This window comes from Balaenoptera borealis (assembly GCF_965194805.1).
Source record: "Balaenoptera borealis genome assembly, chromosome: 2".
NCBI classification, from domain to species: Eukaryota; Metazoa; Chordata; class Mammalia; order Artiodactyla; family Balaenopteridae; genus Balaenoptera; species Balaenoptera borealis.
Genome location: NC_138867.1, coordinates 40247057 through 40490849, shown reverse-complemented (window position 1 = coordinate 40490849; position 243793 = coordinate 40247057). Strand labels below are relative to the sequence as shown.

Sequence of the window (243793 nt, the reverse complement as noted above, 5' to 3'; positions counted from 1 at the left end):
TATGCCAGAGACCTCCTTGCCTTCCCACTTTCCCTGTCGTTTTTCACCTGGGCTCATTTCCTTTGTTGGCTGCATAAGGAATGAAAGGCCTCATGCCCACCTCCTCACCCCACATTAATTAACAAAACAAAACAAAACAAAACACATGGCTAATCTTTCCAGGTTTTCTGAGGGCTTTCCCAGTTGTGTAAAAGGACTTTAGCTTATTAAAACCCCCCTTTTCAACACTCTTTTTTGTTTGTTTGTTTGGCCTACAGAAAAAAAAAGCAGTCCCCTAAATACTCAAAGGAATGAAGCAACCTCATCTAATATGTCAAAGGAGATTTTTTTGTGTCCTGTGAGTTTCCTGGGAATTTGATACCGAGGGCGAAACAGGAGGTTTATGGCTAAGGAGGAGGGGAGGCACCAGTGGAAACTGGAGGCTACACAGCTCTAAGGGAGAGACTCTTCAGGGTTTACTCCGCTTCTCGTTTCCTTCCTGTAGCCAACAACTACACTCATCCTGACCAGGCCTGGCCAGGCTTTGACATGAGCCCAGGAAATGCCTTTGGTGCGCTTAGGACCTGCCCTGCTGGCGCCTTCCCCCCACCTCCCGCCCCTCCTCTTTCCCCAGCCACCCCACTGCCTGCTGGTCCTCCGCACTCTGTGGCCCCTCATCAGCCCCCTCCTGTCACCCGGACGGTGCTGCTGGAATCCTCACTCTACCATCTGATGTGAGAAACAGGTTGTGAGAAAAACGTATCAAGGTAGGTATATTTTCAAGGCAAATTAGGAAATATAGAGAACAACCGGATCCCAAGTTGAGGTTCAACTATTTTCTCTTTTCCCAGAGGGGTTTTCTAATTGCTATTTTCGAACAGTCACCATTTTGTTATAGTGAATTTGCAAAACAAGATTTAGATATATGATTTTCCCTCAGTTTATAATTTGGTACCATTGGGGTAGAAGGGCAGAAATCACTGAAGGGAGTGTCTATAGCATACAGTAACACTGCTTTGCCTGCAGTATTCTCACATTATAGTTCTTAATTTATTCATCCAAAAATATTTGCTGCTCACTTACTCAGGGTGGTGGAGGATACCAAAAAACAAATATAAACAGGTTTTTATTTGGAGGCGGTTCCGTTCTAGTGGAAGAAAGGAGGCAAGCCTGGTGCTGTTACCTACAGCAGAATGTGATGGAAGCCACGAGAAATGTTCAAGTTAATGGCTATGAAATTGTACGGAAGAAAGAGATTGTATCTGGTGATGGACTTCGGGGAGGAGATAGGATTTCTTCTGAGATTTTTAAGAAAAGAGGATTAAGGCCAGCTGATCTGACAGTGGGAATGGGTAGAATGATTTGGATCAAAGAGAAACAGTGTGAGGAAGAACATAGAATTAACAATGTCCAAGGTTTAGTGGATTCAGGGATTAGTGGGGAAACTGGTTTGACAGAAAATAAGTCATGTGTAGTGATTTTATGATAAATAAAGACGGAAACTCTTTGGTTTCTTCATAGAGGGCTTGAATGCTGTGCTAGGATGTGTGGTTTATACAGTAATGAGAAACCACAGGATCGTTGAGCAGGATAGTACCCTGACAAAGAGGTCTTCAAGGCTCAGTGAGAGGTTTCCTTCCATGTACCCACCTATCACATCATGCAGCATCCTGGATTGTAACTACCTCTGTATGTACTCTCTTAAAGACTGTAGACACTTTTAAGGCAGGAACTACTTCTTGAAAGTGAAAGATGGGCATCTGGAGAACACCTGTCACAGAGTCTGGTACATACCATGGGTTAAAAAAAAAAAAAAAAAGTGTTTTGAAGAGATAAATGAAAATATTAGTGCTGACAAATACTGTAGTAGTCCAGGGAAAGCAGAGATTTTTTGGATGGAGACTTGACCGTTCTTGGAGACTGAGTGGATGCAGTGGGGAAGAGAGATGGTTTTCAACCTGGTGAGTTTGAGAATGAAGGTTGTCTTGAACAGAAATAAGGCTGTCAGTGAGCCCTCAGCACTGCTATTTCAATGGGAAATGTGCTGGTGCACACTTCCAAACCCTCATCCTTAGAATTATGCAAGCTGAAATAGCATTCCCAATCCCTGAAAACAGATGTCAGTCAGACATTACAAAAGAAAATCAGTATGTTTATGAAAGTTCTTGTTTGCTTACACATATTTTTTAGAACTTTTGTATACTAAAAAAATGAATCATGTATTTGTTGATGCTTTTTGAATGTCTATATGCAGCTTAATATTTTGCCTTAGGTCCAATGTATGAACAGTCTCTTTCACTCTGAACAAATTAAGGAAACTTAAAGAGGATGGAAAGTGGTGGATCTCTTATTCATTGAATTGTTATATTACATATGGCAATAATTGTTATACTATTTATGGTAATAAATGATGACTCTGCCCTGTTACTTCCTCCAAATCATCCTGGTTGGGTAGCAGAAGTGGAGAAGGTATGAAAGAGGTGGAGAGAGACTGTGGTCACCTTCAGTCCAAAGTGGTTGTACTTACTCTTCATCACTTTTTTCAGTAATACTAATAAAAATTTAAATATTATTTAATTTCATGGTTTTAAAAAATTAAACACTTAAATGTTTAACAGGTTAAATTTATGAAATTAAGCACATTAGCAAAGAAAGATTATTGGTGGTGGTAGGTAGAGTGTAATTTTGAGGAATGCAATTTTTTTATACAAAAAAACCCAGAAGTAGTGGTAACTATAAGTCAGTTCCCCAAAACCACAAAGTATTGCAGGAATTTGGAGCAGGGAGACATCATTTATGGCTGAGTGATCCAGAAAGTATTCAGGTACTTGAGGGTATGAGAATTATGGCCTTGAGTTATAGATAGATTTACAATAGGCAGGAATGCAAGGAAAAAGATTCCAAATAATAAATTGCAGAAAGCTATGCTGTTCCACGGCTGCTGCAGATTAGAACTAGAAAACTGGTTATGCTCTAAGCCTATAACTATTAAGAAATATGTATCCCTCATGTATATGTACGGCCGAGTCGCTTTGCTGTGCACCTGAAACTATCACAACATTATTAATCAGCTATACTCCAATATAAAATAAAAAGTAAAAAAAAAAAAAAGAAGAAATATGTATCCCAGAAGTTAACCAGGAAACACATAAAGATCATAATGTTCCCAATTACACAGCTGCAAAAATTAAGTTAGATGTCACAGAGTAGTAAGTATATATAATAAAATTCAGGTTCCTTGCAATTTATACCAAGTTAGAAGAATGTAGTTGCTTTGGAAAGAACCTTATTTCCTCACTGACATAATTATAGATGTACTTAATTCCATCACTGATTTATTTTTATTGGTAATGAATATTAGTACTTTAGCCTAAAATATCTTTCTTCCTTGTATGTCAAGTAGTTAACGACCTGTAAATTAACTCTTAAATATGCTAAGGAAGCTCATTATTTAAAGTAATTATTTAGCAAAGCAATGATACTTTGGTTTTGCAAATTACTGACATTAAATTATAAATTTGTAGGTATCCAGTTTTATGGTTCATTCTGGGCTCTCAAAATGACCTAACAATCCAGGTATTGCTTGCTCCAAAGTTAAGATAAATAATGGGAAGATGAAAATACATAATTCAAGGGTGACAGAGAAAATGTTACCCACATCTAGGGATTCCTCCATTTTCTGCAGGTGATAGAGCTGGAGCCCAGGGTGATGATGATGACGTTAGCTTTGGCTTGTTATATTCCCCCTGCTGGGTAGTTGTTTAGATTTATGAATACATTATGTGCCAATTATAAGACATATTTTTGGCTTTAATGTCACTTTATTTGAAGACCATTTTCATCAGATGGACATCTAAAATTTACTTTTTTTGTGTGCCTACTTAGTGTCAAACACTTACTAAGTACTGGAAACAATCTGTGCCTGGTGGCATGGAGGAGGGTGACCAGGAGAAAGAAGCAGGCAAATCAACACACCTTTTCACCGTGTGCTGAGACAGATGAGTGATGGTCAGATGCTCTGAGACTTAGAAGAAACATCTGGTCCAGACTGAGAGTACAAGAGGAGGTTTTGAAAGAAGTGAAAACAGGTTGAGGGCCAAGAGGAGTAAAAATTGGAGACTGGGAGTGGGGCTGTCTTAGGCAGAGAGAAAAAGCCTGTGAGAGGAGATGAGTAGCAACCGGCTGTCCTCTGGACTGCAAATCATTCAGGGTGGTTCCAAAGCTAAGTGTGAGGATCATTGTGGTGGTGGTGAACAACGGGGCTGGAGACGGAAGAGGGAAACAGGGGCCTGAAGTTTTTATTTTATTGAGTAATAAATTGGAAGACATTGAAGGATTTTAAGTAAGGGGTTTATAAAATGAGATTTGCATTTTAGGAAGATCACATTAGCTTCAGTATTATGTAAGGGGGTCAAGACAGTTGTGATATTAATGGATAAACAACAAGGTCCTACTGTATAGCACAGGGAACTATATTCAATATCCTGTAATAAACCATAATGGAAAAGATTATGAAAAAGAATATATATTATTAACTGAATCACTTGATGTACAGCAGAAATTAACACATTGTAAATCAACTATACTTCAATAAAATTAAAAAAAAAAAATCTAGTAGCTTATTTAGTGGGGACCAAAATGTAGGAGGGTCTGCTGTGTGCTGAGTTAACCCTTTAGTTGCTGCATCTGGGCATGTGGGACTGAGGCAGTGTCTCTTCACTAACATACAGAACTAACATTCAGAATCTTAACAGTCATAAGGCTGTACTCATATGTTCTAGCTGAATGTCTGTTTTGGGGAGAGGATCTCGGATTCAGTTAAGGAGAATCACGGGAAGATATTGATATAACCCACATAAAAGTTAACAAAAGAAGTCACAGGAGACATCAAGAAAATTGAACGCACTCAAGACACTCACACAGAGGAATTAAAATGACCTGGCTATTGATTGGTGGGGATTGAATGACAAGGAGGCACTAGGGGATGACTTGCCTCCTGGCTTGAGTAAACAGGTGGATGGTGTTCATTGGTTTTTTGAGAGGAGTGCAAGAGGAGAGTCAAATGGTGGGGGGTTGGGGGCACTGGTTAGAGTTGATTTGAGGTATCCTAGGAGCACCGAGGAAGAGATGCTTGTGTGGCAGTATTTGATCATACGAATTTGAAGCTCAGGGGAGAGATAGGAATAACAGCTGCAGGTTTAGGAGTCATCAAACTACAGGTGGGATCTGGAGCCATGGTGGACAGTGTCTTCCAAGCAGAAGAGCAAGATGCCACCATCCTGGGTGATGAGTCTTCAGTGTCACCCAGGCTACAGCACATCTCACACACACACACACACACACACACACACACACACACACACACACACACAAGTTGACAATATGATGGATCTGGGAAATGATAAGTCACATCACAACAGACATGAAACTTACTAAACTACTACAACCATTCTCTTGCAGATCTCAGTACTGAGCAAGCCTGCTTTACAGGAGGAGGGTGAAGTGTGTTCACAAATGTCCCCTTAGGGTCCAGAACATCCCTCCTCTACCTTTCCCCTTCACTTGGCTAAATGTGTGCTTTTAGGCTTCTTGGTGTAGAGACAGCATTGTCAGGCCATCGTCTTCAGGTCGTCCTCTCTTTCCTGAATACTAAAAGGAATAGGAGAATTTTAATTGATCTCCAATACAAAGTCCAGGGGGAAATTCTCGATTTATATCAAGTTATCTCTAACACACAAATTGGGTCTCTTGTTTCCTAATTTACTGCTTTTTCCGAAATCCGCTCCATCTCTTCTATCCACTCTTTCTCAGTTCCTCCTCTCCAGGCCTTTGTACCCGTCAGAATTACTAAAACCAATTTCTAACGTCTCTTGCTTTCTGCCTCCTCTGAAATCCTTCTGAATACAGCTGTCAGCATGCTTCCAAAACTCCACTTTCATGATGTCACTCACCCAAGGGCTGACAACGATTTTTCCACTGCAGTCAAGTGCAGACTTCTTTCCTTCCAGATTCTCCAGAATAAAACCACACCCAGCGTGTGCAATGGTATTTAATGACTCCTTGATAGAACTCTTCAAGGCAACCAGACTAACTCTTCCCTGACTCTTCCCATCAGTCTGCTGTAATTCTTACACTCGTTACCCATTTTGCCAAGCTAGGATCTCAACAGTGATAAATACGGTTTATTAGAAAGAGCACAAAGATGAGATTCAGAAACACTGACCCTAGGTTTGGAGCCTAGAGATCCCTTTGGCAAGGTGTTTAACTTCTCCTCTGCAAGAGATAAAGATATCTGCTAACACATTCCACAGTTATGTGGATGGGAGAATGAGACAATCTGTGTGAAAGTGCTGTCTAAATTATCAAGAGCTCATAAAGCAAATCCTATCTAATTAAAAATTTCTCTTATCTGAAACTCAAGAATACCCGGTTTTTAAACTATTGATATGTATATATATTTGGTATCTTTGAAAATTTCAGTCTTCTTAGATACAAGTTACAAATCACTATTATTTGAAATAATTTTAAAAAGGGACCCGGAAGTTAGGAGCAGAAATAGAGGCCAAATACTCAGCAAATTCTCAACATTGGCTTTGCAAAAAAGCAGCCTGTGTAACTTTTAAGTTAACCTGGAATGTAGAACTATACTCTTGCCAGTTATATTCCTATGAGGAGAACTATCATTCCCCATGAGAGGGAATGACAGCTCCACAAGTCTGTAAGATTGAGCCATGAAGTCAAAAAGATAATTATCAAAAATTTGGTTGAGGAATCAAAAACTAAAAACTCAAAAAAAGTGCTTTCTAATATATGTGTTATCTACAACAAAGCAAAAGCAGATATACAAGCAAATAAAGCAAATCATTGTAACTTTGTTGCAAAAAGATTACGAAAAGTGCTAAATAAGTAAATGGAAATACTAGTAAGACACTACTCATTAACACTAATTTAAGGCTTAAATGCCTTTTTAATAAAGGATTAAAGGATCAAAATGTCATTTGGATTGCAGCTTTTGTTTCAACAAATATAAAAGTATGAGTTTTTGTAGGTTCACTCAAGATTCTTTCATCTGTAAGCCTACTTTCCATCCTATCTTTGTTTTAAAGACCTTGTCCTCAGACTGGGGACAGTCTATTAAGTGTTCTGCTAATGCCCAAGGATCTCACATGGTATTTCCCCCATTGCTATGATGTAGATGATCTGTTCCTTCCCTAAGAAGTGTTGTTGGTCTTTCCCATTCAGCATCACTGGCCTTGTGCTATTCATGAATTATTTATTTCCAAACGTGTGTGTTTTCCTTTCCCAAATAGATTGAAGGCTCCTTAAGGTCAACACAAAATCTAATACTCTCTATTCCTTATACTGAATGTCAAGATGCATATTAGACTCTAACAAGTATTTCTAGAGTAACTGAAATCAAGTCTAAAAACCAGAAGTTTGTTATCGATGGTTTTGCAGCTATAAATGTAACATGGGTAAAATATTTTATTTATTACAAGAATATAAATTTAGCTCCTCATAAATATTTACTATTAAAGTGTTTAGAGAACCATATTTATTTATGGACTAATATCTTATTCAGTTAATGAAATGTATTTTATAAAGTGGTGCTTTAACAATTATTTTCCAATTACTAACCAAGTCAGAAATGCTTAGAAAATTCAAGACAGTTCATTTGAAATGCTCCAGTTGATATTATGCCAAAGTGTTTATAAATAGAGCATATATATAAAATGTACAAAAATCTTTTGTTTCAATCCTGTATTTCTTGACAGAACTTGAAACTAAAATGGTACTCACATTACCAATTAAATCTACTGCAACTACTTGGGGAATACTGGCAAGAAGAGTTTTTTCTTTTATTCCCTCTTATTTTAAAAGTATTTTTCAGTGAAAAGGGCAGCATCATTTTTAGAGTTTATTGAGAACTTCAAATATCTAGTCCCCAGAAGCAAGATTCATCATGAGGAGTATCTAAGGCCTAACCGAGTTTTCAAAATAGTGCCCACATATACCGTACTTGTTGAACAAATTCAGATTTATTGAAAGTAAACATTTACATCGGCTACAATGTTAGAACTATTACAAAGCTGGATAAAAGAGGCTTAAGTAGCAATAGAAAGCAAGTGCAGTAAAAAGTGAATAGAGAAAATATTTGGCCTTAGTGATCTTTTGGCAGTATTTACATTATGTACATATTGTTAAATATTTATAATAACTCTAAGGCACCAAAGGCTAAAGAGCAGGTTGCAATACTATTTTGTGCACAAAAGTCAAGAAATTTATTGTCAAGAAGGCTGTAGAATTAAAGAAACATAGGCATATCTTAATGTTTACATAAAGGAGTGGCTGCGTTTTTTAAAATCTCAAATGACATAAATATCGGGCAGATTGAAGAAATTATTTTTAGAACATTAAATTATGTTGACTATGTAAATAAGCACTATTTTTTACTGACTTGCTGGTAAATGTGTAATGTAATCTATTCTTCAACACAGCTTCTTCACACTCATGGATATGATATGTTTTGTCTAAAAACTACTTGAAATTCCTTTGAACTACAAAAACTTATCCTAATATATCAGAGTGTATACAAAATTCCCAAGAAAAATTTACTGGGTAATAATATACATCAAATTTATATATAATCTGACAAAAATTTAGCAGGCATTCAAGAATATTTGAATATTCAGTCTGCCATTCTGGCACAGCAGTTGGGTATTTTAATCCTTTAACTGTTTAGGGTGGGCAATTCTTTGTGGCTTCAGGTGAAAGGACATAAAATTGGCCCACGTAGAAAACCAATCCTAAAGGGAACTAATTATTTTCAAATTTTGCAACTTGAAACCCCTTCACTTAACTCATTGGGTGAGAACTATGTTATCATCACTGGTGACTGAAATATCCATATCACTGTATTGTCAAGAGGTAATTGACAACATAGATGTAGCATGGTCTTGACTGTCATATTATTTGATGACTTCTATTTGTAAAATTTTATTTGATCCTTATACTGGAAACCCAAACTTATCTTGACAAACAGTCTATCATTTGTCTTGAGGTAGTGTAATAATGAAGAATTCAGCAGGACAATAGAATAACATCATAATATTTTAAAAATGTGCTTCAAGTGCCACCATGAAATCCATATATTTAGATGGTAGACAGTCCAAGGTTGAATGGCCCTTCATGACGTATTAAATCACTATCTGATGAAGTCATCCAGACTTTAACAAGGATGATGAGGTCTTCCTTAGAACTTTCTGAAACCCCATGCCCTAAGGCAAGTTATGGTATTATGGTACAAAGTACTGATAAAATTCTTTCAGTGATAATAAAGATTCATAGACTTACATATTAAAAGTTTCCTTTCTTTTAGCTAAGGGGAGAATAATTGAGGGATTTCTTCTCTAAACTCTTAAATTTTTCAATGAGAAATATTCATAGCATTAACAATAGCTTGAGTAGGTTTCTTATATCACACAGTATTTGAGAGTGAATTTAAGGATGTGGCACTCTTATATTTAAATTTTAAATTTAGAAACCACCTTCAAATCCAACATTTGACTGAGATTTGCTGAGCAACAAAATAAAAATCATTTTAACATAATGCAATCTAAGGCACCAAAGTACCTTACCATAATGTATTCTACAGCGCTAGGTTATATGTATATTATTACTTTTTCTCTTCTCGAATGTTCAATCATTTTCTTCTCTTTTTAAATACAGTGGACAATGAAAGAGGACAAATTATTCATAGTGAAATGTTTACAAAATCAGTAATGCAGGAAAAAAAGTAGAACTAATAAATTAAGGCTCTTCTTCTCCCACTTGAAGAATGAAAATAAATGATTGCCTTTGCTCAGTGGGTTAATATTAAGTAGTAATGACTACATAATTAGTATAACTATTACAAAGAATCAGTGAACAGACTTCGAATGATTATAGAAGTACAATACAATATCACATGTTTGGAATTATCAAATAAGTCAAACGATAATATCTTAACGAGGTAACTGAATCAAGGCATGATGATAATGTTTAAACTTCTAAATTTTAATGACCTGCTTGGATTCTGAAAGCATGATATTCATCTACTAATGGGTACTGAAATTAGATTCTTTAGAAATAAACATCAGTTTACTATAGTATTCCCAATATCAAAAGTCCAATGAGAAGACTGGCTTTATTTTTAGAATACAGGCTTAAAAAGTTTTGACAATTTTTCAAAACAAACTAAAATCTGTCATTCTGCATTGCAAAAGCATTCAATTATCATGAGAAGACATCTTACTATCATAAAAGATGTCTATTATCTGTAATATTTAGTGGACATTAAAACTATCAATTACTTTCCTTGCTCTGATAAATGAATCTACTTTTATTCTTGAGTTGACAGTAGAAGTTTGTATTATAATGTTTTGTCTCCCCTAAATAGTCTCCCTTGAGTCCTCCAAGCTACCCTTCCAGTTCAGATTCTAATACTATACTCCTTACAGGTCACTCAACTGTTGAGTAAATCCTTAGTGGATTAGTGGTTTTTAAATTATGCTTGGAGGCACTTTAAAGAGTTTTTGGAGGTGCCTCCGTGGTCCTAGGGGCCAAACACATGGGGTTTCAAGATTTCAATTTCCAAATCCTACTATTACATCCTCATATTTATGTCATATATACATGAATGCCCCACAAAATTAATTTGAAAATGTAATTTTGTTGCTTTAAAATATTTTTAAAACACAGTAAAGGGATTTGGGAGACTTGGGAGTCTTGGCAGAAAGAAGCAAGGAGTCCTCTTGTCCCATGTAAAGTCTTCAAATATTTGGTCACAGAACTGAATAAGATACTGTATCTTGGCCCTACCACACCAATATTATCCCTCAGTCTGGCCTTGAGTTCAGAGGCACAAGTCAAAACAGATCAATGTTTTAGGTGGATCCTATCACAATGATTAATATCCCTTTAAGTCTATTTTTGCAGAAATAAGTGGCATATCAATTATTTACAATATAAGAAAACAAACAATTAGTAAATGCTTCCTAGATAGCAATCCTTAACAATGTGTATGACCTTTGTTCTCACCTTTTATACCAAAGGGAACAAGCACAGAATTTATATTACACTTGCAAATGAGTACACATTTTTATTTTTTCTTTCTAAATAAATTAGAGTCAGATATGAGCCTTGATTCAGGGTTTGAATAGAGTGGCAGACTTGCTAATTAAACTGCTCTCATGAATGGCCTTATTCCAAAAACATCATGTAGGAAAAGAAACACTGTCAATTAAAACTTGTAATGAATAAGAACTTAGGTCCCAAAGAAATAATAATGATTTTGATGCGCACATGACTCTTGAAAAGAGAATGCTGAGAGCTGGTGTTATTGTTCTCTATATAAACTTATTCATGTTCTTTTAATATAAAAGAAACTTCAAAGTTTGTCTTCTTTCTCAATATGAAAAAAAAATAAGCAGAGGTATTAGATGAAAAATATAAAAATGCTGGTGTGGTACAAATAAATGTAAAAAACGTTCCACAGTAGGAAATAAAAATATATATACTGTTGTTTTAAATTCTGAGGCCTTTCTTTTAAACATATTGTCATTTGAATAAAGATGTTCCCCAAATTATAATATTATAAAGAGTTAAATTTTAACTGAAGGGAAAATTCTTTAAACAAATAGAAAACTTGTTTGCAAATATTTTCAGTGAATGAGCAGTGGTGAATTTGGCTCATATCTTGGTCTATGTCCAGAGAGAATATTATTTTCTTACTGAACATTATTTTCTTTCCATTGAATGAGAACAGAATTGTGGAGCTGTGCCATCTCTGTTGTTAAAATACATGTATGTGTACATACACACATATATGCACGATCATACATTTTGATGCATGAATCTATAAATATGTATATTACATACTTTTGGGCAACGCACTGTATCTAAGACCTAATTGTTTTTGTATATGGAAAAGTAACAGATTAGGAAACATCCCTCCCCAAAACATTCGAATGTTCATACCACTAATTATATAGCACATCAGAATGTGCAAACATTACACTTATTGCAAAGTATCTTATAGATTTAGATGCCATTATAAAATGCTTTCAGTTCTATTTTTGTACCCTAAGATGTCGGTATATAATACCAAATTTCCAATTAAAGAGTTTAATATAAAAATATCAGCACGAAACTGTTTTTTCAATCTGTTTATTGTGTGAGGAACCCAAACTTCAGTTTAAGTGCTGTTGTAATTTTATTACTAGATTCCATAACCCTACAATTGATAAATTTTATACCATTTTAGGTATTTAATGAGAAACTTAGAAATACTAAGAAAAAAATCAGTATTCAAAGGGTTAATTTTGTTTATAATAACAATAAATTATTTTATCATCTTCTTCAGTTCAAAATCCAGCTTTGAACCCGAGGAAGGCTTTCAAATCATGTTAATTAAATGGTGGTCCTTTAACCAGTAGCAGTTTGATTACCAATTACTCGAAGGATCTCTTTGTGAATGCCTCCTTCTTGTGTGTTAATATTTGTGTCTCCCACTTGGCCATCTTCGTAGCTAAAACACAAGACACAGAAACATAAAACATTCGAAAAGAAGAAACATTCAAAAACATCCCCAAAGCATTTAAGACAGCTTAGAAATGCTGTCTGGTACCTAAAGTACAGCCCAAGGGAATCAAGAGCAAGAGACAGTTGCTTCTCAGTTGTGTTTAATAATGTGCTCACATTACTGAACACATGATTATTCTACGTCATGCCCTGATTTGACCCTTCCTTTTTAATTTTAACTTTTTAACCCCACATAAAGCATTGCCTGAGATGCGGGAAGCACCCCAGTGTCTTTGGCTCTGCAAACATTTTTCACAGCAGTTGTTACAAGAAGCCTGCTGAGAAAGAACATACTGACTTCAGTTTTATGTTCCTTGGGTTCTGGACTTCTTAACTCCACTCCTACTTCAATCATTTCTTTATTTTCGGATCAGTGACACTCTCAGAAAAATCACTTCACTTTCCACCATTGCTCCTTTGCCATTCCTGCCTTCTAATTATTATTCTGTTGTAATCAGTGCTGCATGTTTTTTTATCACTGGTTGCTCTATTTAGTCCGACTACAACAATATTCTTATTTATTCTGGTACTACACACAAGAATGCCAGTCTGCTAAGTTTAGCTAAGCAACAGAAGTGAAAATATAACATTAAAGGACAGCAATTACTAAGTCCTTTAGAAAGAAGTAATTACATTTTAGATGATAATTCATTTCCTCAAATAAACTTACTTGGGCAATAAGAATTTCCCAAGAATGAATTTTTAAACTGCCATGATAATATTCAGAGTAGAATAGGTGATGAATTAATTTTACTTCATAAAAATGACTTCAAGACAGAAGCTTTAGAGAAGTGGTAATTACTTCAAAATAGATAACCAGGGGTGTAAGCATAGTGTCTCAAAGATTAATGTGTGCCACTGTCTTTTCCTCACCATGCTTAAATTCTCCTGAAATAGCACAATACAGAAAAATGAAATAGATGACATATAACAATGAGAACATAGGTCCTTACATAATCAACTGCTTAAAAATCTAGTGACAGTTGCATCTATATCGAGTTTAAACTCCTAAGAAATGGCCCAAGGTTGCCTACTTGGTTAATTTTTACCGTGAGAATACACACACACATACGTATATATAAGGCACCCAATGGTGAGACATTATTGTAAAAAAAAGAATGGGATATGTGGTACAAAGCCCAGTTGTAATTATTTTCTCAGGAGTTCAAACAGTAAGTGCTCTGTTACAAACTAGAGAATGTGTAAAGTGAAATGCCTTAGACCTAGATCTAATCGGGTGTTTTGTAGCAAACTGTGTAAAGATATATTTTATTGGGCAAGTAAAATATGTTAGCCTGGTTTTTGTATAAATCCAGGCTACTCACTGGACCAAGGGTAAGCTAAGCCATCCATAATTCTGAGCCAAGGCTGGGGAGGCAACCTGGCTTGCAGGCTTGGCCCAAATGAGATAACGGTGTTTTATCAAACCAACTGGCCTAGCTCCTCTAGGATACAGATTATGGAAAACAAAAGAGACTGACATAAAGAGAATGAACCAGACACAAAGGAAACCATAGTGCTTTGAGAGAAGTGGGAAGAGTGGCAGGTCTTAGAACTGCTTTGGTTCTTGATGGCTTCCCAATTTCTGATAGCAGCCCACCATGTATCTCCATCCTAAGTTTCCTAATAGGTGTTTATATAAGATATTTTCAGCTTAATACCAGCCTACATATTACCATCTCTATTCTTTTCAATTTAAAGTTGACCTTGATTAAGGTTTGCCTGTAATACATTAAAACTTCTCATTTTTTCCTCAACCCACTGCAATCATTCTTCAGATCCTACTACTCTACTGAAAAGTACTGACAATGGTTGCCCATGGCCTCCTAGCTGATAAATTCAGGAGATTGTATCTACTATGTCTGCAGCATGTGATACAGCTGACTGCTCTTTTTCTTAAAGCTGTATCATCTCTTCCCTCCCTAGTTGGCCCTTTGATTATTAATTCTCAGTCTCTTTCATTGCATTCTCTTCCCTGGCCTCCCATTTCAATGCTGGTTTTATCCACAATTCCCTCCTCAGTGTTCCCTCTTTTTATGATATGCAAACTCACTTTACTTTAGTCTGTCCCATTGCTGTAACTATCACCTACATGCTGATTCCTAAAACTGTATCTCCATTCCTTACATCTTTCCCTAACTATAAATTTCCTACAGAAATCACAGAGGTGGTATATTCAAAGCTGAACTTAACTTCTTAATTCAAAACTGACTGCTCTTTTCTACTCTGTCAGGATCTCAATTTGAAGTACCATCATCTACCCACCCTACCAACAAGAAAACTTCAGTCATTCTTGGTTATTCCACGTGCCCAAATCCAATACATCATCAAGTTACGTTGCTTCCATTTCCCTAGTTATTCCCACTTGCATCTCCTCTCCATCTAATACCATCACCTTCGTTTAGGCATTCGTTATCATTCATCTAAACGGGTGATTTTCAAGTGGCAGGTTGTGTACAGTTAGCAGGCTTTGAAATTAGGTGGTCCAGGCTAGCATTTTCCAATGAAATTAGAATAAAGTAGGACATAGAGTATTGACTGCACCACACAGAGTAAGATTGTTCTTTCCCAAGTCACAATGTCAAATTCATTTCTTTCTGTAGTGAGAAACGCTGACCTAGACTATTGTAATAACATTACAACTGATCTTTCTATCTCTACACTTATCCCCCCATCCCTCCTACAAGACTATTCTCTGCCCTGCTAGAGTGATGCAAATGGCCTTCGCTTCACTTGCAGAACAAGATCCATCGTCACTGGCATGGCACACCTGGGTCCTTCATAATCCAAACCTAAACTTCTTCTCTAGTCATGACCCATCACTCCTCCCTCACTCTATTTCCCAAACGGAAGGGTTTGCTATATCCAAGTAGTACACATTCATTGACACTTAAAAAGCATTTGAAGTTAATGGAGAGGAAATGAGACTCACATTCTTAAAATAAACTATAATAATTTATAGAAAGAACATAGGAGGAGGAGAGAATACAGAGCAAGAGTGAGAGATTGAGATTGAAAGTATTAAGAAAAATGCTTATTTTTCCATTGTCTATGAAGCCCGCAAGGAAACACAACAGCTGCGGGCTGAAGGATAAAAACAGTCAAAGGCATTCAGGTGTCTTAAATTATGAAGCATCTATAATAATAAAGGTAAAACCAACTACCATCTGAATTGGTCAACCAGCAGGGCTTAGATAAATGAATTACTAGTGGCATTAAGACATTTATTACAATATAGCATACAGACTATTTTGCAGCTATTTATTAGTATTGCAGACAAACACTAAGTTGTTAATATAACACTGAAGTTCACTTACGTCCAGACAGCAACAAAATTTAAAAAAAGAAATACAGCAAGAATGATATCAATAGGGAAATGATACACTTGACTGGGGTTTTCTACAGAAGGAAAAATGAAACCATCTAAAAGAAGACAAAAATTACTTATGTTCCTAGGAGTATAAAAAGATTACTAAAATTTTAATAAATAATAAACCAATTTGCTTTAAAAGCTATGAGAGGAAATAAGACAATAGATGGATATTGGCTATCTGGAACTCTCTTGGGTATGTTAGGAAATTTCATGGACAAAAACTTAAATGTATTGACAACCTTTATTTTCAAACTGATTATAGCAGCTCTGTGACAGTTTTAAGATTGGTTCACATACATTTGTTTTCTGACTCCCTAAATCTGGAAGCCAGAAATGATAGCACTGTTTTTCATTAGTCACAGAGAAGAGAAATTCACTGTGAACTGAATGATATCCAGAACTTCTCCAAAGTTCTTGTAAGAAATCTGATACTGTAGTGTACTGTCTGCTTCATAGCCCATGTATAAATCTCTCTATTAAGTTAGAACATTCAGTCTTTTGTCATTGCTTTCATTCAATATGTATTAAGGGTTTCTGCACAAGATGTAAGATTCCCAAACACGGACAGAATTTGCATTTTACTAGGGGAGATAATAGAGTTATGCAAATAACTGGAGGACAAGGCAGCCTGGGTGATACAAAGAAAGGGCAAGCAGAACTGAGAGTAGACAGATATCCTGTCTGAGTGGGACGCCGGGAGAGGCCCCACGGAAAAGACCATACAGTTAAGCCTGGAAAGATTGGCTAAAGGCTGAGCTGGTGAGAAAGCCGACCATTCCTACTGACTGAGCAAAGGCACATTCGTGGGGAAAAGAATTCCAAGTTTTTTTCAAGAAACAGCTTGGATAATAATTTTATTCAATCAGTGGTTTGTATGGGTAACTGAAGTCAAGTCAGATGGGCACTATATTGCAGAATGCCATGTTTTTATTTGTTAATAACTATCAGCCTGTATGAGCAAGGAATAATCAAACTCTCCTTTTGGAAAAACAATGTGGTATAAATTGTATGATCTTATTAACCATAGTTAACTCTAAGTGGGAATATGATGGGTGATTGTCTCTCTTTTTGCTTACCTTTGATTTCAGTTTCTGTACATTGAACAGGTATCACTGGCGTAATGATGGTAATGTTTAAAAAATCTGGCATTTTAAAAAACAGATTAGGAGCAATGAAGAAATTAGAAGCACGGAAAATAACTAGTAACCTTTTGGTGTACTCTAGGGGAGAGAACGATACACACAGAAACAAAGGTGTTTATAGAAGAAAACTGTGAAAAGATGTAATTGGGAACTGATGACTAGTGAGCAAGGAAAAAGAAATCGAAAACTACAGCAATAATGGGTTCCACCTTGTACATATGATTTTAAGGTATTAGTGGACTTTGGGGGACAAAATATCCAGCAAGCAGTTATAAAATGGGCATTTCATTCATTCTTACGTATCTGCCAAGCACTATGCTAGGTAGGCAAACACAAATAAGCTGTATAGTCCCTGACCTCAAGAGGTATACAGAGTAATGAAGAAGACAATACATAAAGAAGAACAAGCCGGTAATAAACACATGCCCAGGGTATTACATAGTAACAAAAGGGAGCAGCACAAAGGCATCAAGGGAAGTTTCTGGGAGGAGGGAAGACATACATTAAGATTTAAAAGAGGAGTGGGAGTTAGATAAACAATACGAGGGAAGAAAATGGAAGAGAGAATCCAAGATTAATGGACAAAGGCAAGAGCAAGAGCATGGAGTGTAGGAATCCCAGCACACAGCTCAGGTTGTGCACCATAACATCCTGGGGTGAGAAACAGCGGGCAATGAAAAATGGCGGGCCATGCAGCTGGAGATTGGATCTCCTCCACCTTCAACGCAGTGGTATTGAAGGAAGAACAAAGCACCAAGGAAATCAGTTGGTTCCCTTTGTAAAGGAGACTGGACTTCATCTTATAAGTAGTAAGCAGCTATCAAAGACTTTTAAGCAGGGGAGTGATGTGGCAGTTTCAATCTTGGAAAGAGATCTGGGTTAGAGACAGAGAAATTGGATTCATTATAGACTTGGGATAAAGCAAAGCTCCCAGATCCTATCAGCTTGATGTCACACAGTTTATGTCACTGAGCCATGACTGAATGTCCTGTCTTTTAACTTCATAAATAAGCTGTCTCCTTGCTATGTTCCCATTCAAACCCTGTGTATCTTTTGCAAAATCATGATGCAAAGTATCTCTTATTTCATGTAACAGCCATGATACAATTATTTTATAAATTTTTCTTGTAGCTACCTTTTTAGATATATTTCAAACTTTGACCTAAAAGTAAAACAATACATATTCCAAAATATTTTCCTTTTTGCCTTCTTCTGTTCATTCATTAACAATTTGCTGACAAGCAGCTGTACATCAGGTACCGTGCAAGGTGATGCAGGGCACGCAGGACAGTAAAAAAACAAGAGTAGGGGCTTCCCTGGTGGCGCAGCGGTTGAGAGTCTGCCTGCTAATGCAGGGGACACGGGTTCGAGCCCTGGTCTGGGAAGATCCCACGTGCCGCGGAGCGACTAGGCCCGTGAGCCACAACTACTGAGCCTGCACGTCTGGAGCCTGTGCTCCACAACAAGAGAGGCCGCGACAGTGAGAGGCCCGCGCACCGCGATGAAGAGTGGCCCCCGCTTGCCGCAACTGGAGAAAGCCCTCGCACAGAAACGAAGACCCAACAAAGCCAAAAAATAAAACAAATAAAAAAAAACAAACAAAAAACAAGAGTAGGAGTCTGCCTTTTAGGAGTTCACAGTCTTGTGGAAGAGTCAGATACAATGAATAAACTGAATTTTAAATTGAAGTTCTGCACTGAGTTGTAGGAATACCAGGAAGAGAGATTAATTTTGATTAGGAGCTTCATAGAAGAGGTGGTATTTGAGCTAGACCTTAAAAGATAGAATAGACTTTAGATAGGAATTCCTGAAATTTATTTAGCACCGACATCTGCTTGACTCAAGAACCTGAAAATACCCCACATCACTTTTCTGCAGATAGTCTTGTTTTATTTGGTCCTTCCTGCTCCTAAATTTCTGAACTTCTTGAGATATTTTGAGAAATATATACCTTAAATCGACGTAATAGAGAAAATATGGAAACGGTTCATTTGCAGATCTGCCTGCTCTAAATCGAAGAACCACTAAAGCATTAAACATGTAGGTTGTAACACCAGATAAGCAAGATACAAAAACCTGGCAGTTCTTAACCTTTCCTTGGTCCCAAACAGTTGAGGGAGAAGACACACTCCTATCTCTCTGAGTTTTCACTATGGCAGTGGTGGGGGCAGTGTAGCATGGGGTGCCCATGGCACTAGATACACCTAATCTGTTAACCTGCCAAATCATCAATTACCTTCTCTTGGATTTTATTATTTATTCCTATTTATGGAAAATACCAATAGTAAGTTTTCCTCTCTAGCTTTAAAATCCCCATTTCATAACATTTTTGTTGTATATGACTAGAGCACCATATGTCTATGTGGTTTTCACATCCCCTGTGAAACTTCTGGCCCTTTTTAAAATAGCTGCCTTATTTCTACATATTGACCTTAATGTCTTTGTACACATGTGTCTCAAGGTCAGCAACGAAATCAAGCTCTAGCAACAATTCCTAGACCCTCAGAACCGTCTGGAATCTGTGCTTAACATCTGAATTATTACCTTTTGCCTGAAGCACTTATATTTGATTAAGTTGATTCATATTTGGAGTTTTCCACCAAATTTTTTTCAAACTTCTTATTCTCTTATTTTTTCCTAACAGATATCTTCCCTTAAGTTTTACTTTTAATTTTTTCTGATACCCTGTTCTAAAGTTTCCCCCATTTTTCTCTCATTCTCTGTTATTGTTTCCTTATTGGGAAGAATGTGATTAGGATATTATATGACTGTTTAATTTATTTATTTAATTTTATACATTTTATTATCTCTACTCTGGAAATCAGATTAGCATAGAATTTATATAATTTTTAATATTTTCAGTTAGTAACATAAAAAGGAGGCCTCACCAATTTATATCCTAGTCATCAGGCAAAGCATCTAACTTTAGAGATCACATAATGTGTTAAAAAAAAGAAAGGATGAAATAAGAATAGAAATTGAGTTTCTGTCTGATTATGGTATATTTGTGATAACTCACTTCTTTCTCCTCAATTTATTCTTTTCCTAGATGGTGCCATTCACCAGGGAGGCACATCACTAGCAGAACTCTGTGATTACATCTTTTATAAAGAAGGAAAACTGATGGTTGTAATTAGAATGTACATTAGTGAATGGATTCTCCTTTTCATGTGTTTTGAATCTTATCAATTTTCCTTAATTAGTTCCTTCTCTCCTGAGGGAGCAGGAAAAAAATGATGAAGTCTCATTTGTGTTTATGAAGGAATGAAAATCATTACCTTAATAGAATTTTTTCCTTTGCATTATTTGGAAAGTGTCTGAGTGTACTGAAGGCTTTTTCTTCTCTTTTCTTCAGATGGTCTTTCCTCACTTTTTTCTTATGAAATATAGAAATCCTTCTCTCCAGTCAACACACACATACCCAGACATATACCTCCACTGATTTAGTTTACATATAATTTATGTAAAACTGCAAAGAAATAATACTAGAAATGTTTACTGCCTACTTCCGTATCTAATGTTATTTAGCTCAACAACTATGAATTTTAGCAAAACGCTAAAAGGAGCAGATTAACTGATTAACGACAAGCTAAGGAAAGGCCTCTGGAGTTACTTTTCCATGAAAATCTCCAGCTCACGCAATGAAATAACTTTGTGATTGGAGGTGTTTTTTGGAAGGCTGACCTTCTAACAATGGATAAGAGTCAAGATGAGCAAGAAAGAAGAGGGGAAATGATATTCAATGAGTGCCTTTCAGTGGAGACCTGCACTGTGCTATACCTTAATCTGAATCATAACCTTAAAAAGCAGACAGCTATCCTGGGAGCCTCCAGAGCTATGGTTGTACGCTTCTCTACCTTGCCTTCTGCCCCAGGAGGGCGACTTCTATGGACTTGGTAAATATGCTCCCTTGCCCTCTAGTTTCTGGTAGAGTTTGGCCAATGGGGAGGGCGAGGTCAAGGTTTTGCTTGGTTCCAGCCCCACAAGGTCACCTTGGGCTGCCTGCGTCCCTGAACTGAAGGCCATGACTCCTGTCAAAGCTGATGAACTAGAAATGGCTCTCCTACCAGGTTCTGATAACTGCTTCTTATTCTTATCATTTTGGACCTGAGGATGTATAATAGCTCTGGTGCTACTAGATCCAGGTTACTGTACTAGACCTATGATTCCCCTATAATCACACTTTTGTAAGTGATCTAACTGTGAATGATAGAAATTATCACGTTTCTTAAGGGCCAGTGGTTTCCTGTTGGGATTCTCACTGATACCGGTATATTGTTCTACTGTATCTATTGATGATGTTATATTGCATCTACTGAGGAAGCTTAGAGAGGTTATGCAGCTTGGCTAATGTCACCTCACTAATAACTGGTGAGCCTAGACACAAACTGTCTGATCAAAAGCAGCAGGGTTCTTTTTACTATACTCATTGCTGTCTTGCCACTAAGAATGAAATCTATAGGTATGTATATGTCTCATACTATGTAATCTATATATTAATATGTATCATAAACACAAAAGATAGATAAATACATAATATATAAATCTGGATCATAAGAAAGTCACACTTTTCAGACCAACCAAAAGAAAACCAGGCAGTTCATAAAATTTTCATTGTGAACCGTCAGTCAATAAGCTCATAGACCAAATGCTGCAGATGTAGCATGCTCCAGCTATGCTATATATTGAATTAATCATGATACAGTCATTTTGACATGGCTTATAAAACAAGTCAGTGCATTTTTCCAGCTTCCTTTTAGAAAGCTACATAAACGTACAAAACAGATATACTCAACTCTTCCTTGAGGTCCTTTCTGTGACAGGACCGTGGATGAGGAAGGCTCAGGCATGGGAAAAAGTTGAGAGTTAAGCAAGGTGGGTAAAAATCAGACAGATCTACTGCACTCATTTACTTAGGGAAGAAAAATACCACTCTTGTATTTTAATGCAGCTCTTATGCTGTAGCTGTGTCAAAAAATCCACATTAACATGCCCTGCATTGCCAGCCTATATCATATGGAATGCAGATCAACTTTTTATAGGAAGAAGACTTTCTCATTATTGTTTTCCTCATTCCCAGTTCTAATATTTTTTTAAATCTATAAATAATATATGTGTATATTTATGTGTGTGTAGATATCTATCTAGATACATATAAGATCTGTATGTATGTATATATACACTTATATACACATGTATACATACATACACACAGATAGTGGTTAAAGAGACCATGTTTTTCTTCAATTCTTCTAAGTTAATAGCATTTAAACACCCCCATTTTTCACAGCTTCTTAAAATAAAACAAAAACATTGAGTTGATGAGAAAATACCTGTCTGCTATATTTTGGCAGCTAAAGTGACCAGACAATAATGTAGTCACTACTACCTCATTTATGGAGAAGACAGTAACATAGGATTTTAAGTTTTTACACTTACACAAAAAAGAATCGTGTGCAGACATGATCAGTATTTGGGACGACCCATATCTCTCCATGTTTGTGCAGGTCAGGTGAGGTGATCACTGTGAATGGAAGAGAAAATTAAAGAACTATTTATTCTAAGTTACTATATCTCTTCTCTTAGAAATCTAAAAGCAAAAATGCATGCACAAATTAACATATGAAAAATGTTTCTTTCACCTTATTAAGCTATCCAGAAATGTAAATAAAAACAGTGAAATGCCAAGTAACAATTTTATGTCTGGAACATGATTAGCATAACAATAGGAAGGAAATCACTTTTGTGTCACAGTGGCAAATAGGTCCTGACTTGGGAACTATGTAGAAAGCAACTTAGCGTCCTCTATAACCATCAAACGTTGAAAACTTGAAAGACAGTAAACAGTGGCTACTGAAACTCCCAACACAAGAAGAAAAAAATGAACTTTTAGCCAAAGTCAGATTTTAAAGCAAGAACAAAGGTAAGTATATGATCTTGCAAATCGCCTATCAATTTTCTGTCCTAAGTTCAGAATCGAAGAATAATTTCAGTGTAGGAACGAGAAAGACCTACTGGGTTATCTACTCAGCACTTGGTTCATCTTTCAGATTTTTTACGGTATTATACATTCAGAAACCAACATAAAGAGGAAGGGGTATATTAACAAAAGAGATAAGCAATACTTGATCAGAAAGAGATAATTACCATTCTGAAATATCTGCCAAGAATAAAATATAGCACTATTTAAATTCTTGCCAATTCTGCTTTTTTGGTTTTAACCTTTATGGTCTCTGTTGTAAGTATTTTCCATTTGTGCCCTTAGAGATGGTCATAAGGAATAAAGCTTTCACTAGTCCATTGTGAGCATTTTGTAAACATACTTAAATTCTTAAATACAGATAAGAGAGAGAATTAACGCTATGAGAATTGTAAAACTTTCAACTTACCTTCACATAAGGCTATGCATTTTAAGTTACGGCTTTGCAGGAACTGGGATTGCTGTCCTTTTTTCTGTGACTAAAGTCCAAAAGAATTTAAAAATTAGAGTGAAAATGGGGCAGTCACTCAAGTGAAAAAAAAGAATCATCATTAAAAAGTAATAGTCACTAAGATAGCTCCAGAGGTTTAAAAAAAAGGCCTATCTCGACCAGCAGCAATATCCTTGAATTCTCTCTTAATGTCAATCTATATTTGTTATATCACTTAATTTCTGTACATAATCATAATTAAATCACTCTCAAAAATAAGCAAATTAAAAAATACTAAATTAAAGTTCAATAGCCTCACAACATAGAATTAGAACTCAAATTTATTTTTACCAGAAGTCTAGCATCTCTATTTAGAGGGAAACAAAATTAAAGTTGCATAATCATTTCAAACATTAAAATCAATTATTCTAGATCATCTAACTACCCAAAACCAACCCATTTTCATAGCATCATTAAGCCACAGAGGTTTCAGAAACATTTCATGTAGAAAATCTGGGGTTTTGTTTTTGTTTTCAGACACTAGACTAGCTATACTCTTTTTTTAAAAATATAAAGTCACATTATTCATCAGATGGATTTTAATTTGTCCAGAATGCTTGTTTTCTCTGAAACAACAAGGGATTTGTGCTTGCCCTTCTCTATGCCTGGAATGTTCTTTCTCCCAGAGAGCCATATGGCTCGTGCACCCACCACCTATAGGTCTTTATTCAAATAGAACCCTCTCAGAGCATCCTTTCCTGATCACCCCATTTAAAATTCATTCGAGTTCCATCTGGCATCTCATAGCATTCAACATCCCTTTCCCCTGATTTTTCTCTGTAAGATTTACCGCCATCTAGCATTCTTTCTATCTAAATATATATTTAATTTATTTATATCCACTCAGTAGAATGCAGGCACCAAGAGGATTTGTCTATCGCTGATGATCACTGTAGCCCAATATCTAGGAGATGTCCAGCACTCTCGTAGAAGAAGCGCAATACATACTTATTGAATATTTATTGAATAAAGGCATTTTAGGGTGAGTTTCATTCCTGTAGGAGTAATGGCCACTTAAAAAGCCTGAGTATTTATCGAAGTCCTGCCAGCTAAGGGAGCTAGAGTTCACTCATCAGAGGCAGTCACCCGATTCGCTACAACACCTGTGATGCGTTGCTGTTTTTACTGCTTGAAGCTGCCTCATCCTTGGCTGACACCTTCTGCTTCTTGTTCATCCCTAAAAACATCAGCAAAATAATAATTTAGGGACAAAGCTGTATGATGCAGCTCAAAATACAATCCATCTACACTGCAAAGTTCCACTCTAGGCAAAGGTTTGACAGCATCAGGACACAGACCATCACAAAGGGCTCCTGAAGGAGCAGCGGCTGTGCCCTGAGCAAGCAGGGTGGAAAGCTGGCGGCTTCTGGAAGTCCTGGTCAGGATACAAAGTAGAAAATACAGTTTGTTTTTCTTTGCATTGAAAAGAAGGCTAGAGGGGCTTCCTGGTGGCGCAGTGGTTGAGAATCTGCCTGCCAATGCAGGGGACACGGGTTCGGGCCCTGGTCTGGGAAGATCCCACACGCCGCGGAGCGACTAGGTCCGTGAGCCACAACTACTGAGCCTGCGCGTCTGGAGCCTGTGCTCCGCAACAAGAGAGGCCGCAACAGTGAGAGGCCCGCGCACCGCGATGAAGAGTGGCCCCCGCTCGCCGCAACTAGAGAAAGCCCTCGCACAGAAACGAAGACCCAACACAGCCAAAAATAAAAAATTAATTAATTAATTAATTAAAAAAAAAAAGAGGTATCTCTAAAAAAAAAAAAAAGAAAAGAAGGCCAGGACCTTCCCTTGCATAAAATTGATATCATCAGAAAATTCTTAAAACTTGATTTTAAAAGGCGTTTAGGACCTAAATTTCATTCTTACCATCTGGTGACTAGAAGAAGATAAGGGGTGTAAAATATGAACAATTTCAGAAAAATATATTTATACTGCAACTTAACTTCATGCTCAATTCCTGTAGAATTTACTATTCCTCCTAATAAAGGAAAACTATTTAAGTCCTTTTGTCTATGATACTCACAAGTCTTACCTTACCCTGTTAATGCCATGGCTTTTTACTGTGAAATATTTCAGACAAAACATAACTAAAATTCCTGTCTGTTTTAGAATAGGTAGATTTGTAGCTATAGTGTGTTTAAAAATGCTCATCTACTATCCTAAAGTTGAGAAGCCTGTTTTTTTGTTGCTGTTTCAATAAAAGGCTTAATGAAAACGGGCAAAGCCTATGGACCAAACTGCAAATGGTGCAGATGCAGGCATTTTCCAAGGCAGACATTCCCGCAAAGGGGCAGAAGTGGGTGCATTCAAGCTGAGGAACAGGCGAAGGCTATTACGTGCAGAAAGACTGTTCTGCTCTCTAACTCCTAGACCTGAAGCCCTCCAAACCAAGTATGAAGCTACTTCAACGTACTGTAGAGGTTCTTACACTTTTTCTTTCAGATCAAGGACACTGAAAGAATTGGATGAAAGCTGTCGACCCTCTTTCCAGACAAACATTCACACAGACAAATTTTACATTCATCTGAATCCCTCACAAACCTTTCCACGAACCCATCTAAGGAGTCAGTACACCCGTATAAGAAGCAGAAAATCACAGGACTTGATGTGTTGTGTTGTCCTTATCTATGCTGAGATTGTATTTATTTATTAAAACTGGTTTGATATTACTTTTTTACTGTGTTCTGTTTTAATAAGATTTAGAGTCTGATTTAAGCTGATTCTGATCATCTTTCCCATTGAACTACATTATTTTATTTCCTATACTACTTATTCTTCTGATATTTATTTTCCTAGCTTTATTTTGGCATATTGTATTTTAAAAGATCACTGCAACAATATTTCTCAACAGTATGTTTTTCTACAATGCGACTGTACCACTCTTTCATCAGGAGATGGAGTCTAATTCCCCAGCCCCTGGATATGGAGGGGTTTGTGACTGCTTTGACCAATACTGTACATGGGAAGTGGCGCCACGTGAGTTTTGAGGCTGGGTCAGAAGAGGCGTACAGAGCCCACCTGGTCCTCTTAGGACATGTGCTCTGGAAAAGGTCAGGGTGGAACACTGAGAAACCACTTGCTGTGGCTGAAAGAGCGTGAACTTGGGCAAAAGAATCAGACAGGTAAGCCTGCTCAATGTTCTCCTAGTTATTAGATCTCTCTAAGTCTCCTTTTCTATAATATATGGATCTTAAGACTTACCATCCAGGCACCATGTGAGCAACATCTCCTAAAGTTGTTTAATGGAATCATGTAACCCCACACAACACAAGCACATAAGCAAAACCAACTATATATGCAGGTATACGAATATAAAAGCCTTTAAGTCTAAAGGGGAACTCACCAAACCCTGAGGTTGTTAGGAAAGGAGGAAAATTTTTCATTTGTTATTTTATACAATTCTGTGTAGTTTCAATTTCTTTACAATGGGCATAATTATTTTATATTTAAACAGAATAAGTTTCTGTTCTAAGAAAAAAATCACACGGATCATTGTGAAATATTCCAAAAAGTTTTTAAAGTGCAAAGAAAAAAATCACCCTGAATTTTACTACCTCAGGATTACAAATGCTAACAATTTGGTAATCGTTCTTTCCATATTTTGAATTTATGAGGCTCCTCCTCGGCACATGGTTTCAGTTTATTCCAATATATTTTTCTCAAATAACCTCACCAAAATATTAACAAGAAGTTGTCAATAAGTAGGATGGTTCTGAGGGTGTTTTTCTAATCCTAAATTTTCCATACTGCTTAAAACTTCTTTAATATAATATGTACATAAACTTTTTTCAGTGCTCTACATAATATTTTGTACATGCTATATTTTCAATGTTTACTGTAGACGGAATAAATGTAGAAACTATTGAAACAAAATTAAAATTAATTTTGAAACTGACAAAACATATGCTCCATCTTATATGCTAGGGGAAGTATTATAAATTCATCTTGACACGTGAGCTTTGTTTTTACTTCTGACATTTATCAAATGAATTTAATACAAATACATCAAATAAGCTTCATTTACTCAATAAAAAATTGTGCCTAGAATATACAACAACAAAAACCTAATATATTTGAGGTTGAAATGAAATACAAGCTTACCTGAGTAACCAAATGATATGCTTGACATTGGACTAAGATAGATTCCACTTCCATACATTGCACCGTGGAGCTAGAATGAGAGGAGGTGGGAAAGGAAACGGTCAGTTTATGGTTTCAAATGTTAATATTTCACAAAAGAAGACCATTGGTCTTATGCTGGAACATTAGCTCTTAATAAAATGATAAAGCTCTGATTTCAAGGTCTAATTTGAAAAGAGTACTAATATCCTTGTTCTTAAAATTCAGAGTGCATTGATATATGGAAAATGACAGCCAGAAAAAATCCTTAGTAAAGATTTTCCACCCTGCTGATGACAAAGAGTCACTTAGTATCAAGTACTGGAGTAGGCTTTTTTTTTTTTAATAAATTTATTTATTTTTGGCTGCACTGGGTCTTCGTTGCTGTGCGCGGCTTTCTCTAGTTGTGGCGAGCAGGGGCTACTCCTCGTTGCGGTGCGTGGGCTTCTCATTGCGGTGGCTTCTCTTGTTGTGGAGCACGGGCTCTAGGCGCGTGGGCTCAGTAGTTGTGGCTCACGGGCTCTAGAGCACAGGCTCAGTAGTTATGGCACACAGGCTTGGTTGCTCTGCAGCATGTGGGATCTTTCCTGGACCAGTGATGGAACCTGTCTCCTGCATTGGCAGGCGGATTCTTAACCACTGTGCCACCAGGGAAGCCCTGGAGTAGGCTTTTATGTTAATGACTCTAAAATACTGAAAACAAACGTGGTTGAAACACATGTGACAGAAGGTTGATCAGGACTCATCTGCTAGTATATCAACAAAATATCTTATTCAGATTTTCATTATACGGCACTGTCATCCCATTCCTTACTTCCTCTAAATTTTTCAAGATACGGAGAGTTTCATTAACTGAAACTCTTCAACTAGTCTACTACTCAGAACAACTAAAATTCTCTCTTATTATCTCCGTGTTCTAGGGCCCTCATACCGTATTTAGTATGCACCAAATATTAATTCAATAAATGTGTATTTATGGACATTTATATTTATGGACATTTTATATTTATGGCCATTTATATTTATATTAAATGTGTATTTATGAACATTTATATTTAGTTGTGTCATCCCAATTGTCATCAGAATATGAGATCTAGCACAGGTGACTGGGTTGAGGATTTCATCTCCCGACCTCCTTACATCATCAGATGAAAATCAGCTGAATGAGAGTGAGGTGGGATGCTGGAGATGAAGGGCATAAACAAAGATGAGGACCACACCCACAATATCCTGCCCGTGTGCTGCCCTGCGGGCTGAAAAGCAGGAAGCCGATGGCTCTTGGGTGTCCAATCTCCATTTTGCTTATTCTTAGCCCTATCTTTTCTTCTGTTAAAGTATTCACACTGAGGTAGTGCTCAAAAAACTTGAGTTGGAGTAGCAGAGAGAATTTGTGTAAGGTTTTACCTCTTTTGTGATCATTTTTTTCTAATAAGTTTAAAGTGGTTTCACTATTTTCTCATAGGGGAACTCAGTTTTCTTTTTCTTTTCATCCCTATGTTGTGTATAGATCAATTCTGCTTGACTTATTTTGTGAAAATTACGTATGCCTATTAGAAAAGTCCACGTAATTTTTTAAAGCACACATGCATCCCCTTTTGCAAGTGAAAACAACACCAGGACTGCTTACTGAACTCCAATACTGAAGAATAACGAGTCTCGTAAAAGCATGCAGAAAATTTACCTGCAGTCGTGTATTAGAAGCAACAACCAGACCATTTCTCAGGATGGAGTGCCAGTTTTCAATGTGCGAGCCACTAAAACACAGGGGAGGGGAAGGAAAAAGCAAAATCAAAAATCAATGACCTTTTTACGGGGTCTCAATATAACAAGTCATGGTGCCTTCTCAGAGTTCTGGGTTTCCTAGTCAAGTATCGTGTAGTGAACTGTCCAGTGCTAACAGCCAACTACTAAAAGAGGATGCCTTCCTCCCCACACATTTCTGGAAGACTAAGTGGGGGACACAGCCCCCTAAACACTAAGCCATACTCACTGAAATGCAAAGGTGCTTCCGAAGAGTTTTTTAGCAGCTCTAAAATTGGATTCTTTGGCTGGTGGACTGCTGAGAAGAAGGAATTGATGGGGAGTGTGCATGAACTTCAGTTGCTGCCATTTAAAATAAGGATGCAGGAAAACATGTCAAATTTAACATACAATCAGGCTGATGACAATTTCAAACTTTACTGGTTTAAGAATTATCTAGTTTCAAACCATAATAATTTATATTAACAGGGTCATTCATTTAACAAAAACCCTGAATAAATGATAAATCACGTGGAATTGCTGATATGAAGGATAATTCTTTAGGCTAATGGAAAAGGAATAGGAGACAGACAATCCAAAGTCGTTTATATTTAGCTTTGGAATATGCTATGTAATCACATTCAAGCAGATCTGCCTTCCTAATTACATTTCTTTTTGAGACTTTTATTATTGAATTCCCTAAGTATCCACCAGCTATTCAACTGGGGAAATATCTGAATTTGCTAAGCAGAAAAGTTAGTTCAAGATTTTAAAATTGCAAAAATTATCATCATCATGCTTTATTTACATATATTTGTAAAATTAGAAATTGCCTACATTCAAATTACAGTTTCCCACTTTGCTCATGGAAAAAATTGAAACAAAATCTTTTGAATCAGTCGCTTAACAAAATTTTCTAATTGCTGCCCTTTCACCTAAGAATATATGTACTTATACAGGAATCCAATATATAGGAATCTCATAGTTTAGAGATTCATAGATGGGAGAGCTGAGATTTTAGATACTGCTCCCAGGTGACGATCAGAACTGAAATCAGAGTCCATTAGCTTTTTCTTTATTTTGTAAGCATATTAGGCCGATAAGTAAGATATCTGGAGGCAATATCTTCTCCAATATAGAAAAGTAAAGCTGTGCCAATATTAAACTGACAATGATAAAAAAGCACACTACCTTTTCCTGGTCAATCTCTAGATAATGTTCTCTCTATCACATGTGGAATAACTAAATGATTTCACATTGACTCGTTTACTTAAAAGTTCAGGGCAGCAGCCTGAAATTGAATTTGATATCTTGGAGAAACTTAGAGCTGGGGCACATATGGTCATTTCTAACTGAAGAATTAGGCTTGGCCTGAGTTAACTTCAATTTCCTGGAGAGGCTGCCTAAAAATCACAGGGGTCAGTTCTCCCAACTAGTAAGTATTCCTCACATTTCTGTATGTATATGTGAAAAAACAACTTACCCTGTTAACTGGCAGTTTCACAATATGTGACCTATTACTTGAAATAACCCTGAAATTAATTAAAATAAGCCATCAGTCACAAATATATGCCACATATATTTAAAGTCTTTTTCCCCTCAGTTGGCAAGTGATTAAAACTTATTTTTGCTGTGACATAAACTAAATTGAGTAATAATTTTATTTAATTACATCATTTTGCTTTGCTTTGCTTCCTGAAACAACTTAAAGAGCTATATAATAAAAAAGATACTTTAATCTGAGAAAACACAGAAGTAGCTCTTGAAAACTTAAGAGATATAATTTTTAATAACCACAACCTCAGATATCAGCAAAGTGAACATTTATGAATATGCTTTCAAATAATGGTAATCTAAACACAAAATTTAGAAGGTGATTTATACATCTGCTTCCTCTGCTTCTCCCTACACTGTTTAACTAAGAATGAGTTTTTATGAAGATATTTTTCCTTTCTTTAAATATTTGAGGATCTTTGTGCTGATACATACAATGGTTTATATACGAACTGTTGTTCACCATATGTAGACAATGAAGTTGAAAAAAAATCAAAACCTCAGGTATCTGAAAGGACTAAGTGTTTTATGCTTTTCAGTATAGAAAATAATAACTAAAAAAATTGTAAAACATGTTGGTAAATTTTCTTCTCCTTGAAGAAAGAGTGACTAACAAGCTGAAGGAAATGATCACAAATAATTAAAAGTGAACAATCAGGCTAACTTCAGGGAAAAAAAGAAAGAGATTAGATATTTGAAATTTTTACCTTCATTTTGAATACAACTTAATATGAGAATTTTAAAAGTTAAAATAAAAACTATGTGTTATTTTACTCAATTCGTCAGAATTTTAAAAATAGATTATAAAAGATACAAAGAAGAAAGACTTCTAAAACCTAACTTTTGTCATGGTTTTACTAGACTAAATTAAATGTGTTTTGTAAGGTTCTACCTAAGTGAAAGTTAAGTAATTAGAGTCATGAGGTGGCCAGATTCTTCCTCCTTTGCCCATCTTTACATATTTTTTTAAAAACTTCCTGGTTGTAGCATGGAATAAGTACTCATTCAGACCAATCTCTTATAATCTTTACATTTGTATTACTGCCTGATAATCGTGGTAAGTTCCAGTCTTTGAGTTGTCAGTGATTTCAAAGAGACGCACCTAAAACCCCCATAGGTACGGTGAGTAGGTGAGTAGATACTACTGTTTTCTTTTTGCAGATGAGAAACCAGAGGGCAAATTATTTGAAGTAAGTGTTGTAGAGCAAGGGGAGCTCTCCATCCACCCCTCAACTATAGCCTAACCCTTCTTTTCTAGGGTTAGGCTGGACTAACGTTGTGTCCCTTACCAGACTTTCTCGGAAACAGTGCCTCATCTGCAGTCATCAAACACAGAGTTTATCAAATTTACACTATCTTTGTTAAGGGAGTAAATTATACAAAACACACATTATAGAGAGGTTTTCAGTAAGCGTTTGAAACAGTTTTATCACACAGTTAACTAGAAAATTAAATGAGCCAAAATGGCTTCACCATGTAATCTAACCAATTAAATTTTTAAAAATGATAGATAACAAACTGCTGTCGACTGCACTGTATATCCCTGTAGTGCATATGACAGCACTTTCTTCCCCTTGTGATGTCCAAATTTTAATTAAAGTGAGAGTCATTAAGGACTCTTGGACTGTAAAATCACCAGGCCTCATAGGCTTGTAGAACTGTAGCATTGCAGGTCTTGCAAAATAGGGTTTTGTTTTTTTTTTTTCCTTAAAGCAGGCAGTAGGAAATGATGCTGTTTTCATTAAGAGGAAAACTAAATTTTATACCATTGCAGTAAGGGATGAGCAAGGGGGTCTTGTTTATCCATCTGCTTCTTGATTTCCAGATACGGTGCCTGAAAAAAAAGTCATTATACGTTTTGATTTTTCTTAAAAATTCCTTTTTTTCTTTTTTTGCAAAAGGAAAATCAGATTGAACAGGTATGCCTAATCCAGTTAAACGTGAAGACCTGTGGTTGTGACATGATAATGGCAGCCATTACCCTAGTTGCTTCTCCCCAAGATGATATGAACTCTGACCTTCCATGCAGGACAAAGGACTTGCCGGAACATTCTGATAAGAGGCTCAATCAAATTTTAGCCTGGCTTCCATGCACTAGGCTAAGTCCCTGGACCACTGCTGAGTCTTTGCTCAAGAAAACCCAATGTTGCTAAAACACAAAAGGTACCAACCCATACAGTTAACCTTTCAGTAATTCTCTTATCCCCACTGGAATTTCCATTTCCCCAGAGCCCCCCTATTTTCACTTCTCTGTAGCCCCTTTTTGTTCCCTCTCTGTTTTCACTTTAAAAACCTCAGTCACCTTGCCTTACTCGGAGGTGATCTCAGCTCACACTGCAAGTTTCCCTCCCCTACTGCAGTACTTGAATAAATCTGTCTTGTCACCTTTATCAAGTATCTGGTTTCTCTTTGACATTTTTAACATTTAACTAACATTAAAGCGAAACTTGTAATAGCTACTACTCATGCTCATATCTGAGGGTACTGGCTTCGGCTAGATCTTTACATGAGAAAATTGGACAAAATTTACATAAGATGACGACCCCTTCTTTTAAAAGTATTGATGGAATTCACCCAGACAATTAACCTTTTCCTAGAATGAAAGGCAATCTGTCTGTGACAATTTAGGCCAGTATAATGTTATATTTATTTGGAGAGGTTTAAAGAATTTGACAGGATAAAACCTGACAGCATCCCTATGAAGTGTACGCTGAGGGAGAAGGCGGCATTACTATTTACCATCTTGGCAATGAAGAAACTGAGGCATCAAGCAATTAAGCAACTTGCCCAAGGTTGCAGGCTACGTCACTGATGAGCAAGTTATAACACATGGGCCTCCAACTTCCCAAGCTGACAATCATTTCCATTGCCTCCTATTAACATAGCTTACACATGACCCAGAATAAAGGAAGCAATTCTTGGCACAGAGCTGATCCCAGAGTCAGAGTTTGTAGCTATTTTTAGATGCAAGAATGGTCTGGATCTACAGTACAGTATAAATATCCTATACCAAAATCTTCGGTGACCAAAAATGTTTAATTGTATGTAAGGTACTGCAATAGGTTCTTTTTTCCCCCTAAGTGGAAATGCATTTATTGTTTTCTTTTCCTTATACAAATAATAAATGTTTGCTTGAAAAGGAATTCTGATAATGTAGAAAGGGCATAGAAAAACAGGTGGAAAGAATGACGGCTGTTAAGCAAATAATATAACTTGTGAATTAAAGGATCTCTTGTTTACCACTGTCTGACACATACCATTTGTTGAATGGATGAATGAGTATTTGACCTCATAAATAAATAACTATCAAAAGAACCAAGAATCAAATTTGGGAATGTAAAAATGTACTTTGCGCTTCCCTGGTGGTGCAGTGGTTAAGAATCTGCCTGCCAATGCAGGAAACATGGGTTCGAGCCCTGGTCTGGGAAGATCCCACATGCTGCGGAGCAACTAAGCCCGTGCGCCACAACTACTGAGCCTGCACACTAGAGCCCACGAGCCACAACTACTGAGCCCGTGTGATGCAACTACTGAAGCCTGCGTGCCTAGAGCCCGTGCTCTGCAACAAGAGAAGCCACCATGATGAGAAGCCCACGCACCGCAACGAAGAGTAGCCCCCGCTCGCGACAACTAGAGAAAAGCCCACGCACAGCGATGAAGACCCAATGCAGCCAAAAAATAAATAAATAAAATAAACAAATTTTAAAAAAGAATAAATCTTTAAAAAAACATGTACTTTGGATGCACATCTGCAAATGGAGTAGATGGGGTAGTGGGGGAGGGGGAGTGGCACAGAAGCTTTGTGGGCCCCGAGACTGGAGAAATCACTATTCCCTTCCTCCCCAGAGAAAGGCAATGACTCAGAGTAATACCATAAACTTGCAAGGGCCTCTAGGGGCAGTGCAAGCCTTGAAACCACCATATGCAAACTCAACCCATAATGTGTGGTATTGTCAATTAGATTATTAATTTCTACTTATAATGATGAGCTTTAAACCTTTCTCCAAGTGTTTGGCAGTGGAAAGGCCTCAATAATTCAATAAGATGTGCTTTTCCAAGTGCTGGATTCCAGCCCAGGGATATATTGGACTTTCATAATAAACCCTGATCCTTGCTCATCAAACTCTTCCACCAAAACCTCCCTAATGGCCAAAAATATAAACTCATGCTCTCAAGGAGTCTGGTGTCTTCCAAGGTTCTTTTGAGATTCTGTGTTACATCTGAACTATTTAGGTGTAATTTACATTTGAAAGAATATTAGTTTTGATTTTAACATTAAAATGTTTTGAAATTACTACCATTAATTAAAATTGGCAGTCGAGGAAGATGGTACCAGATTTAACTTTTGCCTTAAGATATTCCAACAAATTCTTAGTCTGAGTTTGAGAGCCGAGCATTCGGATTATGATTATGCAATTACCCTCCAAAGTCACAGTGGTAGCATGCCAAAACACTGATGTAATTTAATTAAAACATCCTAGTACAAAACAATTTTCATTTTTTTATGATTTTAATTATACTCTCATATAATAGAAAAGTCTACACTTCACCACATGGCCAGTACTCTCAGATATTTTAAAAATATCATTTCACTCAAGCAAAACTGAACTGTACAAGACCACAAGATGATATACTTACTTGTGTCATTTCTCTAATAGAAGTTATGCTGTCCAATGCTTTCATTACTCGATCATAGTTCTTCTTCTGTTTGAATGGGGGAAAAAATAGTATTCACCATAAGCCTTTGCAAGTCTGCACATTACTGGAGAGACGTATTATTTCTGTACCTGAGTTTTCCGTCAGGGTCAATTTGAAAGCAATGACTGTGTTGTGTACACAAAAGGGAAGACTTTAATAAGATGGCTCAAGGACATAGGATTTATAACTGAGCCAGAGGGAAGAAAAAAGAAAATAATGCCAGTTTTAGTGTAAATACATAAAATGATGTTCAGCTTACAGGGGAAAAGCTATAAATACAAAAAAGATATTAGGCTCCTGATTCTTGTTGTCACCACTAAAAAATTAAGCCATGATGAATAAAGCAAGCACAGAATCCTTCTAAAACACAAAAATCCACTTTAAATCTTACAGTTTCATTTTGCTTTTAGTTTCTTTTGATTGGAAGATTGTTACCAAACAAGTATGATTAATAAGTGTGTAAATGACAGCATACACTCAACTGATAACTCATTTTTAAGCACACTGAAAATATGTGCACTGTTGCCACTTATGAAGGAGGGAAAGTTTTTCCAAGAGAATTTTATATAGTCATTGTTTCCATAAAATGATTTCAAGATGAATAGTAATAGAAACTAAGGCAATTTTGGCTCTCATGTAATTTGAAAATCATGTTATTTCAGAAGAATTCTGCCAAACTTCCCTGAATATTTATAAAATTGTTTTCTCAAGAAATGTCAGTTGATCAACAATATGTAATAAACTTTCACTAACCTTCAGATAACTGGGGAGGGAGAGAGGGGAGGGCAAGAGAGGATGAAATAAAAATACAAAAGAAAAGGGAAAATTTGTCCCTTTACCCATGATCCTTAAAATTAAAATGAGATTACATAAGTTAGAATCTCAAAAAATATATGATGAAATTAAAATAATCATATTGACCATTATAAACCAATTTATTACAGTTATTTACCTACCTTCCATGCAGATGGGATGTGTAAAGATCAGAATTTGAGGGGATTAAATGGGTCTAGTTTCATGAAGGCAAAGTTAGGAAAATGATTTTAAAGGAGAAAAGGAGAGGAGAAGTAACAGGATACATGAAAGACAAGGTGGAAGTAAATCAAATTGGTGGAAAAAGAATCATATTTGCTAAATGGATACAGAGTTCGTGACAGGTCATCGATATGATGAGACAGTAATTTAGCTAACACAGAAGAAAGCTAATGAGACTAAAATCTCAATTATTGTTAAAGGAAACTTGTGATTGATGTGCCAGGATAACTACTTACCCTTGGGTTGAAGGCCAGCATCTGAGGATCGTTAGGATCTACCACAGAAGGATATGGCTCGAAAATGACAACTTTTCTAGGAGATTCCAATGCAGACCTACACATGGATACTAGTAGATCTACCACCTTGAAATACATACATAAGATAGTTACTATCCTTCAGGTTTTATCAAATGCTTTGCCATTGTCTCTCCCTCTCATGGTAGTTAATTAGGAAAGATTCAGGATGGCTAGCAATCTCTGAAATCTGTCATTTGTGGCTTTAGATCAAATTTGACCAAACCTGACTATTAATGTAAAGTAACTAATATTTAAAGTTACTTTAATATGTGTTATTTAAAGTAACACATATTAAAGTAACTAATATGTGTTGCTTCCAACTACTCACGTCTTCATATCTGTCTTTAACATGTCTTTGTCATTAACACATACTACGTGCTAACATTGTTGTAGGTTCTGTGGAAAGACAATGAACAAGACAGGTCCTTGAAAAGGTCTCGTGAAATTTTCCTTTCAATGGAGAAGATGTGCTGAAAAATCAGTTAAATATATGTTTAAAGACATATAGTGTCTGGTACTGTTAAATGCTATAAAAATAATGCTGGCATTAGAGACTTAGGCAGTAGGGGGGACTATTTTAGCGTGGCCAGGAAACGTGGTGACGTTTCAACAGAGAGCTGAACGAAGTGGGAGATGGAGACGTGACTATCTGGGGAGAAACCATTCTGGGTGAAGGAAACTGCAGAAAGTGAATCTGACATGCCCCAAGGACAGTAAATCTCCTGACACCATCTTACTTCTTCCTACTCTCCTCTGACAAAGGCTATTAATGTCCTCTGATTTGTTAAATAAGATGGCTTTATTCCTACGTGCGTCTATGACTCCTTCGCACAATTCACTAAGAGGCAAGGCGACATAGCAGTTAAGAGTGTGGCTCCCCTCCCTAGTTCCCAAAAACAACACGCTCTAGCAACTGAATCAAGAAAGCCGATACCGTTTAAACGGAGAGAGCTCATCAGAACGGACCTACCTATAGCGTAAAGACAAGATACTTCATAAGGAAGCAGCTGACTTAATCTTTATAGGGGAAGATATTTCCAGAAAGTTTTGAAACAGGCATTTAAAAAATGCACAGTAAGAGTAGGACAATTTTTGATTCTTATGGTTAACGAGGGGGTATTGTGACCTAATGACTGTAGGGCTCACTATGTTGTGTGTATACTCACAAAACACATCCACCCAATCACAGCATCCAGAATTTCCAGTGACCTAAAATAATTAGCAACACTCAAGCCATCGGGTATAGGATCTATAAATAACACATTCCAAAGTACACAGACATAGATACCCACAGGACTTACTCAGAAAACAGCAGAACTGAAACAGCTAATATGATTCTACCACACTATTCCATTTATGTGTGTGTGTGTGTGTGTGTGTGTTTGCAATAAATTGGATTCAAAGCAACAGATAATAATAATAAAGACAAATTAAAACCCTCCTTTTTGTTTTCCTCTCCCATACTCATACTCCTTCTACCCCAGAAAGATGCACCATAACCCAGATACAAATTGTTTTCAGCATTATCTGGTCTCCTAATATAGTAAAACCCAAGCAAGAATTTCTGAGAAAGAATCATCAGTAACATAAAAGAGCCTTTTTTGAAACTTTTGGGGCCATGAATTGGTACAATCTTATAAATACCTTAAAAAATTATATGTCATAGTATGCACTTGAAGCTTTGTAAAAATACATACCCTTCATGTATGTATGATCAAATGATCTTTGACAAGGGTGCCAAGACCACTCAGTGGGGAAAAGACAGTCTTTTCTACAAATGAGGGTGGGAAAACTGGATATACGCATGCAGAAGAATGAAGCTGGACCCTTATCTTATACCACACACAAAAATTAAATCAAAATAGAATAAAAATCTAAACATAAAACCTTAAACTGTAAAATTCCTACAAGAAAACAGGGGGAAGCTTTATGACATTGGATCTGGCAGTGATTTTTTAGATATAGCACCAAAGCCATGGGCAAACAAAAACAAAAATTGGCAATAGGACTATATCAAACTTTTACGCATCAAAGGACAAAAATCAAGAGAGTGAAAAAACAACATGGAATGGGAGAAAATATTTGCAAATAATTTATCTGATAAGAGGTTAATAACCAGAATACATAAAGAACTCCTATAACTCAACAATAAAAAATCATATAACTTAATTTTAAAATGGGCAAAAGAACTGAATAGACATTTCTTTTAAGAAGCCATACATACAAATGGCCAAAAAGCATATGAAAAGATACTCAACATCACTAGTCATCAGAGAAATGCAAATAAAAACCACAATGAGATATCACCTCACAACCATTAGGATGGCTACTATCAAAAAAACAGAAAATAAAAAGTGTTGGTGAGCACATGGAGAAATTTGTACCCTTGTGCATTGTTGATGGGATTGTAAATTGGTGTAACCACTATGGAAAACAGTATGGAGGTTCCTCTAAAAACCTAAAAATAGAAATTCCATATGATCCTGCTGTAAGTGACAATCCCACTTCCGGGTATATATCCAAAAGAATTGAAAGAAGGATCTTGAAGAGATGTTTGCACACCCATGTTCACAACAGCATTATCCACAACAGCCAAGAGGTGAAAACAACCAAAATATCCATAGATGGGTGAATGGATAAACAAAATGTGGTACACACATATAATGAAATACTATTCACCCTAAAGAAGGAAAAGTCTGTCACCTGTTACAAAATGGACATTGAGGACATTATGCTAAGTGAAATAAGCCAGTCACAAAAAGTCAAATACTATATGCCTACACTTGTGAAGAATCTAAAGTAATCAAATTCACAGAAACAGAAAGTAGAATGGTGGGTAGGGAGAAAATGGGAGTTTTTCAACAGGTATAGAGTTTCAGTTCTGCAAATGGAAAAGTTATGGAAATCTGTTTCACAACAATGTGAATATACTCAACACTACTGAACTGTGCACTTAAAAATGATTAATATAGTAAATTTTACGTTATGTGTTTTTTACCACAACAAGAAAGGCACAAATGGATACAAAATAACCTGAACAATGTTCCCCTTTCAATCAAATACTTTAATTAAAAATCTTGTGCCCAAAGCTTCAAAGCAATCAAAACTACCCAAAAAAGCAAATGCATTGTTTTGCCAATAATTTCACTAGTGGACTTAAGTAAATTATAATGAAAATAATGGATGGAGGGGTAAAGAAGTTAATTAACAGAATATTTTTGTTAATGTATGTCTTAACCTAACTGAAAAGAAATAGTGTAACCATGCTGGCAAAATTCCTTGCTGTCCTCCGAAGTTTCATACTCCTTGCTTTCAAGGTATAGGGCTACTACTGCCTGGAAGTAACGGCACTGCAGGGGACATTTCTACCCCTTTTGTTTAAGTCAGGCCGTAAGACTAGTTTTAACCAATGGACAGAAAGTGGAAAGAGGCTGAGCTGATGAAAAAACAGGCGCTGCTCCTCGCTTTTTCTCCCTTCCCCTCTACTATATGCCAGTATTGAAGACAGCGGACTCACGTGATGGACGGAATCCGGTTCCCTCAGTGATCACACAGTTGCCCAACAAACATTCTAACCGAACAGTTGTGTGAGTTAGAAATAAAAGCCTACCATCTTAAGTCACTTTAATTTTATGGTTTATCTGTTATAGGAGTTAGCATTCAGAATCTTTGAACAAAGAAAGGTTTATGTTACACTGTTTGGATTTGTACTCTATTTACATATGCTAATTTTTCCACAGAGTAAAATGATGTACAATGTATTCTGGAAAAGAAGCGAATTTAAAATTGTAGACTAATGGCCTTCAAACATTTCAAGAGTAATTCCTTTTATCTTTTCTTTTTTTAAATGAAAATTGTATATGAGAGCCCCAAAACATAAAAGAATAAAATGGAGCTGCTGTTCTGGTTACAGCAGTACTCGGAGGCCCAGAATCCCGGCTGCTGAGACACTCTGATCGCAGCCCAGCCTCCTGCAGATCCCTCTAAAGAATGTTCTTGCAACCTCCAGAGCTCCACAGAGCACCACTAAAAATGCAGGAGTCAACTGATGCAACAAGGCTACAGAGATACAGTTCTTATTTAGAAAAGGAATCCATTTCCATGTAATCTCTAGGATTATAACCAGAATATTGGGGTATCTCCTCTAAAGTGGTGAAAAGAATATTCTGCATTGACTTTGGAGTAGAATCACTAAACTCTCTGAGTTTTTTGGATACTGATCTTTAGAGCTGAATCACTGAATTGATCTGATCGAGTATTTGTGCTTTGTTACTATCATTATATAATCCAAAAGTAATTTCACTTTAAGAACCATTATTTTTAGAGATGTATCTATAATAAGAGGGAAAAAAGCACCTATTATTCTTTCAACCTAGCCTACTGTTAATATGTTAGTTTTCCTTCTAATCAATTATTCCTTATTTCTAGGCTTTACTTCCTTCCCTTTTCAAATTGTATGAGGGATACTTTACTTCCAGTAAAATGCATAAATATTAACTATACTACTTGAAAAATTATACATATATATACACACATACATATCCATGTAAATATACACGTATGTGCGTATGTACACACACCTGTGTAAAGTTTATTTTTACATAGCTATAAATAGCATATATTAAAGTACCTTTCTTTGAGCAATATTAGTTTCAAGGGATGAGAAAAACGTTACCATTTTTAAAAAGAGATAAAGACTCACCATGGATAGATACATTTGAGAAACCCTCTAAGTATAGGCTAGTCATTTTCTTCAGTTTTAGGCATTCTCAGAGCTTTTAGTATGCAAATTTGTACACATTGGGTATGGGGCAATATGAAGCTGCATTTTTGGAATTTATTTTAATCATGGAATCATTTTTCACATCGCATATGATCAATGTTCTGTTTGTGTTATTTTCATTTATAACTAATTACATCACAAATATGGTCCTTAAAATTTCATCAAGTGGATGCATCTCAGTTTAGTTAATCAGTGAAATAACGACGTTAAGGGAGTCTAAATCCATGAGGCATGGGTCGTCTGTGTTAACTGTTGTACCTTAGTCTAGTGTACGGCCTGTTACATAACAGGCATTTGATACTTACTGTAAGAATGACCAGATGTCTGTTGCATGATCATTCTTCCCACCCATCTTTGTGAATTTTATACAATTCTTTTACATTTAGCTTCCTTTGATTTTTAGTGAGGCTAAGTATTTTCTCATGTTTCTTTACTAACTATAGGTCCATATTTGTGAATTGTGCATTCATTTCCTCTATTAATTTGTGATGATCTTCATGTTTTTTGTCTCAATTTTCATGCGTTTCTATGTAATTAAGTTTGTAGCAAAACATACTTTTTCGTAAGTGTGTTAGCTCTTATTTTTTCAAGTAAAAAATGTGAAGTATGTATGGACTCAGATCTGTTGATATTTTTCTTTATGATTTTTTGTATCTGCATAAATGCATGAATCTGAGGCCCTACCTAGGCTGTGCATGCTCTAGTGTGGGTATAATACTTTTAAACAAGACTATTCTTTAAGCCATTTGGAATTTGTTTTTGCACACAGCATAAAGAGCTAACCTGTTTTCCCCCCCCATGTTGCAGGTCATTTGTTCCCACCTTCACTAAACCATTTTTATTTTACAACATGATGTGATACCTCCTTTAATATGTATTAAATGTATTTATAACTTGACCTATTTTGGGGATAATCTGACTCTACTCTTTGCCAGTACTATATTTTTTCAAAATATCATAGGATTACATAATATGGTTTTGTATTTGGTTGGTCTAGCCTCACTTAATTAACACTCATTATTTTTTGTTTTCTGTAATTTTTTTCTCATCTATTTATTAGTATTTCAGTCAGGTTCCATAAATGAACAAAAACTAGTTGAAATTTTAATGACATTGCATGAAGTAATAAATTTTGGCATCTTTACAACTGATTTTTTTCCTTTCCAGAAACATGGGATTCTTCTCTACTTTCAAGTTGTTTCTTTGTTTTTATATTTTTCTTCCTATGTCATAAACATTGCTATTGTAAAATTGAATGCTCTCTTTTTATTACATGTTCTGTCCATTATCTTTTCACCTAAGTTTTAAAAGTAAATTGGCTTCCATTTTATGGCACTATAACTTTACAAATAAACATTACGTAATGCAAGTGCAAGGGTTTCAGTATCTCAATTTCACCATATAAGAAAGGAACGTATTACTTTTCAAACAATTAAAGTCGGTTTAACTTCTCCTCTTGGCAATTGCAAAAGGACAAAAAACACACATTAGATAAAGCTGGCAAAATTTAGTTTCTATCTAGAAATATCAAATGCTGGTTTGCTTTCTTAATCTATCAAGAAACTATCAAAAATTCATCCCAAAGAAGGGTAAAGTTAGCTAGTGGATCAGAATAAACTTTTCAAATCAAAATATAGAATAGTTAGTATCACGTGTTACTACCTGAGCTCCAGTTGCTATTTCATCAGCAGCTTCATTCATTACTCCCAGGGTTTGAAAAGCAAATACACACAGCTCTCGTTCACACACAGTAGGCTACAAAAGAAAGGGGAATCAATTCAACATTTTTTCCCCATCCTCCAATTCCTAAATTAAATGTATGACATTCTTTATAATAAATAGAAAATGCAAAGTTTTAGAATATTAAAAAGAAAGAAATATTATTTACAATAGCCTAGATGTGGAAGCTACCTAAGTGCCCATTGACAGATGAATGGATAACGATGTGGTATATGTATAAATACAATGGAATATTACTCAGCCATAAAAAAGAACAAAATATTGCCATTTGCAAGAACATGGATGGACCTCGAGGGCATTATGCTAACTGAAATAAATCAAACAGAGAAAGACAAATGCTGTATGATTTCACTTACATGCACCTAAAAAAAGAAACAAATGAACAAACATAACAAAATATAAACAGAGTCATAGATACAGAGAACAAACAGGTGGTTGCCAGAAGGGAGGTAGGTGGTAGGATGAGAGAAATAGGTGAGAGAGATTAGGAGGTACAAACTTCCAGTTACCAAATAAATGAGTCACAGGGATGAAATGTAGAGTGTGGGGAAGGTAGTCAATAATAATGCAGTATCTTTGTGTGGTGACAGATGGTAACTAGACTTACCATGGTGATCATTTTGTAATGTATAGAAATTTCAAATCACTATGTTGTGCACAAGGAACTAACGAAGTGTTGTATGTAGGTCAATTATACTTCAAAAACAAACAAATTCATAGTAAAAGAAATCAGATTTGCCGTTACCAGAGGTGGAGGGGTGGGGGGAAGGGGAATTGGAGGAAGATGGTCAAAAGGTACAAACTTCCAATTATAAGATAAATAACTACTAGGAATATAATGTACAACATAATTAATACAATTAACACTAGTGTACGTGAAAGTTAAGAGAGTAAATCGTAAGAGTTCTCATCACAAGGAAAAATATTTTTCTCTTGTTATTTTATTTTCCATTAATATGAGATGATGCATATTCACTAACTTATTGTAGTAATCATTTCATGATGCATGTAAGACAAATCATTGTGCTGTACACCTTAAACTTATACAGTGCTGTATGTCACTTATATCTCAATAAAACTGGACGGGGGAAAAGGGAAGAAATATCACTTTAAAGAATTAAATTTCTAAATTTAGGTACAATTAGTAAATAATCATTTACTGATACAGAGTCACAAATATGATTTAAAAATTCATTTTAGTTAGTTTTAGGCACTTGGAATGATTTAGCAACAGATGAAAATATCCTTTAATTGGAAAATCCATCTCGCCTGCTTAATACACATTTACACATGAGGTGCACTAAAAAAAAAACAGATACCTAAGCTGGTGATATACTAATTAAACCACAAAGCTGTGTAAAACAGATATAAAAAGGAGAATTCCATTTCTTCCTAGGTAATTTTCTCTGGAAGAAATAGCATGACTCTGCTTACTTGCTACCCAGCTCTTGAAAGATTGGTTTTGTTGCAAAGACTTTTGACTTCAATAACCTCCTAGAGTCAACAGCACTGAAATATACACTCTGCAATTGCTTTGGAAGAGCTCTCATCTTTCAAATCTGATACAGTGTCATCTGTCTGATTTATCTTATCTCCCAAGTTACATTGCATTAGGTAGCTGATGAGGCCTAACACGATGCAGCCTGTGGTGCCCGGCACAGCAGACAGACGCATTTGTTAGTGCCAGTGCTCCTATGTTCACGCATTTCAGAGGACAGTTTCATCTACTGCTTAACTAGTGGGGAAGGATGGCCCCATCCTGAGCATCCTTTATGATCAGAATAGGCCCACATGGTAGCTTTGCAGACGAAAAGCATAACCAATCACACAAAGATTTCTGATTGACATTCCCCAAAGAGAATTTTCGAAACAAATAAATTGATATATTTCCTTTGTCAGCCTTAAAAGGACAGTTTGATTCTATTTCAGAAACATCAGGAAAAACTACCTATGGTAGGAAACTCATTGGAAAAAGTTCTTCATCCAGCCTCAAGCGATATATACTGCTGCATATATTTGGATATACTTAGAGCAGACTGTTCAATTTCTACCACTTTTTCTTCTACTTTAGCATTTAACCTATTCTTAATCTATTTTTTCATGTGTATGTGCATGTATGTTTCTTCCTCAACTTCCCCCGCTGACATTGGGTTGTTTCTTTTGTTTACTTTAGGGGAGCATGGTATGGTCTGAAATAATAACATGAACCGTTTTATTGCATATTTACTATAGTGTCAAACACTGTATTGGTGTCTGAGGATAGTGAAACTATACACAAACAAGAACCTGGGGAACATAAACCTTGGAAATCATAAAGGGCCATAGGAATTAATACGTGTACTCTACCAGACACCCAAAGTTCACTGAGGAAGTAAACAGAGACACAGAAGGTACTTTGTTTTTGAGAATACTACTGCCAAATAACCATACACTTTTTTCTGACTAAAATCCATCAATCCCAAAGCTGAATATCAGGATAAGGCTCATTTAGTATATACGAGTAATGATTGGTTTTTATTTTTTTATTTGAACACTGGATAATTAATTATACTTACTTTGTGATCATCCTAAAATATATGTATGTATGTGTGTTCACACACATATTCAGGGAATATAAGTAGAAACCACCATTTTGGTACCAAATTGTTGCCTTAAGCAATATAAATGAAAATGAAATAAAATACTCTGCTAAACTAGATTGGAAGATAATTTTTTTGGAAGATAATTTTTTGAAATTTGAATATTCTATCACCACACTTTGTAGCCAATCCTAGGTATTCATGTGCCACCCTGACTTTGTCTCAAATGATTTTTTACCAATTTCACCCAGACCTCGTGGTCTTTATCTTGGGTAACAAATGCGCAACAACAGTTCAATGTTTTCTCCTGAATTACTATTTCATGCCCCTCCCACATCTGTTTATACTCAAACCTCTAAATCTCCAAATTACATGGACTTACCAGCTGACCCATTATTTTAAATAATAAACCTACGTTCCTAATGTAAAGCTATGGATTAATTACTTTATAGACACTCCTTTTCTTTTCCGCATTTTTTTTTTCACTGAAAAGTGGCCTTTCTTCCCATACTCAAATTTGTAAGGCTGATTTCTAGGAATATCCTGTTACTGCAACTGTTTGAAGAAGGAAATTAGGTATGATAGAAAACTTGCTTTTGGGGGGGAGAAAAGAAAGTTTGCTATCATACTGAAAAATTTGAAGTAGAACTACGCATTACATTCTTATAAAAATAATTTTATCTTCCCTTTTTTTTTTTGGTAAGGAAAGTGCTTTATTATGAATTTCTTTGATTATTCATGGAATAACCTCTTTAGACATGTTCATTAGCATTTGGAATTTCCTCTTATAATGGTTCTTTTTTTTAAAATATATTTATTGGAGTATAACTGCTTTACAATGGTGTGTTAGTTTCTGCCTTATAACAAAGTGAATCAGCTATACATATACATATATCCCCATATCTCCTCCCTCTTGCATCTCCCTCCCACCCTCCCTATCCCACCCCTCTAGGTGGTCACAAAGCACAGAGCTGATCTCCCTGTGATATGCGGTTGCTTCCCACTAGCTATCTATTTTACATTTGGTAGTGTATATATGTCCATGCCACTCTCTCACTTCATCCCAGCTTACTCTTCCCCCTCCCCGTGTCCTCAGGTCCATTCTCTACGACTGCGTCTTTATTCCTGTCCTGCCCCTAGGTTCTTTAGAACCATTTTTTTTTTTTTTTTAGATTCCATATATATGTGTTAGCATACTGTATTTGTTTTTCTCTTTCTGATTTACTTCACTCTGTATGACAGACTCTAGGTCCATCCACCTCACTGCCAATAACTCAATTTCGTTTCTTTTAATGGCCGAGTAATATTCCATTGTATATATGTGCCACATCTTCTTTATCCATTTGTCTGTCGATGGACACTTAGGTTGCTTCCATGTCCTGGCTATTGTAAATAGAGCTGCAGTGAACATTGTGGTACATGACTCTTTTGGAATTATGGTCTTCTCAGGGTATATGCCCAGTAGTGGGATTGCTGGGTCGTATGGTAGTTCTATTTTTAGTTTTTTAAGGAACCTCCATACTGTTCTCCATAGTGGCTGTATCAATTTACATTCCCACCAACAGTGCAAGAGGGTTCCCTTTTCTCCACACCCTCTCCAGCATTTCTTGTTTGTAGATTTTTTGATGATGGCCATTCTGACTGGTATGAGGTGATACCTCACTGTAGTTTTGATTTGCATTTCTCTAATGATTAGTGATGTTGAGCATCCTTTCATGTGTTTGTTGGCAATCTGTATACCTTCTTTGGAGAAATGTCTATTTAGGTCTTCTGCCCATTTCTGGATTGGGTTGTTTGTTTTTTTGATATTGAGCTGCATGAGCTGCTTGTAAATTTTGGAAATTAATCCTTTGTCAGTTGCTTCATTTGCAAATATTTTCTCCCATTCTGAGGGTTGTCTTTTCATCTTGTTTATGTTTTCCTTTTCATTAGGTCCCATTTGTTTACTTTCGTTTTTATTTCCATTTCTCTAGGAGGTGCGTCAAAAAGGATCTTGCTGTGATTCATGTCATAGAGTGTTCTGCCTATGTTTCTTCCTTTCTTTTTAAAATAGCAACTATGGAGGTAGTAATATTGTGAATAATTTATGTACTATACTAACACCATACTAAGTAAATGCCAGTGAATTTTTAAAGTAACAATGTTATATCAATCATTTTTTATTAGAACATTTTATAGAGTATTCAAGATATAAATGAGTTTAATTTTGAGATAACAATTTGTCAACTAGTTTTTGTAGAGCACTGATCCTCTCCCAGATCCTCTCCCATGTTTATCCACATTTTATTTGAAAGGAGTTCAAAACGTCAACACAAGATGGCGTACTAAAAGAAAGTTCTCAAATTGTAAGTAATCAACATTAGATGTCTCACAGAAAGGACATCCTATTCAAGGAAAGAAACTGATTCATTTTTCCTTAATAAAATATGCAGTTATACTGTAATTAGCATTCTCCCGCCTTGAGCCGACTGCCAGCCAATACCGTGCTCCCAACAAATTCTGCTATAACTATATCATTTGCACAGAAAACTCCAGCATCAATTCAAAATGAAATGTAGTCATTGAATAGCTATCGCTGGATAAGTGAAATTGTGTGTTTTATTAAACATACTTTAATACAAAGTATGTATGCCTAAATATCACCCAAAATGTACATTATTTACTAATTCGAGTTTACAATAAATCTATTAGTTTCAATTTATAAAATATTATCTATTCTTAATGTTATACTATTATATTGCCTTCAAACAATTAGTCCCTATAACGTAAACTGCAAAACCATGGCAAGTCCCTCCTGCCATTACACGTAACATACATAATATATCTGCAATATAATATTCATTATGCACCATTTAAAAACATGGGGAACTTTATATGTCCCTAAGTTAAGATTCATTTTAGAAATTTTTAAGCTAAGATGAATACATTTTTAATTTTATTTGAATCAAAGCAATTTAAATGTGAGCAGTAAAAACATGTTTCCAAAAAATGGCTTTAAGCCCTAAAGAATATTTTAGAACCTAACTGCACTTTAGAAACTTTGTGTTTTCAATGAATTTAAATTACTTCCTACTGAAAATAGAAATGACATAACTCAAGAGAATCTAGCTATGTATTTATATATAGCACAGTGTAGGTGAGTGGTTTTCAAACCTTTTTTTGCCATGGTCTTTTTTTTCAAACAAAATATTTCATGTAAGCCCAATATATAAAACAGATAAAAGTGGATACTGTTCCAGTTGGAGCATATGTGCACAGTTCAGTTCTCCTAGCTATAAAACAGGGATAAAATCAGATCTAGTTCACCAGGTTGATAAAAGGACTAAGTGAGAAAGAGAACCAAGTGAGATATGTTTTATAAAATCTCCTTGAGGTATAGAGAGCTGTTTAAATATTAACAGTATTAGGTAACCTGGATAAGCTGTCTCTTCTACTTGTTTCAACCCAATGTATATACAAAAATTAGTGTTTAATAAGAATTTTCATTGAGGCATATCATGAAGTGGTATTTTTTTTCATACCCGTGGTTTATCAAAACTCTTAATTTGTTGCTACACTATTTCTTGCTAAAAAAGAAATGAACAATGTAAATACAACTTCATAATTTAAAAACAAGTGTTGAAAACATATGAGAATAATTAAGAGTATCTAGTGGAAACACAAAACCTACATGACTTTAATTCTCTGTGTTTCCAGTTTTATAGTCAGTACTTTGGGTGCTTTTCATGGTTTGGAAGAGAGACACATTTGGGGTAGGGAAAGATTTACTGTCCATTAAGAAAGACAGGAATCCCACAGAGGTCAAGACAGATCCACAATAAGATAGGATCAGGCCTGGTTAGGCCCCAATATACATGGTGATCCCTATTGTCCTATAAAACTAAAGTTGTTTGAACATTAAAACCAATTTCTGCTCAATTTGGATGTAAAAATAATTATATTTTTGAACTGAAAGTTTTTTGGCATAATTAGTTTAGCCTGTATTTCAGAACTTGAAATGTTAACTTCTATGAAATGCATTGAGGGGGAGCAGGGAGAAAATAGGCTATGCTTTTTCATCCATTTTTTAACATCAGACCTAAATACAAGAAGACCTACCTGTTTTCCTCAAGGTAAAATGGGACATATCCAGGTTGACCCACACACTCAGTTTCCCAAAAAATGGTCATGGGAGTGCCTTATACTATGACCAAATTATAGCTGGGTATTGTTAATTTTCACTCTGAAAATAAGAACCTTAGTTACAAACATTTGTCTATGGTCCACAGCAAGGTTTCTCTGACCTTGCTTTAGTAGGAAAGAGCATTATTCTCAAGAGGTGACAGTAGAATCTCAGGCCTGATAATCCAGAGCAAGTAATGTGGGACATTTTCACACAGCAGGAGAAGAAAATGAAATCATAATTCCCACATCACATATTGATGCGAGAAACAGGAAAGTCTGTTAACCAGGGACACAGAGAATGAGCCTCCAGTATCACTGACAAAGTTCCAACTTTGTAGGGATACTAAGCCACACAACCACATGAGTGGTTTTATCCAACAGGATTCAGCAGCTCATGTACAGGGTTCAAAGAAGAAGACAAACACCTGCATTGATCCAAGAATTGGGTGTTTAAGGTGACTCTAACAAAAAGACAAGGGCACTAGGAATTTATAGGCTGATGAAAGCAGTGGTGATTTTGGCAGTAAATCCTTGTTTTCTTGTTTTGCGAACACACTTGAAGACCAAAATCAACATTTTAAAGCATCTCCAAAACAGTCTAGTGCATTAACATTCTAGCTGATTCCAAAACAGAGAACCAGTGGTTTGGTTTTCTTATCACAATGCAGACTGTACTGCCGAACTGAAATTCTGGGACTCTGAACAACCCTCCTGATAATGTGAGTTTTATGCAGATCCACAGTATTACATGTCAGGACTCACACCTGAGAGTGATATTTATAACCTTTATAAACAAAAGACAAAATCAGAGCATTGTGGTATTTCTAAATAAGTAGTTTAGTTCTTCATGTTGCGAAAGTGTGACATGCTTACCTAGACCTCTGAGTAAAGTGGCAGAACAGGAAAGCAGTGAGTAAAATTTTAGGACTTTTGGGAAATAGGGGTAAAAGGGGACTTATGTCATTTAAAAAACAATCAGGCTTGAAGAAAAGAGACAAAACATAAGAAACAATTTGAATTTTGACAGAGAAAGATCTAACAAATGTAATAAACATTAGGCAGAGAAATCTATAGAAATAGAGTTTTATCTAACCTATTTAATCATCCTATGGGGCTATGACTTATCCTCTTTATAGCTCGAGAATTTATTGCAGTTTTTAATGTGTTATATGGACTGAATATTATATTTGTAATAATTGTTATACCTTATTGAAATTATATACTATGTACATTATTGAAATTATAGTAAAACATATTGTGATGTAAATATAAGAGAGAGAGAGAAAAAATGAATATATACCTGATTTAGGTGAAATATCTGTTTAACAGAACCAGGAGGTAGTTTTGTTTACTTTTCTTCCTTTGAATATGAGATGATTCTCTATTTTCATTTCCTGATCTGATTTCATAGGTCACTTATCTTACTATTTAAGAAACCAAAGTAAGTTTTCTGATTTCCTTAGATATCAGTCTGAACTGAAGCAACATAAAACCACCTGATAACTAGATATATTTATTTAGAAAACATTTTCTCTCTTGTTTACAAAAGCATTTCCATTTCTAGAAAGAGACAGCAAACTTCACAGGTGCAGAAAGATAAAGTAAAACAGAACTTGAAGCAAGGTAAAGAGAATACTAACATCAACTATGATATTTCTATCACCTATTATAGGAATGAACTGCCAGTAATTAAACCGTAAAGAGCAAACTCCCAACAACATGTGTGGTAAATTTCCAGGACATAAAAGTAGTCAATTCAAGCACATGAGTCAAGAGTAACATCATGATTAAGAACCGTGGCCTTGGTGCCATTCTGCCAGGGTTTGAATCCTGTCCCTATTACCTACTAGCGGTGTGACATAAAAAAAATTACTGTTTTCCTCATCTATAGAGCAGGGACAGTATTAATACCTGTCTAATAGGGTTATTATGAGGATTAAATAAGATAATCCATATAAGGCACTTCAAAAACATGATTACATAAAAAGCACTCAAAAAGCTTATGCCATTAATAACATTACTATTATCTATGGCAAGGAAAATGTCATTGCCATGGATCAAGAAATAAATCAAGATCCACAGATGCACAATGACAAAGTAACAATAGGCCTCCTTAATGGGATAAATTGACATGGTTAAAGGATCCTCTCTCCTCTCATCATAACTATACCTTTCCCTGTATTGACTAAAAAATAACAATCTTGCACAAATATTTAGTAAATTCTGATTTAGTTAAGTTGGGTTTCAGAATAATAATATATCTCTTTGAGAGGAATAACTGACTGTCAAAAAACAGCATATGTGTGGCAAGAAAAATCTCTTTTATATGTTTCCCATAAACAAATAAAATGAAACAAATATATCATAAAGCCTGACAGTGGTTATGGCCATAAATGGATATTACATATGTTTTTTAAAGTATAAGTCTTGAAATACAAAAAAGTTCTAATAAAATTACCTGTTTCTAGGCTTTGCAATTCATCTTTTCAAACATATATTTCTAAGGACAGGACAAATCTCTCTTAAAAAGTGCAACAGATTCTAGTATGGTGCGTTATACTCATAAAGCCTTCAATAAATGTTTATGATGCAGTTTTGAAGTCAGACAAAATCAGGTTCAAAGTTCAGCTTCCACTCATACAGCTGGGTGATGCTAAATAAATTACCTAACTTCTTTGAATCTTAACCCCCTTATTTGCACCATGGGCACAAAAATACCTAAACCACAGAGTTTTGTGAAAATCAAACAAGGAAGCAGTATGCAAAATGTCTACACAGGGTGCCTGGCACACAGTGCTCAAGTCATCTGCAAACAGATTGCTTCAGTTTTTCCTGTCCAATACGGATACATTCTATTATTCTTCTCTTCTTAATTGCCTGGCTAGAACCTCCAGTACAATGTTGATTAGAAGTGGCAACAGCATCAAAAAGAATAAACTACATAAAGATAAATTTATCCAAGGATGTGCAAGACTTGAACACTGAAACTAAAAAACAGTGTAAAAAGAAATTTTAAAAGATCTAGATAAATGGAAGGATACTCTGCATTCGTGGATTGGAAGGATTAATATTAAGATGGCAATACCTCCCAAACTGACCTACAGACCCAAAGCAAACCCTATCAAAATTCCACCTGCCTTTTTGGCAGATAAGCTGACCCTAGAATTCATATGGAAATGCAAGGGATCCAAACAGTGAAAGCAATATTATAAAAAAAAAGTTGGAGGACTCACACTTCTTGATTTCAAACTCACTACAAAGCTACAGTTAATCAAGACAGTATAGTACAGGTATAAGGACTGACATACGAATCAGTGGAGTCAAATCAAGAGTTGACCAGTGAATCAAAACATCTATGGTCAAATCATTTTCAACAAGAGAGAGACAAGATTATTTAATTGGGGAAGAAGAGTCTTTTCAACAAATGGTGCTTAGACAACTAGATATCTACATGCAAGAGAATGAATTTGGACAACAACCTCACACCATAAGCAAAAATTAACTCAAAAAGGATCAATGTCTTAAATGTAAGATATAAACTATAAACTCTTAGAAGGAAACATAGGTGCAAATCTTTGTGACCTTGGATTAGGCAATGGTTCAACTGAAATTTGAATTCCATTAGAATTAAAAACTTGTGTGTCACAGGACACTATCAAGAAAAAGAAAATAGGAGAAAATATTTGCAAATCATATCTCTAACAATGATCTAGTATTCAGAATATATAAAGAACTCTTACAACTCACTAAAGACAAATAACCCAAATAAAAAATGGGCAAAGGATTTAAACAGACATTTCTCCAAAGAAGATATACAAATAGCCAATAAGCACATGAAGAGATGCTCAAATCATTAGTCATTAGGGAAGGGCAAATCAAAATCACAATGAGATACCACTTCATGAATGCTAGGATGGCTATAACTGGGGAAAAAAAGAGGCAAATAACAAGCGCTGGTGAAGATGTGGACAAACTGGAACCATCATACACTGCTGGTAGGAATATACAGTGGTACAGCCACTGTCAAAAATAGTTCGGTAGTTCCTGAAACAGTTAAGTAGCGTTAACATATGTCCCAGCAATTCCATTAACTGAAGAATGGATGAACAAAAGCCACATATCCATATAATGTAGTCTTATTCCACCATAAAAAGGAATAAAGTTCTGAGACATGCTACACAGATGAACCTCGAAAACATTTTACTAAGTGAAAGAAGCCAAAAACAAATGGCCACATAATGTATAACTTATATGTAATGTCCCTTTATATGAAATGTCTAAAACAGGCAAATTCATAGAGACAGAAAATATATTAGTGGTTGCCAGGAGATGAGGTGAGGGGAAAATTGGGAGTGATTACTAACATGCATAGGGTTTCCTTTTTGGGGTAATAGAAATGTTCTGGAATTAGTAGTAACAGTTGCACAACATTGTGAATGTAATAAAAACCACTGAATTATACACATTCAAATAGTGAATTGTATATTTATACAAATTTTATCTCAATTAAAAAATTGCAAAAAAAACTTTTGAATTGGATAATTCTCCCCAAAAATACCACTTACACTTTGATTCTTATTTCCGTACTCCCTTAATAATGTCACAAATGTGTCAGTAAGCTGGCATTTTTTTGAAATCTTTACTCTAATTCTCCAGATTCTACTATATACCTCTTCCAACTGGAACAAGGACTACCCTCTACTCTCTGTATTAACTATCTTTAAATTGTGCTGTTTTGAAAAAACAGTGTTTACAAGTTTACATATATATATATATACACATATCGATATGGATGGATATAGAGATAGATAGATGAATAGACACTGAAGTGATAAATAAGCACAGGTGAGAAATAAGAAACATTTTGCTAATATGAAACAGCTTGATTTTTCACAGACTCCTTCAGAAATAGTGACTCATTTGTCAAAATTATATGACTTTGTGTATTTCGTAATTGGCTCAATAGAGAGTATTTACTGTAAATGCAGTTATTTACTTATTTATTTTTATATCTTAACCCTCTTCATTTATATTCTAAACTGACATTCCACCAATGAGAACTTACCCTAAGCATGGGGCCATTTTGAAACACATGTGGCTCGTCACAAACCACACAGTATTCATTCAACACAGGGATCCGCTGTTCAGCAAACTCAATTGTCTGAATAAGACAATAAAGAGAAAGAATTAAGTCAAGTTCATGCAGGATTTGAAAACCCACTAAAGGCTAAACTATTTCTACAACGGATGGAGGCTTGGCTCATACCTGCACTAGGAAGCCACGGTCTCGTATTGGAATACATTTGGCACCATTTGGCTATAAAAAGCAAAGTAGAAGAAAATAATTTTTTCATTAGGAAAATATGTAAATTATAGCCTTTTACTTTTGCAACAGTGAATACAGATGTGATCTAAGATCACCTGTAATGTGAATTAAATCACTGATTATGACATCGAGATTTTAGAATTTCTTATAATGCCCTTTCCTCCATTACTACTGCAATCTTTGTTTAAACTAAATGAGCAGCATTCTTAATTTCTGATCTTCTAATAAAAATGAGTGGCATCTTTAAACGATCACAAAAACTCATTGCCTCTATTACTCATCACTGATTGCTCCCACTTCCTCATTTAGATGATTTCAATCTCATTTTACAATCAGATAGAATTATTTCTCCAAGGACGTACTAGACAGCTGCTTGCTGTAAGGGGTACAATACTAAACTACTGTATTAGGCTTAACCATACAGGAGGACATTAAGACATTTTCTTTTACAGAATATCCGAAACTTTCTTAGGTGAAACTAACCATGGGAAACTTTCTACTATGTAACTCTGACATAATTACTTTTCTATATGTCTTTAATACTTAGTTTTGAGAAGAAATGGGCTTTGGGGATATCCACCTAAAATTACCAACATACTCATATACATTTTCTTTTTTTTTTTTTTTTTTCATTTTCTTAACACAAATACAATTTCATGGTATAATTTACAATGTAATTTTAGAAATAAATCTATATAAGAACACCACAACTTTCTGAAAATGTATCCTCTTATTTTTTTTCAGTTTCATCTATTGCTTGGTATATCTGTATTAATAGTTAAAGAGTTAAATATGTTCCTCCCTAACACACACACACACAAATTTACTAAAAGCAAACAAAACTTTTGGTCAATTATTTTATGTAATTAATATACATAAGATAGGTCTGTTTCTTTATCTGAAACTGGCTATAATGTTGATTACTCTAGAGGTAAACTTTGTGCAAGACTGACTCCCAATAAATACCACCCAAAGTACTTAAGCTTTAATACAGTCACCTCCCAGGCCCATCTCCCCACGCAAAACAGCTTCAGGATAAAGTGACTTCAGTTTCATAAAGTAGACACTGAGAGCAGCTTTAAGTGAGGCTCTGGGATACAGCTGTAACTGTCACTTCTCTCCACAAGTTCACGGGTAAAGTTGTCCTCTTATATACAACAGGAAGGACACCACTCTTAATTATTAGAAATAAATAAATAAATAAAATAAAACATCAACAATTTTTATTCTAAAAAAAAATTATTAGACAAACTCTGAGCTCCACTACTCTTGTGAGAAAACTAGAGATTAGATAAACCTACTTAATAAAACATTAAAAATGCTATGCTTGCTTAAAAGGACAGGCTTTGTGAATCCAATGGACTTCCTTCCACTTTTAGTAGCATTCATTCCCGTGACAGGACTCTGGACTAGACCTCAAATTGACGGCCACATTTATTTCTTCAGAATCAAAACGAACATTCCAGTACCAGTTGCAAACGTCTGGTATGCAAAATAACATCCAAAAGAAGAAAATTGTAAATTTTAAAAAACAAAAACAAAATTGTGCTTCTTTCCTTTACCAGATCTTACAAAACAAACAAACTAATGAAACCCTCTACTGCCCCTTAGCTGACATTTAAGAACTCAAGATGAAAATATGTACGCACAGCAGGCTGGGAAGATGAAGATGATGATGGTGTTAAGATACCAATGAGCCCTGAGGTAAGAGAGAGCCTCCGGCCCTCTGCGTTGGGTTCCTTGAAAAGCTCCGTTTTGGATGACTTGGGGGCGCTGGAGTAAGACTTGCTGAGCAACTTGTGATTCTTGAGTCCATATAATTCTTCCATTCTGAGGTTACTGGAATAAGACCTGCTTAACAGTTTGTGAGGCTTCAGGCTGGCGTTGTGCTCACAGCGCGGGTCTCCAGAACAAGAGCGAGTCAAGAGTTTGTGCGACTTGAGAGCGAGGCAGTCCTCCTGCTTGACGGCTGCAGGGCAGGGACGGTTCAAGAGTTTGTGCGACTTAATGCTCGTCACCGCCTGCTCAGCCCGGGGGTCGCTGGACAGCGAGCGACCGAAGGTCCTGTGTGGTTTCGGGGCGCACACGTCCTCCGTCTTGACTGTGCTGGAGCAAGTCCTCCGCAGCAGCTTATGCGTCTTGGAGATCCCGTCTTGCTCCGATTTCAGTTTGGATTTGCTTTTTCCACAACCAGGGGGGGGATAACTTGGCGACCTTCAAAATGCAACAATGAACAGGGCAAATCGTGAGCGCAACAGACCATGCAGAAACACTTGTCGGGCTCAATCAACTCAACTCTGCTGCAAATACCATGTCTTTTTAATTCAGCTTATCCAGCCAAAATTGAAACCAAATATGTATGGAAAGATCACAGGGACTGAATGCTATGTTTCCTGGAAAGCAAAGAAGGTTTGTCCAGTTTGTTTGTGTTTTTTTTCCCCCTCCTACCTATCCCAGAGCCCTATAAACGACTAATTTTGGTAGGGAAAACTCTATGTGATTAGAAACCAAAAAATGTAATTTTAGTAAATTTATCCCATGTAAAGGAAACACAAACTCAAAACACAGAAATGAGTATCTGTGTTTTTTGATGGAATGGATGTAACTTGGTCTGTTCTTTAAAGTCATAAAGAAAATAAACAGATGCCAACACTGTAGCAGGAATGCTTTGAATTAAATAACCATGGAATATCACAGGTGCAGCGTTTAGTAAGATGATGGAAAGACGTCTGGTTACCCACCTGCGCAAGGTAGAAAATAGATGCAGGGGAGACTTCACTTTCTTCTCTGACAGCTTCTTATTGTGCAGGCAACTGGATTTTTCTTTGCTCTGTTTCCACTGCTGTGTAACAAATGTCTGCATGATTCTGTCAAACCAGAGGTAAGTTTGTTATCACAGTTCCAAGGTAATTTAATATCAGATTTCTGTATGGATTATGTAGAGAATGCATTTATCAAAGGAAAATAAATGCATGGTAATTAGGCGGAGTTTAATTTTGAACCATACAAGATGTCTTCTTGTGTAGGAAAGCATCCTATAGAAAATTTCTATGATTTTACTGTTACAATTAATAATTAATTAATTACTGTGACATAATTAAAAATACAAACGATTAAGAAGTTGATAAAAGAATAAGGATATAAAGAGATTTATAAGGACGGCCTTTAGGATCAATACCTTTAGCTGAGGTGGCAAAAGAAAAGTCTGAATTATTTTGTTGGTGCCAGCAACACAGGTTTTAAAAAATGTTTTGTTAGTAATTATGATTTATTAAGATACAAGTAAAGTTCTTTTCCTTCTCCTTAATTTGCTTAGTATTTTTCTTCATGAAAAAGAAAACAAAATGAAACTACAAAATCGTAAACAAAAATAAGCCATGCAAAATTGACTCTATGGAGAATTAGGAGGTCAGCAAGTTTTACATTCAGCACAGCCGCCATTCACTTTAAAATGTGCTGGTTTTTTAAAAGATGGTGAGCCTCTAAGAAGTTTTAGTTCCTTTCCTAAGGCAGGAATTTGGTAACTTCTGATCTCAATATTTTCTAAGTCAAGACCATGGCATCACTGTTTTGTGATAAAGAATTCTAGAACGTCAACTGTGGATTTAAGACACAGCCTTGTTTTCTGAGAAGGGTCTCAGGCTGTGACAGCTTCTCTGAATCCCATCCCTCCAGTGACAATGGAGGAGAGTCCCCTAAGGCTGATATTTAAGCAGAGGCAAAATTTTACAATTAAACATTGTACGCAATAAATTAAACATTTTGATTTTCTTTCCCATGTCAATTCAGCAGGTCCTGCTTTCCTGCTCTTCTCAGTTGTTTCTAACATAGACTGCTTTTGGACCGGGAAGATGGTACCAATATCTACTATTTACAATACAGCAGGGTGTGAAAGAGGAACTTTATATACAGATTTTTTTCTCCTTCCACACATTTCACAAATAAGGTAAGGAAATGAAATCTCTCCAAGTTAGCCTGGATAGTAAGCAGCAGAGCTGTAACACCTATGTTATGAAAAAAATCATAGGGGGAAAAAAAAAAAGATGTGCTAAGATGAGGTGGTGGCCAACTTGAATGGCTTAACATAGAAGGCAGGCTCCATGCTTAGTTCCAAGACCTGTAAGATACTGGCTTGAAAAACAAAATCCAATTGAAAAAACAAAGCCAATTGCACTGGAAAAGGATACCTAATCCAGTACAGGAAACTGAGAAAATTTCCCGTGATTTTTTTCCCTCACCCAATTTTCTCCCTCATTTAAAAAATTATTTTTAATGTAATGACTTTATTTTTTTAGAGCATTTTTAGGTGCACAGCAAAATTGAGAGGAAGGTACTGAGATTTCGCATATGCCCCCTGCCCATAGCTTCCCTATTACCAACATCTCCTGACAGAGCCGTGCATTTGCTACAACTGATGAATCTATATTGAGCCCTTAAAAAGAAAACACTGCATAATATCATGTGCTAAATATATGTTGCAAATTGAATTTAGTTTCAAAGATGTGGAATTCTAAACATTAAGGGTTTATTTTCTAATTTTTATATGCCCACCTCCTCAGGTGGAAGGCAGGATGTTAGAGGGAGGAGAGTGAATCCAGGGGGGCAGATGGAAGGAATCTGGCTCAGTTCTAAAGTGAGCTCTGCCAACTAAATTATTGATGCAGCTCTTAGCATCAGGATGACTTCCGCTCCTGAGGCATTTACTTCAAAAAGCTTTGTTGAATAAAAATGGGGCGGGGAGTGGTGAGCAAAATGAGAACTCAGTTCTCTTCAATAGAAATTTGTTTTTTATTCATTGGAAAACTTACTTTTTCAGCTGATGTCCCAGTCCAAATCTCTCTTTTGTGGAAATCTGAAAGACATCAACAGTGGGCACTGCAAAGGAAAAAGAATCAGCCTAAATGTTGAGTTGAAACTCAACCATCAGCCAGGAAAAAGTCTGAAAAGTAATATATATATTACTATGTATATGTAATATATATGTATATACATACATACACGTTTTAAAATAGTCTACACACAAACCTACACATGGCTATTTATGCTTTATAGAGAGATTTTGGAGATCATTCTAGGTTAGTATATATTATATATACTAATGTATAATATATGCATATGTAAATGCACAATATATATGATAATGAAGAATGATCTCCAAAAATATATGTTAAGTGTAAATAGCAATGTGTAGGATAGTTTACACACTATTCCTTAGGTGGAAGAGAGACACGTTTGTATACACATAGACCTTTTTTTAAGAATAAAACAATGGAGGATGACAGTAGGCATCGGATACTCACTTTGCACTGCACACCCTCTTGTGGGCTTCATATTTGTATCAGATACATATATTTCTTTTTTTTTTTTTTTTTTTTTAAATGCCCTAATAATTTATTTGATTCAAAAGAAAAATCATTTAAACACCAAATAACTTCAACAGCAGCAAAAGCAATATCTTTTACAACAGAAGTGTTGTTCAGGACTAGACCATTTGACTTGGGAGAAACAACTTGGGTAATGTGACAGAGAATCTTGACAGAATTTGTCCCAGTCAGAGTTTCATTTTAATAACTGTTTTAAGTTAAATATCTACCAAATCAAGTGTAGTTGATTCCAGTAGTGCTCCTTTACTGTGTATATATATAGTATAAATAAAGGTATTTAAATATATACATATATATTTAATTTAGCTGTGTTAAATGGCAGTATATGTATCTATCAAGCTTTTCTTAGAGTTTCGCTTGGTATTTTCACTTCTCCAGTGTTGTGCACTTTGGAAATCGAGAGCAAAGAAGTAAAAAATGAGGAAGTAGGAACTAATTGGGCACCTTCTTTGAAAGGATGAATGAAGTCTTTGAATAGAGGCTAAACCCCAGTGAAATAAATGAAAATAAGCAAAAAGTACAAAACTCTATATGAACACATTATTTTTAAATTCCTTTGTTTTGGTGATTATGAGGAAAAGATACGAGTTTAATACATATTCCAGTCCTTCAGATTGTATCATCCCAGTGCAACCACTTCCGTCTTCCTCCTCTGTCTCTTTAAATATCTGTCCATTAGAAAAAGTAAGCACCTCCCTGTAAAAACTGTGACTCATTAGGTAAATGAAATAAAGAGAAGCAGAAGTGTAAGTTGGATGCAGAATGAGCAAAGCAGTGAATTGCTAAACAAAGAAAAACAGAAATGTTCTCTAGTGCTGAATATCAGATCAACTCAGCCTCCAGGAATACTGACCCTTAAGCAACTCTTAGTAGAAACTCAGAAAGACAGTGTGGTCATCCAGAACACTCAGATGACTTCTAGAGTTGTTGGCCTGTTAGGTGGCCTAATACCAGTCTTGGTTATATTCTAGGAGGTCTGATCTTGTAGATGAAACAAAGGACCAGGAATCTCTGGGCAGTGACAACCCTTACCAAAGATTGTATCGGATTGACCAAGAAGTTCATTAGGGTTTTTCCGTTAACGTCTTACGGAAAATCCGGAGCGAACTTACTGGCCAGCCCACTAACAATTGTCATTTGCTTCAGAACAGAACCCACCTACAGCCTGGTAATACAAAGGGAATATTAAAAAAGAATATCAGAGAATCAGCTAAATTATCTACAGCTGCACTGTCCAGTACAGTAGCCACTAGCTACTGGTGAATTTGAATGTATCAGATACATATATTTCTATAAGTTAATAACTATGCTGCTTATGAAATTGATAACCTCCAAAAGAGTCACTCACCATTCATTATTCACTGGTTTAAAGGGTATTTATTGTTTTCTCACTGTGCCAGCCACTATAGACAGAGTAGCAAAAAACACGCACAAATATCCCTGCCCTCATGAGCCTTAGGAAAGAGAAGGAGACAGACAGAAAATAGATAAAATGTCACGTGGTGATAAAGGCTCTGGATAAAAATAAAGACGGAAAAGGGTGGGGGTGGGTGCTGAAGGTTATGTGGGCATAAACAGACTTCAACGTTAGATAATATGGCAGGAAGAAAAGGGTCCCAGCCAGAGGAAACACAGGGCAGTGCCCCTGAGGTAGAAATGTGCTTCAATATTCTAGGACCAGCAGGGAGAGCTGGAGAGAAGTGAACAAGGTATCCCGTTAGGAGATGAGATGAGAGAAGGACCACAAACAGTGTAGGTTCCATGTAAAGAGCAAGGATAGAAATAGGAAAATCAGTCTGGAACTCATTACAGTAATTAAGGGAAGAGTATAGTGGCTTGGATGAGCAGAGGTGGTGAACATTTTGGATTCACACTCTCTGGGAGAGCTGACAGATTTTGCTGATGGACTGAATTTAAAGTGTCAGAAAAAGAAAGGAGTCAGGGATGAATCAAAGGATTTTTGGCCTGAGCAACCAGAAGGATGAAACTTACCAATTCCTGGTACGTGAAAGACTGCAAGAGAATCAGGTTTGGAGCAGTGGGGAAGACTGGCAACTTGACTCTGGCTATTGTAAATTTGAGATGCTTATTTGTCACTCAAGTGGAAAAGTTAAGTAGGCAACTGGATAAAGAAATCTGGTGTTTATGCATTCGGATGAGAGGAATGTGCTAAAGACATAAATGTGGGGGGAATTCCCTGGCGGTCCAGTGGTTAGGACTCCGAGCTCTCACTGCCGAGGGTCTGGGTTCAACCCCAGGTCGGGAAACTAAGATCCCACCAGTCCCACGGCACAGCCAAAAAAAAAAAAAAAAAGACTTCTATGTGGAAGAGCAAAAATACATATGTACTTAAAGGTACGAGGCTGGATGAGAAACTATGAGTGAGTGTAGATGGCGGAGAGAAGTCTAAGGATTCAGCCTGAGCCATTCAGTATCTAGAGGCTCAGCAAACAAGGCTGAAGAGGAATGGCTGGGAGGACGGAAAATTCCAGAATGCTGTTAATCTGGACAAATATTCAAAAAAAGTTTCCAAGGAGGGGGTAAACAACTGTTATCAAATGCTGCTAAGTTAATTAAGATGAGGATTCAAAATTGGTCATGGGGTCATTAAGCAATATTCTAGTCACTGCTGACATTGACAAGAGCAGCGTTTGTGAAATGATGCATCCAAAACACATCTACAGCGTATTCAAGGAGAAAAAAAGAGGAAAGAAAATGAAGGAAGCTAGAGGGCAGACAGCAGAAGCAAGAACTACAATCCTGCAGCCTGTGGAATGAAAACGACATTCACAGAAAGATAGACCAAATGAAAAGGCAGAGGACTCGGTACCAGAAGAAGGAACAAGATAAAACCCCAGAAAAACAACTAAATATATATGCTGTCTACAAGAGACCCATTTCAGACCTAGGGACACATACAGACTGAAAGTGAGGGGATGGAAAAAGTTATTCCATGCAAATGGAAATCAAAAGAAAGCTGGAGTAGCAATACTCATAACAGATAAAATAGACTTCAAAATAAAGAATGTTACAGGAGACAAGGAAGGACACTACATAATAATCAAGGGATCAATCCAAGAAGAAGATACAACAATTATAAATATATCTGCACCCAACATAGGAGCACCTCAATGCATAAGGCAAATGCAAAAAGCTATAAAAGAGGAAATCGACAGTAACACAATAATAGTGGGGGACTTTAACACCTCACTTACACCAATGGACAGATCATCCAGAAAGAAAATTAAGAAGGAAACACAAGCTTTAAATGACACAATAGACCAGACAGATTTAATTGATATTTATAGGACATTCCATCCAAAACCAGCAGATTACACTTTCTTCTCAAGGGCACATGGAACATTCTCCAGGAGAGATCACATCTTGGGTCACAAATCAAGCCTTGGTAAACTTAAGAAAACTGAAATCATATCAAGCATCTTTTCCGACCACAACGCTATGAGATTAGAAATAAATTACAGGGAAAAAACCGCAAAAAACACAAACACATGAAGGCTAAACAATACGTTACTAACCAAAAGATCACTGAAGAAATCAAAGAGGAAATCAAAAAACCTAGAGAAAAATGACAACAAAACACGATGATCCAAAATCTATGGGATGCAGAAAAGCAGTTCTAAGAGGGAAGTTTATAGCAATACAAGCCTACCTCAAGACTCAAACAAACAATCTAACCTTGCCCCTAAAGGAACTAGAGAAAGAAGAACAAACAAAACCCAAAGTTAGTAGAAGGAAAGAAATCATAAAGATCAGAGCAGAAATAAATGAAATAGAAACAAAGAAAATAATAGCAAAGATCAATAAAACTAAAAGCTGGTTCTTTGAGAAGATGAACAAAACTGATAACCCATTAGCCAGACTCATCAAGAAAAAGAGGGAGAGGACTCAAATCAATAAAATTTGAAATGAAAAAGGAGAAGTTACAACAGACACCACAGAAATACAAAGCTCATAAAAGGCTATTACAAGCAACTCTATTCCAATAAAATGGACAACCTGCAAGAAACAGACAAATTCTTAGAAAGGTATAACCTTCCAAGACTGAACCAGGAAGAAATAGATAATATGAACAGACCAATCACAAGTAATGAAATTGAAACTGTGATTAAAAATCTTCCAACAAACAAAAGTCCAGGACCAGATGGCTTCACAGGTGAATTCTATAAACATTTAGAGAAGAGCTAACACCCATCCTTCTCTAACTCTTCCAAAAAATTGCAGAGGAAGGAACACTCCCAAACTCATTCTATGAGGCTACCATCACCCTGATACCAAAACCAGACAAAGATACTATAAAAAAAGAAAATTACAGACCAGTATCACTGATGAATATAGATGCAAAAATCCTCAACAAAATACTAGCAAACAGAATCCAACAACACATTAAAAGGATCATACACCATGATCAAGTGGGATTTATCCCAGGGATGCAAGGATTCTTCAATATACACAAATCAATCAATGTGATACACTATACTAACAAACTGAAGAATAAAAACCATATGATCATCTCAATAGATGCAGAAAAATCTTTTGACAAAATTCAACACCATTTATGATAAAAATTCTCCAGAAAGTGGGCATAGAGGGAACCTACCTCAACATAATAAAGGCCATATACGACAAATCCACAGCAAACATCATTCTCAATGGTGAAAACCTGAAAGCATTTCCTCTAAGATCAGGAACAAGACAAGGTTGCCCACTCTTGCCACTATTATTCAACATAGTTTTGGAAGTCCTAGCCATGGCAATTAGAGAAGAAAAAGAAATAAAAGGAATACAAATTGGAAAAGAAGACATAAAACTGTCCCTGTTTGCAGATGACATGCTACTATATATAGATAATCCTAAAGATGCTACCAGAAAACTGCTAGAGCTAATCAATGAATTTGGTAAAGTTGCAGGATACAAAATTGATGCACAGAAGTCTCTTGGATTCCTATACACTAACAATGAAAGCTCAGAAAGAGAAATTAAGGAAACAATCCCATTCACCACTGCAACAAAAAGAATAAAATACCTAGGAATAAACCTATCTAAGGAGGTAAAAGACCTCTACTCAGAAAACTATAAGACACTGATGAAAGAAATCAAAGATGACACAACCAGATGAAGAGGTATACCATGTTCTTGGATTGGAAGAATCAATATCGTGAAAATGACTAAAGTACCCAAAGCACTCTACAGATTCAGTGCAATCCCTATTAAATTACCAATGGCATTCTTTAAAGAACTAGAACAAAAATCTTAAAATTTGTATGGAACCACAAAGACCCCAAATAGCCAAAGCAATCTTGAGGGGAAAAAAAGGAGCTGGAGAAATCAGGCTCCCCGACTTCAGACTATACTACAAAGCTACAGTAATCAAGACAATATGGTACTGGCACAAAAACAGAAATACAGATCAATGGAACAGGATAGAAAGCCTAGAGTTAAACCCATGCACCTATGGTCAACTAATCTATGACAAAGGAGGCAAGGATATACAATGGAGATAAGACAGTCTCTTCAATAAGTGGTGCTGGGAAAACTGGACAGCTACATGTAAAAGAGTGAAATTAGAACACTCCCTAACACCATACACAAAAATAAACTCAAAATGGATTAGAGACCTAAATGTAAAAGCAGACACTATAAAACTCTTAGAGGAAAACATAAGAAGAACACTCTTTGACATAAATCACAGCATGATCTTTTTTGATCCACCTCCTAGAGTAATGGAAATAAAAACAAAAATAAACAAATGGGACCGAATGAAACTTCAAAGCTTTTGCACAGCAAAGGAAACCATAAACAAGACGAAAAGACAACCCTCAGAATGGGAGAAAATATTTGCAAACGAATCAACAGACAAAGGATTAATCTCCAAAATATATAAGGAACTCATGCAGCTCAATATTAAAAAAACAAACAACCCAATCCAAAAATGGGCAGAAGACCTAAATAGACATTTCTCCAAAGAAGACATACAGATGGCCAAGAAGCACATGAAAAGCTGCTCAACATCACTAATTATTAGAGAAATGCAAATCAAAACTACAATGAGGTATTACCTCACACCAGTTAGAATGGGCATCATCAGAAAATCTACAAACAACAAATGCTGGAGAGGGTGGGTGTGGAGAAAAGGGAACCCTCTTGCACTGTTGGTGGGAATGTAAATTGATACAACCACTATGGAGAATAGTATGGAGGTTCCTTAGAAAACTAAAAATAGAATTACCATATGACCCAGCAATCCCTCTACTGGGCATATACCCAGAGAAAAACATAATTCAAAAAGACACATGCACCCCAATGTTCACTGCAGCACTATTTACAGTAGCCAGGTCATGGAAGCAACCTAAATGCCCATCGACAGATGAACGGATAAAGAAGATGTGGTACATATATACAATGGAATATTACACAGCCATAAAAAGGAACGAATTTGGGTCATTTGTAGAGATGTGGATGGACCTAGAGACTGTCATACAGAGTGAAGTAAGTCAGAAAGAGAAAAACAATATCATATATTAATGCATATATGTGGAATCTAGAAAAATGGTACAGATGAACCGGTTTGCAAGGCAGAAATAGAGACACAGACGTAGGGAACAAAGGTATGGACACCAAGGGGGGGAAAGCAGGGGGGAGGTGGTGGTGGTGGGATGAATTGGGAGATTGGGATTGACATATATACACTAATATGTATAAAACGGATAACTAATAAGAACCTGCTGTAGAAAAAATAAATAGAATTTCAAAAAAAAACTGAAGTAAGCTAATAGAGACAAATCTAATGAAGATATTTAACAGTCATGGGAAGCAGAGTGTTAGGGACTAAGTTAAGAATGATTTGAGGTCTAAAGGTGTTTGTTTTAAAGATGAGAGGAATTTTTTTTTTTTCCTGAAGGAAATCTTTTAGAAGAAAGAGACATGAACAGTACAAGAAGGAGAGAGAGAATTGCTGAAGGGTATCTTAATTAGGTGAAAGGAGATGGAAGCTAGCATGCAAATGCAAGGATGATATTGCACAGGAGCATGGATAGCACCATTCATACTAACAGTTGGGATAACTGTTAGTTATTAATAAGACAGAGCAAAGACTGTCTTATTAATAGGACATTCTCAGACCACACATGCTCCACATAGTAAACCAGGCTGGTATCCCCAGTTGCCTCACCATCTTGGCCATTAGTCTGAGATACAAACACTCCACTGATCAAAGAAAATGAGTGTTATATCACCCATCAGTTTCTTTCCTGAAAACATTCTAATCCTTAACATAGAGAGTACATCACTCCAATCCCACGTGTCCCAAACCCAAGGCTATAGAAAAGTGAATAAAAAATCCTAACTTGAAAACTCAGGGGAATTATTTTTTAAAGAAAAAGATGACAAAACTAGAACACAGTGTGTTCTCTCTAAGATTTAAGAAGACACAGTCTCTTCTCAGGCAGATGGAAAAAGTAACTGGGAAGATGGAGGCAAAGAAACAAAAGGGACCTGGTTTAAAAAAATGCAGAAAAATCCAAAACACACTAGAACTGAAATCTTCACTGAAGAAAATTGTATAAGACACATAGAGAGAGAAAGAAGAGATATAATAGACACAACTGTTTATCCAGAATATATTAATTATCCTATAAATTAATAATACAAGGGCCAAAACTTATTCATACTATGAATGGCTAGAAAATAAATGTCACCAACATTGACTCAATTAGTAGTATAAAATCTGAATGACCCCAAATTTTGGAATACACTGAAAGAGCTAACAAGATGTTACTTCTAAAAATATTCCAAAATTCAAGTGACAAAATTCTTATTACTATTAAAATTAATGCAATTAATTATTGTAATTTATTATATTTAATGTATTCATATAAGATGTTAGTAATCAGTGAAATTGGATGTAGAGTGTATGAGGACTCTGCACTACCTCTGCAGTTTTCTGTAAACCTAAAAATGTTTTAGATTAATTTTTTTAAATGTTTGTAAAGGTAATAGATTTTTTTTTTAAGTACAGCAATTTATTAAACAGATACCTTTTATTTTTCTGATTTTTGTCCTGGAACAGGAAGAAATACCAAAAACATTTCAATGCTGAGGACTAAAACTCCAAATTGCAACGTACAAGATGGTTGGTGAGAAGTAAACAAAAGTAATTGTATGCCATCATATGAAAAGCAAGTCACATACAGAATAAAATTTGTTCCTGTACTATATCTACTAATTTAAATCATGATGCTAATAATTATCAAATTACTACTAAGTATTTTCTAAGGATATATTATATGCATAGGACTATATTCTAGTTCCTGATTGGGTTCACAAGAAATATAAAACCTAGGTCTACCATATATTCTTTTCTTCCTTCGAAGTGAGAGAGTGCCATGGACATATATACACTACCAAATGCAAAACAGATAGTGGGAAGCAGCCGCATAGCACAGGGAGATCAGCTTGGTGCTTTGTGACCACCTAGAGGGGTGGGATAGGGAGGGTGGGAGGGAGACACAAGGGGGAGGGGATATGGGGATATATGTATATGTATAGCTGATGCACTTTGTTATACAGCAGAAACTAACACAACACTGTAAAGCAATTATACTCCAATGAAGATGTTAAACAAACAAAAAAAAGAACACATGGTGCTATGGGGATGGATGGTGGTGATGGCTGCACAACAATGTGAAAGTATTTAATACCACTGAACTGTGCACTTAAAAATGGTACATTTTATATTATGTTTACCACAATTTAAAAAAGGAAGGTAATAGATTTTTGATAGCCAAAACAATCAGTTAGAAAATAAACTGGAATATAAAAGTGCCATTAAGCAAACAAGTAAGTAGTACACAAATATTCAGGAATAAATTTAGCTAAAATCAGTCATATAAGGCAAAAACAAAACCAAAAACCAAAAACACAGAACTGTACAACATTTAAAAGTAGAATCTACAAATAAATGCTCCTTTATAGGAAAAGTAATAAATATTATAGAAATGTCTATTCTTCCAAAATTAAAAGTTTACCTCAACCAAATTCCCCACAGCATTCAGTTTTGGGGGCAATAGAATGAGAAAGATATACTAGTAAAATATTTTCTGTTTTACAAAAGGTAAAAGTTCAATTTTTCCTTGTCTCATAATTTAGGTTGGCAATAAGTGAGGGTCGCTCAAGATACGTGAAAATTAGTCCCACACTGTGGTCATGTAAACATAGAGGTATCAATAATGAGATGATCTGCACAGGCAAACATTTTTAATAACATCAGCTATTTATCACTTTAAACTAAAAGCAGCCCTGTCCTTGAGATCATAAACTAGACTTATATACCAGCAATTCTGGAAAAAATATATAGTACCATAAGAATCATAACAACCTTGTCTTTTTAAAGTATATTTCCCCATGTACAATAAAAATAATCTTTATTTTTAACTTCAAATTGGATAAGGAGGTGTATTTCTTCAATTCTTATCAGAACTAACTCTAGAGTACAGTAAATGAGTAAATGTGGAATTCTCTTTTTGTTTTAAAGAAGTTTTAATATTTTTTTATTTTTTATTTTTTTGGCCGCGTACCATGTGGGATCTTAGTTCCCCGACCAGGGATCGAACCCGCACCCCCTGCACTGGAAGCGCGGAGTCTTAACCACTGGGCAGCCAGGGAAGTCCCTGGAATACTCTTTCTTTACTATCCTTTTTTTTTCCCCCACACTGTCTCTGTATTTCCTGTTTTCATTATAAAGAGCCTTTACTCTTCTTATCGGAAGAAATTATACACAAATCACACTAATTTCTGAAAGAAGCGCATTTCGACACTGCTTGAATTCTGAGGAAAACAGAACTCACATCTATAGGAACAAAATTATAATTCTTGGACGATTATTGATTTTGTGAACAAAATTCAAAATGATGCATAAATAAAATGAAAGCAATTGATAATAAAGAGGGGAAAATATGGTATCAGCAGAGATTGTAGTAAAATTAAAAATAGAAGGGGAACATTATATCAAAGCCTAAATTATGAAAAAAATTCACTCAATGGAGTAGAAGACAAATGAAAAAAACTTGGAAAATCAGAGGTGACAGATGAAAGACTAAGAGAAATGATAAACAGCATGGAGGATATGGGAATTAGATCCAATCTACATATATTGGGGCAAGCAGATAAAGAAGGTAAGCATACCAATCAAAAACAAATATATAAAGAGTAATATCAAGGAGAAAGAGAAAAAAATACCTCGATAAGTACACATAACAAAACATAAACAAAACCAAGATAGATTTCTTACAAATGAACAAAGTTAAACATTTCAGACACAGACTAGCAGAAGTTTTTAAAGCACTTTTGCCTTTTTGGGGGGAACTGTTATGAGCCCATAAATTTATAGTTGGTCAAGTTTGTCTCGTTCACAAAACAAAGAGTTCATTCTTAGGTATGAACAATGACGCATAACCCTCACGTTTCTTTGGTTAACAAACTATTAAATATGTAAATCAACTAACAAAGATGGAAAAATAACGAATTACAGATGAATTGCGATACTAAATAAATAGTATTGAGCAATAAAATGATCTAAACGTGAACTAAAAATATAATTGTTGAAATATTTATAAAACCATGCAAATGTGACAAATCTTTAAAGAGATACTGTGAATGGAAAATCTCTGCCTAAATTTCAAGATTACATAAACACATGAGTAACAGTGGTAAGATTACATAAAAGCATGCCACATAGTCATCTGGCACAGATGGAACTGGGGTGAGTAGAGATTAAATGACCCAATTTTCTTCCTAACCCCATTAATTAAAAAAAAGTCCAGACATGAGGGCTTCTTTTGCTTTTAACCACCATCAGAATAAAATAGAATAAGTACATTTCAAATCACTAAAGAAAGAAAAATATTAGCGATACAGCAGAATACGTGGGAAAACAGCAAGAACACATACACCTATAGGCTGGAATATTGTGCAGATATTACAAATCATTCCATTTTAGAATATTTAACGACTGGAGGACAGGCTCATGACATAACATTAAAGCACACAGATATCTATACAATTTGATGTCAACTTTATAAAAATAAACCACATGTGCACAGAAAACAGAAACAACACCAAGCGATTTACAGGTTTCTCAGGATAGAGGGATTATGAGGAATTATTTTTCTTCTTTATTACATTTCTGTATATTTGAAGTAATCAAAATAAAGATATGTAACATCTATTTGTCTTTGCCTAGCATTAAATCACATCAGTTACTATGTGTTATTGTATGTTGATTATTTAAGTAGAATACATTATCCAAAAATTTAAAAATGGTGACAACAGAGACATTTTCAAAATGAGAGACTTTCCTATATAGTTCATAAACTTGAAAGGGCAAATATTCTTCTTATGTGAAAACTAAGAGTAGATATAAGTTCCCTGATATGCCTAAAGAAAAATGTGCAGAGACCACGGTAATGTGTGCACAGCAGATTAAAAATGGCCACAATTTCGAGAGGTGCCGTCTATGTCCTGATCCCTTGATTCTGGGTGGGTTCATTGACAATTTTGATCAACAGAATACAATGAAAGAGCCGTTGAGTCTTTTAGCACACCCTGTCTCCTGGAACACTTGCTTTCAGATCCCTGCCACCATACTACAAGAAGCCCAAAGCACACGAAGAAGCCGTGTGTAAGGAGACACTCTAGTTAATAGCCCCAGCTGAGCCCTGCGTGGTCCCGAAATGACACCTGTATCAATTGCTAGCCATCTGAAGTCCAACCATCTTGAGCATCCAACCTAGTGGAGCCATTAATGACATAAACCCCACCCACCATCTGACTGCAAAGGCACGGGAGACCCCAAGCAGGAGCTGCCCAGTTGAGCCCCAAAGAATGGTGAGAGAGAAGTTGTTTTAAGCCACTTCGTTTTGAAGTGGTTTGTTCTGCAGCAGTAGATAACTGCAATAATATGAGTAGATGCAGTTGTGTGTGTGTGTGTGTGTGTGTGTGTGTGTGTGTGAGAGAGAGAGAGAAAGAGAGAGAGAGTGTGTTAGTAGGCAGAGAAAACATTTAAACCCAATAAGTCTTAGCAAGATTTATAATAGGGTCCTGTGTTATAAACAACTATTCCTTGAGATAAAGCAAAATCATCCCTTCAGGTATTGGAAATCAAAAATATTATTATGATCTCCATTTTCAAAAACAGAAATATGTTACACTTAGGCTAAATTCATCAGTAATTAAAGGTGAGATAAGTAAACATTAAAATTAAATCTCAGGTTCAGAGACACAAATAATTAAACTTAAGGGCAACCCTAAGTATACTTACTGAGAATCTATTATATGCAAAATTCTCTTTTAGGTTTTATTATGTTTGTTTCACAGCAACTTGTCAACTTCTGAAAACTATAAAACTAAATGTTATATGTTTCTGCTTCCAATAGTTATATTGGTCATAAAGCACCTCTGTTAGGATGCAAGGATATTTAAGTATCATTATGAAGATGGCTGCATTTATGCTCAGAATTACCAAATGAACAGTCATTTTACTTAATGCACAATGCACAACTAATGAACATTCAAAATAATAGAGAAATAAAACTAACCTGGGCCATTTAAATACTGTGTAAGTGAACAGTGTAGTCGGACAATTATAGGTTCTGTTCGAATCACTTCCCATGCCACAGCAATCTCCTCCTGTGCAAATATTTGAAAGATGAATTAGTCATCTTTTAGAGTCTTGATTTTTTTTCCAGATAAAATTTTTTAAACTTATTTTAAATCATTAAGGCCTATAAGTTATTTCAAAACATATTCGCTTGTGAAAAGAAAGCCAAAGTACTCTTAACTTTTGCCTTCTAAATCTGAAAATTAAAGTGAAAACTTAAGAAATAATGATATACTACAAGCCCATAGGTTTCAGAATATATTACAAGAACTGATGGAAAAAATATACATGTATATAAAATCTCTGCTTTTTTGACAACTCATAGCATTTCTTCATAAATCACTTTAACAAAGTCATTATGTTACTTATAGTATTATGTACAAGAGAAACTAAAATTAAATTTCTTCCAAGAATAAAAGTGTGTTTTTTAAATGTACCAATCATATTGCTTCAACTGATACTTACATCAAGAAAGCTAACATCAATATGCAGATCAATATCTACATCATCAATGGCTCCATATTCCCTGAAAGCAAAGATTAACATTATTTTTTTCATTTTCCTTAAAAGATAGGGTGTCCTAGCTTATTTTAAATTAAAATTTAATCATGAATTTTCATCTCTGATTTCCACAGATAGCTCAGAAATGACTGTGGACGTGAATTAACTAACTCAATTTAGTTGGATTGTGGTCTTATGTGACCTCTTTATACCATACAGATATCTTTCCATCTTCATGTTCAGGCAAATGCATACATAAATTCAAGAGTTATTTGGTTCATAGTTTCAAACATTCCCAGTTCTCTGTGACAAAGTAAACAATCTTCTTATGTGACCACTCACTTTTCACTGTAGTCTCTGAAGATGAAGAGCTGCCTCTAAGGGCAAGAAAGGAGTTTCTGACACGAGGAAGGGGTGGAGGGATAAGTGACTGCCACAATAATGTGCCCATAAATTTTCCTGTCACGTTAGATGGTAGTTCTGAAACTGGTCCAGGTGCTCTGCCACTTAAATGTCACTATTTTTTGACAGGCAGCTCTAAAGGTCTGATGTATCAAAATTAAAACAAGTAACAACAGTATATTCCACATAAAGACATTATGGAGACCAACTTTTCTCCAGCCAACACAGTGCCACAAACTAGCATACAGTTAACAAAGATAATAAAAACAGCAATTTTTGTATTCTCCATACACACATCCCTATTTTTGATATTTTAATAAATTTCTTAAGTTACAAATACAAATCATAGTGAAGGAGAAAACTATAGAGATAACAGAAATTACAAAAGTTAATGGCCAATATTTATTGAGCACTTTCATGCCAGAAATCGTTCTAAGGATTTTGCATACATGCGATCATAGTGCATTATAGGTACTACTACCATTTATATTTATATAAATACAATTTATATGTCCATTAACTGAGGCTCAGAGTAATAAAGTAACTCCCCTGTCATCACTTTGTAGCAGAGCTGGGATGTGAATACACGTATCCTATTTACTTATGCAAGTGCTTAGCCGATTCAATATTCAATAAACTATCACTTTGTGTTGGAAACCAGGTCAAACATTAATGGATGATCTCATTAGGTCCTCATCATAGTCTTCTGACAGGGATACTATAATTATCCTCATTAGCAAATGAGGAAACTGAGGTTTAGGAAAGCGAAACAAGTTGTCAAAGGGCAGATAAGAAGTCAGTGGGAAGCCAGGCGTTGAACTCATATTCAACTTCAAAATTGTACAGTACAGTATCTGGCACATAGTAAGTACTCAATGAAAATTTCTGTGTATGATATATGAAAATAATGCTAACAGAGTACAAAACTATGGCACTTTTATAGGGTTTAGAGATGGCATTTTTAATGATTAAATGGCTTTATGTAATTTGACGAATAAAGGAATCTAGAGGGTCCTTTTGCTTTTTGATATCAATGACCAAAAAAATGCAGCACGTTAGAAAATAATAACTCAGCCTCTATGCTTTCTCCATCCTCTCCTTAAAAATATATCAAAACACTGAGCACATTTTCACTATTTATGAAATTACTTTTTGTTTTTTCATGGTCATATTTTTAAAGGTTACATAAAGAAGAAAAGGGATAAAATTATTCACATAGGAATTCTTTAATTGCCTGCATCAAAACATCTGTGCTATTCATAAAGGATAAAAACCTGTATAACCCTTTACAAATTTAGACATATATGCAAATTTAGATACAAAAGTATGCCAACTTAGTTACGAAATTATACAGAAACTAAGACAAGAAGAAGGACCAAGCACAAGAACCATTTCTTTTATGCCTCTACTTCAGGGTTCAGAAAACTTTTCCTATAAAGGTCAAAAGAGTAAATATTTTAGGTTTTTCAGGCCACATAGAGTCTCTGTTGCATATTTCTCTTTCTTTGGGTTTTTTTTTTTTTTTTTAACAACCCTTTAAAAAAGCAAACACCATGAGCTGTTCAAAACAGGCCCCATGGCCCAGTGGTCATAATTTGCTGACCCTGAACACCAGCAAATTATTCATAATATAAGAAGTCAAATACCTACAGCCAGGCATGTTAAAAGAGAGCCATTAAATACAATGATGAGGATAGATCACTAATGATGTGCAAAAGACATTTTGGTGAGGCAAAGAGGCCTTGACAACAACCATTCCCAAGAAAATTATAACAAATACGTGCAAACTTTTACCTAGAAGGATGTATGTAAGAGTAGAAATTAGAAAAAAAAAGAATATTGAATAATAAGGAAATACTTAAACGATGGCACATTGATATAATTTTTTTAAATTACCCATTATTATAAATATTGATATAAAAACATTTAGTATCCTGAGGGAAATGTTCCAAATATACTGTTCACTGAGCAAGCATATCACCAAAACACTATGGAAACTAAAACACTTTATTTAGATAAAATAGAAATAGGAAAACCAAAAAAGTAGAAAGAGTACTTTTATATTAACTATAGGTTGTGGATAAAATTTATTTTATTAAAAAATGTTATGTATTTCCTAAAAAAATCTACTTTTTCTGATTACAATGGTAATATAGACTCATTATATAAAATGTGAGAAAAAGAAAAACGGACAATAGATAACTTGTAACACAGTCACTCAGAAACAATTCTTCTTGCTTATACCTCACTCCAGTCTCTTTCATATATTAATATATCATGTAATACACATGATTATTATTAAGGATAATAAGGTATGCAAAGATTTTTGTTCTGCTCTTTCACTTTTTCTATAATGAGTATTTTTTTATATTGTGGAATACTCTTCAAAACCATAAATTTAAATGTCTGTATTTATATGAATAAAATTATGTAATACAACATTAGGTTGCTTTCAATTTTTTTACACTATAAATATTGATAAATAGCTCTCTGGATAAAAATCAATGTGCAGCTGTCTTCCCAGAGAATAATTTCTAGAATTACTGAGTAAAATAAATAGTATAACTATATTTGGGAGTCTTAATATATACTGTTTAGTTACTATTTTAAAAGGTTAAAACAACTTATAATCGCACCAGCAAGGATCCCCCAGTGACCATTTTCCACATCCTCATCATCACCAGGCATTTTTTTCTCCCATCTTTGCCAATTTCAGAGGGGAGAATAATTTTGGATTTATTTATGATGGCAAGACTTTGGTATGTTTAGAGGCAGAGAAAAAGGAATCAGAGATAACAAAAGTCAGCACAAACCTTACCCACAGCTGTTTTCTTCAAAAATAGATTTCCAGATCATTTCAAAAGAATTTATCATAACGTTATGATCGGAATGTGATATACGTTCCTTATAAAACCTTTAATATGTGAATTCTGAAGTATTCTTTATATGATTTTTTTCAACATTTTTTTTGGTTAAAAGTTAGTATTTTCCCAGTTCCCAATACTATCAATTTCTTTGAAAAAAAAAGTAACTAAAGGGTTACAAGTGTTCTTCTTCACCATAGCAGAGCATATATACAGAATTTTAAGGAGGCAGAGGCATTAAAGGTTTGCAATTAACTGGATTCTGCAGGTGTAGATCTGTAAATAGTTACACTTTTGTTTTTATGCCACACTTCAAAGAACTCACAACAACACTGTGTATATGCAAACCAGTTTCCCTTGTGATGCCCTTTTTATACAATGCCAGTAATTTCACGTTTCCTACTGCGAGATTACAAAGCGTGATTACAGTCCGTCCAGATGCAGCGGCCCAGTCATCAGGATTGCTTCTGTATCTGAGTATCTTTCAGTAGCTCTGGATCTCATGATTAGCAAATGCAGAATCAAGGCGAATGCTTGAAATACGAATGCAACTTGAAATGTGAATCTTGATATCTGATTATGTACTGAATGCTGTATCGGGTTTATAATAATTCAAAACAATTCCGTGCACTGCCTATATTTATTCACTATGAAAAGATCACATCAAATTGAACTTGAATACTTTTTTAAGAGAAGGGAGACTACACAGAAATGATCTGATGCAGTTGTTTCACTCTGGGACTGAGGGTTTGAGAAGAACTGCTCCACAAATTTCTTTCCAGCATCTGAGTTATTAGTCTTTGAATTGACATATCTTGAAATCCAGCCATCTGATTTGGACTACTTACATGTGACCTAGTTCATTTAAGAACATATGTGTGAAATATATTTTTCTATGAACATGCATTTTTGAGGGCACTATGTGTTAGCATTCTTAGCAATTTATTTCCTGTTTTTTAGTGGAACTAATCAAGACAACATCCTCATTAATGATACCACATACATACTTACAATATATTAAATGTTAGACCATCTATGTTGGTCTTCCTTTCTCTATAAAACCACAGCTTATTTATTATACTGTTGTGATGTTTTATAATACTATCTGATCAAAATTAGCAGGACTGTGCTGGTTATAAAAATATATTTTAGATAGATAGCCTTCGCTTATCAACTGTCAAGGAAATTATATGCGTACACACACACATACATGAAACTCTATCACAAGTTCTTGGGAAATAAACCTCTATTGCTATTTAGTTATTTCTGCTTTCAACAATTAGTCAGTTATATTTTGAGAAGAAATATATTTTGTGAAGAAACATACACCTTCCTATGACATCTGGAACTCAACAGCTTGTGTGTCTATCTCTGCATGCCTACTCAGTGTGTGTTTCATGCTCAGTGTGGGAGAGATGTTTGTGAATGGGCCAAGAAATATGCAAACTCAGTAGTTGGGAAGAAGTCTTGGCAGATTAAAGCATTTGCAAGACTGTATTCATGGTAGCTATAAATTTCGCTAAAGGACAACGGGGCTAAGAAGAATTTAAAAATTAGATCCAGATAAGAAAGGAAACCCATATAAAATAACAGTGTATAAGAGGTACAGTGTAAACACTTGCTACAACTCTGCCCTCCGTTTAAAAGTCCTTGGTTTTGCTTGAGGAAAGCACAGGCATTGGAAGTAGAGGTGACTGTCTGGGATCTCACATTCTGAAGCTTGCATCTAGATTTTATGCCAGTGTTTTTGAAAAATAGTCTCCTCTTTGTTTCTTTCTTCTGTGTGCCTCCTGCCATCACCTTCCCCTGGTTTTCAATTCAGACTGCTTTTCCGTAGGCTCCAGAGGCAGAAGCGGGAGAATCAGTATGCTGCAAAGGACATTACAAACATCCAACGCAAGATCTTTTGACGAATGACATACTTCAGTGTAGGTTAAGTTATGCTGTAGTAACAAACATCCTCAAAATCTCACTGGTTTAACACACAAAAAAAGGATTTATATCTCACTCACACTTCCTGCTTACTATGAAATCAGAGGACTAGAAAGAATGCTATTCATTGTAGTCGCCAAGGGGCCCAGAGTGGTGGAGTACTGAAGATGTGGGAACTCACACACTAGCACTTTGGTTCACATTTCACTGGCCAACACTAGTTGTGTGTCCACTGCTGATATTATAAGAGGTAAGGACGGGACTTCCCTGGTGGTGCAGCGGTTAAGAATCCGCCTGCCAATGCAGAGGACACGGGTTCGAGCCCTGCTCCAGGAAGATCCCACATGCTGCGGAGCAACTAAGCCCGTGCGAAGCCACAGCTGCTGAGCTTGCGCTCTAGAGCCCGTGAGCCACAACTACTGAGCCTGTGCGCCACAACTACCAAAGCCCATGCACCTAGAGCCCGTGCTCCGCAGCAAAAGAAGCCACTGCAAGGAGAAGCCCGCGCACCGCAATGCAGAGTAGCCCCCGCTCGCCGCAAAAGCCCACGCACATCAATGAAGACCCAACGCAGCGAAAAAATTAATAAATTAATTAATTAAAAAAAAAAAAAAAAGAGGTAGGGTAATACAATCCTGCCATCTGCCAGAAGAGGAGAACCAGAGATTTGTTAAGTAGTTCTACTGGCCCACTACTAATGGAAATCCAGAGAAATTAAAGTGGTCCACCCTGATTTATGTGGCTTTTTCTTTCCTTTTCTTTCTCTCTCTCTCTCAACCTCTCTCTCTCTCTCTCTTTTCCATGAGATATATGTTTGGATGGTGGGCCTGAATATAGTGGTATAGCTTCCTCAGACCTTAAAAAAATCCTCTGCATGCCCTGTCCTCCAAAACATCAACTCCAAAATTACAATCATCCAACCACAAAAAGTGATCAAAATGCAGAATAGTCACGATCTTGCAATCTTCCAACCTACTTTAAGATTAGCCACAATAAAAAGATTAGAATATTACTCAGATGCCTTCAGTTCTTTAAATGGATGATGGATGATCATAAAGCAAAGGATATTTTATTTGGGGTAAAAGTTTGAAACACCATCAGCAAATTATCAGAATCATTTCATTCCCAATCAAATAAGAATTTTGTGATTTGTAATTCCCTGCTTTCTAAAAATATTAATCTCAAATTGTTTTCAATAGCACTGATCATTTTTTAAATGAATACATGACTATACGAGTAAATTTATAATAAAAACATAAAATAACCTCATTTTGTTGCATGATTCAAGAGGAGACACATGCAGACTGATCGGGGGGGCTAACCATGCTTCCCCAGAGACCTAACTCACTTCCTGAGCAAGAGCCTGTCAATCAGAATGGGCATCAATGTTTCCAAGCACGGTTCAACCCAGCCAGACTGCTGCTTTTGAATGATTTGGCCAGGTAGAGCTAAAATTCCCTACTTAAGTAATAAATTCATCATCGGTCACTTTTTCTATAGCGTCCCTCAACCTACTAAAAGAGAGTTTTGCCTCAATTGAGGCAATCTCTGTTATTTTCATCTCTTAAAGAGAACTTAGATGTGGTTAGCTGCCTTTCTCATTAGATGTCACATTAAAAAAAATGACAGCAAATAGCATATTATGCATATTGAGGTACTTTTGCTCTTCAAACTCCATTAAGTTCTTATAAACCTCAATTAAGTAAAAGAACAGCTAATTAGAACAGTCTGTTTTCAACAGACTTAAAACTTTGCAAAGAAGGTGACTCCAAGATCTTAGGCCTAACTACTCCTTTCTCCCATGTGTCCAAGCCACAGTATTTGAGACCAGACAGTAAATTCATTCTTATTTATTTTAAGTAAATCAGACTAGTCCTGCTGTGGTTTCCCTTTATATCATGAGGCCTCTGGGAGGTTATTTATTCTGGAAACATCCTCTGTAGTTATTTATTCTGGAAACATCCTCTGTAGTTAGAGAAAATCTAGAGCAGGCAAGAACATGGCTTACGTTCATTGAGAGTTAAATGGGATCAAAACTCGTAAGTGAAAGAGGCAAGGGGAAAATAATCGAAACCATTTATGACTTTAGATACTTCACTTGAATGAAATTCCAGATATTTATCTAATTTCAACAGTCCATAAATTATCAATATTTTACTAATAATGGAAGATACTAATAGAAATTATAAGTATTTATCTTATGATAGTGATATCATAAGAAATTATCAAATGCTTGCTGAAGAAACAAAAATATTCATATGTATATACAAATATATATATGATATGATTGAGGCCTAGATAGCATGGAAATATATGTAAAAAAACTTTATAAATGCAATCAATGTGTGGAAGTGATTCTCTAAACAAAAATACATATTTCAAATGAAAAGCAGCTAAATTCTATGTTGTGTTGAATTAATCATACACAGACGTTTTCCTTTCATGGGGGAGAGGGTTAAACTACTGCGATTAAAGTTTTAAGCTTTCAACCAAAGTTTGACTAAAGTTAAAAGATTAGTCATTGTTTTGGACAATTTATTTATTTATTTAGGCCGAGCCACACAGCTTGGGGGATCTTACTTCCCCTACCAGGGATCGAACCCAGGTTCTCGGCAGTGAGAGCACGGAGTCTTAACCACTGGACCGCCAGGGAATCCCTGGACAATTTATTGATAGTCCCTGTTGCCTTCTTCATTTATTCATTCTATAATACTTATTGAATCTCCATATTCCTTATCCTGGAGCCAGAGCATAGATCAATTGTGAAATGATCACAGCTAATTTGCTAAAACTTTGGAAATTGCAAAGATTTGTTTTTCCAAGTATAATTCCAATCATTCTCACTCAGTTGTAGCCTAATATCCCTCCATGAGCAGGAGGGAGAGGGTCCGGGTGTACAATCCCAGCTTATTTAGGCCACAGGTGGTTGTGAGTTTCTGCAGGTAAAATGAAACAGTTAGCAATTATAAATTACAGCTGTGTTATACTCCCTTAAGTATTCATCTGCTCTCTCAAAATCTGCGTATGTTCACTGAAAAGAATATAACCAGATAATATGAACATTTTTCACAGACGTTCCACTGAAAACAGTCAAGAAGCCCCCAGCTTATATTTCATATATGCCCTGCGCTAGGCTAAGTACTGGAGTACAAGCAGGATTGAAAACCAAACCAACACAAAATAAAGGCAAATAACAAAAAACTGTGCTGCCCCAGCACACAGAATTCAGAGTCTAGAGGGGGAGAAGTAAACCCATAATGACAAGACGTGAAGAGACTAATAAGTGAGATTAAGAGCCAAATGTGATGGGAGTGCAGACGGCAGAATAACCAATCTGCATCAGAGATTCAAGGAAGGCTCAAAGAAAAGCTGACCTTTAGGCTGGGGCTTGAATAAAGAGAGCAACGGGGTTTGAGAGGGAAGCACTGCTTGGGCAAATGGACAAAGTCAAGGGGAAATATAGCATGTTTCGAGAACAGAAACAATCCTGGTTTGGGTGGATGAGGCTGGAACTGAGGTCGGGCTGTGAGAGGAGTCTGGAGACTTGGAGAAGATAGGAAGACTTGGAGACTTTAGGAAGATAACAAAAATCTGAAAAATCAGATCTGACTCATGGAAGGAAACAAGTATGATGGCAGAAAAGGGTTTTTCTTAAATTAAGGAGAGAAAAGAAAGTCTAAATAGGGATGGTGAGGGTCTTCTGAATGATTAAAGTAATAGAAAATGGCCTGGAAATTTATCACCAAATAATATATTAAGTAACTGCAACAAAAAGAATAATTATCATTCAAACACACATTGCACAAACTTATGTCGTTTTTCCTTTCTTTTTTTAGGGGCCAGATTACATATCACAATGTGACTTGGATACCAGCGGTTATGCGTTATTTATTTTTATTGTTCACACAAATACGTCCTTAATTTATGGTAACAACATGGGCTCAGCTGGCCAAATCTATTACAGGAATTGATTATGATGCCACTCAAGACTGATATTTTATCAGACTAACTCTCCAAAAATAACTAGTTTTTTTAATGAAATCAATGTGATCTTATTAAACCATGTGTACACACAAAAAAATCATAGCCATAAATATGCCATTTTGTATAAGCAGAAACATAAGACTCTCTCATGTACTTTCAAATATAATTAAGCCCAAGAAAATTTCCACTTAACTCCAACAGAAAACTCCAATGACTTTCCAAATAATTTTAAGTTGTATTCACCAGAGGTATTTATTTACCTGAGAGAAACTGCGTGTGGCCCATATATCTCTCTCACTGCCGACAAATCAGCTTCGAGTTGGGGGTGCTTGTGCAGCTCCCCGTCATAGTTCACCTGATGAAAAGGGATAACTTAGAAATGACTTAGGGTAAAGAGAATCCAAAACATCAAAATACAAACAATCGCTTGGACAGGTGACCCTGTAGTTCTGCCATGGGCATTCTCTCGGTCGCCTTCATGAAAAAAGTATAGACCGTTCAGCAATATATTCACTAAAGTTCTTAGGTTCACATACATCTAGTATAATTTATTATGCTTAAAAAGTAATATATGACAACTTTGATACGAAGACAATGCCAATGTTAAAAGGAGTGAAGTGGCAGATAATCTGAAAAACTTCTAGACTGAAAAAAAACATTTACTTCCCCCTGTAAGAATTAGCAGTGTAAACAAAAATCGAAACAGGAAGAATTATTTTGCAGAATGTTAGAGTGTTATATCGGTTAAAGAATCATTAGGAAAAGTACCCCATTCCTAGTAAGGCATTCCTGGAGAAAGGAAACCTAGTTTTACTTATGTCTGTCCATATGTCTACTGCCTTGCATACACTTGATTGACAAATTACTAATTTCTGATTCTGAATGAATAAATTGACTTGCATTCTTTACATAATAATAACTGGCTTTAAAGCATCTCTTTAACATATTACCTTTCCCTTAAACTATCCAAGTTACAAAGCATATTGGATCAAGAAGTTTACAGAAACAGAACAAGACACCTTATATAGCCATATCCTAAAATCAAATGCTCAGTTTAAAATTTTAACATGATTCTGGAAAAATATAATGAATTCTTTCATATATATGCATATGTGGCTATGCCATTTTCATATATATAAATTACGATGTTTCTTCATAACAATTTTTCAACAAACACTTTAGTATAGAAGGAAAAGGAAGACAATGAATACAAATAATGAGGATGCTCGATAATTAGGGCCCATCAGTTTTTATAAAGGTTAATCACCTTCTATTTAAAACTAACAATTTGGGCTTCCCTGGTGGCGCAGTGGTTGAGAATCTGTCTGCTACTGCAGGGGACACGGGTTCGAGCCCTGGTCTGGGAAAATCCCACATGCCGCGGAGCAACTGGGCCCGTGAGCCACAACTACTGAGCCTGCGCGTCTGGAGCCTGTGCTCCGCAACAAGAGAGGCCGCGATAGTGAGAGGCCCGCGCACCGTGATGAAGAGTGGCCCCAGCTCGCCGCAACTAGAGAAAGCCCTCGCGCAGAAACGGAGACCCAACACAGCCAAAAATAAATAAATAAATAAGTTTTAAAAAAATAAAATAAAACTAACAATTCATGCTTTTATTAGTGTCACCGTTTCAAAATATTGACTGAGCACAATATGTTTAATAAATGTAAAAGTTAAAAGCATAATAAGATGCTGTCTGCAAAACATCTGTAATGAAGTTAAGACAACTTCAATGTAAATAAGTGATTACAGTCAAATAATTGCAAAAGTAACCTTAATTTCTGAAAATATATAGAAAATGAGCGACAGACAAATTATAGGAATTTCCTTGTTAGTTACAGAACCCTGAACAACACACAGGTCTTTTAGATGACAAGCACAGATTTCCACTAGAACACATATGGCTATTGCTACCTTTGAGAGTGGCTATTTGGAGGAGCTGGTGTGCTTACCTGTCCTCCATAATAAAATTCTTCAGAATCATTATCTCCTTCAGAATCTTCTTCCACCGTACTATTTTGTCTTGACTCCTTAAAATAATAGTAAGAAGACAATTTTAATGGTCAAACTAGTTTTCCTCCTTCTGAAACGAAAGTAACAAATGGCCAAAATAGGTAGGTCTTATGCGTATCACATGGATTTTAAATAAAAGAATTCTTGGTGCAGTACAAACCAAAAACAAAAAGGTAGTAAGAGACAATTTTGTGGGTGCATTAAGCTCTATGTACATTTCACTGGTCTTGAGTTGTACAATTTAATATTTGATGTATATAAAAAGCTATGTTCATCAATTACAATTTTGGGTTTGTTCTGATAAAAACATCTGAGCAGCTCACACTCGTTCAATTTTTTATTAAAAAATTCCTCAGCGTTATTTATCCCAGACTGTTCTCACTTCCACTGCCAACTCCACATAATGGTATGAAAGAAAAGGCACTTTGAATCTAATAATATAAAACTCAAATTATGAAAATAAATACAAATCACATAATGAAGAGAACTCTGGAGAAATTATTTTAGATTTCAGATTTCAAAAGAATATTTAATTAAATATGCTTGAACTTGAAGTTTGAGCTTCTAATTAACTGAACCATATCTGTTATATGTCTAAAGTACAAACAACAAAAATTCATCTAAAGTAACTATTCCTATCCCTGACCTTGTTAAAATAATTAAGAGAAAGGTAGCTGCTTTTAGATACAGGAATCTATTAATTCAATGTTTTGTAATTATCCCTAAATTTCTAGATCAAATTTCAAATTACTAAGGCAAACAAAAAACCGAGAAAAGGGAATTTGGGTTTTCTAAAATACAAACAGTTTTTGGTTTTAGCAGCAATAATGCTAAATCAGTGATTCTCAGTTTGGCTAAGAAGAGCAGGATGAATGGTACAACACTGAGAGGAAGCCAGGGTTGCATTCAGTGCATAGTTTTAAAACCAAAGAATTGTCGGGTCCCACCACATTCATTTTGTTTGTTTAATGTCCCAGTATTTACTTAAGAGATTGAAGTAAATTTCTTGAAGGTGAGGAAAGGGGATAAGTTTGTTGTTGTTGTTTTAACACTGGCCAAAAATAATAAGACTATACCCAAGTTCTGTGTTCCTTTAGCTAGAAAGATCATCTTTTACAGATGAAATTTTAAGGGTCTGGTCAAAACTATGTATACCACATACAGTTATTCTAAACATACAGTTTAGAATAACATACGGTTATTCTAAATATGTTACGTAAGTGCTCTTCAATCAACTACATTATTTGATGAAAACACAGAGAACAAGTTAGGTTTTGTATGCACTTTATTTAGATTTTAAACCAGATGTTCTTTCTATTACTTTAAAGGTAGCTAATTTTAGGCCACCAACTTTCCCATACGTAAGTCCCTAAGCCAGGAGCGTGTACTTCATTCACTATATGCAATTTTAACCTAAATAATGATGATATTAACTACAGATACACAGTAAATTTCAAATATATCTATACTGTTTGAAGAAATATAATAAAACATAAAATGTAATTTACATACCTCCCCATTTTCCTTCTGTAATTTGGATTTTATGGATAAGCAACAGTTAATGTCATTTGTCTTTCTTAATTCTGAAAGTTATAATTAAAGAATCATTTTAGTTTTCAGTATACTATTTACCAAATATTCATAAGTTTCAGTATAAAAACACCCCATAGATGATTCTTTCCTTTGCAAGAGAAATTAAGGGATAATTTGAAATTATATTATGTTGGAGAATTATATTACATACAAACTATTCTGATTTTTCATTGCCCATAAAAATGTGCTCAAACTGAAGTGGCCACAGTACAAATTCCTTCAGCTCTCACTATATAGTTCATGGGATCTACATTGCCTTCAGTATGTTTTTTAAATATTCAGTTTGTCTGGCAGTATCATTATGAATGAAAATATTTTCACAAAAGCAAATATCTGCATAAGGCATTTAAATGGGACTTTTTAAATGTACTAATTTATGCATTTAAAAAACTGCTGAAAAACAAATTAATGCCTTTAAATAGAAAATCTGTATGGAAAACCAGATTTATAGATGCCAAGGATAAATATTATATGGGTTAAAAGAAACCAAAAAACAAAGCTACCTACAATCAAGAAAATATTAACCTGGAATTTAAGAAAATAGTGTATTCCTATTACCTGTTGCTATTCGATGAAAAATTACTGGAATTGGCTCTGTAGTAACTAATACATCTTCATCATTTTCTGAACTTGACACATATGTATTATCTGCAAAAGAAATACAGACAACTAAAGGCATAGTAACTTGAAAAAGTACAACCTTTATTAAAAAAAATTAAGGTATAGCCACATCACTTCCAACACTCATAAGGCACACACTACTGTTCTGATTAATTTCAGAAAAAAAATGAAGTAAATTGCAGGTTTATGTGCGAATTAATTGTAAATGGCTTCTTTAAAGATGTTTGCATCTCCTAGAGAAATATGGACTTTGGGTAGAGACTATCCAAACACATCTCTAACATCCCATGCAGTGATGGATCATTTGGACGCAACTGGTTGCCGCAACTCAGTGAAGAGCATCCTTCCCAATATCGGTACCAAGTATATGGTAATATTGACACACGACTGTTATTTTTTTTGCTCATTGATGATTACAGGGCATCTGTGACACAGCTATTCAACAAATATTTAACCAATTTTTAAATAATGGTCCTATAATACACTCATCAATGATGTATAAAAAATGTAAAGATATATATAAAAAATAAAAGTATAAAATATACCTAACCCACAATAGAAGCCTGTATCAATTTCTGCTAGGAGAAATGAGCGTTCAGATGACTTACTGAACACATGATAAAAGATCTTGAGCCCAGTTTTCATAATATTGTGTCAGTACAGTGAGAACACGATTTTTAACTGATAGACAGCTAAGTCATTACTTTATTGCCGAAGAAACATCTGTACTGTTTTTAGACCTTGAGTAGTGAGTAAATGACAGTGATATGTATTCACAACGTAGCCACAAAACACTCTCAAAGTCACAAGGCTGTAAGTTATTCAGGAATCTGAGAGGAGATGGGGGTGGATTAGACTTGAAACAAAACAGGTTTGCCCCATTACTTTGATTTGTTCTAATTACAAATTTTGCCTTATTTCCTTTTCAAGTAGCATCTAGGAGGGTGTGAGGATTTTTGTGTTTATCAAGTGAGACCCCGGACTAAGAAACAGACTTAATATAACTTTTTAATTACTGTCTCATCATATTAGGTGAGCCTTTGACTGCTTATCTGGGGTCTCTTCTGTCAGTAAACTCATACCTTCAGGTGAGGGTCAACAGCTGCTCTGTTAAAACAGAGTTTTAAAATTTCTTAACCCTCATTCCGAGGGTTCAGTCCATTTTTAAACTTCTTAAACCCTCATTCAGAGCCTTACTGATTCACTGTGCATAGTTAGGTTTTCCCTATGAACAATGGATTCCTTGACGCAAACTTGAGAAGAAAAAGAGCAATGGAAGCAATAGCTGACCACCAACTAGAAGGGAAGATCCAGAAAAATCTGTAAGTGGACTCCTTATCATGGAATATCTCAGCGTCATGGAATGAGGAGGATTCTACTAAAGCATCAAGAGGCAAATAAATTAGAACTTTCTGTTTAAGAAAACAGGAAAATGAATAACTCAATTTAAAGGATCAAATGGGGGGCTTCCCTGGTGGTGCAGTGGTTGAGAATCTGCCTGCCAATGCAGGGGACACGGGTTCGAGCCCTGGTCTGGGAGGATCCCACATGCCGCGGAGCGACTAGGCCCGTGAGCCACAACTACTGAGCCTGCGCATCTGGAGCCTGTGCTCCGCAACAAGAGAGGCTACGATAGTGACAGGCCCGCGCACCGCGATGTAGAGTGGCCCCCGCTTGCCACAACTAGAGAAAGCCCTCGCGCAGAAACGAAGACCCAACACAGCCAAAAATAAATAAATAAATAAATTAATTAATTTATATTAAAAAAAAGATTAAAGGATCAAATGGCTTACACAAAGTGTTGACACTGGAAGGCAGTGAGGTGTGATTCAAGACAATATAATTTAGTAAATAAATGTTGCATAATACCGAAAGACAGGATTAGGCATTCGACATATCATTTTCTAAGAGATTTTCTACCAGTCTGTATTTTGATTAGCATTTAAGCATTAGAACACTTTTAATTTCTGCTTTTGGCTTAATTTACCCAAACCAAAATGTTTTCAGTTTGCATGATAGTATCCATTAAATAACCATTACGATACAATAGGCCAGATCACAGAGGTGTATTCAAGTCGAGAACAGAAATGTAAGAGTAGACAAAGCACTTCAAATCTAGACTCTGCTACCAATTAGCTGTTGATTCCTTTAAATCTAAGCCACTGTCTGCTTAGTTATAAAATGAAGAGGTTTGCTGATGATCTTTGAGGAGTGTCCCAGCTGTCTGAATTGATTCTATGTTTTCTTTTGTTGTTGTTTAACTAATTAGTTCTAAATCTTCCTCAACCTATTTTGACATCTGTAATAATACATTGTCTTTGTTTAGACATAGGAAAGTAGGACACAAAAAGGATAAAGAATGCATTTAAGGTAACAGAATGAGTCAGTGACAGAACAGAATGCTTTCAAACTCAAATTCCTTCATGGGAAGTCTCCCACTTGAGTCTAAGGCTGACAATTTTTTTTTCTGAAAGCTTCCGGGGACAATTAGGTTCTTTAACGTGTGTGTTTTGTAGAGAACCTGTAGATTTTTGTTAAAGGCTGTTAACAGTATGAATATTTTCTCTTCCCTTCCCTACCAGACTATGCAAGCATTACTGGAACTTCTGTGGACAAGGGAGAGCTGAGTAGAGAGCTATGGAAATGCATCTCTTAAACTACTGCTTTTATTCTATTTCTAATTTAAGTCATCATTCCATTATTCATTACTATGTAACTTAATAGAAATAATTATAAATAATAACTATACTGGTTTTATAATATAATCTGCATATTTCCCCCACATACGATATTCATGTCAACCACCAAGCCAATCAATTATTATCCCTATTTTAAAGATGAGGAAACCAAGGCTCAGAAAAATTAATTCACCCAAATTATTTAAGAAACTAAAGTAATTACACATAGCGTAGTAAGTGGTAAAACTGTCTGAATCCAAACATCAATGCTTTGCTATGTTTTTTTATATCAAAATATTGTCACTCAACAATTGCAGTATCTTGTAAAATATGTAAGAGAAATGAGAGAATTCATACCCTCCAGTAGGTAAGCCTCCTAATTAAAGGTGGTAACTGATGAGAAAGAATTCTGCTGGCCTGTCACAACAGAGTCAATTATCTGTGATTTGTAATATACTTACCTTTAAAAAACAGAAAACTGTCTACAGAATAAACTCCACAGGTAAACTAGAAGGCTGCTTTATTTCTTCATTTTATTTGAAGAGCCAATATATCTTTAGTATTTCATTTATATACATGTTATTACGTATACCTAAAACTTGAAGACCCTCTCAATTTTCATTTTCACAAAAACAAACTATGAGTTCCAATAGATGGCACAGGTAACTTAATAGATTAAAATTATAAAATGGCAAATCTGCTAAGGAAATAAATAGGATGGCATAATCCTGAATTTGGAGGATTATGCTGATACATGTTCATAGGGCCAAAAAAATTCCATACTGTATTTTCACACTTAGACGATGAGATAAGCACTGAACCGTATTATCCAGAAAAAGTAGGAAAAAAATCCTGAGGAACATTAGCAGAAGGAATTAATAAAAGTACTATCAAGATTACTGCATTTAGAAATTAAAAGCAACATAAAAGAGCTATTTGAAATAATTTTTAAAATAGGCAAACTTTTTGGAAGGAAAATCAAGGGGAGAAAAAGACAAGAATAAATATAAAATAACAGAAATGAGAAAGGAGAAATAACCACAGAGATGCAGAAGATTTTTAGACTTACAGACTGAATACTATTAAAAACACTTTTTGCTGAAAAATTTGGACATTCCTCCAACATAGTGGGCTTTCAAGAAGAACACATGTTAAACAATGACTAGAAATAGAAACAAAGAACAGGTTCACCAATCATGGCAGAAAAACATGACAACTGCTCTAGAACCATCCCTAAAAGGATACCAGGCTCAGATAGATTTGCTAGCAAGTTCTATCAAATGCCAAAGAACAGTTTAACTCCGTCATCAATTTGAAGTATTTAATAACAGAGTACATGACAAAATACACGTAGTTCTTATAGAGCAGCCTTAAGATATCTGCTAATATAACTTGTCACCTTCTATTCAAAGGAGAAAACATATACGATACCTCATCAGATGCCAAACAAGAATTCGATAAAGACTTAATACTCATTCTTAAAAGAAAAAAAAAGCTTAGTAAATGAGAAAAGGAATGATACTTGCTTTTCTGAAAGCGACTAGAAGCAAGCTCACTAATTTTGAGAAAAGGAACAAAGCTGCCAATTTTCATATCTATTATTAAAAATCATTCTGGAAGTTCTAGCCAGTACAAGACGAGAAAAAAATACAGGTATGAATACTGGAAAGGAAGAACAAACATATAATTTTTACATAATATTATCTATATGAGAAATCAAGCGTATTAACTGAACTCCTAGTACAAATAACTATGGATTAAAATTTAATAATGGGGAACATATTATCATAGTAATATTCACTTTGAAGAAAGTTCCATAAAAATACTACTACTACTTCTTCCTCAGAAGTGATAGGAATCAGAACTGAATTATAGACTTGGTTACCACCAAACTACACATCCTTGGGGAATATTTAACCTCTCTCAGCACATTTCTTCAAGTATAAAATGTCATGATAGCACTTGTTCTGTCTATACACAGACTGGTATTTAGAATCAATTCAATCATGTATAAGAAGATACTTGGCATCAACCAATTCAAAATTCTATCCCCAAATGCACTAATCTCTCTCTCCATCTTTGTTTTATTTACACTTCTTTTTTATAAATTAAATTATATTGGAAATTCACTATGAACTTGCTTCATGATGTAAACTCAATTTTAAAAAGCACCCATGATGGGGCTTCCCTGGTGGCGCAGTGGTTGAGAATCTGCCTGCCAATGCAGGGGACACGGGTTCGAGCCCTGGTCTGGGAGGATCCCACGTGCCGCGGAGCAACTAGGCCCGTGAGCCACAACTACTGAGCCTGCGCGTCTGGAGCCTGTGCTCTGCAATAAGAGAGGCCGCGATGGTGAGAGGCCCGCGCACCGCGATGAAGAGTGGCCCCCGCTTGCCGCAACTAGAGAAAGCCCTCGCACAGAAACGAAGACCCAACACAGCCAAAACTAAATAAATAAATAAATAAATTTATTAAAAAAAAAAAAAAGCACTAATGATAACCAATACTTTATTTTTTAATTTCAATTTTTGTATACTGTAGTTCCAGTGGGGCTCCCGTATGGCGAGAAAAACCAGAGTAATACTTCTTGGCCACAAGAGGGAGCTAAACATTTGGTTCACTTGGTTTATTAAAGGCATCTACCATTATTTCTTGCGCTACAGAATAATTCACTTACTGTCTTCAGGGGGCTTTCATTTGTGGCATTATTTCTATCACCCTGACTTAAATGTCCTGCATCTCTCTTGGCTGACATCTCTAGGAGCTGCCTCAGATGAGAAGCATAATAATCATAATATTTACAATAAATAGTGGGGCTTTTATTTTCCTAACATACTTAAGCAAACATTCAGCATCAAAAACATACTATATCGTAATAAGGGAGAGGGCTGATTGCAAAACCAGCTAAGAAAATTTTTTTCTTTATACATTTCATGTCTTGGTTCTTCCAATAATATCTGCCTAGAATATTTTTTATACTACTATTAAAAATAGGCATATTTTTAATAACGAATAACTCTCCTTGTAAAATTGCACAATAGTTTTATAGAATGCTATGCTTAAAACATATGGAGATCATAGCAAAACAACTGTAAGGGAACTTATGATATGTGAAAATTATTTTAAAATGTAACATTTGATCTTACAAAAAGGTTAAATGCATAATGCAAATTGCCACTGGAAATACTTAGCTTAAAGGCTAAAAAAATATTTTACAATATCCTCATACCACATTATTAACTAATTATTTTTAAAAAAATACTCAAAGTATATGTAATCAAAGTTACTTATAGCAATCTACTCATTTTATACAGAAAATTATGATCCCAATCATGCATAGTAAGTGAATAAAATGGCTAGATTTGAATAGGAATTGGAATTATGATTTCAATTTATGACCCTGACAGATCAGAACAGTTAGGTTGGTAACCATCAGATTTTATTAAGTAAGAATGCTGGAGTAAAAAAAATATATATGAAACATAGGCAGTTAAAATTTGCTAATCTTTGCCACAGAATATGATAAAAAATAGATTCTTGCATTATACTTTTTTCTTTGGGGTAAACTAATCAAGTCATATTTGATCTACACTAAGTCTACAGTGCTCATGCTCTACTCAAGATAAAATTACAGACATCATTAGTGAGAAAAATACTGAAGATAAAGTCCAAATTATCATGACTTAAATGTTGGCATACACATCCTGGGCTCTGGTGAGATTACAGTGAAGAAAGTAAGACTGAACATGGCCTAGAAGAAAGATACTGGTTTGATCTATAGAAAAACAGATCTGTAGTGACCTTACATTCAGTTTTCTATGGACAAGTGTGTGTGGATCTAGTGATCTACTTCAGGACACACAGTGAGGACAGTTGTGCATATGCAAGAAGCCTAGTACAGTCTAGCGGTATGGTCCATGGGCTCTGGACTATTGGGTTCAAATTGCAGTTCTTCCTCGTACTAGTAGTGTCATCGTTCATCTGTAAAATGAGGATTATAGTAACAACCTCAGAGAGTTGTTGTGAGATGTGTTCAATTATGTATAAATTTAGAGAAATTAAGAAAGGCCTATTGGGGCTTCCCCGGTGGCGCAGTGGTTGAGAATCCGCCTGCCAATGCAGGGGACACGGGTTCGAGCCCTGGTCTGGGAAGATCCCACGTGCCATGGAGCAACTAAGCTCGTGTGCCACAACTACTGAGCCTGTGCTCTAGAGCCCGTGAGCCACAACTACTGAGCCCGCGTGCCGCAACTACTGAAGCCCACGTGCCTAGAGCCCGTGCTCCAAAATGAGAGAAGCCACTGCAATGAGAAGCCCACGCACTGCAACGAAGAGTAGCCCCCGCTCGCCGCAACTAGAGAAAGCCCGTGTGCAGCAACGAAGACCCAACACAGCCAAAAATAAATAAATAAAATAAATCTAAAAAAAAAAAAAGGCCTATTATTTTCAAATATTACTAATATGTTTAGCTATTATTTTAGCTGTTACTCCTACCCATTATTTTTAGAGTATGAAAAGCTAAATAATGTTCCAAAGCCAACAACTAAACCACTTTAGAGAATCTTTATTTTAATTGTAATGAGGTAAATATACAGGATGAAGCTATCATATGGACTCAAGGAAACTGGTTTCATGGGAAAACTATTTTGATTCTGTACTGTGTCTCAGGGTGAGACATGTAACTCACAGGCAATCAACAGAATTCTTTTATATCTTTAAGTCTTCCCCTGCCAACCCTTCACCCCTAGATATATTTATATACATTTTACATCTCCAGAAGAATAAAATATTCAAAGAATCATGGCATGAATATTTGTAATAAAAAGAAAAAGAAAAACATACCTGGGTAATCTTCAGATACATGTACTGAATAGGACACACTGTCAAAACAGGAAAAAAAAAAAAAGAGAGAGAGAGAAAAGAAAGGCTCAAGTTACTGCTAGGGCAAACATGCTTTTACACAATAAACACCAACCCCGTGTTACCCATTACTTTATATAGATATAAGTATAGATACCAAAATGGATTAGAAAACGTCTTTGATATTTGACACAGGAAACTTACAGATTTTTAAGATATATGACATAGTAAGATATACCTTTTGTGATACTTTTTTTAGTATAGCTAGGCCTTTTATCTCAGCAACGTCTAACATTCAGTTATTTATGATCATGTGCATTGTTTGCTCAGGTTTTATCAAATCATCTTTTCTTACCAAAAATGAAGTATTTCTCCTGTTTAGTACGGCACTCAAGAATTTAAACATTTATAAATTTAAACATTTATTTTTAACATTGCTTCCTCACAATATGCTGTGCTTTTGAAACACTTCCTTTTCTTCAAAGAATTAACAAAAGTATGACAGTGTAACTAACAGCTATTCATCAGCCAATCTTTCATCATTACTATATACAATAAATAAAATACCTCCTGGTCTCAGAAGGATTGAGTGGTTTCAAAAATCATTTTTAACAACTCCTTTTTCAGTAACTCCACTGTCTCTATGTACCTATCTCATATGACATATGGGGATTTGTCATACTTTGCTTACTCTCCTCTCTGTGTCAAGTAGATTGCAAGGCTCTTGAGGTTAAGGTCCATGTCTATTCGTATTTTCAGCACAGTTACCTATGGTAGACACAGAAGCATGATGCACAGCACGTATTCAATACTAGCTTTTTGGATGGATCAGTGGAGCTGCCACTTGTCACAGAAAAGTCAAAATTGAGCTCGAGTTCAGCCAAAATAACTGCCTGTTAAGACCGAAAAAATATCAATTCTCTTTGAAGAAACGTACAGAATACAGAGCCTATGTAACGTATCGTTCACAAAGTGAAAACAGTCCAAATTACTTGACATATGAACAAACAGGAACCTTGAACCAACATTCGAGAGAAAATTTGACCCAAGTGTTGGGATTAGCCCTCAATGATGTTAAAACAGTTAATAAGTATGGTTAAGGATGTAAAGGAAAATCCAATCTCAAGAAGAAACAAACAAACACAAAGACATCATCAGGGTCTTGTGGGACACTAGCAAAACAGCAAATAATTTATATAATTAGAGTTTTAGAAGGTGAAAAGAGAGAATAATGCAGGGGAAAAAAAGCTGAAAATCTCCTCATTTGGGTGAAAGACATAATGTATAGATTGAAGAAGCTCAGAAAATCCCAAACAGGATAAGTGCAAAGAAAATTAATTCTAGGTACACACAGTCAAACTGCTGAAAACCAAATATAAAGAAAAAAAATTTAGGGCTTCCCTAATGGCGCAGTGGTTGAGAGTCTGCCTGCCAATGCAGGGGACACGGGTTCGAGCCCTGGTCTGGGAAGATCCCACATGCCGCGGAGCAACTAGGCCCGTGAGCCACAATTACTGAGCCTGCGTGTCTGGAGCCTGTGCTCCGCAACAAAAGAGGCCGCGATAGTGAGAGGCCCGCGCACCGCGATGAAGAGTGGCCCCCGCTTGCCACAACTGGAGAAAGCCCTCTCATAGAAACGAAGACCCAACACAGCCAAAAATAATAAATAAATAAATTTTTTAAAAAACGTTCAAGTACAATTGGTGTCTTTAAAAAAAAAAAAGAAAAAAAATTTAAAGAAGAGAAAAAAATGGCACATTACATATAGAGAAACAAGAATCAGTGTTAAGTTTTCATAAAAAACTATGGAGGACACGGGACAGTTGAACAGTAAAGAGCTGGGGTGGGAGTGGAACAGGGGGGAAACAAACAACTATGAAACCAGAATTCTTTATCCAGGCTATATATCTGTCAAGAATGAAGGCAAATAAAGAAGCTTTCAGATACAAGGAAATTGTGGAAACATGTCCCAGCAGACCTAAAGTACAAGAAATCCCACATGAAGTTCTTCAAGCTGAATGATATCAGAAATTCAAATACCCAGAAGGAATGAAGAGCACCAAAAATTGTAAACATAAAAGACTATTTTTCTCTTAATGTTTTTAAAATACACATAGCTGTTTAAAGTAAAAATTCTAACACTTCATTGTGTGATTTATAACATATGTAAATGTAGTACACATGACAGTTACAGCATAATGTCAGGGAGGGGTTAAATGGTCACATACAGTTTCAAGGTCCTTAATCTTATGGGAAATGGTATAATATTAACCCTAAATAATAACTCTAAGAAAACTTAAGAATATATATTGTAATTCCTAGAGCAAGCACAAAATAAGATTAAAAACAATAATAAATTAAATGGAATTCTAAAAGCATTTTGGAACCTTTAATCCAAAAGAAAGCAGGAACAGAGGAACAGAAAACAAGGGACAAATAGAAACAAAATAATAAATGGTGCCTGAATCCTACCATAGCAAGAATTGCCTTAAATGCTAATGGACTAAACACATTGAATAAAAGGCAAAGGTGGACAGATGGATTAAAAAAAAAGCTAGATCCAATTCTATGCTGTCTTTTAAGAGATCCACATTAAGTAAAAAGACACAAGTAGTTTGAAAATTTTTAAATGGAAAAGATATACCATGCAAAGGTAAGCATAAGAAGACTGAAGTGTTAAACAAAGACCTCAAGACAAAGATACAAAGAGATCATTCATAATATAAAAGGGTCAATTCATCAGGATGAAGGCACAATAATCATGAATGTGCATGTACCTAATAACAGAGCTTCAAAAACCATGAGACAAAACCTGATAGAATTAAAGGGAATAACAGAGAACTCCACAGTCATAGTATGAGAAATTGACAGATCCAACCCCCCCCTCCCCCCAAAAAACTCATTAAAGACACAGATGATCTAAACTAGATTTTCACTGAAAACTACAACCACAAAGGATATTCAAAAGAATATCTTTTTCTTTTCAGGTACATATGGATACAATATTCACCAAGATAAATCATATACTGGTCTGTAAAACTAGTCTTAATAAATGTGAATGGATGGATGATCAGGGTTCAGTAGTTTATATCCTGGGTTTCCTGGTTCATCTTGTCCTACGACACTAAATCGTTAAGTCCTCAAGAAGACACTGCCTTTTAGAATTTGTGACTGGGCTTTGTGACTGTGGCCACAGGCGATGCAACCCTCCCAGGCAAGCCCAAGTCTCCAGACTCCACCAGCCAAACCCCTGGCACGTTGCTTAGTCCTTGGAAAGAGATTAGGCAGAGACAAGAAAGACTAAATAAAGAAAAGAGTAGGAAAGAAAGATGGTTAGTAATGAGACCAAGTACTGATATACTGTTCTTTCATAAAGCATATTTAATTGTTCAATTATTTCAAGAAGCATTTCTTGGTAACGTGGTAGAAGCCAAACACTGTGTTAATGCCAAATAAGATTTAGGTAGAAAAAAAAATCAGGAGATAACTGAATGATTAATTCAGAGGGAAACAAAGAATATGAAACATAATGAATATGCTAGACAAAGGAATTTGAATATTTTAAAGCACAACAGTCCTTTTTTTTTTTCCACACACACACACACACTGTATTTTATTTTTACAAGAGATAAATAGACTGACAGTTCTTTTTTTTTTTTAATAATTATCGATTCACATGAAGTTACACGGTTAGTGCAGAGAGGTCTCATGGATGTTCACCAAGTTTCCCCCACTGATTACATCTTCTGTTCCTCCAGCACAACATCAAAAGCAGGAAATCAACATTAGTGTAAAATCTGGGTACAGTTCTATGTCATTTGTTCACATTTGCTTTGTGTGCCCACTATCACAAATCCAGATACAGAACTATCTGATCACTCAGAGAGTTCCCTCATGCTGCCCTCTTCAGGGTCAAGGCTGTCTCCCTTCACTCCAGCATTCCTAAACCCAGGCAGCCACTAATCAATTCTCCACCTCTGTAATTCTGTCATTTCAAGAGTATTATATAAGTGAATCAGACTGTGAAGCATAATAGAATTTTAAGACAAAATAAGTATCTTGAAAAAATTACTGTGATTGGAAACATTTAGGATAGACTCAAGAGGAGAGAGATTGAATTAAGTAATAAAATATGAGCAAATATCAGTGAGGAGGTGCCTATTGGGAAGGAGAAGGAGGAACAAATGGCAGATGTTGAACCCCAGCCAAGAGCCCAGCTTTGGGCCCTGAATCAAATGCCAAAACTTAGAAGATAAAATAACTATGCCAGTGGAGCCTCAAACAAGCTGGGGGAAATATACACCATGATCCCATGTGAATTTATTTTCCCACAATTCATTCCCTTCTACAATGGAACTGTACTATGCAGAAATGAAATCACTGATGATCAAGGCAACCCTTTATCTGGCAGTACTATGTGACAGAACCTGGGACCTTGCCAGAGATTATACTCAGTACTAAATGGGGTTAATTCTCAACCATCTCAACCAAAGCACTTGGCTTCATTTTTCATCCGAATCAATGTTTAAATCCAAAGCGAAGCTTTAATACATTCCCATGTCTAACTCCAATTAGGGAGACTGCTGTGATTAGGGCTAAACAAACAGTATCAAATTCCAGCTTTGAGCTGGGTGGCATAAGAAAAGTCACTTCTATACACTCAGCTTCCATCCCTTTTCAGTAAAATGGGGGAATCCAGACCTACCCTACAAGCCTGCTGTGATGATTTGGCTTAACAGCTGTAAAGCCCCCAGGACAATGCCAGACACATAGCAGCAGGTGCCAAGTAATTTCAGGCAGCTTCCAGTACAAGCAATGAAAATTTACAGAAGTGAAATTTTACATGAATGAATGTTCTCTGGAGAACTCGATTTGCTCAAAATCACAATATATTACATTTTTTCAGAGACCAAAGCTAACATGGATGATTTTATTTTATGATTGTATTTTCCTCATGATATTAAGAGACGTTCCCATGTTCATGATCATACCTAATTTTTCAAATACAAAATAGAAAACAAAAACCCTACAAAATAATTCATCAGCCCCTGTGATATATAGCATCTTCTTGGTGTACACCAGAAGGAAAATCACCAGAGCTGTAAAATCCAAATCAGTTTCACTAACAGAGTCCTTAGGGAAACAATCTAGTATCAATAGAAGCAGACATGGATGACTAAGCTAAAGAACCTAAAAGGTAGGGCCAAAAAAAGAGCAAAGGACCAAGCTTAAATAGATATGAGAGTAAGGGCAGCATATGCTGTACATAATAAATACTAAAGCAGGCAAAAATACTGAGAAGTGAAAGTGAAAGAGGGTGAACATGACAAGGACAAAAAACCTGGAGCAAACTCTAAAATTCTGATTAAAAAAAAAAATGCCTTCAGATATTTGGAATTCGCTAAATTACAATTACACTGAGGTGCTTTGCCAGAGAAATTAAGGTCCGTCTATGTGTGTTTGGCATATACTGTATGCACCGCACAGTACTAGGTTCTTAATATCACAAGTTTAAAATTAGAATCTGTAAGTTATTTCATAACCTCAATAATTTTTTAGATAAAATGGCTGCTTCCACCTCTTATTCCTCTGAAAGCATCTATCCCAGTTAAAGATACCTCCCGATAGCCAAGAGCCTCTGGAGAAGTTCCTGGGAGAGCCCTTAGATGTTCAATATCTGCCTAATCTTGTATTTTGTTTATATATTTGTTTAGTCCTATAATTAAAATCATTCATAAGGTCATTCTTGTATCAATTCACCATTTGCTCCATTACCATCCTCTTCCTTTTGAAATGTCTGCAGAGAGCTGAAAGTAGATCGAGTTTAGATCTAGTTCTCAAGCTCACAGATCTAAGAAAATTCTTTAAGAACAGGAAGGAGCTAAAGGAAGATGGCAGTTTTAACACAACAGAGAAGGGAACTGAGACTTGAAAGAGTTTTAGACCAAGAACACCTGACAGTGGTACTGAATTCAATATCAGTATTCTACAAGTGGGCCCCAAATGCTGTGACTTTCTGCCATCTCTAACTCAAAACTCCCGGATCCTGAACTCATACTTCACCCAGGGGTTTTGACAGAGCAAGCAAAAACCAGTATTTTATTGAGTAATACCTTTTACCTTACTATCTAAAATCTAAAGCAATTTCTTCGATAAACCAAATCTTTTCCTATCTTTTCTCTCCCAGTTAGATCACTTTTAGAATTTACATGAGGCAAAGCAAAATGCAGAAACTAACACAAAATTGCAGGTAATGGCAAGCAGTCCTCCACCCTCCTTGCATCCAGAAAGAAGGAAATGTGTCTTTTTATCTAAGACTACTATCATCTACTTGATTTATAGATCCCATAAACCCACACTCCATTTGGTACCTTTTTCTATTAATTTAATCTAACAATGCCACCATTTCAAATTAATCAAAAATGTGCTATTATGCAAATGAGAAAAGATTTGCCCACAAAGATATTAATGGTAGCACTATTTAAAATGAAAAAGTACCCCCCCCGAAACCAAGAGTGCCAATAATAGGATTATACAAACTATTATATACACACCATGTGATGCTAGGCAACTGTGAAAAAGTAATGGTGTAAAATAATACATAATGAAAGAGATAATTGGGCTTCCCTGCTGGCGCAGTCATTAAGAATCCGCCTGCCAATGCAGAGGACACCAGCTCTAGCCCTGGTCCGGGAAGATCCCACATGCCTCGAAGCAACTAAGTCCGTGTGCCACAACTACTGAGACTGCGCTCTAGAGCCCACGAGCCACAACTACTGAGCCCACGTGCCACAACTACTGAAGCCCGCGCGCCTAGAGCTCGTGCTCCGCAACAAGAGAAGCCACCACAATGAGAAGCCTGTGCACCACAACAAAGAGTAGCCCCCGCTCACCACAACTAGAGAAAGTCCATGTGCAGCAACGAAGACCCAATGCAGCCAAAAATAAATAAATAAAATTAAAAAATTTATACAAAAAAAAGAGATAAGTGTTTCTAATACAATAAGGTACACACAAAAATGTAGACTGCTGTAACATATTTTCATTTAAAATGTGTAAATGCATATCTACTACAAACATATACAGATAGAAACATGGCTTGAAAAATAACGACAAACTTCAACAGTTGTTATCTTTTAGTTATTGGATGAAACGGAACTCTATTCTTTGTTTATATCTGTATTGTTTCAATCCTTATAATAAATGTGAACTGTGTAAAAAGTAAAAAAGCTAGTAATGTTTAAGCTCTCCCTTTACCCTGTAGCCTTTTTTATCACCATACTTTTCTTCTTAAAGTTAAATTTTTACAAAGAATAATCTCACCTGTTCTCACTAGCCACCCACTTTACATGCACATTACAATCCGGCTTCCACTCCTAGTACTACTCCCCCAAAATTCTGCTTCTTCAGGTCACCATTGACCTTTTTTTTCTTTCTAGTTCCTTTCTTACGCAAGTTCTCAGATGCATTTAATAAAAACGAAGATGTCATGAAACCCTCCTTCCTTGTTTCCTGAACTCCACCTCTCCCTGGGTCCCGCTTGCTTTTGATGTCTTCTTAATCCCTTTCAATATTTCACGTTTCATGTTGTTTTCATATTTCAATGCTTTCCAGCCATGCTGACTGCTCTATTTTTTCACATGAGTAATCTCAACTATATCCATAAGTGTCTCCAACCAGCTATAAGCAGAAGACTCAAAAATTCCCTATCTCTAAATCAAGCAGGCAGCTTCTTTTTTTCCCTCACATTTCCCATCGGATATTCTGAAAGCATATTAAACCCAACACATACAAAACAGAACTCATAGCCTTCTTTATGTTAATTTTCAACGCAGCAAATTAAATACCAAGAAATTCGGTACAAATAAGAGCAGCGGCTGCTGTTAGGAGCTAGGGATCAACTTACCACCTGACCACTCAGGGCACAAGCCCCTTGGCCACTTTCTGGAGCAGGGGAATTCTGATACAGTAGATCTGAAGCAGAACCTGGGAGTATGCATCTCTAAAAAGCACCCCAAGTGATACCAATGAAGGTAAGCTCTGGATCTTGTTTTCAAAAACATATAAATACTGACCCTGTAGAATAAAATTCTAACTCTTTAGCATGTCTTCCAATGCTCTTCACGATCTGACCCTTAAGTACCTGACCAGCCAAAACCCTGATAAATACCCACAGACCTTAACTTCCAACCATTTCAGGTTCTACCATTCCCGAAACAGGCCAGCTTTTTCACACAGAGGAATGTGGCGGCGTCAGACTGTTGGGCTTTGAATCTGACTCTGCCATTATTAACTGTGCGAACGAGGGCTAGATAACTAACTGTTCTCTGCCTCAGTTTCCTCGTCTGTAGTACCTATCTTTTGGGGTTGTTGTGAGGAGTAAACAAGTTAATACGGGTAAAGCACTGAGAAGAAAAAAAATGACACCAAAGTAGTCAATAAACATTAGCTGCTTCATTAATAATATTATTAATTGACTATTACTTCTGCACGTAGACTTACTTTCCTAGAACACACGCCCCTCCACCCTCAAGATTCAGTCTGAAGAACAACTTCCTATGAAACTCCAATAACCCAGGCAGACTTGGGTGTTCTTTCCTTCATGTCCCACTTCACCTTGACCTTAACTGTCCTTAGACTGAAGGTACAGACCAAACATTTTCATCTTCAAATTCCCAGGGCTCTGACAGAGTAACTTATCAATAAAATAACTTCTGAATAAATGAACAGATCATATCTTTTTCTTAAACTACCTGAAGATATACCATGACAGTCCTGGACAGAATACCTACCAAGTAGTAGGCAAGTGCTCAAATATTTGATAAAAATCAATCAGCAAATGCAGGTACCCAGCAGTTCTCCCTGTGGGTACACACCCCTGTTCACGTGAGTGTCGGGCCCTTTCATCACATTCTCTTCACAGGCTTTTTGTGATATACAGAAGTAGAATTGGTTCTGAACACCCAGGTCATGTGTGTTCTCTGTCTTTTTCATTTTCAAATCAACATAATGAGGATGATACTTGAATTACTACCAGATCTGATAGCATGAGCTGAAATTCAACGACACAATATACAGGAAAATCTCTGAGATGCTCTAAAAAATGGAAGCACCAGTTATTTTCACAAAAAATAGACATGTTAGCATTTCAAACTGATCAGTAGTTTAATTAATTTACTTGTCAGGAGAGCAGTACACATGGAAGTCTTTATTTAATCTACTCCTATCCTGAAAGTATAGAAGAAAGAATGTCAGTTCTCCTAGACAGAAGAGGCAGTGGTATGCAAAATGTTTGAGCAGGAATTTGTTGCAACATCATATATTCCATGCAAGGAATAAGCATGCTTTGCTCAAGTCCTCCAGTGAAAACCCTGCGCATGTATCTGCCTCCCTTCCTCTGTTCCTCTCAACATGAAGACAAGAGCAGGAAGCTCTCACTCCAGAACAGAAAGTTCATCTCTCCTACCAAGGAAATAAATTGTTGACACAAGGCAATTTATACCACCCCTGACAAAGGTAAAGGGTGAAGACTCTTGCCCAATAAACACTGTTTCTCAGTAATATACATGTTCCCATTTTCAAAGCTTATTTTGATAATTTTTAAAGTTATACTTGCAGCACGTGAAGTAATGGAATCAAAAGCCATGATGTTCTTTTGTTTGATTTTAGGGAAGTGGCTGAGTCAGCAACTTTCTATGCTTAAATATTACACTATAGGTCGAATGTTTAGACTTCTAAGTAAACCCTCTTCTCAACAAGGATGAACTCTAAAAACCTCAGCCCAACTTTAATTAGTAACCTAGATGCATGCTTTATTTATGGTATTAATATACCATATGGTACGAGCAAAATCGTTTTTTTATACTGACTTAGTCAAATGCAAAAGCCAACAGTATATTTAAATAACGTTCTGCTTCTCTCTCTTTAATCATAACCAGAAATAAGAGGAGGTCACAAGTGCAACTCCAACAGGACATGAATAGTGGACAACATGTCAAGTCACCACCATTAAGTTAATTGTATATAAATATTACCCAAAACCTACATTAAATTTATAGATATATAAATATGTATAATATATATATATAATTTCCATATTTCTTCCCTCTAAGTTTAATGTCTGGAGTTTTCTGCACAGTTTGCAACTATAACTAATTCAGTACTCTTTTGGTAAATATTCACTAAAATGTAGACGCCTTTGCCTTCACCATTTTACATCTAAGTTCAAGTTATAAGTGATTATAAAAAGTCTAAAGCTACTACAAATGATTTGAACAGCATGTCAAGGCTGAAATGCCGAATATGATGCAATCATTCTGTAACTGAAGTAAGGCTTTGTAGAGGCAAGAAAACATGTATTAAGAAAACATTATAAATATTCAGAGAGATAACTGCAATAAATACTCAGATATTATCTCACCAACTTTCTCCAATAGTTAAGGTACAATTTCTTGTGGAATACCAAGCACAATTCTTAATACTACCCGAAGACCCTGCAGGATCCAGCCTATCTCCTCGTCTCATCCTCTTGCTTCACTCTCTATGCTCTGACAAAAAGGACGCTTTCAATTCTTAGCCATGCCTTGTTCCCGCTGCCTGGAATTCTCTCCCCCCTCCTCCCGCTCCTTTTCGTCTTGTGAATTCATTCTCATCCTTCAGATCTCAACTCAAATGTCACCTCCCAGGAAAAAGCTTTCAGATCAACCTTCCCAGACTTGGACAGATCTTACGACAGGGCAGTCACACAGTTTGTAATTTTAAACTTAACTGCGTGACATTAACATTTGCTTCTCCCATGAAATCTGTGAGGTTAGAAGGCACCTATTTTCTTCACCACAGTATGCCAGCACCTACCATACACTCAGCACATCGTAGGAACATTGTCATTATTTGCAGAATTAATGTTTATTTAAAATGTATGCATCCTTTGATCTTCCAACTTGGAATAACCTTCCTCACAAAATTACTTAGCAAATATGATCTAGTCTACAACCTGAAGAGTGCAGAAGAAAGAGCATGGGCTTTAGAATATGTCTTTATGAACCACGTGAACCTGAGAACATTAAATTGGCTAACTTTCTCCCACTTATTTGTTAGGTGAGATAACATCTACTTCCTCATCTTGTAGAGAGTATTACACGGAGGATGTCATGTGGAAGAAAGCAGCTTGTGGCATGGCAGGCAATGATCAACGAAAACGATTTCTCAACTTTCTCCCCTCCCCAAATAGTCAAGCACGAGAAGATGTAAAATAATTCTGTAATGGACATCCACAAGGCCTCCTCACTCTCCATTCCCCTCCTTCCTCTCCCTGCTGTAGGAAAAAGCCCTTGAATTTGGGGGAGGAGAATCCCTTCTCTCAGGTGGAGACATAAGCCAATCAGAATTGCCGATCCCTCTCCTAAAGTAGGAAAGAGAAGTCACCTAGCCTATACCTTGGCATCATCGGTAGTTGGTTCAGAGTGATTCGTTCAGAGTAAAGCTTGGAACTTTTATTTAATGGTTTTGGGAAATGACACTTGCTCCTCCTGTTTGTGGATGAGGAAGCATATAGCCACAGCTTCTGCTGGTAGCCTTCTAATACCCATGGTGAGCAGAGAAAGGCAGAACTTAGAAAATTTCAGAGACAGAGACAGAGGCAGAGCCCTGACCAAAATAAACCTACATCGCTTTATCAATGAAGTTTTCATGGCAGGAACAAATAACTTTGCTTTTATAGCTTAAGTCAGCATAAAATATTTTTGTTTCTTAGAACCAAAATCATCCTAATTTGGACACGGACCTATTAAACTGCTTGAGTTATTTTAACGTAAACATCTACAAGCTATTTAAATTAAATACTAATAGACAACAAACAATAAGTGCTGGAGAGGGTGTGGAGAAAAGGGAACCCTCTTGCACTGTTGGTGAGAATGTAATTGATACAGCCACTATGGAGAACAGTATGGAGGTTCCTTAAAAAACTAAAAATAGAACTAACATACGACCCAGCAATCCCACTACTGGGCATATACCCTGAGAAAACCATAATTCAAAAAGAGTCATGTACCACAATGTTCATTGCAGCTCTATTTACAATAGCCAGGACATGGAAGCAACCTAAGTGCCCATCGACAGATGAATGGATAAAGAAGACGTGGCACATATATACAATGGAATATTACTCAGCCATAAAAAGAAACGGAATTGAGTTATTTGTAGTGAGGTGGATGGACCTAGAGTCTGTCATACAGAGTGAAGGCAGAAAGAGAAAAACAAATACCGTATGCTAACACATATATATGGAATCTAAAAAAAAAAAATGGTTTTGAAGAGCCTAGGGGCAGGACAGGAATAAAGACACAGACGTAGAGAATAGACTTGAGGACACGGGACGTGGGAAGGGTAAGCTGGGATGAAGTGAGAGAGTGGCATGGACATATATACACTACCAAATGTAAAATAGATAGCTAGTGGGAAGCAGCCGCATAGCATAGGGAGATCAGTTTGGTGCTTTGTGACCACCTAGAGGGCTGGGATAGCGAGGGTGGGAGGGAGACGAAAGAGGGAGGAGATATGGGGATATATGTATATGTATAGCTGATTCACTTTGTTATAAAGCAGAAACTAACACACTATTGTAAAGCAATTATACTCCAATAAAGATGTTAAAAAAACAAACAAAAAAATTAATAGACATTTACCCATGGTTTAATTTCATGATTTTTGCCTAATTATTTGAAAGTAGAGAATACACTAGTGATTTGGGGTTTTAAGTACTATTCATAACTTTTACAGAACTCATGACCTGAAAGCAACTGTAATACATTAGATATTACACAATAAAAGTTGCAAGTTATTTATTATTTTTCTGTTTGTCAAAGATAAAGTTCATTTTCTTTAGGGTATAACATTTTTTTCCTTGTGGTGAAATGATTTTTGTTAGTCCTTCATGGGCATTCGATTTACCATTTTATTTCAATACTGTATGTATGTAAAATTGGATTTGGAAAGCTGTAGTCCTATCTGCTGATTTTCTTGATTCTTTCTTTCTGGACTACAGCCTTTTGGGAGGTCAGCAATGAAACAGGAGACTTTCAGACTGTAGAATAGTATTTCCTAGTGCTTACTAAAATCAATTAGCCTTTCACTCTTCATTAAGCTTTTGAAAACTGATTTGTTCTCACAAGATTAATGTGGAAAGTATAATTATTTGAAAACAAGGGTAATGTACTTAAATCTGACATATTTTGACCACAAAGTTAATTGATTACTAGATATTCAATTAGCAAATGCAATTCATTCTTAAGCCAGTGAATATGTAACTAAAAGACAGCCTCAAAGTAACAAATATTTAACACAAAGAGAGCCATGTGGATGGTTTAACCAAGGAAAGGTGGCAGTTTAATGGTATGCTAACACATATATATGGAATCTAAAAAAAAAAAAAAAGGTTCTGAAGAACCTAGGGGCAGGACAGGAATAAAGACGCAGACGTACAGAATGTACTTGAGGACACGGGGAGGGGGAAGGGTAAGCTGGGACGAAATGAGAGAGTGGCATGGACATATATACACTACCAAATATAAAATAGATAGCTAGTGGGAAGCAGCTGCATAGCACAGGGAGATCAGCTCAGTGATTTGTGACCACCTAGAGGGGTGGGATAGGGAGGGTGGGAGGGAGACGCAAGAGGGAGGAGATATGGGGATATATGTATATGTATAGCTGATCCACTTTGTTATAAAGCAGAAACTAACACACCATTGTAAAGCAATTATACTCCAAAAATGATGTTAAAAAAAAAAGAATTACATATAATTGAGTTAACTGATCAGCTATTTGTTGAGATACTGTTGTTCCTGTTTTAATATTCTATTTTCTAACAGACAGATGAGGAAGACTTTCATCTTTTTTCTTTATTTTTGAGCTGTAACTAACTTCAATTTTGTAGACACTGCTTTTGTAAACTAAAATGAAACATTTAGAAAGAGCATCTGATTCTTACTGATTCCTCCAAAATTCAGAAACTCCTAATGAGGCTCCTTATGTTTTATGGCCCTATAGTTATTTTCCCAGGTTCAGTAAGAATCTGCCCTCTCTTTTTTACCAGTATATTATTGGACAAAGCAATTGTGTAACCAAAGCTATCCCTAGAATATATTTCAAAATGATTTTCATTTAATCAGAAATGACAAGCAACTACTGGGAAACAAGAATTGACTTTTATGTGGAACTAATGCCTACAAATCCCTGCCAGGAAAATTGTCAGGCTGGTCGGTTCCCAGGGTTACAGCAGGTGAGAAAGGTTGCTTTCTGGCAGGACTCAACCAAACAGCTATTCATCCAATTACATAGGTATTCAAGGTGAAATCTGTTGTAGAGTGTGTCTTGGTTTTGTTTTCCTAGCCTCAGAGAAGCAAATAATAGAGGCTTTTAAAACTCCAATCTAAGATTTCTAACGAAAAATTCTGGAGAGAAGTTAAATTCTATCACCTCAATAGGTCATGATTCTAGATTTGCAAACTCAAGGAGGCCTCTATAGCCAATTAACACTCTTGCTGAAGCTTTTTGTGATGAAGAATTACCTTTGGAAATTACTTATGATCACAGGAGGAAGACTACAAGGAAAAACTGTCAAAAACATGAAAATGGGCAAAAAGGATTCTGAGGGTTTTCTGTTGGAACAATGGGCCCCTGCAAATGAGTATCTGATTGTAAAGGGATTTCTGATCACCTCAGCTATTTTTATACTCTATAGGGATAAAAGCTAAGTTGTAAAAAAACTGATCATAATGCAAATGATTTCTGTTCATGGCATTACAAATGAGTTTTTTCTGATAAAGAATATGTATCTCAGTAAGTTAAATATCTGTATTCCCTATTCTCATTTGAATCATGCAAACATAAATAAAGAAGCTTTGGAATTTATAAATGAATGCTTCCTTATTTCAGATTAATTTTGGTGCTAAAATGATAAAGTCAACTTCATAAATACTGTGCACTTTGCCTAAAATACTTTTGGGTTGTTGAAAAGTTAGAAGTAACTGAAAAGTTTACAAATAGGGAATGGTTAAATAAATAATGGTGCATCTATTACAAGGATGGTGCAGACAATAAAAGGATGTAAAACTGTAATCTAATGATGCTGTGACTCCATTTTTGTTAAAAATTCCAATTTTTATATATACTTATTAAAATATTGATTTATAGTTGTATAGGGCATTTTGGTGGGGAAGAAGGATCTAAGGTATCCTTTTTGGGAGAAGGTTTCCTGAATCATTGATTGTTGTTATTACTGATGATGTCTGCTTTTCTCTTCTTCGTAACTTTTCTGGAATAAACTTTGTAATAGTAATCAAGTATATTTATAGAGAAAAACTACTAGAATTTTAAAGTTATATTTCACAAATCAAATACTTGTGAGATACATTCATTAATAAAATGGGGCAAACTCCTCTATATCTCCTGGTTAGATCCTATGTGTCCTTTAGGAATTAGTTTACATTTTTACTTTCTCAGGTCCTCCCTCTCGGGTTCAACCCCGCTCTGTCCAACCTGACCCAGACAGGATTGTCCCTTTAATAAACACTTTCATAGGGCCCTATCCTAACGCCTCCTAAAACTTTCACAGCTATAATTTGGGTGAAAATCAGATCAATGCTTCTTTCCCACACTAGATCTAATGTATCTTATTCTACTAGATGTCTATGTAGCTCATTCACTGTTGTGTCCCAGAAGCTCAATATTATGCATATTGTATCCTAAGAGGCACTCAAAATATACATATAGCTCTCTTCCCATGTACACTGAATGACTCTTAAAATACGGTAGAATAAGTATTTTATGTCTTATCAAAGATAAACAACCTAAATCCAATTAAATTAAGTCTGTTAATAAGTCTAATTTTAGGAGAGATGAATAACGCTGTCTTTCACTCATGGAACAGATTTTTCTTTACATATGAAATATTTTAAGGGATATAATTTGGCCTATAATGTGTCTGCATGAAACAAATCATTGTGATGGAATTTTACTGTACTGTGTAATGTCCTGAATGAGAGAAGACAGGAGTCACGTTGCCTGTGTTTATATATTATGTGCAGAGGGTTCAAGTACATTCATCTATAATTCAACATGCTCAAAATCATGAAAACATTATACTTGATATTTGCAATATTGATTATAAAATCTGAACAAACAGCAAAAGGCACTTGAAGGTCTTGAAATTTCAGTATCTACAAGCCATGCAAATATGTTTAAATAAATTACAGAAACTATTCTGCTCGGCCAGCTCCCCAGGAGCCATACAAATGTACACTGGAATCCTATTATAGCACTACCAAATGAGAGAAGCAACCATCAATCTGACTTATAAAAATGTTCTTCCAATCACTACAAACCCTCCTGCTCATGATGGATTTCTATTATAGTAATAGTAATGATATTGAGACTCTAGAATATAGTTTGTCTCATACGTGGTTCTGCATACCTAACCTTCTTCGGGTTTGAATTTAGGGTGGGGAAAAAGACCCCAATCTCTTAACTTCCCTTTCTAGGCAATGCATGGTTACAGAATAAATCCGTGTCTTGGCATCCTTGATTTTGGCACTGTGAATTCACTGAAGAAAATGGGAAAACTCCAGCACCCATGGAAAGTCACTTCTCTATTTATAAAAACTGATAAACCTCTTAACCCCAGATAAGTCAATGTAGAAATTTCTCAGGGCAAAGAATGCAGAGAAAAGCAAAGCAGAGAGGGAGAGAGAATAAGAGAAAGCGCATTAACTGTCTTTGTTCAGTCAATTTGAGATAGAAAATGTACACTAGCCATCCTGGGGACATTTGCGATTTGGTTGGGAAATATATAGTTCTAAGGACGTGAAATAGGAAAGGAGAATCAATGTTATATAACAGTAAATACATTAGTGACAAATTGACTTGTTTGAAATGATTGTGATTACTTCTGCAAACAGTTCACCTACATGCCTCCCTCTGTTATCACGTAGAACTGACTATGTATAATTATGATTATTATGATTACTTTACTCATCCAGTGACAGCCCAAAGCAAATGAAGAACTGGATACTCTACTTCTGCACCATCACAAAGGTCTTTTCTTCTCTTTCTTTCCTTTCCTTTTCTTAAGAGGGCCAGAGAAAAAGGAAAATGATGAAATTTCCTTTATGAGATTTCCCAAGCCCCAACTCTACTCTCAAGAGATGCTTCATAAATTATTATAAAGTTCACATATACTAATAGAAAAAAAGATAAATGTCCATATGGGATCTGAAATAAAACCTCCATAAAAGAGAAAGATAAAGTTCAATGTTAAAAATTTCTGTACCACTCTTATCCATATGTTTGCATTTAACATCATTAGATCATAGACTCCCACAAGATTTTCCAACATTATTTTTCATAACAAAGTATGTCACTTAAGTTCCCCTTCCTCATTAGAAAAGTTATCAGTTACTGTACAGAGTGTGAGCAAAGTAAGGAAATGCTCTATATGGCACAAGGCCACTTATGGAAGGCTTTTGGAGGTAACTGTAATACCGGAGAATACACCGGAAATTGATGAGTCCTACAGATTTAAGGAAAAGATGAACAAGTGTGAGAACCAGATATGTAGGGAATTGTAGAGAATCTGACTTAGTAGGAAAATAAGTAATCATACTGAATATTAAAATGAAGCCTCACATGATAAGAGATTGAAAAAGATAATAAAGGCATTAGATTCTACTGTATTGACAAAAAGCCCCTTTTTATGTATAACAAATTGTGAGGTAGTGAGTCAATAATTGATAAGCCATTTCCTAAATTATTTTACAACTACCTTTTCTTTTTTTTTTTTTTTTTTTTAAAAATAAATTTATTTATTTATTTATTTATTTTTGGTTGTGTTGGGTCTTCGTTTCTGTGCGAGGGCTTTCTCCAGTTGCGGCAAGCGGGGGCCACTCCTCATCGCGGTGCGCGGGCCTCTCACTATCGCGGCCTCTCCTGTTGCTGAGTACAGGTTCCAGACGCGCAGGCTCAGTAGCTGTGGCCCACGGGCCCAGTTGCTCCGCGGCATGTGGGATCTTCCCAGACCAGGGCTCGAACCTGTGTCCCCTGCATTGGCAGGCAGACCCTCAACCACTGCGCCACCAGGGAAGCCCAGCAACTACCTTTTCTGACCCTGAGTATAGTTTAATTGAAACCTAAACATATATATATAGCTATTACAGCTTAATATAATTTTTCAAAAAAGTCATAAAATAAGAATATTAAGTTAAAGTCAATCAATCAGGGAAACATTTTAAAGCTTTTTAAAAACTATTTCATAAAGAATTTTAAAATATAAAGCTTTTTAAGCAAAATAAAAATTTCAAAAAGTATTGGTACCACAACAAACTGGTGAACATAATGAAAAAGAAGCAGACTCACAGATGTAGAGAAAAAACTAGTGGTTACCAGGAGGGAGAGCAAGGTGGGAGGGGCAACAAAGAGGTAGAGGATTAAAAGGTATAAACTATTAGGTATAAAATAAGCTACAAGGATATATTGTACAATATGGGGAATATAGCCAATATTTTATAATAACTATAAATGGAGTATAACCCTTAAAAATTGTGAATCACTGTACTGTACACCTGTAAGTTATATAATGTTATACATCAACTATACTTCAATTTAAAAAAAAATGTTGGTACTAGCAACTGAATTTTCAATTTTTTTTTTAAAGTCAAGTTGCCCATCAGACAGCCCAACAGACACCATCTGTTATGTCAGGAGCAAGTTTTTCATCAATTTTGAATGTCATCTATGAGCACAGATCAGAAGTTTAAAAGCACTATTATGTGAAAATTATTCACAATTTCATTCCTATAGTTACTGAAAGAAATACAATCTGCTGAGTCAAAACTATTGTATGTCATTTGCATTTGTCATTTAAGAAAACAATTTTTACTATTTTGTTTTCAAAGCCAAATTACTCAACAAAATATTGAATGTTTCCAAAGCAGTCCATTAATTAGCTTTTATGCAAATATCAGTCTGCATATCAACTATTTCTATTCAGAATTTCTTTTAACCATTTAGCAAATCTGTACAAAACACTATTTACATTTATAGAAAACAACACTGGTTTTAAAAATCACAATTTTGATACATAAGTACTATCATATGTTCTGTGTTCTTTAAGATTCTCCCGCATATTGCATTTATTTTATTTTTCCAGATTCTAATTCCAACCTTTCTTAGGCACAAGAACTAAATTATTGCATTGTATTTCCACTACCAGCAATAGTGAGTAAGAAACCAATATTCTTATGCTCACATGCTAATCTTTTGGGAAAATTAATAATGATAAAGATATCAGTCTCTTATCTGAATCCCCAGTGGCCAGATGTGTTTTGAAATTTAGAGTTTTTCATATATTAGAAAGGTAACAGAGTGCATATTTTACACCTTACCATCAAAAACAATAATATATATGGAGGGAGATGCATGAATGTTGCCACTATAAATAATCTCATGTCAGTTCAGGTCAGTTTGCCGCTAAACATGGGCCAAATTTACAAAATAATTCTGCTTCAATTCTCAGAGCATTTTAGATTTATAAATTCTGGATAATGAATTTGGATAATTGAAATATTTCAACTTTTAATATTTAAAAGGATGATTCATAGGCCACATTCTATAATTAAGCAAATACATAACTGATTATAATAAGAAATCTACACATAAATACCTAAGCATTGAGTCCTATACCTTATGCTTTCCCAATAACTGTATCAAAAAAAAAAGAAAAATATCTGAAAGAGATAATGAACATTTCCCTTCACAGTAAGATCAGGATGAATATATCTTCATAATGGAAAGGACAAAAAGCTGTCTAGCAGTCCTTTATTCAAAGTTCAACAAGTACATCTTTCTTCTTTAGCATATAGATAAATTTAAGATATCTACCAGACTTACCAGATTTACATGAGCCAGACCTGTACAAGCAAATGCACAATGCTGTGAATTTTCTATTTTACATTTTCATTTGACTCAAGTCCAACAGACGAACATGCTCATTCTTTTGGACAGAAGAGCGAAAGAGAAATCAATTGAACAAAGAAATTCAAAATGGAGAGAGGTTGTTTTGATTTCACTCTCTGAAGGCCAACCAAAGGATAAAAAAGGCTTTGGAAATGGAAAAAAAAAATGCTCACAATATGATCTGGATTTCACAGTGTGTTCAAGTACAACAGAAGTCAGTAATAACCTCATGCACACCCTCATTTTACAGATGAAGAAACATAAATTTAAAGGGATTCATTCAATTCCATGTGGAACCAGAACAGAGCTAGGTTTTCTGACATTTTCCTGTAAGTCTTTTGGCCTCTTGTGAATTTTGCACACTGAGCTTTGTTACGGCAAGAAACTTCTGATTATTTTGTGACAAGATCTAACCTTCTTCTTCCTCAAAGTATTTCTGAACACAGAGTCAAAAGAATAAAGTTTCTGTCCCAAAGTAAGCCCAACCCCACCAGGTACCCTTTCCCTCACAGGTTACACCTTGGTTTCTAATCAACATGACTAAGTTTATGCAGTTATTTCTTCACCTGTTATATTTCACCTTTGATCATCATAACAAAAGAACTTATTGATATTCTAGAAGTATAAATTATTTCCAAAAGAAATCATTTAAAATGTAACAAAAAATCTCAATGATTTTTGGCAATGAATAAATATTTCAACAGCTAATGTACTGGTTAATAATCCACACACAACTCAGTTCTGTCATATCAGCTTTTTCAAGACATAAAAGTAGGTTTGACATTTATAAAATGACAGAGACTAACAAAGAAAAAATTGATAAAACTAAGACTAAACAAAAGCCAGTTAAAATCCATCTACAATCTGTGCTGATGACTCCTATGTTTTTAAAAAACCTATTCCAATCTTAAAAGAGGAAATATAGCCAGGTGCTTGCCCTAATTAGGAGGAGACAAGCTAAAACATTTCTTCATACCTTAGTTAATACATTTCCATATGTGTTCGCTTTAAGAAAGTACTTGAAATGTTTATTTTACTATAAGTGCATTCTCAAATGCATCTAGCTCCTTTCTTCTCCCATTTTACATTCTAAAATAAATTCTGTTCAGGTAACGAATATTTTTTAAAAAGGTAGGAAATTTTGGGGACTTCCCTGGTGGTCCAGTGGTAAAGAATCCGCCTTACAACGCAGGGGACGCGGGTTCAATCCCTGGTCAGGGAACTAAGATCCCACATGCCACGGGGCAACTAAACCCGCGCGTCTGAACAAGAGAAGAGAAAACCCGCACGCCACAACTAGAGAGAAGCCCACACACGGCAACAAAGAGCCTGCGTGTTGCAACTAAAGACCCGACGCAGCCAAAAATAAATTAAATAAATAAATAAACAAAAATCTTAAAAAAAAAAAAGAAAATATTAAAAAAAAAGAAAGGTATTTGATATTAAATTGTTAAAAATATTAAAATATTAGTTTTACTACTTTTTTAGAACTATTTCTGTATCAGGCATTCTCGGGAAAGAAAAGGCAACTAATAATGGAAGGGGTGTAACCAAAAGTCCCATATGGGTGCCAAAAAAAAAAGAAAGAAAGAAAAATAAAAAACAAATCAATCTGTGTATTTCTTTACAAACTGAGGAAACCGTAGGACCTTAACTCTGAAAGTGTGATTCCTAAGAAAACAAGGGCCTAACATATAAACAGATAGTTTGACAAATAGCAAAAGCGAAGCTGAGATAACCACCAATTAAATTTCACTCAGAATAACAGAGAGGAAAAAGAATACAAGAATAAGGTCAATTTTAAAAGATTGTATGAAAAAAATATATCAAAATGACAAAAGTTGATCAGAACTCAAAATGTTAAGATCAATAGAATCACTTTTACCATTTTAAATGAGTTGTTTCCTAGATAATTCAACATTCTGATCACTCTTTTACGTCACCCTAATTCAATAGCATCCACTCGTCACCTACACCCACTCTGTTTTCTAAAATTGCAAGTATCAATGCAGTGTCTTCACTGGATGTTGTCATTTAACAAAGGAAACAAAATAATGGCTTAGAAATACTCATTAGAATTTAAAGGAAAATACTTAAGCCTTAACTTCCTTCCACCTAGAAAAATGGCACAGAACTAATGAATGCGGGCGATGATCATGTCTACCCAGCTCCAGTCCCAAAACTTTCCTTCTCAAATATGCACCCACTTAAATATAAGGCACTCAAATATCTTAACACATCCACCAATCACAAACGTGACTCCGAGGAAGCAATTCAAAGTGATTATCCCATTATGACTAAAAATACTACAAAACAAAAGAGAGCTTTTAAAAGCACACATGAGAGTCTTTACCAAAACACTAGAAATATTAAGCCCTTGAGAGAAATGACATTCACATTCAGAGTGAAAAGAATGTAACAAGAAACTGAATTCAACAATCAGTTCTCACCAGTCCTTAATAGTCAGAACTCAGTATTCATTCAACCAAGTATGGAGTAAATGGTTGTTGAAGACCTACTCTGTGCCAACAGAGTTGAATTAAAATAGATAGGACCCCTGAACTCAGGAACTTCCTAGTCCATCGAAGGAAAACACAATGAAAATATCACCCGAACAAATGAAAATTACAGTTATGACAAATGCTCTGAAGGAAAGACTACACCATAAACTGGAGCACAAAACAAGGGCATGTGACTTTCCCACGGTGCGAGGGAAGGAAAGTTTCCCAGACAAAGTGATAATTGGGCAGAAATTTGCAGATGAGCAAAGGAGAAAGACTGGAGGAGTTTAAATGCACCATCTTCATTCTTCAAATTTTTCATTTTCTAGCCTTTATCTTCCAAACTAAGTGTAGAACCCAGACCCCTTCATGGGCAGAAACTGCATATTTATTCCTCTGTATACCTGTAGTACCTATAGCCTGCAGCACAGCAGAAGGTGCAAATCATAATCAACCTTAAAACGTTTTGTTGAAAAGAACTGCACGCAAGCCTACAAGTAATGTAGATTACCTGATATATTTTACTTTTTAAAAATATTGTCCACATCTACCACTGCAATACATTCAATCAAAGCACTCGACACAGTACCTACACAAAGAAAAACAACACAAAAAGAGAGACACAGCTTGAGTGGATCAGTGTCCACGTTTTCCAGAGGAAGCCAAGCCCAGGGAGAGGCAGAAACACTAGGCGCAGCAACTGGGCAAACTTCAGCAGAAGCGGGTGTTTGGCACGTGAGAGCCAGGGCTGACTCACGTCGTGTCCACATGGGCCTACAGCTCTTTGTGCAAGAAAGTAGCTCAAATGTTCACTACAAAAGCGGGAAGTGGTCATAGAAATACTAGAGCCCTGCTGATAGGGAGCTAAGGATAAAATGATTACCAAAACCATTAACAGGGCAATGCCCTGTCACTCACAAAACACTACCACAAACGAAGTGCCTGTGTTTCTCTTACAAACATCAAAGGCCCTGAGATATATGAGATGGTTTTGATTTATGACTATATACGTCACCATAGCATGGGATTACCCTGTCCTTTTTTTTTTTTCCACGTGAACATATATCCACATTCTTTTTCAGATTCTTTTCCAATATAGGTTATTACAGAATATTGAGTAGAGCTCCCTGTGCTATAGAGTAGGTCCTTGTTGATTATCTGTTGTACATGAGTACTGTGTATATGTTAATCCCAAATTCCGAATTTATCCCCCCCCCCCAACTTCTCCCCTTTGGGGATTACCTTGTCCTTAAACTACCCATAGGAGAGGAGTTTCCAATGGCACACGCTTCTGTTTGCTTCCACAAGAAGAAATAATAAAGGAAACAGGGATGTATTTATTCTAAGATGTGAATTCCCTCCCCAGTGCACCTCCACCCTTTCCCTCTAAATAAAGGAGTCTTGCCCTTTGGGCAAATAGAGTGGCTTGGCTTCTGCCTTTTGGGACAGGTCTACAGCATGGGGACAGACATGATCCAAGCACTGATCAGTGCCTCTTGCATTTGCCTGTGACCAGCCTGAACTGCCCTTCTCGGAGAATATTCAGGAGCCAGCAAGTCTCCAAGAGACCAGCATGCAAACAGCTCCTTTGTGGGTTTTCCTGCACTGGGCAAAGGGAACTTTCTCAACCATCACTGTGCCCAAGCCAACTTTATTAAATGGAGCTTTGTTCCCAGGGGATTTTTTAATTGGGACATCATTGGCAATACAAAATGTGCTCTAGAGTAGTTAGTGATGCTAATTAATGTGCTTAAATGAGAAAAAGCAGCCTGCCCTCTCAGACTTTGAAATCAAATCTGAGGTACTCATATCAGGAAAAACATATTTATAAAATGGGAAAAGAAATAAAGCTTGGGGAGAGACCTTCACGATGGCTGAGGAGTAAGACGTGGAGATCACCTTCCTCCCCACAAATACATCAGAAATACATCTACATGTGGAACAACTCCTACAGAACACCTACTGAACGCTGGCAGAAGACCTCAGACCTCCCAAAAGGCAAGAAACTCCCCATGTACCTGGGTAGGGCAAAAGAAGAAAGAAAAAACAGAGACAAAAGAATAGGGACGGGACCTGCACCAGTGGGAGGGAGCTGTGAAGGAGGAAAAGTTTCCACACACTAGGAAGGCCCTTCACTGGTGGAGACGGTGGGTGGCGGAGGGGGGAAGCTTCAGAGCCACGGAGGAGAGCACAGCAACAGGGGTGCGGAGGGCAAAGTGGAGAGATTCCCGCACAGAGGATCGGTGCCGACCAGCACTCACCAGCCTGAGAGGCTTGTCTGCTCACCCGCTGGGGTGGGCGGGGGCTGGGAGCTGAGGCTCGGGATTCGGTCGGATCCCAGGGAGAGGACTGGGGTTTGCTGCGTGATCACAGCCTGAAGGGACTAGTGCGCCACAGCTAGCCGGGAGGGAGTCTGGGAAAAGGTCTGGAGCTGCCGAAGAGACAAGAGACTTTTTCTTGCCTCTTTGTTTCCTGGCGCGCGAGGAGAGGGGATTCAGAGCGCCGCCTAAACAAGCTCCAGAGACGGGTGCGAGCCGCGGCTATCAGCGCGAACCCCAGAGATGGGCATGAGGCGCTAAGGCTGCTGCTGCTGCAGCCACCAAGAAGCCTGTGTGCAGCACAGGTCACTATCCACACCTCCCCTCCCGGGAGCCTGTGCAGCCTGCCACGGCCAGGGTCCAGTGATCCAGGGACAGCTTCCCCAGGAGAACGCACGGCGTGTCTCAGGCTGGTGCAACGTCACGCCGGCCTCTGCGGCCACAGGCTCGCTCCGCATCCGTACCCCTCCCACTCTCTGGCCTGAGTGAGCCAGAGCCCACTAATCAGCTGCTACTTTAACTCCGTCCTGTTGGATCGGGAACAGACGCCCTCAGGTGACCTACACCCAGAGGCAGGGTCAAATCCAAAGCTGAACCACAGGAGCTGTGTGAACAAAGAAGACAAAGGGAAATTTCTCCCAGCAGCCTCAGGAGCAGTGGATTAAATCTCCAAAATCAACTTGATGTACCTTGCATCTGTGGAATACCTGAATAGACAACGAATCATCCCCAAATTGAGGCAGTGGACTTTGGGAGCAACTGTAGACTTGGGGTTTCCTTTCTGCATCTGATTTGTTTCTGGTTTTATGTTTATCTTAGTTTAGTATTTAGAGTTTATTATCAATGGTAGATTTGTTTATTGATTTGGTTGCTCTCTTCCTTTTTTTTTTTTTAAACAAATTAATGTGTTTTTTTGTTTTTTTTTTTTAGAGAGTATTAGTCATTTTTAAATTTTTATTTATTTATTTATTTATGGCTGTTTTGGGTCTTCGTTTCTGTGCGAGGGCTTTCTCTAGTTGTGGCGAGCGAGGGCCACTCTTCATCGTGGTGTGCGGGCCTCTCACTGTCGCGGCCTCTCTTGTTGCAGAGCACAGGCTCCAGACGCACAGGCTCAGTAACTGTGGCTCACGGGCCCAGTTGCTCCGCGGCATGTGGGATCTTCCCAGACCAGGGCTCGAACCCGTGTCCCCTGCATTGGCAGGCAGAGTCTCAATCACTGCGCCACCAGGGAAGCCCCTCTCTTCCTTTTTTTAAAAATATAGATATATATATATATTTTCCGTTTTCTCTTTTTGTGAGTATGTGTAGGCTTCTTTGTGTGATTTTGTCTGTATAGCTTTGCTTTGACCATTTGTCCTAGGGTTCTGTCCGTTATTTTTTTTTTTTTTACTATAGTTTTTAATACTTGTTATAATTCGTGGATTTGTTTTTTGGTCTGGTTGCTCTCTTCTTTCATTATGTTTTTTTTACTATTTTTAAATTTTTTTAATTTTTAATAATTAAAAAAAATTTTATTTTAATAACTTTATTTTATTTTATTTTTCTTTCTTTCCTTTTTTTTCTCCCTTTTCTTCTGAGCCATGTGGCTGACAGGGTCTTGGTGCTCTGGCCAGGTGTCAGGCCTGTGCCTCTGAGGTGGGAGAGGCAACTTCTGGACATTGGTCCACCACAGACCTCCCAGCTCCACATAATATCAAACAGCAAAAGCTCTCCCAAACAACACCATCTCAATGCTAAGACCCAGCCCCACTCAACGACCAGCAAGCTACAGTGCTGGACACCCTATGCCAAACAACTAGCAAGACAGGAACACAAACCCACCCATTAGCAGAGAGGCTGCCTAAGATCATAATAAGGTCACAGACACCCCAAAACACACCACGGGATGCAGTCCTGCCCACCAGAAAGACAAGATCCAGTCTCATCCACAGAACACAGGTACTAGTCCCCTCCACCAGGAAGCCTACACAACCCATTGAACAAACCTTCCCCACTGGGGGCAGACACCAAACACAAGGGGAACTACAAACTTGTAGCCTGTGAAAGAAGATGCCAAACACAGTAAGTTAAGCAAATTGAGAAGACAGAGAAACACAAAGCAGTTGAAGGAGCAAAGTAAAAACTTACCAGCCAAAACAAATGAAGAAGAAATAGGCAGTCTACCTGAAAAAGAATTCAGAGTAATAATAGTAAAGATGATCCAAAATTTTGGAAATAGAATGGAGAAAATACAAGAAACGTTTAACAAGGACCTAGAAGAACTAAATTGCAAACAAACAATGATGAACAACACAATAAATGAAATTAAAAATTCTCTAAAAGGAATCAATAGCAGAATAACAAAGGCAGAAGAACGGATAAGTGACCTGGAAGATAAAACAGTGGAAATAACTACTGCAGAGCAGAATAAAGAAAAAAGAAGGAAAAGAATTTAGGACAGTCTCAGAGGCCTCTGGGACAACATTAAACGCACCAACATTTAAATTATAGGGATCCCAGAAGAAGAAGAGAAAAAGAATGGGACTGAGAAAACATTTGAAGAGATTATACTTGAAAATTTCCTTAATAGGGGAAAGGAAATAGTCATCAAGTCCAGGAAGCACAGAGAGTCCCATACAGGATAAATCCAACGAGAAACACGCCAAGACACATATTAATCAAACTATCAAAAATTAAATACAAAGAAAAACTATTAAAAGCAGCAAGGGAAAAACAACAAATAACATACAAGGGAATCCCCATAAGGTTAACAGCTGATCTTTCAGCAGAAGCTCTGCAAGCCAGAAGGGAGTGGCAGGACATATTTAAACTGATGAAAGGGAAAAACCTACAACCAAGATTACTCTATCCAGCAAAGATCTCATTCAGATTCGATGGAGAAATTAAAACCTTTACAGACAAGCAAAAGCTAAGAGAATTCAGCACCACCAAACCAGCTTTACAACAAATGCTAAAGGAACTTCTCTAGGCAGGAAACACAGGAGAAGCAAAAGACCTACAATAACAAACCCAAAACAATTAAGAAAATGGTAATAGGAACATACATATCGATAACTACCTTAAATGTAAATGGATTAAATTCTCCAACCAAAAGAAAAAGACTGGCTGAATGGATACAAAAACAAGACCCGTATATATGCTGTCTACAAGAGACTCACTTCAGACCTAGAGACCCACTTCAGACTGAAAGCAAAGGGATGGAAAAAGATATTCCATGCAAATGGAAGTCAAAAGAAAGCTGGAGTAGCAATTCTCATATCAGACAAAATAGACTTTAGAATAAAGACTATTACAAGAGACAAAGAAGGACACTATATAATGATCAAGGGATCGATCCAAGAAGAAGATATAACAATTGTAAATATTTATGCACCCAACATAGGAGCACCTCAATACATAAGGCAAATGCTAAAAGCCATAAAAGGGGAAACTGACAGTAATACAATCATAGTAGGGGACTTTAACACCCCGCTTTCACCAATGGACAGATCAACCAAAAAGAAAATAAATAAGGAAACACAAGCTTTAAATGATACATTAAAGATGGACTTAATTGATATTTATACGACATTCCATCCTAAAACAACAGAATACACTTTCTTCTCAAGTGTTCATGGAACATCCTCCAGGAGAGATCATATTTTGGGTCACAGTCAAGCCGTGGTAAATTTAACAAAATTGAAATCGTATCAAGTATCTTTTCCAACCACAATGCTATGAGACTAGATATCAATTACAGGAGAGAAATCTGTAAAAAAAAATACAAACATGGAGGCTAAACAATATGCTACTAAATAACCAAGAGGTCACTGAAGAAATCAAAGAGGAAATTTAAAAATTCCTAGAAACAAATGACAATGAAAACACGACGACCCAAAACCTATGGGATGCAGCAAAAGCAGTTCTAAGAGGGAAGTGTATAGCAATAGAGTCCTACCACAAGAAACAAGAAACATCTCAAATAAACAACCTAACCTTACACCTAAAGCAATTAGAGGAAGAACAACAAAAAAAACCCCAAGGTAGCAGAAGGAAAGAAATCATAAAGATCAGATCAGAAATAAATGAAAAAGAAGTGAAGGAAACAATAGCACAGATCAATAAAACTAAAAGCTGGTTCTTTGAGAAGATAAACAAAATTGATAAACCATTAGCCAGACTCATCCAGAAAAAAAGGGAGAAGACTCAAATCAACAGAATTAGAAATGAAAAAGGAGAAGTAACAACTGACACTGCAGAAATAAAGAAAGGATCATGAGAGATTACTACAAGCAACTCTATGTCAATAAAATGGACAACCTGGAAGAAATGGACACATTCTTAGAAAAGCACAACCTTCTGAGACTGAACCAGGAAGAAATAGAAAATATAAACAGACCAATCACAAGCACTGAAATTGAGACTGTGATTAAAAACCTTCCAACAAACAAAAGCCCAGGACCAGAGGGCTTCACAGACAAATTCTATCAAACATTTAGAGAAGAGATAACACCTATCCTTCTCAAACTCTTCCAAAATATAGCAGAGGGAGGAACACTCTCAAACTCATTCTATGAGGCCACCATCACCCTGATACCAAAACCAGACAAAGATGTCACAAAAAAAGAAAACTACAGGCCAATATCACTGATGAACGTAGATGCAAAAATCCTCAACAAAATACTAGCAAACAGAATCCAACAGCACATTAAAAGGATCATACACCATGATCAAGTGGGGTTTATCCCAGGAATGCAAGGATTCTTCAATATATGCAAATCAATCAATGTGATACATCATATTAACAAATTGAAGGAGAAAAACCATATGATCACCTCAATAGATGCAGAAAAAGCTTCTGACAAAATTCAACACCCATTTATGATAAAAACCCTCCAGAAAGTAGGCATAGAGGGAACTTACCTCAACATAATAAAGGCCGTATATGACAAACCCACAGCCAACTTCGTTCTCAATGGTGAAAAACTGAAACCATGTCCACTAAGGTCAGGAACAAGACAAGGTTGCCCACTCTCACCATTATTATTCAACACAGTATTGGAAGTTTTAGCCACAGCAATCAGAGAAGAAAAAGAAATAAAAGGAATCCAAATCAGAAAGGAAGAAGTACAGCTGTCACTGTTTGCAGATGACATGATACTGTACACAGAGAATCCTAAAGATGCTACCAGAAAACTACTAGAGCTAATCAACAAATTTGGTAAAGTAGCAGGATACAAAATTAATGCACAGAAATCACTCACATTCCTATATACTACTGATGAAAAATCTGAGAGACAAATTAAGGAAACACTCCTTAATGGAAACATTTACCATTGCAACAAAAAGAATAAAATACCTAGGAATAAACCTACCTAAGGAGACAAAAGACCTGTATGCAGAAAACTATAAGACACTGATGAAAGAAATTAAAGATCATACAAACAGATGGAGAGATATACCATGTTCTTGGATTGGAAGAATCAACATTGTGAAAATGACTATACTACCCAAAGTAATCGACAGATTCAATGCAATCCCTATCAAACTACCAATGGCATTTTTCACAGAACTAGTATGAAAAATTTCACAATTTGTATGGAAACACAAAAGACCCCGAATAGCCAAAGCAATCTTGAGAAAGAAAAATGGAGTTGGAGGAATCAGGCTCCTGGACTTCAGACTATACTACAAAGCCACAGTAATCAAGACAGTATGGTACTGGCACAAAAAACAGAAATATAGATCAATGGAACAGGATAGAAAGCCCAGAGATAAACCCACGCACATATGGTCACCTTATTTTTGATAAAGGAGGCAGGAATATACAATGGAGAAAAGACAGCATCTTCAGTAAGTGGTGCTGGGAAAACTGGACAGCTACATGTAAAAGAATGAAATTAGAACACTCCCTTACACCATACACAAAAATAACTCAAAATGGATTAAAGACCTAAATGTAAGGCTAGACACTATAAAACTCTTAGAGGAAAACATAGGCAGAGCACTCTATGACAGCAATCACAGCAAGATCCTGTTTGACCCACCTCTTAGAGAAATGGATATAAAAACAAAAATAAACAAATGGGTCCTAATGAAACTTAAAAGCTTCTGCACAGCAAAGGAAACCATAAACAAGACAAAAAGATAACCCTCAGAATGGGAGAAAATATTTGCAAATGAAGCAACTGACAAAGGATTAATCTCCAAAATTTACAAGCAGCTCATGCAGCTCAATATCAAAAAAAAAAACACCCAATCCAAAAATGGGCAGAAGACCTAAAGACAGACTACAGATATACAGACTGCCAACAAACAAATGAAAGGATGCTCAACATCACTAATCATTAGAGAAATGCAAATCAAAACTACAATGAGATATCATCTCACACCAGTCAGAATGGCCATCATCAAAAAATCTACAAACAATAAATGCTGGAGAGGGTGTAGAGAAAAGGGAACCCTCTTGCACTGTTGGTGGGAATGTAAGTTGATACAGCCACTATGGAGAACAGTATGGAGGTTCCTTAAAAAACTAAAAACAGAACTACCATATGACCCAGCAATCCCACTACTGGGCATATTATACCTTGAGAAAACCATAATTCAAAAAGAGTCATGTACCACAGTGTTCACTGCAGCTCTATTTACAATAGCCAGGACATGGAAGCAACTTAAGTGTCCATCAACAGATGAATGCAGAAAGAAGATGTGGCACATATATACAATGGAATATTACTCAGCCATAAAAAGAAACGGAAGTGAGTTTTTTGTAGTGAGGTGGAGGGACCTAGAGTCTGTCATACAGAGTGAAGTAAGTCAAAAAGAGAAAAACAAATACCATTGCTAACACATATTTATGGAATGTAAGAAAAAAAAAAGTTTCTGAAGAACCTAGGGGCAGTATAGGAATAAAGATGCAGACGTAGAGAATGGATTGAGGACATGGGGAGGGGGAAGGGTAAGCTGGGACGAAGTGAGAGAGTGGCATGGAAATATATACAGTACCAAATGTAAAATAGCTAGCTATTTTGGAAAGCAGCCACATAGCACAGGGAGATCAGCTCGGTGATTTGTGACCACCTAGAGGGGTGGGATAGGGAGGGTCGGAGGGAGATGCAAGAGGGAGGAGATGTGGGGATATATGTATATGTATAGCTGATTCCCTTTGTTATAAAGCAGAAACTAACACACCATTGTAAAGCAATTATACTCCAATAAAGATGTTAAAAAAAAAAAGAAAGAAAGAAAGAAAGAAAGCTTGGAAGACAGCTAATGAAACAGTTTACACATACTTCTTTCATTCAATGTATTTTCACTGAATATGTTTTATATGCCAAGCACTTAAATATGTCATTTAATAAAACACCCTAAATTCACTATTATTGTACAGTTTAGACCCCTAAGTTTAAAAACTTTCCCAAGGAGGCTTCCCTGGTGGCGCAGTGCTTAAGAATCCGCCTGCCAATGCAGGGGACATGGGTTCATGCCCTGGTCCGCGAAGATCCCACATGCCGCGAAGCAACTAAGCCTGTGAGCCACAGCTACTGATCCTGCGCTCTAGAGCCCGCGAGCCACAACTACTGAGCTTGCATGCCGCAACTACTGAAGCCCGCGTGCCTAGGTGCTCTGCAACAAGAGAAGCCACCGCAATGAGAAGCCTGCGCACCACAAAAAAGAGTAGCCCCCACTCGCCACAACTAGATAAAGCCTGCGTGCAGCAACAAAGACCCAATGCAGCCAAAAATAAATAAATTTTTTAAAAAAACAAACAAAAACATTCCCAGGGACTTCCCTGGTGGTCCAGTGGTTAAGACTCCGTGTTCCCAATGCAGGGGCCTGGGTTTGATCCCTGGTCAGGGAACTAGATCCTGCATGCCACAACTAAGAGTCCACATGCAGCAACTGAAGGAGCCCGCATGCTGCAGCGCAAATCCTGCGTGCCACAACTAAGGCCCAGTGCAACCAAATAAATAAATATATGTGTGTGTGTGTGTGTGTGTGTGTGTGTGTGTGTGTGTATACACACACATGCACACACAAACTCCCAAAGTCACATCCTACTAAGGGAAAAAGTGAAGCTTCAAACCCAGATCTAACACACAGCTAAGTAACAGAATTTTTTTTTTTTTAAGTTGGGAAGAGGACAACTTGAATCAACATGGTACAGCTGTGGAATAACCACATATAAAGCAAACAAATTGTCAGCTTTCTTAAAAGAGGCATGGAAATACCGGAGGAGTAGGTGCCATAGCCATAAACAGCTCAGGCTCTGAGGGAGGCTTCTACAGTCATGATTTGAAGGAAATCTCACTTACATGAACAGAATTAGAAAAACTAAGCAGAATTGCTTACAAACTGATAAGGCCAACATTAGCACTGCCATATTGAAATACAAACACCAATAGAAAAGAACATACTGATTATATTTTAGAAAGACTGGCTTAGGACCTAACAGATCTTCTACTGCTATGGCAACGTAACTAAACTGTAAATACTTCTTTTAGCACCAGTGTGGTGTACTGCATAAACAACTGAAAATGTCTGCCATGGAAAAAACAACTAGTAAATTGACGCATTACCCTTTAATTTATGTTATTTAGCCCACTCATTTTGCTTTAGTTAACAGCCATTACTAGCAGTAAACTCAGGAAATTATGTTTGAATTTCACAGACACGCCCTGATTGAACATGTACTTATGTTAGGAAGCAATAGTTAGCCAATACTTTCTCGGATTAACTGTAATGATTAACAGTGAAATCAAATATAAGTCGGTTTTTTTTTGGCTGTGTTGGGTCTTCATTGCTGCGCACGGGCTTTCTCTAGTTGTGGCGAGCAGGGGCTACTCTTCGTTGTGGTGCATGGGCTTCTCATTATGGTGGCTTCTCTTGTTGCGGAGCATGGGCTCTAGGCATGCGGGCTTCAGTAGTTGTGGCACGTGGGCTCTAGGGCACGCAGGCTCAGTAGTTGTGGCTCACGGTCTTAGTTGTTTTGCCGCATGTGGGATCTTCCCGGACCAGGGATCGAACCCATGTTCCCTGCATTGGCGGGCGGATTCTTAACCACAGCGCCACCAGAGAAGTCCCCAAATACAAGATTTTTATTTGAACCTATGTATAAATATTTTATTAAAAGTATAAATAGGTAAATAATTTCTTAATTGTTTTTCTTACTTTAGATGTTAGTCAACATTCACTTCTAGCTAATACACACATACACAGGCATTAAGTAAAACGCTTTATGGAAAACAACTAAATTCATTTAACTGGTATTAGACTACTACTCCAATCAAAAAAGTTCAGACATTTTAACTCCAATTATACAAATAAAAATATAAAATAAAAGAGTATCATATACAGCCAAAATTGTATTGTATTATGTATTGCTTTCACAAAAAATTTTTAAAACAAATAACATAATTACATTATTTTCCACTAATAAACTACACACAGATGGGTAGAAGAGGGAAGAATTATCTAACATTTCACCATATATTCATGAGCAATCGTTTGTTTTTGAAAAACTGTGTTTCCTACTCATCTACACATCAATTCATAAATATCAATTCATGTAGCTGCAAATTCATTTCTGAACCAATCAACTTCTGTCTTCAGTAAAGGATAACCAAACTGATTTCTTTCCTTTGCTGTGCTGGCACGTACACTGTGTCATTTAGAAGGAAACAAAGCGACACATTTGATTAGCTATGATCTATTTTAAATGCATCTACTGAAACGTAGGCAATTTGCATGCTTAATAAGGTAGGTAAGAGTAAAGAATCAATTTCCACACATAATATAATTTCACTGAGCTATATATTTGTCTGTCCATTCCAAAAGCAGAAAGTAAAGGCATGTAATCTGAATAGACAATCATATTTTTAAGAATTTCTACAGCTGATCCTGAAGAATATTTATATGAATGTCACTGCACAGATGTACGTGGACCTAAACAGAATAATTTCTCCTGGAGGATTTCAAATTCTCTACTTAAACTGTAAAACAAAACTAAATTTCTCATAAATAAGTGTTAGAAAAGTTTCAATGTTTCTAGGACATAACACTTTGAGAAGAACTTTTTAAAAATCTCCCTCCCCATTTCCTGAAAGATTTTTTTTTTCAATCTAATAAGGAATAGAAATGAACATCTTTGGGGAAATCTGAAAATAGTCCTCACTGATGTACATATATTTTTTATTTTTCTCATTCAGTTTTCTCTTTTGTTATTATCCTTCTTCAAGAACTTATTCTTACCTCTAGGATTACAATCACCAAGGATAATGGTACTACCTGCCACGTGTAAATCATAAATTCAATGGATCACACTATCACAGAGTTTTAAAGGGCTTCCTAACTTTTCCTGTTAAAACAAATAACATAATTACATTATTTTCCACTAATAAACTACACACAGAGAATGAATGAATGAGAAAGAATTGATATTGTATAGCAAGAAAGTTATAGAATTAGGCCCAGAATCTGGTATTCAAGCAAACCCAAACCACCTAAATGAAATTAAATGTAAACCAGCCCAAACCAAAAAACCAATTCTTTCAGAAAACATAGGCCACTGGCCTTTGATATCCAAACACTTAATCATATTATCATCATCTTCACCAAAGCCATAAGAAGGCAACTGTTTCATCCAGGAACTGAGAAAGAATGATCTATTCTGGTAGAAAATGTACTAGTTAAGCACTTGGGCAAGAGTATAAGAAGGAGAAATTTAATGTCCTTCCATTGCTTCCTGAGACGGCGCAGACAGAACTTCACTCCAGGGGAAGTGAGTGAGTTTTTAAAGCAAATCTAACTCTAAAACAAACATCTGTGAACCAAATGATAACATTTTTGAACAAGTATCATCCATTAAAAGCATCTGAAAGTTGATTCTCAAGGGAAAGGAATTTTTAGTTTATAACAATTATTTGCATGTCAAGGAAAAACTACTACCGTATTTAAGAGGCAAAACTCTGCTTTAGCATTCATTGAGTAGAAAAGCTGGGCACGAATTAAGAACTTATCTCTAATCAGTAAATTATTTCAAATGGCTTCTGATAGCTGTTGACAGTTGCCAAGCTGCATTACAGATCATTCCAGTAAGCTGGCTATGAAAAGGTGCAATTACCAATGTTAATTATTTGCTGCAGAAATATTCACGATTTAGACTGAACTGAAATGCCTTCTTGATGCTAGACTATCCCAAACATTCCTAGTGAGTATAAAACTCATGTCACTTTGCAAGGTTAGGAAACATCTGAGATAATATAAGATGCATAGAATCTTTAAGCACATAAAACATCCATGCCTGAAAATTTTGGCAAGTTATCTGTGGCAGAGACAATGTCTTGTCTTCACTAAATCCTATTTCCTCCAGAGTACACAGCTCGATTCCATGGTCCCAAGAGGGCTGAGAAGCATATACTTTTTGGTATCAATTTTTACATGTGTTTTCAGCAGTTTAACACTGCAGACGTTGACTTCTCATCCATATCGCAGTACGTGGATAAGAGGGGGTAATTCTGCTCCGCACAGTCATTGAGGGCTCCAGGCTTATTGTCTGTCGTGTCCAACCATCTGCTAAGGCTTCATCCGCCTCAGCATTAAATCACATGCTCAGGAAACAAAACACGGAAGCCGTGGAGAAGAGTTTCACCGGCAAAGCCTTGAAATGTTATACATCATTTCCATCCATACTCCATTCCCTGGAACTCAAATGCATGATCATGATGAACTGCCAGGGAGGCTGGAAAATGTAGTCTGGCTGTGTCCTCAGGAAGAAAGGGAGCTGGTGAATACAAAGAAGTTTGTACCACAGCTTTTTGTACCACAGTTTTCCAGTGCCCTTAGTTAGAAATTAACAGCAGGGAAAAACAAATATAGGTAATTTTAAAGCAGATTTTAGTAATCTCCCAAAACTTTCACAAAAAAAAACAACTGTTTCAGTCCAGCTGTCCCTCATCCTTCAAATATTACACTGAAACATTCACTATGAAAACTGTAACATATTTTAATTGGACACATTGAAAAAGGAAACAGCTTGGGCATGAAAAATAAAATCTGATTCATCTACTCAGTCACGTTCTTAATACTATTACAAAGCTACAACATTTTTAGAGCATGATATAGATACACAGAAAACAAAATACATGAAAAAGAAAAGACTATATTATAAAAACTATCTGAAAAAAATCAGAGTACAGTTCTAGTAGTTTTTTTAACTCATTTCATGTTGCATACAAAGGCATGATTTCTTACCAACCAAGAAGAACTTTTTGTTTTTCACTAAGGAGAAAACATTTCTATGAACTCACTCACACTTTCATGCTAAATAAGACACTATTTCAGATGGTGTTCAAAAAACCATCTAAAAGTTACAGGAGAAAAAGATAGTTTCAGCCACACAATATTATTAAACTCATTCCCAAATTAGTACTGACTGTTTCAGCTATAATCCACCCATGTGAACTAATCAACCACGGTCAGTGGTAAGCACAGAGCAATACCACTGGTTATTTAAGTCGCAAGTACTTGACTTGGAATTCAGAGAAGATGGGAGGAGAGATCCAGTGAATTGAATATTCTGTCTCAACAATGTCAGCTCTGTATTCTGAGATAAATTACTGAATTGGTGGACTACAACACAAGCAAAATTAGCTTCATGTTTCTTAAACAACTGGCCAATTTTCTTTTTCCAATAAATCATCTACGGTATGACTGCATTACAAAAGCTAATGCTACCTCTAGAAAACAAACAAACAACTTAGAGTCTCCTGTACACACTGGTGTTTAAATTGCATGCTTTCTGAAACACAGAGTCCAGCCACTGCTGCAACCTCTTAACTCCTATACTAAGTGAGACAGACTTCTCTTCAGAACAGGGAGACTGCTATTGGAAAGTTTTACACACAGGGATATTAAAGGGCTGAAAGGGTTTTATCCCAACTCAAAAATATTTCATAATAACCCCTGTTGGAAGGTAAAAAAAATTATTTTTACCTCCTGTGAATCACTTTAATTAGATAATTAGATTGCTCTTCTCCCCCAAAGTAGCAGAGGACACGGGAGAAAAAGATCTTAGAGCAGGGAAACAGCGCTGCCACGTACAGCTGTGCAAAGTGTGCACCACACAAGGGCTCCAGGCTGAGAGCTCCCAAGAGAATGCTATCCAGCCTCCACTCTGCTCAGTAAGACTTGAACCCTAGGGCAGCATGGCTGGGAGGAAGGGCTGCCATTTTCTCATCGTCAAAGACCCATGGAAGGGAAGAAGAAAGATGATCAAGAGCATGTATATTTCAAGGAAATGCAGACCTCTGTGACGTCAGGGGTTGCATGCAGTTGCACAGCTCCTTGACCCCAATATGTATTCACGCCTTTTGCTATGGAAACCGGATGTTTACCCTGGAACATTGCTGCCCCGAATCAAGACTACATTCCCTAGCCTCCACTGCGCCCAGGAATTAGGATAGGATCACATCCTGGCCAATATGGTTCACACAAAGCTATCCTGCGGCAGCTTCTGGGAGCCTCCTCTAAGAGGCAGCTGGTAAATGTCCCTTTGCCTTCTTCCTCCTCCGTTCTTCCTTCTTGTTAGGACACACATACCATCCTGGCCCACAAGGAAGGGGCGAGCTGGAAGGGCCTGGGTCCCTGAGCACAGAGACCAGACCCTCCCTGAAAGACCAACATGAGAAGGAAAAAAACTTCTCATTTAAGCCAAAGTTATTATGGTTTTTTGTTAACTGCAGCCAAAGTGCTATGGGAAGACGCTGGAGCTGAGAACACACAAGAGGGGAGAAGAGGGGTCCGAAACACACACCTTCCCTTGACGTATAGTCTAGATCCCTACTGAATGCAAACTGCTGCCTGAGCCAGACCTTGACAGTGAAGGAGTCAACGTCTCTCACAATGTAAGCAATGCAAGGTACACTTTTGGAGCAATAATAGGAAGATTTCTAAAACACTATTTTTGAAAAGTTCTCCGTTAATGATAATATATGACTGTTGATGGGATCCATAACCAGGACAGAAATAGGGCAAATGTTTTCAAATAATTTGCCTGAGAATTGTATGGCTTATAACAGCTATACCTAACAAGACACTACAGGTTCTGTTAAGCCTCTTAGGTTTCAATTATTGGCATGAACCTGATCTAGAGTCGACTTTGCCTTTCCATGATGAAAATGATTTCTGAAAATGTACTGCATGTTTTGTTTCCAAGGGGTGTTCTTTCTCTGGGGACTCTGTGAAAATATTTTTTATAATTTCCCTCTTTATCTTTTAAACCACTTAACTTCTGAGAGGGGAGAAAGACACAAATTTTAATATGGTTCTTCTTAAAACCTACAATAAAGGACCAAAATATTGATAATATTCTCTGGCCAAATTCCTGTTGGCACACTTTCAGAGATAAGATATACATATGCTTTCTCCATGGTTTTAAAAGCGCTTCCTATTTATTCAATAGTATGTTTACAATTTTTATCAAGAAGACATACAAGATTCCTTCTTCGAGAGAAAGTAGTTATTAAGATCAATTTACCTGTTTATCACTTTCAAAATTTGGTGTACAAAGATTCATTAAGTTTTATCAAACTTCTTACCAATGGTCAAATTCCCAGATTTTAACGTGAATTTCAATTGGTCACAACTGTATAATTCCTTGATGCTTATACTCTCAACTTCTCAACAACCTCACGCATAAAATTAGCCTGTTTGCCATCATCAAATTCTCCTTACCTCTTTCCATCAGCAACCAAACATACTCTAGTATAATCTAGGATAATTTTTCCGGGCTACCACCCTATTTCTCTGTTCCACTTCATACGAACATTTCTTGAAAGAGTTGCCAATACGCACTATCTCTGCTATTTTCTTAGCTCTTGTTTTTCCTTTAACCCAATCAAATTTTGGGCTTGTCTTGTTAATATAATCAACAGCCTCTTTGTTCCCCAATCCGATGGTCAGTTCTCTCTCCCTACAAGAGCTGAACTCTCATTAGCACTGGACAATTAAACATGTTCTCTTTCTTGTAACACTTCCTTTTCTTAGCTTCCATGACATCATCCTCTCTCTTAGTTTCTTGTCTATGGTCCCTCCTTACTTTCAACTGCTGAACCCATCTTCTTGCTTGACCACTAAATTATGGAATGTTCCAGGGCTCAGTCTTACAACTCCTTCTCTCTCCTCTCCTCTACCTGCTCTTCCCCAGACTTCTCTATCTTGACTATCTAAATACCTGCTCAGGCCCAAAACTATGGCATCATGATTAATTCCTTTCCTTCCCTCACCCACCCCTTCACATCTGTCTATTGCATCCTAAGTCTTACTGACACCACCTTCTGAAGCTAGCCACTGCTCTGCATCTCTTCTTCTTTAACCCCAAGGCAAGCCACCGTCATCCTTCCCCTGAACTACTTTAATGCATGAACCCAGTCTTCCAACTCCCTCTTTGTTTCTCCAAATAATCCACTTTGTGCAGAGAAGCCACAGTGATCTATCGGGTTGGCCAAGAAGTTCGTTCGGGCTTTTCCGTAAGGTGATACAGAGAAATCTGAAAGAACTTTTTGGCTAACCCAATATTTATAAATTATATAACTTACATATTTGAAAATCATGTAACTTTCCCACAAAATCATCCAATGACCCCCACCCCTTGTAGTTAAAATAAAAATCAAATTTCTTAAAATGCCCTACATGATCTTCCTCTGCCTACTCCGCCTTGTTCACTGTTAACACGGCTCTAAGAACAGTTGCTGATACATAGTAGGTGTGTATTTGCTATTTGCTGAATGAATGAATGAATGAATGGAATAAATATTAAAAACATAGTAAACTTACAGTACGTTTGTTCAAAACACAGTTTACGTTCACTAGTAGCAAGAAAATTTTACCAAATTCCTTTAATCTGAGAATCTCAATGTTATCCAGGCATTAGGCTCATTTAACCATCAAACCCTTTGATGAGCAAGTAAAAAAAAAATGATATGCACTATATTGACACAACTATTAAATCAGAACTATCCTATATCATATAATTATTGCCTCACTTATAAAGCTCTGTGCCACACCATCAAGTCATCTTCCTTTGTAATTTAACAGAATTCTAGTGTAAGGAATAACAGCATCTTCCTTTCTTTACAGGAAGCTCCAAGTCAGCAATTCTCGGCCTCCATGTGAGAGCACAAGAGTCTCAGAAGACCATTTTGAAGCACAGCAAAATTTTGGAAAGAATTACTCATTTCGACAAAACATAATAAATTTGAGATTCTTGTTACAATGTCAGTTTCATCCATTCGGATGTGAGAGTGGAAGAGAAATGGAATTACAATTAGAAAGTTGGGAACTGAAAAATGAAAATAAAGCTCTAAAACAATGTCCACCTTTAAAGAACAAATGAAAAACTTTGAATTATTCTTATACACTACACAAGAATGAAAAAGCAGCTCTACATATCTGTTCTGTAAAGACCTAAGAGTTACAACTTCCAATTATATAGAGACACGAAAATTTGCTAATCTAAGTTATAAGGTAAACATACCATGTATTACAATGTAAACACTAGGGTTTTTAAAAAATATTCTTTTAGTTAATATTTACTTACTCCCCTTGTTACTACTGCCCATGATATGGTGGTCTGAATAATTGTTTAAAAATGAACATTTTAAAATTCTGATTAATCATACTGTCTTTTCCTTATTAAATGACCAATTGTGGTCATCTCTTTGGCAGTACTTCATTTCTTTTAAAGGTCTTTATGAATACCGGGACACGCTGACCCACACACATCTAAAAAGTATGCATTGCAAGTCTCTTTCCTCCCCCAATATGGGGAAGGAGTTCATGAAAGTATGAGTAAACACCCAGAATATCTGTAAAAAATATAAGTGAATTCATATAAATCTGTCCCCAAATATGAAATGTATCCATTGTGAGTATTTTGGCAGGCTGTGAAAAAGCACTGCCTACCACCTACTGGTCTACCACCAAGATTGTATGGAAAGATTACTAAAGAGTGCAAAAACCCCGGGTGCTTTCATGATGACCACGTGAGACGTTTTTTCACTGTGGTCATCTGGCTGAAAATATGCTACTGTTCGCAATCTTTTGAGGGTACTGAAGTGACAGGAGGCACTGCTACAGGTCAGAAATTAGTATGCTGCTTGGGGTGAGCGTGGCTGGCTGACCACGGATTTCTGTTTCCTGATGAACTCTTACTAAAATGAGACTAAAAGCAGGGAAAAGGGGTGGGAGGGGCATAAATTCACAAGGGCAGGAAGGATGAGAGAGCCAACCATGGAAAAGAGATGTCTAACACTTTTGGAAAAAGAGAAGGGGCTAGAAAAGTGGTAAGTGATTTAACAGAGTGGAAAAGCCAGTGGTGGGCTACCTGCAAGAAAGCATCTCAGGGAGAAGAGAGGCAATTTGCTACCTTAAAAGCTGGAGAGGCTCAGAACCTGCAGGAAGGCTTAACTGCAGGCCTTGCACAGGGTTGTAGGCCCCGGGTCCACCGGTGACGATCCCCTCACACGGCCTACAAGCCCTGCTCACATCTCAGAGTTTCCAGTAACCTTACCAGTGATTTAACTTCCCAGAGCTCATTTCCTCATTTGAGAAAGGGGAATAATGCCTATCTGTATTTGCTTTCTATTGCTGCTCTAACCAATTGCCACAAACTCAGTGGCTTAAATTTACACAAATTTATTATCTTACAGTTCTGGAGGTCACAATTCCAAAATAGACTTGACCAGGCCAAAATCAAGTTGTCAGCAGGGCCATGTCTCATTCTCCCCACCAACCCCTACCCCAAAGCCTGAGAGGAAAATCTCTTTTGGGCATTTCCAGCTTCTAGAGGCTGCCTACGACATTCCTTGGCTCCTGGTGCTTTCTCCTCTCCATCTTCATAGCCAACAGCACAGCATCTGCAAATCTCTGACTACAACCCTCTGCTGCCTTCATTATATCTCCCACTCTGACTCTCCCGCCTCTAAGGGTCCCTGTCATTACACTGGGCTCACTATGATAATCCAGGATAATCTCCCCATCATGAAATGTTAACTTAACCCCATCTGCAAATTTCTCTGTGTCATTCAAGGGAACATATTCACAGGCTCTGGGATTAGAATGTGGACACTGCAGTGCCATTATTCTGTTTCCCACCTTACCTTGTCAGACTATTAAAAAGATGATACGATGTTGTCAAAAGAATAACAATAACAGCTGAAGCTTATTGATCACTTTATATATGCCAAGCACTCTTCTAAATCCCTTGGAGATTTAACTCACTGAAACCTCACAGTAGCCCTGTGACATACAGACCACTATCATACCCATTTTACAGATGAGGAAAATATAGCTCAATAACTATGCCTAAAGTCACACAGCAAGTACTTGACAGAAGGGGGATTAAAAATCTCCTCTCCACTCCTTAACCACCAGGGTAAACACTGAGTAAATTTTAGTTATTATTATTATATTTAGTTGTTATATTATATTTAGTTATTATATCTCTGCATTGAGTTTATTATATAAATCTCATGCCACAAACATAAAAACATGATAAAGATCAAGTCCAATATTAGCATTTAGAACTTTTTAAAATTAAAAACATTTTAAGTGCCTCCCACTTCCCTACATTAAATACTCCCTGTACCAAAACACCTCTCCTCTCCTCCCTACAGATCTGTATTTGGTTCCCAACCTATTATGCTCCCATAGCTCACAGCACTTGTCTGTACTGTCACTTACAACATTAGAATGTACTGTAATGTCTGACTTTTTATCTGTCCCCTGACCTGTGAGTGTCACGAGGACAGGGACTTTTCTATACTCAGGGTGGCCTGTAGAGGCTGGTCCTCTGTGCTTACTGAATGAATGAGTGCAGAAGTAATAAACTGCAGTAATTTAAAAACCTGGTAGGTTGTTTTGCCAAGAATCTTTACCAATTGCTACCATTTTGTACCTTTCTTAGAATAAAACATTTCCTTATATTAACATAAAATCAATATGAAACTGAATAGATTCTAAAATGTTCCTGTTTCTTTTGTTTCTGCAATCAACAATACAGTGATTAAAACATAAAAAACATGAACATTCTGTAGCTTTATAGGTGCTTCACAAAACAGTATATATTCACTGTGGAGAAACAGAAAACCTTTTCCAGAAGTTTCTTTTTTTTTTAAATAAAATGCTAAATACCTATTTCTAAACATATAGCCCTGGGATAAATATACAAAATGGTAATCAATAACCAAAGGTCAGCATACACTGTTTGTTATCATTTTGGACATAATAAGTGTCATTCCACTTTGTAATCTATTTCAAACCATCTTGAATAAAGTGACGATTAATAAAACTTTAAATTGATAAAGAAGAAAATCACATTGTACCATAAATATTTCTCAGAGATAGAAGAAGTAATAAGATCCTTTGGGAAACAGGTAAATCAATTTTGCAGAAAAATCCTTTAGATTTTTGTTTCTCTGAAGGCTTATCATTATGGCAATAATACCAGACAAATAACCTGGCCTATCATTTACTCCACTGGCTTAAAAACAAAAAGAGGGTTAACAGGTGTATTAATAATCACCATGGAAAACGGAAGTAAAAGGTAAAGCAGTGATATGTTTCATTCATGATGTTTTTGGCTCAAGCTGACTTGACTTTCCAAAAAGACCTCAATTATCTCATATAAGAAAAAGCACAGAAATGTATGTTGGAGGGAGGGGCATGTGTGGAGGGGGAGTATGTGTGTGGGAGGGGCGGGGGGTACTCCATGGTTGTTTAATTGTTTAACTCAGCAGTTCAACAATGCCATCAAGGACTCAAGTTTCTTCCATCTTTCCTTTCTGTCTCAGTTTATCGTTTCACCTGTGGGTTAACTTCCTATGTGGCCAAAAAGATGGTTGCTACAGTCCCAACATCATACCCAGACATGAGCATGTCCAAAGCAGAAGAGGCTTCCTGTGTCTATTTCCTTCTTAAGAGCAACTCTAACAGGAGTCAGGTCCAGAAGCTTCGCGGTAGGGAACTCCTCATATCTGAGAGGCCAGATGTGAGTCCTATAGCCACAGCCCTGAATCAATCAGGGTGGGAAGGTGGGCAAGAGAGGCCAGGCACATGACTGGATTAAACTACCTCCCTTTTACCCCTGACTGGAGAGAAGGTCACTCATTTTCACTATGGGTGATTTCCTGAATGAAGCAGGTTTTCCCTTTGCAGAGAAAAAGGTAGGAACTGATGTCTGATAGATGATAATGTTTGAAACTTGGGAAATGAATGGTGTCGTAAGAGTTAGCTCTACAACAGGCCAAACTGCCAAGTTCCGAGGATGCAGGATGAGGGAGGTAGGTTCCGTTTACCAGAGGAGGAATCAAGATGCCATTTTACAGATGGCCAGTAACAAGAAACCATTCACTTTCTAAAAAGTACTTAAACATACTACTATATGCTAAGGCTAGGAAAGCATTCAAATATATATATATTTGAGTGCATATACATACACATGTATGTATGTACACATACCCACCTTCCATACCTTCTCAATCTATCAATTAAAATGAGGATCAGATCAAGATATTTGAGACATGCCCATCTGTGTGTATAAATATATAATATATAGATAGAAATAGAGGTAGAGACAGAGATAGATACATGGAGGCTAGGTTAAGTCATTCAAACCAGAACCTCTTAGATGTAATAATTTTTCATCATATATGTAGGTTGCAGACATGGAAACAATATTATGTTCTTTTTCAGAAGTCAGTAGTAGAGTTACACTGCTCATCTGTCACACTTACATATTGCTATTTTAAAAAAGGAGAATGAAATTCAAGAAAATCCACACTATGAAGGAGCAAACACACACACACACACACACACACACACACACACACACACTGTTCTTTAGAGAAATCTAAAAGGTTCCTACCAGAACAAAGGAGTGGTACAAAAATGAGAATTAGCAGAATTCAGTGAGATTGGGTACCACTGGGTGTTCAACCCATTCTAGTCTCCGATTCTTCTAAATAGAAAGATTTCCTTTTGAAAAGGATATAGTTAAGAAGCATGTGAGTACTTCTCTACTACTATTGCTGATAAAGTTCTAAAGCAACAGCAACCACTGCCTCATAAATCATCCCAAAATAAAGATAAAAATCATTAGAAGATAGCATCTAAGCAAAGACCCATGAAATTACAAAAAAACTCAATTTATACTTCAGGTTGAATCAGACATGCAAATAGATCTGAATAAATAATAAGCTGATGGAAGGTGCTCACTTTATCACCTTTAGATAACTGAGAAAGGACTATTTCAGGAGTAATCATGTAATAAAATAAAAACGTAATGATTAACCCCAGAAACTTATTAATGTGAATTTTCTCTTGTCATTTTTTTTCTGGCCAAAGTTAACACAAAGCTTCTCTCTCTATTGAAGGGTCATTAAGTTCACTTTACAAACATCTCTGAATATATATTCTCACTATCATTTATTCTCTCTTTTTTCTCCCTTCTCCCTTCCTCCTGCATTCAGCCTTATCTATCCATCTACCCATCTTTGACTCTTAGTCCCTCTACAACTTTTTCTGTCTCTCTGTCTCTGTCTTTCTCTCTCTGGGGCTCTGGGTCTTTCCATTGCTCTTATTTTTCCGTTTCTTTTATGCTTTGCAACAGTAGCAGGTTTTAATGACACTGGGTACTTTTTGTGGGAGGAGTAAATTTCTGGATGAATCCTGAAATGAAACAGTCCTCTAAACCACATGGCTACTGCACTCTGGAGTTTCATTGATTACTGCCCCCTACTATAATGCTTACACATATTATTACTATATTTTACCCACTGCCTCACTCTTGAACATAAATAGGCAGTGAACGATCACTAGACATTTGAGAAAAGCCTCCAACATGAATGTGAGAGACCAAAACAAACAGAAAAGGAAACCTGGAGAAAACAGAAACAATGAAGGAAGTAGAAGGAACTTAAGTTGATACAGAGAGACACAGATAGCCAGGAGATATTAAGTACATAAAATAAAACAAAATGTTTTAACAAAGTATTTTCAAAAGGAAAAAAATTAGGAAAAAAAAATAAAAGAACTAAGAAAGAGCCCTGGAAATAAAGAATATATATATATATATATATATACTGACAATTAAAAATTCAAAAGAAAGGGTTGGAAGATAAAATTGAAGAAATCTTGAAAAAGCAGAATAAAGATAAAGACACAGAAAATATGAAAATAAACATAAGAAACATAGAGGATCATTTTAGGAAGTTCAAAAATAGACTCAAAAAAAAAAAAAAAGGAGTTGAAGGAGGTGAAGAAATATTATCAAAGATATAGTACAAGAAAATTTCTTAGAAGGACAGAAGCCTCTATATCAGAAGGCCTTCCTGTGAATGTCAAGTCTAATAGACTTTTTAAAAAATCTACTCTAAAAAAAAAAAAAAAAAAAAAAAAAAAATCTACTCTAAACCACCTCATTGTGAAATGTCAAAACTTCAAGGATAAAGAAAGCTCTAAAATCAAGCTTCCAGACAAAGACAGGTTAAGTATATAGGAATCAGAATCAGCAAGGTACTGTATACTCAATAGCACCAGATAGTAGAAGACTGTCAAGCAATGTCTTCAAAATTATGAGGGACAATGAGTGCTAACCCAGATTTCCATACCTTCTCAATTTGTCAATTAAAATGAGGGTTAAATAAAAATATTTTAGACATCCCCAGACTCAAAAACATGACTTCCAACATAACTTTTCTTTCACAGCTAAAAGAGTACACTTTTCAACAAAAACGGGAAAGCATGGCATCCAGTAAACAGAGATACAACACAAGGCTATGTTGAAGGATAACACATGTGCATCAGACGTACACAGAAAATGGGTCAGACTCAAGGAAAAAAAAAGAACTCAGGGAAGGTCACCAGGATGGTTAAGGAGTGGAGAGAGATGGGTCACTGATAATTTATTTTGATGTGTTTGACCATTTGGGAAAATTATTGAGAGCCATGGCAAATGTTCTGAAATAATTGAAAAAAAAATAGATATATAATCAAATAAAAGCTAATGAAAAAAATTCATAGACAATCTTTAATCCTAGGAAAAGTTATATAAGAAAAAATATACAGTTATAATACAATGATATAGTCAATGTAAATGTAATGTTGATTTACTGATGCAACCAAAAATGCATCAATGCATTGAAATGTCTATATGGAGATATTATGGGCTAAGGAGATGCAAGAGGGGATAAATACTACTATAACAGGCATTCAATAGAAGCTGTCTAAAATTGGCAAATCAATAAAGAGCAGTTAAAGCATATTATTCTAAATTATGGTAAATACAGTTGATATAAGCCCATACTGTCTGATTTTTGCACTTATATATATGTTTATGTCATGAATATATAATTTTTTTTTAACTCTCCATTGATAACAAGAGGAGATCACAGCAAGCAGAAGCAGGAAAATACCAGCAGGCATTCAAATCCAAAAGAAGCAGTCAATATCATCAGCTTTTAAAAGACAATGTTGGCAAGTAGTATGGTCTCTACACCTGGCTACTGTTCCCTGAAAAGCAGCAGAACATGTCCCCTAATCAATGAATGAGTGAATCTCTCTCAGATACTCTCTGGAGTATCTCTGGAGATTTTTGATTTTGCCTCAAAATCAAACATTATATTCAAATATTAAGAGGTTAGTTTTAATGGCCTAAGGATTTTAACCAAACCTTTAGAATTTGCCATATTGTTTTTGAGAAAAAGATTATTCATTCTATACCTGTCAAGTCTATTTAATTTTTATTCTGAAATGAGTTTTTAAAAAAATCTAAATTTAAAATATCTGCAAAACACAAAAGCACCCAAGTAGAATCATCAAATGAGAAACAATTATAATTTCTATGTATCTAAGAAAGTTCCCTTCCTGCAGGATTTGGGCCATGGGAGGTAAATACTGACTGATCATGTATTTATGCTAATTGAATGATGAATTACGTACTCTGTCTAAGAACTATGCCCACACTATATACAAACAACAATTTACACTGATGCATGGTTGACAAGTGTCTGATTTATTAAATCAATACATGCTCTTATAACTGTATAAAAAGATTTTACGTCAGTTTACAAAGAACATATTGATTTAATGAACTACATAATTATATGCAAATCTAACACTTACTTAGACAAGACTACCCAATAAAAAAGTAGCTATATAGATTTCTGTGTAAATTATGAAGCCCTTGAGTGGTGATTTCATAAGCAAGATATATGTGTCTCAGTATATGAAAATGGCAGAAATCAATCACCCGATGCCACCAGCATCACAATGGACTATTAAAATATGAATTAGGAAATGCTCAGACAACCAAGTTTTATTTAAGTAAAAGCACTCTGAAAGCGTAAGCTATTTGGTGAAATGAAAATTGTCAGTGCTATTCTTTTCCTTATTAATAATAATAACGATAGTATTATTCCTTCCATTTATTGTGGGTATAGTTTTGAGCTCTGAGTTAAACATTTGTGTTTGTGTGTGTTTATTATCGCAAGTTATTATTCCTATGTAGAAATTAGAGAGATGAAGTAACTACCCAAAATCATGAAGAGCCTGGATTCAAACTGAAGCTTCTGGATTCAAAACCCTGATCTTAACTACTAAAATTATTGTTAAGTAGGCTTGTTTCTGACATTGACCGTCACAGGAAGTATACAATCAAAAGGTTCCAGATACAGTGAAATGGGACAGGAAGAGGATTACATGATTTCTCAGATAAAAGAAAATTGATAACACATTAAAAGTTTTGCCTCCCATAAACCAACTATTCAGAATATATAAAGAATGCCTAAAAGTAACTAAGAAAAGTATTTAAGACCCAATAAAATATATGCAAAAGAATATAAAACCTCACAGAAATAAAGTTCCAAACTTTCAAGAAACTCAAAAAATACTCCAACTCGCTAATAATCAGTAGATGCAAATTAAAATAATGATGGGATATGATTTAACACCCTAATATTGATATGAATTTTAAAATGTAACATCAATTACAGCCAAGAATGGGGGGAAATGGTGATTTTCATGCATTTCTGCCTGCAGTCTAAATTGATACAACCAATTCAGAAAGTAATTTCTGAGCATGAGCCTATCTTAATCCAACAATTCCACTTTTAAAATATATCCAAGAGAGAATCTAGTTCAAGTAAATAGACATACAAAGATGCTCAATAAAATTAGTACCTACACTACCTTGAAACAACCACATAGTGGAGTATGATAATTCCACTACAATGAAATTGATATAAGGGAATCCCCTCACTCTTTCTGTTGAATCTGAACAAGGAAGTAAGCAAAGTGCTGATTATTAATGGCAGCCATCTTGGAAACAGGAGGAAAACCAGCCTTAGGATGAAGCCTAAATAACCAGTTCCTTAATGACATAACTTAGTCCCTGATGTATGCCCTGACTTCATCTTATTACAGCTCTGGTCTTTCAGTCATTTGAGATAATAAATTTCCTTCATATTTAAGCCATTTTGAGTCCAGGCATTTTGTTATTTGCTGTCAAAATACCATAACCAAAGTAGAAGTAGTGTTTATGGTATTTATAACATAGGTACTTGGCTGAGACAAGGATACCATCCCTGATGTAATCGCAGCAGAACAACCCTGCCCCCCACTTAAAAGCACACTTTGTTTAGGCTTAATTCCCTATGTGCTGTCCACAACGTTGCAATTATAAAATGCCAACAAAGGACTTGCTTCCCCCTCCCTCCCCAAGAATTGGGAAATAAGGTCACTGACATCTTACTACTGATACAGAAATGGCTGGTCCCCAATCACCACTATCAAAAAGCACTTTGTAAATCCCAATATTATGCTGTTCAGGGCTGGCTAGAATTGTATATTATATCAATACCAATGAATTTATAGTGCACATTCATTTTAGTTACTGCTGAGATACTTCACATGACATGAAAATTTTCACCAAATATACTCTGACATCTCAAAGAGATTCTCACACTTTAATGTGCTCAAGATTCCACTGGGGGTATATATATACAATGAAACATTACTCAGCCATAAAGAATAAAATACTACTATTTGCAGCAACCTGGATTGAACTAGAAAATATTATGCTTAGTGAAATAAGACAGGAAAAGACAAATACTGTACGATACCACTTATATGTGGAATCGAAAAAATAATACAAATGAATGTATATGCAAAACAAAAACAGACCCACAGATATAGAAAACAAAGTTATCTTTAGCAAATGAGAGTAGAAAGGGAGGAGGGACAAACTAGGGGTATGGGAGTAACAGATACAAACTACTATGTGTAAAAAATAGATAAGCAACAAGGATATACTATATAGCACAGGGAATTATACCCATTAACTTGTAATAACCTACAATGGAGAATAATCTGCAAAAATACTGAATCACTATGCTGTACACCTGAAACTAACATAATTTTGTAAACCAATTAAACTTCAATTTAAAAGATTCCACTGAGATTCAAGTTAAAACACGGATTTCCAGGCATCACACTCAGAAAAACTGATACAATTATTCTGAGACTTAGGAATCTGCATTTTACATGCACTCCAATAATTCTGATGCAGAATTCTGAACCACATTTTAAGAAATACTGCCCGAGACAAATTAAAAATACATATTAAAGAAATGCAGACAAATGGCAACAAATTAAATGGTACATGCAGCTAGCTTATGATGAAAATCAAGTCCTAGCCCCATCCCACCAATTCCTTTTAAACACATGAATTTTTAATTCCTAGACTGGTTATCTCCATGTTACTTATACCTTATTTTACCTCCTTTACAATGTTTACATTGTATCTATAAGAACTCTGCTATTATTTTTAGTTTTTCAGTTGGACCTTGGTGCTTTGAAATAATATACCTTATTATTCCATAATAAGCCTTATTATTCCATCCTCTACCCTTCATAATTAAGCAGGTATTATAGAAAATAGTTCCTAGATATGTGACCAAAAGGCATCACCAATGTTCTTTTCATCTTTTACTTCTGAAATCACACATTCTCCTGAGCCATGATGCCTGAGATAGAGCAACTGTCTGAATCAGTGAACTATTTTTGAAAGTAATAAAAGTAACTGGCTTTAAAAACTTCGTTTTCAATAATTTATCTCATACAAGTAATTACATTTCCAATTTTTATATCCTATATTGCAGCCTTCTGATTTTAAAAGAAAATGAGCCCAGTTAACTAAAATTAAGTCAGACATCTTTATCAAATTAGTATTTTTCTTTCCTCACCTGTGTGACACATTAGGAAGTGGCAATTAAAAAAGAAGCAAGCTAATTAGCTACTGTGGTTGTTCTCCTATAATCAAGTGACGCACATAAAACTCACATGAAGAAAACCCCTTGATTTACTTTGGTGTCTGGAAGCTCAACAAAGCATAACACAAACCCAAAGCCAATCTCTGACTAGTACTGCCTACAGTACTACTCAGGTCAATAATCTCAATTTTAAAATAATACACTTTAAAAATCTGAAACAACAATTTCCACCAAAACATTTTTCCTTGTGTACATGAGTCTCAATCTATATTGAGAAGAGAATCAAGATGGCAACGAAGACACTGCTGTGGCAGTTTGTAGTTTGTCTGTTTGTAAATGTCGCATCCATCCCATATGCAACATTAAAGCTCTCACTTGCTTTACAAGGAAGCAAATTATTGACCATGAAGTGGTTCTAAATTTAAAAATTACACTGCTCTAGACTGATTTTGCATCTCTGCAAATAGATTAACGAATCCAGCTTTCCAAAACCATTTTGAAACATTCTTCATGCATTCCTCTTTTAAAGCAGCACTGTCCAAATGAAATAAACTGCAAGCCACAGATGTAATTTTAAATTGTTACATTGAAAAGGTAAAAAGAAATAGATGAAATCTATTTCAAAGACGGTAGAAAAATAAGCAACATTTTCTGATTATGACTTGAAAAGAAGACAGATAAATGGCCTTTGGATGGTCAGTTGGTGATCAGGATCTACATACGCCAAGGAGAGTTACCAGGATATCCAGAATGATAAGGACTTTGAGGCACCGCAAGTCTCAAAGGCTAAAAGTAGGAAAAGTAGGCCAGACTCTCCAGCCTGAGGCAGATTTGGCACCAGATTCCCTATAGAACGCACAGAGAAGACAACTTCGAACTACAGGAAAAGATTTAATATGAGGGCAAGCTAAACAAATGTTAAATACAGCTCAAAAATAACAGCAACAACAGCAAAGTCAATCATTTCAATATGTTATCAATTAAATCTTAAATTTTGCTTTATACAGCAGGTACTTTCCCCTATAATTCATGTCTAAATATGGAAAATTAATGTTCAAAGAATGAATGTTCAGACTGTTATAAAACTGAGGGGCCTGGAGGACCCTTAAGTATCTAATACAGAACCTTTCATATAAGAAAAGCATAAGTTGTGAGATATTGAGGCATTAACCCCTGGACATCAACAGACGTACTACAAAGCTGTTATTTGTTGCAAATTCATTGCAAATGTACTGCAAATTTACTCCTATCGTGACTGGATTCTTGTTTCTCACAGAGCTACATCCCTGGCACTGAGGCAGGGGCTGAAAAGCTTCAGTGTTGTCACCATGCCCACCTTCAGGTATACATCATCATAGCGAGCACTGTAATGTACATGGCAACATCCACCCAACCAAACAGGCTGAGTACCTAAAAGTTAACATACCCACTGCTGGAGAGCACTGCAAATGTGACCCTTTTTATCTGAGTACCAGTGGATATGATACCTTCTTTCCTCTTCTTCAGTACTCGCATTTTACTCAAAAACTAAACTAATTCAAATGGCTTGACCTAGATTTTTCTCAAATGTTAGTATTTTAATAGGTCTGAGTAAGATATGGAGAGAAAAAATAAGAATCATAATAAAACTACTCATTTTAAAAAAAAAACTGGGGAGTATGTGTGCAGGCAGAATCAAGACAATGCCATGGACAAGGTCAGACTCTCTAAATAGACAAATGGTGCTGAAAAACACAGAATTCCAAAGACGATGTCAAAGGCAACAGTGTGTGCAACTGGGAGGGCCATGGAAGAGAAGCTATAAATATAAGGTTAGGGCAGTTCATAGGCTTTTGGAGAAGCTGAAACCAAGTACAATATTAACTGGGAAGAAATTTTCTGAGCTGAAATAAAAAACCAAAATACAAGCTCTTCCTTATTTTATTTGTCAAGTGGTCCCTTAAGCAAAGCCTAAGCCCTCTGCGCAATCCTGCCACAGTGTGAGTTCTACCTTCACCAAGTTCACCAATATGAGAAAGCAGACTACAATTTTAGTTGACTCCCACCTTTTAATGGTCTCCAAGATGAAAGATTAATTATGAAACCTAAGTTCATGTATTCAGAGTTGTTTTCTTACAATAAGCAAACAGCTTGGTTTCTAAAACTTAAAAGAGGGGATAGGAGGGCTCGATTTTTAGATTTGTTTTCTCCAAGAAAAGTCACGTGTCGTGGAAAAAGTCCTGAAGTAAGAAAGTGTGGCTTTGCAGGCCATGCTGGGATGGCTGTGTGACCTGGGAGTAGTCATTCTCTCGCTCAATCTCGGGTTCCTCACCATCTAACACAGAGGACTGTTCCAGGTCAAATGCTGAATCTAGGAGATTTCTGCCTTCTCCTTAAGAATAAAAACTGAAATGAAAAAGGCAATAAATGCCTCACTTCCTTAGCATTGCAAACTTTCAAGGAGAAATGAAAAGTCAAAGCAGCACTTGGAACAATTAATAATTTAGGGGTTATCTAAAGTCAACGATCTTAAAATATCTACCAGGCGGACTTCCCTGGTGGCACAGTGGTTAAGAATCTGCCTGCCAATGCAGGGGACATGGGTTCGAGCCCTGGTCCGGGAAGATCCCACATGCCTCAGAGCAACTAAGCCCATGCTCCAAAACTACTGAGCCTGTGCTCTAGAGCCTGCGAGCTCCAACTACTAAAGCCTGTGCGCCTAGAGCCCATGCTCCGCAACAGAAGCCACTGCAATGAGAAGCCCGCGCACCGCAAGAAGAGTAGCCCCCGCTCGCCGCATCTAGAGAAAGCCCGTGCGTGGCAACGAAGACCCAACGCAGCCAAAAAAGGAAAAAAAATCTACCAAAAGTTTTTTAAAAAGTTCATTCTTCTAAAGCCATTTTCTCTTTACTAACCGCTATTAAATTGGAATGTCCTTGTATTACACTAATTACACAAAAATTTCCTACAACAAGGCTTTGTCATATCTATGTCATATATTTTCCTCTCTCATTTTCATTACATTTCTGATATAATTGAGGTGATAAGATAAAGGAAGAAAATATTCCCTACAAAGTTTTCAGTACTTAAACAATAACAATTTATTTAAGAAGTTAAACCCCCAAAACTGAAAATGTCAACTCAAAGTATATGACAGGTTGTGTGTTCGTGTGTGTGTGTGTAAAACTGTATGGATCACGTGAGTGCCCAATAAATGTAAATGAATTTTAATGTCACTGTTATCTTTCTTGATACTCTTTTGAATTATACTTATCTTTAAGAACCCAGTGCCTCACTCAAGGCAATGCAGTTGCTCCTTCCTTTGAACTACAACCATATACAGGTGTGTCGTCAGTATCATATGACACTCACCTTACTTTAATAAAATTTCTTCACCAAATTAAATTTTATGAACTCTGCCCCATTACAGTTTTCTTGAAAACAGGGATCTTGCTAAATGATTATCACATCACATTTTGTACAACAGTACTGAAAATATTTCATTGAGTATTTTTGCCTGATTGCATAATGAAATCAAGCACATTCACTGTGTTCGTCATCATATTCCCAGCAGCCAGCAAAGTGCCTGCCACATAGTGGATCCTAATAAAAACTTATAGAATCAATACATTTTGTAGTCCATTATTCTTTTCTAGTAAGCTCCCCCAAATGACATTTTTCTTACCTAAAATGTAAATTTAAAACAAACCTCCATCCCTACATTTTAAGAATATTTTGAAAGTTCAAGCTCTTAAGACTAAAAATAAATAAAAGCACTTTTTAAAGCATGAAAAAGTCTCAAGGCAAATATAAATTAATTAGGCAAATGTAAAAACAGAAATTTATTAATGGCCTTCCATATTTGACATAAAATCTCCAAAAGAAAATTCCATAAGGTCTCCAGATGAGTCTCTCTTTAATGAAGAGAGACTTGTTGAAGAAGGCTCTATTGTTCAAACCCTAGTGTCCGGCACATAGATAAAGGCCCTCAGAAGTCTGGAACACATACACATACACCACTAGATCAGTGGTGTGAACACACAGGAAGTCAGTCATTAATATTCACCAGCATCTCACCTGTGAAAAGCAGTATGTGAGGTGCTACGAAAACAACTACCACTAAAAGGAAAGAGATAAGACAAGCATGATTAATTCCAAAATCTAACCCTCTGACTACATCTGTTTCACTTTCCCAAGCCTAATGGAGGGTACAAGTGGAAAAGCAAGTTCCCTGGTGTGTCTTCCCCTTGAAACTTTCTTCGGAGAGGAAAGAGACTTCCAGTTGCTCCCAAGGTGGGTTATATCAAAGCAGAGAACAAATGGCAAGCTCATTGAGATCAGGGAATTTGACAGTTTTGTTCCCAAAGGCCAGACCAGGGCCTGAAATACAACAGGCACTCAATCAATATTGGTGGCTTGACGCAGAAGCAGTGGCAGTGATAATATCATGACTCCTTCAAGGGCCAAATCAAACCCCCAAGTAAACCTCTGGAGAAATGAACTGACTTAGCTGGATAGTTCGAATATCATACCTCGTCTCTACATAGAGGAAATAATTTAAAAAAGAAATTTTTTCCTTAATCAGAAATAGCATTTCCCAGGGATTATCACATCATCCTGTTAATTTGCTTTTGAAAAACCTCCTGTCATCTGTAATTATCTGGTTTATTTATATGTACATTTGTCTGTCTGCCCAGGAGGTCAGGGTCCCGGTCAGTAGGTCAGTACTGTCACTACTATATCCGCTGTGCCTGGCACAGAGAGAGGAAGCACTCATGGAACAATGACATGGAGGAAAGGCATATATTTTCCTTATTGTTTCCTCTTCTGTGTAATTGATGGATTCACCTAATCCTTGTTTTTGCACTTAACATTACTGGGTGCCTCAATTACTTCTACAGGAGGATTAAAGACATACATTAATAAAAGAAACAATTCCCACTACTGTTGTTGAATACAGTGGAGAGGGAAACTGGGTGAAGAAAAAGAACAGTGCTGTAGCAATGGGATTTGGAATTTTATGCATTTTTAAAATAGAGGTAAGAGTGAGAAGTCAAAAGCAAGGGTGTCATCTACTAGATTCTTAGTTTGGAATGAACTAGGGTTTTTTGACTTAGAATGAATTTTAAATACTTCATAGACAATAAAAATGTGTTAGAAAATCATATAACAAAGTGACAAGCCTTGAAAACTGTCATTTCAGAATACTTTCACTTCGATAGGAAGGTGTGAATTTTAAAGTTGGTATTGTTCTAGAGGCCACCAATAAAGTAGGAATTTATTTATCTACTTAAAAGATAATTTTACTTTCACGTTTTATCAGTGACCAATATCAAGTTATTTATGATCACACAAGACTAGGTCTAATTATGGCAACTGTAATGATTAAGGGTAGTATAATATCCACCTTTAAAAAAAACTTAATATTCTTGCTTAGGGAAATTAAATAAGATCTAATTAGAAGTTAAGGGAAGGTGCTCCTTTTGTTTCTAAAAGAACCAAATTTAAGAACACTTACATAAATTGTACAACTAAAGATGAATACATTTTCATCAGGTTTCAAATTATATGTTCTGCAAATTAGTCCACAAAAGCAGGAAAACTGAATGCTGTTTTATTTAAAAGGTCAGCTGTAAAAACAAGAAAAAGGTATTCGTTTATGTTTACAAGCTAAAACAGTCACAACTCCACAATTACACCCATTATTTTCTTGAGTCAGAGTTGGAAGAATGAGGTCAAATTCTTGAATTTTTAAAAAATAAAATTATGACATAAAAGGTTCCAAGTTTCTAAATAATAAAGGAAGAAGTTCTAAATGCTGTGTATCACTGTGTTGCTGAACAAAAACAAAAAAAAATCTCAAAATGTACCCTTCTCTGTAGCCCCTTGAGCAAGGCAAGATCTTCCTTGGATGTGTGTGGTTATTATCTAAGCAGAAGAGTAACGATTTATTTTGGAATCATTAATCAACACATGCTTTAAATGGTCTTTTCAAGCAAACTTTATCTCTTTAACCACTTATACAGACTTCCAGATTTCAAAAGAGCCAATCTTGTTAACCAAAGTCACTTCAAACATGACTATTCAAAATGGAAAGGTAATTACTTAATCTGAATGTCATATATATTATATGCTACTTTTGAAAATTATGTGGAGAGCAAACTGATATTTATAAAAAGGATTCAGGTAAAAAGCATATTCTTTTCATTAGAAGAATTAAATAAAGGCTTTATCCCCAGGTAAACAAATTCACTATGCTTTGAAATTCGTTTTAATGAATTCCCCCAATTCATACCCCACATATGCAATCAACACACCCCACCCTACACATCCAATCAACACCAAATTCTGCCATTTAATATCAATTCATCCACTTGTCCCCATCCTTATAGCCATACTATGTCTCCTCTTATTAAAGATAATTATATACAATGCTTTCGTTTTATCACTCTACTAAGAAAAAATGAGTGAGAAGGGGGGCAATGACTTAGGCTGTCAAATCTTTAATCTGTGTTAGGTTAACTGAGCTCCAAAAATTAAAATCGGTGTTGATTTAATTCGTTGATTTAATTGATTGAATTCATGTCAGTCATCAAAAATAAATCACATTTAAAATTAGAATTTGAGTATTCAAACAATGTGAGACTTAATATAAATTCTAATATAAAAAATTCTCCATAGCATAACCTGGGGAATTTCTATTGTCTCAGAGACACAGAAATTCAGAAACTCCGATACCAACAATAAATGTTTTAATGAGTATGCAGATAGATCAGGAGTACTACTTGGAAGATTATCTATCAAGTATAATGATTATCTTGAGAGAAAGCTTTTGCCAGATTAAAAAAAAGACATGGAAGTTTATGGAACAGTAGCTGAATTATTAGCATTACCACGTTACCACATTAATTTAACATTGCATCCATAGGGGGAAAATATAATTTTGAGAAATGATGCCTGACACAAACATTCAGTTATTAAGTATAAGCAATAGTCAAGAGACTAAAATAAGTCTAAAGAGACTAAAATAAAATAGTTAAGAGAAAACCAAACATATACTCCAAGAATTTAAATACTTGCCTTAAAGCATTGTTTAGTAAATTTAGGTCATATTATGTTTATTTCCTTGTAGTTGATCAAATTGAGTCTCCATTTCAGTTCATTACAGAAAAGCAAAACAAAAACTTATGACGGAAACCACAGGCTACTTAAGAAGTTTTTATGTGCAAACTTATTATTTTTTCTCCCAACTGTGAATGAAGTTATCTACAGAATAATCAATAGTTAGTTGGAACTTAGTTTTTTCTCTGCAGAGCTTTATCCTCTCAGAGAATTTTAAAGAGGAAAATCATATAAAGATAAGTTCTTTTTTCAGCAAAGTGGCAACAGGTTAAAAATACCAGCTCCTTTCACCCCTAAACCAGTGCAGTTCTTTTTTCTAGAAGCTGATTCTGGCACATCTGGCCCTTGGTATAGTAGGAGAAGGACAAATGTTGATGATTTAAGACTTAAGTCCAATATTTTCTTGACCTTAAACCAGTAACACCACCTGCAAGCCTCATTTTTCTCACCAGAATGCCTCCAGTTGGCCTTTTAAAAATGGATATGTATTTAGTCTGGCTTAATTCACTAATTTCAATGAAGACAGGTTCCATGAGTCATGTTGTCTGTCCTTTTGTGTGTTAATGGGACTTTTATCTAACCAATGGGTGATGTTATCCTATCAACAATGTATCAGCCAGAGAAAAACAATGGGAGACCTTAGCTGCACCCAAAGACCTCTAATGTCCTAGCAACTTGCTACTACTCAGAATATGGTCCACAGTCCAGCAGCATCAGCTTATCTAGGAGCTTATTAGAAACAGTGCAACTTGGCCCATCTCAGACCCACTGAATTTGAATCTACATTTCAACAGATGCTCAAGTGATCCCTATTACATTCAAGGCTGACATTCAGCACACTTGTTTTTTTCATCATATTGAATAATAGAGATGGCACTATAAATAATTTGGCTGATTCACAAGAGTCTCTCTAGGACCATTTTGGTAGGAATCCTAACCAGGTGATGATGGCTTACTGAAGATGGCTGAGTAAACGTACATTTCCTCTGATCCAACTACCTCTACACAGTGATGTGCTCTCAAGACGACTGAGAAACTGAGGCAGCTCTGGAAATGAGATTACATGGAAATGTATGTACAAAACACTTTGTAACCGGTAAGGTCTTAAATAACTGTTGGTCCTGTGATTTTTTTCTGAAGATCCCAATTCTGCCAAAGATCCATGTTCTTTAGATCATGGACTTGGCAAGGGAGGAATTGAAAGGGTCAACAAACCCAGCAATCCTCTCCATGTTCCAGTGTGGGAAGCCCTTCACAATCTTGCATTCACTTGGTCAGTCATTTAACACTCACTCACGCAACATTACCTGTGTCCTGCCACGTTAAGGATAAGAATTACAGTCAGTGGAGAGTAAAAGAGACACAACTCTGTCTGTATGGAAACGACATTATCATGGTTCTAGGTATCATACTCTTCCAACCAGACACACAAGATCCAATGACACCACAGTGCCCTCATTTCCTGAACAGAGGCATGTGGAAAAGTATCTTTCCACTATAGTCCCAAGGAGGCAAAGTTGAACTTTTTCCAAAGAATTTTTTTTTCCTGTGAAACTAAGCAAAATCCTGTTCTAAGTCTTCCCAGTGGGGGAACGACATGTCTTGAATAGATTTACTTGGTACATTTTTAACTTACCGGTTAGAAGCTACAGATCATCTTGGCCAGCACATCTTATATAACACCTAATCTTCTAATCCTTTTCCTTCCCTGAACCCTTTTCAAGGAACCCCTGGCACCAGAGCCTCTTTTGAGATTTTTTTTGGTTTCCCGTTTATTTCCTTCAATGGTTTTTCCTTCCATTCAGAGACAGGGTAAAGCAAAAATCTCATCAGGATAAGAGATTGATTATTCTTTGACTGAGTATGGTCTCCGGCCTTTTTCCTGCTCTTCAATGTGCTGGGGGCAGGGGTAGGGGCGGGGTTCTCATTTCCATTGAGATTCTGCTGCCTATCAAACTCAGGTATAATTTCTGGCTTCATATAAGGCATTTGACAACGTGATAAGAAGTGAAAAGATGCTAAGGCATAAGAGGGGAATATGAAGAACCTGCTAGAAGGTATCATTTGAGAGTACTGCAATTACAACACTCATAGATGTTCTAGGATTCTCAGGAAGCCCTGGGAATAGGGATAGTTTTGGATTAATATGGACACCTGCAGTGCGAGGGGTCACATCGAGTTCATCTTTGCTTCCCTGATGCCTAAGTCTGCTGGAATGATAGGTGAGTAAACCAATTAGTAAATATTTTACGAATTTTGTTCTCAGAGGTTTTCTTATCTATACCTTTAATTTAATCATGAAGCACCAACTCATTCATTTACTTACTTATGCACTCAATTGAGAAATAGTCATTGAGTGCCTATTGTGTACCAGGCATTGTGCTAGGCCCTGGACAACATTAACGCCAAAAGCCCTTGTGGAGTTCACAGTCCAGACAGAAATTAAACTTTGATCAAGTAATCATATATGAATGTGTAAAATTTCAGTTGCAATGCTAGGAGAGATGTCCAATGGGAGGATTTAACCTAATGAAAGAGAGGCTTTCCTGTGACACTTCAGCGGTGAAAGCTACAAAGGAGGTACAAAAGGGATGTAGTGTTACTGATCCAACACAGTGATTATTTTCATTATTAGTGAAATTAGTTATAGTAAACAAATAGTTTATAAGCCACATGCTAAATTACATTATGGATGACAAATGAGAATATTATTTGCTTAAAAGATACAGCTTTGCCAACATCTATCTGTTACCAACAACACATTTATCAAGAAAATGATACAAATAATTGTTTTTTTATTTTTTATAGAATCAGTAAGTCTTTTTAATTTATGTCTTGATTTAAGCACCAATTTTCTTCTTTCAAACACTGTTGGCCAGGATTTCAAATAAAAGAGACAGGATTTCCAGATAAGATTCTGGCAGCCTGTTCAATAACTTTCCGAAACCCTAGAGCTTTTGACTCAGAATGGTATGAGCATGGTTTCAGACCCATTCTTTTTAATGTCCTGAGTGACACATGTGGCAGCAAGCCTGTGTCTCACTATCCTCAGTGAGAATGAGAACACCCAAGGCAAGCGCAGTAAGTCCAAGGGCACAGAGAGAGATAAGACAGGTGAGTCCTCAGGGTCTGACAGCAAGAGCTAAGTATGCAAAAGCATAAGAAATTCCAAAAGCTACAGAGTCAATTAAGAAAGGGGCAAGGAGATTAAGGGGCAAGCAGGCAGATAAAAAAGTAGAAATGTGGAAATGTCAAAGCCTGAGAAGCGATGAGAGAAAGGAAAAGAAACAAAACAAACAAACAAAACTAGGAGTGATGTTAGTAAAGTCAAAGGGAAAAAGACATCACAGAAAGAAGACACCAAGTAGAAGGTGATCAATCAGAACAGCAAGGGCAGAGGGCACATAGTGGGTAATCAGTAAATGGAAAATAAAGAGCGTAGAACATTTTTGAAGGGAGAAAGAGAAAGGGAAGTAGCTGATGAGTAAAACAGGACTGCTACTTTGTTTTTAGATAATATAATCCTGGCTGCCTTACAGTTTTCATCCTTTTATATTGAAGATTATGGGCTAATTATTCAAGAAATTTAATGGATGTTTTCCACACACATGAAAATATGGTACCTTGGATGCCCGAATTTAATTTAAAATTTCGGACAATTTTTCAGTTACCCAAGTTTAAGTTGATCTTAAAACTTTTAGCTTTCACCCAGAAAGTTTTAAAAAATTCTAATTTTTAAAAAAGTCAGGACTTCCCTGGTGGCGCAGTGGTTAAGAATCCTGCCAGTGCAGGGGACACGGGTTCGAGCCCTGGTCCAGGAAGAAGATCCCACATGCCACAGAGGAATTAAGCCCGTGCACCACAACTACTGAGCCTGTGCTCTAGAGCCCGGGAGCCACAACTACTGAGCCCACGTGCCACAACTACTGAAGCCCGCGTGCCTAGAGCCCGTGCTCTGCAACAAGAGAAGCCACCACAATGAGAAGCCCACACACCACAACAAAGAACAGCCCCTGCTCGCCACAACTAGAGAAAGCCTGCACGCAGCAACAAAGACCCAACGCAGCCAAAAATAATAAATAAATAAATAAATAAATAAATAAATAAATAAAATTAAAAAAAAAAAATTATTTCTGTAAGGCAGCCCAAACACTCTAAAAAGTGACTATAGATTAACCCACAGAAGCAGCTAAGGTATAGTTTGATTCTCCTCAATCTTTTGCTACATTGTCTATTTGAAATTAATTTGAAGTAATTGTTTTTCTTTTCCTCATTTAAAACAAAATCTTTTCTCTCTCCTGTATAAGCATTAAATTATGTTCTCTAAGTGCTGATGTACAGGTTTAATTTATAAGATTTACATAATCCCTGATAATGAAGAACAAGTATTTCTTTCAACTAAATCATGCCTTTGGGCTTCCCTGGTGGCACAGTGGTTAGGAATCCGCCTGCCAATGCAGGGGACACGGGTTCGTGCCCCGGTCTGGGAAGGTCCCACATGCCGCGGAGCAGCTAGGCCCGTGAGCCACAACTACTGAGCCTGTGCGTCTGGAACCTGTGCTCCGCAACGGGAGAGGCCGCGACAGTGAGAGGCCCGCGCACCGCGATGAAGAGTGGCCCCCGCTCGCCGCAACTGGAGAAAGCCCTTGCACAGAAACGAAGACCCAACACAGCCAAAAATAAATAAATAAATAAATAAATAAATTTACAAAAAAAGTCCTTATTTAAAAAAAAAAAAATCATGCCTTTGTTCAAAAATAAACAGTAAATTCAACTGAAATATATCAAGATGCCATAGTGGAGAATGATTTTTAATTCACCCAAGTGAAAATTTTTGAAATTTATAAATCCCACAGCAACTCTAAATCACAAAAACATTGCTCAAGTACACTAAAGCTTCTATTTTGCATATTCAAAAGTAAATCAACTTGTAGTGCTTCTGGAAGTAATAATTCCTTATCTGCAGAGTTATTTTTAAATCAAAATAATGTATTATTGGGGGAAAAGTTTAGAAATAATCCATTACTGTATTATACAATGAAGCAAGGATATAGATATTAAAAAGAAGAAAACTGATCACTAACCAAAAGAAAAAAATGATTCACATTTATCTTTAAAAAGAGCCATAAAAGAAAGACATAAAAATATTTTGCTCTTTTATTGACAATAATAATAATTAATTAATTGGTACACATTATTAGTGCAGATTACAGAACCTACCCATCTGCTTTTATGAAGTGTGTCTAATAAATATTCAATTAGCTAAACTGCTCAGACTCCAACAATCATTAACAACCTAGTTCACTGCTTTAGGAAGTCTGGGTGACTAAGCAGGAACCTGGATTAGGCTGTTACTTTTTTCATTTTCTAAGCATCCTGGGTGCTGCATCAGGTCATGGTCCCACCTAAAGCTCAGTGCTACCTGAGCACTGACAATTCAGCATGATTGTCAAGGCACTCCGTTTCTATACTTCGGAGCAGATTATTCCATAGAGAATATAAAGCCAGGTACACATGGCCCCAGTTTCTAGAAGCTGTACTGTCAGGTTCATAGTTAAAACCAAGGTTCCTGAAGCCACCATAAAAAAATGCCTCAAGAACACCAAATTTATGTAAGCAGAGATGAAACCCGCTCTGCAGGAAATGTGGTACCAAAACCCTCCAAGGGGATTTTGATCAAATCTAGGAGAATAAACTAAACATGAAAGCATATTCAAACTGACTACCAATTAAATAAATGCAAATTAAAACTATAATGAGATTCAACTTTGTGTACATGGAACTGGCAAAAATTTAAAAGAATTCTAACATCCTGCATGAGCTAAGTCATGAGAGTGCTGGCAGGAGTGTAAGTAAATCGGTGTCACTTTCATAAGGGCAATTTCACAACATGTGTCAAAAGACTCAGAATTTTCACTCTAGGAATACATTATGAGTTAATAGACAAGTGCAAGAAAATATAAGTACAAGGATCCTTGTTCACTGCAGGATACTGAAAGCAACAAAAATATTCACAAATAGTTGCTTCAAGCATAAAGTATGGTACTGTAGACAATTATTTATTGCTATTGTTATGTGAAAAAAAGGCTACTTACAAAACACCATTTAGGAATTTAGGATTATCTTACTTTACACATAATAAAAAAAAAATATGAAAGAGCAAGAGAGAGAGCACAAATGTGTGTGTATAGAAAAATACACTGAAGATATCAAACTGTTAATCCATTATCTTTGGGTGCTGAAATTATAAGCAGTTTTCTTTCTTCTTCATACCCTTCTGCATTGTCAGGATTATAAGAACAAGTATGCGTAACTCTAAAGTCACGGGCAGTGTAGATGTGAATATAACAAACCAAAAAAGCTTAGAATTCTATAATGCTACCCTAGACTCTGAACATGTTCTTCTATAAAGTAGTTACGTTCTATCCTGAGGTAGGTTCTGACCTCCTAAGAAAATAACACAGTCAGCAACACCTGGACAGGCTTAATTTCCTAATGGCTGCAGAACATGGCTCAGATTCAAAATGCTGGCTAAATGTAATCCATCCTATGCCCGGGGATGCTTTCAACTGTAGTGTTAAATGAATGAATAAAGGGTAAGAAAACACCAGGCCAAGATAGCTACTTCCCATGCTTATTCAAATTTTATTTGAGACAGGCCATTTAACAATCAGTGGGGGGGCTTCCCTGGTGGCACAGTGGTTGAGAATCTGCCTGCCAATGCAGGGGACACGGGTTCGAGCCCTGGTCTGGGAAGATCCCACATGCCGCGGAGCAGCTAGGCCCGTGAGCCACAATTACTGAGCCTGCGCGTCTGGAGCCTGTGCTCCACAACAAGAGAGGCCGTGATAGTGAGAGGCCCGCGCACCGTGATGAAGAGTGGCCCCCGCTTGCCACAACTAGAGAAAGCCCTCGCACAGAAATGAAGACCCAACACAGCCATAAATAAATTAATTAATTAATTAAAAAAAAAAAATCAGTGGGGGAAATCTATGGTCAGTTGTAATAAATACTGAAAAGTAAGGGAAAACAGCATTTAAAATATCCCTTTCATTTACTGTCAACTGATAATTTCGCTTGAAATCTACCAATGGCATTGAGTTTGGTAATCATCTGGAGAACTCCTATGTTTAACATATATAAAGAATTCCTAAGGGCAGTCCCCAACATCCTTATAATAAAAATTTTAAGAGCTCCTCTTTTCCTGGGTCAGTCATCTAGAGACACAGGTAAGAACAATATACATTCTTGCTTTGAAGAATTTAAAGTCAAGAAGTAAACACAAGCAGGAAAGCCAATAATTATAAATCATTGCTTTAAGTGCTATAACAAACAAGGCTGAGGTGTCATGGGGTTGCAAATTAAGTGCCTCTAAGACAAGGTAATGACTGACCAAGTGTGACTACTTAAGCTGAATCTTAGATGTTGATAGTAAGATCTAGTCAAATGGATTAGAGAGGTAAAGGTAATTTTTACCATCCTATGGAAGTAACAAAACGCAATCATGGGGGGGCTTCCCGGGGCTTCCTTGGTGGCGCAGTGGTTGAGAGTCTGACTGCCAATGCAGGGCACACGGGTTCGAGCCCTGGTCTGGGAGGATCCCACATGCCGCGGAGCAGCTGGGCCCGTGAGCCACAACTACTGAGCCTGCGCGTCTGGAGCCTGTGCTCCGCAACAAGGTAAGTCACGACAGTGAGAGGCCCGCGCACCGCGATGAAGAGTAACCCCTGCTCGCCGCAACTAGAGAAAGCCCTCGCACAGAAACGAAGACCCAACACAGCCAAAAAATAAATAAATAAATTTATTAAAAAAACAAAACAAAACCAAAAAACGCAATCATGGGGACAAAGAGAACTTCTCATCAATAGGTCTAATTAGGTCTCAATAGCATTCACTCCTTCATTCAAAAGTTCTGATTATCTACTTTCACACAGGCACCATGCTAAGAGAAAAAGAACTTTTTTTGCTTTTAAGGAGTGTAAAAGACAGAGTCATAAATAGGGAATTTTAATTATGAGGTTACTATACATATAGCCAAGTATTAGGGGCCACAGTAGCACCTGAGAGAGACATATACTCTAACCTTGAGGGTTTCAGGGAAAACTTAGAGGAAATGACATCTAAACTGAAATCAAAACAAACAGTAATAAAATAAAACACAACATAAAAATAAAATATCAAAAATAAATAAAGTGGTGAGGATTAATGATTAGCTAGGAAGATCAAGAGATGCCTGATCACAAGGCGGCTTTTGAATAACACGATGAAGATTTTTAGATTCACTCTGTAGTCAGTGGGTAAACTAGAATGGGCTTTAAGAGGAGGAAGTAATATGATCAGATTTATACTTAAGATTATTTTGCTATGGTGGAATGGAATGGAATGAAGCAAGATGGGAAGAAGAAAGACCAATCTGGAAAATTAGAATAATCAAAGAAAGAAATGGTGGTGGTGGTCAGAACTAAGGTAGAGGGAGTTGGGATGGAAAGTAGCCACCATTCAATATCAGTCATTTGACTGATATTAAGGAGTCAAACAATCAAGAAGAATGTGGTGGTTAATTATAAATAGGGAGTGTGGGAGACAAAGGCATCTTGGATGCCACCCAAGTTTTTCACATGGGTAAATATGTGTGAGCAGTGGAGTCATTCAATGGCACAGGAACTTGGGAGGGCACAGAAGCTGAGTTTCATTTTTGACATATTTAGTTTGAAGATTCTTTAAATGTCCAAGTTGGGGTGCCTAGTAGATAGGCAGATATACAGAACATCGATTGGGGCTGAAGAAAACAAGGGGGTCAGGAATTGGGGAGATCTGGGACATGACAATAATGAAATTAACTCAACACAAGGGAGTTGATGGAGATTTCCCCGGATGTTTGGAGTAGGTAAAAATGAGGGAACAGAAGAGAATGTTAAGTTACACTGACATTTCCGAGACTGGAATAGGGAGTGGAGTCCATAAAAAGGATGTAGCAGTCAGAGATGTGGGGCAGAACCAGGAGTCCATCACAGAGGCCAAGGGAGAAGAGCATTTCCAAAAGGAAGCCTGATTAATCCTGTCAAAGGCTACATTCAAGCAAGTCAAGCAAAATAAGAGCTGTGTCAATGGAGCACAGGGGGAAACTACTGGACAGGATTGCTGTTCAGCTGAAGAGAAAAGCTGAGGATGTAAAGAAAAGAACACAAACACTTCTGTCAGAATTTGGCTTTGGAGGGGAGTAAAGCAGGAACAAAAGAATAAGGAAACAAGGGAGTTTTTATTTGTAAGCTTGTTTGCTTTTTTTTTTTCTTTTTTAAGACAAAGGAACTAGTGAGAAGAAGGTGTGTGAAAGGGGAATAAATCATGGAATAGATGTGTTCCAGAGCACAAAGGGGGATGTTAACACATTAGCCACGGGCTCCTTTCCAACGAGATTGAATGACGGAAGAAAGGATCATCAAAAACAGGGTTGTGGGTACCTGGCAAAAAGTGAAAAGAGTTGCTACCTTTTGGTTACTGATTTTAATGAGAATTTTGATGGAATGTCATCTGGAAGAAAGTGGAGGAATAAGAGGTTTGAGCAGGGTGGAGAAGGGAGGTAGAGAAAGAGCAACTACTGTGGAAAACAGGAGAGAGAGCTGAACAGGGAAGAGACTGTACTGGTGTCTCTCTATTCGGTATTCTTTCAACAGCTGATGTAGTACCTGGTATGTGAGGGCCCAGTTGAGGCTGGAGATCATACACTTAGGAACATTAATTGTCACTTCTGAGTTTCTACCTGCAGAAATGTGAATCAGCCTAGGAGTGGAGTAGGTAGGTAGACAAATCTCAAATGTAGTTTAGCTAAATGGGTCCAACAGAAAGCTAAAAGGACAAGTTTAGAGGATACTACCAAATGGGTCTCTGAGATGATAGAACAGGCTAAAAGGGGAAGGAGTAAAATTAGGAAGAAGTTAACAAAGAAAGTAAATGGGCCATGAGATCAAAGGTCTCAATGAAGTGGTAATAATAATGTGAGAATTGGAAAGATGGCACATTGACAATGTCAGAGAGTCAGGTTACATGGGCTTAATATGCCAGAGTTTAAGCAGTTCCAGGAGAAGGTAAGTTCCAGAGAGTGACTAAGAGATGGGTGGTTAAAATGGCTGGACTGGGAAAATGCTTAAGACATTTAGCCAAAGAATTAAAGGCCTGTGCATAACAAGAAAGTCATCGATGTGGCTGGATGTAGGGTTGACTGGAAAACTGCAAACCGGGTGTCAAAGTCCTCAGTCAGTGAGGGAGAATGACCTGGAGTTTGATACAGACAGCAAGAGGGAAGGGCAGGAGGTATAGTAAAATAGTCTGAGCTTTACAACAGCAGAGGATTTTGCATAGGATGGAAAAGAAAGTACTGGGGATCTCTCCTCCCTACTCCACATCTCTTCACAGTGGCTATTCCAACTTTCTTAATCTCTCTATTCGTCTACCTTCCTTAAGAAAGAAATGAAGGTCATCAAATGGGAATCCTTTTATCTACTTGCCATTTTACCTAAGAGCAGCTTTCTTAAGAGAGTTGCAGGAAGATGACCTCAGGGAAGGCCCAATCTCCACCTAAGGCTAGAAACTGACAAGCCTCAGTGTGATAGCAGCTAGAAGGATAAATAATGTTTCCAAAATAATCTTCCAATAGAAAGTGCCTGCAATAATCCAGGTACAAGGTGAGACATATGCCTCATTTAGGAATTGTCTAGATCTATGAATTCCAAGAGACCATTCTACCAAGTTAGGTAGGTGAGGGAATGAGTTAGTCCCCTGAGACCTCCCCAAGTGTTCAGAAATTGCAAGCTTTTCCAGGACAGAGAAGTATAGCAGGTGTAACCCTGTTCACCGACATTCCTTTTGCCCCCTTTCGCTGTAACCCTCATAGTTGGGCAGGTCTACATCAGCGGTCCCCAACCTTTTTGGCACCAGGGACTGGTTTCGTGGAAGCCAATTTTTCCACGGACTGGTGGTTGGGGGGTGGTTCAGGCGGTAATGCCAGCGATGCGGGGGCGGCAGATGAAGCTTCGCGCGCTCGCCCACCACTCACCTCCTGCTGCACAGCCCGGTTCCTAACAGGTCGCGGCCCGGTACCGGTCCACGGCCTGGGGTTGGGGACCCCTGGTCTACGTGACTGATGTGAGCCTGTGATACGGGAGAGGAAGTGCTGTGTGTCACGTCTGGACTGAGGTAATGAAAGACCCATGTAGAATTCTCTATCATCTTTCTTTCCCTGAAATAGAGACTGAGCAGGGTGTGTTTCCAGATAATGAGCATACAAGATAGAGGCTCTCCAATCCTACTCCTTGAGAGATTATATAGAGCCCCCCATCAGCCAAGGATGGATGTAGACAGTAAGAGAGAACTAAGCCTTAGTATCAATAGAATGAAGTGGCTTGGATTTCAGAGTTACTTGGTTACTGCAGCATAACTAAGCTATACTCACTAAACATAGAAAACGTCCATGTTGGCCAAGAAAATCAAAAGCTGTGATCGCTGACAAGAGTGGATGGTGTGGAAAAAATTACAGAGTAGTCGGTTTAAAGGTTCAGGCAGCCCAGCCTCCTGGAAAATCACATCTCGATAATTGGTGGACTAAAGTGTCTCTTCCTCGGAAGGCCAGAGGGTCAAACGGCAGCTTAAGAACCCCGAGGAACAGTGTAGCACCCCCTGGAGAACTCAGCAAGAAAAATTATTCATATTTAAACACCTTCCCCCAGCCTACCCGATTCCTTCGGCACAAACAAGGAAGTCGTTGTGAATGATGATATTTGTCCAAGATCACCAAAGCGATCATTTTCCTGTTTGAGTGCCTTGAGCCACAGCTCAACCCATAATATATCAAGATGCTCTTAATTTTCTGAATTGACAAAGCTATATAATAAAAGGAGTAAAATAACATAATGACTCATCTCATATTTTCTTTCAGTAAAGAATTTAAATGCTACTTGAAGAACACTTGAAGAGTCAAGCTAGAATTAACTTCTAGGCACTATATAAATATTAAGTTAGAACTTTCATAACTAGATTTTATACAGAAATGAGAATTATCTGATTTTTATTTCCCATCGTTATTAAAGTACTAATAATTTATGTCACACATGTGAGTTTGAAACTACATCAATAATATAAATTCAAATGAACTGTAGAATATTATCCAAAACAATAAAATATTTACCAATCATTACCTCCACTATCTGCACTGGAAGGGCGCGGTTCATGATGACATATTCTGATCTATTTCCCAATGAATCTCGATTTCCTGTGAATTTTCTTCTGCAATGCCTGCTCACCAGGGATCTTTGAGGTTCGTGGCAAAAATTATGAGAGTGGTTATAGAAGTCTGCCCCGAGCACACTCAAACCAGGAGTGTATTTTGTTTGTTAGTGTGTCAGAGTGAACTACTCTCACATGGCACAGTACAATTATTTGCTTAAGATAAATCCAATTGTTCTGTAGCTTTTCCAAGGCCAAACAGAAAAATACACTATGTAATGGAAATGGAAAAACTCTCTCTCTCTGGTGGACTTTGTGGTTGTCACGCCAACATCATCTATTCCCTTTTTCTTAGAAATGTTCCTACTGTCCATGACTATATCATATCTTCCGCAGGGTAGCTAATTTGAGGACATCTAATTTTACCCCCGACTCTAGCAATGGGACATGGAATGTAGGCCTGAAATAATCAGCTTCTGAAAGCATCTCCCCTGTTTGGATATGGGAAAGGAAAGACCACTGGAGTTGTCTGTAGCTATCTTGCAGTCCCTGGAGAAAGTGATACATACTAGCTGACATGGCAGGCAAGAGCCTACTTTTGGAAAGAAACTAAGTAGTTGAAGACATTTTTAAACTCTGAACTCATCAACCCAGAAACTCAATTTATCACCGAATCCAGAATTAGATAACCAAGAAAATCCTCTTTTATTCCAGCCAACTGAGTTGGGTATTCCGTCATTCTCAAATGAAGGCATCCTGACATACACAAATGTCAAGACACACAGCTTGTGTGTGTTCCGTGCTCTGAGAATGATCTGCACATTCCAGAAATCCTGCTTGCTTCTCCGCATTCTCTAATCAACTACAAATAACACTTTAAACTAAATGCAAAAAAGATTAGAAATACCGTAAAATCTGCACTCTGTAAAAGGAGCTTACAGTCGAGAGCAATTGTTGTAAGTGGGACAGCTGAAGCCACAGAGATGTTGAATGATTTGATCTTCATGGGAATGGAGCTGCAGTAGAACCACAGGTCCCCTGATTGCCCTGCAAGCACAACACCTACAAAGAGACTTCACCCATATCCCGCTTCTGGGAAAGGAACAGGAGGCAGGAATAGAAAAATATGCCATTTGTGACACTTACTAAACTCCCTGCTTTCAAAGTAGCCAAACTGAAAAGATCATTTTTAAAAATCCATGTTATAAATATGGAAGTCAAGTGAGTCCTGGAAATCACTCCTGACACTGGTTCCGAATAACATTAGGTTAGCCCCAAAATATCATCATTAAGGTTTCTGATAGGTTCACGTAATTTAAGCAGAAGTTGGATGCTGGCGCTCTATCAAGACTACATTTAGGCATTTTATCATTTTTATAACATTACATAAGATGAAGAGAAATAGAGCATATGAATATATATAAAACTTTAGCTGTCACTTATCATTATTCTTAATCCAGTATTTTTTCAGCCCAGTCCAGGACAGCGACACATCTGTTATTTGGCAGTGACAAAGGCTACTGATTCCAGCACTATTTTCCTTCTCCAAAAACACAAACCTAAATTGAGAAATAATCAAGGAGAGAAATTCTCCTCTTTTCTATACTAATTTAGGAAGGAGAGTCTTTATTTCTTCTCAAATGCAAAGGAGAGAACCAGGCACACATTACAAATTTATCTACTTTCACTTGCTCAGACTGAAATGAATGATTAACATTTTCAGGCTGGTAGTCAAAATTGTTCACTCATTATTCAATGAACTTCAAGAACCAACGAGCTATAAAAGTCATCTAAGCTAGGAAACCTTCGCCAGCCTCTTTGGAAAATAGTGTGCATTTTTCTACTACAATAGATTACAAATGCTTACTGGAAATGTCTAAGTTTATGTCTTCGATAATTAACACATATTTTAATTCAAACTGTGGATTAATTTATGCTTCTTTAATGCTAATTAAAGAATATGAATATTAGATACCTTTTTTAAAAATTCTACTTCATATTTTCACAAATAAGAATGCAAGATTAAAATTATTCTCAGTGTGGCATCTAAAATAATACCTATGTATTTTAATGGAAGAAGTAATGTGTAAGGGGTTTATTTTGGTTTACTATTATAATTTGTGTTTATTTTTTTTAGTAAGAAAAAATAGTTCATATAGCGCTGATTATAATATAGAACAAAATGAAGTTATGTTGTGCCTCTCTTACAGTAGAAGGTAGAGCAGTTCTAAATTTAGAAGAGAAAAATGAATTTACAGAAAAAAATGAATTTACAAAGTAAAAATATGTGTCAGTGATGTTAGCCAAAGATCAACTATTGCTGACACTGGCAATGTTATATCCCTGCACAATTACTCATATTATAATGGAAATTTTTAAAATAAAATATGAACACAATACATAATGAGGGCAGAAGCCACCCTAATTATTCATCTTTGTATTCCCAGTTAGAGCACCTGGAATAGTGTCTTCATTGTAATTGATATTCAACAAATATTTGTAAAATGAATGAATAAGGAATGAATGATGAGAAAATAATAAATAGCTCCTCTGTCTCCTGGGAGTTCAATGCACTACTTTCTTTTAAATTTAATTAATCCTCAACGTCCTTGTAAAACAGCCAAAGGGAAAATGTATTTGCATTACATCTGAAATTGATGGAATCTATAAGAAGGGTCAAAACATCTTCCTCAAAGTAAATAAAGTATTCACACTCTGGATAGGACCAGGGTATTTAAATCATTTCCTAGGTGGAAGGCTTTCAACTTGTTCCCCTGCTGCATTAATCACAGGAACTCTCCTCGGTCTCTTCAGGATAAATCCTTGGGATCCCCGAGATTGCTGCTAATCCATTCTCTTTACCATTCATTCTGTTGCTTTTAAAGTTCCTTTTCACTACCTCCCCCTCCTAATCCACAAATTTCCAGGTCAGCCCTAATTTGAAGCATTCTCTCTTGCCTTCCCCAAATGTACTCACACTTACCAGGCCATATGTTCCAGTGTTCAGGAACGAAAAAAAAAGTCATCACACTTGTATATAAGAGATCAAGAAAAACAGTTTACCAACATTTGAAAGTACCATTAGTGTTCTCTATTCACCTCTACTGATCCACAGCTAAGCAAGTAGTAGGATATAAATATATCCTATCTTCACTATTCATGAGGGTATTACTTATGAATTAGAAGTCTGACACAACGTCTACGTGACCTAATTTTGAAAATTTTAAATCGTATAAGGCCTCTAGGCTTAATTTTATAACAGAAAGATTAAAGGGACATAAGCAAGCATAGATTACGCTGTGGGACACTGGCAAGTTTTCTTTAACTTAAAACATCTGATATAAAAAATGCCAAATTTCTACATGTCTGCAGTAACGAGGTGGTCATCACATTGAATACCATTTCTGTACTTTCTCTCCAGCAAGTAGAATTAATATGAACACATGAACTGAAAATGTTAAGTGACTATAAATAAGCCCAAATGATTTCATTAAAATTAAGCTTAGCCAAATGTTACTTTCATATTCTTGGTAGAAAACCTTTCCATTCATATTCAAATGCAATGAACAATACATAAGCAAAGGAAGTGGCATCAAATGTTATTCCCTGCTCTTGCTTGGTATGTATTCAATTATGCTTAGTTCAGATCTGGGTTTCTCCACTCAGAGAAGTAGAGAATGTACTGATACTTGGGAAAACAAGTTTTTAATGACATAGCCTTGCCCAAACAGCAAAATTCCAACCATCTATCTATACACTGCCATCTGCCAATACGACAAATGGTAGTATGTGCAACATTTACACTGCTTTGTAGCCAAAGCTCTAAGTCAGAGGATATGAAACAATAATAGCCATTAAATTAAGCACAGAAGAAAACAAAACATATAAAATGGTGTTAAACCATCAAAAAATATGTCACAGGCCGTGTCCTCATGTTCCCTCTGGTCCCTGCACAAAGTCTGTGCCATTTTAGACACGATTCTAACAAGCATGGTTATTTGGTTTCCAATCACATTATATTACAGGTAAATTGAAAAAGAAGAATGGGGTGTGGGGAGACAGAGGACAGAAAGTGGGAGATTCAAGGCTGGAATGTTCCTCAACCGGGTCCCAGTAACTACAGGAATAGTTCCCCCTTAATAATCACACTACATAGTTTGCTTTTTTACTTATTAGTCCTTGAACTCACAGACTTCCAACTTCAGGTTGAAAGAAACTCTGTTCTGATTCTTGCGTCTCCTCCATAACTTCAAAACAAGGGCTTTAATTTTACTTTAAATAAACTGCTTCACAAGTAGCTGAAATTGGAATTAAATTTTATATGAAGCTCTCAATCTGACCTGTGAGAATAATGAATCTGTAAACTTGCTGCTCTAGGTATCAAAGAGGAATATTCACCCTCCTTTTCAGCTGCCCAATGCGAATCCCTCTCATTTTAAGTAAACAGGATCTAAAAAATGCTTATAAGTGACTATCCACATCCAGGATGATTAAATGACTTTTGCCTCATAGGTCAGTGATCCAACAGCCCTTAAAGAATAAATGAACTGGATTTAAAGCCAAACTCACTTAATTTTTAGCCAAAAAATATCATAGGTATTGGGAAAACAAATCTCAATTGCTCAACTGTATTTTACTGAAAACATTTTTTAAAATGAAACAAGAAAAAAAAATAATAAATAAATAAAATGAAACAAGAGGTGACTTACATATGTCATTAAATTCCTGTCATTTAAAATTTCAAGAAAAAGTAATATTTTCTAATGGGATCGGATATATTTGATTCTTCTGTTCTTATATCTCTGGTAATATATATTCTTTTAAGTTGGAACTAAAACTCACTCATGCCCTATTAGTAGGGAAATTATCTATGCTAATTAATTAATTAATTAATTAATTAATTACTATCTATAATTACATAGATATTATCTATGTGAATTAATTAATTATTTTTTTAGAAAACTAGGGTCTATCTTTCGGATTCATGAAAAAAGATAAAACTCAGCATTTTATAAAATTTCAACCATTTGCAAAATTTCTAATACACTTAAGTTATTCATGTGCTTTTCAGTAGGGTATCAAAAATAATTTTTGCTTGTTTATTTGAATGGCAATGAATGGCTTTTATGAAAATCAGGCATGCCCTCAGGTCCTAACAAAGGACATAGAACTGATGGATTTGTGCCAAATATATCAAGATTTTACTTTTTAATTTAAATATGATTTTGTAATTCTGTCCTCTTACCACATACATGGCTTCCAACATCACTTAGAAACTAACCCTTAGAAAGGGGAAGTCTGAGTTACTGGAATATGGAAGGCATATGAAAGCGAAACATACTTTATGAGACAGTGATGTTTTTCTTTACTGAGTGTGTTTCATCAATACACTTAAGCAAGTTTCAGGGGGAAAAAAATCAATTGATTTATTTGCCTATTGGTATTTCCTTAAAAAAAATCAATTTCCCCCGGTTTTAACTGTGATAATAGTTGCCCTTTAAAAACTGTAGATGTGTGCATGAAAAATACATATTGTAATAGACATGGCACACAGACAGAGGCAGAGAGACAGAGTGAATGGAGGAGCAGTAAGAACACAGATGGTTTGCAAATGATCTCTATGTTCATTCACCCCTCCTGTTTCCCACCTTGCCTGGTGCAGCAGCTCCAATAGCCTTGAGAGTCACTGTCAAAAAAGAAAACGCATAGGGTATGAGAAGCAGGAGGGAGGGCGCTGTGAAAAATAAGAACGAGGGGCACTGATCCACGGTAATGGAAGAGGCAGAAGTAGTAAGCCTAGCGATAAATACCTGGTCCCAAAATAGCCTCTCTCACAAAATCTGAAGAGCTTTCCCTTCATTATATTGCTTCAAATTAATTTAAATTATCAAACAGATACTTTAATTAAACATGTAAATGTTGAGGCAATCCAGGCTATCAGAATGTATAAAATTATTCCAGTCACCTGTTCCATCAGCTTCTCTAGCATGTAAAGGACATGGAATAAATGAGAAATCTGCTTGGGACCAAAATGTGAGGGGTAATTTAGAAGCAGAAATTAGGAATTATTTGCCTATCTCATATTACTAGCTCAGTAAGCCTTTGCTTGGTTATTGAATTTTCTTGATTATAAAACTCATGTTTTTAACTTGTTATCTCTAAAATATATATCAAAAGAAACTTCTTGACTACTATGCAGGAAGAAGTTGTGACATTTACCTACCAGTGTTAGCAAAAGTGATAGCTTAACCTCAACAGAGTATCTCACCTCATTTGATTGTCATTTGCGTTGGAATCACCACTTGTCTGTTGCATAAAGCTATGATACAACCCTGAAATAAAAGATTTTTTTTCCTACGGAGAGGGTCGTTACATGTCAGACAACGTAAGAAACGTCAGGAGGAACTGCCAAATGTATCAGAATAACATGAAGACTTTCTAAGGATGGGGGGAGGCTGGTACAATAGGAGGGACCTGCCAAGAGAAGGGCTTTTATGGTGGCCTTAAAACACATTTTAGCTGATTTTCCAGAGAAACTACTTAATTTTCACTAATACATAATTCAGTGAAAGAAAGGGAAAAAATACAAGGTTAAGCAAATAAGAAATGCAGACAAAAACCTATAACTGTTCAAATTTTTTTTTTAAAAAAGGAGGCTTAACTATTCTAAAATTATAGGTGAAGATCAGGAACCCAGAACTTGGGGAAGGAAAATTAGTATCACTGGAATGCTGAGGTGACCTGATAGTGGCCAAAAGTGAGTCTGAAGGATCTTTAGACTCTAAAAATGATGAAGGTTTAGACTTAGACTTTGTGACACTGAGAAAAAAAAAGAATAGCATGCAATGATACAAATGAACATATGCTATTGCTATCTTTGTAACGTTTGTGTACACTTACTATAGTTTTTATTAGAAGTTGTTATTCAATGACAGTGCATCTTGCAAATTTATGCCTTTTTAAATCGAGAAAATTTTGCATTTCCAAATCAATCAGAGCAATTGTCCTACCCAAAAAAGGGCATTTTCCCCCCTTATTCTGCTTGCTCCTGGGGCCCAGACTCCAGGAATTAGTCAGGCTAGTGCTATGAATAATTATATCAAGTATTGCCTTCTCTATTGTCCAGCACAAGTACTGTCCTGTGCAGGACACTGCAGAAAAGGATTAACTCAGGCCTTGGATGTTCAAACCCTGCACATTCCCAAGAAAGGTCTGTCTTTAAGACTGGCCCTTGGACAGTTCCTAGGAAATGAGCTCTGAGCCCTTGGAATATTCTGCCTGATAAGGGTGTTTTTCTAGGCCTATGGTCTTGGATTTGCTCAGATAGTTGTGCTAACAACTGTGATTTATGGTAAACACCTGTTTGTTTGTTCTGTGGCTGGAGTCTGAGTAGCTGAGGTCAGTCATAAAGGTGCAGTACGGCTGTGACTGACCCCTAATGAAAGCCCTGGACACCAAGGAGCTTCCCTGGTTGGCAACACTCTGCACATGTTATCACCAATCACTGCAGGGAAAATGAAGTGTGTCCATGTGACTCTACTGACCAGACACTTGGAAACTTGTGCTAGTGTCTCCTGGACTTTGCCCAATGAGCCTTTGCCCTTTGCTGATTTTAATCTGTATTTTTTGGTTATGATAAAATGTAACAGTGAGTTTAACAGCTTTCTGAGTCCTGTGACTCCTTCAGTCTTCAAGACCCCTTCCAAACATGTTACCTAGTTCAATCCTGAAAACCCTGCAATATGACTACTGCCATTTCACAGACGGCAGAATTCAGACTCAGAGAGGTTAAGCCATTTGACTGGTTGGTTAAAAGAATCCGAATCAATTCTGCTATACCATGCTGTAATGTTACGGGCTATAAAGAACTGTTAAAATAATCTTATATATTTTCTTTGGAAAATATAAAATACAATTTCATAATCCTTGAAAAATATTTAGACTATAATTAATTTGTAAACACTGTCCAACTTACATTCATTAAGAATTTTATATATGTCTGTGGTGGTTCTAAAAGCAGTAATATGGTACCAGCACTTTTAAAAATTAGATGATGTTCCTCGCCTACCTATCCCTCCACCCTAAAAAATTTTTTTCAGGGTAATTCTCAGTGCTTCCCATCTTTGAAAACCATATGGGTATGTGTGTGTGTGAGGGAAAGAAATAGATACATTATTTTCTTAACATCTACAAATGTACTTTAGAACGTTATCTTTGTATGTTGAGGGGGGAAAGCTTAAAATGCATTGTCATTTCAATGTTTTGCAGGTTTGTGCATGTGCGTGTACGTGTGTGTACAAGAGAGAAATATTTCAAATATATTTTATGTTTAAGTTCAGTATTCAGCCACAGAAATATCTGATAGCACGAAGTCCTACTTGGTTTTATTTGAGCAGCGCACTGGCATTACTAAATATTGTGTTTCCGTGGTGACTAAAATTCTGGAGGCACAGAATTTTTGTATAGTTACTGATACTTCTTGGAATACGAAATACTTATTGTTTAGTACAGTTTTATGATCTATATTTGAATAAAATTTATAAATTTCTAATTTAAAATTGTGATTTTTCTTTTACATAATTAGCTAAATGCTAAAATCATAATACAGATTACCCATTTTAGTTTTGTGCCAAGACACTTTTATTTAATAAAACAAAATAGCTAATGTTATCCTTTCCTGATTTAAATTTATATGCCTGTGTAATGTGAAAAGAAATCCTGAAACTTTCTATAGATATGAATCTTAAGTTGGAAAAGCCTTGGCAAGCACCTGCCTTTTTTTTCTGGCTAATTTTTTAAATGGACTTTATCTTTTAGAGTGGTTTTAGGCTCGCAGCAAAATTGAGCAGAATATAGAGATTTCCCGTTTGTTCCCTCTACCCTCCCCACAAGCGTAGCCTCCCCTATCACCAATTTTCCCCACCAGAGTGGTACATTTATTACTAATGATGAACCTACACCGACACATCATTATCACCCAGAGTCTGTAGTTTACTTTAAAGTTCACTCTTGGTGTTGTACATTTTATGGATTTACACAAATGTAAAATGACATGTATCTACCATTATAGTATCACACAGAACAGTTTCAATACCCTAAAAATTTTCTGTTCTGCCTATTTAGCCCTTCCTCCCCCGTTAACCCCTGACAACCCCTGATCTTTTCACAGCCTCCGTAGTTGTGCCATTTCCAGAATTCATATAGTTGGAACCATAGAGTGTGTAGCCCTTCAGATTGGCTTCTTTTACTTAGTAACATGCATTTAAGGTTCCTCCATGTCTTTTCATGGCCTGATAGCTAGTTCCTTTTTAGCGCTGAAAAATATTCCACTATTGTCTGGATGTACCACAGTTGATTTATCCATCCACCAACCTGAAGGACATGTTGGTGGCATCCAGGTTTTGGCAATTTTGAGTAAAACCGCTATAAACATCATGTGCAGGTTTCTGTGTGGACATTCAGTTTTCAACTCTTTTGTGTAACTACCAAGGAGTGTGATTGCTGGATCACAGGTAAGAGTAGGTTTAGTGGGCTTCCCTGGTGGCTCAGTGGTTAAGAATCCACCTGCCAATGCAGGGGACACGGGTTTGAGCCCTGGTCCAGGAAGGTCCCACATGCCTCAGAGCAGCTAAGCCTGTGCGTCACAACTACTGAGCCCGCGTGCCTAGAGTCCATGCTCTGCAACAAGAGAAGCCACCGCAATGAGAAGCCCGTGCACTGCAGCAAAGAGTAGGCCCCACTCGCCACAACTAGATAAAGCCCGTGTGCAGCAAGGAAGACGCAAGGCAGCCAAAAATAAATAAATAAAAATAAATAAATTTATTTAAAAAAAAAAGAGTAGGTTTAGCTTTATCAGAAAGTGTCCAAACTGTCTTCCAAAGTGACTGGACCTACATCTTGCCTTCCCACCAGGAACTCCTGTTGCTCCACATCCCCGCCAGCATGTGGTGTTTCCAGTGTTCTGGAATTTGGCCATTCTAATAGCTGTGTAGTGTTAAGCACCTGAATTCTGATTTCAAAGTACTTTTGAAATGTAACATTTCCCAGAATATAACTCAAAGGCTGAAAATGTCAACATGTCTCTGTTTTGAAAAAAACCCCTTTAGGAAACTATTGCCCTAAGTAGATTTTTCCCCACCAATTACTTTTGGCTAGAAAGAATTTTGTACATATTGGACATCAAGAATTGAGAATACTGGACTTCCCTGGTGGCGCAGTGGTTAAGAATCCGCCTGCCAATGCAGGGGACAAAGGTTCGATCGAGCCCTGGTCCGGGAAGATCCCACATGCCGCGGAGCAACTAAGCCTGTGCGCCACAACTAATGAACCTGAGCTCTAGAGCCCGCGAGCCACAGCTACTGAGCCCGCCTGCCATGACTACTGAAGCCTGCACGCCTAGAGCCCCGTGCTCCACAATGAGAAGCCACTGCAGTGAGAAGCCCAGGCACCGCAAGGAAGAGTAGCCCCCGCTCGCCGCAACTAGAGAAAGCCCGCATGCAGCAACGAAGACCCAATGTGGCCAAAAATAAATAAATAAATTTATTTTAAAAAAAAAAAAGAATTGAGAATACTGGAAATTTTAAATTAATGACATAGGAAGTCAACACAGAAAGCTCATATGAAATCAAACTAGTATGGTTTCAAAAAATTAAGTTTAAAATCTTTCTTGACCAAAGTTTCATCAATGGAGGGTCAAATTCAGCCAAGAATATGCAACTCTGATTGAAATCGCTTAACCGAAATTCACTGAAATCACCATTCTAGGCTGGTTTTCCCATACGGATGGAGTGATCCAAAAAGAATCAAGAAAGAATGTGGCTTGCAGTGAATTATTCAAACTTCTTTCTTAGTTAGCTAAAAATGAATATGACCAATCACTAGAGAAATCATATCAAATTCTGTAGTAGTAATAAAGCAATGACTGCTTTTCAGCTGGAGGGCCTTTTTTTTTGCTGCTGCGTATCTAGCTGTGGTGCATTTTAATGAGAAAGGATGACTGCATCAGCTTATATCCATGAAGCAGATTTTAGCCTTCTGCTTAGGTCTCCCGCATGCCAATATCGAAGACTTTGTTCTGAAGAAGATCAATGACAAGAGTACATGTAGATGGACAAATGTATTATCACAATCACAAATTCACTGTTAAGATTTTGCACATTGACTACCAAATGAGAAACCTAGAACTAAGCAGATCTCGGTACGTGTGAGGTTCCACTGGTTCCCCTGAATCACAAAAATGTTCATATAGACAAAACATCAACTGTTAACATGAATCCTTTTAAATATAAACCTGACCCTGTGTCCCCAGGAGTGCGCTGTAAAGCAGATGATTCATCCTCTATTCACGTGTTACCAAAAGAAACGTGTGGCTGCCTAAAGTTTAACGACTGACACTGTCTAAAGAGGGAGTTTGCTTCCTGACTAATGTTGAAAACATTCTGAGAAATGCTGTAAAACTCCTTCAAGTAATTTTCTCTTGTGGTCACTGGGAGGAAAATGAGTTTACAAAATAGATGACCTCATTGATTTTTTAAATGTAGTTTGTCAAAGAAATGAAACATTTAGATAAATTCTACATTTCTCTCGCCACCAACTTCTCCCAAAGTATATACTCCAACAAAGATGGCTCACTAAGAAACTCTACTGCAGTTACAGTGGCAGAATTTAAGAGGACATAATGAATCCTTCTGCTACACAGAATCATTATCTCTAATACTTCCTTATGAAGCTGACTTCTAATCATGTGCCAAACAGGGTCCTGCTAACTTGAGTGCTTTGATAAAGAAGAATAGTTGAGAACCCTCATCATAAGTGACTTCAATACAACTGAGGAGGGAGTGAGAGACCCAGAAAGATAAATCCTCATGTAGAAATGTTGGTGGCATGAAATGCCAAGTGCCTTTAACTGTCATAAAGCAAGGTCTGTAAAAATTACTGAAAATAAATTCTTCTGGGCTCAATGTGAATCGGCAATTTCCATTTATATTATACTGTTGTTTACTCAAAAACTATTTTTAGTGAATAAGACAGAGTCTACCAAAGTGTTTTCCACAAAATGACTCTCTCGAGATGTTCCAGATCTGTAATCAAATAAGTCTGAAAAACCCTGAATACTTCATTCACCTCTTGGGTATGCATAATGCACACTAACATATAAAACTCTCTAAAAAGACAACCCTTAAAATTGTTTAATATTATTTAACTAATCATTTCCCAGACATTATTTGGCCACATACCTAACATCTAATTAAACAGTTTGGGAAATGCTATCACATAGGAAAAATATTACTATCATTTAAGAAATATTCGGAAATACTATATTCTGGACACTCTGCTAAAATAGTTCTAGTCTTTAAACAGACTACTGATTTTTTGTGTGTGACACTTTATTTGACTTATCATTGTTTCTTTTACACAGCTCTATCCTTAATAGTATTTTTGGTTTGTTGTTTTCCAATTTTGCCTGAACTTTTTTCTGCACAGATGTGAAAGCCTAACAAATGTAAAGTAGTTCTATTAGTCTCTGGCTCAATTCTATACTTCAAACACAGTAAATATTCTACAAACGATTCTTGGATAATAAAAACCCGTATTTGCTTTTTAAACAAAACAATGATGAAAATCCAAATAACTAACTACAGCACTTCAGGGTTGGTTGACAAATCCTAAGAACATTTTCAGGCCATTGGGAAGGTCTTTCCAACCTACATTTCAAAATGTTCAGAAAGAAACCATCTTGGTTGCTAATTTCAGTATATGGAAAATTGATCTGACTGCACAAAGACTTAAGTGGATGTCTCCCTTTTAAATTTAACACTGGAAAATTTGCATCCTCCATTTAATACTAAGAAGGTGTCAGCCACAAACAGGATGTCACCGATATGCAAATAAACTACACTTGAGACCTGCTGTTGTTGTTATTATGTAATGGATTGGGACTAATCTGTTTATAGTCTCATCCCACCCTCCTCAGATTTCATTTTGTCTTCTCAGTCTCACCTTGTTCCACTCAGGGCCTCACTCTATCCTCTTGTTGTACGTGAATACATTATACATTTTCACGGAGATGCTACTTGGGGTCAAAGAAAGATTAAATGAACCAGTCTTCGTGATAATAAAAAACATGATCTGGATAGCCAAACCAAGATTATTAGGCGACACGTTACAATCGATAAACCTTGAACAGCTGCTGTATATGCTTAATGCACTAAGTTAATACAAACTGCTGTTGAGTGGAGAGATAAGGTCAATAAACAAATAGTAGTGAGTCAGTGTTTAGAAGGCTGAGAAACATATGAATGGATGGGGAAGCTGGCTCTTGAAAGCCAAGAATGGGGATTAAATTTGATACGAAATAAACTTTGGTAGCGTTTGAAAGCTTCTGAGCATGTAAATGCTATGATTAAATTCACGCTTAAAGAATTCAAGTATAGGGCTTCCCTGGTGGCACAGTGGTTGAGAATCTGCCTGCCAATGCAGGAGACACGGGTTCGGGCCCTGGTTTGGGAAGATCCCACATGCCCCAGAGCAACTAAGCCCGTGAGCCACAACTACTGAGCCTGCGCGTCTGGAGCCTGTGCTCCGCAGCAAAAGAGGCCGCGATAGTGAGAGGCCGCGACAGTGAAAGGCCCGCGCACCGCGATTTAGAGTGGCCCCCGCTCGCCGCAACTAGAGAAAGCCCTCGCACAGAAACGAAGACCGAACACAGCCATAAATAAATAAATAAATAAATAAATAAATAAATAAAAATTAAAAAAAAAAAAAATTCAATTATAAATGACCTGGATTGGTGAGTAGCTGTTAATCAAGTATTTTAAAGCACTTGGTTAAAGTGATTGACCTAAGTCAAGGTGATCAGGGCCCAGACCAAGTGTAAACAGGGGGAGGGATGAAGGTGCCAACCATGATTGCAGAGGAAGAGCTGGTGGAGCTTAGGAGGCAAAGAGGACGGTGGGACACATGAAACCTGAGACTGTGGTTCCCCACGCGAGGCTCAACTGATGTGATACCGCCCAGGGAAGGGCTGAGAAGAGAAGTTTATCTTAAGGAGAAAATGATGGGTTGTTTCCTGTGTTGGGTTGAAGTACCCAGCATTTAAGTGAGATGACTGAACAGAAAACCTAAAGTATGACACAATAAAATAGGAATGACAAGGCTTATTAAGAAAAACATATTCCTGATTAGTCTTTCCTGGGGGTACATGGAAAGTAGGATTTCAGAAATTCAGAGGATGAAAAAAAGAAAGATTACATATCAATAACTTGATTAAAATTCCATACAAAGTCAGTGGCAGCTGTCTTAAAGCAATACTTATCTACTATAGCACAATATCCATCCAAAAGCCAACGTGTGCAGAGAATTACAAAATATCTTTAAGGCTGATGGAATTTCACTTTTATTCATTTTTTTCCCCCAATGCTGCAGAAAGAAATGATGGGGAATTTAAATGGGTCGGCCGGATACCTGCATAAGGATTCCACAGCCAATGTACGTAAGTTTCCTACTATTAATGCTTAGCACTGGGCTCGGGCACTTCCCCTGCCAAGCAGTAGATTTTCAGTACTGCTCCTGGCAGACATTCACTAGCAATAGTGATCCCTTCCCAGGCTCAAACATTCCCTACTATTCTAGTCTTGCCAGTTCAATCAATGCCCCTTAAAACCTCACTAAAACACTGACTTACTCTGCAATATATCCCTACTCTGCTTCTTACTAACTCTGTTATTTAAACTATCCAAGCCTCAGTTTCTTTAGCTATAAAATGTAAAACAGCTGACAAAATACCTACTGGTTCTTCCTTGTTGCAAATACAGGATGTAAGGTAGGCAAAAAGCATAGCAGAGGCTATGCCCATAAATACGATTAGTAGTATTATTTTAATCCATGAAATAAATGGAGTTTAAATATGTTTTTAATATATAAGCTTCAATAACGTTACACTTGTATTAAATTGGTGGTTATTTTAGGTCAGTGATTTTAAAACTCATTTACCAATGAAACGTTTTTCAAAGAAAATGTTATACGGAACAGAAAAGAGCTAGAGCAGCTGTGATTTACAAAGGGATGTGAAAGTCTGGCTCTCACACATTCAGCTTCCTTCACACTCCCTTCCACCGGTCACCCCAAACTTCTAAGGTAGGTTCCCAGGGCTCCAGGGCACACACTTTTAAAAAAAATCATCATTTTGGATAATAATTGGTAAAACCAAAAACTATGGAAAACAGGTCCCCATTTCTAACAGGAGCATCCTAATTATTTATTTAAAAAAAAAAAAGATCATTCTTTTCATTCTGACACCTTCAGGGGCACTTGATGGTTTCAAAATAATTACATATTTCAAGATTTTAGAATGAGCATGTACTTCTTTCATAATGAAAACTGATGAATCTTTTGGAGATGATGGAATTACTTCTCCACCCTCCCAATTCCCCAACTCCTGCACGCACGTACATGCCTCCTTTCTAAGAAAATCAAAAGAGAACAAATGCACTTTGGCAATCAAGTAGATTGTCTCTTTCCATAGTATTCCATGAGTAAGGAATTATACACTGGGAGTCCAGGTGGGTTAGGGTCCCCAGAAGATGTGCTTGATCACCAGAGTGGTGTTGATTTTTTTAACTGAATTAAATACTTTTAGAAACCAAACTCTCCAGTGTACCACAGTCCTTATAACTCTCTATTATCCTAAGCAATTGCACTATCTGTCTCCTGAAAGCATTTGAACAGGGCAGAGAATGGGGCTTATAACTTGGGTAAGCAACTTCTGGATTCATAAGAAATTCCATTCCAAGTGACGTCACCAGATTGGGGGCTTTTTGAACTATTTGAGTATCTCTATACCTGGTCATTTGGGTTAGGAAATTGTTTTTCACCTGCCAGAAGACCTTTTAGCATTCATTTAGTGATTCATTCAACATCTACTTACTGAGAAAATATATAGTACTAGGCAGTGCACGAGGGGCTGGGCAAATGGCAATGAATAAGACAGACCCTGCCTCAGAGAGGCTTATGGCCAGACAGATGATCAAGTAAACAGGAGCTAACAATACAATGTGACATGATTTTAGAAACACCTAACAAAATCAAACAGGGTAGAGGATGCCAGGAAAGGCTTCTCAGAGGGGAATTTGGGTTAGCAAAGATCTCGACAAGGAAAGCTGACTAGGGTTGAGAAGTAGGAGAGGTGGGAGGGCAGGATGTGGATGGATGTGCAAAGGCCCAGGAGAAAGAGGAGGTAGCACGTGATTTGAGAGATTGTGGAGTACTATTGCTAGTGTCACACAGAATGCTCCAAAACAGTTATGTGGACAGAAACTCCTAAAAGAGAAGAGTGCACTTCAAAGATGTCAATCTACCCATGACCACATGAAAAAGTGTCTATTCATTCAATACAGGGTGTACATTTACAGGCAACTCTGAACATTCCACTAAATATTAAATTTCTAATTTATTAATAATTTCTAATATAAATTTTAGATTTCTTATCATGCACACTCCTTGACTGGAAAACTCCTAATTCAATAAACATTTCTTTATTTTCATATTCTTTCTAAAGGAAAGACATTAATGTCATATTCTTAGGTGAAAAACTCTTCAGGTCTCAAGAGTATAATACAGTCTTTGGATGCATACATTTTATATGCATATAGACATAAAAATTCTGAAAGAATAAATTCTAGTATGTTAATAGAAGATGGAGAAGTCATGTTTTTTTTATTTTCTTCTTTTTGGCTTATCTTTTTTTCCTTTTTTTCCTTTTTTTTTTTAACAATCAACACTTGAAACTTCAATTATATCTTCACAATACTTTTCTTGCTAGAAGCTCACAATCAGGGAATCCTACAGGGGTCCATGGCCAGGCTCATGTGGGGCTCTCTCCCTGCTCTCTCTTTGTCTTTGTTAACCTCTGGCCCCAGACACTCAGCCTGCTTCCCCAGCCTCTCAGTAGCTGTCACCACCCACTTTATCCCTTCTGTTTCTTCTACCACTAACTGCACAACTGACTGCAAGTGAGATGAAGGACCATAATCCCAAACCTTAGTGGCCTTGAGGAGTTTACTGCCAACCAAAAAAGGAGAAAGAAAGAGGCAGGAGATCACAGCATGACAAAGTACAAGGAAGGAATGACTTTTGCATAAACTTACAAATTGTATACAGTTGAGGCTTCCGGTTTTATAGTTCTTAGCACACCCCTGAAATGGGGGGCAGCATTCGGTAGGAGGCTACAGCAGGCCCTGGACCACTGATGACTGTGGAGTTCTTCCAAGAAGCCCAGGAGTCAGAAGCATTATAAGGACCATTGCTACAATGAGTCAATCTTGCCCTATGTATACCACAAGTTTTCAAGCATATGTAGATGGTATTATCAATTCTTAACATTTAACACTTTTCTCATTATTTCTCAGTCAAATGACACTAACACTACAACTCTCAAGTAAACATCTGCATAATGTTTTTGATGTTCAAGTGTCTCAAAGAGGTCTCAAAGAGGTTGGGAACACTAGTGTAGAGAAAGGAGCACAGGTCTGTGAAGTGTGACATATGGCAGCTTCATCAGTAACTGAGTACATCTGAGCATGTTTTCTAAACTCTCTGAGCCTCAGTTTGCAAATCCAATCCAAAGCTGAGGATAATAATAATTCCATGAACCTTCCCATGAGGGAGAACTAAGTGAACCCACTCTTCCAGCTGACCGTCTGCTCCCCCTCAATCCTCACCTGAAGTCCACCCAGGCAGAAGAGCAAATGGTAAAAGGAACTCTGCCCCTCTCACAGCCTCTGAATGACAGGCCTATTTACTAGGACAGCAGCCAGTCCTGACACAGTGGCCTCTTGGCATTTCCTCTTAGCCACAGAAACACAAAAAAATTTACATGTAAAAAAAATTCTCAATATTATTTCTTTTTTTGAAGGGTAACATGTAAGATCAACTTTTGTCCTAGAACAAAGTGTAATTGTTCTTGGAGAGTGTCAGAGACAAAACAGCAGATTGTTTTATCTACGACGTGAGTTGAAAATTATTCTTGAAATCATTTCTCGAAACTAAATGTTTTCAATGGTTTAGATGAAATGATAGTACAATATAATTCATGATAAACATGTACTATCTCTCCATAAGATCCCCACCTTCCTTTAATCGAGAAATCAGTCTAGTTTTCCCGACATGACACTATTAATTGAATATTACAAGTTGATAAGCATATTAAATCAAAACAGAGGAGGATTATTTGATTTTTAAATGCCCGACTGACACACAGCAATGAGAAATACATAATAAATATCAGATTCTAATGTAGATAATGTAGTTCATGAAAGCAATATTTTTTCTTCCGGAAAATTTATTTTCTGACATTAGCTACAAACCCATAAAGGGATAATCATTAAGGGTACTATTATTACTGTACCAAAACAATCTTTTATATATTGGTTTATAGAATAAGCTTTTGGGAAGACAAAGCAATCACATCAACAATTCACAACACATCTTTAAAAAGCAGGCTGTTCCACATTAGATATGCAAGTTCCCCATTATTTAAATCAGGAACCAAAGGAAAAAACTATCTCTTAGTAGGATAACATAGAAAAGGAAACTTCTCTTACTTTAAGAGCAGCCATGGTGTTTGTTCCTACAGTGAAAACTGACGTTATCTCAATTAGTTAATTATTCATCCCAACCTGCAGGCCTTGCTCCTGGAGGCGTTCATACCTTCACCTCTTGCAGTGTTGAAACTAGTTCCGTAATTTGCTGATAAACAATCTTAGTGCAGTATCTAACAGATCTTAGAGATTAAGTGTAAGGTTCACCCCCTCCTTGTACAGATAAGTAAACTGAGGCCAAAACAACTCTACTATCTTATTGGAAATAGTAAAGCTAGTTAGTTAAAAAGCCTACCCAGGGCTTTCCCAGTCCGCACCTGTCATGAGATGAACCACAATTGTGAAACAGACAACTCAAGCAGGTATCAACCTGACTGCATGGGGAATGTTTTCAGTGGGCTACACGGCATATTTTAACTATAAACCAACTCAAGAGGTTATTAGTCATACACCAACATTCTCTGGATAGCAAGGGTAGGAGCAGCGTTAACTTAGTTGAATCTCTTCTAATTTTTTCTTTTTATTCAAAAATGATGGTACTATAGGAAATTGAGAAATACTGTAATTTTATTCTCCCCCAATAAGTCCATATTACGTATGTTATATTTTCAACCAGTAAATCAAATCAATATACCAATCCTGACACATAGGTATACTGTGCATATGGGAAACCTGAATAACTATTTCAATGAAAGCTTTTTTGAGATGTACATTGCAACACAGATCCTAAGCATTTTTAAGATTCGTATCAATTCCAAGCTTGTAAAAAATGTATTTACAGAAGAGAGCTTCTTTTGCAATTTATATGTTCATAAATGTTTCCACTAGCTAAGACATATTTTGGAATATGATCAAATGGTAGTGAATGTCAAGTCCGAACAGCAAGGCTAAAACTCTGACAGTTCTCATATGTGGCCACTGCTCTTTTAAACCACTGTGTCCCCAAAGGGCTAACAGGGAGAAAATTCTACCTCCACAAGTGAAGACAGCGAGGCATATTTTAATGATTACTTTTCATTTCATCTCTAACTCTTAAACACAAAATTGGATTTGGGCTTCTTTCATACTGTTAACAACTTAGTATTAATATATGCACCTCTCATTCTTCCTCTTCAAGGAAGAAGTTATACACTCCAGCTACATATAACTCCCAAATTCTTTCCAACTATGAACACCAAAATAGGACTCCTTAAAAAAAAAAAAAAGTATGGAGAATTGGCACACTGCATGTTTATGTCAACCTTCAGAAAACATGGAAACATGCAGCCCCAGCTCACCAGAAAAATCACCACATGTGATCAAGCTATTCTGTGACATGTTATGTCTTATGCCCAGTATTCAGATTTTGCACTCGCCTATGTCAACCCCTAAAGCCTCAAGAGCTGGCTACTACTGTAGAACCAGCTTTAACACGAAGAGTGTGAGAGCTCTGTTCATGGCCCGCGGCGTGATCTTAGAAACACTTGAATCAAACATATTTCCTTCCCCTCTGCTATTTAAAATCGAGGGACCTCAGGCTTGGCACGTGGCTAAAAGACAACAACAAGAGAAGAAGAAGAAGAAGAAATACCGGAACACGGAACACGCTAAGAACAAAGGAAACACAAGCCTGTGAACAGGAAATGAAGCAACTCTATACACATAAGTACCTTTTGGGGCCGCCAACGTAGGTGAAAGTAAAGGTGGAGTCTGAGTATCTGAAATCTGAAACGAAAAGTCTTGTTAAAAGCTACCCCTGGAGTGGATTTTTCACCCTGGTCATGGCTCGGGCCCCCCATTTGATGGAGCCGAAGGGAAGCCTGGCGGGGCGGGGCGGGGCGGGGCGGGGCGGGAGGCCAGGGCTGGAGAGCCCCGAGGTCCGCTCTCCGAGTGGTGCGGGAGGGGATGCCGCGAACCCCGTGCCGGCTGCCGCGGGAGGCCGCCCCCCGCAACAAGTGCCGGGTGCCATGGCAACGGCGGGAATTTCCCGGTCCGGGCAGCCGGAAGCGGCCCCAGCCGAGGTCGCGGCTGCAAAAGCAAAATCCAGTCGCTTTCCCGGGGTAGCAAAATGGACGAAAGGCGACCCCCAGGCAGGGGCGGCGCGCGCCTCGGAACCTCGGGAATCCCTTCTCTTTCCGGGGCATCGCATTGCCAGTCGGAGGTACTAGAGGGAGCAGAAGGGGCGGGAGATCGGCCCAGCGCTGCCCCCCGGGGGGCCTCGGTGCCGGGCGCAGCCGGTCAGCGCCGCGCAGCGCAGCGCAGCGGGCTCCATTCCCGGCCGCCGCCGCCGCTGCTCTGCCCATTGCGCAAACCCGGCGGATCCAAGCCGCCGCCTGGGTCGCTGCTGCTGAAACCCCGGAGACGGGCTCGGACGCTCCGGGCGTTCACCGGGGACTAAAAATACAATGCAAGGCTCCCCCGCCTAGACCCCCGCTCGGGCCATCAGGGTTCTGCCCCCAAACCTAGTGGCCGCCCCAGACGGGGGGAGGGGAGAAGGGGAGAGGCTGGCACCCCCTCCCCCTTTTGGCTCCCGCTACCGCTGCAGCAGCTGTTGCCAAATGAACCCGGGAATGGGGACGTGCAACCCACCCCCTATCCCCAGCCACACACGTCGCGGCCAGAAAACTAGGAAAGGGGGTGACGGGCAGGCAGAGGAAGCTGGCGCTGGGTCCGAGGCTCTGGAAAGGCGAGAACTCACCTGCAAACAGGCAGTCCTTCTCAGCTCTGGACTTCTGGATCACGACGTCGATATCCTTCTGAATTCGCTCTTGCCTTGAACACATCCCCATTAAATAAATCCCTGGAAAAGAAGCAGCCGCTATTTCCACCCCACCCCACCCCCTCGCACGCTTCCAGCTTTCGTAAATATTCAGTTAAAAATGAAACCTCTGGCCGAGGCAGGGGCTGAAGGCGAAGTGGTTTCGGAAGTGATCCTGGGTGAGAGAGGAGGAGGTGGTGGAGGAGGAGGAGGAGGGGGAGGTCGGCTTTGCATTCCCAGATGTGACCGCCCAGCTGCTGCTCGCCGCTGCTGGATTCCAGTTTCTTCCCCTCCTGACAATGGATGCTGATGACACCGAGTCTCACTTTCTCCCTCCCCCGCCCGGACCAAAGGCCGTGCGGGTCCGGGGGTCCCGGAGACGGCCGGAGAGCGATCGCCCGCGGGGCGGCGGGCGCCGGCGAGGGGCGAGCCCCGCTCCGCCTCACGCGCGCACACCCCTCGCGGCCCGCACGCCGGCCTTCCACACCCGCGCACACTCGCGCCCGGGGGCGCGGCGACCGTGCCGAGGCTGCTGCAGCGCCGCCCGCCGCAGACCCTCCCGCGCCCGCCGCGCCCGCCGCTCAGTCACCCGGTCCCGGCCGCCGGGGCTCTGATAGTATCCGCCATCCGAGCGCAGGCTGGATTCCCCAGCCCTGCCGCCGCTCGCGCCGGGGGCTGGGAATGTCGGTAGTGAAGACTCCCTGGGGCTCCCAGCCCGTCCCCCACCCCGCGCACCACCACTTTTATGAATTCGACTCCACGTTCGGAAGGCATTATGAGTCATATGGAAAACCCAAACCTGAGTGGCTGGGAGGGGGGAAGAAGGGAAAAGCAAAAGCGTTCAAAATGGAAAATAAATAAATAAAACGAACAAATCTTTCCTTGTTGCCACATCAGGCAAGATGGAAAAAGCCTTGAAATGCCTCCAGACGTACACCCTCCCGTGCCCTGACTGCCAGAGTCTTTTCTCCCGGATGGAAGTAGTTCAGCCCCTTTGGAGCGCCGTTTAGGAAACACAGCTCCTTTTGAGGGACTTCTTCTACTTGCAGAGACTCACCACTTCTTCCCTCCTCGGTGTTTCCGTCCATGAAAAATTGGCAGAATCATCTGGCACGTGCCAGGGTCTCCCTAAAGGATGGATATCTGTTTGGCTTGTTTTAAAAAGCCACTTTTTTGCCAATCAAGGGAAAGCTTCTACAATCCTGTTGTCTTGTTTAGAAATGAGATACTGCTCTGAGCCTCACTTTCTGTTCTGCCTAAGGACACCTTGGGCTGATGTAGCTGCCCTGCCTCTATACTGCCATATGCCCTAGGACAGGCCTCTAACAGCGCTTTGCTTGTTGATCTTTTCTGCACTGAGACTGCTTCCCTGAGCAGACCACGTCTCACTTGGTTCTGCATCCCCAGTGCCTAGTGCAGTGCCTGGAATACAGGAGCGAGGCTGAAATGTTGGCTGAATGCATGAATGGTCGTCCCTTCAACCTCTTTATGGATACTCCAGCTTCAGTCTGCTTCCTTATAAGTACCCAAGCGTTGTCAAACTGGCTCAGACCCTTAATCTGTCCAGTTCTAATACTGACAGTGACAATGTCTTTAGGAGAAGTAGGAATGACTGTGAACCCCGATGGATTCTTAAGATTCTAGAGAGACAAAAGCAATGAGAAATCATATGCTCCAACTCCTCTATCTTGCAGAAAGAAAACACGAAATGATTTGTGGTATGCCCTGGAATACATCACATTCGTTGTGAATTATAGGAGGAAACATACCTCTGCATTACCTGGACCACTGCAGTCTTTGATGTAGTAGAGGCACAGGCACGGTACCTCTGCTCACATCCTTCCTGAGATGCTTCTTGACTAGGGCAGGACGGGTTCAAGTCCTTCCTGAATATGCTGCTTTGTATAGGCCCCCTGGCTACCAAAAACACTTTCTTCTCTTCCACATAACACTGGGTATCATGCGTACTTCCTCCTTCCATTCTATGCCCTAACGTCTCTAAAAACTTAAAATCTGTTAACTCACAAGAATTTATTTTATAGTTGTCTATCCATCAAGCTTGCATTCCCAAAGTAAATTTGAAATAGTTTTAAAGGTACCAAATGTTTTTGGTCTGGCTCACCTCCCGGTTTACCACTCACTCCATAAAATAGGCCTTGTGATTTGTCCTACATTTGATTTTTTCTTCAAGCTTCACAGGCTGCCCTGTTTTGGTTAAACAAAGCTAACCTCACTCTGTTCATGCCATTAAGGTGTGATATATTTAAATATTTTTAAATTTTAAGGGATAAGAAAAAAATTAAAAACTAACTTTTCTATCTAGTATGCATTTCTACAAGATAAGTTTCTCTAATAAAAACTACCAAGGCATCAGTGTTCCTATGCGAGATCTTTATGGCATGATGCTTTCAAACTCTGCTCATAGCCAGCATCCCGTTTACCTTGACTCATCTCAGACTCTTATTTAAACGTTTAGATTATTCATGGTCTTATTAAAAACTATATGTACCTTTGAGATCAGGAGGTTCTATTCCTGCCTTAAACACTTCTGTGCAAACACACACACTCGCATGCATTCAGGAACATAGTGCATACAGGCCCTTAATCACTTTGTTAAAAAAAAAATCATTATTCTTGATGAGAGAGAACTTTTGTGGTATGCTGTAGTAATTGGAAATAATACTCTATGTGTTGGAATGATAGAGTCTAGCCAAAAAAAGTCCCACTGGTTTAGAAAAATGATCCCAAGCCAACAGGATTTACTAGAAAAAAAAATGTAAATTCCTCACCTATGCTAAAAGACTCAGCTGCAGAAGTGTAAGGTAATGGAAATGTGGCATTAAGTTCAACGGTGTGATGTGGGTATTAATAACTCACACTTACCCAGAACTTAGAAGTGCAGCCTGACACTGCTCTAAATGCTTTACATATATTAACTCATTTAATTCACAATAACCCTATATGGAAGCTGTCCTATTATTCTTCACACTTTGCGAAAGAGGAGACTGAGGCACAAAAGGGTTAATTAGCTTGTCTAAGGTGGGACTAGATGGGAATGAACATTTTCCTCTCTCCAGACCTTTCAGCAGTTGAACTGAACTTTAAGGAAGATAAATGTTCAGAAGTCTCACTGCTGAGTAAACTGGCCCCGCTAATGGCAGCAGGCCAGGACTCAAGCCAACAAGAAGCCCCATAATGGATTCTGAGGGACGCCTGGAGCCTACAGGCTCTCAAAATAGCCTCTTCTAGTGGCAGTTATATTTCTCTTTCCTGCATTGAACTTCCTTTCCCAAATGAATCCCAGCCCTCAGTAAAGTCTTAGTAAAAGCCTGACCTCTGCTATTCCATGGGGATTAAGAAAAGAGGGTGGGAGACAGGATTAGCAAAGACAGCAGCCCTCTTTCCCCAATACGTGATGGTGTTATCAGTAGCCAATGCCATGGGAATGCCCAGCAGGCTTGATCGACCTTGGAAACAGCGCTGTGATAATTTGTGGTAGAATCAGAGTGAAAAAGGGAGAGGTTGTGTCCGAAGGGTTGCTATGGGAAGGGGTCACCAAGGGCCTTTAAGCCAGAGTGAGGAAGTGAAATTTAATTTGAGAGAAATGGGAAGCCACTGGAAGGAAGGCAATCTCAAAGCTCTTGTCAATTATTAGATTTATGTAACTTCTTCTTGCAAATGTTCTGTAATGGAAAGGAATCCACACAATTCAAAATCTCTGCTAGCCCCAGCTGGCCTCTTCTAAAACAAGTGGATTTGGGCAGTTTGTCCTAAAGCACCTAGTAGTTTTGCTTTGAGAGATACTAATCCTGCTATCTTGACCTCATCTGATTGGCCTAGCAATCAAAGTAGGGGCAAACCAAAGTCAACCTTGAAAATGGAGAATTTTAGGTGGTTTGATATGAAATTCATCTGAATTTGATCCTTACCACACCCCTAACCTAAGGTCAGATGGGGCAGCACAGTGGTTGTGGAGGTTTTACGGCACTTTCTAGCAATCTTAATGAACTTAATTAATATCAAAGCTATAGTGTGAAACCTGAACTGCTCTTTCTAGTTCCAAGTTTCTCTTTAATTTAGTCCCATTTGTCTCTCATTAAACTTTAATCCTCGTTTCTACCATAGATGAATCCTCGGCCCTAGTTAGATGAGATGCGTCACCATCCCATGCAAACAAACTCATTAAATTCCTCAGTTTGCACTCAATCATATTAATTCTACTTTCTTTTAAATACCTCTCCTTTGTTTATTTTTTAAAGTGCATAAATACTGCATGAATATATTCTCAGTGCAAACCATTTAAGACATGTATTTGTACAGAGAGTAAAATGTGAAAATTCCCATCTATCATAACCCCTAATTCCACTCCTCCTTCCAAAGGTAACTGGTATTAATAGTTATAAGAGAATCCTCCCGTTCTTGGTTCTTGCATTCATCTATCCACACACAAATGTACATATATTCATAGGTTTATACATATACATTCTAATTTAAAAGGAACCATGTAATACACATTGTTTTGCAGTTTGATTTTTCCACTGTCTTGGAGAACTTTCTCAGTCAGTACAAAGAGATCTAGCGCATTTCTTTTAGCTACTGCAGAGAATTTTATTGAATGAAATAAAATATATTTTATAGAATATATTTTAACCATGCCTCTGCAGTCATGATGGGCTTTTCAAAATGTTTTGTAATTAAAACAATTTGCAATAAATGCACACTTTATGCAAAGTTTCAACTGTTTCTTTGGGATAGATTGTTAGAAGTGGATTGTCTGAATCACAGGGAACTGGCAATTTAAAAATTTGATAGGTACAAGCAAGTTGCTCTCAAAATTATTTTATATTCTGCCAACTGTTTTTTGCAAATACCTAATTCTCTGCAACATTTCCAACAATAGGCACTATCAATCTTTAAATCTTTTTCTAATTGGTTGGATGAAAAATATTTGCCTTGTTTTTATTTGTACTTCCCTGATTGTTAGTGAGGTTGGGCAATTTTTCAAGTGTTTATTGGCAATTTGTAGTCTTTTGAGTATACAAGTATAATTGAGTATGACTGCCTGTCATAGGCTTTCTCTATTTTCCTATTGGTTCTTCTGGATTTGTATTATTTTTTCCTAGGAGGTTTTATATCTTCTGGATAGCAATACCTTTCCTTTCATAGATACTCTAGTCAGATAGAAGTTTTAAGTCTTTATTAAAAATAATAAAAAAAAAAAATTTAAACTAACTCCTTTAGACCACATACTCTTTTCTTCAAAAAAATCTGTCCTGATTTTTCCAACTCACTAATATCTCCTCTTCTCCAAGCTCCCCATTTCTAGACTGTAAGTTCCTTGAAGGCAGGAACTAGTTTTACTCATTTCAGTAACCACCGCAGAGCTTACAAAACAGCCTGTTTTAATATAATGCACAGTAGTTTAATGGATAATTGTTGGATTGACTTGAAGCCTTGATTATTGTCTTTTATTGCTTTGTTTTAAATTCCTTGAAATTTAGATTTCCTCTGTTACTTACTCTGTTTCCACTGCCCATAAATAGCTCCTGGCACATTGCTGAGTATATTGGAGGTACTCAGTACATATGTATTGATTAATTGATTTCACTTTGTTATGACCTTCGACATTTCATGCTTTCTTCTGAAAGAGAGAAGCATTTCCCCAAGAGCGTCCCATGGGATATTAATTTTATATTATATAATGAGATTTCCCCCAAAAGTGGTTCCAGATTCAAGTAAGTTTGAGGGAAAGTGGATTAAGTAAAGTTAAATAGGCTTGTCTCTAATTAATGTTGAGACTGTAATACACCTAACTAAGAGGGATACGTGGCATATTCAAACAGCTTTAGATGACTGAGCACTTGGGGTTTGCGTTTGTTGGCCATGAATTGTGTTCCATGTAATTTCAATATTTTCTTAATTCAGGTTAAAAACTTCCATTATATGTTCTTTTTCTTCTTTATGATATTAACTGTGGAACAACTTTAACCCTCATCCCACTGGGCTTTGGAGTAAAAGAGTCAGGATCAAATTCTGACTCTCCAACTTACTAGAATTGGAAACTTGGGCAAGGTATCCAATATCAATTTGTCATTACATAAAATCTCAGTTTTCTTATCTGAAAAATGGGAAGAACAATGGCCCTTAGCCATTAACAGTTGAAGAGGTTTAAATGAGATAAGCCCATGTAAAGAGAAATATAGGAGTTGCTTAGTAAGAATTAATTGTTATTAAGGAACCACTTTTAAAAAATTCTCTCCCTCACCCCTATCTACAATTGACTAATTCCTTCTTGGCTTCCCCAGTTTGGTGGGTTTCTGTCATATTGTCTGGATGCATTTGTTATAAGTAAGTGGTAAGTCCCTGCACAGGGACTTCCTCTTATTCATATTTGTAGGCCCTGCCCACGTACTTGGTGCCATCTGGGAGCCCATACAGATTCTAGGTAGAGGAAGGAGCTCTAGGAACGTGGAACAAGTGCCTCCCTGGAGGTGCAGTTTTTATAACCCAGTCTTGCCCCCTTGAGGTCACATCCAGGGTCACTATATTTGTCAGGAAATGTTTTGTTGTATCACAGAACTCTAACTCAAACCAGCAAAAGCAACACTTGATTTGTTGGTTCTGACAACTGGGAAGGATGTTTGGGTGGCGTAGCAGACCAAAGCAAGAGCTGGTAGACCTAGCAGCTCAGGGAATTGAACTGAGGACTCAACTCAACCCATTGTCTCTCTCTTCCCATTTCCATTTCTGCGTGGCATTTTCATACTTTCAAATACCAGAGAAAATGGCCCTCTGGTAATCCCCTATAACATTCCAGCTTATTAAGCCCAGGCAGGGGGGAAAAGATAGCTTCTTTTCCCCACTCTGTATGAATCCCAGGATAAAAATAAAAAGATTAGCCACCAACCTCCGGTCAAGGGTCTATCTTTGGACAATCACTGTGGTCAAGTGCATGAAGTATTCTGATTTGTTAGGCCCAAGTCAGTTACTCATTCCACGTCTAGGGGCAGCATGTGAGAAAGAATGAAGGCAATATCTCTTACTGGTCTCTTACTGGTCTGATAAAAAATCATTTACTACACCACCAGTTTACTGCATTTCTCTAGACTGGGTCTGGGGTGTTCACTAATATTTGGGGGGTTGAAATATCTCAAAAAATGTATTATTTTATTCCTCCCAGTTTGGATTTCTTCTCATTTTATTCTTACAGTGAAGTAATGAGAATACTTGCATGCTATGCTCCATATTGGTGCCCCTCCTGTGCGCTTACCCCAGTAACAGCACATACCACACATACTTGTTTGTCCTCCTCTCTTACAAGGCTGAGCGAATGTGCCCAGAGCCTGAGTAATTTGCTCTGTTCAACAGTATTTCTCTTATACTTAAGCTAACGTGTGAAACACAGAAAACAATAAATTGTTTAAAGAAAGAAGGAGAGTGTGAAACACTCATTGGGCACATTGGGCGCATAACTCAGATGACCTGTGGGGGAAGCGGGTATCAGTGATGCTGAGTATTGAAGGCAGAGTAGGAGTAAAGAAAGTGAAGAACATTCTCGGCTGTGGGAAGGTCTGGAGTCAGTGGTGTGCCCAAGCTGGCTCCCATAAGGTTGCAAGACAAATTGTACACAGCTCTTCCCCACTCCACATTCACTGATTTCACACTGGCAGCTTGAGATCAGCTAAAATGGGAATATTTACCACAGAAATCAGAATCACTGCAAAGCAGAGCCTCAACTTCCTTCTCCAGAGAGCTGACAGTTAAACATTTACCATGCCACTGCATGAAGCATGAGGAGGACAGAATATTACTACAGATGAAGCTAGAAAGCTACTCAAAAATCAAATCATGAAGGAAATTATGTGTGAAGCACAGACATCTGCATTTCTGAGCCACTGAAAGATTCTGAAAGGGAAAACACATGACATGACTTGCTCAGTATCTGCTGGCTAGAGTTCTTCAACAATAGCGTTGTATGGCAAACTGGGCAGAAGGTGACATAAACAGTCGCCCTATATAAATGCTTGCAGTTCTAGGGAAGTTATTGCCTGTCCTAGCAAATCAATCTTAGCCAACAGTTTAGCCTAGAGCTACGCCAGGCCCAACCTAAGCTTGATTCCGTCAAGACCAAGCCACGATAGCAGCACTACTTTGTCAGTGCCAGTAGCTCATATCTCCCATATAATACAAGTTCTATTTCCTCCTGCCACCTGGCACACCAGCCTCCTGAAACGTTGACATTAGCAAACTTCCAACTAAAAGGTTGCCAACTCTCACCAAGTTTTTCTTTTCTGTCCAGATTATTTTAGGTGTGGTCCAGTCTTAATAGCAGAGGTATACACTAAATGGGTTTTCATGTTGCTTTCAACTTTATGAACATGTATAGAAAAAAGTTTATTTAAGAGAGAAAGAGACTGAGAACGAGAGGGAGGGAGGGAGTGGGGGGAGAGAGAGGAAGGAAGGAAGGAAGGAAGGAAGGCAGGCAAAGAGGGAGGGAGGAAGGAAAAAGGAATAGTGTTCTTTCCAGGGCTGTTGAGATGGAAACTTATAGTGAAAGCAGCAGCTGCACGTGGGATTTGGATGAAATGAGGAGCTACCTTGGAGCACTCTTTTCAGAGTCACTTTGTTGGTTTTCATTTAGGGTTTTGCTTTTATGAAAGCATGAGATGTCATCAGTGGACAGGCTCTCAAAAACTTCTTACTTGACTTCACGGCAGTCAAAGAGCCTTCTTCCCTTTCCCCTAGTTTCTGATCCCTAAAAGCAGTTTATAGGGTCTTAGTTCCTGAATCTGACCCTCTCTTCTCTTGGGGTCTTTAGCCTTTCTACTGCCCTGTGTAGGGAATACTTTGTGTTTAAAATGATTGTTCCACCTGTTTAAACTTCTAGTTTAACAAGGGAAATTTAAAATAGAATCAGGAATTAGAATTAATATTGCTATTACTGGTTACTGTCATGGAAAAGTGGTTACAAAACAACCTAGTAATGATAAAGTCAATAAAAATGTATGTTTCTTCTCCTATCCATGGAAAGTTGTCATAAGAGAAATTTTTGTAAATCAAAATGTAAGTACCATTGACCTTAACAGCATACAATCACTTCAAGTATTGGCAAAGCAAACTTATGATACTCAATGTTTGTATTGAAATTTAATGGAATAGATTCCATTATTACTCAATAATTTTCCTGCCCTCTAATCCACATGAGCAAAGTCTACTAGTTGTTGCTGGATGTGTGACTCTCTTTGGTCTCCTGCCAGGTATAGTGTACATTGCTGCCCTTGCCTTTGGGCTGGTCCATCGACTTGTTTCGGCCCACAGGTTGTTCACAGGTGTGAAACAAGTAGAAGGTTGAAATGTGCGAGTGTGGTTAGACTTGCTCTCTTGCACCTGTGCCATCACCATGAGAAGAGCATAACCTAGGTAATCTGTTGGTTCCCAGAAGGATGACAGACATGTAGGGCAGATCTAGATTCAGTTTGCAACTTGGAGCCAAGCCCAGTCTACTCCAGCTTAGATCAGGCACAGACACATTAATAAGAATAAATGATTGCTGCTTTAAGCCACAGAGTTTGGAGTGGATTTGTTACTCAGCATTGTTGTGGTAATTGTTGACTGACACAAACAGTAAAGAAAAAATAAATCAATAAAAACAATGCAAACAGTCCACCAGACTATTGCTGGTATACACCAGAAAACTGTGAGTTTCTTGAAAAGAAAACTTACTACAAAAGTCATGAACTTTATACCTACAAAGATGCCTTCATGCCCTCATGGTGGCTCCCATTTTGTCACGCTCAACATATGCCTTGTAAGATGAAAAAACAGTGTGTAATCAAACTTTTACAAAGTAAGATTCTTTACATCTGAATGGTTACATCTCATAGTGTCTTGGAAATTATACCAAAATGTTAAAAGTATTTATCTCTGAATGTTGGTATTATGAATGTTTTAATTTTTTTCTCCTTATTTTTATATTTTCAATAATTATGAGGTTTACTGGCATTTTAAAACATTTTATTTTAAACAAATTTAGCCTGATGCTCAAATTATAGATTTTGAAGTGATCATTTGTTTTCCCGTGGAAAGTTCAGAACTAACAACAACAAAAAGATGGAAAGCGAACATTGTTACACTTCCATAAATGAGGTGTTTATTTTACTTTTACTTTATTTTTCTCAACTCTAAAAGATTTCTTTTTAAAATGAACTTCTTCAGTAAACCCTACTTCTAGGGGCCATTTAGATACTGCTTATCTGACATTGGTGGAAGGCTCTGTAGTAGGGGTATATCTTACTAAAACTGAGCAGGTCCCTTTGGGGCCTTCCCAGGGACAGACCACCCCCCCCCCACAAAGTCCCCCACCTCTTATCTATAGAAAACTTTTAGCCTCCTAGGCCTTTCCTGAGTTCCAAAGAGCAAATTTAATTTAAAAAAGTGAGAAAATGCGGAAACAAAGAAAAGCAGTCAAGCAACATAAAATATTTTAGCCATAAAACAAAGTCAAAAGACATTTAGTTCCTCCTCAAGGGCTATAGATAATATCCTGAGCCATATCTTTCAGTTGTTTTGCAGATATGAAAGCCCCCATCGGGTGGAAGAAGTTAACTGCTGACCACCAGCATGTAGACCGCAGACTGGTTGGAACCAGAAAGCTGACAATGTTGACTCCTGATTACCTCACCATCAACCAATCAGAAGAGTGTTCACAAGCTGATCAGGCACCCTGCCACCCTCTCCCTCATCTTACCTTTAAAAACCCTTCCCTGAAATCCACCAGGGAGTTCAGATCTTTTGAGCATGAGCTGCCCATTCTCCTTGCTTGGCCCTACAATAAACACTGTACTTTCCTTCACCACAGCCTGGTGTCAATAAATTGTCTCTGCTGTGAATCAGGTGAAGGGACATAAGTTTGGTTCGGTAACATTACCAGGGTTCAGGAACAAGAACTTTCTCATCCATATAAAACTCCCCACCCCCTTTCATCCAATGGCATTTTAGGGCTGTTGTTATCTACCACTGTGGGCACTGACAGGGGTCACTTGTGATCCTCAGGCACAATGCTATGGAGGAGGAATCTACACAAGGTTACAGAGGGGAAATTCAGTTAGCATTACCCCTTTGATGAGGCAGCACATTCTGCTTATACAAGTGCAAGCTTGTCAGCTCACTCAGGTCCAGCTCCTTGGACTCCCAGTTACACCTGTGGCTGCAGGTCTTTGCTGTTGCAACTTTCCTCCTTCCTTTCAGGGTGACTCTAAGGGTGGCTCTCTCTCCAGGTCTTACTTCTTCCCAAGTTCATCATCCTCTCTTCTCTCTCTTCTAATCTGAACCCAAAGTATTTTGGATTTTGTCTCATTTTGGTTTTGGTTTTGGTTTAATGAGAAGGTGGGGGAAAATTCTGCTCTGCCTCGAAATACCTTGGTAAGTCTAGAATCCTCTCTAGTTCCCTAAGGCTTAGAACCTTAGAAACCAAAGCCTGAAAAACATTTTCCTCTGCTTTATCTTTTCACATCCCTCCCCAGAGACAATGCATACTCAGTGGTCTGAAAAGTACTTGAAAATGTTGGGTGGGAAAGAGAGAGGAAAAAAAGTAAAATAAATTAATGGTGCTATAGATAGAGAAGCAGATCGAGCTATCTCTCTACATTTAATAAATTAATGGGCATATTATCCCCCATAATTATTATTTTTCTGTACTAGTTTTTAAAAGACAGCGTTTTGCTTTCTTCTTCTAGAAAGGTCTAAACTTCATCCACTAGGCTGCTATTTCCTCAGCCAGGAAGGGTCAAGGGACTGCTGGAATTAACTATTTTAGAAAATGTGCAGCCAACACATTCCATCAAGCCTCACACCCTTACCTTTTACTGCAGCCTTAACTGATCAAAGCATCCACCTTCTTGTGTACTATCATTTCTTCATGACTCACAGGTTTTCTTTCCAGATCCCTCCTCTCACAGCTCTCCTCCCTCTGAAACAGTGGCCTCCCTCTCCCCTTTCTATGATAAAGAAATCCCCTTTTACTTTAATTTCTCCACTGAAGGAGACCTTCAGTGGAAAAGGACTTATCTCTTCACTGAGATTATCTTATCTTATTTTAACCCAATTCCAGCTTTCCTGGAAAGACACCACAGCCTTTCTGCAGCACCTAAAAATCTCCTCACACTCCAAGCCCAAATCCTCTTCCTTTTCCTGTTGCTTTTAGATCCACATTGATTAACACGCATCTAGAAAGCCCAGTTTCTTTGACTTGTTCTGTCTCTTCATATAATGTGAAACACTCATCTAGAAAGCCCAGTTTCTTTGACTTGTTCTGTCTCTTCATATAATGTGACTTTTACTTTTATTTAATAAATTATTGCAACTGTGTCAGACACTCTGAGGAAAAGAAACCCTTATGATGTCCTACCCATTACCCAGTCAGGAATTCTTTTTTTTTTTTTTTAATAAATTTATTTATTTATTTATTTTTGGCTGCATTGGGTCTTCGTTGCTGCAGGCAGGCTTTTTCTCTGGTTGTGGTGAGCGGGGGCTACTCTTCATTGCAGTGCATGGGCTTCTCATTGCGGTGGCTTCTCTTGTTGCAGAGCACGGGCTCTAGGCGTGCGGGCTTCAGCAGTGTGGCTCGCGGGCTCTAGAGTGCAGGCTCAGTAGTTGTGGTGCACGGGCTTTGTTGCTCTGCAGCATGTGGGATCTTCCTGGACCAGGGCTCGAACCCGTGTCCCCTGCATTGGCAGGCGGATTCTCAACCACTGCGCCACCAGGGAAGCTCCCAGTCACAAATTCTTAACAAACAGATTTGAATATAAGATGTACCTATGTTCAAGCTTTTGTTACATACTTCCTCACACTTCACACATCTCTCTTTCCCAACACCGATTTTTAAGAAATAATCATTTTTCCCCTGAATATTGTTTGTCTTTTGTGGGCTAAATCATATACCATTTGAAAGCATGATCAAAATAGTTACATTTATGAATACTTTTATTTGGGCTTGTTTGTTTGCTGAAGGAGTAATTAACAGTACATCTCTAAGTGTCCAATAACTGCCAAAGAAAACATTTTCCTAGTTGAATTCATCTAGAGTTCTCCATCTAGCATAAACTATTTTATAAAGAAATGTGCCAACAAAATACTGGTCATGTAGTCAATACAGTTAACCAAGGTCACTTACCATAACTCTATATGCTTGGGGTGTATATAATGAATTTTGAAAGAGATGGTCTCTGGAATTAAACAACTAAAAGAGAAATACTTGTGTCATACAAGTATGTGTACACGTAAGCAGGGAATAAAGACCAAGAATCAAACTGAAAGAGAAGTTCTTACATTTGGGGTGGTGAAATTGCAGCAATTTCTTTGGAGTGGAAGCAGGAGGACCTTGCACAGCAAGTGCAAAGCTCCGTGTGTTCAGTAAGGACACATGACCTAAGCTTTGAAGAGCTCTTCATTAATCATCAGTAAGCTTATCACATGTCCACTTACCGCCATCTCAGCAAGCAAACTTACAGTGACATCTGTGAGTTAAATTTCTCTATATACATCTGGTAATATCTTTTTAAAAAAATTAATTAATTAATTAATTTTTGGCTGCGTTGGGTCTTCATTGATGCGCACGGGCTTTCTCTAGTTGCGTTGAGCATGGGCTACTCTTTGTTGCAGTGTGCGGGCTTCTCACTGCGGTGGCTTCTCTTGTTGTGGAGCACGGGCTCTAGGCACGCGGGCTTCAGCAGTTGTGGAGCGCAGACTCAGTAGTTGTGGTGCACGGGCTTAGTTGCTCTGCAGCATGTGGGATCTTCCCCGACCAGGGATCGAACCCGTTTCCCCTGCATTGGCAGGCAGACTCTTAATCACTGCGCCACCAAGGAAGTCCTGGTAATATCTTTAATCCCTGTCCATTGAATGATGGTTTATTAGGCTGTAGAATTCTAGTTTGAGGATTGTCAACTTGGAAGATGTTATTTCTCTCTTGCCTGTTCTCATGGCAGATGAAGAAAAGTCTGCAATAATCTAGTTGCCTTTCATTGCAGGTTATGTGCTTTTCCTCTCTGGTGGATTCCAAGATATTCTTTGTGTCTTTAGTATCTCACAGTTTCACTGTGGTATACGTAGGTATGCGTTTATTCTTATGGAGTTTGCTCAGCGTTTGGAGTACTTCCTGTATCTGAAAAGCCTAGGTGTGAAAATGTTACCCAAAAATATCTTTCTGTTTTTTAACTTAAAGATTTATTTGGAAACAATTCAAACTTAAGTTTGAAATTGAGCAAATGAAAAAAACAGTAGCACCCATAATACCCACACACCCTTTACCCTGATTGTTAATATTGTTATTATTTTATGAAATTTGCATTATCATTTTTTCTTTCTCTCAATATATATCCTAACTTTCAGTCCTTAGACCTAGGTCTTAAAGCAACCTGCAATGTGATGCTTGGCTCTGTGCTTGGTGGGGGCAGGGAATTACTTTCTATTATTCTAATTCAGCTGTGTATTTTAAAAGAATCCTCTATCATATTTTATCTATTATTTCTGTATGTTTGGAATAGGAGTGAGTTCTTCCACGTTAATAAAACTTTAAACATCAACTTCTCAATGTAAATAAAAAACATTGCAGTAATTTTAGAAAAGATTGCACAGGGGTCAAAAATAGTATTATTTTCCTTTCTGTTTACTTTGTTAGCATTATTACTTTTTGTATTTATGAGAGGAGAGTCTGCAATCCAAAAAGAGCAGAAAGGAAGAGAGATGTGAGATTCTTTTCCCTCTTGTTCTCTACATACCAGGAAAGAATGTTTATATATATATATATAAATATAAAAATCTATCTATCTATCTATCTATCTATCTATCTATCTATCTATCTATCTATCTATCTATCTGTCTGTCTATCTATCTATCTATCTATCTGTACCCTGTATTAGTTCTTTAAGTTTACTAAAACAAACACCATAGACTGGGCAGCTTAAACAACAGAATTTATTTTCTCACAGTTCTGGAGGCTAGAAGTCCGAGATCAAGGCATCAGCAGGATTGATTTCATTCTGAGGCCTCTCTCCTTGACTTGTAGATGACCATCTTCTCCCTCTGTCCTCATGGGGTCTTTTCTCTGTGTGCATGCATAGCTGTGTCCAACTTTCCTCTTCGAATAGGAACATCGGTCCTATTAGTTCAGGTACCACCCATATGAGCTCATTTTCCTTAATTACATCTTTAATTAAAGTCCCTATCTCCAAATACAGTCACATTCTGAGGTTCTGGGGGTTAGCATTTCAACACATGAATTGGGGAGGAGGGACATAATCCAGCCTATAACATACCCTATATATCCTACAACCTATCCATATTATTTATCTGATATATATAAATATACATAATCCCTTGATTAACTTTCTCACTCTAGTGATAACTGAAGGAAAAGCTTCAGGTGACTATCCCTTTTGTATGAGTAAGAATTCTGTCTGCCCTTAACATAAGAATGAAATAGAGAGAAATCCATTTAGGGAGCAATATGAAAAAATTCTAAGTCAAGATTTCAGTGTGATACCATCCTTTTTTCCAGGGGTCAAATGTTAGCATATGTGGCATGCCATAATGAGACAGAATTTTTCAAAGATGTATTTCAAAGCCAATTATCCTGGCTCACCTTCTCACACCTCCAGCACTCACCTGGCACTCAGTTGGAGAACTGAGCTAAAAATCAGGCTTTTCTGTTTCAGCAGCATTGCATAGAATCTGACCTTAATCCTGAATTTCTACTCTGTAATACCTTGTTTCCAAACTGAGCCACACCCTCATTTGTTTTCTTTTTAGAAGGTCAACTCGATACCTTTTTTTAAAATAATAAGATAAGAGTAGAGATCTTGGGAGGAAAAAATAACTGGCAAGGCAAAGCAAAACCATTCATTCATTCATTCATTCATTTATTCAGTTGTTTATGAACAAACTTGTTTGCTTCATTATTAATACAGCCTCTTGGCGATTAAGTAAATATTCTTTTGTAAATATCCTTCAGTCTTTCACAAGTATATATAGTTTAACTTTCTGGTAGTAAACTATAAATTCTCCGAGAAAAGATCTGTATTTCTTTCTTTTGACTCCCTTATAGCAATTGGTAAGCATGCACAACTAATTGAATGTTTATAACAACTATCACAGATTAATAATTCTTTCAGTAAATATTTCCCATCATTTTCTGATTTCCAGGCCCTGTTGTATGCTCTGGGGAATGCAGAGATTAACGCATTCCCTACCCTACAAAGGATTTCTTGGAGAGAGACGTAAAAAATAAGTGTTGTAAATGTTGCAGACACTGTAACAGAAATCTCAAAAGGAAATAGTTAATGTAGAGGCAAAGTGCTCAAGCTCAGATTCACATTGCCTAGATTTGAATTCTGGTCTCACCACTTACTTCTTTTATGAGTTTAAGCAAAGTTCTTAAATTCTTTAAACCAGTTTCCTCATCCTTAAGATGGGGATAATAAATAATACCTCATAGGATTATTATGAGGGTTAAAAGCAATTATGCACAGTTTAAATTTCCTCAGTGCCTCACATTGCCAATGTTATTCTTTCTCAACAATCAAATGGGAAAAAGGCGATTTATCTCTGAGGAAAATTTCCTGTAGGTGGTTTGCAGGGAGGTCTGGAAGATTTCAAACCCAGCGATATCAATGGCAAAGAATAAAATTAGTTTCTATAAAATATTTTAAACAATCTTTCTAAATAGCAAGAAATTCCATAATCATTGATAAAACATAAACAATTGAGAAAAATTATTAGACTAATATGCAGCAGATAAATAGGTCATTTTATAAACTTACAAATGATTAAGAAAACAGTGAAGAGCCCAATATGCAGAAGGGTAGATGGTATGAGTAAGTACACATATCCCCCACTTCTCTAAAGTTCACTTTTTGCCACTTCTCTTTTACAAAAGATTTACATTACTACCTGCTTTTTCACTAACTGAAAGAAATGTAAAGAGGATTTTCACTTTTGTAAAAAAAAAAGGGCAAAAAGAAAAAATAGGCTTCAGCGTTCGTTTTGCTGAGAGCCGTTATAGAGGCATCGCGCAGCCCAGCAGTGAGACTGGTATCACTAAGCTCCTTCCACACTCAACATCTCAGCATCAAGCCGCCAATAGCTTCCAACTTTGTCAGTGAGCACCTGTGCTTTACCTCGATTTATTTTGTGTGTCCATTAGCAAGATCTGTCTTAAGGTAATTGCATTGCTTTATGCCATTTTGGCTTAGGAAAGGTTTCATTTTATTTTTGGAAAGCTTGGGAAACCTGTATAACGTAGAAAAAGAGAGACAACAGAGAAAGAGAAGCAAATTACCAGTGAATGTGTGAAAAGATGCTCAGCCTCATTGATAACTCAAGGTATTCAAATCCAAATAGCATCGGACTGCCAGTTATCAACTGATAAATTGGCAAAGCTTATATTTGGTAACACCTAGGTTGTCGACTACCTGGTTGGGAACCAGGGCTGTGCTCACACATAATCTTAGAGAGTGTGTATACCGATTAAATCTTTTTGGTGTACAATTTAGTGGCATCTACCAAAATTAGTAATGTATATTCTCTTTGATAGAGCAAACCCTATGATATATGTACAATAATATATGTGTAAGGATTGTTCATTGCAGTGTTGTTTGCAAGGGCAAACTGGAAACAATCTAAATAACCACTGATAAGAGATTGGGTAAATAAATAATTGTACATCTAAATGATGCACTATGCAATAACTAAAATCATGGGTAGAGATATATGCTGTTATGAAAAGGGATCTAAGACATATTAAATGAGAAAATCAAAGTTCATGAATAGACAGTACGTATACTAGTATAGTACACTACTTTTTTTTTTAAACATCTTTATTGGAGTATAATTGCTTTACAATGGTGTGTTAGTTTCTGCTTTATAACAAAGTGAATCAGCTATACCTATACATATATCCCCATATCCCCTCCCTCTTGTGTCTCCTTCCCACCCTCCTTATCCCACCCCTCTAGGGGGTCACAAAGCACCAAGCAGATCTCCCTGTGCTATGCGGCTGCTTCCCACTAGCTGTCTATTTTACATTTGGTAGTGTATATATGTCCATGCCACTCTCACTTCGTCCCAGCTTACTCTTCACCCTCTCCGTGCCCTCAAGTACATTCTCTACGACTGCGTCTTTATTCCTGTCCTGCCCCTAGGTTCTTCAGAACCATTTTATTTTATTTTTTTTGGATTCCATATATATGTGTTAGCATACGGTATTTGTTTTTCTCTTTCTGACTTACTTCACTCTGTATGACACACTCTAGGTCCATCCACCTCACTACAAATAACTCCATTTCGTTTCTTTTTATGGCTGAGAAATACTACATTGTATATATGTGCCACATCTTCTTTATCCATTCATCTGTCAATGGACAGGTTAGGTTGCTTGCATGTCCTGGCTATTGTAAACAGAGCTGCAATGAACACTGTCATACATGACTTTTTTTGAATTATGGTTTTCTCAGGGTATATGCCCAGTAGTGGGATTGCTGGGTCGTATGGTAGTTCTATTTTTAGTTTTTTAAGGAACCTCCACACTGTTCTCCATAGTGGCTGTATCAATTTACATTCCCACCAACAGTGCAAGAGGGTTCCCATTTCTCCACACCCTCTCCAGCATTTGTTGTTTGTAGATTTTCTGATGATGCCCATTCTAACTGGTGTGAGGTGATACCTCATTGTAGTTTTGATGTGCATTTCTCTAAAGATTAGTGATGTTGAGCATCCTTTCATGTGTTTGTTGGCCATCTGTATATCTTCTTTGGAGAAATGTCTATTTAGGTCTTCTGCCCATTTTTAGATTGGGTTGTTTGTTTTTTTGATATTGAGCTATATGAGCTGCTTGTAAATTTTGGGGATTAATCCTTTGTCAGTTACTTCATTTGCAAATAATTTCTCCCATTCTGAGGGTTGTCTTTTCGTCTTGTTTATGGTTTCCTTTGCTGTGCAAAAGCTTTTAAGTTTCATTAGGTCCCATTTGTTTATTTTTGTTTATATTCCCATTTACCTAGGAGGTGGGTCAAAAAGGATCTTGTTGTGATTTATGTCATAGAATGTTCTGCCTATATTTTTGTCTAAGAGTTTTATAATGTCTGGTCTTACCTTTAGGTATTTAATCCATTTTGAGTTTATTTTTGTGTATGGTGTTAGGGGGTGTTCTAATTTCATTCTTTTACATGTAGCTGTCCAGCTTTCCCAGCACCACTTACTGAAGAGGCTGTCTTTTCTCCACTGTATATTCTTGCCTCCTTTATCAAAGATTAGGTGACCATATGTGCATGGGTTTATCTCTGGGCTTTCTATCCTGTTCCATTGATTTATACTTCTGTTTTAGTGCCAGTACCATATTGTCTTGATTGCTGTAGCTTTGTAGTATAGTCTGCAGTCTGGGAGCCTGATTCCTCCAGCTCCATTTTTCTTTCTCAAGATTGCTTTGGCTATTCGGGGTCTTTTGTGTTTCCATACACATTGTGAAATTCTTCATTGTAGTTCTGTGAAAAATGCCATTGGTAGTTTGATAGGGATTGCACTGAATATGTAGATTGCTTTGGGTAGTAGAGTCATTTTCACAATGTTGATTCTTCCAATCCAAGAACATGGTATATCTCTCCATCTGTTTGTATCATCTTTAATTTCTTTCATCAGTGTCTTATAGTTTTCTGCATACAGGTCTTTTGTCTCCTTAGGTAGGTTTACTCCTAGGTATTTTATTCTTTTTGTTGCAATGGTAAATGGGAGTGTTTCCTTAATTTGTCTCTCAGATTTTTCATCATTAGTGCATAGGAATGCAAGACATTTCTGTGCATTAATTTTGTATCCTGCTACTTTACCAAATTCATTGATTAGCTCTAGTAGTTTTCTGGTAGCATCTTTAGGATTCTCTATGTATAGTATCATGTCATCTGCAAACAGTGACAGCTTTATTTCTTCTTTTCCAATTTGGATACCTTTCATTTCTTTTACTTCTCTGATTGCTGTGGCTAAAACTTCCAAAACTATGTTGAATAATAGTGGTGAGAGTGGACAACCTTGTTTTGTTCCTGATCTTGAGGAAATGGTTTCAGTTTTTCACCATTGAGAACGATGTTGGCTGTGGGTTTGTCATATATGGCCTTTATTATGTTGAGGCAAGTTCCCTCTATGCCTACTTTCTGGAGGTTTTTTTTTTTTAATTATTTATTTATTTATGGCTGTGTTGGGTCTTCGTTTCTGTGCTAGGGTTTTCTCTAGTTGCGGCAAGCTGGGGCCACTCTTCATCGCGGTGCACGGGCCTCTCACTATTGCGGCCTCTCTTGTTGCGGAGCACAGGCTCCAGACGCGCAGGCTCAGTAGTTGTGGCTCACGGGCCTAGTTGCTCCGCGGCATGTGGGGTCTTCCCAGACCAGGGCTCGAACCCGTGTCCCCTGCATTGACAGGCAGATTCTCAACCACTGCGCCACCAGGGAAGCCCTGGAGGGTTTTTATCATGAATGGGTGTTGAATTTTGTCAAAAGCTTTTTCTGCATCTATTGAGATTATCATATAGTTTTTCTCCTTCAATTTGTTAATATGATGTATCACATTGATTGATACGCGTATACTGAATAATGCGTACATTCCTGGGATAAATCCCACTTGATCATGGTGTATGATCCTTTTAATGCGCTGTTAGATTCTGTTTGCTAGTATTTTGTTGAGGATTTTTGCATCTATGTTCATCAGTGATACTGGCCTGTAGTTTTCTTTCTTTGTGACATCTTTGTCTGGTTTTGGTATCAGGGTGATGGTGGCCTCGTAGAATGAGTTTGGGAGTATTCCTCTCTCTGCTATATTTTGCAAGAGTTTGAGAAGGATAGGTGTTAGCTCTTCTCTAAACGTTTGATAGAATTTGCCTGTGAAGCCATCTGGTCCTGGTCTTTTGTTTGTTGGAAGATTTTTAATCACAGTCTCAATTTCAGTGCTTGTGATTGGTCTGTTTATATTTCCTGTTTCTCCCTGGTTCAGTCTCAGAAGGTTGTGCTTTTCTAAGAATTTGTCCATTTCTTCCAGGTTGTCCATTTTATGGGCATATTGTTGCTTGTGGTAATCTCTCGTGATCCTTTGTATTTCTGCAGTGTCAGTTGTAACTTCTCCTTTTTCATTTCTACTTCTATTGATTTGAGTCTTCTCCCTTTTTTTCTTGATGAGTCTGGCTAATGGTTTATCAATTTTGTTTATCTTCTCAAAGAACCAGCTTTTAGTTTTATTGATCTTTGCTATTGTTTCCTTCATTTCTTTTTCATTTATTTCTGATCTGATCTTTATGATTTCTTTCTTTCTGCTAACTTTGGGGGTTTTTTTGTTGTTCTTTCTCTAATTGATTTAGGTGTAAAGTTAGGTTGTTTATTTGAGATGTTCCCTGTTTCTTGAGGTAGGATTGTATTGCTATAAACTTCCCTCTTAGAACTGCTTTTGTTGCATCCCATAGGTTTTGGGTTTTCATGTTTTCACTGTCATTTGTTTCTAGGTATTTTTTGATTTCCTCTTTGATTTCTTCAGTGATCTCTTGGTCATTTAGTAGCATATTGTTTAACCTCCATGTGTTTGTATTTTTTACAGATTTCTTCCTGTAATTGATATCTAGTCTCATAGCATTGTGGTCGGAAGAGATACTTGATACCATTTCAATTTTCTTAATTTTACCACGGCTTGATTTGTGACCCAAGATATGATCTATCCTGGAGAATGTTCCATGAGCACTTGAGAAGAATGTGTATTCTGTTGTTTTTGGATGGAATGTCCTATAAATATCAATTAAGTCCATTTGTTTAATGTGTCATTTAAAGCTTGTGTTTCCTTATTTATTTTCATTTTGGATGATGTGTCCATTGGTGAAAGTGGGGTGATAAAGTCCCCTACTATGACTGTGTTACTGTCGATTTCCCCTTTATGACTCTTAGTATTTGCCTTATGTATTGAGGTGCTCCTATGTTGGGTGCATAAATATTTACAATTGTTATATCTTTCTCTTGGATTGATCCCTTGATCATTATGTAATGTCCTTATTTGTCTCTTGTAATAATCTTTATTTTAAAGAAGTCTATTTTGTCTGATATGAGAATTGCTACTCCAGCTGTCTTTTGATTTCTGTTTGCATGGAATATCTTTTTCCATGCCCTCACTTTCAGTCTGTATGTGTCCCTAGGTCTGAAGTGGGTCTCTTGTAGACAGCATATATACAGGTCTTGTTTTTGTACCCATTCAGCCAGTCTATATCTTTTGGTTGGAGCACTTAATCCATTTACATTTAAGGTAGTTATCGATATGTGTGCTCCTATTACCATTTTCTTAATTGTTTTGGATTTGTTATTGTAGGTCTTTTTCTTCTCTTGTGTTTTCTGCCTAGAGAAGTTCCTTTAGCATTTGTTGTAAAGCTGGTTTGGTGGTGCTGAATTCTCTTAGCTTTTGCTTGTCTGTAAAGGTTTTAATTTCTCCATCGAATCTGAATGAGATCCTTGCTGGGTAGAGTAATCTTGGTTGTACGTTTCTCCCTTTCATCACTTTAAATATGTCTTGCCACTCCCTTCTGGCTTGCAGAGTTTCTGCTGAAAGATCAGCTGTTGACCTTATGGGGATTCCCTTGTATGTTATTTGTTGTTTTTCCCTTGCTGCTTTTAATATTTTTTCTTTGTATTTAATTTTTGATAGTTTGATTAATATGTGTCCTGGCGTGTTTCTCCTTGGATTTATCCTGTATGGGACTCTCTGTGCTTCCAGGACTTGATTGACTATTTCCTTTCTCCTATTAGGGAAGTTTTCAACTATAATCTCTTCAAATATTTTCTCAGTCCCTTTCTTTTTCTCTTCTTCTTCTGGGACCCCTATAATTTGAACGTTGGTGTGTTTAATGTTGTCCCAGAGGTCTCTGAGACTGTCCTAAATTTTTTTCATTCTTTTTCTTTATTCTGCTCTGCAGTAGTTATTTCCACTATTTTATCTTCCAGGTCACTTATCTGTTCTTCTGCCTCAGTTATTCTGCTATTGATTCCTTGTAGAGAATTTTTAATTTCATTTATTGTGCTGTTTGCTCTCTAGTTCTTCTAGGTCCTTGTTAAATGTTTCTTGTATTTTCTCCATTCTATTTCCAAGATTTTTGATCATCTTTACTATTATTACTCTGAATTCTTTATCAGGTACACTGCCTATTTCCTCTTTATTTGTTTGGTCTGGTAGGTTTTTACCTTGATCCTTTATCTGCTGTTTGTTTCTCTGTTTTCTCATTTTGCTTAACTTACTGTGTTTGGGGTCTCCTTTTCACAGGCTGCAGGTTCATAGTTTCTGTTGATTTTGGTGTCTGGCCCCCGTGGGTAAGGTTGATTCAGTGGGTTGTGTAGGCTTCCTGGTGGAAGGGACTAGTGCCTGTGTTCTGATGGATGAGGCTGGCTCTTGTCTTTCTGGTGGGCAGGACCACGTCCAGTGGTGTGTTTTGGGATGTTATGATTTTATTATGATTATGATTATGATCATTTTAGGCAGCCTCTCTGCTAATGGGTGGTGTTGTGTTCCTGTCTTGCCAGTTGTTTGGCATAGGGTGTCCAGCACTGTAGCTTGCTGGTTGTTGAGTGGAGCTGGGTCTTACTGTTGAGATGGAGATCTCTGGGAGAGCTCTCACCATTTGATATTATGTGGAGCTGGGAGGTCTCTGGTGGACCAATGTCCTGAACTCAGCTCTCCCACCTCAGAGGCACAGGTCTGATACCTGGTTGGAGCATGAAGACCCTGTCATCCACTTGGCTCAGAAGAAAAGGGAGAAAAACAGAAAGAGAGAAAGAAAAAAATAAAATAAAAAGAAATAAAGTTATTAAAAAAAATTTTTAAAAATTATTAAAAATTCAAAAATTAAAAAGTATTAAAAAAGAAAAGAAAAAAGAAAGAAAGAAGAGAGCAACCAAACCAAAAAACAAATCCATGAATGCTAACAAGCTCTAAAAACTATACTTAAAAAAAAAAAAAAAAAAAAAAACAAAACGGACAGACTGAACCCTAGGATAAATGGTAAAAGCAAAGCTATACAGACAAAATCACACAAAGAAGCATACACATACACACTGAAAAAAGAGAAAAAGGAAAAAAATCTATATATATTAAAAAAAAAAGGAAGAGAGCAACCAAATCAATAAACAAATCTACCAATGATAATAAACTCTAAATACTAAACTAAGATAAACATAAAACCAGAAACCAGTCAGTCGCATATAGCAAACCCTAAGTCTAAAGTTGCTCCCAACATCCACTGCCTCAATTTGGGGATGATCCGTTGTCTATTCAGGTATTCCACAGATGCAGGGTACATCAAGTTGATTGTGGAGATTTAATCTGCTGCTCCTGAGGCTGCTGGGAGAGATTTCCCTTTCTCTTCTTTGTTCGCACAGCTCCTGGGGTTCAGCTTTGGATTTGGACCCGCCTCTGCGTGTAGGTCGCCTGAGGGCGTCTGTTCTTTGCTCAGACAGGACGGGGTTAAAGGAGCAGCTGATCTGGGGGCTCTGGCTCACTCCGGCCGCGGGGAGGAAGGGGTACGGATGCGGGGCGAGCCTGCGGGGCAGAGGTTGGCATGACATTGCACCAGCCTGAGGCGCACCGTGCGTTCTCCCGGGTAAGTTGTCCCTGGATCACAGGACCCTGGCAGTGGTGGGCTGCACAGGCTCCCGGGAGGGGAGGTGTGGATAGTGTGTGTGACCTGTGCTTCCACACAGGCTTCTTGGTGGCTGCAGCGGCAGTCTTAGTGTCTCATGCCCGTCTCTGGCATCCGTGCTGATAGCCGCGGCTCGCGCCTGTCTCTGGAGCTCGTTTGGGCAGTGCTGTGAATACCCTCTTCTTGCGCACCCCGTAACAATGGTCTCTTGCCTCTTCGGCAGCTCCAGACTTTTTCCCAGACTCCCTCCCGGCTAGCTGTGGTGCACTAGCCCCTTCAGGCTGTGTTCACACCGCCAACCCCAGTCCTCTCCCTGGGATCTGACCTCCGAAGCCCGAGCCTCAGCTCCCAGCCCCTACCCGCTCCAGTGGGTGAGCAGACAAGCCTCTCGGGCTGGTGAGTGCTGGTCGGCACCGATCCTCTGTGCGGGAATCTCTCCACTTTGCCCTCCGCACCCCTGTGGCTGTGCTCTCCTCCACGGCTCCAAAGCTCCCGCCTCTGCCACCTGCAGTCTCCGCGCACGAAGGGGCTTCCTAGTGTGTGGAAACCTTTCCTCCTTCACAGCTCCCTCCCTGAGGCACAGGTCCCTTCCCTATTCTTTTGTTTCTGTTTTTTCTTTTTTCTTTTGCCCTACCCAGGTACATGGGGAGTTTCTTGTCTTTTGGGAGGTCTGAGGTCTTCTGCCAGGGTTCAGTGGGCGTTCTGTAGGAGTTGTTCCACATGTAGATGTATTTCTGGTGTATTTGTGGAGAGGAAGGTGATCTCCATGTCCTACTCCTCCACCATCTTGAGGGTCTCCCCGTACACTACTTTTTTAGAAAAGGAAATGTAACATACAAGGACAAAGAAATTATTAACAGCACCTTCCTCTGTGCAATACTGTAGGTAGGAGACAGGGACACATTTATTTCTCATTTTAAATCCAATGAGTTATTTAAATCTAATGCCATTGCATTTGTTATTTTTATGATAAAATGGATAAACAATGAAACACAATTTTTAATGAATAAATTAAACATATAATACAATTCTAAAAAGTTAGAAATCATTGAGTTGAGATTAGACTATAAGAAACTCTTATGTCACAAATTTTAACTAAACTATATCCTTTAGCAACCCAATTCTTTTTGAGAAAATTTAAAGCTTCATCTTCTAGACTTCAAGTAATTCTTTGGTATTTGGCTGTTTTCCTGTCCAAACTGCTAACTCTTCCCTCTGGCAGGTTAAACCTTGTTTCTTAAAAAAAAATTATTTTTTTCTAGGCGCATTTCATAGGGTTTTTGTATTATATCTGCTTCTTTTTTTATCTGATTTGTCTTTATCCTTTTGTAAAGATTAGTCCTGATTGACCTCTTTCTTCAAAATTTTTCTCAGTTCTTTTGCTTTTTGCTTTTTGGCTTATAATCAAAAATCAATTTCTGTTTTGTTTTGTCCTGGAGAAGCTTAATGGAAGTTACAGCAAGCTAAATAGGATGTTAATTAAAAGTATAAACCTTGCAAAACCCTAATATGAAGGCTCTAACCGAAAGACACTTTCAATAGTTGATGTCATTCAACTACGAATGACATCATAGTTAACGAATAGTCATTCGTTAAAACCAGCTATTTTTCTTTTGAATTGCATTACCTTTAATTCTGAAAATTGAATGTTATAGAGCACCAGGCAAACTGCTGTGAGTAATTATATTGCTCATTGCTGAGTGATGTGACTTCTTCCTCAAAGCTAGGCTTTTTAGGGAAATTGCATGATTAGGTCCCTAGGTGTTTTGGCTTGTTCGGGAATTCATGTTGGCCCTCCAGGGAGCTAATGTGTCTTTAATTATTTACAGGTTCACACGAGACCCTTTATAAATATAAGTACATTAGCTCAGTAGCTAAATAACAGTAACATGAAACATGGCAGACACAGTGGAAAGAACTAGTAGAAGCTAATGCAAACCCTGGAGCTGCCACCTCTATGTCGCATCCTGTAGCTTTCTGTCAGTATTTGGTTGACAATTGTAGACCTTGGTGCATGTGTGTAATTACATATGTTAGACCCTTCTGAACTGTAGGGGCCTTCTAAATTTCTATAGAGTAGACTGAGAAGCAAAGTGCCTCTACCATATACTTTGATATCTTTTAGGTGAGAGCCAAATTTGTTTAAGGGAACTCATCTGCTGGTTTTAAAGTAGTGTTTAAAATTATGGGAGATCACCACGTGAAGACAAGGACAAAGGGAGAAGAAGTCTATGTGATAATGGAGCCAGAGATTGGAATGGTGCATCTATAAGTCAAGAAATTTAAAGGATCACTAGCAAACACCAGAAGCTAGAAGAAGCATGAAGGAGTCTTCCCTACAGGTGTCAGAGGAAGCGTGGCCCTGCTGACACCTTGATTTCAGGCTCCTATCCTCCAGAACTGTGAAAAAATACACTTCTGTCATTTTAAGTCAAAATAAATAAATAAAACTGAAAATATTTACATATTACATACATCCACAATGTAAAATATTTAGATGCATATTCTACAAATATAAATAAAGTAAAAGTTTTCTTTTCAACTCTGGCACCCACCTTTTTTCTTCACTCTTTAGGGAAAACAGTTTAATGTATGTAGGAGTGTGTATGCGCATATATTGTAAATATTTATACATACGATGTACATATGTATAATACACAATGCACTCATGCATAAACAAACAAACGGAATATCCTAAACATATGGGTCTGAAAATTGTTTAAAATAAATTTGGACTAGGACATATGGACATAGGTGAGATTCAAAACTATCCAGTTGAAAACAACCTCATTTTGTCAGATCAACAAAGTTGGGGACTCCAGGCTCTGCTCTTCTGATTGTTGTTGTAGCAGTATCTTAATGGCAAAGTCTACTGAAATGGAAATACATGCAGTGGCCTCCTAAGCATTCAGTATTCCCTGCCCACACATACTCCCAACCAGACACTGAATTTCCCAGCCATGACAACATCTGAGTGGGATGATCCGCATGCCAAGCACTCTTGGTCATGATCATTGGTGTGGGAAGGAGCATATGCTTTCAGCTAATCAAATCAGAAGGGAGCACAGCTTTTTTATTCAATGATTGAGGGGAAAATAGCCTCTCTCTGATGGCAGCAGAGGAAGCATGAGGGAGTTATCTTGTGATGACATGGAATTTCAAGCCATAGAATAAAACGGACACCTAATAGTGTAGAAGGGAGATACAGAGAGGCAAGAAGCATTTATTTTGTGTCATTGCTAAACCTTTGCATTAAACTATCCTTAATTCTTTGTTATCCTAATTCTCTTTATTATAAAAGCCAGTTTGAATTATGCTTTTTGTTAGTTGCAGCCAAAACCATTCAAATAGATTCGTGCTAAAATGTTAGCTCACAATTGATCTATACCAGATTTGCCAGACTGTTTAGGGGAGTATTTGTTTGCTAACTTAATAAGTAAAATAGTCCATGTTCAAATACATTTAGAAAATATCAAGCTGTATTTTTCACACTTTTAGAGATTCACAAAGCACAAGACATATTAAACATTTCAAGAAGTAAAAAATTAAAAATTCTAATTATGATTACACCTACAGTTTTCATATTAATTAATCAAATGTTTCCTTTTCTATGTAATACCCATTGAAAATCTACAAAAAATTGTTTCCTAGAATTGAAAAATACTGATTTCAGATTATCAGTATATTTTCACATTCCACTTTTCCCACAAGATTAGAATCAACATTTTTAGCCAGAACATTTGGACCCAAACACTCCAGGCCTTTTAAAATGTTAGTTTATAAATATATATAAGTATATGTATACATATATATACATATACATATATATATATACATATATATAAATATATATATTATACACATATGTAACCTATTTTCTACTTAGTCAAAAACCTAAGGCCTATCCAGTTACATTTTTAAGACCAGCCAGGCTTAAGATATCTTTGGTCTTTACCTCAATTCAACTTGTTGAATTTTGTTCATTTTACTTGATGTGACATAGATTATATCTTAAATTAAAAAGATAAATGTAGGGCTTCCCTGGTGGCGCAGTGGTTGAGAGTCTGCCTGCCGATACAGGAGACACAGGTTCGAGCCCTGGTCTGGGAAGATCCCACATGCCGCGGAGCGACTGGGCCCGTGAGCCACAACTACTGAGCCTGCGCGTCTGGAGCCTGTGCTCCGCAACAAGAGAGGCCGCGACAGTGAGAGGCCCGCGCACCGCGATGAAGAGTGGCCCCCGCTTGCCACAACTAGAGAAAGCCCTCGCGCAGAAACGAAGACCCAACACAGCCAAAAATAAATAAATAAATAAATTAATTAATTAAAAAAAAAAAGATAAATGTTTGCTGTGCCTCTCTTAACTAACTGTATATCTTGGATTTTTAAAAATATAAATTACAGACGCCTAATATGTCTGATTTTAACAGTAAATAAGCTTATCACAGAAATATTGGGGAGCTTGTGGAACTGTTGAAAAGGCTGGAAAACCAGACTTAAAGTTAAATAGCCAGGAAACGTGCCCCAAACCATGTTGTAGAACTGGTCCAGAGAGGAAACCACTGCCACCGCCGCTAAGAACTAATGCTGCAGCTCGCAGAAGGCAGCAACCATACCTGTTGCACAATCCGAGGCCAATTGTTAAACCACTATTATCACACCCACCGTGCACCACACAGCAGACACTTTTGCAGCCGCTGCATTGCCTCCACTAGAAACAGAGAAAGCTTAACTGAATCTGTTTCTTTTCTATGAATTCCTAAGTAAAAATTCAGCACCGGCAAACAGGTTGACAGAACCTAAATCATATGCTGGTACCCTAGCTGCAAAGGAGGTGGAGAAAGCATGCATTTGGCATATTAGCTTCTAAAGCAAGAGATAGTTTCTTGCTCCCATCAAGACTGATAGGCTAGGGAATTCCTCAAAAATAGGAACAAACTTCAAATTATAATAATTACCCATCTTTTGGTTTGCTCAATATTAACATAAACTTTTATTTTTTTTCAATGAATCACAAAAGACCCATGCTTCCTCCTAACATAATACAACGATTTCTTCCACAAGTGAACACTTACCTACATCTCTACAACAAGGGAATAATCCGAAAATCTCACCAGTCACAGCATCTACTTTAAGTCCAAGAGTTCTGGGTGATGTCCATTCCTCTTCTAAGTCCATCACTATACTATCTTGATATTTTGTCAAGTACGGTTTCAAAATTAACCTTCAATATACCCTACATAAAAAAAAGAGGGAGAAATGGAAAGGAAAGAAGACAGAAAAACTGTTAAGATATATAAATATATACAAGACAATACAGGAAAGAAAATGTGGGTGGAAGTTAAGGCCCTTGTTTCTGTGGATGGTCACCAGGTCATTATTGGTGACCAGGTATCTATGACCATGTGCCCCCAGCTAACATCTCTGCTAGTTGAGGTTTTACATTGTAAAGTGACCAAATCTTCATTCCTGACAGAAATGTCCTTCATAATCTATTTGTATGAGCTTGCTGTAGTCATTCTTATTTTATTTTTAAAACTTAATAGGTTTCATTCTTTAGAGTGGTTATAGGTTTACAGAAAAATTGAGTTAGAAAGTACAGAGAGTTCCAAGAAAGTTTAGCATCTTGTATTGGTGTGGTACTTTTGTAAAAATTGAGGAATCAACATTGATACATTATTATTATTATTATTATTAACTAAAACCCATAGTTTACATTAGGGTTCAGTCTTCATGTTGCACAGATCTATGGATCTTGCCAAATGTATAATATCATGTATTGACCATTATAGTGTCATTCAGAATAGTTTCAGTGCCCTAAAAATCCCATGCTCCATGTACTCATCCCCCTCCCTGCCAACTCCTGGCAACCACTGATATTGTTACTGTCTTTATGTGGCTTCCAGAATGTCATATAGTTGGAATACTACAGTATAGAGCCTTTTCAGACTAGCCTCTGTCAGTTAGCAAAATACATCTATTTTCTCCATGTCTTTTCATGGCTTGATAGCTCATCCTAAAAAATCACTGAATAGTATTCCATTGTGAGGATGTACCACTGCTTATTTATCCATCCACCTATTGAAGGCTATCTTGGTTGCTTCCAGGTTTTGGCAATTAGTCTTCATTAATTTTTACCACAGGACTTGGCAGAATTAGGAGCTATCCAAGGGTATCCCCTGGGTCCTTTCTATTTTTCTCAGAAATTGCAATTTTAATTCCTCTCTAGAGTCAAGGTTTATTAACCCAGCCAACAATGGATCCACTCTTAAATTTTTTACTGTTTGTCCAGAGAAATGAGGAGCCCTAAAGGCCACATAGCTGTCTCATCCTCAAATTCAATGGAATATTGCTGTGGATCTTCCCTTGGGTACTAATTCAGCAAAGCCTAGAATCTCAGGGATAGGAGACAAAAAGTTGAAAAGGATCAGTAGTTGTAACAGTGGACGGTGTCATTCTGACATCCATAACCCAGATCAAAGATTCTTGTATTTGCTTTGTGGGAGACACCATACAAGCTCATGCTTGGTTACTAGTTCAGAACACACACCTCGTCCTCTAGTATCAGCCCAACCTTACGAGCCATTGTCCCTCAGGTGCCATTGCAATTGAGTCTTTAATAGAACATTCACCATTCTGTAGTAACAGTTATTTGGGGATGACAGGGTAAATGGTGAGACAGGCAAGTCCCATGAATTCTCTCTTGTTATAAAGCAGGTTCCTTGCATAGGAGCAATGTAGAATTGGATACTGAGGCAGCATATAAGGTATTTGATATGCTCATGGAGAGTGGTAATCAAAGAAGCATGGTGTGCAGTAATGGAGACAACGTAATCCTAGAATGAACATCTATTCCAGTTATAAAATTCCCTGTTACCACTGTGACAGAAGATTGCCAGGATTATCAATGAGCCTGCCAAAAAGTGAGTGGTTTGTTCACCAATGACATATTATTGGGTGCTTAGACTTGATTCCTGTCACTTGCATATTGGACACCTAATAGTACTGCAGATAAACTGGCTTTGGAGAGGAATGGGGCATGTTGCTGAGCCTATGCATATTCTCTACTGCCACCACCAAGGTTGCCTTGGTCACTAGCCTCCTGACAAGTAATGTAGTGCCTGGTGAAAGAGGTTGTATCACACCTGAAGTGAATATCTGATTGGTAATCTTGACAGTAGTTTGGTAAGCATTCGCATTAAGCACAAATGTTTTCATACTTTGGTTCATTCTCAGTGATTCATCCCCATATCTCTTCCCCCAAACTCATTGTTACCAACCTCCAGTCTTGTTCCTTCCAAGTTCCTACACACTTAGCCAATCATTAGCCACCACATATAAATCAATACTATCTCTCCTTACAGGAATAGTGAACAACAAAATATATAGCCTGAAGTTCTCTTAAGATTACACTCGGGCTTCCCTGGTGGCGCAGTGGTTGCGAGTCTGCCTGCCGATACAGGAGACACGGGTTCGAGCCCTGGTCTGGGAAGATCCCACATGCCGCGGAGCGACTGGGCCCGTGAGCCACAACTACTGAGCCTGCGTGTCTGGAGCCTGTGCTCCGCAACAAAGAGAGGCCGCGACAGTGAGAGGCCCGCGCACCGCGATGAAGAGTGGCCCCCGCTCGCCGCAACTGGAGAAAGCCCTCGCACAGAAACGAAGACCCAACACAGCCAAAAATAATAATAAATAAATTAAAAAAAAAAAAGAAAAAAAAATATCAATTGTCCTTTAAAAAAAAAAAAAAAAAGATTACACTCAAGTGGACCATAACGCCTAAGCAATCTACTTTTCTCTGGTGCTGATATATTGTGCAGTGACTTCTGTAAATTAGGCTCAGTTTTTCCCTCATTGGTCAACTGGCCAGAGGGAACTTCCCATGAAGACATAGGTGAGTATTAAGGAGGGGCAGCAGTGCAGACAGTAAGCTCATGCAGCTTACTGCGTCTTTGGAATCTGTTTTGGCTCTAGTCCACATATATTGTTCCCACCTGCTAATGGAGAAGACTAGTTAACTGGGTAGCACTCATTTCAGGATAAGCAGTTAATGTTGCCATGTTTGTTCCATTGATAGGACTTCAGTCTCTACAATGGCCTGGAATCAAATCAAGAGTTGTTTCTTTAAAGAACAAAAATGTTATTTTACCAAAAAAAAAGCATTTTGCTCTAAACTCTGTGAACTTCTGAGTGGTACCTTAGACCATTAGTATAAAGAAAATACTTTATTTATATTTCTAATAATGTATGTTTGAGGATTACATTGTGCAAGCAAAGGCAACCATATGGTATTACATTAATGAGAATGTCAATAGAAAACATCATAACAGAAATTAACATAATGCAATTACATGTAATGCAAGAAAACACAGGCTACTCAATATGAAGCCAACATAATCAGAAAGAACCATTGGAAAATAAAGACAAATTCATGCACTGTAATACATAATTAATCATGTTAGATTATCCCAGTTAGGTTGTGTTTGGTTGAAAGCAATAGAAAACCTAATTAACACAGCAACACTTGATTTTTACTTAACAAGAAGTCTTCAGGTACTTGGTCCCAGGGTTGGTTTGGTGGCTCAGTGGTATCTTAAAAAACTAGTTTCTTTCTATCCTTTCACTCTGCCTTCCTCAGGGTATCGAATGTCACCAGCAGGCTCATCACCTCATAGTTGTAAATAGCTCTGCAGCTCTACTTATTTGGAAGTTTCCAAAGTAGGAAAATAGAGAAAGGGGCAAAAAAGGCCTTCTTTTTTTTTTATTAGAGGTGAAATCTTTACCAGAAGCCTTCAACATATTTCTTCTTATATCTCAGAGGTCAGAAATAGATCACAGACCTGCCTCTAAAACAATCATAAGCAAAGAGAAAATGATATTACCTTGTTGACTCAGACTCCTTCATGGTTCATTAACTGAGACCAGGGTCCTAAATGATAATAGGGATCTGTTATCAAGGAGGAGTGGGGGGCTTTCCTGGTGGTGCAGTGGTTAAGAATCTGCCTGCCAATGCAGGGGACACGAGTTCGAGCCCTGGTCCAGGAAGATCCCATGTGCCATGGAGCAACTAAGCCTGTGTGCCACAACTACTGAGCCTGTGCTCTAAAGTCCACGAGCCACAACTACTGAAGCTGCGTGCCACAACTACTGAAGCCCACGCGCCCAGAGCCCATGCTCCGCAACAAGAGAAGCCACCGCAATGAGAAGCCCGTGCACTGCAATGAAGAGTAGCCCCCGCTCACCACAACTAGAGAAAGTCCACGTGCAGCAATGAAGACCCAACTTAGCCAAAAATAAATAAATAAATAAATAAATAAATAAAAAGAACAGATGATTCCAGTAAACATACATTTGCTTGGTAACAATAAATAGCCTGCTTCTGAGTAATAACACACATTTGACATTGGCCTACTCACGCTTCTGAAAGGCTACCAAAAAATTTAAAAAAAGGAGGAATGGGAAATAGCTGTTGAATATGCAAGAAGAGATTCTGCTTCCATTATATTTTTTGTGGATACAGTTTTCCTTATAACCATCTGAGAATGGAGAGGGTCAACTCTGTTCTCTAGCTCTATAACCCACTTAATGATTTTGAAGTTATAATCTGAAATAATTTCACTAGTCTCTTTTCTAAAAATTGGCCTGATTGAAGATAAATTCATCTTTAATATAGCCACCATGAGCTAATCTATTACTTGTCCCCAAATCTGGCAGAGGTGGGCAAAAGGAAAGCATGAATTGGTCAGGAAATTGAGTATAGAAGAAAAAGTTAACAGGTCATGACAAATACCTCCACTAGCCTCTGATCTTATAACAATAACCATGCACACAAATAAGAACACCACATGTAGAGGAAACAGTAGATTAAAGAACACTGTAAGAAATGCATTTTCATTATTATTTCTTAGTCAAACTTCTGAAATTATGTGAGGGACCTTGTATTAGGGTTCTCCGAAGAAATAGAACTAAAAGGATATTGTATATTATATAATATATGCATTATAAGGAAATGGCTCACATGATTATGGAGGCTGGCAAGTCCAAGATTTGCAGGGTGAGTCCACAAGCTGGACACCCAGGAGAACCAATGGTATAGTTTCAGTTCAAAGATGGGCAGGCTCAAGAACCAGGAAGAGCTGATGCTTCAGTTCAGATGTGAAGGCAGAAAAAAGCTGATGGCCCAATTCAAAAGCAGTCAGGCAAGAAGTCCCTTAATCAAGGGGGGGGGTCAGCTTTTTTATTCCATTCAGACCTTCAACTGATTAGATGAGACCCACTCACATTAGGGAGGGCAATCTGCTTCACTTAGTCCACTGGTTTAAATATCCATCGCATCCAAAAACACCCTCACAGAAACACCCAAAGCAATGTTTGACCAAATATTTAGGCACCCTGTGATGCAATCAAGTTGACACACAAAATTAATCAGCACAGACCTAGTGAATCTTCAACGAATTTTGATTCCTGCAAATTTTGCAATAACCAGTGTAAGCACTGAAGGCTACTGAACATGCACACATTCTTAAATTTTTTTCTGTGTTATGGTGTCTAGTTTGTGAAAAGAACAATATTAAACAAAGTTGTCTGGCAATTTTTCCATCCTCCACTCTACTTATTGGCATATGTGTTATGTATGTTTACTGTAAAATACAAATAAGATTTAGAGGTGAAGAAATCAAAATGGGTCAGATTAGGAAGAAACAGAAGATAGGTATTCATTGCGCAATGTGGACCAGAAAGGTAGAGCCTGTCAAGCCCCATGATTACAGGTAAATCCAAACAAGAGTGGAAGTGGTTCAAAAGCTAAGGGAATCCTTAACATTCAGAAATAGCAAGAGCGTGTTCATGCAGGTGGCAGACTAAATTCTACTGGCATGTTTTTCTCTTCATATGCTATCAACATCACCCAAATACCTCAAGGTCCCAAGAGCAGTCACTTTTTAACTCTAATCTATATGATATTGGTATTGTGTTGAGATAACCCTGACTCACCAAGGAAAGTATTCATGATGTTCAGTATACACTGCTTACTTATCACTGAAGTTTAATACAAAAATTGTTGGAGTAAAAATACATACTGCTTAAAGTACTCAGCTGGCTATTCCGGCAATTTGGGTCTCTAGATCTATCCATTCTTTTGTTATTATACACACAAACACACAATTTCTTTACTTATCAATTATTTTATTTCTATGTAAAAGAGAAGCCCCAGAACTTATATATATATATATATATATATAAAACAGAATATGTATGATCCTGATTTGTGCAATATTGAAGCAGGGATACTAGATAGAACTGTCATCTTTTTTCCATTTCGTTTAATTTGGTACTGAAAAACACATGGTTTGTAACATAATTGGCTTCAGCCACTAAGTACATTTCATCCAACAATATTTAAATATAATCTAAACCATCTTAAGTACTTTTTTTTGTGATACAAGAGGATAGTAACTTCAATTTGAAAATACAAAAACTCAGGATCACAAAGTTTAGGTATACTTCCCAGAATCTCATTTTCTGTATTTAATAGAAAAAATAATAATGCTGATCAGAAGAAGAGAGGTTACTGATTGCTAATAAAGTGGAAGTTTTTACATATTGCTAATCAGATTTTAATGAAGCAAGAAGAAAAGAATTTTAAGTAGTATTCTATAAGACGTTTGAAATAAAATTACAGTGTGTCTTTTAATTTTTTTAGAATTAGAAGGGTTGGCTTTTTGAATGCTAACTGGCTCTGTACAATGTTTTCAAGAAAGCAATATGATGAGATGGAGTAGGTTGGATAGTATGTTTTTGCTAGCTGACTTCTAGTTCCTAGAGTTCTGTAAGCCTATTGTTTCCTCCCTTTGCCTCAAAGAAAGACGAAATCTGGATCGAATTGTTCAAGCAGTTTCATTCAGCATATGTAACTGCATCGTAGGCATGTCTTAAGTCAAAAATCTTCGTCTGGGTCTCTATCATCTCTGGTTTTTTTTGGGGGGGGTGTAAGGACATTTATTTTTCTTCTTTTTTTGTGTGCATATGTAATTTAAAATTTTTAAAACAATTTCACTGAAGTACAGTTGACATTAAATTTCTATATTTAAATTTAAGGTGTATAAATGAATGAGTTTCCACATTTGTATAAGTCATTACCACAATGAAGTTAATGAAAAATTTCCAAAATTTTTCTCATGTCCACTTTTAATCTATGCCCCTCTCTCTCTCTCTTGCTGGGTATCCAAGTGCACATAGATGAGAACTTTTGATATTGTTCCACAGATTCTTAAGATTCTATTCATTTTTCTTTTTTTTTTGTTGGTAAGTTTACTGTTTTATTTTTTTACAGTAGGTCCTTGTTGGTTATCTATTTTAAATATAGCAGTGCGTACATGTCAATCCCAAACTCCCAGTCTATCACTCCCCCCCACCCTTCCCCCCTGGTAACCATAAGTTTGTTGACTTAAAAAAAATGCACAATGTGAGAGTTGCAAGTTAAGTTTTATTTGGGGAAAATGAGGACTGCAGCCTGGGAGACAGTGTTTCAGATAATTCTAAGAAACTGCTCCGAGGAGGCGAGGTGGGGGCAAGCCAGGATATACAGGGGTTTTGCGATAAAGGGCAGGTAGTCGGGAACATCAAAAGATTATTGTTAATTAAAGAAAACCAGACATCTCAAGTTAAGGAATTTAGCGCTTTTCTATGTATGGGAAGATGCAAGAGTCTGGGCTCACTAAAATAGTTCCTTTGATATGCACCTCAGCCATTTGGGGCCAGTATCCTGTATTTTCACATCTGAGTTTCCTCAGGGCTCACTGCAGGGAGTGGCTGCAGTCTGATGGCTGCTAGATAACAGATATTCTTTTCAGCCCTGAGTTTCCTCAGGGCTCACCGGCTCATGTTGGAGGGTTGCAATCGTTGATGACTGTGACATCCTTTGTGTATTGATATGGCAGGAAATATTCCATTTATAAATATTCTATTTATCAAGTTCATTCTCTAAGTCTGTGAGTCTGTTTCTGCTTTGTAAATAAGTTCATTTGTATCTTTTTTTTTTTTTTTAGATTCCACATATAAGTGATATCATATGATATTTGTCTTTCTCTGTCTGACTTACTTCACTTAGTATGATAATCTCCAGGTCCATCCGTGTTGCTGCAAATGGCATTATTTCATTCTTTTTAATGGCTGAGTAATATTCCATTGTATTGTACCACAATACAATATATATGTACCACATCTTCTTTATCCATTTATCTGTCGATGGACATTTAGGTTGCTTCCAAGTCTTGGCTATTGTAAACAGTGCTACAATGAACATTGGGGTGCATGTATCCTTTTGAACCATGTTTTTCTCCAGATATATGCCTAAGAGTGGGATTGCTGGGTCACATGGTAGCTCTAGCTTTAGTTTTTTTAAGGAACCTCCATACTGTTCTCCATAGTGGCTGTACCAATTTACATTCCCACCAACAGTGTAGGAGGGTTCCCTTTTCTCCACATCCTCTCCAGCATTTATTGTTTGTAGATTTTTTGATGATAGCCATTCTGACTGGTGTGAGGTGATATCTCATGGCAGTTTTGATTTGCATTTCTTGAATAATTAGCGATGTTGAGCATTTCTTCATGTGCCTCTTGGTCATTTGTATGTCTTCTTTGGAGAAATGTCTATTTAGGTCTTCTACCTATTTTTTTATTGGGTTTGTTTTTTGGATATTGAGCACACAAGTTGTTTGTAAATTTTGGAGACTAATCCCTTGTCAGTTGCATCATTTGTGAATATTTTCTCCCATTCTGTGGGTTGTCTTTTCATTTTATTTGTGATTTCCTTTGCTGTGCAAAAGCTTTTGAGTTTAATTAGGTCCCATTTGTTTATTTTTGTTTTTATTTCCATTACTCTGGGAGATGGATCAAAAAAAGATATTGCTGCAATTTATGTCAGAGTGTTCTGCCTACGTTTTCCTCTAAGAGTTTTATAGTATCCAGTCTTATATTTAGGTCTTTAATCCATTTTGAGTTTATTTTTGTGAATGGTGTTAAAGAATGTTCTAGTTTCATCTTTTTTACATGAAGCAGTCCAGTTTTCCCAGCACCATTTATTGAAGAGACTGTCTTTTCTCCATTGTATAGTCTTGCCTGCTTCGTCATAGATTAATTGACCATAGGTGTGTGGATTTATTTCTGGGCTTTCTATCCTGTTCCATTGATCTATAGTTCTGTTTTTTTGCTAGTACCATACTGTTTTGTATCATTTTGCCACTCAAGGTAGAGCCAGCGACTGTTCCTTCTCATTAAGAAATGTGATCTTTTTGCTTGATTAACTAATTATGTCACCTAAAACTTATAAGGCAGGTAGAAGTATCTTCCAGTCTGCCAGATCAGTGCTTCTGAACTGAATTGCACATACAGATTACCTGGAGGTCCTGATAAATTGCAGATTTTGATTTAATGACTCTGGGAGGGGCCTGAAATGCTGCCTTCTTAACAAGCCCCAAGTGAAGCTTATCCCAGGACCCCTTTGTGAGCAGCAAGGTCTAGAGAATTAGAAACTGAACAAGTGTAAACATGAACAAATGTAAACAAGTATCAGAGAACTGTAGAAAAACTTAATTTTAAGTAGTGATATGTTTAGCCTGTTCAGAATAAAACCCAGGAGGGTCCCAGGGATTCCGAGCTCTGTTCCATTTGTGAGGAACACGACCTTAAGGTTCTCATTTGTTTATTAGTACATCAATTTTCTTGTTCTCAAATTGCTATAATAATTTGCTATCAAGAAGCTTAGTGCATTTATTTTTTTGCTGAATGAGGGCAAGTAAGGGTTACAGCTGCTAACCTGGAAAAATGCATTAGAGAATAAAGGGCTTGAAGAACTTATATTACTAAAAAAAAATAGAATTGAATGAGAATAAGGAAGATCAAATTGAAATAAAGAATGAGTCAGTAGGGTTATGGACTGTTAAACCCTTGATGAGATTCCCCAGGTATTGGCACACTGGCAACTTGAAATAAGAAGAATAGAAGAAAAGGTCAATTTGAATCTTTAAAATGCTGTGGGAGGCTTGGAGTAAGAAATACTACATCATAGGGTCTGGTACTAAAATTTTTTAATTTATCTTATGGAAGAAAAAAGAGAGAGCAACTGACCAGAAGCAATAGGAAATGGAAGAAAGAGGTTTATCTTCAATTATTTAAACAAGAGGAAATTTTATAAAGCTATTTAAAGGAAGATTTATGAAATTTATATTTACAGAAAAAATATTCTATTAAAGACATTATTTATGATCAATTATTCATAATCAATATATAATGCCAACAAACTTCACAGGATATAAATATAAGAGAATAATTTAACTTAAAACAGAGTTGAGTACAACCTTCACTTCCAGAAAACAGAGAGGAGGGGGCAGATTAGTTAAATATAGGATAACAAACAGATATTAAAAAGGCTGTGAAGTTATTTGGAAGCATATTTATAAAAAATATTGGGGCTTCCCTGGTGGCACAGTGGTTAAGAATCCGCCTGCTAATGCAGGGGACACGGGTTCAAGCCCTGGTCTAGGAAGATCCCACATGTCGCGGAGCAGCTGGGCCCGTGAGCCACAATTACTGAGCCTGCGCGTCTGGAGCCTGTGCTCCGCAACAAGAGAGGCCGCGATACTGAGAGGCCCGCGCACCGCGATGAAGAGTGGCCCCCGCTTGCCACAACTGGAGAAAGCCCTCGCACAGAAATGAAGACCCAAACACAGCCATAAATAAAAATAAAAATAAATGTTTAAAAAATATTAATGACAATAAAAATGGTTGATATAATGTTTTCAAAAAGCAGGAGATATTTTTCTACCAAGAATATGGTAGACTGGATTTGCTGAACCCCCAATCTGCTATATAACATGTACTCATACCAGATAAAATGTACATGTCATTTTAAAATGAGTACTGATAACCTGTAAAGGAATTAAGGTAAATCCGATAGGCTAAACATGACGAGAATATATGAATCCAGAGAGATACGCAACCACCACAACCAGAGACTTCTGCTTAAAGCCAGAACTCCAAAGGACTATAATTTCAGTGAAAGGGAAAATTAGGAAAAAAACCTGCCTCTCAGAGGGGGCCAATTAGAAAAATTTTCTGCCCCAAACTTAATGCTAGGTTGAGAAGGAAAAATCACAAGTCCATCTTCACATGAATTTGTAGTTTAAAATCTTACTATCTATATAATTTTTAAAAACTCAATTGAAAAATTATTTTATAGCTGTCCCTGGTTGGTGTTATCTCCAAGAATCTAGCCAAAACAAAAACAAAGCAACTTTGGAGAAATCCATATGTATCGCAGGCCTCAAAGAATTACCACTGACAAAATTCCATTAAATATGAGATTAAAAACAAGACTATCACAAAACTCATGAGGAAATAGGCACCATGAGCAGAAACATAGAATAGAATGATAAAGATTTCAGATATTAGAACTATTATATAACCATAAAAGCTATATTTAAGATGTTTAAAGAAATCAAAGAAGTGTTCCAGGAATATAAATGAGAAAAAATATGTATTATATCAAGCAGATTGGGAACTAAATTTAAGAGAACTCTTAGAAATAAAAAATATCATAGAAATCAAAAACTTAAAGGACAGTTTAAATACTAGATTAGAAACAGCCAAAGATAAAATAAGTGAATTAGAAGTTAGATATGAAAAAATTATACTGGATATAGCAAAGGGAGGAAAGGAAAATGTGTATGTGAAACAGAGATTGAGAAATAGGGTCAATATCTAGTATGATCAACAAAAGAAAAGTAGAATTAGGGTAAGGTTATATTCATGGAAATAATATCTGAGGACTTTTCATAATTCAAATTTGTCAATGTTCAAGATGAAATAAAACACTTGAAAAATTTCCTAGCCTATTAAAGATATTTAATTAGAAGCTAAAAATTCTTCCCACAAAAAGAGAACCAACATGTCCAGACATTTTTACTGGTGAGTTCTAACAAATGTTTTCAAGAAATGTATTATTTTTAACACACAAAAAGCAAAAAGTATTCCAGAATGCAAAAAGAAGGAACACTTCATTTAATGAGGCCACTACAATCTTGATACCAACATTGTACAAGAAATGTACGATAAAGGAAAATTATAATCAATTTCCCTCATGAACCTAAAGGCAAAAATTGTAAATTAGAAATTAGCAAACGAAGTTTAGCAATCTATGAAGAAAGATAACATAGTATGAAAACTGGGTTTATTCTATGAATGCAAGGACTTTTAACAATAGAAAAAATCTATAAATGTAATTCATCACATTAAACAAGTGAAATGAGGAAAAGCAAATCATCATTTCAGGAGGTGCAGAAAGTAAATTCAATAAAATTAAATAATTAAGTTTGATGACTCTTTCTAGCACACTAGAAATAGAAGAGCTTTTAATGTCCACTTATAAATCAGAAACTCTTCTTGGTCTTTCAAGTAGAGGTGAGTTAACGGAGATAATTGATTACGCAGATGATGGAAGCCAAACCAGGCATGGTGAGTTAGCTACTTAAGAGCAGGAACCAGCAGTTCCCCTAGGGCTAGAAGGATAATGGTAAGAGTGATCTCTGGTGGCCTCGGCCTGCAGCGGCTTGTAGCATTGTTTTGGTTCCCGGCCAGTGATTGAGGTCAGGTCACGGCAGTGAGAGCGCTGAGTCGTAGCCACTAGACCAGTGGTCAGTGACAAGGCCCTGGCCCTATGGCTTTGCAGAAAAGGAATTCCCACAAAGACGGAAAGTAGTGAAACAAGTAAAGTATTTATTAGTAGAAAAAAGAAGTACAGTACATGTGGATAGACACACAGGCGGGCTCAGAGAGAGAGTCGCGCCCTCGTGGCAGTTTGAATCACTTTTATGGGGCATTTCTTCTGGGTTTCCTTTGACCAATCATTTTGATTTGCCTGGTTCAAAGTCCGTATTTGGTATATCTCAAGATTTTTCCCATGTGTGTGTGCACATCTCTTAGCCAAGATGGATTCTACCGAAGAGGCCTATGGGTAAGTGAGCATTAGTTGGCATCACTCCCCTTTTGACCTCTAAGGAGCCTTTCTGCGCATGTGTAGTCGGGGAGGTCTCCTGACTTCGAGAATGAGGAATATGTGGTCTCTTACCTTCTCTCTGGGAAGGGCCCAGCCTCCTCTCTCAATTGTCCTGTTATTCCCATCTTCCGAGTAGCGGTCCACAAGGAACGAACTCAAACCGTTTGCCCTGGGGGCCCATCTGTCTCCTGCCTCAGGAGGTGTCATTATCAGAGACAGGAGACCAGAATCTCAGGCAGGTGCTAGAGCTGAGATCAGCACTGTCTACTGTAGTTGGCTCCATGAAAGTAGGGGCCATCTGTCAGGAGTTGGGTCCCCAGGAAAGAGACGAGCTTTGCAGGAGATACCATAGGAGACAGAGAGCTGATACCCTGGCTTCTTCCACTGCCTCTCACAGATGCCTGGAAATGTATTTTCCTCAAATACAAAACAGAGTAGGAGAGTAGATAGGAAGCAATCTGAGAACAAACTAGTTTGGGACCTAATAAATGACTGAATAGAGCAGGGAAGAGAGGCACTAGTCAAAGCAGGTGGCTTCAATGGTATTTCAATGTCCTAGTTTTGAAACTCAGAGGTGGATACATTATTGTTTTACTATGTATGTGAATATCTCATACCTATTTTATAAATATTATTTTATATATATTCAGTATTTAACTACTTTTCAAAACAGCAGTATACAAATTTGTATGTACAGTATAATCCCATTATTGTTGCACATACTTTTACATAGTATTTAAATACATAAATATGGAAATACACATGGACTTTGAAAGAGAGAATATGAACATGAGACAAAAATGTACCCCAAGTTATAGTTATGTTACAAGAATTGGATTTAAAAAGAAAGAAGTAAATTACAAAAGAAAATATCACTCATTCTTAGAAGCTGTCCAAGAAATGTTCTGTGGCCATTCCAAATCCAACTGCTACAAACTTAGGGAAGCATAACTGAACTGTGGCTTAACTCAGAAAGCTTATATATTTAGTAACCATATTTATTCTGCCTCAGGAAATGATGTCTTAACAGAAGAGGGTTAATCTGCATGGAGTCTGTAAAAGGGAAGCCTGGATAGAATTAAGTTATGTATTTGTCCAAAATTATCTAGAGGCAAAGGACAGTTGGTCGACAGGAGTGAATCTCTGATTTTTTTTTCTTCTGACATTAATAGGTATAATATAAATCAGAGAAAAAAATACTGAACGGGAGTGTGCTAAGATTTTAATAGTGACTATTTCTGTCAGTGATTTTTGTTTTACTCTTTACTATTTTCTATATATTTCTAATGTTTCTTAATGAGTATATAGTATTTTTTTTATATTAATTTATTATTTTTTTTTTGGTTGTGTTGGGTCTTCGTTTCTGAGCGAGGGCTTTCTCTAGTTGCGGCAAGCGGGGGCCACTCTTCATCGCGGTGCGCGGGCCTCTCACTATCGTGGCCTCTCTTGTTGCGGAGCACAGGCTCCAGACACGCAGGCTCAATAGTTGTGGCTCACGGGCCTAGTTGCTCCGCGGCATGTGGGATCTTCCCAGACCAGGGCTCGAACCCATGTCCCCTGCGTTGGCAGGCAGATTCTCAACCACTGCGCCACCAGGGAAGCCCAGTATAAAGTATTTTAAAAATACAAAAACAGCAATGTGTAATGCACTAAAATAATTTTTTTAAAAAATTGCGACCTTCGCCATTGTCTTAGTCTGCTGGGCTGCTGTAACAAATTGCCACAGACTGGGTGGTTATAAACAACAGAAATTTGTTTCTCACAGTTCTCACAGTTCTAGAAATCCAAGATCAAGGCACCGGTATATCTGGTATCTGGTGAGAGTCCACTTGCTGGTTTACAGCCAGCTGTCTTTTCACACGTCCTAACATGGCAGAAAGGGAGAGGGATCTCCCTGGGGTCTCTTTCATAAGGGCACTGATCCCATTCCTGAGGGCTCTGTCTTTATTCCCTAATCATCTCCCAAAGCCCCATCTCCCTATACCATCACCTTGGGGGTTACGATTTCAACACATAAGTTTTGGAAGATACAAACATTCAGACCATAGCAGCAATATTTATAAGCCAATCATGAAAGGGAGAGACACAGGTAGAAAGGAGGGCAATCAATCTCCCAATTTGCTCAGGAATGAGGGGCTTTCTGGATGTGGAACCTTTGTTGCTAAAATCAAGACAGTACTGGACACAACAGGAATTCACTTTTCAACTGTGAATTTTTTTATCTTGGTCTAGAGACCTGACTGTTCTGATGAATAGAGTGAGAAGATGTCATATCCCTGGAAAGACATTTGAAATCTTCCCATTACCTGCCCTATTAAATATTGATACTCTGCATCCTTGTGAGAAAATATCTTATACCTTGAAAGATAATGTCTTAGTTAATTAGCTGAGAGCAAAGCCCTTGGAGATTGTGATATAAGAACAGTTCCTAGATAGAGAAAAAGGGGAAGTTGATAAAAGAAATTGAGAGGAGGCCATGGAAAAAATTTTCTAATCTCACTAATTTTCCTAGACCCTATGTTGCAGAGTGAAAATATGTTTTCTAGAGGTAGACTTCTAGTAATGAACTCTAACAGAAATTTTCAAACCAAGTTTCAAAAAGCAGAATATGTGTCCATATAGTTGTTGTACTTTACTTCCCTTTGTCTGTCATTATCCTGTGGTTAGGTATATACTCAGGATCTCTTTGGGGGAAAAGGGACATTATATTTGACAAGATAGCACTTGGATTTTCTTAAGTATCTCGGTCCTGCAGGGTGGTTCTCAACCTTGGCTGCACATTAGTATCATTTGGGAAAATTTTTAAATATCCCAATGCCCAGTCACACTTTAGACTTTGGGAGTAGGACAAGCATCATTATTTTTTAAAGCTTTCAGACCTAAGAACCATTAATCTTATAACACTGCAATTCCTATGAAGAACACAGATATTGTAAGTAGATTTGTTACAACCGTGTTATCACTGGGCCAGATCAGTCTATAGGAATCTATCAGTGGTAAGGACTTGAGTTAAATTTAAGAGAAGTATCATTAATGTGAGTGGTGTTTGGTCCTGTTTGAGGCCTAAGGCATATGTGTGGGCATAATAGAATCATGATTAGAGCTTTAAAAAAGGGCCCTGGCCTCACACTGTCCCAATTAAATCCAAATCTCTACCTGATTGTGTCCAGAGTATTAGTATAAAGAAATAGCGATTCTGATGCACAGCCAGGGTTAAGAACCAGCATTCAAAACAATCATTATGTGAAACACCTGTTTCAGAAGAGATACTTTCCAGACTTCGAATTCAGAGGAGACAAGGCAAGCAGTAGAACAATCAAGCCAATGGTCTCGAAAAGCTAGTAGATAATAGGGTGTCAATTTAAATTAATTCAGTTATTTGGTTAAGATTGGCTGGAGTAAAATTTCGCTTAACTTCCAGTTGGCCAAATAGAATGAAAATATTGAGTGTCCTTTTATAGAAACAATATTGTGTTTTTTTGAGTGCTTTGAAAGAGGCTGGAAGTGTTAGATATGAAGTACATCCATTTGTTAAATGGGCAAACGTTCTGTTTTATTTTATTTACATAATGTGAAATGTTTGGCCACCTGGAGCAGTGCCTGAAAGTGGATGTAAAACGGAAAATGTAGTCAGTGAGACTGATTAATAACCATGGGCAGAAAAATAGGCCAAGTGGAAAAACTTATTCATGTAATTGCTTCATTTTGCTGACTGCAAAAGAATTTGTTTGGGAAGTGATTTCAGCTATTTAACTTTGTAGATTGATAGATGAGAGAAAGGTCTTTAAAAATGACATTACACAATTTTGCTCATAACATGAAATTAGTTTGACCCAAGAGATATATGCCACTTTTTGTAACTACCTTATAAGACCTCCATCCTGAAAAAATAATTATCATACAACATAAACAGACTTTGTGAAAGGAAAGTTAGGGAGATAGCAGAGTACTTTCCTAAAAATCGTGGTTTAAAAATTATCAAATTTTAAAAAGACATTTTTCTTTATTTATACACAAAAATAAATGGGAGAAAACAGAAAAACGGCCATAATTTCATGTACCTGATAACTCATGCTGACATAAAAATATAATTCATGTACCAGATAAGAAAATCCAAGAATTAAATTAAGGTAAAAATAAAATACAAAATTCTTCTTCTCTAGTCTTCCACCACCATACATCTAGAACTTTCCCTGAAGATAATTGTTGACAATTTCTTGCCTTTCTAAAAATGATTTTAACACATATCCCCCAGTATAGAATATATATCTTAAATAAGTTATAGAAAATATAACTATCTTTCAGAATTACACAAAAAGATGCTCAGAACCTAGGCTTTGTGCTTTTTCCCCAGCTTTACTGAGAGAGAATTGACAACATTATGTAAGTTTAAGATGTACAGTAAGATGATTTGATATATGTATACATTGGAAAATGATTACCTAGGCTTTGTGTTTTTATTTAATAATTTATCTTCAAGATAGTCTTACTTTTAACAGTTGCATTGTATGAACACTTCATTTAAACCCTCTGCTACCAACAACATTTATAACCAATCTTGGTTTATGTACCTTTGCAAGATTATCTGTGTGATAAATTCCTGTCAGTGAAATTGCTGTAGAGTATATGAATTTAACATTTTTTGTTGCTGAATGTTGGTGCTCAAGAAGTATCATACCAGATTTAAGAAAAATATTCTGGCTCCTTGGACTGTATTCTCTACTTTTCATCATATTATTTATCAGCACCAGGATGTTAGGACTATTTCTCAGAGAGTAAGAGAAAGATCAAGGAAAGTGAGAAGTAATGAAACTAGATTCAGTTAATCTCTGGCTTGTCAGCAGCTTTCATGAAAGATTTGTTTGTTGAAGAAGTTGAACCCATTAGCTTAAACAGAGATTCACTCTGTTAGCTCTAACAGAGCATGGACAATTAAAAGTTCATTGGAAATTAATTGAAAATAATGCAGTGTTGTGAGATGGAGGAACATGATTTACAGGAAATTATACCAAGTGCTTTGAATTAGCCAAGGGTAAACAAATGCAAACCACCATTCGATAAAGGTTACTATAAGCTGATAAAACAATTCAAAGTATAAGAATAGAAGATTGGTAAGAATGAGTGAATTTACAGAGACAAATAGCAAAGATGTAAAATACTGGAAAGAGGAACAGTGAGTGGATGCATGAGTTGATGATATGGTTTCACAGGGGAGACCTATTCATTTATGAAGAAATTTCAATCTTCAAAACACTACCATCTCACCAGTAAGAATGCCATGAACTCACTATTAAGATTGGCATTTATGTGTTTCTTTGTTTGTTTTGCTTCACTTTGTTTTGCTTTATTTTGGGTTTTTTTTTTTTGGAGGGGGTTGCTGAGTTCTCACTTTATACTGTTTTCCTCTAGAGTTTAAAGACAGGGTCAGTGACCAATGAAGACAGCAGGTGTCTTTTGTTTTGCCAGCAAAATATTTTAAAATTTTTGAAATGCGAATACACTGAGGTCACCAAGGTGACATTCTCCTCTTGCTCTGCAGCCACATGTTTCACTCAAGATCCTAGAGAGTGTATTAGAAGGTGGTAAGCATCCTTGTAATACCAGCCAATGTTTATTGTTGCTTTCTTTCTATGTGCCAGGAATTGCGTTGACCACTTTAACAAGATGTTACTCCTTAACGTGAACACAACACCCCAGGAAGTAGGTATGATGATTTAGCCCAGTTTAGATATTATGGGAACTAAAACTTAGAAAAGTTAAGCAACTTGCCCACATTCACAAAACTAGTAGGTGGAAGAGCTAGGATTTACATAGGAACTTCCCAGCTCCACAGCCAGTGCTCTGTTCGTTTAGGAATTCTGATATTTAATTTACCAGGACTCTTGGCTTACATACTCTTGGCATTTATTATAGTTATACATATTTTCAGAATTTGCATTTTAAAGGAATAATGTTGATATTTAATCTCATTAGTGAACAGGGAATTTCAAATTGAAGAAGAAACTATTTTTTTCATCCATCCGATTATATTTTAAAAATTCAGAGCTGGTGAGGATTCAGGGATACCAACATTATACATTGTTGGTAGAAATGTGAATTGGAAACTTTCTGTAAAGTAATCTGCCAATAATAATTATTTTTCTTAAAGACAAAATACCATTTGACCTTGAAGTTCTACCTTTGGGATTTGGGCCTATGGAAATTGAAGCACCAGTATGAAAGAATACATATTCCAGAAAGTTAGACGTTTATTGCTGCTTTGTTTGCAGTAGCAAAATATATGAGACCATGGTGGATCTCTATTAGCAGGAGAATGATTAAATAACTTGTAGAATTAAGTTATATGTATATATATATATTCACACTCATATATATACACATACACACATACATACATTTTATTTATATCTATATGTAAATATTATGCAGTTATGTAAGGTAACAGTTTTGATTTTTTTTTTATTGACCTGGGGAAGTGTTCATACTGTATGACATGTAAGAGAATCAATATGTTTATATGAGTTTAAGTGGCAAAGTCAAATTACATTTATAAAGTTTATTACAGATTTTATAAAGCGTAAAAATTTACATATAAATTCCTCAAAAATTCTTAAAACAGCACGGTGAATCATTTTGTGCAGCTTATTTTTGATGGTCTTGGGGACATTGGTTCCAATTTATCCTCCACTGTATCACTAAATGGGGTCAGCCTACGTTGAGGCAATGAAGAATGAGGACCGTTCATCCTTGTTTTTGTACAACTAAGAAAAAAAAATTGGAGAGTGATGGATTCTTTTACTCTGGAATTCTTAATAAAATTTCAAGGAAGAAGGACTAACAATTTTTATTGTATCAATGTATTTATGTCCTCCTAGGAGAAAAGGAAGAAATTCCAAATCTTTAGAATTCTTGAATAGCAAAAATAGAGAAAACAGAATAAAACAGCACTGAGACCAGCATGGTCTAGAGCTTGTGAACTGGGCTGGAGATAACACAAGTGTGATATTACTTAGGCCTGAAGAACCCAGACATTCTGATTTTGGGCCTCTGTGTCCAAGACTCTTGGAAATTTGTTGTCAGACCACAGCTCTTTGATTTTGTGTAATGTCAGGGAGCCACTCTTCTGTCAGGTGAAAGTGTTAGGGCATCTGGCAGATAGTCTTTTACACCTCTTTTTTTTTTCTGGTCTATTTGTATTGAAGATGTTGATGCCTTCTACCATCCTCTGTGTTGTTTTTCTTTTTGCACAACATGAGCTCAAAATTTTTGCACTCATTGGAATGGAAAATCCATTGATTTTGATATTTTTTTGATATTTTGTCTTTAAGAAAAATAATTATTGATAAGTGGATAATGTGTTTTTGTTTATCAAGGCAAAAAGGGAGTAACTTTTTAAAAAATAGTAAAATTGTTATGGTTTGCCATAATACCAAATTAGACTTTAAAATACAAATCTGAGGGTGTATAACAATTGTAGAATATCTGCGGAAAGTAAACTTTATTCACTTTATAGTTCATGATACTTGCATATAATGAGTTTAAATGAGCAATACAATGTTTACAATTTTTTGACTAAGTTGTTTTAATTTAATGAGTTTATATATAAAATGTAAAAGGGCTTTTGAATCTCTTATTGCAAAATCTTATATAGATGATCTAAGAAAAGTAATAATATTTGGGTTTTCTTTTTCATAAAATGATAAATCAATGTTTGTATACTAGCATGCTCTTAATAAAAATAGTAAAGTTACTGTCTTCCAGATAGCAAAGGTTCTTCATTTAGTCAAGACACTCAATGTTTTTGCTTCTGTTATGTATTTGAATACTCTTTAACAAAATCTCATTTTTAATAACCATTTTGTCTCACTGTTTCTAATGATCAGTGTTTCTTATTGCTGTGCTTTTTTATGCCTTTTATTATTCATTGTCCTTAGGTGCTTAAAACTTACGCTCATATTTATATCCTCTGATATAGTAATTTTTGTGGTAAAACAGTCACGTTTCCATATAAGAGTGAAGTGAAGAGTGGTGGATCAACTTTAAATAACAACACGACCATTCTCCTCTGGTGTCATTTTGGTCATTATAAAAAGGAGTTAAGAAAGCCTTAATTACTTTGCCCTATTTGGAGAACATTAAGCTGATGAATGGTGTGATGCATTTAACATAGATAAAGAAAAATTTTCTGCATCCATTATGTAACTAACTTCTAATGTTCAGATTGGTTTGGCATAATACAGATTATTTTCTACCATTAACTAGAAAGTAAAAAATTTACAAGTCAGAAAATTATGTCCTAAATTCTGAAAGACACCAACAAAGGATATCTTTAAGTTGACTATTTATGATTGTTGATTTGGAAATTAACTTCTTAAAAACTTTGAGATTTAATATACCAAGGCTATGAGAATTCTGATAACTTATGCAGTGTAAGTTGTTACATATTGAAAATTCATTCTTCATAAAAAATTGTGTTCAGAACTGTCTTGTCTTCCTGCTCCCAGAAAATAGCTTCATTTCTTAGTCACATTGAAGAATCGAGGTCTAATGTCATTCTTAACTGCAGAATAGAGAAAACCTAGAATCACAGCTTCTATGACTAATCCTTGGGTAACAAGTCTCATGTGAATAAAATGAATGAACATTTTCTGACCTCTTCTGTACTTTAACTTGTAAAGATCATTGGACACTATAGTTACAAAGCTGGTAACCCTCAGGGGACAAAGGGGAAGCTCTCGATTTCCTGATTAGTTAGGATAATTGGTTTTCCCCATCATGTGCACATCAACTGTTATCTGAAGACGTTTTTTCTCTTTGAAGTGTCCCATCACCTGCTGTCTGTCTTCTGACAGACAGAAGCCCCATATATCAGTACAGTCTAAGGCAGGGACACATTTACATGAACTTTCCCACTAATTGACAATGGGAAAGCCCAGTCTCACAAACCCCTTGGGGGAGTGGTCGGTAGCTATTGGTCAAGGTCTCCACAACCTCTGCTGGAAAAATCACAGGTAGTGGCACCTGGGCCACAATCAAACTTAAGGCTTCAGAAGAAGATGCATTTACTTAATTCTGCCCTTCACAGGAGAGCTCCCAACTTAAGCCCCAGTACCTGATCCCTGGACAGAGATTCAAGGGGAAAGCGGGCGCAGGGGTGTAATAGGCTGGGGTGGAGTTGTAGGGGGCTAGCAAAAATTCTTGTCCTTTTAGGAGATGTGCTTTCCCAGAGTGGCACCATTGCAGCTGGGATGCTGAACTAAGTTGGGAGCCCACCTGGGGTTACCTGATGGCAGGGCTCTTGACCCTGCAACCTCTATTGTTGACACTCTTTTTGATACTAATTTTCCAAACTTTAACCCTCCAACTGAAAAGAGCAGACTATTAAGATTTTTTTTTTATGAATACAATATCTCTAGGTTTCCTAGATGACCACTGGGCAACCCCAAAGATCTGCTTTCTAGCCATCTACAAGAAGAAATAAGAAATAAAGGTGGTATTTTGCATTCTCCAGATTCTTAATTAGCTCAACACTCCCAGTGGGAACCGTTCTGCTTTTCAAGCGCACAATATAAGAACACCTAACAAGTAAAAATAGTCCTAGATTAATTAAACACAATAATTATTTATAATTACTGTGGCTACATTGCAACAATTATGTACTTTTCAGGTTGGATTGAGGCATATTTATGGTCATGTACAAAGACTGGTATAATAACTGTCCACCAATTAATTTTTTTAAAATAACCTTATCAACTGGTGACAGTAATAATATATACTTTATGGGGTAAATTAAAGGCCCTAGAGATATATTAGCATTCTCTTATTGTCCTTAATATGCTTGTTCTTTTATGGTATTCACTGATAAAAGTTTTATTAAATGAATTTGTATTATACCTCAAAAGAGAATTTCATTCTCCTTCATTGTGAGGTTGTTTACTATGACACAAAATAAACCAGACTTTTCGGTCTTGTTATCAACATCTTCTTTCTCTTTAAAACAAAGGCCTCTAGAAGCAATGTCAAAAGAGCTTCAGTAAGAACTGTACCAGACACGGTAGATACTCTTGATACCACAGGAAACTGACTCATGGATATCAGCCTCCCAAATGAGCTGACCTTGTTCTCACAAACAATATTCTAACTATACCAAGTGAATGAGTCAGGACTTCCAAGTCTTGTAATGTAGAAGCAGGTGAATTCATGAAGGTAGACTGCACAGCTCAAGACCAGTAAAAGAAGAAGTAATTGCTTAGGACTAAAGGGACTTAATAAAGTGATTTAATTGGGGTTAATTTTTTATTTTAATGAACACGAGAGAACCCCTTTTTTTTCTTCTGAATCTATTTCTAACCCTCAATTTAAGATTAAATTGTGTAAAAACTAAATGGAGCACTCCAAATTGGAATTCTCAGTGTTGAGAAAAATATACCTTATGAAAATTCTTTATATAGAATTGAAACTAATAAGTTTCCAAGAAAAAATACAGTTAATGATTTTGTAAAATCTTATGCTACATTTGGCTTTGTCTATTAAAACACTCATGAAATTAGTTGTAATGGTTAAACATTATACAAAGTTACTCCCCCCCCCCAAAGTTACCTTTAATAAAGACCTTTACTTTCCATGACAATGTAGTTATTTGTATTGGTTCAATAAGCACTGGTTTTCTTTTTTACCTGAATATAATTGGAAAAATCAACTGTTTACCATTACCATGCTACAAATTCCATTTAATCAGACAAGACAGACCCAGTAATAAAAACATGTTCTATGTTTTGCATGCAGAAGTGATGCCTACAGCGTCCTTCAGGAACCTGATCTGGTACTTGCTCTATGGACTAGGGAACTCAGCCTTGGAGGTGGAAAAGGGTGTCACTTCTTGACAGGACAAGGACAGTGAGAAACTTGAGTATCTTTTATAAAAAGGGCACCCTTAAAATTATAAGTACTGTAGATAGAATCAGGTAGAATGAATTGGATGGGTTAGTCTGCTCTCAACTGAACTAGTAAACACATAGAAATAAATTAAAACCATAGGGCCTTACAAACCTATAGCCAGAAGTAAACTCTTGAATCTTAGTATCATATTGTTCCATTAAAAAACCATGCAAAGAGATAATTATATATTAATCAACATTTCTTGTTACATGTATGCAAATAAAATTAGTCAAAGTAAAATATAAAATCAATAATACTGATTGAGAAAATGTTAAGCAAATGTAGGTAGGCAAATGTGTCCTATGGGGAGGAAACATGACCACAGGAAGGACTGTAAAAGCAGAAGTGACACCTGGCACTGCCATCATTGTAAGCACATGTACCACATCCCACCACTGAAGAAAGGAAAAAAACCCCTCACACTTCACTCCGATATAAATAAAAAATAAAAGGCTCTGTCTGTCTGGTTCTAGTCCCCCAAATAAATAAAACTTTGAGTATTTTCTTTAAATTGCTAACTCAATAAAAATGACTTTATTGTCAACAAGGCGATTGTCTGAAGATACATCATGAACTTTGTGAATATGGTAACCATGATAAAATTGCTGTTTTCCACCATGAGCACACTTGATAGTCTTTATGATATTGTTCGTTTACTTTAAAAAACTTGTCCTGTTTTTTATTTTGTTGGGCTACTTCTTCTGAAGTTGACTTCCTCATATTTCTTTGCAAGCAAATGCCGCCTTCTACGTTTTTCCATCTGCTTTTGTTTCTGAGCCTTCCTTTCATGCTCCATACACACAAATCAGTAGGTGATGGAACCTGCAGCTATATTTGGGATTTTATGCTTCACTGTTCACTTTCAAAGGAAGAGAATATTTTTGTTTTAGGCTTCTTAACAAAAGACCTGAAATTTACCCAGAACCAGTAAATGTCCTTTATATTTACCTTTGGCAAGAAGGCTTTAAGTATTTCTAGCTCATTATTTCAGAACTGAATACTATTTCACCCTTGTTGCTAATCCTGACCTAATCTATGTTCTTATGTTGTCTTATGCCCCTGTAATTGATTCAGTGACTCAGTAGTAGGCTTAATTTCTTAACAACTTAGGCCATGCATCAGTCTTGCTATCTCTCAGCCATTTTCCTCAATAGTTTTGTACCACACCCCTGCCTGTCTGCCTTCTATTTACTAACACAGTTCCCCAAGTTGATTTATCCACTCTTTGAAATACCTAATTTTTGGCCCTGCACTGACAGCTTGCTTGGGTCCGCACTGGTTTTTGGTTGTTACCATCTACAGGTTCTGAAAACATCATCTAGACTGTACATCACCTCCAGCCAGGCCTGTTCTCCCAGAGTCTGCCTTAAATGAGCAGATTTTGCTTCAAGTTCCATCTTCTCCCCATCTACTCCATTTCATGACAGTTAGAGAAGCCATGCACTAAGGTAGGACAAGTGGTAATTTAGCAGAGAAAAATGTTACTTCAGGGTGAGTTCAGGGAAAGCACTTTGATGGAGAGTCAGCTAAGATCAGTTCTGATAATAAATAATCTGTAGAGCATGTGGATGATGGAATGATGAAATGGAAAATGAAGTAGATACATATGGACATTCCAGATAGAAACAATGTAAGCAAAAATGTGAGGACAAGAAATGAAATGGCTTTGACAAAGACAAGGAGATAATTCACATTCTTCAGATCATCAGTGTTGGGGGGAGCTGGGCTTATGGAAATCAATGGTTAATGCAACAGAACATGAGCGCTGTTGGGAAATGTGGCACAAACTGGGTGACTCATGTATAAGGTGACCATTCAACAGGGGGAGTGGCTTCTCAGTTGTAAACATGGCTGAATGTCACTGAATGTTAAGGCCACCTTCGGTTAAAACCTTACTGAAATTATATTGACCTCTGATGACCTTCAGAGAACACCAGTTGGATGGATTGATGGTAAGAGAAATTTGAGAGGGCAATAGAGCAAATCTGTGCATGAATCCCTACTATATAATTTATCTAAGGCTTCAGCTTGATCCAGTGATTTGTTTGTTCCGACTGTAGTCAAAACTCTAGGTACAACCCTATTGGAACAATAAATCCAGTCATAATAAATGACAAAGGGCATTCAAGCGGAGGCAAGAAGCAAAATAGTTTACAAGTGTAAAGATCAACTGTGTTAGGTCTTGCCCTTCCAACAAGCTT

The 243793-nt window shown here is 37.1% G+C and overlaps 1 protein-coding gene and 2 long non-coding RNA genes across 6 annotated transcripts; 1 reads left to right on the top strand and 2 right to left on the bottom strand.

Moving 5' to 3' along the window:
- Positions 1-7999: 7999 nt before the first annotated feature.
- PARP8 (poly(ADP-ribose) polymerase family member 8) lies at positions 8000-198448 on the bottom strand. Of its 4 annotated transcripts, none has more exons than XM_082382244.1 (27): positions 188498-198448; positions 187849-187950; positions 186821-186875; positions 95104-95141; positions 87521-87610; positions 86882-86952; positions 85309-85386; positions 83620-83714; positions 74142-74202; positions 73615-73705; positions 60428-60494; positions 58361-58486; positions 57269-57833; positions 55560-55610; positions 55359-55454; positions 43473-43565; positions 36968-37093; positions 35637-35702; positions 32765-32832; positions 30928-30976; positions 29695-29807; positions 29386-29458; positions 27687-27756; positions 24689-24762; positions 23505-23574; positions 22555-22639; positions 8000-12547 (listed from the first exon to the last, which is right to left on the bottom strand). In XM_082382244.1, the coding sequence occupies exons 2-27, from the start codon at positions 187937-187939 to the stop codon at positions 12445-12447; spliced, it is 2565 nt and encodes an 854-aa protein (XP_082238370.1). In that variant the 5' UTR covers positions 187940-187950; positions 188498-198448; the 3' UTR covers positions 8000-12444. The 4 variants fall into 4 exon arrangements, 3 of the variants coding, with proteins under 3 accessions (XP_082238370.1, XP_082238368.1, XP_082238369.1); XM_082382242.1 differs by lacking the exon at positions 188498-198448 and adding an exon at positions 188037-188471; XM_082382243.1 differs by lacking the exons at positions 187849-187950; positions 188498-198448 and adding an exon at positions 187258-187842.
- Positions 98716-120239, bottom strand: LOC309624469. The gene is made up of 2 exons (XR_014241952.1): positions 113271-120239; positions 98716-112939 (listed from the first exon to the last, which is right to left on the bottom strand). It is a non-coding gene; the product is annotated as an uncharacterized lncRNA (long non-coding RNA).
- LOC309624425 lies at positions 186823-200701 on the top strand. The gene is made up of 2 exons (XR_014241908.1): positions 186823-187311; positions 198470-200701. It is a non-coding gene; the product is annotated as an uncharacterized lncRNA (long non-coding RNA).
- Positions 200702-243793: the final 43092 nt, after the last annotated feature.

Coding starts and splice junctions, on each gene's coding strand:
- PARP8 (XM_082382242.1), bottom strand. CDS start 188,142: ATGCAAAGCCGACCTCCCCCTCCTCCTCCTCCTCCACCACCTCCTCCT. Junction 83,715..85,308: donor AATTTTATTATGGAGGACAG/GTAAGCACACCA, acceptor CCTTTTCATCAG/GTGAACTATGACGGGGAGCT. Junction 57,834..58,360: donor CTATTTTCTACCTTGCGCAG/GTGGGTAACCAG, acceptor TGCATTTTGAAG/GTCGCCAAGTTATCCCCCCC.